Here is a 288,358-nt window from a genome sequence, read left to right on the forward strand (position 1 = left end):
TATATATATATATAGATAGATAGATAGATAGATAGATAGATAGATAGATACACACACAAATATATACACACAGTGAAAACTGGATGTAAGTTTTAAAAAACATGAAGAAAAGCAGAACAAATTCTGTACATGAAAGTTAAAAAGAACAAACTATACCATATTAATACCACTCTAGTTAAACATTAACAATATTTTACTTTTATCTTTAATATATATTAACTTAATGGTTTACTGGACAATTGAATGAAAATTTAAAAATATAAATACAACTTGGGCATGACTAAATTCATAGATGACTAATTTTAAGTATTGCTGCCACCTAATACTTCATTAATCACTTCCTTGGTGAACACATACAATGTGTCTGCCAAATCCAAACAATACTTTTTTAATTTTTTTTTCCAATGAAGGCCATAATTCTACTGAAGACTAAAACTGTGTGCAGTATATTTTTAAATTAATAAAATGTTTCTTTTGTATATGAGATATATTTTCTATTCAAAATTTGGATTTCCTTATTCCTTATTTTCTAAAATATGAGCCAAAAGTTTCCAGAATGGAAGTGTGGAGCACCAACTGCATGTAGTATAGTGGTGTGCCATTAGATACCACTGAACTATTCACTGAGTCAATGTGGTGACTTTCATACCAATAAGACATTGTGCTTTTGTGCAATTAATGTTTAAGTATGTTTCTGTTGAGTGTGCCTTGTGATTTTTGTAGCCAAATAAGATGGTGGATGTTAAGGAAGAGCAAATTTGCATTAAATTGTCAAAAACATGGAAAAATAGCTTCAGACTTGTGAAATACTTAAACAAGCATTTGGTGATAATACTATGGGTAGAACACAAACTTTTCAATGGTATTTGCACTTACGAGATGGCAAAACTTTGGTTGGGGATTTTGAGCAATCAAGTTGGACCGATGAAAACTTTGAAAAAGTGCATTGAGCCATTAATGAGGACAGATAGCATAAGCTTAACAATATTTGTGGCATTCTAGGCTTATTATACAGTATGTGCTGATGCATTTTAACTGAAAATTTAAACATGAGGCAGATTGCTGCAAAAATTTGTGCCCCATTGGTTGGGTGACAAACAGAACCAGAACCAGCCTTTTCTATGTGCAGGGATCTGGAAGTAGACCAGACAGTTAGTTCCTTTCCAAGATCATAACAGGAGATGAAAGCTGGGGTTGTGGTTATGGCCCAGAAACAAAGCAGAAGTCCTTTCAGTGGGAAGTCCATCATCTCATCGTCTCCACATCCAAAAAAAGACTAGGCAAGTCAGGTCAAACATCAAAAGCATGCTGATTGTTCTCTTGATGAGGGAATTATTCATCAGGAGTTCTTTCTGCCAAGCCAAACTGAAAGTGTTGGATAGCATCACAAAACAGAAGTTCCGGAGATGCTTCAAACAGTAGAAGTTTGAAGGGGATAATGCCAAGAAGTAATTAACATAAGTCTAATCTAATTTTATTGCCCTAGTCTGGAAACTTTTGGCTCATACCTTGTATTTGCAAAAACAGTCTATATGTCTACAGACTCAGACTGAGGGGACAAAGAATTAAATCTAGATATTCTTAAAATAAAATAACGATTCCTCTCTAAATCACGATCTTAAAATAAGCAGAGCCAAAAATAACAGTTCAGTTATAAATTCAAATTTTTTTATACAGAATGGGTAAAATGATATTTGGTTGGTGGGGTGGGATGGGGGGTTGAAGAGATTAAAACAGCTTATCAGCAGATTAACTTTTAGTGCAAAATTTTAAGTTTGCATTAAAAGGTAACATATTTGTTATAGTAATTTTTTTTAGAATTACTTCTAATGCATTTTAAAATACAATATTTGTAAATGATACATATGGCACTGAATTAGATGGAGATTAATGAATTTGATAATATAAAAGAATGCACAGATGTTTTCTTGATGATAGCAAGTTCTGCACTGTTGACTTTTTTTTTTTATTAAAAAATACTGTACTTTTTTAAATGCTGATTTTAAATGCTTTACTGCCTGAATGTCATATCATGGTAGTGCCATTTTATACTATACCAACTAAACTAATACTAATAATTTAGAAAGCTATAATTTAATCAACCAAGATTGTAGATATTGCTTTTTTTTTTTTTAATCTTTTATTATTAACATTCTGATTAGTAAAGGAAAAATAACTTTATGATCTAAGAAATTGTTATAATTATTTTAGATTCCATGACTTTTTTTGCACTGCCAGATCACATATCAACAGACACATATCTTAAAACAATTTTTTTAAACAAAATATGAAAAAAAAATTTCATATCAATTATGTTTATTATAATAGATTTTTAATATTTAGGGGTTGGACATGAAATTATCCAAATCATTCTTTAATGTTTTCTTAAAAAAGGAAGCATTAAATTGACTACATTTTCCAGGAGCAAAAGTGAAACAGAACTTGTTAACCCTGCCTATATATGAGCATAAAATAATGACAATCACTTTTACTTTAAAGAGCTCATGTTAATAGCAAGACTTCAATCCACAACACTGGCACTGATTGATAATAGGACAAGACTTATTTAAATTTTAATAATATTCCCTAATCTAGTTTCCTTTAGCCCTAATGGAAGAAATTTAAGTAATTTCTTAAGAAAAATAGAATGTGGTAAAGTTAACCACAAATACAAGAAGGCCTCAGTATATCCACTCATTTTTTTTTTTCTTTTTTCCAATCTTTGGCATGGTAAATTTAGAGGGCTACTGCGTTACCCCAGGAGTTGTGAACATCTGCAGCAAATCTACTATACATAACTAGAACTAATTATGACACAAACAATGATTACAGGAAGTTAACTGCATTGCTGAGCAGATGCTGGCACTTTGATCACAGTATCTGAAATGTTTAAAACACAGGATGTTAGGATTCATCATCATCAGGGTTGTCTGAGTCAATAAATTCAACATGAGTAAAAGGGAAATGTCCAACTTTTCCTTTTAACTCTCCTTCCCACTGGCCATTGATGTTCATCTTTGTGACTTTAATAATGTCCCCTACCTAAAAAAATAAAAATAACGTATATATGTAAAGCAAAGCTATGAAGAAATTTTGTCTCCTATGTTTAACTTTTATTTTTTGCAAAGAATTTAATAAATATTACAATAACATTAGCTGAACTGTAAACATAAATGAACTGTAATAATTGTAAAACTTGCCTGAAAAAAAAAAAAAAAAAAAAGAAGCTAATTAAAATATACAGTGGATTCCAGTTATTTGGGCCACCGATTTCAGGGCAGCCGTTTATTTGGGACAAATCTTAAAAAACAGAACCCAATCGAGAAAATAGCCAGAGTTTACTTCGCTTAATTGGGACAAAATGCCGTTTAATCGGGGCAGGAGACCGCAGCACTGGAGATTACCCTACGATTGTCTCCGACCGTACCACGTAGTTCGGTTGGATTTCTGGAGGTCACAACCATAAAACAATTAGCAGTCACCTGTTTATTGGGTTTTTCTGTTAGTGCAATCTATCATAAATGGATAGTAAACTCGATCTTATTGAATTTGCGATAATACCGACAGCTGGAATTCTGTGGGTTATTATGGTAAAATGTGTTTACCATAAATGTGTTTTCCATGGAATCTTCAATCACATATATATATATATATATAAAAAAATTTATTTTCAGATCTTCTCTTCATTCCTATTTTTAAAGCTTTGTAACTCGTTACTCAGTTCTCACTTGCATGTATTGTGTTACTTGCAATTTGTGTGTGCTGTGTTCTTTGTTACTGATTGCTTATCTTTTTACTGTTTTAAATTTTAACCCCCGCCCACAAATGTCAGTGAACAGAAATGTCAACTAGTTTAGTTAGTATGTACATATTACAGTACGTATTAATTATTCCAATTATCACGTATATTCTTCCGAATTTCATGTATCATTTAATTTTTTAATTGGTAAGGTAATAAAGGGTAAATTTGTGCTTAATATATCTTGAATTTTATAGCCTGTGGATATTTCTCCTATTTTCACTAATTAGAATCGCTATTTAATAGAATTAAAATTCAATTCAAAAAACTTGATCACAATGACCGGCACTTACTACACATCGTATAGTGAATGGTACTTTATTATGGTGAGTTCATCGTAACGTGATTTGATTGTACAGTGAACTAATTGTAAGGGGAGGGGGTACATTGTATTTTTAACTATTTACGTGAAACTTTGGATAATTGGGGCAGCCGCTTAATCGGGCCAAAATGCACTAGTCCCGATGTGTCCCAAATAATCGGAATCAACTGTACTTTTAAAGGGTTGTATTGTTTACCAACAATACAACTCATTCATTATCACTAGAGATAGAGAATTATATGTATTTGATGCATGCACATGCAAATACATATTGTAGCAATTATAACCATTAGTGCATATAAATGTATATAACATGAATATTATTAGCAGCACTGCATATTTTGTTAATTAAATCAATTTTCAAGCATTAAACTCTGATATGTGATTTCAATCACTGGAAATATTACAATAACATTAGCATGGGATAACACATCAACAGCGTTTTACTTTAATTCTCACTCCATCAATGATATTGGATGGCAGTATATTTCTTGAATGTGTAAGAGTTCAGTTTAGCTATAAAAAATTTACAGAATAGACAGTTCCAGCTTTTATTCAATGTCAAAAATAAAATTTGCTGCTCAACTTATGGAATTATTGGATCATCACCAATCACAAAAAAGAGTTCACTAAAGACAGTAGAATTTTTTTTAGAATGTTCCATGAATAAAAAAATTTTAGACTGACTAATATGTGAAGATAACATTACATAATGTAAAAAAAAAAAAAAAAAAATCCAGATCAGTCACTTTTACCCAAGCTGTGTACTACAAAAGAAGATAAAAGTGACTTTTTACAGGATTTCCATCTTGACTTGGTTAGCAGCAATATTCCTTTCAATAAGTTAAACAATACAGTTTGCAAATGTTTTTTGAAAAAATATTGTATAAATCAAAACATTTCAGGCAAATCTACCTTGAGGAAGAAGTCTTTATATTTATAATTATCATTTGTGACACTTGTCAAGGTAATGGAAAAAATTTGTATTAGTATTGACAAATCGTGCAAGGAAGCAAACTCAGAGAATGAGCCAACAAAATTTGTTCCAACAATCAATTGCCCTTTGGCTGAAAGCAAATGTCTGAACATCTACTTTTGTTTGTTTGTTTAAGGGTTTAATGGCACATCAGTGTCTGAGGCTATAATACGCTAAGTCAACTGAACATCTGTAACCACCCTTCCTCAATTTAACATGTTCACCGCCTTTATGCATATAAGTATCAAATATCCATGCACTGTGTGCTATAACACATATGAGTGATCGATAACAGAGTTATTGATCCCTCACAAGTGTTATATCGATCCCATTAAGTAAAGGCACATGAAATTAATTACTACTCAATTTTGGCACACTGACCGAACTCTTTGCAGCAATGTTTGGTTTTTCTTTATAGACTTGCATATAGTTTTATTTGTTCTTTGCTTTTATTAGTTTATGTACATGAACTTTTAATAAAATTTTACAAATTGTTCTGATTACAGCTCAGCACAAAGGTTCATTTTTAGCTATAAATTCCAAACTTTTACTTGTCATTCATTATTTGCAAATTTTTAGAATGCTGAAGATGTTGCAATATTGATGTTTTTCAATATTCCAAAAATTACAGCATGTTAGATGCACCATCTCAAATATAGGTGGCAGTAAAGATGTTAAACTTATGTCTCCTTATGTGTTGCCTGAGAGTGAGGATGCCATCAACATTTAGCTTACTCAATCCATTCAAAGCCTTAAACTCCCCAATAAGAACTCCCTGCAAATGCCTCATTTCCAGACACTGCAATCTGCAGAACTGAAGCTTTCTTGATAAGTGTAACCTTTTGTTTCTCTCACTAATCTTGTTCTTCTCTGCAACTGTTCCAACAGATCCACATCCTTCTTAAAATGAGGTTTCCAGACCTGTATTTCAAACTCAAACAATTTCCTGATGAAACCTTCATAAGCTTTATCAGGAAATTTTGGAATTAGTCAAAAGCATTATTCTCCCATATGAATTATTTTTAAAATTATTTTAAACCCTGAACTGCATTTGAATGTTTTTAATAAAACTAGATAAAAAAAAAACAAAGAAAAAAAAAAAAAAAAAAAACAACAATGTCGCTGTTTAATATCAACAATACGTTAATGTTAAACAATAAGTGAGCAGGGAGGACATGTTCATTAAATCAACTCATAAGTCTCACTCTCCAACTGAATCGTGGTTTTCTGTAAATAAGCTTGACATGATAGAGCTACAGTAATTCAGTTTGTTTACAATGAGCTATTTCGGCATTTTCCAAATGTTAAGTAAAGATTAATGTTATCAGTACAATTTGCAGTTTTTTTTATTCCTAGAAAACTTGCTTTAAATTTTAGATGTGCATTACTTTCATTTTCTTTATATGTACAGTAGAAAATCCATGATTTCTGTCATGCGAATTGGCATGATGGATGCTTTTTTTTTTTTTTTTTTTTTTTAATGTGAACCCCAAACACGAGAGGTATTAGAACCTATAGTACTTAGTACTGTGCTTGGGTTGGAGGTTGAGAAGATGAAAGAAGATATTTGTTGACATTGGACTTGAACTTCTGTAGATTGTAATTTTCAGGAAATACGTATGAAGGAAGGTTGTTCCAGAAAACGGCAGTTGAATGAATAAATGAGGAAGATGAAAAGTTGGTTCTGTGGGTTTGAAGTTGGACAGTAAATGGATGTTGGCTGGTGGCGGCACGTGTTTGGACTGTTTTGAAAGAGAGGGCGGGAATTATAGAAGCCAGTTGAGAAGAACAGTGCCCATGGAAGTATCTGTAGAAGAGGCATGCAGCAGAAACAATACGTCTATGAGAAAGCGAGTGGAGAGACTCTGTTAGAGATGAATCATTAATTAACCTAACTGCCCTCTTCTGAATGGAATCAAGAAGCCTGAGAGGTTTTGGGGGCACCACCCCAGATGTGGGAACAATATTCCATAGCAGGGCGGATTTGCGATTTATACAGAGTGAGCAGCTGTTAGGAAGAAAAGTAAAGGCGAGAGCAAAAGAGAAAACCAAGTTTTTTAGATGTAGAGGAAGTAATATTTGTAATGTGCTTGTGCCAAGAGAGATTAGAAGTCAGAGTAATCCCCAAAAGAGATATATCATTTTGCCTAGAAATCGGAGTGTCACTAAAGATAAGAATAGGAGCAGAAGAATCCTTTTTGCAAGATATAAGACAAGACTGAGTTTTAGAAGGGTTGAAATCAACTAAGTTGTCTTTGCCCCACTGGAGAATTACCTGAAGATCGGCATTTAAGGAATTGGTAGCAGATTTTCGAGAAGTTGAAGCTGATTGAGCAGGACAAGGTTTCTCAAAATGGAAAGTTGAATGCAATGTGCTATCATCGGCAAAACTATGGATAGGATTTCCAGTCAATGGAAGAAGGTCACTGATATACAAAAACTGGGGGAAAGAACTGAACCTTGGGGGACACCGGCATTAGTGGAGAAGTTAGAAGACAGAGAGCCATCTACCATCACCCTCAGTGAGCGATCAGAGAGAAAACTGGATAACCAATTACTAAAAACAGTTGGCAAACCATAAGATGGAAGCTTGTTTAGAAGACCTTTATGCCAAACACGATCAAAAGCCTTTGAGATGTCAAGAGCAACTACTTGTGTTTCACCTAACCTTTCCATTGAATTAGCACATTTTCACAGCTGCTAGCACATTTTCTGTTTAGTCTCTTTTGGTTTTGTTTTCAAAGCTTCAGCATTGTGAAGGATGGCACCAAAGAGAAACCTAAAAACTTTGTCAACTGCAGATGAAATTTAATTCACTGAGGCTACAGAAAAGGGTGATGAAATTGCTGCTGAAGTTGGGATTCCTCCTATTATACTCTCTCTACTTATCTGGCAAATAAGGTCCCTTAGCAGTAAGAAACAAATGAGAAGTACAAGTTAGATCTAAACAAATATATATTAAAATAGTTTTCTCAGTACTGAGTAAAGAACATTCCTTTAAATGGGATATTTACTCATGGGAATGATGCATAATTTGCTAAAGATCTTAAGCATGAAGGATTTAAGCAAGTCATAAATGGTTAATGAATTTACAAAAAAAAAAAAAAAAAAAAAAATATATATATATATATATATATATATATACAGGCATACCTCGGTTAACGTTACCTCTGATAACGAAGCTTCGATATAACGAAGTCCGCAATTTCAAGCCCCATTTAACATAAAAAATATTCCAGTTTAATCACCTGAAATCTAAACAAACTGAAGAAATTACGGAAACCTTTGGGGCTTCTCGTGGTTGGTTCGAGAAATTTAAAAAACGGGCCAGGATTCATAGTGTAAAATTAACAGGAGAAGTTTCCAGAAAAACTAAAGGAAATAATTGAACGTGAAAAATTTCCACCAAATTTGGTGTTCAATGTTGACGAAAGCGGTTTGTTCTGGAAACAGCTACCAACAAAAAGCTTTATTTCTATTGAAGAAAAATCAGCTGCTGGGTTCAAAGCAGCCAAAGACCGTTTAACGTTACTCTTTGGATCAAATGCCTCTGGCGATTATAAATTAAAATTGTTATTAGTTTACCATTCAGAAAATCCGAGGGCGTTAAAAGGTAACATAAAAATGAATTCACCTGTAATATGGAAAGCAAATAGAAAAGCGTGGGTTACCAAGGAGTTATTTACTGATTGGTTTGTTAACCACTTTTGTCCTGAAGTAAAACGGTATTGTCAAAAAAACAACTTTGAAGAAAAAGCTCTTTTGTTGTTAGACAATGCTCCGGGACATCCTACTGATCTTAACACGTTGGACACATGCATTCCTGTCAAAGTTGTGTTTCTTCCAGCAAACACAACTTCCCTGATTCAACCATTGGATCAGGGAGTAATAGCATCATTTAAAGCTTATTATCTGCGTCGAACATTAAGCAGTTTAACTGAACTAGAGGATAAAGAGGAAATGACAGTTAAAACTTTTTGGAAAAACTACACCATTAAAAACACAATTGAAAACATTGATAGTTCTTGGAAAGAAATCACTAAGAAATGCTTACATGGAGTTTGGCGCAAAATATGGCCAGAAGTTGTACTAGAAGAAGAAAACAGCATCCAAGAAATTAGAAATGAAGTTATCCAGATGGCTCGATCAATAGGTTTCGAAAATGTCAATGAAGAGGATGTTAGAAATTTATTGAATGCAGAAGATGATGGTTTTTCAGTGGAAGATTTAGAAAACCTTGTTAGCAACGAAGACAAAGATAATGAAGACGAAGTTAAAGAAGTTCCTGCTGAAAAAGTGTTAACAACCAAAGATTTAAAAATGTGCTTAAATGACATTGAAAACGTTTTAAATTTTTTTAGTGAAAATGATCCTGATTTAGGAAGAAGTTTTATTGTTAAGCGATTAGTGTTAAATGCAATAACTCCGTATAGGCAATTGTTAAATGAAAGAGGAAAAAAGCATAAGCAATCAACTTTAGACTCATATTTTAAAATGTGATTTCACTTTGTATGTAAGTTGACTGTTTATTTAATAAAACTTTTCTTTGTTCGAAAAAAAAGCTTTTCATTTTCTTTACGTAGGAACGTATCCCTATTCTGGCCATAGTATTTTTACCTCTGAAAACGAAGTTTCGCTTAACGAAGTAATTTCGTGGAACGCATCCTATTCGTTATTCGAGGTATGCCTGTATATATATTTTTTTTTTGTTGGGCATAACCAAAGTAGTTTCACTTGATTTTATAAATATTGACAGCAATAGTGAAATTAGATATTGAAACTCTGATGCAAAGATAGTTTCTCAGACATAATCACAAGAAGAAGAGAGTGAAAGAGAAGATGAGTTGATGCAAAAGAAGGAATTAATATGCCTACCACCCAGGAAATTTGGGAGGCAATAGCGTACTGCATAGATTTATTGAGGTCTTCCAGTTACAACAAAAAATAATTTCTCTGCATTAATCAATACTGAGGACAATGTGGAAGGAAAATCTAAGAAAATGCATCAGACCCTTCTTACTGAATATTTTAAATAAAACAAGTGTATGAGTTTATATTTTTTAATAAAGTGTAATACAATTCTGTAGTTATAAAACTATCCTTTTTTTTTACATTTAATTAAAATGTGAACTATAAAAATATACCAATAAGGTCTACTAATTTTTTTCAGTTTTGTTCATGCAGCAACTTATTTTCAATAGAAAAGAAGTAAAATTGGGTAACTAAAAGTGTTATTCATCTCTCTTTGAATCACTAAGCATCTATTGCAGTTTCATAACAAAACCCCATTCTAACTTTTACAAACTGGAATCCATAAAACTTTACAATACAGATCTGCTTTCTGATAGAACATGGTAAATAGCATTCTAGAAAGTTTCTTTCAAATTAATAATAAGTAGCTAATGCTTATCATACAGCACAACAGGAAAATTACACATAGCACTGAGCTACAATAAAATATATTGCAAAGTTATTTACTTTGTTTATATCTTTTTAAAAGTACTTATTATTATTTATTTTTATTTATTTTTTTTTCATTTTGTTCAATTAACATAGTACTGATGATTAAATTTTTTTTTTTTTTTTTTTGCATCATGGAATTATTTTTCTCTGTGTGTGTGTGTGTGGGGGTATATAGCATTAACCTCTATGGAAAGGACGAAATGATCAATGATTAATTAATATGTATACATACCTTAGAAAATGTTCTACAAAAATGAACTAAAATGGTACTTCTTATACAGGATCCAAATAAGCATTCACAGACTACAAGCAGAAACACTTGAAGTGCATGAAACATTGTCAGCAATGCAATTTACACACTTCAAAACAGCTAGTAATTATCATTTTTTTTTTTTCTATCATGGAAATATATTACAGAAACACACAAGTTCTCCTGTAACTCTGAACTCCTCACAAGAACAAACCCCAAAATCAAATAAAAGAAATTAGAATACATGTTTTCTCATGTAGCCTGAAGAACTATATTCATGGAGCAAAAAACTGCAAACTAACACAAGTTCAGAGAAATCACCTGCAGCAAAATAAATAAATCTACATGAAAATTGTATTAAACTCAAATATGAATTTAACATAAACATTAGAGAAGAGATGTTTTTGCAGATATGAACCTGTTGGTTCTGGTTTAAATCACATGTGCTAAGAACATATTATTCAACCAAAAGGGAACAAACATTTTCTTCAGTTTGTTCCCTTCAGGATTCTTCATGTTTGAAAATATATCTTTTGTTTGATACTTGCAGCTCACCAATGAATTTAGTCTGTCAAAGTAGTTATCCGCCACTGTTTACAACAGAAGCAGAGCGTGTTTACTCTATGACAAAAAGCAAAGTCACTAATAGCTGTACGGGAGTAACCACCTACACTGATTTTAAACATTATGTGCATATATAATGTTTAAATTATTGAATTAACATTTAATTTATTAGCATTTAGCATTAGCATTAGCAGAGGCATATGATGCAAGAAAGCAAGCTTATTCAGCATCAGCCAAAAAAAACAAAAAAAAAAAAAAAAAACCCACTCCCATTTCACCCCTCCGTTCGTTCGAAATACCTGTCCAGTTGAGCTTTAAATTTGTTTAGGCTATCAACTTCAACAACCAGTGATGGAAGTCGGTTCCACCAACCAACCACCCGCTGGCCAAAGGCAAATTTCCGCACATCTATCCGACATCCGTCCTTCCTCAATTTGAATTTATGCCCTCTGAGGTGATTATTCTGAGAAAGATGAAGAATCCCATTGGCATTGAGCATGCTCAAACCATTCAAAGCCTTATACACCTCTATCAGATCACCTCGCCGGTGCCTAGTCTCCAGACTCTGTAATTTGCAAAACTTAAGCCTTTCTTCGTAAGAGCAACCCTTTGTTCCATTTACTAATCTTGTTGCCCTTCTCTGTACCCGTTCCAGCAGCTCTACATCCTTCTTGAAATGAGGCCTCCAGACCTGTATACAGTACTCAAGATGTGGCCTTACCATTGCCTTATACAAGGGAATAATCACCTCCTTATCCCTGCTAGAAAAATTCCTGTATATCATTGACAAGACACCATGAGCTACTCTTGCAGCTCGTCTGCACTGCTCAGAGAACTTCATATCTGCCTGCACAATTACCCCCAGGTCCTTTTCATTCTCCACCACTGTCAGTGTAGTACCGTAGAGTTGATACGTTGCTCTGGGGTTACTGTTTCCCATATGCAGCACTTTACATTTGTCGATGTTAAACCTCATTTGCCACCTCTCAGCCCATCTGTTCAACCTGTCCAGATCCTGTTGCAGCAGCATAGCGTCAGTATTGTCCTTAACGACCCTGCCAACCTTTGTATCATCTGCAAACTTGGACATTAAACTTGATATCCCATCATCAATATCATTCATAAACACCAAAAACAACAACGGAGACCCAACACTGAACCTTGAGGAACTCCACTAATAACATTAGTCCACGTTGAGCAGTGTCCATTGATTACCACTCTCTGTCTTCTGCCACTCAACCATCCCCTTATCCATAGCAGCAATTTGCCTCCAATGCCACACTGCTCCAATTTGTGCAGCAGTCTTCCATGTGCAACAGTATCAAAAGCCTTTCTAAGATCCAAATATATAATATCAAAGTTATTCCCTGCATCCAGTTCTTTTGTGACTACATCATAGTATCCAATCAAATTGGTCAGGCAAGACCTGCCCTTAACAAAACCATGCTGCGTCTGAGCTATAACTGAATTCTTGTCTAGATGATCCTGCAGTGCTTCTTTAACCAGTGCCTCCATTAATTTACCTGGAACAGAAGTTAAACTAACAGGTCTATAATTACTTGTGTCAGCCTTTGAACCTCCTTTGTGAATTGGGGTCACATTTGCACATCTCCAGTCCATAGGTACCTCCCCTGAGTCCAAGGAAGCTCTCATAATTATGGCTAAGGGTTTGCTTACTTCCTTTGCTGCCTCCTTTAATATAACTGGATAGATCCCATCCACCCCAGGTGCCTTTTTTATGTTTATCCTCAACAATCTCTCCTCCACTTTCCTCTCAGTTATTACAAAATCATCCAGCTCACTGCCAATGTTTACTTTACCTACATCATTCTCCTTCCTGAATAACTCCTCATGCATGAATGTAGATGCAAAATACTCGTTTAGATTGTTAGCCACCTGAGCAGGATCCTCAACTGTTGAACCATCAATATCCAGTGGACCAATCTGATTCATCCCTTTCCTTTTCGAGTTCAAGTATGTAAAGAACTCTTTTCTGTTTTTCTTTGCATCCTTTGCCAAGGATTTTTCATAGTCTGCCTTTGCCTGCCTAATCTCCTTTGTGACTTGGTTACAACTTATATCTATCATAGGCTTCCATGTCACCCATTAATTTGTATGTATCCCATGCATTTTTCTTCTCTGCCACATGTCTCATTAGTTCATCTGACAACCATTTAGGCCTAAACCTTGAACAATATTTCTTAGTTGGTATGTAAAGCCTGGTAGCCTCCAAGATTAGTTCCTTGAATGCTTCCCATTTTGAGTTTGCTGTTGGTAACATCATCAGTTGGTCCCACTGTATAGAATTTAAATACTGTCTCAGACCATCATAGTCGCCTTTACGAAAACAAAAACCCTTCCCTTTACCTCTGATGGTAGTTACCTCCTTGAGTAAATCCCACTTCAACACACTGTGATCACTGCCACCTAGTGGTTCATTTATCTGCAGGTTCTTAATGCATGAAGAATCACTACTGATAATCAGATCAAGAGTATTGCTCCCTCTTGTTGGCTCACGAACATGCTGATGTAGAAAACAATCATCCAATAAATCCACAAAAGCCTTGCTAGTGTGCGAGTGACCAACCCACAAATTCCAGTCAATATCTGGGAAATTAAAGTCCCCCATTATAAGACTCTCTGATTTACTGGCCCACTCTATTTCCCTGTACAATATCTTATTATACTCATCAGAGTCATTAGGCCTATAGCACACTCCTACTCTCAATTTTGATTTCCCTATGCTTATGTCACACCAAACTGACTCGACGCTGCCCTGTCCATCGATGTCGACTGGCTTCACTTCCTTGGACTTTATGTGTTTCTTAATTAATAGCATGACCCCTCCTCCCCTCCTGTCCTGTCTATCCTTTCTATACACATTGTATTCCCCAAATTCCAGTTCCGCATTACTTATATCTGTGTGACACCACGTCTCTGATATCCCAACAATATCTGCCTTTGATGTTTTGAGCAATACCTCAAATTCATCAAATTTATTTACCAAACTCCTAGCATTGGTGTACACGCAGGTATACATGCACCTGTTTCTATTCTTAGCTACCCTAACACAACCCATGTGTTTACTTGTACCGCAATGACTACCAGCAGTCTCTGAAATATCCTGCATCCTGTTTTTCAGACTTCTGCTCATTTCAATAGAAGCAGTGCAAGAATCACTTCCACCTCTGCCACTGGCTACTGTTAATCTATTAGTCCTTGTATCCCCCCCAACTAGCAGTTTTCCGACCCACCTAACACTGCCTCGACAGCATCAGCAAAAATTCTTGCACCCTTTCTATTTAAGTGTATCCCATCCCTGTAGAAGCAATCTCTCCTGTTAACAAGTACAGTCCAGGCTGAAAAAAATTCTACCCCTTGAGCCTTGCACAATCCCTCCAGGGCCGAATTGATCGACAAGGCTCTCATCATATACTCCCTCCTATTGAATTAACATTGCCTGACTGGTTAAATGTGAATTACAGAATATTAGAGTTTATTTTGATTCATGAGCTTGCTGAACATTTACCAATTCTTGACGGTGGCTTTCAGCAAGGTTAAATAACATTAGCGTGGCTAGTGGCTAATATTATTTTATTTAATAATATTAAATAATTCGAGTGGCTGTAACTTCAGTTGTAATTCTCTGGAGATTTCAAATAAAAATTAAAGTTAACTTGCTGAACATGGATTGCAGCTGCATTTATCAGCTCTCCAGTATTTTCAGCTTTAAGTTTGGAATAAATAATTTTAAACAAGAATTTCACTTTGGTTTCAGGACTAACTAAATTGAAACTTGTAAATAATAGCTAAACTCTAAGTTTATTACAGCAGCAAAAGCAACTCTGTTATAAAAGAAATCACACTTATTATTCTTCATATGAAATGACTTGGCATACATAAAGCCAAAGCAATTATAAAATATGAGAATCAGAGCTCACTAGCTCTAAATAGTGAGTTTAGGTGGTAAAATACATTGGGTGATTTCAGCAAGTCTTCTCCAACATAGACTCTAGAATAAAAGCTTTCTCTGAAAGGTATCTATGTCAGTGATCTATGTTAAAGTGAAATTATGCATCACTCAAATATTAAAAAAATGCCAGAAGCCATAAAAATGCAATATGACTTTTAATCTCAGATATAAGAAGTATCATCACACAGAAAGATTCTGATAGTGCCAATGCAAACAATAATATCCCTGAAGAGCACAAAATCCTTTTAAATAATGAAAATTAAAAATAAATTTGCTCCTAGAATATAGAATAAAATTATGTGTGAATATAATTTTATAAGTACCCACCTCTAATTTCAACGCTGTCTTATCATAAGCATTAGGTACTCGAGCTTGTTTAACTCTTGCTAGAGCTGGCAACTTCCTCTGAAAGACAGAACAAGTTAGGTTGAAAGAATGTGAACAGTTCTTTGTGGTCCAATTTTTATGGCATGAAAAATGCTGACATAATCATAAATAAAAACTATTAACTACCATATATTCTGGCACATAAGTTTACCCTTACTTTTTGCCTTGAAAATTCTTTCTTAAGTCATTGTATAAATTGACTCCTCATTTTACTTCTCTGCAAACAACTCAAATATGGAAGTGAATTTCTATCATACATTGACAATCTCAAAAGTTTACTTTTTAAAGTAAACCCAAAAACAACATCCAACAAAATTTTTCAGTTTTAAAAGGCAAGCAACAATGTATATTTTTGAGAAATATAAATGTAATAAATTATAAAAATACTGGTATTAATCCATGTCTTTTTGACCTTAAGCAAGTCCTTTTAATTTTTTAGATGTTTTTTAGTGCTTCAAAGGTTAACTTATAAGATGAATATATGGTATACATTTTAAATTAGTTTCAATGTCAAAATTATATATATAAGCTAGAGAGAATAATTCTGCCCTACCAAAGAACCATATCTGATAGTAAATACATTCACAATAAAAGAAATCACACTTATCATTCTTCATATGAAATGACTTGTATATAAGCATACATAAAGCCAAAGCAATTACAAAATATGTTGCGTTGCAAGGCATAACACAAAGTGACACTCGTTAACTGTTTTGTAGCAGTATTAGCCATTTGCTAAAAAACTATTTAATTTGCCATTTGCTAAAAAAACACATCTGTACTTTCTGACTGTATTTAATTCATATTTCAAGAGGAGAGAATAGTCAGATGCACAGAAGTTTACTATGAATAATCTTCCATGCCTTCAAAATAGTCTGGACTACATAACACTGGTATACATAACTTTTCAGTCACAAGAGTTTTGTTCCCAAACTGATTACCAAAAATCAATGTCATTTTTTTCCTACATGTCAGAATTTTCAAAAAGTGACATTACAACATTTGCCTTAATATACTCAGTTGACCAATATTAACAGAATGCTTATTTTTGATTTCAGATAACTGCACATCATTGGTTTATCAACAATGCCAATTCCCTCTATTACACTTTTGAATATTTTACACAATGAAATCAGAAAAAGGATCATCTGCATGCACTGATTTTACAAGAAAACAAGTGCTTATTTTGGTGTTAGAACTGGCAACTAGGAAAAATCATGGCCCCACATTATGTCTAGCATTTCTATACTAACATCATAAGAGAAGTTAATGGAAGACAAAAAATCCCTTGTATTTGTTATAAGGTAAAAACAATATAAACAATTACATTTCGTTATGGTGCGAACCAAAAGATCATCATAAGGTGGCTATTTTTGCTGTTGTTATTGTTGTTGGTTTTTAGGCACATCAGCAACTTCAGTCATATTGTGCCATTGTGTATTACATCTGTACTACAACCCTGATCTAAGAGACATTTAGAAATTCCACCAATCTATAAAGAGATGCAAACCCACACCTCACCAAATAAGTGACAAGTGACAAAACTATTATACAGGCTGTCACAAAAAGAACTGGATAACTTCATAAATTCATTGCAAAAATAAAAATGAAGTTCTTTAAAAAATAATTTACAGCTATCGACAGAACAACTCAAAGTTTTTTTTTACCATATCATAGGTAATTATAGGTGGTGATTGTGTCACGCAAGCGTAGCGTAAGTGAAAATGGTGTCTCCTCAATGTATTCATCAAAACAAACTCTGATGTTCAAAGCCCAAAAAGATCACTGAACAAAGTAATGGACAACAACCACCATCTTCTACTAGCATTCATGAGTAGCACTGAACGTTTATGGAAATGGGAAACGTTATAATCACAAAAAGGGTACTGACATCCTAGCAAAAGTGCTATGGAACATTTTCCAGTCAATAAGGGCATTAATATAAAAAGAGGAAAAGCATGGGAGAAGGATCTGAACAGTTGGGAACACTTAACATTAGTGGAGCAAAACTACCCAAAACTCAATGAATTCTATGCCACAGATCAATTAAAAATAGCACAAACATTCTTAAAATGTTACATCGTTAGTTGTGTGGGGGGCCTTGACTAGTAGTTGACTAAGTAGGAATTTGTACTAAAGACTTAAAACACTCATCATTTGAATGGCTAACTGTTCACCATTAAGAATTTTAAACTATATAGCTTAATTATCATTTTCCTTGAATGTACTTTGTGTTAAGAGTGAGTCTAAGAGGGGTCTATGTGATCCCATGCCAGATTACGAGGTTTTTTTTATTATTATTATTTTTTTTTTTAATTTTATTTTATACATAGCAAAAACAGAATTAATATTTATTTTCTCCACTGTAATAACTTAAATATGTCATAAATATCATACCTGAATATTTGAAGGAGTGTTATACTTAATTGGATCAGGTGCTGTTCTGGTATTCTGTGGGCCTTGACTAGGAGCTGACTGAGTTGGAGATTGAACACCTTGCCATGGCTGGCCATCTGCCAACATTGCTTCATCAACCTACAATATATATAAAATATATCTTTACAACAATATTTCTAAATTAAATATAAGCAGCTGCAAATAAATTCTATTTATGGTCATGTCATTAAATGTGGGCACAGCAACACCAAAAGGGTGTTGGGGAGGGAAGGGGCTAAAAAAATTTTTCCTAAGCAATCAGTTACACAACTTTGTGAAATTAACCTTGGTTATGTTTTTTAAAGCGAGAATGGAACATTAAAGAAATATAAACAATTACAACAATGAGTGGCATTTTTATTTGATGAAAATTATTCTTTGACTTATAAATGGAAAAAAATTAATGAAAATAACTGTAATGCTAAAAAGACTGCTGCTGCAGAACAAAGTATCACAAAGCGACACCTGATAACTGAGTTTTGTAAAAATAATATAGTGAAAGCCTCGACGGTTATGGTCTTGGCACTGAGAACATTAAATTAGATATAGGAGATAGATTGGGTATGTAGAAACCTGAGGTTAATGGTTTTGTAGAGCATATTCTGGACAAATACAAGATTTTGGTTAGGAACTATACATGGGCTCTGTATGCATAACAAATAGTGCCAGTGTAGAAGCATATCATTTTATTCTGTAGTGATATAGTTAGTAGCTTTCTTCCAACACAGGCAACTGCTTAGATGAAAGATACTATATCCCTCCAATTAAGTCCTGTACTCCAAAAATGTTCAGAAGTGCAATGATAAATCATTCAGACTGATGATGCTACATGGGTGAAGCAAAAAGACACCTTAAAGATTAGCTGGGAAATCACATTGGTGTTATATGAAATGCAGACTTCAGTTCAGTGGTTGCCAAGCGTATACAGCAAGATGTTTACAAAGTAAACCCTGTTTGGCATCCCATTATCAAGTATGAAAATGGCCAACAACAGAGGAAAGCATATCCATCCTGTTTTTTAGTCTCTGATACTGTAGTGTGATAAAGCCTGATGAAAAGTAAGAATACAGAGGGAGGGGAAGGTCAATTCTTAAATTTAAAGTTGGATTATGAAAGAGATAGCAGTGTCAATCATTCACAAGTGACATCATGAATCACATAGCCAACCTCACCTCTAGTATATTTAGGAAGCCACCAAATAAGTTATCATGACTGAAAAAGACAATGTCTGTTGAAAGCTACCATGTTTTTAGTTTGATATAGTGTAATTGCAGTGAAGTTCTATGATAATATTTTAAAGTTTTAAATGTAAATAGCTGGAGTTTCTGCAACAATATTTTACAGTTTTAACTAAAAATAGCCCTATAATTTATATGATGAGATTTTATATATTACATAAATAGTGATAGATGTTCTACAGTATGAAAGATTTATGAAATACAGTTTGATTGATATGAATAAAATTTTGTTATGTACAAGACTGTATAAAACTAAGAAGACACTTGTTAATTGTTTTATAGCAGTATTAGCACAGCAGCAAATGATGCAAAGAAACAACTCATACAGCAGCCAAAAAAATAAGTAAAATTTTAAACTATTTTTAGATAAACAATCTCTAGAGAGACCTGATGAATGTTTGCTTTTTCCAGATGAAAGTTTGCAGTTCAGTTGTTTAAAGATGTAAGCAGTGCCTGGAAGGCAACGGGGAACAGTTTCAACATTTAAGTGCTGTTCCATATATCTAAATATATAATATATTTTAGATCGGCATTAAGCATTTATTCCATATAGGTAAGCATTTACTCTACATAGGATTAGCATTTACTCTATATAAGTAAATTATTAGATTAGCATTAAATAAACAAACATGGAATTTATTGACCATCAAAGTATGTACACATTTTTTTTGAGACACCCTGTATTTACTAGGTGGTAGATGATTCTCATCAACCGGTGCAATACAACCACTTTACCTATTGGAACCCATGTTTAGTCTCCAGAGCCAAGTTCCGATCAACCCTTCCCCATCTCTTCCATAATGCAGTATGACTGATGACTTTTGAGGTTATGATGAACATCATGGTGAGATCCAATCTTCCTTACATTTCGAGGGTACAGCTCTAAAACGCTAGTTAGTACACTGGACCGAACCTATTGGTAACTCTTTAGGAGGCTTCCGGATCAGCTAGTGTATAATCTAGCTGCCTCTACTCTGCCGGATAGTGACTGGAGGGAGTCCGAGTAGTGTGTATGCAGGGGGCATTGTCGAGGCCACGTTATGTCAAGAATTTGGATATATTCTTACCATGTGTACGTCATATCCAAAAATTTCATTACTTCATACAGCATATCCATCCCCCAATTTTTCTTACTATTGAATACACCATGAATTGTCAAATACAGTAAGCTTATCTGCGAAAATATCTAAACCTCCCAAACACTTCCTAGTTCATTTCACAAATATACGTGGTCTTAATTCTAATCTCAACGATGTCCATTTCCACTTGAGTTTGCCAAACCCCCATGTGCTTTTTCTAACAGAATCTCAGTTATTGGTTGATTCAACTAATGATCATCTCAGTTGCCCAAATTATTCGCTGTATGATTCCTTTCGCCTCAAAGGTGGCACGTGCATATGTCCGTTCCGATATTCCCTGTCAGATACTTGGTAATTTGGAATCTCCTCTCTTCGATCTTCTCTGGCTGTTGTTATTGTTATTTTGGTTTTTAGGAGCATTAGCAACTAAGGCCATATTGCTCCATGATATGCGGTGGTCATTCCCTGACCTTTCTGCATCCTTTGTATTTGGTTGTGACGGGCTCGAACCCCGGTCTAATCAAGAAGCGTGTGCTACGCACTGCTGCTGCTCCTTCCCACCTGGCTACGAAGGCGCCCTCTTCTCTGGCTTAAAATCTCTCTACCTCATTGTGTCAAATTCATCTGTTGTCTTTACCGTTCTCCCAACTCCACTAATCACTTGGAGCTCTGACTTCCTCTCGTTACAAATTGACTTTCTCCAGTCCAACTTTCCTAACAGTGAGGCAATTTTCCTTGGTGATTTTAATGTTCACAACTCCAGCTGGCTTATGTTTTCTGGTCACATTGACCCAGCTTGTTGAGATGCTGAGGCTTTTGCAATTACTAACGACCTTGCACAGATTGTTCATTTACCTACAAGAATACTGGACAATCCTAACCATACAGCCAACACGCTTGATCTTTTTCTCACAAACAACCCTTCTAAGTACACGGTCGAAGTGAGAGGTCCTTTAGGCACTTCAGATCACAACTTGGTGATTGTCTCTTCTCCAATGGAGCCTTTATCTCATCGCTATTCCAAACCTCATATTGTTTGGCATTACAAGATTGCAAAATGGGATGACTGTTTCAAAACTTCTGATGTCACCGTTTGCTCAGATCGTATCAGTGAAATTATTCTTGTAGGAATTGGAATCTTTTATTCCACACTCCACTTTAAAATCTCATCCTTTATCTAAACCATGGTTTTCCAATAAATGTGCTAAGGCTCTTCAAGAGAAGAACGTTGCATATCGTAATTGACTTGTTTCCAATTCTTCATTTTCATTTTCTGCCTACACCAAAGCTCGCAACAATTGTAAAGCAGTTATTAATCAGTCCAAAATAGATTTTGAACAGGCTAAGAGTAGAAAACTTGCTTCTTGCCCTAATGGTAGCCGAGCATTCTGGTCTCTTGCCAAAGCTATTGGCCACACCTCCCACCCTTCCCAAGGTGGGAGGTGTTTTTCCAAGGCACTCCATTAAATGCCTCCTGTGGTCTTCCGTCAAAAGGATGTCAGAAGGATTTTGACAAATCTTAACGCTAAGAAAGCTCCAGGTCCTGATGGTATTTCTCCACTTGTTCTCAAAACCTGTGCTCCTGAACTCACTCCTGTTCTTTGCCGCCTTTTTTCACTTTCTTATTCCAAAGGTGTTTTTCCTTCTGCTTGGAAATTTGCTCATATCCAGCCAGTTGCTAAAAAGGGTGCAAAAATCCCTCCCATCCAATTATTGTCCCATTTCAATTACTTCTACTCTTTCTAAAGTAATTGGGAAATCAATTAACCGCCAACTCTTAAACTATAAAGAAACCTTCCGTCTGATCAACGATCGCCAGTATGGATTCCATCAGTGTTGATCCACTGGTGATATTCTGGCTTATGTTACCCATTTATGGACAAATTCAATGGAAAATTTCAGTGAAACACAAGCAGTTGCTATTGACATCTCAAAGGCTTACGATTGTGTTTGGCATAAAGATCTTCTAAATAAACTTCCATCTTATGGTTTGCCAACTGTTTTTTGTAATTGGTTATCCAGTTTCGTCTCTGATCGCTCACTGAGAGTAATAGTAGATGGCTCTCTGTCTCCACTAATGCTGGTGTCCCCCAAGGTTCAGTTCTTTCCCCCACTCTTTTCCTCTTGTATATTAATGACCTTCTTCCATTAACTGGAAATCCTATCCATAGTTTTGTTGATGGTAGCACATTGCATTCCACTTTCTATTTTGAGAAACCTTGCCCTGTTCAATCTGCTTCAACTTCTCGACAAAACTGGATAACCAATTACAAAAAACAGTTGGCAAAGACAACTTAGTTGATTTCAACCCTTCTAAAACTCAGTCTTGTCTTATATCTTGCAAAAAGGATTCTTCTGCTCCTATTCTTATCTTTAGTGACACTCCGATATCTAGGCAAAATGATATATCTCTTTTGGGGATTACCCTGACTTCTAATCTCTCTCTTGGTACAAGCACATTACAAATATTGCTTCCTCTGCATCTAAAAAACTTGGTTTTCTCTTTCGCTCTCTGCATTAGTTTTCTTCCAAACAGCTGCTCACTCTGTATAAATCACAAATCCGCCCTGCCATGGAATATTGTTCCCACATCTGGGGTGGTGCCCCCAAAACCTCTCTCTCGGGCTTCTAGATTCCATTCAGAAGAGGGAAGTTAGGTTAATTAATGACTCCTCTCTAACAGAGTCTCTCCAATTGCTGTCTCATAGACGTACTGCTTCATCTGCATGCCTTTTCTACAGATACTTCACTGTTCTTCTGAATTGGCTTCTATTATTCCCGCTCTCTTTCAAAATAGTCCGAACATGTGCCGCCACCAGCTGTTGTTGTTATTTGGTTTTTAGGAGCATTAGCAACTAAGGCCATATTGCTCTGGGGATATGCGGTGGTCATTCCGACCTTTCCGCATCCTCTGTATTTGGTGGTCACGGGCTTGAACCCCGGTCTAATCAAGAAGCGTGTGCTATGCACTGCTGCTTCTGCCCACCTGGCTACAGAGGCATCCTGCCACCAGCCAACGTCCATTTACTGCCCAACTTCAAACTGACATAACTAACTTTTCATCTTCCTCATTTATTCATTCAACTGCTATTTTCTGGAACAACTTTCCTTCGTACGTATTTCCTGAAAATTATAGTCTACAGAAGTTCAAGTCTAATGTCAACAAATATCTTCTTTCATCTTCTCTAATACCTCTTGTGTTTGGGGTTTTCATTAAATAAAAAAATTACTAACATCAATTACTTATGAGTTAGAAGAGGAAAAGTTGAGTAATAATGATTTGACATTTTGTAAATAAGGCTTTACATATCATTGAAAAGAAACAGAAGTGTAGAAGCTGGAGTGATAAAAAACAAATAAAGGACATACCTTCTCTACATAAGGTACAGGTATAGATCCTGTCTGACCCAAACTATTTCTAGCAGTCCACCACTGCTCTTCTTCTTTATCAATAATAGTGAGAATTTCTCCTTTCCTGAAAGGTAAATCATCAGGGTCGCCCTATGATATTAAAAAATTTCAAATTACTGCATTAAATAATCTGCATCTTTTGTTCTAATGCTTTTAAAACAACATATTTACTTCAACTGGTTTACTATTGATGACATATATTTGCACAAATTTTTAGAGTACTGTTTTTTAACTTGTAGATATTTATTGCACAGATTATCCAACAATTTGACTGAAACTTGTAATAATCCAAAAACTGTAAAGAACTTATACTCACTATAAGTTAAATAAAATTTAAATGCTCAAGGCATAATATATTATGAGTTTAAAATACACCATAGTGAACTCATAACGAAAAACTATGTAAGTGGTGTGAAGGCATCGATTTAATTGTATCTCATATTGTAACTATCTTCACAATGAGGTACCACGCACTGCACTACCTTGAATAAGTAACACTCCACTAATAGAGAAAACTATTGTTACTTATTCTCAGTGGACACCACCACCACCACCACCCAGACGGCACCATTTCAAGGCTTATTGGCCTATCCTCGGTGGGTGGGCAGGTACCCTGGTGTTGCAATCATGCCAATTAAGTTTTGAGGTTATTTCCACAATACAAAAGGTGCAAGTTGAGAGATGCAAGATGCCAAAAGTGTGCAATACATGGTAACTCGTGAAGGTAGTCACAATATGAGGTACAATTAAATTGATGCTTTTACACTACTTACATAGTTTTTCCTTATGAGTTAACTATGGTGTATTTACACCAATATTTTATAGTGTATTTTAAAATTATAAAATATTATGCCTTGAGCATTTAAATTTTATTTAATATTCTCTTGCAAACCTTTTGTCAACCCTCATATTGTGAAAATAACTTCACCACTGGGTTGGCATGATTGCAACACCAGGGTACCTGCCTGCCCACCGAGGATAGGCCAATAAGCCTTGAAACAGTGCTGTCTGGGTGGTGTTGGTGCCCACTGAGAATAAGTAACAATAGTCTTCTCTATTAGTGAAGTGTTAGTTATTTGAGGTAGTGCAATACATGGTAACTCATTGTGAAAGTAGTCACAATATTAGATACAATTAAATCTATGCCTTTACACTACTTACGTAGTTTTTCATTACAAGTTCACTACTGTTTATTTACACCGATATTTTATATTCACTATAAGTGTACAACATAGAAAATGCAGAGCCGATAGGGAATAATATACAGCTGGTGGTGGTTGTTATTTGGATTTTAGGAGCATTAGCAACTAAGGCCATATTACTCCAGGGATATGCGGTGGTCATTCCCTGACCTTTTCGCATCCTCCATATTTGGTGGTCACAGGCTCGAACCCCGGTCTAATCAAGAAGCGTGTGCTATGCACTGTTGCTCCTGCCCACCTGGCTACGGAAGCGCCTACACAGCTGGTATATAAAGTAATCATATAATAGTATGTATAGGAAGTAAATATTTACAGAGACTAGTTATAAAGAACAGTACATTTAACTGATGATAAATGTGTTATAGATTTACAAGTTCCAAGTTCACAGAAATCAAACACAATAAAACTGGAAAGCAAATGAATAGAAAAAGTTGATATTTCCAAAATTATGATTCAGGAAAAATGTTAATGGAAACATTTGGTAACATATTATCATATTCCCACACATATGTAAAAAAAGTTCAGGAGTGGTTTAAGATCGTAATCTGACAGTGGTGGCAACGTACCTGACACGTGCCTCTCCAAAATAGCTTTCCCGCATTAATCAATGATTAAAAATTTGAAATTTTTACTGCAACAGATCCTGAAATTTTTATTAATGGTTTTCACAGTAATTGAGCATGAGAAACTGTCAAGTCCTTGCAAAATTCAATAACATAAAAGAAACTCTAACTATTACCTAATACATTCTCCCTCAAATCTCTTAAAAACTTATTATTAAAATCCATAAATCCTTCCAGACAACCCACAGACCTGATTGTTATGAATGACCATTTATTTGCATAATCTTATAATCTGCATTTAACAATGTAACAGGCCTCCAATGCTTTATATCAATTCAATCCCCCTTCCTTCTTTCTTTAGAAGTATGGTATTTCCCGACCAAATCCCAATGGACCTTCAAACTGTCTGAAAAAAAAACTCGTGTGTATCCTGTATGCACAAAAAGTGTTTTATGTGTTATGGAGAATGTTTTATGGAGAATGTATTAGGTAATAGTTAGTTTCTTTTATGTTATTGAATTTTGCAAGGACTTTTGACAGTTTCTCATGCTCAATTACTGTGAAAACCATTAATAAAAATTTCAGGATCTGTTGCAGTAAAAATTTCAAAAAATCTTTGACAACACCTACTAAATTTCGAACAGCTAGAACCGAAATTAGCATTAGCATTAGTAGAGGCATTTGATGCAAGAAAGCAAGCTTATGCAGCATCAGCCAAAAAAAAAAATCCCCACTTCCACTTCACCCCTCTGTTCGTTCAAAATACCTGTCCAGCTGAGCCTTAAACTTATTAAGGCTATCAACCTCCACCACAAGGGATGGAAGTCTGTTCCACCAACCAACCACCCGCTGGCTAAAGGCAAATTTCCGCACGTCTATCCTACATCTGTCTTTCCTCAATTTGAATTTATGCCCTCTCAGGTGATTTCTCTGAGCTAGAGGAAGAATCCCATCAGCATTGAGCATGCTTAAACCATTCAAGGCTTTATACACCTCTATCAGATCACCTCGCTGGTGCCTAGTCTCCAGACCCTGTAATTTGCAAAACTTAAGCCTTTCTTCGTAAGAGCACCCCTTTGTTCCATTCACTAATCTTGTTGCCCTTCTCTGTACTCGTTCCAGCAGCTCTACATCCTTCTTGAAATGAGGCCTCCAGACCTGTATACAGTACTCTAGGTGTGGCCTCACCATTGCCTTATACAATGGAATAATCACCTCCTTATCCCTGCTGGAAAAATTCCTGTATATCATTGACAATACTCCATGAGCTACTCTTGCAGCCCGTCTGCACTGCTCAGAGAACTTCATATCTGCCTGCACAACCACCCCCAAGTCCCTTTCATTCTCTACCACTGTCAGTGTAGTACCACAGAGTTGATACGTTGCTCTGGGGTTGCTGTTTCCCATGTGTAGTACTTTACATTTATCAATGTTAAACTTCATTTGCCACCTCTCAGCCCATCTGCTCAACCTTTCCAGATCCTGTTGCAGCAGCATAGTGTCAGTAGTGTCCTTGACAACCCTGCCAACCTTTGTATCGTCTGCAAACTTGGACATTAAGCCCGATATACCATCATCAATATCATTTATAAATACAGAAAACAATAATGGACCCAACACTGAGCCCTGAGGGACTCCACTAATAACATCAGTCCACGATGAGCAGTGTCCATTGATTACCACTCTCTGTCTTCTCCCCCTCAACCACCCCTTTATCCATAGCAGCAATTTGCCTCCAATGTCACACTGCTCCAATTTGTGTAGCAGTCTTCCATGTGCAACAGTATTAAAAGCCTTTCTAAGATCCAAGTATATAATATCAAAGTTATTCCCTGCATCCAGTTCTTTTGTGACTGCATCATAGTATCCAATCAAGTTGGTCAGGCAAGACTTCCCTTTAACAAAACCATGCTGTGTCTGAGCTATAACTGAAGTCTTGTCTAAATGATCCTGCAGTGCTTCTTTAACCAGTGCCTCCATTAATTTTCCTGGAACAGAAGTTAAGCTCACAGGTCTATAATTACTTGTGTCAGCTTTTGATCCTCCTTTGTGAATTGGGGTCACATTTGCACATTTCCAGTCTATGGGTACCTCCCCTGCGTCCAAGGAAGCTCTCATAATTATGGCTAAAGGTTTGCTTACTTCCTTTGCTGCCTCCTTTAATATAACTGGATAGATCCCATCCACCCCGGGTGCCTTTCTTGTGTTTATCTTCAACAGTTTCTCCTCCACTTTACTCCCAGTTATTTCAAGATTCTGTAGCTTACTGCTAGAGTTGAATACACCTCTGGCATTCCCCTCGCTGAATAACTCCTCATGTGTGAATGTCGATGCAAAATATTCATTTAGTTTGTTAGCTACTTGAGCAGGATCATCAACACTTGACCCATCAATATCAAGTGGACCAATCTGATTCATCCCCTTCCTTCTAGAGTTTACATAAGTAAAGAACTCTTTGCTGTTTTTCTTTGCATCCCTTGCCAAGTATTTCTCGTAATCTGCCTTCGCCTGCCTAACCTCCTTTGTAACTTGGTTGCATATCAACTTGTATCTATCATAGGCTTCCGTGTCATGTGTTAATTTGTATGTATCCCATGCATTTTTCTTCTCTGCCATATGCCTCATTAGTTCATCTGACATCCATTTTGGCCTAAACCCTGAACAATATTTCTTAGTTGGTATGTAAAGCCTAGTAGCTTCCAAGATAAGTTCTTTGAATGCTTCCCATTTTGAATTTGCTGTTGGTAACATCATCAGTTGGTCCCACTGTATAGAATTTAAATACTCTCTCAGTCCATCGTAGTCGCCTTTACGGAAGCAATAACCCTTCCCTTTACCCCTAATGGTAGTTACCTCTTTGAGTAAATCCCACTTCAGCACACTGTGATCACTGCCACCTAGTGGTTCATTTATCTGCAGATTCTTAATGCATGAAGAATCACTGCTGATAATCAAATCAAGAGTATTACTCCCTCTAGTTGCCTCCCGAACATGCTGATGTAGAAAACAATCATCCAATAAATCCACAAAAGTCCTGCTAGTGTGTGAGTAACCAGCCCCCAAATTCCAGTCAATATCTGGGAAATTAAAATCTCCCATTATAAGACACTCTGATTTACTGGCCCACTCTATTTCCCTGTACAGTTCCTTATTATACTCATCAGAGTCATTAGGCCTATAGCACACTCCTACTCTCAATTTTGATCTCCCAATGTTTATGTCACACCAAACTGACTCCACACTGCACTGTCCAGCGATGTCGACTGGCTTCACTTCCTTGGTTTTTATGTGTTTCTTAACTAATAACATAACCCCTCCTCCCTTCCTATCCTGTCTATCCTTTCTGTAGACGTTGTACTCCCCAAATTGCAGTTCTGCATCCCTTATATCTGTGTGACACCACGTCTCTGATATCCCAACAATATCTGCCTTCGATGTTTTGAGCAATACCTCAAATTCATCAAATTTATTTACTAAACTCCTAGCATTGGTGTACACGCAAGTATACCTGCACCTGTTTCTATTCTTAGCTACCCTAACACAACCCATGTGTTTACTTGTACCGCAATGGCTCCCAGCAGTCTCTGAAATACCATGCATCTTGTTTTTCAGGCTTCTGCTCATTCTAATAGAAGCATTGTAAGAATCTCTTTCACCTCTGCCAGTGGCTACTGTCAATCTATTGGTCTTTGTCTCCCCCCAAGCTAGCAGTTTTCCGACCCACTTAACACTGCCTCGATAGCATCAGCAAATATTCTTGCACCCTTTCTATTTAAGTGTATCCCATCCCTGTAGAAGCAATCTCTCCTGTTAACAAGTACAGTCCAGGCTGAAAAAAATTCTACCCCTTGAGCCTTGCACAATCTTTCCAGGGCCGAATTGATCAACAAGGCTCTCATCATATACTCCCTCCTATCGTGTCTGGGCAGAATTGCAGACACTTTCAAATTCAACCCTAATTCTCGGCTTTTGTTCAACAGTGACCTGTACTTGTTAAGTAATTCTGCCGGTCTCCTACTCTTAATATTATTAGTGCCAACGTGTACAACTATATCACCTTTTGTGCCCTTAAAAGATGATATTCGCTCTACAACGTCATCAACCTTTGCCCCTGGCAGACATACCCTGGTCCTGTTCCACCTATATTTTTTACAAAGCATGTTCCCCGTTTCCCTGACAATAGAGTCACCAACAACTACTAGTTCCTTCGGGACCAGCGCATTCTGCCTTAGGGCTTGTCTCTGTGTCACGCGATGCCCAAGTGCAAGCTCTGGCGTCGATGTGGGCAGCTGAGAGCTTGATGGGCCCCTCAATTTAGTTTCTTCGAGGGCATCCATCCTGTCCTTCAAGCTCCCATATAGGCCCACAAGAACGCCGAGTTGTTGCCTGATATCGATACACTCCTTGCATCGCGCACACACAAAGACATCCCCCTTGGCAGTATCATGTCCCGTACCCGATTGCTCTGCAAACATCAAGCAAACAGTGCATTTTATAAGGCTGTGAGTCAGAGGACAACTGCCCCCCTCAGTTCTGCTCTGAGCCACAGCACTTCCATTAGCTTGAGCCTTTTGCTTTGCTGCTCTGGTCTGAGTCATGATTCTATTAATTTATTAATTAATTATGTTATGTTATTAATTATATTACGTTTGTAATCTAAGTCGTTATATGTATTTATTTAAACGTACAATTTAACTGCTAACGAAGTTCAACTAACGCTATCTAGCATGGTATATAACCTACGGTATATCTAGTACAGTATCACAATGGCGGGAAAGTTACTAACGGTAACGGTAGTTACGAACACGTGGAAACCCTTACCGATACTTTTACAAGGCCAAGTAAAGAATAAATACACCAAATTAATCAAAAAATCACAAAATAATGTTATACTACTAAATTTAAATCAAAAGTTTTAGAAAAACAATAATTTCAAATCAATAAATAAGAAAAATCCACTTAGCAGCTTTGAACACGACCGTCACTAGTAGCCTCGTCAGCAGAAATCATGAACAATGTAATTTATGCCCACACCACTTACTCTATCAAATCAATGTTAGTGATAAATAGGATACACATGTCCGCTGCTTACTCTACCGAATCAACGTTTGGAAGAAGTTAGGCCAATAGCCTAATTATCCATTTGATTGTAGCCATTTGTTGAATAGTATGATTGCAACAATAAAAGTATTTGTATTGTTACAATCATGCTATCATGTTGGATCATGTTACTCTGTCATGCTTTGTTGAAATTACACATGCTGCACTAAGAGATCTGCAAGAAATGACAGCATCCATGCATAATATGCCATTGAAACTATGACCTGGCTCAAGATCTCAACGAGTACAAGCGCGAGATGGTAACGCTGCACATTCCATTTCACAATGAGGAAACAGAAATACCGTCAATGATGAAATATGTGAGGATCTACAACAACAATGAAGAGCTCATACTAGATTGTAAATTGTATGAATCGAACTTGGACATTTTAAAAACGATTGAAATATGTAAGACGATGTGTCAAGGCAACGGCGACGTTGACCTTGGCAAAACATGTGGTAATGACCTGCATAGCCTTGTAATGCGACTGTGAGAAGAAGACCCTTTCGAAACTTTTACAATCATCCAAACAGCGAGATGAGCATCTAAAAGCTCGCCACGCTCAACTGACTCAGTGCAACTGCAAAAAAATGCGAAAACTTGATGACCAACAAGGACTTCTGCAACTTAATGAAAATGACCAATGACAAGTAATTTGGAGTCTGTTATCTCCCAATTGCAAACCAATTCAAATATTCTTGATTGGCCCGGCTGATTGCAGAAAAACATTTATGATTCACCTCTTGATGGAAATATACAACTGCTTCAGTAATACAGATGGATACTGTAACGCCTATATTACATGCGCTTCAACTGAAGAGCATGAAATATAATGATCTTGGATGTGCTCAGAGCTGGTTTATGCTAGCTCTGAGGACATCCAAGATCACTGCCCTCAAGATATACACTTCTCTGGTTACTAAAAGGTTTCTGCCACGGGTGGCAATTGTTAGCCCAAAGCCACTAAGTGGTATTCCCCAAATCAAACTGTTTTCCGCAACCAGCTGGTTTATGTCAGCTCTAGGCACATCCAAGATCACTTCCCATGATCCTTTGCTTTAAATGCTTTACTTTACTTTACTTTAAATTTGAAAGATATCCATTTCTCTGGTTATCAAAAGTTTCTGCCACGGGTGGCAATGGTTAGCCCAAACCCACCTAAGTGGCATGCCCCGAATCACAAACATTTTCCCCGGAACCAGCTGGTTTATAACAGCTCTGAGCACATTCAAGATCACCTCCCATGATCCTTGGTACAATCTCCTCTCCCAACTCCGTTTTTCTTTTATGAAACGGAAATGACATCATTTCCATGTCGAAAATTCGCAACAAATTGATTTTACTACTGCCTGAAATTTAGTAGGTGCCGCCAAAGATGTTTACACATCAAAAAAGGAATTTAAAATCTCCAATAATGCAGGTGCTAACTGATCCCAAAACTGTTAATAAACCTTTGCAGGAATCCATCTGGTACTAATGTCACTCAACCTTTAAATTCATTAGAACTTATCTAGTTCTCCACTATTGAAGGAATTTTCCTGCCATACCCTATCTGTTTCAGAAAAAATACCAAATATCCCCCCCCCCGCACCTCCATTCTTTGTTCTACGGAGATCCTCATATCACGAAAATCCTTTATCATCTTTGAGTCCATTATCTTAATATATATTATATTACCTTATCTTTCACCTTCATTCACCTTATCTTTCGCCTGATAAATGTGTTATAGATTTACAAGTTCCAAGTTCACAGAAATGAAATGCAATAAAACTGCTTAATGTCGTCACCTACCTGTAGTTCAGTCTCTGCTCAGAAAAAGATGCACATCATTTATACAAAGGGTACTAGGAAAGTTTTGCAATACAGCTTTGTTTATTTAATTTTTTCAAAGTAATTTCCTCTACATTCAATACACCTCTCCATCCTCCGAAACCAATCTTTAAACCAGTTCTGCCAAGTTTCACTAGGGAGTAAAGCACACTCGTTGTCCCAAGCCCGTAGAAGGTCCTCATCACTGGAAAATCGCCTCCCTTTTAGCTTCATTTTCACATGCGGGAACAGTGCAAAGTCGCAGGGAGCAAGGTCTGGACTGTAGGGAGGGTGCTCGAGAAGTTTCAGTCCTGTCGTGGTCAAATATTCGGTGCAGGCTTTGGCGCGGTGAGCTGGAGCATTATCGTCATGGAGGTACCAGGTGTCCATTCTTGACTTTGGCCGCAGGTTCTTCATAGATCCAATGACTTTAGGCAGGCATTGTTCAGTATACCACTTAGCTATGACTGTCTTCTGCGTGTCCAAAACGACACGTTCCACAATTCCACTCGATTTGAAAAATACAGCTATCATTTTCTTCTTTACAGATCGGGATTTTCTGACAATTACGGGTGTGTCGTCATCATCAAAGACCCAAACTTTGTTTTGAGCCTTGGTCGGCAGATCGTAATAGTACAGCCAAGTCTCGTCACCTGTCACGATGTTGTTCACATACCGAGATTGTCCCTTATCAAACTTTTTTAACATCTCCCGGCACCAAGTCACACGTCGTGTCATCTGGTCTTCAGTCAGTTGATGCGACACCCAGAGAGAACAAAGTTTCTTCACGTGCAAATGATCTTGCAGAATGAACGAATTGCTGGTGCATTTAGGCCCAAAGTATCCTCTATCTGTTGGTAGGTCACTCGCCTGTTTTCGTCAAGCATTTTCCTCACAGCAGTAACGTTTTCCTCCGTAACTAACGTTCGTGGCCTTCCCGGCCTCTCAGAATCCTCCAGAGTGAAATTTCCCCTTTGGAATTCTCTATACCACCTGAATATCGTTGTACGATGTGGACAATCATCATCTAGTGCAAGAGTCATTTCTTCTAAGCACTGGTCTATGGTTAAACCACGCACGAAATTATACCGCAAAACTGTCCTTATCTCATTTCGTGACCACGATGCCATCGCAAGCACTTTACACTCTCACTACTAATGAATAACTGAGCCCATCGACTTGCCGCGGCGGCTACTATGCACGTATGAACATGTCTCAACATGCAGCAACAAGCAGCTTCCTGTGATTCATTGTTGCGTCATATTGCAAAACTTTCCTAGTACCCTTTGTATAAGGAATATAGACAGCATTTATAAAAGGAATATTATTTATATAAGGAATATAGACATACATGTATATAATAAAAGAGGCATTTAATTTCAATGTATTCAGCCTTACAAACTGGAGATTAGAATATATCAAAATCAGTGCATGCTAATATCATTTTATCGCAATGTCTGAAGATTGCTTATATTTGCAATAATAATAAAAACTGTTCAGCAAACATAACAACATTGTACAACAAGTTGATTAATAATAATTTCCCTATTGCTTACCTGAAATATCACTTCAGGAAAGCAATAAGCATAATTAATTTCAAAAATTTGTTTTCTGAACCCATTGTTTCAATATAATTTTCAAATAATTGTCATATTTAGTGCCATGTATATATATGTACATAGGATACATTTTTACATTCTTGGTGTCTTACGGCGTAGAAAACTTGTACCCACTGGCTTGCAAATTACAGTGTATAATTTTTTTTTTTTTTTTATACATATAGTTCAATTCATTTAAATTCACTTAAGTTCACGCTGAGGTAACATGCAAATTCAGCTCAGGGTCCTATTATAGGAATGGGTTTGCGATCCCGGGCATACCCGAGCCACAACTTATATCTTGTAATGTCTTTAAGCTGTCCTACACTCTTTATTTTTATTTCTCCGAAATTATTAGGGCAATCCAAGGACGTAGGAGAAACTATTTCTTATCTATACCACTATGTTTCGCCTTTGTTGGAGTTCAGGTTCTATTATTCCTACTCCTTTAGATTTTCTTCTTACTACCTGCATGTTTCTCTTTGCGTTAACTTAAAGTTGACTGGCTATTTGATTAGCTAATTGATTAATTATTTATTTATATTTATTTTTACCGTATCTATCACATAGGGGGCACCACATATCATTTTGACGACTATTACATTATGTCCTAGATACGGTAAATATGTAGTGTGTGTATTATATATTTAATCTTATTTTAATCATTAAATTACGTTCTCTGTCGGGTCAACGATGATTAATATATGCTTACATTTATATTTTACTTATATTTTTTTCTAAAATTTCTTAAATTTCTTAACTTTCTATTTACTACATTTGATTTATATTTGGCCTATATTGGTTTATATTTGGTTTAGATTTAAATTACTTAGCATATATTGATCATTACAGAAACAGAGAACCTCTTGTCGCTTTTTGCCTTCAGTCTGGGTGGTTGGCCCCAGTTGAAGTCATCTAGATTGTGGGTAAAAAGCGATAATTTTTTTTTTGCGTTTTCTTAAGTCCCTGAAAGTTTTATTATTTGATTGATTTACTTTTTCTATCATTTTCTATTATCCTTAATATTTTATATACATTATGGGTGTATTGCATGATTGCTTGCAACTGCATTGACCCATAAATATTAGTTACAGTTGTTGTTGTTATAGCTATTAACTTTCTTTTTTATCACTAATATATATATATGCCCTGTACCACAGTAACATACTGACTTTCTTCCAAACACGAATCTCACTTCTTGTGTCCTTTGAAACTTGCTACACCCTTCTCCTTTGTCTTCATACCCTCAAGAGAACCTGAATTTATATTTCCCTTGTCTCCATATCCTCACCAGAATCTTACATCAATTTTCCCAAAGCACACTCTACTTCCTCTACCTAGCCACTTATTTTCAAGAATTCTCGCAGAACACCAAACTTCTTTGAGACCTCTTGAAACAGGTTCTTGCTCTATCCTTTTACCCTGGTCACTCTGCTCCATCATAATTATAAACTTGAAAACGGAAAAGACTAATAATTTCATGTTATTATTTTATATTATTTCCCCTTATCCCTAGTAAAATTAATAAAAGTTTTGTTTCACTAGAAATAACAAGTATAATATTGTAAGGTTTTAGGTGCACCAGTTAATTAGGCCACATTGTGTTTGTATACATTATGTCTATGAACTGCATGCATTTCCTATGGTCAATTTGCCTGTTCACTGGATGAATAACCCAAGTTTCTGGGAGAAAAACTGGGCCACCCTCAGTTGAGACCAACTAACTCAGCCATGTTGTGAAAAGGCACACAAAAATTGCTCATATCATTGATGGGATTCAAACTCAGGTCTTTTCCACCCAGTGTAGAGAGGATGGCGATTCTATCGACTGTTCTACTTATGAGGGCAAACAAGTATGAAATAAACATTTTTAAGTTCAAAAACTTTTTCATTAAAAACAAAAAAATGCATTTAATAAGTACTGTAATCCATTAGGAAAAGGTCAAGCTCTGATATACTGCAAGCAGAATTCAAAAAATCAAAAATTTTTTGTCATAAATAAAAAAAATTGAGGTCTGTCAGATCTTGCACCACCACTTTTGTTAAGACTGCAGGCATCATCGCTGATGTATTAACAGCCTACATATAATTACTTCCCTGAAAATGTGTAGATTTGTGAAAATAAACTAAAAGGACAAAAACTTTGGAGCTTTACAATAAATCTGTAAAAAGAGCAACTCTGGATTGTTTTATATCTATCTAACAGCTACTGATAACAGAATCCCATTTTTAGGGTTCAGAAATACAGTAAAGAAATAAGAGTGTAGTATGCAGAGTGTTCTCGATATGAGTTTTTCAACATATATGGTCAATAAACTAATGGTTACCTTCAAAATGCAATATTAATTTTTATTCATTTAATTTAATGTGATTTTATTTGTTAATTCCCACTTCATTCCTTTGACTCAACATAACAGCAATATCATATATATATACTGAAAGGACAGTATTCATTGGATATCTGGTTCCTGGGAAATGTGATGCTATCACCACTCTCACTAGTGGATGAACCCACTGGTTGCCAGGTATATAGGCACACTGCATTCATGTAGATGGTAATTCGATGTCATATGGATAAACATCGTGAGTTAACTGACTTTGAAAGAGGGATGATAGTGGGTACCCGATGCATGGGTCACTCTACTGCAGAGGTGGTACAGAAATTGTACTATCCCCATTCAACAGTATCAAGAGTTTATCGGGAATATGCCATTTCCGGAATAACATCTCATCATGGACAGTGCTGTGGGCGGAGAAAGGTGGTGGATGAACATGGCTGCCGTCTGTCTCACAGTGTTTCAGCCAACCGGAGAACAACAGTGGCACAAATCACTGCCGACTTCAACAAGAGAGGTGCCAGAAATGTCTCCACCAAGACCATCAGGTGATCATTAGCTGCAATAGGTTATGGGAGCCACCGGTTGGTGGCTCCCATAACCTATTGCAGAGTCCCATTGCTAAAACCACGACAGGACTCTACACCACAACTGGGTGAAAGAACATCAGCAGTGGACCTTGGATGATTGGAGACAGGTCTCATGGCCCGATGAGTCCCATTTCCAGTTATTTCGAGCAGACGGAAGGGTGCGTATCTGGCAGAAACCGCATGAAGCTATGCACCCATCATATCAACAAGAACTATTCAGGCAGGTGGAAGGTCGATAATGGTCTGGAGCATGTTCAACCGGCACATGTTGGAACCTCTGGTATGTCTAGATGCATCTCTGAACAGCCCAGGTTACGTGTCCATCCTTGCAAACCATCTGCATCCTTTATGGTCATCATGCACCCACTGGGCAACGGACTCTTTCAGCAGGACAATGCACCTCCTGCAGATTTTACCACAATGAAATGGCCTCCCTGTTCACAGGACATGAACCCTGTGACGCATCTTTGGGATGCTGTGGAAAGGTCCGTTCCAGCTTTGGATCTACCACCCAGGAATACGATGGAATTACCCGTGGAACTCTTTCGTGAACTAGTGGACTAGATGCTTTGCCATGTGACTGCCCTTATCCAGGCAAAAGGTGGGCCTACCTGTTAACAGGTAGGGATCCAATGATTTATGTCCACTCAATAGACGGCCTCCATAGCCAAGTGGTCAGGAGCGGGAATGAAGTAGCACACACTCCTTGAGTATACCGGGCCTGACTGCCCGGTATACTCAAGCCCCTGACTGCTAAATACGGTCGATCTGGCAACCTGCACTGGACCAGTGTGGCAGATTATGGTCCATCTCCCTCATAAATTGTTGAGGAGGCTTCCATCCTGCAGTGGGTTGATAATGGCTGCAGTTTACCTTTTGCCAGTGTACTAGTGATTCTTAACCTTTCTGATACTAACAGACCTTTCTCAATAACAATTTTACATGGACAACCAATACCCCTTACACTTTTTGGTTTTTATTAAAAATAATATAAATAATCCTTTATTATAGAAGTGTTATTAGCTCTACAGATATTATTCATGAAAATATGTTTGTTATAAAAAATAATACCAACCATTTTTAACAAAATACAATCAGTTTACTGATCTTTTATAATTCATGGACAACCTGGTAAGTGCTCGTCACATTCTTGATAACATTCTCTTAATATGAGATTAGCAGAGAATGGTAGATATGTGATCAAGTGAAATAAATACATGTAATATAATTAGAAAATTTGTTTTTTTACCTTTTCACACCGAACAAAATTAGGTTTATAAACACAATAGTTTAGGGCTAAAGCCTCAGGTTATGTAGGGAGCTAACTAGCATACAAGTTAGTGCAACTGCATCATTAAATATATCTCATATTGTGAATATTTTCACAACAAGTTGCCATGATATTGCACTACCTTGAATAATAATGCTTCACCAACAGAGAAGACTATTGTTATTAATTCTCAGTGGATACCATTTGAAATGTGCCGTATGGGTGATGGTATCCACTGAGAATAAATAACAATAGCCTTCTCCTTTGGTGAAGCATTAATCATTCAAGATAGTGCAATATCATGGCAACTCGTTGTGAAGGTATTCACAATATGAGATTTATTTAATGATGCCAATTCATATCTACTTAAAGTTTATAAAGACTTCACAAGAATTAGCAGTTTGGATACCAGTTAAGTAGTTTAGTATTTGTTACCAAATTTATACTAATCAAAAGGTAAAGAATGCAGTGATGATTAGGGTGAATAATGATAATAGTAATACCATGAACTATTATAGTATATACAGGTCCTTGAGGTTGTCACAGACATTCTCTCAGATATGCCAGACAAGCTGTACTTGCTACCCAGAAGTCTAAAATGCAGATGGAACTGATATTCAGGTGACATTCAAGTCAAGTGGACCTAATTTAGGCAAAGTCCGGACAGTCTGTAAGAGCCAAATCCTCTGCTTGCACCTTCACGATGGTGGAACTGTTAGTAATCCTGAATATAACCTCCATGCACAAGCACACCGTGGGTGACCACCCAGGTGTGAACCAATGTAAGCAGTGGTCGAGGCGTGGCATCCACACCACATGGAGGAATGCCGCCCCTCTGTGTTACCAGGCAATATTAGGTGGTAGATGACTCTCGACCAGTGCAATACCACCATTTTCCTTATTGAAGGCTTAAAGTGATGGAACCGATGTTTAGACTCCAGAGCTAAGTTCCAGTCAATCCTTCCCCATTTCTTCCATCATGCAATATGACAGATGATTTTTGAGGTTATGATGACTATTGTAGCAAGATCCAATATTCCTTACATTTCGAGGGCACAGCTCTAAAACGGAGTTCACAGGCTGGCAGCTAGTTAGTACACTGGACGGAACCTATTGGTAATTCTTCAGGAGGCTTCCGGATCAGCTAGTGTATAATCTAACTGCCTCTACTCTGCCAGATAGTGACTGAAGGGAGTCCGAGTAGTGTGTATGCGGGGAGCATTGTTGAGGCCACGTTATGTCAAGGATCAGGGTATATTCTTACCATATGTATGCCATATCCAAAAATTTCATTACTTCATATGGCAAATTCCCCCCCCCCCACTTTCTCTTACTATTGAATACACCGTGAATTGTCAAATAGAGTAAGCTTATCTGCGAAAAGATCTAAATCTCCCAAACGCTTCCTAGTTCATTTCACAAATATACGTGGTCTCAATTCTAATCTCAACAATGTCCATTTCCACTTGCAGTCTGCCAAACCCCATGTACTTTTTCTGACAGAATCTGAGTTATCGGTTGATTCAACTGCTGCTCATCTCAGTTGCCCAAATTATTCGTAGTATGATTCCATTTGCCTCAAAGGTGGTACTTGTGCATATGTCCGTTCTGATATTCCCTGTCAGAGACTTGGTAATTTGGAATCGTCTCTTTTCGAACTTCTCTGGCTTAAAACCTCTCTACCTCATTTTGTGAAATTATTTGTCTCTACCATTCTCCCAACTTCACTAATCACTTGGAGCTCTTTGACTTTCTCTCTTTGCAACTTGACTTTCTCCAGTCCAACTTTCCTAACAGTGAGGTAACTTTCTTTGGTGGCTTTAATGTTCACAACTCCAGCTGGCTTCCGTTTTCTAGTCACACCACCCAGCTGGTCGAGACGCTGAGGCTTTGGCAATGAATAATGACCTTGCACAGATTGTTCATTTACCTACAAGAATACTGGACAATCCTAACCATACAGCCAACATGCTTGATTTTTTTTTCTCACAAACAACCCTTCTAAGTACACGATTGAAGTGAGTGGTCCTTTAGGCACCTCAGATCACAACTTGATGATTGTCTCTTCTTCAATGAAACCTTTATCTCATGACTATTCCAAACCTCATGTTGTCTGGCATTACAAGAATGCAAAATGGGATGGCTGCGAGATTTCTTTTCTTCGGTCGGAATACTGTTTCAAAACTTCTGATGTCAACATTTGCTCAGATCGTGTCAGTGAAATTATTCTTGCAGAAATAGAATCTTTTATTCCATACTCCACTTTAAAATCTCATCCTTTATCTAAACCTTGGTTTTCCTATAAATGTGCTAAGGCTGTTCAAGAGAAGAACGTTGCATATTGTAATTGACTTGTTTCCACTTCTTCAGTTTCATTTTCTGCCTACACCAAAGCTCGCAACAATTGTAAAGCAGTTATTAATCAGTCCAAACTAGATTTTGATCAGGCTAAGAGTAGAAAACTTGCTTCCTGCCCTAATGGTAGCCAAGCATTCTGGTCTCTTGCAAAAGCTATTGTCTGCAACTTTTGCCCATCTCTGCTCCTACCTCTGTCAAAACCAGATGATTCTGTTGTCACTTCAGCCAAGGATATAGCTGATGTGCTAGCATCCCATTTTTCTTCCAACTCTTGTATTAATGATCTTGGTAAAACACCTCCCACCATTCCCAACATGCTCCATACAATGCCTCCTGTGGTTTTCCATAAAAAGGATGTCAGAAGGACTTTGACGAATCTTGTTGCTAAGAAATCTCCAGGTCCTGAGTTCTCCAAACCTGTGCTCCTGATCTTACTCCTGTTCTTTGCCACCTTTTTTCACTGTCTTATTCCAAAGGTGTTTTCCTTCTGCTTGGAAATTTGCTCATATCCAGCCAATTCCTAAAAAGTGTGACAAATCACTCCCATCCAATTATCGTCCCATTGCAATTACTTCTACTCTTTCTAAAGTAAGGAAGAAATCAATTAACTGCCACCTCTTAAACTACCTAGAAACCTTTCATCTGATCAACGATTGTCACTATGGATTCCATCAGTGTCGATCCACTGGTGATATTCTGGCGTATGTTACCAATTTATGGACAAATTCAATGGAAAAGTTCGGTGAAACACAAGCGGTTGCTCTTGACATGTCAAAGGCTTTCAATTGTGTTTGGCATAAAGGTAGTAGTAGTAGTGGTGGCATGTGATGCAAGAAACCACGTGTATCAGCTCATGCAGCATCAGCCAAAAAATCACACCATTCCCTCCAAATGCCTGTCCAGTTCCTCCTTAAATTTATTTAACCTATCAACTTCCACGACAGATGGAAGTTTATTCCAGCAATTAACCACCCGCTGGCTAAAGGCAAATTTCCGCACATCTATTATACATCTGTCTTTTCTTAATTTGAATTTATGCCCCTTTAGGTTCATAATCTGAACAAGTGGAAGGATCCCATCAGAATTGAGCGTGTTCAACCCATTCAAGGCCTTATACACCTTAATCAGATCACCGTGCCGGTGCCTAGTCTCCAGCCACTGCAATTTGCAGAACGTAAGCCTCTCTTGGTAAGAGGATCCCTTCATTCCCTTCACCAATCTTGTTGCTCTTCTCTGTAAACAGTCAAGCAAATCTATATCATTCCTAAAATGAAGCCTGTACGCAGTACTCAAGGCATAGTCTAACCATTGCCTTATACAGAGGGACAATCACCTCCTTTTCCCTGCTAGCAAAATTCCTATGTATCATTGATAAAACCCCATAACCTGCCCTGGCAGCCTGTCTGCATTGCTCAGAAAACTTCTTTACAAATGCAGTACTTTGCATTTGTAAAGGTTAAACTTCAGTTGCCACTTCTTAGCCCATCTGCCCAAGTTTTCTAGATCCTGTTGCAGTAGCACACTGCCATTACTGTCATTAACAACCCTGCCAACCTTTGTATCATCTGCAAACTTCGACACTAAGCCTGATATACCTTCATCAATATCATTGATAAATATACAAAACAACAGCAGACCCAACACCGAATCCTGTGGGACTCCACTAATATCATTAGTCCACGAAGAGCAGCACCCACTGATTACCACCCTCTATCTTCTCCCTCAACCATCCTTTTATCCATTGTAGCAACTTACCCTTAATACCATTCTGCTCCAATTTGTACGATAGTCTTCCATGCGCAACAGTGTCAAAAGCGTTCCTGAAATCCAAATATATGATATCAAAATTATTTTTTGCATCCAGTTCCTTTGTAACCACATCATAATATCCTATCAAATTTGTCAGACAAGACTTTCCCTTAACAAACCCATGTTGTCTGAATTATTGCTGCAGTCTTGTCTAGATGATCTTGAAATGCATCTTTAACCAGTGGCTCCATTATTTTACCCGGAACAGAAGTTAAACTAACTGGTCTGTAATTATTCGTGTCACCCTTCGATCCCCCTCTGTGAATTGGGGATACATTTGCACATCTCCGTGGGGACCTCCCATGAGTCCAAGGATGCTCTCAAACTTATGGCTAAGGGTTTGCTTAGTTGCTTTGCCACCTCCTTTAATATAACTGGATAGATCCCATCCACCCCAGGTGACTTTCTTATGTTTAACTTCAACAATTTCTCTCCACTTTGCTCTCAGTTATTACAAAATCATTAAGCACCTTGCTACAATTTGATAACCTTCTGCCATTTTCAAACTTTAATAACTTCTCATATGTGAATGTAGAGGTAAAATACTCATTCAGTTTGTTTGCTATCTGAGCAGGATCATCAACAGTCGAACAATCAATATCAAGTGGACCAATCAGATTCATCCCCTTCCTTTTAGAGTTTATATCAGTAAAGAAATCCTTGCTGTTTTTCTTAGTATCCTTTGCGAAAGATTTCTCGTGATCTGCCTTCACCTGCCTAACCTCCCTTTTGACCTCATTACAGACTAGCTTATATCTGCCATAGGCTTCTGAGTCGCTTGTTAATTTATATGCATCCCATGCATTTTTCTTCTCTGTCACGAGTCTCATTAGGTCTAAAACAAGCTTCCATCTTATGGTTTGCCAAATGTCTTTTGTAATTGATTATCCAGTTTTCTCTCTGATCGCTCACTAAGTTTGTTGGTAGATGGCTCTCCATCTTCTAACTTCTCCACTAATGCCGATGTGCCCAAAGGTTCAATTCTTTCCCCCACTCTTTTCCTCTTGTATATTAATGTCCTTCTTCCATTGACTGGAAATCCTATCCATAATTTTGCTGATGATAGCACATTGCATCCCACTTTCCATTCTGAGAAACCTTGCCCTGCTCAATCAGCTTCAACTTCTCGAATATCTGCTACCAATTCCTTAAATGCCGATCTTCAGGTAATTCTCCAGTGGGGCAAAGACAACTTAGTTGATTTCAATCCTTCTAAAACTTAGTCCTGTCTTATAACTTGCAAAAAGGATTCTTCTGCTCCTATGCTTATCTTTGGTGACAGTCCAATTTCTAGGCAAAATGATATATCTCTTTTGGGGATTACCCTGATTTCTAATCTCTCTTGGCACAAGCACATTACAAATATTGCTTCCTCTGCATCTAAAAAACTTGGTTTTCTCTTTTGCTCTCGGCGTTACTTTTCTTCCAAACAGCTGTTCACTCTGGGCAAATCGCAAACCGCCCTACCATGGAATATTGTTCCCACATCAGGGGGAACCCCTACATACACACTTCCCTCAAAACCTCTCTCAGGCTTCTAGATTCCATTCAGAAAAGGGCAGTTAGGTTCATTAATGCCTAACAGAGTCTCTCCACTCGCTGCCTCATAGACGTACTGTTTCTGCTGCATTCCTTTTCTACAGATGCTTCCATGGACACTGTTCTTCTGAACTGGCTTCTATAATTACCACTCTGTTTCAAAACAGTCTGAAAACGTTCCACCACCAGCCAACATCCATTTACTGTCCAACTTCAAACTCACAGAACCAACTTTTTATTTTCCTCGTTTATTCATTCAACTGCTGTTCTCTGGAACAACCTTCCTTCATATGTATTTTCTGAAAATTAGTCTACAGTTCAAGTCTAATGTCAACAAATATCTTTCTTCTCAACCTCCAACCCAAGCATGGTACTAAGTACTATGGGTTCTAATACCTCTCATGTTTGGGGTTTTCATAAAAAAAAGTACATAGTAATACCATGATGATTAGAGTGAACTACAATATATTATAAATAATTATGAATATATAGCTACTAGAACATACTTACACTGCCTTCAAAATCATATTTTGCTCTCACTTTTTCTACTTTCTTTGCAGCCTATTCAAAAGAAAAATAAATCATAAAAATGTTAATACCTTAAATGCGAACGAAATAATGGAGTTCAAAAATTAAAATTCTATCTAACCTTGTAGAAACGCTGAGTACTTTTGGTTGGTGTGCCAGTTTGTATGATATTAATGAGCTTTATTGTGTATACAAATGTGTTCATGAGCCAATCTGTATATCACGAAGGCTGAAGAACCTAAGAGAACCAGTCAAGAAGGAAGAAAGGGAAAGCCGCATTCTCTCTGGACGAGAATTAGCTAATTATAGTCCTGGCTCTAGAGGCCTTATTATAAATAATGATGAACATTTATTATAAATAATTAAGAATTCCCCCATTTTCCAATAGGATCTGAATGAAGAATTCTTGAAATGAGTAACAAGTAGTGAATCTGCAATATTGTCAGTGAGAACCATCTTGCCAAAAAAGCAAGATACAGAACTTTGTCTCCTGTCATTCAGTATATTGCCCATGTTTAAAGAACTAAGCTAAGTAATTTTCTTATTGCTAACTACCATGTCACAGAAGACATGGATGTATTGCAATGAACACTTCCAAATCTGAGTATTTCGGTTTTAGCTATTAATGCAACATGAGAGAGAAAAAAACCAAATGTCATTCTATTGGGGGGGGAATTGATTTATTTGTATTGTTTGTCCCTTTACAAGATATTTACACATTCTTGATTTATTTATCTATTTATAATCTGTACTCTTGGCTTTTTCTTTCCCCCGTTACCTTGGAACCACAAAGGCTGTTGCTTTAATTTCCTTCCCTTTAGGAACCGGGGGGGGGGGGGGGTCCTCACTTCCCTTCCAAGGCCCACATGTTACCTGCTGCATAATATATTATTTCCATTAATTTTATCTTGTTTATTAATCAGAAGATCCAAGTACTGAGGACTTTATTTTATTATTTTTTCTCTTTATACTAGCTTCCCTAGCTTGGATAGTTCGTACTACTAATTATAGCTCTGAGGTGTCAGTCTATTAAGACGAAACAAGGGGTATTAACATAACAAGGATTTATTTACCATTTGTACAACAATTATTTACACACATTCTAAACTATTCATGATATCAAAATTTTACAACACAGTAATTATTATTATACATGAAATGGTGTCCTCCCTTAATCACCCTTCTTAAGCAATTCATAAACCTCCACTATATTTTCAATACAAAATCTTAAATATTCTATCTTATACACTTTTATATATATATCCTTTCCAACATATACTGAATAACTCCAATAATTTTCACTCTCTCTTACATTAAGGAGAAATTTCTACTGAATACTGAATACAATTCACTCCGTTAATAGCAATTAGACAATCCATGATATCAATTCTTACTTTTAACACGTTTCTTTAAGTTTCTTATCAATACCTCTAATCACAGATGAGTAATGTACTCACTCACTCACTCTCTTTCTATATTTCTATTATATCCTATTCCTATCCTTACAATATAGTAGTCATCACATTACAATACTTCTCAAACTGTCCTGTCCATTTTTTTCCCCATGGATTTCTTTATGACACAGTTCTCATTAGTAAAATTCTCAAACCTGACTTACTTAGTCTCTTCCCATGCTACCTGGAAGAGTAGTTGATTTCCGGTCCTTCCGGTCTTTCAAGGGTGCCTCTTCTTCGATTTCTTCTCTGATCCGCTAGGCTTACAGAAAGAAAGGGTTAAGGTAACTGTGTACCAAAGTTATATGTGATGCAGCACTGCCCAATTTTTCAAGTTCCTTTTTGTAGGCATATTGTGAACTGCATGTTCCACTGTCAACAAGTCATTTTCCTCAAATACTTTTAATTTCTTCATTCAAGAGCCAAAATATTATTTTGCCTTATGGGGGACACCCAGTGTGTCCCAATGTGAATTTAGAAAAATAATAAGTTTATAAAGGGTCACGTCCCATTACTGACAACTAATAAAATGTCCTTTTAGGTCTTAAGCTATTGCACAGCCCATTAAAACTCTCCAAGCAATGTGAAACTACAACTTGTGGTTTCAAATCAGTATCATCATAATTTGGAAGAACTTTTGATAAAATCTCTTCATGGTAGTATGTTAATAAAAGGTAACTACTGCTTCTCAGAATGTTTTATATACAGGACTTTGTTCTTTGCACCAGACAAATGAAGCTGAAGATCAAAAACAATATCGAGACCTAATCTGATCCTCATATATATATATATATATATACTTTTTTAACGTATCATAATGTTGCTTTATACAAAAAAAAAAGTCTTTTAGTAATATTAACAAATATGAGCAGAAAACACACAAAAGCTGTTCAGTGTCACTTGTGCCCATAATGAAATGAAGTCTACCAATTATTTTAAGTGATGGACTTTTAATTATTAATTAATTAATAACACTAATATAATTAATATTTAATTATTAATATTTAAAATTAATGACTTTAATTATTAATCTTTTTTTATTTAGTCATTCACTTTGAAAATTATATTTGCAAATACTTAAAGTGACCAGATGTCTCGGATTATGAGGGACAGTCCTGGATTTCAGTCGTTTGCCCCGCATTGGATATGTAGCCTCCATAATGCAAATCATTTGCATTATGTTTTCCGGGAACCAACGGCACAATGGAAAGAGTTTTTTTCAGTAGTAAGTAAGTTGTGGACATCAACAAAAAAAAAAAAAACATGACGGTAGAAATGCTGAAAGCAATACTACAAAATAATGAAGAATTATAAAGAAAAATTCACTCAGTAGAAAAATATATTTAATTATATTATTTAATTTCTCTTGTTTTTATTGTTAAAAGAAGTATGTATTTTTATTAGTATTATTTCACAGAAAAAAAAAAAACATTTTTTCGCTAAACAAAAATGAAAATTGATTAAAAACATGACCTATCTAATAAGTGTTTTTTACCCTTCTAGTAACAACTATTTTTCTCAGTTCGTGTCCTTCAAGCTGTTCATCATGTAGCGTAACATGAGGGATACCTTTCCTGATTTAAAATATAACATTTCAAAATTTTAATATTTCTTAATATCCTATACATTATATTTATTATCCTATTTTTATTTGGTCTAAATTCAAAACATTGTTTTAAATTCAAAATGAAAGCACAGATTCTCTACAAGAGAAAATCACAAATTAGCATTTTGTCTGATTTTACGAATATTAGCGGGTCTTAATCACACAAGTTGTCTGTCCAACATGAGGGGTATTTATACTGAATTTCAGCTTTCTGTGAAAAAAAAAAAAAAAAGTATATATACAGAGTTTCAAAAGTGATGGTCAATAATTTTAAAGGTGAATACAGTATGCAAAAAAAAGCTTAGTAAACATGGGTCCTAAAGTGAATCGTATTGCATATTTCTAGTTGGGATCCACCACTGACAAGGTGACTGTATAGAGTTGGGATCCACAGCTGACTTGTTTTTTAGGTTAGGTTATGCTCATTCTTTCCCTTTCCCCCTCTCTCAATGCTCTGAGACGTAGCAGGCATACTAGTACTTGTCAAAGGATAGTCAACATGGAAAGAGGTTACAGCAACGAAGAGTATGTGGACATGCACTTCATGTATGGTAAAGCCAATGGCAATTCTGCTATTTTTTCCGCTAGTTTATCTCGCAAAGGAGATAACGGTAAAAGAACTAGATGAAATCTTTCGTATCACAAAGAACCTCAAACAAAAGGTGCGAGGTTCTCTCGATATTTATTTCGCCAGGACCCAGAGAAGATTGTCGGCTATCGGAAATTGATTGATGGAAAGAGAAAGTCAACGCTGTTCAAATATTTCCGCAACACCCATTTCTTCATTGTGTATTTTATGTCAGAGGTTCCCAAACTTTCTCGGTTCACGGCGCCCTTCATGTCTCAGTAATTTTTTCACGGTGCACCTAGACCAAAAGAAATACCTAACAGTTCCGTTTAGTAGTTAGGTCCATAAAACTTAATAAGAAATGCTGAAACTGTGAACCACCTCAAGCTAGTAGTTCGCGTGGTGTCTGACAGATGTCTAGTATTGCTGTGCTTCCATCGAAAATTTAAAATATTCCGTGGCGCACAGTTTGGGAACCGCTGTTTTATGCAATAAACATTTACTTCCATAATTATTTTCATTATATTTTACATTGTATACAATTAAAAAGTTATTTAAAAGGTATTTTTAAAATTCTTTATAGACATTCCAGAAGGTCAAGGACCAATTATAATTTTTCCTATTGATTATTATATTCAATTAACGTGTTTCCGTTTTGCGTGATGCGCTCGTGGGACGAATTAATCGCGTTAATCGAGGCCAGTGTGTGTGTGTATATATATATATAGGCTATATTTGTTTTTTTGGAGAAGTGTGATATTTTACTTTATAAATTTAGTTCGAAGAAGTATATGTATTTAATTTATATTTTGTATGTGATTTTTTATTAATAAAAAAATAAATTAAAAAAAATATGTTTAGGCAACCCCTATATAACAAGATACTTCTACAACATGGTTTCGCTCTAACATGATTGATAAATTGTGGCAATCCTCACACAACACAGTACTTCTACAACACGGTTTGAGAATTGCAGGAAATCTCGCATAACACTGTATTTTTGAGCTTTTGTGCTGGGAAAACCCTGCTATTATGTTAGATGCAATTTTCAACATTTCTATTCCTTTTTGTGAATCCTTGCTGTTGACTCATTAGTCATTATCACCTTCTTGATATTTTTTTAAAGCAAATTTCTGGAGGTCACTACCATAAAACAATTTGCAGTTTCCGGTTTACTGGGCTTTTCTGTTAGTGCAATTAATTATAATAAACGGGTAGTAAACTCTATCTTCTTGCATTTGCTATAGTACCACCAGCTGGAATTCTGTAGGTCTTCACATTATTATGATGAAATGTGTTTCCTCTTCCATGAAATATTCAGTCATATAAAAAACATAAATAAATTTTCAGAAACTCATTACTCCGTAATCTCACTTGTGCACATCATGTTCATTGCAACTTGTGTGAGCTGTGTTCTTTGTTATTAATTGCTTATAACTTTTACTGTTTTAAATTTTACAACCAAAAAAAGAAAAAAAAAAGTCAGTTAACAGAAATATCAATTAGTATGTACATTAATTACAGTACATATTAATTAAGCTATGTATGTAAGCGTAAATTTATTTTTATTTTGCTAACTGGAAAACATTCTTCCGATTTTCATGTATCATTTAAAGCGGGGATCCACTATTTTGTTGGGAGATCCCTGGGTTCGGATCTGTGTTATTCAACATGTGCTTGTTTGAGACCATAAAAAACAATTGACTTCAAAGCGTGCAGTACATGACTTTTAAAGAGAGCAGACGGTACACGAAATCTAGATGCTGCAGAAGAGATTGTGCTTAGCATTAGCAGAGGCATGCGATGCAAGAAAGCAAGCTTATGCAGGATCAGCCAAAAAAAAAAAAAAAAAAAACACTCCTATTTCACCCCTCCATTCATTCCAAATTGCCTGTCCAACTCACCCTTAAATTTATTTAGGCTATCAACTTCCACAATAAGAGATGGAAGTCTGTTCCATCAATCAACTACCCTCTGGCTAAAGGCAAATTTCCACACATCTATTCTACAACAGTCTTTCCTCAATTTGAATCTATGCCCTCTCAAGTTCTTATTTGAGCAAGAATCCCATCAGCATTCAGCTTGCTCATCCCATTCAAGGCCTTATACACCTCAATCAGATCACCTCACAGGTGCCTACTCTCCAGGCACTGCAATTTGCAGAACTTAAGCCTTTCTTGGTAAGAACACCCTTTTGTTCCCCCTTACAAATCTTGTCCTTCTTTGTACTCGTTCTAGCAACTCTACATCTTTCTTAAAATGAGGCCTCCAGACCTGCACACAGTACTCTAGGTGTGACCTGACCATTGCCTTGTATAACGGGATAATCACTTCCCTGTCCCTGCTAGCAAAATTCCTATTATCATTGACAAGACTTCATGACCTGCCCTGGCAACCTGTCTGCACTGCTCAGTGAACTTCATATTTGACTGCACAATTACCCCAGGTCTTTTTCACTTTCCACTTCCCTGAGTTTAGTACAACACAGTTGGTACGTTTCTCTTGGGTTATTGCTATCAATATGCAGTACTTTGCATTTCTCAATGTTAAACTTCAGTTACCACTTCTCAGCCCATTTGCCCAACCTATCTAGATCCAGTTGGAGTAGCATGCTGTCTTTACTGTCATTAACAACCCTCCCAACCTTTGTATCATCTGCAAACTTGGACATTAAACCTGATATACCTTCATCAATATCACTGATAAATATACAAAACAACAATGGGCCCAACACCGAACCCTGGGGAACTCCACTAATAACATTTGACCACGAAGCACTTTGTCCACTGATTACTAAATCCAAGTATATGATATCAAAATTATTTTTGGCATTCAGTTCCTTTGTGACCATGTCATAGTATCCAATCAAATTGGTCAGACAAGACCTCCCTTTAACAAACCCATGCTGTGTCTTAACTAGTACTGTAGTCTTGTCTAGATGATCCTGCAGTGCTTTTTTAACCAGTGATTCCATTATTTTCCCCGTAACACAAGTTAAACTAACAGGTCTATAGTTAGGTGCGTCACCTTTTGAACCCCCTTTCTAAATTGGTAGTACATTTGCACACCTCCAGTCCATAGGGACCTCCCATGAGTCCAAGGAAGCTCTCATCATTACAGCTAAGAGTTTGCTTACTTCCTTTGCTACCTCTTTTAATATAACTGGATAGATACCATCCACCCCAGGTGCCTTCCTTATTTGTAACTTCAACAATTTCTCCTCCACTTTGATCTCAGTTATTACAAACTTAGCTCCCTGTTAGAGTTTGATAAACTTCTGGCATTCACCTCCTTGAATAACTCCCCATGTGTGAATGTAGATGCAAAATAATCATTCAGTTTATCAGCTACTTGAGCATGATCATCAATAGTCAACTCATCTACGTTAAGTGGTCCAATCTGATTTATCCCTTTCCTTCTACAGTTCACATAAGTAAAGAACTCTTTGCTGTTTTTCTTTGCCAAAGATTTCTCATAATCTGCCTTCGCCTGCCTAACCTCCTTTGTAATTTAATTACAGACTATTTTATATATGCCACAGGCTTCTGTGTCACCTGATAAATTATATGCATCCCATACATTTTTCTTCTCTGCCACGAGCTTCATTAATTATTCTGACATCCATTTAGGCCTAAATCTTGAACAGTATTTCTTAGTTGTTTTGAAAAGCCTAGTAGCCTCCAAGATTAAGTCCCCGAAGGCTTCCCATTTAGAATTCAATATTGGTAACATTATCAGTTGATCTCACTGTATAGAATTTAAAAACTGTCTGAGAACCCATACAAAAGCAAAAGACCTTTACCCCAGAGGGTAGTTACATCTTCAAGTAAATCCCACATTATTACATTGTGATCACTGTCACCCAGTGATTCCTTTATCTGCAAATTCTTAATGCACGAATAATCACTGCTGTTATCAGATCCCTTCTCTTCTAGAGTTTACATAAGTTAAGAACTCTTTGCTGTTTTTCATTGCATCCTTTTCCAAAGATTTCTTATAATCTGCCTTCGCCTGCCTAACCTCCTTTGTGACTTGATTATAGACTAGCTTATATCTGCCATATGCTTCTGTGTCAACTGATACTTTATATGCATCCCATACATTTTTCTTCTCTGCCACGAGCCTCATTAATTCATCTGACATCCATTTAGGCCTAAACCTTGCACAGTATTTCTTAGTTGGAATGAAAAGCCTAGTAGCCTCCAAAAATTAAGTCCCTGAAGGCTTCCCATTTAGAATTGAACATTGGTAACATCATCAGTTGATCCCACTGTACCAAATTTAAAAAATGTCTGAGACCCCTGTAGTCACCTTTACGAAAGCAAAAGCCCTTTCCTTTAGCCTGAATGGTAATTACATCTTTAAGTAATTCCCACATCAGTACATTGTGATCACTGCCACCCAGTGGTTCCTTTATCTGCAAATTCTTAATGCATGAATGATAATCAGATCAAGAGTACCCCTCTAGTTGCTTCTCGAACACGTTGCTGTAGAAAACAGTCATGAAATATATCCACAAAAGTCCTGCTAGCGTGCGAGTGACCAACCACAAGTTCCAGTCATTATCTGGAAAGTTAAAATCCCCCATTGTAAGACATTCTGATTTACCGGCCCACTATTTCTCTGAACGATTGTTCATTATACTCATCAGATTCATTAGGCCTATAACACATATCTACTCTCATTTTTACTTTCCCACTGCTTATTTCACATCAAACAGACTTAACACTGCATTGTCCACCATCAACTGGATGTACTTCCTTAGATTTTATGTGTTTCTTAACTAACAGCATAACCCATCTTCCTCCCTTTCTGTCCTGTCTATCCTTTCTGTACACATTGTACTCCACAAATTCCAACTCTGCACTGCTTATATCTGTGTGACACCTCGTCTCTGATATCCCAACAATACATGCCTTTGATGTCTTCACTAGCACTTCAAGCTCATCAAATTTATTAACTATACTCCTAGCATTGGTGTATACATGCACCTGTTTCTACTCTTAGACACCCTAACACAGCCCATGTATTTACTTGTTCCACTATGAACCGCACAGCAGTCCTGGAAATCTCCAATGCCTTGCTTTCCAGGCTGCTGCTCATTCTAATAGAAGCAGTGCAAGAATCACTTTTGCCTCTACCTGTGGAGACCGTTAACCTTTTAGTGTATTTTTGTTAGCTTTTGGAACATAACCTTTGTACTGGTTCTTAGTCCTGTATAACATGGTTTTGCATTGCACAAGATTTTTTAGGAATCAAACTACCATGTTATACAAGTGTTACCTGTAATTGGTTTCTGGGGGTTGGAAAATTCTCCCCCCCACGTCCTGCATTGAAATACTAAAGATCTGGTCACTTTACACATACTGAGATTTTAGTAAATGCTGAAAAGTGATGGTAACAGTTGTTATATATATATAGGACTTCACAAACGTTAACCTCCTGATGATCTTGAAATGGGAAAAAAGGTACAATATTACATTGCTGATAAAATTTCTGCTAAAAAGATATTCAAATGTCTGAAAACAACTTTTGAGCCACTGAATGGTTTGTCCAGCTACACCAGGTTAAAGAGAATGAAATCCCACCAGCTGTCACATGCAAACACTATATTAAAAAAAAAGAGAGAGACACCTAAGAGTCCAATAAACATGTTGTTATGTTGTTGTTAGTTTGGTTTTTAGGAGCATTAGCAACTAAGGCCATATTGCTCCGGGACATGCGGTGGTCATTCCTTGACCTTTCCGCATATTCCGTATTTGGTGGTGACGGGCTCGAACCCAGGTCTAATCAAGAAGCGTGTGCTACGCACTGCTGCTCCTTCCCACCTGGCTACGGAGGCGCCTAAACCAATAAACATTATCATAACCAACGGAGTACATGTTCAAAGGCCATTTGACGGCTCTAAACACAACATGCAGAAGTTTACTATTTGCCCCCATAAACAAAAATACACCATCACAAATAAACAATTATACATCATCACATAAAGTTCTCACTGGTCAGTTGCTAAAGTACAACTGTATTTTTTCAAATGAACAGTGAGAGCTTTACTTGATGACATGTATTTGTTTACTGACCATCACTGTTACCAGTGATGGTAACAGTCATGTTACCATCGCTAGTCAGTAATATACATACAAGGTGTGAACCCTGGGATTAAAGTGAACACAGCTTAGTATTGTTAAGTTGAAGAATCCAGAGTTGGGGAGTTGGGGATCGGTATGATTGTGAATCCTGGGGTGGAAATTCCCTGTGCAAAGACGCAAAAATTTATGTTTGTTGCCCATTGCACTTCCTTGTAGCATATACAGTAAACTCTCGCTAATCTCGAGTAATTAGTGGGAGAGGTTATCCAGATTAGTGAAGCAAAACATAGCCCTAAAAGACAAAAAAACTTAGAATACAAATGAATGGAAAATTTGGAAAAAATAGTGCTGATTAAAATAAATTTTAAAAAAAATATCACTGTAGAGCCTTTATTTAAAAACTCTAAAAATACGATACATTTATCCCTCAATAGATGGATAAATGTATTGTCTTTTGTCTTTATACATTTATCAGGTGGCACTGGTGTCGCACGCCAATGCCACTGGATCGTTGCTGTGAATACCACATAAATACAGCTTCTTCCTTTTTTAATGTCTGTCTATTTGATACACTGCTTTTATCACCCCCCACATTGAATTTTAAAGGAAATGTCTTTATAGATTCTTTTTTGTTTTTTAATATCTGACACAGCCAGTTGGCCAATACCAAATTCTTTGGCATTTTTTTTTTTTCCCAGGAACACCATTTAAGTTGTTCTATCACTTTGAGATTGTTAATGATAGTTAAAGTAAAGTGTTTTCTTTTTATTACACTTTTTAATTCTTTACAACACATAATTATATAAAATATGTTAACTTATGTACATATGTATATACATATAAAGAAGTATGCAAATGAAGCGATAAAAGCAATAACATCTGTCCGACTCAGAGTCAACAATGATACTGAACAATGCTCAAGACAATGTACTGTATGTTCTGTCTCTCTCTCTCTCTCTCTGCACAGTCAATCAGCAAGCAGTGAGAGTTACTCATCTGCCTTCCTAAATCCCATGAGTCTTTCAAAGTACTCAACTGTAAACAGAATTTTTCATATTTCAATCTGGATTAACTGTTACCGGATTAGCAAGGGTTCACTGTATTCCCATAAGCAGCCAATTTATATAGCCTATTAGCAGAACATTTTTTCATTTAAGTCCAGGATGTTTGAACATCTTCAGGGTGTTACTGTGAAACATAAGTGGCAAAAATGCTGTGTACATAGGGAGACACACAATTGGGAAAGTTTTGCTGAACAATGTACTGCTGTGTAATGCAGGTGCTCTGCACTCTGCTTACTGAACCAAGATCAGTTCTGTTGGATAAAGACTGAAAATGAACAATGAAATATTAAGGAATGTTTCTGTGGTTTGCAGAGAGCACGTGGGCATGATGTTCATACTCAACATTATCTCGTTAACAGAAACAGGAAGCTTTTATATTTATTTCATTGAAAAAGAACTGTATATATTTTTATGAAAACTCATATATTGTATACTTTTTCCTTAGTCAAAACAGACCTATTCTATTATTTATAAACCTTTATTAATTTCCTTACATTAAAAGCACTTTAACTCAATTCTTCCCATCTGAATCCAGTAAGAAAACCTTTGATAAAATTTCTTTTGCTTCAGGTAATAAAAATTTTTAACAAGTACTCCACTTTAAAACTGATGGGAATCCTCATCAACACTGTACATGATAAATAACAAAAATAATCAAAAGACTTTACCTTTTAATCACACAAACAAATTGACCATTATGAATGAATCTGGCTTGAATAATGACTTGCATTGTTAATGTAAACTAAAAGCTTTTTTTTTTTTTTTATTAGACTGGATTCTTCTTTTATTAACATACATAACATTACATTGAAAAACATAAAACTTACAAAATATACACACGACAAAGCTCAAAATACTATCAATGACATGCAACACAGCAAGAAGTGGCCTACACTTTCATAACAACTGTTCTCTATTTTATTCCCCTAATACATAATCCATGTCATTACTACATATGCATCATCTGATTCTATCTATACTGTAGCGTGTGAGATAGGTTGTGCCATACATTAAACACCTGCAACACTTGCATTTAGCTTTGTGCACAGAAAAGAAATTATTGGCAACTTTATGATAACTGGACTATAGGAATACTTCATATGGTAATTCTGGTAAGTTTTCTTTTATTTCCCATTTAAATTTCTTCCAATAACAACATTCAACTTAAAACTAACATTTACATATTTCAGTAGTTTTCACTTAGAAGTCAGTATGCCTCATACTAACATGGCACCAATAATTAATGTTAAGTATTGACTTATGATAACTGATAACTTTACAAAATGTGGGAATACTAAATTCTGCACAGCCTTGTTACTCTGGCCAGGTGGATAAAGCTGTTTCAGCACAGATGGTAAAGTGTGCAAGATGAACTGTGTACTAGATCCATTGATAGGTAGAAAGTGCAGCTCCCTGATTCATTAATGGATGTCAATAAGCAATGCAAGGACTGACTTTTGGGATTGGTTGTGTTCTAGCCACAGTACTGCATCTCTTGAGAGGATGCCTCTATATGCAAAGGAATACATCTCACTGGACTCTCATTCCCGTACTGATGATGTCCAGTAGCAAGATAATGAAGGTGTGCCACCAATGGTCAATGTTTCTGAACACCCCAAAATATACTCTGAGTAGTATGTATTGGGACACCCTTTAAACCTGCCACTCTTAAACAAAACCAGGCTGTTGATGGTATCAGAAGCCTTCCATTTGTGTGACATTGAGTTGTAAAGGAGGCTAGACATTACTCTGAGGAAAATGTCACTGTCAAATTACTTATAAAAAGAGCTTTTTTCCCATTTTTTTCTTGTTCTTAAAACCTATACTCCTGTTCTGTGTTGCTTTTTTCATTTCTTATTCCAAAGGTGTTTTCCTTCTGCTTGGAAATCTGCTCAAATCCAGCCAGTTCCTAAAAAGGGTGACAAATCTCTCCCCTCCAATTATCGTCCCTCTGAACTTATTTCTACTCTTTCTAAAGGATTTAAATTGAGGGGCCCATCAAGCTCTCAGCTGCCCACATCAATGCCAGAGCTTGCACTTGAACATCACGCAACACAGAAGCAACCCCCAAGGTAGAATGCACTGGTCCCAAAAGAACTAGTTGTTGTAGGTGACTCTATTGTCAGGGAAATGGGGAACATATTGTGCAAAAACGATAGATAGATGGAATAGGACCAGGGTATGTTTGCCAGGGGCAAAGGTTGATGACATTGTGGGGCAGATATCATCCTTTAAGGGCACAAAAGGTGATATTGTTGTACACGTTGGCACTAATGATATTAAGAGTAGGAGACCGGCAGAATTACTTAACAAGTACAAGACAATGCTGAAAAAAAAACCGTGAGTTAGGGTTGAATTTGAAAGTGTCTGCAGTTCTGCCCAGACATGATAGGAGGGAGTATATGATGAGAACCTTGTCGATCAATTCGGCCATGGAGAGATTGTGCAAGACTCAAGGGGTAGAATTTTTCTCAGCCTGGTCTGTGCTTGTTAATAAGAGAGACAGCTTCTACAGGGATGGGATACACTTAAATAGAAAGGGTGCAAGAATATCTGCTGATGCTATCGAGGCAGAGTTAGGTGCATTGGAAAACTGCTAGCTTGGGGGGATACACGGACTAATAGATTAACAGTAGCCGCTGGCAGAGGTAAAAGTGATTCTTGCACTACTTCTATTGAAATGCAATTGAGCAGCAACCTGGAAAGCAAGGCAATGGGATTTTCCAGGACTGCTGGGAGTCATAGTGGAACAAGTAAATACATGGGCTGTGTTAGGGTAAGAGTAGAAACAGGTGCATGTATACTTGCATGTACAACAAATCAAATTTATTAACTAGTAGTATAGTTAATAATGATATTGATGATGGTATATCAGGCTTAATGTTTACATTTGCAGATGATACGAAGGTTGTCAGGGTTGTCAATGACACTAATGATAATACACTACTGCAACAGGATCTGGAAAAGTTGAGAGGTGGCAACTGAAGTTTAACATTGACAAATGTAAATACTGTATATGGGAAGCAGTAACCCCAGAGTAACATATCAACCACGTGGTACTACACTGATGGTGGTAGAGAACAAAAAGGACCTGGGGGTAATTGTGCAGTCAGATATGAAGTTTTCTGAGCAGTGCATACAGGAATTTTTCTAGTAGGGATAAGGAGGTGATTATCCCCTTATATAAGGCAATGGTCAGGAGGCTTCATTTTAAGAATGATGTAGAGCTGCTGGAACGAGTACAGAGAGGGGCAACAAGATTAGTGAATGGAACAAAGGGTTGCTCTTACGAAGAAAGGCTTAAGTTTTGCAAATTACAGTGTCTGGAGACTAGGCACCTGCGAGGTGATCTGATTGAGGTGTATGAAGCCTTGAATGGTTTGAGCATGCTCAATGCTGATGGGATTCTTCTTCTTGCTCAGAATAATCGCCTGAGAGGGCATAAATTCAAATTGAGGAAAGACGGTTGTAGGATAGATGTGCAGGAGTTTGTCTTTAGCCAGTGGGTGGTTGATTGCTGGAACAAACTTCCATCTGTCATTGTAGAAGTTGATAGCTTAAATAGATTCAAGGCAGAACTTGACAAACATCTGGAGCGAGTGGATGTGTGAATAAGGAGTTTTTTTTTTTTTTTTTTTGGCTAATGTTATATAAGCTTGCTTTCTTGCAACATGTGCCTTTGCTAATGCTAATGGAGAAATTAATTAACTGCCAACTCAAACTATCTAGAAACCTTTCTGATCAATGATCACCAGTAGGGATTTCATCAGCATTGACACACTGGTGATATTCTGGCTTACATTACCCATCTATGGACAAATTCAATGGAAAAGTTTGGTGAAACTAAGCAGTTGCTATTGACATTTCAAAGGCTTTTTGACAAACTGTGTTTGGCATAAAGGCCTTCTAAATAAGCTTCCAGTCTTATGGTTTGCCTACTGTTTTTTGTAATTGGGTATCCAGTTTTCTGCTTGACTGCTCACTGCAGGTGATGGTAGATGGCTCTCTGTCTTCTAACTTCTCCATCAATGCTGGTGTTTCTCAAGGTTCAGTTCTTTCTTCACTCTTTTCACCTTGAATGTTAATAACCTTCTTTCCACTGAATGGAAATCCTATCCATAGTTTTTCTGATGATAGCATTGCATTCCACCTTCCAGTTTGAGATACCTTGCCCTGCACAAACAGCTTCAACTTCTCAAACATCAACTGCCAATTCCTTAAATGCTGATCTCCAGGTAATTCTCCAGTGGAATAAAGAGAGCTTAGTTGATTTCAATCCTTCTAAAACTCAATTCTGTCTTATATCTTGGAAAAAAGGATTCTTATACTCCTAAGCTTACTTTCAATGATACTCTGATTCCTAGGCAAGTTCATATATCTCTATTGGGAATTACCTTGACTTCTAATCTACTGGCATAAGCACATTACAATTATTGCTTCCTCTGCACCTAAAAAACTGTATTTTCTCTTTTGCTCTTGGCATTACTTTCTTCCAAAGAGTTGTTCACTCTGTACAAATTGCAAATCTGTCCTACCAAGGAATATTATTCCCAGATCTGGAGCAGTGCCCTACAGACCTCTCTTAAGTTTCTAGATTTTATTCAAAAGAAGGCAGTTAGGTTAGTTAATGACTCATCTCTAACAGTCTCTCCGCTCTCTGTCTCCCAGACGTTCTGTTTCTGCTGCATGCATTTTCTATAGATACTTCCATGGACAATGTTCTTCTGAATTGGCTTTTATAATTCCTGCTCTCGCTCTCTCTCTCTCTCTCTCTCTCTCTCGCTTCCCAAAGCAGTCCGAACAAGTATCTTCTTTCATCTTTCCAACCTTCAGCCCATGCATGGTACTATAGGTTCTAATACCTCTCATGTTTGGAGTTTTCATATATATATATATATATATATATATAATTATATTAGTGATAAAAAAGGAAAGAAAGTTAAAAAGACAGTAACTGTAACTAATATTTATGGGTCAATGCAGTTGCAAGCAATCATGCAATACACCCATAATGTCTATAGAAAATTAAGGATAATAGAAAATTATTAGAAAAAGTAAATCAATCCAATAATAATACCATCAGGTATTATTATTAGATTGATTTACTTTTTCTAATAATTTTCTATAAAGGAAATAAGCTAATTTGTAAAATAAAGCCTTGAATACAGGACTAATATGGACTAATATGCTATCACTAACTGACAATCCCTACACTGCACTAAAAATGAAAAACTGTGATTTCCTTAATTTTTTATGAAAATAAAAACTAATTAGTAAATGCAGTAAACACCATATTGGAAAAATGTTAAAAAAATATGATACTGGAAATTCAAGACAAAGATACAGGGTGATTTTTTATTTATCATACTACAGCAATACCCCGCATAGCAGTGATAATTGGTACCGAAACTATTCCGTGTTATGTGAAACCGTGCTGATTGAGGTATAATTATAATAGGTTTTAACTGAATGCGTACCAGAGAAACAGTCTACAAACAAATTATAATAAATCTATAAACAATTTGCACTTGATATCCAATTAAAAGGATTTGAAATTTAAAAAAATATTGCAAAAATTTTTATTAATGAAAAGGTAACATCATGAAAGATGAGAAAAAAGCTTTAAAAAAGCAGTTGTTTATTTAGGTATTTCAATAAAGAAGTCTGGTGAAGCCATCTCTTCTTTTTCTTGTAAAATTTGCTGCATTTTGATGCTATGTTCAACATTTGGACCTCCATTCTCAATCGCCTCGCAGGCTATATCAACCTCCCAGAAAACTTTCTCCAGTTTTTCAGTTGGAAATTGTTTTGGTGGCACTTCAGTGTTATCCACTTCAGAATTGTCTTCCTCTTCTGCATATGCAGTTTTCTCATCAATTTCAAGAAGGGTTGTATCATCTAAGTCATTTGCATGTGAGTCAGTGCAGTAACGTACATTGGCAGTGTCCAAAGTTTCGAATCCTAAGTCGTTTCCGACCTTCACAATGTCTTCGGAAATGATCTGAACTTGCGATTCAAAACCAGTGAAATCATTTACCAAACGGGGCAAAATATGCTGCCAAATAGAATGCATGTTGTTGGCAGCGATTTCTAGCCAAGATGCAGATATATTTTCGATCGTATTTAAAGGGGTAAAAAATAAATTTTGAAATGAAAAGTTTCAAAACCTATCACGTCATCTCATTAGGATGGAATTAAGAATACTGAACACTGTTGGACGTTGCAGCTGACTGCCTGAAGGGAGCTACTGTCACGTGTGCATGGCAGACAATAGAGTTGGCACTGCAGCATATATATATAGTACCTGGCTACGACAACGTAGCATATATGAATAGTACCTGGCTACGACAACGCAGCATATATGAATAGTACCTGGCTACGACAACGCAGCATATATGAATAGTACCTGGCTAAGACAACGCAGCATATATGTATAGTACCTTGTGGTTGTCTAGGCTATTGAATGAGTTTTAATATGTACAGTAAATTTTCGACTTAAACTTAATTGAAAACAGTGTTATATTGAAACCCGTGCTGTTTGAAGCCGTGCTAAGCAAGGTATTGCTGTATTTCTTTTCTTTGCAATTTCACAAGCTTCAAATTTTTCACACCAACGTTGAATATTCTCCAACTTATGTGAAGAAAATGGCAGCATACAGAACTGGGCAAAATGTGTTTATTGTTAAGAAATACTACAGAAATGGAAATTCAAAAAATGTTTCTACTTAAAGAAGACTGAGAAGTGCAATGGACCAACAAACAAAACAGTTCTGATGTTAGTGGACCAACTTGGGAGAACAATGTTTTAGGTGGAAAAAAAAATATCATGCAAGCTACATGTCTGCACGACCAGAAAGGGTTGATAAAGCTAAGGAAATCTTGCTACAAAAGCCATCAAAAGAGTTTGCCTAAACTTTCACTACAGATGAGGGTGTCTTATAGCACAGTAAGGAAGATTTATCGAAGCAACTTGTCTGCATATTCTTACAAATTTCAACTCAGCAAACCACTAACACCAAATATGAAAGAACAATGTATTCCATTTGCATGGAACTCAGTGCAATCTTAGATTGAGTTCGTGACACTGTAAACAAAGTTTGGGTTTCCGATGAAGTGCACTTTCATTCAGATGTGTATGTGAATAAGCAAAATGCAAGATTTTGGGCTCTGGAGAATCCTCACATTAATGTTGACAATTCATCATATGCCAAAACAGTCACTGTGTGGTGTGCATGGTTTTTTTTGGCCAGTGTTTATAGATGGAAAGTAACATCTAACACATTAGAGGTAATTTTGTGCCTTTTTTTTTGTATGGCTATGGTAGCAATGTACATAACTGGTTTCAACATTACAAGTACAAAACCCCATAGTGCAGGAACACCTGAATTAAAATTTTTGACAACAAGATGATTTCCAACTGCTACCCTAATATAAGGCAACGGAATGGTTTCAACCTGTGCAATTTTTATCTCTGGGCTTATCTCAAAGACAGGGTATTTCAGAAGAAATCCACGAAGCATTCCTGCTGAAGAAAGTGACTCAAGATGAAATTTTTTGTGTTGGAAGAAATGTTGGAATGTGTTCTTTGCAACTTCACACTCCAACTGCAACACTAATAAATGTGTAGGACACACTGAATATGTTGTGGCATGAATTTCCCAACACTGATAAATATAGTTCAAGTGTTAATTTCTGTTTCTAAATGATATATTTTTCAAATATATTCATTTGAAGATATATTCTTCAAATGAATAAAATGGTATAATGAATAAAAAAAATAATAAAAAAATCACCTAGCAGATTAGCAAAACATAATATAAAATAATAAACTCACCGGTTTAATTAATGGTGTAGTATCAAGATAATGTAATTTATAAAAGTTAAGAAGAGATGGTATATCAGGAAACATTTGATCACCAATCCTGAACCTCGTCTGGTCACCCTGCTGTATTCTATTGACAATATAATGACTCACTTTATTATCTTCCCTAGAAAAATTAATTAATGTAATTTAGGTTCTGCATTTTTCCTTTCTCAAAAATTAAGTTATTTCTGGTAAAAACAAATAAATAAAAAATCACAAATATTCCATTATTTGCAAATATGATTAGCTATGCAAAACATATAAAAAATATTTAAATAAAATTTAAAACTACAACAAACTTGTGAGTTCCACTAACTCATGTTGCAATCCAGTTCACAACCCAAAAAAATTTGAAAGAAGGCAAATTAATGAACTTACCAAGAAAAATTTCTGAATCACACTCCTGGTATGATTCAGACACAATCCTAAATACACCAAGAAAACTAAAAATTCTAGACATTATCCTAACTCGTGCATAAAGTCACTTCTTGTTCCTTTTAAATGTTATGCCAATACAGTAGAACGTCGGTTATCCCAAATAATTAAAGGGCTGATTTTCTTCTTTTTTTTTTTTTTTTTTTATTAATGGTAGTATTTGAGACAAATGTTTATTATGCTACGAGAGTATTTCTGTCTGTTTTTTTTACGTCGTATATCTGGTGAAATGTTCGATTAGGACTGATGGGTTTTCTCGGAAACCATTGGTGATAAAGTTTAGTCATTCGCTTAAGTGAATCCAATATTTCATGACATATTTTGTTCTTTTCATTTCTTATTATGTTTACCTCCAGATTCGGAAAGAATAATATTGGCCCCAAACTGTGTGATTTATTATTTTTCTAAGTTTTTTTTTAAATGGTAAAATGTCAATGAAATGGGCAGAAGACCAGAAAGAATATGATATAATCAGATTGATATTATTAAGGAACTTGAGAGATTTAGCAGAAAAAAAAATAGGTCTCAACAAACGAAACAAAAAATCATCGAACATTATTTTAAAAAATTAAATTTTTTTCCGCATAAAATTTACATAAAATTGCGAATTTTTATATATGTTATTATTTTTTTTTTATTAAATAAATTTGTTTTTTTATGCTATTTAGAGTCTTTTTCTTTTATCTTAATATATTATAACAGAATTTATTTAATTTTACTTTACGTTTGATTATCCGTGAAATTTTGCTATCCGGAAGAGGTCTGACATTAATTATTCCAGATAACTAACGCTCTACTGTATTTAAAAATTCAAACATGGCTCTTCCATCCAACATATCTCACATCCGTGTTCAGTACTGAGGTCATTACTACTAGATATGTTGAAGAATGTTATATGCAAATTTATTATACTAATAATTTTTAAAATTTTCACTTCCATTTTGGAGGTTGATTACCTAAAAAAGTAAGTGAGAATGACAATTCTAAATTAGCCATATGTATTTATACTGCCAAGGTCATAAAGAGTCTATAAAAAAAAAAAAAAAAAAAGGGAAGATTCCTTTCTTTTGTTTAGTGAAGAAGTTTATTTGTTTGTTTCTGTTTTAAAGGCACATCAGCAACTAGGGCTATAATGTGCCCAAACCACATCTCATACAAGATAACAGCAAAAATTTCAGTGAACTAATTACTTAGATCACTATGTCAATATGTATAAAAATATATATATAAGTAAGATGTAAACTAATATAAAAATATATTTATATACAAGAGAAAAGGTTTACTGATTTCAAAAACCTAAAAACAGCTCACACATTGTCGTTGTCAGATAAAATCTAACTGAGTGTATAGCGCTCGGTGAGATGAGTAAAACCATTAAAATACAGGTAGTTCTCAACTTTACGAGTTACTTTGCTCCTAGTGCGTGCTCGTAAAGCGGGAATTTATTTCCCATAGACATAAGGTTAAAAATAGGGGTTACATTCTGAACAATGAAATTAGTTAGCTAATTAGTACTTAGTTTATCGAAAGAAATGAAAATGTTGCCTGTAAAATCAAGCAAATTATAATAATAGGGAAAGGTTATTTTTCATCCTCATCGATGAAATGCACGCTCTTTGATCACTCATTATTGGCTCAGCACTCGTTGGTTTGTTGCACAAGGAGCCGTATTCTTCAGAAATGCTTCAAGAGGTACTTGTTTCCAAGATAATCTTCTCTTTTAATTATAAGGAGATTTGATTGAGGTGTTTAAGGCTCTGAGAGGCATCAGTAAAATGAATGAGGACAAAATTTTCAAGATTATAAATGATGCTAGAACTAGGGGACATAAATTCAAGTTATGGGGGAAAATGTTTAGATTGGATTGCAGGAAGTTTTATTTTAGCCAGCGAGTTATAAATTACTGGAATAAGTTGCCTTCATGGGTGGTAGGAACCGACAGTTTGGGGAAATTCAAAGGTCATCTGGATAGTACTTTCGGGTAAGGGAAGCGCATAGGATGATAGGTTTAATTTCCTTTTTTTTATTTTTTATTAATTATTATTATTTAGTTATTTATTTATTTATTTTTGGCTGGTGCAGCATAAGCCATAGGCTTTCTTGCACCATGCGGCCGTTACTAATACTAATACTAATAAATTTCACGATTGCATGCATAAGCATTTTTTAACGGCACACACAAATTGCAACTAACACGAAGAGAAGATTCTGAAAATTTGTTTTATATACGATTGAAGATTTCGGTAAAGGCAAAACACATTTCACCATAATAACGTAAAAAAAACCACACAATTCCAGCTGATGGTATTTTCGCAAATGCAAGAAGATTGAGTTTACTACCCATTTATATATATATATATTTTTTTTTTATGTAAACCCCAAACACGTGATGTATTAGAACCTATAGTACTCAGTACCGTGCTTGGGTTGGAGGTTGAGAAGACGAAAGATTTGTTGACATTGGACTTGAACTTCTATAGACTGTAATTTTCAGAAAATACGTATGAAGGAAGGTTGTTCCAGAAAATGGCAGTTGAATGAATAAACGAGGAAGATGAAAAGTTGGTTCTGTGAGTTTGAAGTTGGACAGTAAATGGATTGGCCAGTGGCGGCACGCGTTCGGACTGTTTTGAAAGAGAGAGTGGGAATTATAGAAGCCAATTCAGAAGAAAAGTGCCCATGGAAATATCTGTAGAAGAGGCATGCAGATGAAACAGTATGTCTGTGAGACAGCAAGTGGAGAGACTCTTACAGCTGTGAATTACAGGCTCCGAAAAAGCTATGTGTTTGCCTTTTCATTTACCTAATTGTTATTTTATATTTTACTTTATACATAGTCTTATAGTTATTGTTACACCGCTTATTTTTATTTTTAATTTAGATAAAGAGTTTTTGTAGATTACTACTTAATATACGTAAAACTGTTATTTCGTTGGAATCTTGCAGCCATTGTTTTTGTAAAAAATCCAAATTTTTTATTGTGGTAACTAGGCAGCTCTAACGTATAATTATATAGTGTAATACGCATCACTGCATTTAGGATTCTATTAGATAGCGTAGTATTAACAATTGATTAATTAAATTTATTGATCTTATTAATTTAAAATATCATGCCACAGACTAGAGCAGCAAAGCAATGGGCACAAAGTGGCAGGAGTGTTGTGACTCGGGTGAGAACTGAGGGGGAAAATTCTCCAACGCATCACAACCTAAAAAAATGTGCAACTTGTGACATGTTTGCCGAACTCTCTGGAACAGAACATGATCTAGCCAAGGAAGATGTCTTTGTGTGCGTGTGTGTGTGTGTGTGTTTTTTTTTTTTTTCTTTGTTCTTGGTGCATCAGCTTCTATGGCCATAATGCACCTCCCAAAGTTTTTTTGCATTTTACTGTGATCCAAGCCCAACGCGGGAATCAAACCAGCGACCTTTGGGTTGCCAGGCAAGCACTTTACCTACCTGGCTAGCCTGGTCGGCGTCTATGTGTGTGCCAGTTGCAGATAGTGTCTAGAAATTAGGCATCAACTCAACTGGGCATCTATGAGAGCTTGAGGTGTAGGGTAATGCCCTCGAAGAAATTAATATGAGGGGCCCTTCAAGTTCTCAGCTGCCTAACTCAACGGCAGAGCTCACTCCTGGGCATCAGGCAACACAGCGGCAATCTCCAAGGCAGAATGCGTTGGTCCCAAAGGAACCAGTTATTGTTGGTGACTATTGTCAGGGAGACATGGAATATATTGGGTAAAAAGGATAGATGCAACAGGACCAGGGTATGTCTGCCAGGGACAAAAGTTGATGACATTGTAAAGCATATATCATCTTTTAAGGGCACAAAAGGTGATATTGTTGTACACATTGGCACCAATGACATTAAGAGTAGGAGATCTGCAGATTTACTTAACAAGTACAGGTCAATGTTGCAAAAAAGTCCAGTCAGGGTTAAATTTGCAAGTGTCTACAATTCTGGCCAGACACGATAGGAGGGAATACATGATGAGAGCCTTGTCAATCAATTCGGCACTGGAGGGGATGTGCAAGGCTCAAGAGGTAGAATTTTTTTCAGCGTGGTCTGTGCTTGTTCACAGGAGAGACTGCTTATACAGGAATGGGATACACTTAAATAGAAAGGGTGCAAGAATATTTGCTGATGCTATCGAGACAGTGTTAGGTGGGTCGGAAAACTGCTAGCTTGAGGGGATTCACAGACTAAAAGGTTAAAAGTAGCCGCAGGCAGAGGTGAAGGTGATTCTTGCACAACATCTATTAGAATAAGTAAAGACCTGGAGTGAGGGGTGTTGGAGGTTTCAGGGACTGATGGCAGTCATCGTGAAATAGGTGGGTATATGGGATGTGTTAGGGTAACTAATAATAAGGATAGGTAGATGTATACTTGCATGTATACCAATGCTAGAAGTATAGTAAATAAATTTGATGAATTTGAAGTGTTGGTCAAGACATGAAAGGCAGATATTGCTGGGATAGCAGAGACGTGGTGTCACACAGATATAAGGAATGCAGAACTGGAATCTGGGGAGTACAATGTGTACAGAAAGGATAGACAGGATAGGAAGGGAGGAGGTGTTATGCTGTTAATTAAGAAAAACATAAAATCAAAAGAAGTGCATCCAGTTGATATAGATGAAAGTGCACTGTTGAATCAGTTTGGGCTAAGAAGTGGCAACTGAATTTTAACCTTGACAAATGCAAAGTACTGCATATGGGTAGAAGTAACCCCAGAGAAACGTACCAACTGTGTGGTACTACACTTAAGGTGGTAGAAAATGAAAAAGACCTGGGAGTAATTAATTGTGCGGTCAGATATGAAGTTTTCTGAGCAATGCAGACATGCTGCCAGGGCAGGTCATGGGGATTTGTCAAAGATATATAGGAATTTTGCTAGTAAGGAAAAGGAGGTGATTGTCCCTCTGTATAAGGCAATTGTCAGGCCATGCCTTGAGTACAGGTCTGGAGGCCTCATTTTAGGAAGGATGTAGATTTGCTTCAGCGTGTACACAGAAAGGCAACAAGATTGCTGAGGGGAATGAAGTCATCTTCTTACCAAGAGAGGCTTAATTTCTGGAAATTGCAGTGGCTAGAGACTAGGTACCTGCGAGGTGATCTGATTGGGGTGTATAAGGCCTTGAATGGTTTGAGCACGCTGAATTCTAATGGGATCCTTCCACTTGTTCAGATTACGAACCTAAAAGGGGGCATAAATTCAAATTAAAAAAAGACAGATGTAGAATAGACGTGCAGAAATTTGGCTTTAGCCAATGGGCGTTTAATTGCTGGAACAAACTTCCATCTGTCGTGAAAGTTGAAAGTTGACAGGTTAAATAAATTTAAGGACGAACTGGAGAGGCATTTCGAGGGAATGTTGCGATTTTTTTTTTTGGCTGATGCTGCATAAGTTCATACGCTTGCTTTCTTGCATCACATGCCACTACTACTAATACTCTGTTAGAGATGAATCATTAATTAACCTAACTGCCCTCTTCTGAACAAAATCAAGAAGCCTGAGAGAGGTTTTGGGAGCACCACCCACAGATGTGGGAACAATATTCCATGGTAGGTCAGATTTGCGATTTGTTCAGAGTGAACAGCTGTTTGGAAGAAAAGTAAGTAAAGTTTCGCCGAGAGTGAAAGAGAAAACCAAGTTTTTTAGATGCAGAGTAAGCGATATTTGTAATGTGCTTGTGCCAAGAGAGATTAGAAGTCAGGGTAATCCCCAAAAGAGGTATATCATTTTGCCTAGAAATCAGAGTTTCACCAAAGATAAGCATAGGAGAGAAGAATCCTTTTTGCGAGATATAAGACAACACTGAATTTTAGAAGGATTGAAATCAACTAAGTTGTCTTTGCCCCACTGCACATTGTCCAGTGGGGCAAAGACAACTTAGTTGTCATTTAAGCAATTGGTAGCAGATTTTCGAGAAGTTGAAGCTGATTGAGCAGGACAAGGTTTCTCAAAATGGAAAGTGGAATGCAATGTGCTATCATCGGCAAAACTATGGATAGGATTTCCAGTCAATGGAAGAAGTTCATTAATATACAAGAGGAAAAGAGTGGGGGAAAGAACTGAACCTTGGGGGACACCAGCATTAGTGGAGAAGTTAGAAGACAGAGAGCCATCTACCATTACCCTCAGTCAGCGATCAGAGACAAAACTGGATGACCAATTACAAAAAACAGTTGGCAAACCACAAGATGGAAGCTTGTTTAGAAGACCTATATGTCAAACACAATCAAAAGCCTTTGAGATGTCAAGAGCAACCGCTTGTGTTTCACCGAACTTTTCCATTGAATTAGTCCATAAATGGTTAACATAAGCCGGAATATCACCAGTTGATCGACACTGATGGAATCCATACTGGCAATCGTTGATCAGACGGAAGGTTTCTAGGTCGTTTAAGAGTTGGCGGTTAATTGATTTCTCCATTACTTTAGAAACAATAGAAGTAATTGCAATGGGATGATAATTAGATGGGAGGGATTTGTCACCCTTTTTAGGAACTGGCTGGATATGAGCAAATTTCCAAGGAGAAGGAAAAACACCTTTGGAATAAGAAAGTGAAAAAAGGCAGCAAAGAACAGGAGTAAGTTCAGGAGCACAGGTTTTGAGAACAATTGGAAAAATACCATCAGGCCCTGGAGCTTTCTTAGTATCAAGATTAATCAAAATCCTGCTTATATCTTTTTGACAGAAGACCACAGGAGACATTGAATGCAGTGTGTTGGGAATGGTGGGAGGTGTTTTACCATGATCATTAATACATGAGTTGGAAGAAAAATGGGGTGCTAGCAGGTCAGCTTTATCCTTGACTGAAGTGACAACAGAACCATCTACACCTAATTCTGTTTTTACACGATAGATACGTTCCTGAAAAATACGTGTAAAAAAAATTCGTGTAAAAAAAGACATTGTATTTATGGAAGAAAAGAAGATTGGTTCCGGATCTAAAAAAAAAAATCAGTAAAAATAATTTAAAAAAAAAAAAACACAAAAATATTCGTTTTAAGCTTATTATTTTATTTAAACAAAATACACATGTAATAATATGTAATTAAAATGTATTAAAATAAATTTGTATGCATATGAAATGAAAAAAAAAATTCTTCATGAACAAAAAAAATCTGTTTTACACATAACAAGATTTTATTCATTTTCACTTTCTGATAATAAAAGGCGCATATGTTTGCGTACGACTGGAATATCACTGCCATCACTAGAAATGTTGTGGACATCGTCTTCTTCCTCTATTAATGAAATTCTTTCTGTGATCTCTTGAGCAAAATCAGCACGAGTCTCCTCTGGTGCTGATGTTTCACCGGTTTTACGAACGAATTCAGTTATTAATCGTTGTGTTCGTGTTTTGGTTACGCCGTTATATAATTCTCTGTAAGAGACTGTCAACAACTTCAGTTCACGTTGAAACTTCCCAGCGCGTTCCTCATTAGGGTCATTTTTGACAAAATGATTACCTAATTTTCTGGCCAGTTCCAGACCTTCTTTTATTAAATCTGCATTTAGAACAGGATCATTTTCTTCATTATCACTACATTCTGTGGGATAAGGAGTCCCAAGGACAACCTCTAATATTTCATCTTCGCTTAGGGCTTTGTTGGTTAACAATTCATCAATATCTTCAAACGATAGATCATCGAATCCTTCTCCACCAATTTTGTGTGCCATTGTAATGATTTTGGGAAATTCGGTCGTATTAGGGATGATGGGATCTTTGCTTTTTACACATTGTGGCCAAACCGCTTTCCAACACGCATTTAAAGTTGCTGGTTTTAATTCAGTTAACGCTAATCCAACTTGATTGATACAATCCATAATTGAGAATTTCTTCCACACATCAATGATTGTTAGTGTTTCATCATTCAGTTTGTCCAAAACATGTTGGAATGTTCGTTTTACGTAGTATGTTTTAATTGTCGCAATTATACCTTGGTCTAGCGGTTGTATCAAAGATGTAGTATTAGGTGGCAGAAATAAAATTTGTATGTTTGGGTGGTCCAAGACAGGATGGCCGGGTGCATTGTCAAGAATCAGAAGAACTTTAAATTCGAGACCTTTCAAATTCATATAACGTCTGACTTCTGGGACGAAACATTTGTTGAACCATTCTGTAAAAATAGTAGTGGTTACCCAGGCCTTCTTGTTTGCCATCCAGTGAACAGGCAGTTTATTGATATCTACACCTTTCATTGAACGTGGGTTTAGGGCTCGATTTACCAGCAGTGGTTTCAACATACGATCTTCTGAAGCGTTGGAGGAAAATAATAAGGTCACGCGATCCTTAGCTACCTTAAAACCACCAGCAGTTTTCTGCGATTTGGCTACATACGTTCTGTTGCATTCGTTTCCAGAAGAAACCAGTTTCATCTGCATTCCACACTTGATCAGGAGTGTATCCTCCATCTTCAATAATTTTTGCAAGTTCCTGCGGGAATACTTTAGCAGCCGATTCATCTGCAGATGCAGTTTCACCTTTAATTTTTATATTATGAAGAGCATTCCTTTTAAGAAACCCTGTCATCCAACCTGTACTCGCAGAAAATTCATACTTTCTGTTTAACTGAGATGAAATGCTTGGCTCCTTTTCTTTAATCTGTCTGTAAATTCTTAGTGCTGTTTGCTTGATGGCATTTCCATCTACTGGTACTCTTTTTTGTGACTGATCTTCTATCCATATTACCAGAGCCTTTTCCATTTTTTCCTTGACAATATCTCTTGTATATGATGATGAATTAACACTTACTTTTGTTCCAGAACATACCGACTTCCTAATTGCAGCTTCATTTTTCTTAATAGTTCTTACGGTAGCTTCATGTACACCAAAATGCTTTCCTACAGACGTAGCCACTTGTCCAGTTGCAAGACGATCTAAAATTTGAATTTTAAGTTTCAAAGAAATCGTTTTCCTTTTCATTTTGGTAATAGGCGAATTATTCGACATTATATAAGGGCTACCGAAAAATATCTCAGTTATAATTAATAAAAAAAGGTATGAAAAATTTGTAAACTTACAATTTATTGACTATCGGCAAAATTAATAAATTTATATGTGCACAAATTTCACTAAAGATTCTTTCACTTTGAAATAGAGCTTATGTCTTCCGAAGGTACAATGCACGAATACCGTAAATGTGCACCAAATTCAATAAAAACGTTGATGATTCATAGATACCTAGACGTACACATTGGTAAGCAAAAGCACGCGTTTCAAAACGCACACACTAGCTGTTATCCAATCTATTGGTGCGTGTAATATAGAAATGATACTAATATGCCACAAATAAAAAAAAAATTCTTACAATTTAGGCAAAAAAAATTCATAGAAATCGTGTTAAATCAAAATGACTCGTGTAAAAAGAGAATGAAATATTTATTTTGAATTCGTGTTAAATCAAATTCGTGTAAAAAAAGTTCGTGCAAAAACAGAATTAGGTGTATTTTGCACAGAGGTGAGAGCAGAGATGGGCAAAAGTTGCAGCCAATAGCTTTGGCAAGAGACCAGAATGCTCGGCTACCATTAGGGCAAGAAGGAAGTTTTCTACTCTTAGCCTGTTCAAATTCTAGTTTGGACTGATTAATAACTGCTTTACAATTGTTGCGAGCTTTGGTGTAGGCAGAAAATGAAACTGAAGAATTAGAACAAGCCAATTACGATATGCAACGTACTTATCTTGAACAGCCTTAGAACATTTATTGGAAAACCAATGTTTAGATAAAGGATGAGATTTTAAAGTGGAGTGTGGGATAAAGGATTCCATTCCTGCAAGAATAATTTAACCGACACGATCTGTGCAAACATTGACATCAGAAATTTTGAAACAGTAATTCGACCAAGGAAAAGAAGAAAAGAAATCTCGCAGGTCATCCCATTTTGCATTCTTGTACTGCCAAACAATACGAGGTTGGGAAAAGCTATGAGATAAAGGCTCCATTGGAGAAGAGACAATCACCAAGTTGTGATCTGAAGTGCCTAAAGGATCTCTCACTTCGACCAGTACTTAGAAGGGTTGTTGGTGAGAAGAAGATCAAGCGTGTTGGATGGTTAGGATTGTCCGGTATTCTTGTAGGTAAATGAACAATCTGTACAAGGTCGTTAGTAATTGCAAAAGCCTCAGCATCTCGACCAGCTGGGTCGGTGTGACTAGAAAACGGAAGCCAGCTGGAGTTGCAAACATTAAAATCACCAAATAAAATTGCCAAATAAAATGTTAGGAAAGTTGGACTGCAGAAAGTCCAGTTGCAAAGAGAGGAAGTCAAAGAGCCCCAAGTGATTAGTGGAGTTGGGACAACTATAGAGACAACAGATGAATTTGACACAATGAGGTAGAGATTTTAAGCCAAAGAAGATCGAAAAGAGGAGATTCCAAATGACCAAGTCTCTGGGGAATATCAGAATGGACATATTCACAAGTACGACCTTTGAGGCAAAAGGAATCATACAGCGAATAATTTGGACAACTGAGATGAGCAGTAGTTGAATAAACCGATAAATGAGATTCTGTCAGAAAACGTACATGGGGTTTGGCAGACTGCAAGTGGAAATGGACATTATTGAGATTAGAATTCAAACCATGTATATTTGTGAAATGAACTAGGAAATGTTTGGATCTTTTTGCATATAAGCTTACTCTATTAGTTTGACAATTCATGGTGTATTCAATAGTAAGAGAAAGTGGGTGGGACATGCTGTATGAAGTAATGAAATTTTTGGATATGGCGTACATATAAGTATATACCCAGATCCTTGACATCACGTGACCTCGACAATGTCCCCCACATAGACACTACTCGGACTCCCTCCAGTCACTTATCTGGCAGAGTAGAGTTAGCAAGATTATACGCTAGCTGAGCCAGAAGCCTTCTAGAAGTTACCAATAGGTTCGGTCCGGTGTATTAACTAGCGGCCTGCCTGCGAACACCGTTTTTTGGTGCTGTACCCTCGAAATGTAAGGAAGATTGGATCTTGCCATGATGTTCATCATAACCTCAAAAGTCATCAATCATACTGCATGATGGAAGAGATGGGGAAGGGTTGACCAGAACTTAGCCCTGGAGACTAAACATGGGTTCCACCACTTCAAGCAAGGAAAGCCTGATAAACCGGAAAGTGCAAATTGTTTTTATTGTTTATTGGTCGTGACCTCCAGAAATGTGCTTTAGAAAAATATCTCAAAGGCGTTTAAAATTGATTCTTATAATGGAACATATGATAACGATGAAAGTATAGTGCATTTTAATGATTTGAATTGCTAACTAATACAATTTACAAACCACGCTCGCAACCTTTTATATGGCCTTAAGGTCATGCTCGTGACTTTGAAAATTACATTTTAGAGAGATAAATAGCTCAGTTATACAGCGAAAATTTCAACTTTCAAGATCTTGAAACAAATTACCAAAAAACAATGTGTTATTGAGTTCACAGTACGATATTTTAACAATACAACAGTGTATCTGGAAGTGATTAATATTAATCGTAAAGCGGGGTACACTGTATTGTACAGCTATGCACGTGGTTTGGAATGCGGTATTGATGAATGTTTAACATTCGTTTTTTGCAATTAATGTTCATATTTTTGATTTTGTTGATACTTGAAAAAAAAAAAAAAAAAATTCGTAAATCCGGGAACTTGTACAGTGAGAACTGTCTGTACGTAAAACGTTCCTGTCTATATCGTGGACATTCGGATAAAATGATGAATAGTTAAAAAGGTGCCACAATCCTCACACATAGGTGAGTCATCTGCCCTCAGCAAGAATGCATGCGTAAGATGACTGTGTCCTATGCGGAGGCTGTGAGGAAGTACTTTATAGTGTACAAGGTTCCCATCGAAAAATATATGAACAGTCAGACCACTGGCAATGTTCTTGAAATCATTAAGATAAAGATGAAGCAATCTTTATCTTAATTCAAGATGATCTGTCAATTTCAGCATGAGAACCTACAAGACACTATTATGAAAGAAGAAAGAATGGATGGCCCTTGGTCATAGAAATGACAAGTGAACATGGAAGCATGAAATAAAGTAAATTATTCCAAGTCATTGTTTGTATTTTAATAATTCCACATAGCAATTCTGAGTATCAGAGAATATTTAAACAGGCAAAAAAAAAAAAAAAAAAATCGAATTTATCTCTCTTTTGGGTGAAACTTTCAAAATGCTTTTAACAGCCAAGTCTGAACAGCAATGTCATTATTATAAGCAAAACTCTGACCTTTTGTTGTTCTTAAATGACAATTACGAAGCAATAAAGGATGTGAGGTAAAAGTCTGCAGATGTTGAGATCGGTAGAATAGTTAATAATGAGTGCTAAGTAGCACTTCTTCAGGCCCTGATAGACAGAGATGATCAGAGATGTGGTAACATTTCTGAAGGTGTGAAAAGTCTGCAATGGTATCTTTCTCAAAGCAATCATAATCAGTTAAAGTCTAATAGCCAATCCAAACAGAAATATCCTAGGTAAGTTAATGCCTGAATGCATACTGTACAAGTAAAGAGCCCTATGGGCTGTATTTTAATATAAAATGTGTATTTTATTATCAGTGAAATTTAATTTCTAGTGCACTGTGAACTTTACAAAGCCTACTTTTTCCAAAAAATCTTATAGGGCCAAATTATTATACAGTAGGTCCTTGATTTAATGGACAAAAAATTTCTCTCCTAAAGGAAAAATTTAGAGCTTTTTTTTTTTTTTTATTCGCGAATAGCGTGGACCTAAAATTTCAGGGGAGCGATGGATAGCTGTTGCATTTTTGAAAGTGCCACGGCATTGTTAATAAAAGAACCTGTGGTGAATCTTTAGATGCAGATGAAGAACAAGTTGAGGCTTTCAGAAAATATCTAAATGACCTCATTAAAAATGAGGGCCTCATTTTATCACAGCTTTATAATGCTGACGAGACTGAGCTTTTTATCGTGCTTTTCCTGAAAATACACAGACTTACAAGCATGAAACAAGCATTCCTGGTTGTAAGCTAAATAAGGAGCGAATTTCAGTTTTATTTTGTGCAAATACTGATGGTTTGCATCGGCTTAAGCCGATGGTAGTTGGTAAGGCAAAAAAATTTCGTGCTTTAAAGGATTTAATGAACCAGTGGTAATTAGTTCATTAAATCCTTTAAATATATACCCACTCAAAAAATTCCTGGTTTACGGTGGATATTTTCTGTGACTGGTTCTTTAACCATTTTATTCCTGATGTTGCTCTTTCACTTCCACTACTCTTTCATTTGTTTCTCCATCCTCGCATAATGCTCTTGGGTTTTCCTCATTTAATAAGGAAAACCCAAGAGCATTATGCGAGGATGGAGAGATGAATGAAAGAGTAGTGGAAAGCATAAGCAGGAAAGAAGTGGAAAGTGCACTCAGAAAAATGAAGAGGGGGGAAAGCAGTAGGTGCTGATCAGATAGCAGTAGAGGTATGGAGAAGTATGGGTGAAGAAGAGATCGATATCCTATGAGACTTTATGGAAAAACTGTGGCAGCAGGAGAGGATACCCGATGAGTGGAGGGAAAGTAAATTGCAGAATGAAGGGAAGACTGTATAAAACTGTGGTTAAACTCACATTGATGTACAGTGCTGAGACACGGGCGATTACAGGGGCCCAGGAGAAGAAGATGAAAGTGGCGGAGATGAGGATACTAAGGTGCATGTGTGGTGTGACGAGGAAGGACAGGATAAGAAATGACTACATCAGAGGTACAGTTAAGGCGGGCCTCTAAGTAAAAAAAATGCAGGAATCTAGGTTGAGGTGGCTTGGACATGTGGAACGAAGAAGTGAGGAGTACGTGGGGAAGAGGTGTGAAAAGTTGGAGGTGATAGGGAAGAGGAAGGACAAGTGGCAGAGGATTTAAGAGAGAGGATGGAGGAGAGAGGAAGCCCAGGATAGGGAGGAATGGAGGAAAAGAATTAAGGACGGAAATGCAGACCTCATATAAACGTGGGAAGAAGGTGAAGATAAAGAAGAATTCCTGATGTGCTCAAAATTCCTTCTCATGAAATAAAGGCTGTTTTGCTGCTATATAATGCACCTGCTCACCCTAATACTGAGAGTTTAGTTAGCAGGGTTTGTTTGTTTTTGTAGTTAGTTGTTGGAGCATCGGCTTCTATGGCCATAATGCACCTCCCAAGATTTTTGCAGTACTCTGATCCAAGCCCGAGGCGGGATTCGAACCCGCGACCTTTGGGTTGCCAGGCAGGTACTTTACCCACCCGGCTAGCCAGGTCGGCAGTTATCAGGGATGAGAGAATTAAATATGCTTTTCTGCCTCCTAACACTACTTCAGGGATACAGCCGATGGATCAACCTCTTACATGAAACAATGTAATCGTTTCATGTAATAGGTTGTATAAGAAGTTTTTGAAAGAGGTGATGGTTGTTTTGGAAGAAACAGAAGATGCAGAAGAAGCTATAAGAGGCACTAGGACACTGCAAAATTTACATGCATACAACATCAGATCTGCTATCTTCAACTTAGCAGCCGCATGGAAAGATATGAAGATTACTACCTTGGCCAATGCTTGGAAGAAGTTGTTGTACGACACAGAACATGAAATGGACTTTGAGGGAGTTGGGGCATCTAATTTTCGGGACACTCTTCTGAGGGTCAGCAACAAAAATGCAACTGAGAATGATGTGGAAGAGCAGCTCGAAAATGATGAATGTGATCCAGGCTATCAAACTTTTTCTGAGGTAGAGATTGCAGCAAATGTTCTTTATGGAGAACATGATGATGATAATAACAAATACAAAGAATCAGTTGCACCTCATCCTAAATTGTCTGTTATAAGACAACATATGGATGACATCATACATTATATCGAATCATCAGACCCTGATATGCTTCCTTATTACGAACATTTTAGAGAATTTTGATCGACAGTAATAAGGAAGCAGCATCAAGGTTATTGTTATTTGTTATTTGGTTTTTAGGAGCATTAGCAACTAAGGCCATATTGCTTCGGGATATGTGGTGGTCAATCCCTGACCTTTCCGCATCCTCCATATTTGGTGGCGACGGGCTCGAACCCCAGTCTAATCAAGAAGCGTGTGCTACGCACTGCTGCTCCTTCCCGCCTGGCTACGGAGGCGCCCGCAGCATCAAGGTATAAGGCAACTGAAGCTTGATGATTTCTTCAAGACCACTTCATCACCTGGACCTGTTTCACCAGAACCCTCTACCGGCAAGGAATTAACACCTCTCCTCCTATATGACAGTTGTTTCTGACTTTGAAAATCGTGATTCTTTCAATTAAGTTAATATTAATATTGAATAATGTATTTTTTTTAACGTTTTTTATTCAATGCAGTTTAAGAATTTTAAAGTATTTTTTTCCCCCTCTAAAATGGATTTAAATGAAAAAAGTAGTGTTCACATTGAAAACAACTTTGTATGAGCTTTAAGAAAAAAATAAAAATAAAGTGGTGAAACACTCCATTAGTTACACTGTATAGTTTTTGACATGTTCAATTGAAATAAAGTTTGGTTCCTGTCATAAATTTATTTTTAACAGATGTTTTAGTGGCGTGTATAAAATACTTAATGTACATTATAATATTTTATTCGTACTTGTACATTAACATTTTAATCCTGGACATTGTAAGTTCGTTATTAATATATGTTTTTAAAATACATTCAATTTAACGGACTTTTGGCAATAGCAGACACCCCTTCCCCCAATTAGTCCATTAAATCAAGGGCCTACTGTATAACCAAAAATCAATATAACAATACTATAAGTAGTAATAATTACATATCATACAGTCCAATAATAAATCAATAAAGGAGAAATTGGGTTAACACCGAGTAGCACTAAAAAAAAAAAAAAGAAAAAAAAAGTGAAACTGGCAAAGTAGCATCGAAATTTAATCCTTAACAGTCAAAGACAAAATTGCCAGGTCCTCAGTCTAAACAGCAGCTTGGAAAGATCTATGTGCAAACTCTTGTAAGGCTTGAAAATTGTCTTGATTGGATAATAATACATACTAATTTCCTGAAGTTCTGGTACAGATTGGATCAGTTTAGGGAATATGTCAGTATACAGAACACATGACACAAACTCTCAGAAGCACCACAAGAACACAAATCAGTGTGATGTAAACCCAATGCATAGAGCTTTTCATTGAGTGACCCATGGCCTGTAATGATAAAAGAAGATTCTACGCTCAGTGTTTCTTTTGTTAAGAAACTGGGGCACTTCCAGTGGAAACTTCTTAGTCACTAAACCAGATGAAGCAGTATCCCACCTCATCTGCCAATGGTCAATAGGTTCATTCCAGCAACTTTTCTGTTCCTGTTTGATATTAGCTTGGAAGTCAACTTCAATATCCAAGTTTTTTCGTTAGAATTTCTTTATTTATGTTGTAACTTGAACTAGAATAGATCACAAACAAATCTAAAGGAAGAGTACCAGAGAGAACTTGAAGTGCCACAGTAGAAACAGCTTGGCAAACTCTAGTGGTAATTAAAAGCATTGTTCTCTGCAGTGAATTTAATTTGGTTTGAAATCTTATTACGCCTGCACTATGGAACCAAACACCAGCAGTGTAGGTTACCATTAGGAGAAAGACAGCTGAATAATATAGATGCAAGATATGCTGGGAAAGTCCTCAGCCTGCCTTAGATCTGGATAATGGAACCTGTAAATTTTTTAATTTTCTTGCTAAGAAGATTAAGATGAGACTAAGAGGATAATTTATGATCAATTACTATTCCAAGATATCATGGTTTGGTAATGAGAGGCAATCAACAACCATTAATCTTGACCCGAGGGGAACACCAAAGCTGGATTTTGAAAATCATCATCTTAAATACTTAGATTTTTTTTTGGGCTGACTAATTTTAAACTTATTAATCTCAGACTATTCACAAAAGTTTGCCAAGATAAGATTTGCATTGTTTTCAAGACTTCTTCGGGTATATCCACAAATAATGATAGTTAGATTGTCGGCAAATACAACTGTATGACAGTTCTCAAAATCAAGTTTAAAATAAATGGCCCCAGGACCGAGCCCTGAGGACAACCTCAAGTAAACACCTCCAACAATATTCAAATATTATGATTTGACAATAATCATTCTATTAGAAGATTTACTCCGAAAGACCGTGAAGAGCTGTAAGGGACAATCATCATCATCATGTAGGTAACCGAGGACACTCTCCCACCACTAGGAGTCAAAGTCTCCTAGTCCACCTCAAAGTCTACAAAAATGGCCATCTTGCACTTACAAGTTGAATTGTTAATATGGTGCAAAAAACCTACAAGGACATCGAAGCAGGAATGCCTCACACAGAACCCATACTGTTTAGGTGAAATAAGGCTCTTGGAAAGTAGAAGATCTTAGGTTTGCAAAGCCATGAAGCACTCAAGGAGTTTTCCAAAATTGGCTAAAAGGGTTATAGGACAAAAAGCCTTCAGATCAACAGGAGGTTTTTCTGGTTTTCTAATCAGATTAAGCAGAACAGACTTACAAGGAACTGGAAATAGAGTGATTCCATGTCAAGTGGCCTAATTTTGAAGATGGTCCCTGCTCGAATATTTTCAATATTGTTGAAACTTGGTATAGATGTTTAAACAGGTTTCCAAAGAAGCTGTGCAAAAATTCAGTTCAAAATATAGTATGCTTCAGGCACCAGAACCTTTTTTGTGGAGGTCACTTGTGTTATGCGGAGCAAATCACAAAAATTTTTCAAAGTTTTAAGTGTTACTGTTGCACAACATTGAGAGGTAGTGCTCTGAAACTTGGTATACCTAGTTAACTTTTGGCAGAAAATGCAAAACTTTTGGTATCCAGGCTCAAAAACCTTCACATTTTTTACAATGCGGTCTAAAACTGGCACCAAAAATTTGTCGCAACAAATTTAAGCAAGACTTTTGAAAGTCAACCTTGAAATAAAAACTTTGGTACTTTCTTCTTTGGGCATTTCATTTAACATCTGCATGAATTGAGCCTAACTAAATATGAGCTCTTATACTTGTTTGCTGGCTGAGATATTTTCCTTCAAAAAGATACTTAAAATTTGAAAGTCAAAATTTGACCTATCTTTAGGGGCAAATATCTTAATGTGGGACACCTTCAATTCTCTCATTTTTGCCACCATTGGAAAGAACAGGTTATTTATTTATTTATTTTTTTGTTTTGTTTTGTTATTTGGTTTTTAGGAGCATTAGCAACTAAGGCCATATTGCTCTGGGGATATGCGGTGGTCATTCCCTGACCTTTCCGCATCCTCCGTATTTGGTGGTCACGGGCTCAAACCCCGGTCTAATCAAGAAGCGTGCGTTACACACTGCTGCTCTTGCCCACCTGGTTACGGAGTCGCCGATAGAAAGAACAGGTTTTAAGCAACAAGAATCATGGTTTTTTTCAATTTCATGCCTTGCTACTTAAGTCCTAAAAAATGGCTTAAACTTACAAGGACAGACTCTTACAAGGAACTGGAAGTAGGGTGATTCCATGTCAAGTGGCCTAATTTTGACTACCTCTCAATGTTGTGCAACAGTAACACTTAAAACTTTGAAAATTTTTTGTGATTTGCTCGGCGTAACACAAGTGACCTCCACAAAATAAGAACTTAAACATTTTATATTTTCCACATAATATTTGCATACTTATTTGATGGTGAATTTTCCATCTCAATAAGGACAGAACTATTGCATTGCAAGAGTGAAATATTCTGCAATTACTCTGCCCTTTGGTTTAAGGAGAAAGGATATATTGCCAATGCACAAAAAGATCTGTATTTTTTACAATGAGGGTGCAAATTGCATGGGTTTCTTTAGTGCAAGTTCCCAAGTCTGAAAAGTGGTCTTTATTCAGGATTCCAAGCATAAAAATGATGTTCTATTGAGTTCTAAGCTTGAAATTAAGTTATAACTGCAATAAAATTCATTTAAAACACAATACAATTTGAAATAAGCAAGTAAGTGTGAAGATATTGAATCACTGCTTCGTAATGGACTGGAATTTTTCAGTGATGGTTGATATTACTACTTAAGGAAAGCTATATTGTCGTCCCATTGTTGTTGTTTTTGGAGCTGGAAGATTGGCAATAATTTTTTTGTTCAGGAATCCAGCAGACATCTTGTCTAGCAGGCCAGTGAAATGAGCGAGCTGCTCCATGAGGATGCATGAAATTTACCAATACATCATGTTCTTCAAATGAAATTTCACAAATATTTCCAATCCATTAATTATTGTCATAAATACAGGCAATATTATTGGCCAGGTTGTAAATTAATAATTGACACATTGAATATTGGTTTCACTAGTCTGATCTAAATGAGCTATAAATAATGGTGTGTCATTTGATACTCTGCAAACACGAATCTGGCTTGCATCAATAGGAATGAAGTGATGATTTTCTCTTGTTCCAGCAACAGTATGACCGTCATTGAATATTTTCTCATGCTCAATTTCCTCTTTAGAAACAAAACAGAATTTTATTCCTGTCACAAAATTGAAACATGTTTCTTGGTGTCAGGATTTGGTTTTTAATTGGGCATTGGAGATTTGCACATGCTGCCAATCGTTTTATTGTTCCACCAATTCCATCACATGGTGACTTGCCATGGATAGTGCCAAAGAAATTCCATTCAGCACTGATATCAAAATCCTTCTGATGATGACACAAATTAATAGAATTCTTGAAATTCTTGTATTGAGCTGCAGAACCATCACTGAAGTAGTAAATGTGCCCGATTTCTGTCATGAAACTCTTCAAATAAATTGGTTAGAAAAACATGAACTGCAATTGTGTCACGTTGAAGGCAGTCACTGATTATGCAGAAACTTATATTCTGAAGTTCAACATATTTGTAATAAATGATAAATGGATGTAATGTAGCCTGGCTATTCTCCCAGTAAAACCTTTGAACAGCATCTGGCACAACAAATGAATAATTTTCTGCTAAATCCATCAAGCTGACAATTCTCCTGTCATTACGCTTTCCTTTGTTGACTTCAAATGGTAGCTTTGATGTTTAGCAATGTAGTGATGGCAGAAAAGGTTAAATATCTTTATACTCAACTCTTCAATAAAATCTTCTGTTGTTAATTGCTTTGTGTCCAGTGTATCTCTGTCACTGCGTATTCATTGCTTGAATTCAATATCTTCTGGTTCATTTTTTTCAAAAATATTCTATAGAAACTTTAATTCATCTATTCCCGGACATTTTTCACACTGATGAAGCATACAATCTTTTGACTCCAAATCAGACTGTTTTACCAATGAGAATCTAGTAATCACATTCAACAGGACTTGCTGCTAGCATTAACTTGACATTTTGATGGATTGTGCATACACATACAGAATGTGTTCCTGGTGCACCCACTGTGACACACCACTTGGATCAAAGTTCACAAAATTTAGAAAATCCAATGTCAGATCCATTTCTATCTCGATAAGTTATAAACATTTCCTTCAAGTTGCTGAGTAGTAGTTGCTTTTGTATTTTTATTCCATCTGCATTTCTAATGGAAATGTAATCTTTCTTTCTTTCCAGGGCATATCTGACTAAATTCATCATCATTTGGATCAAAGCCACCAATAGATGCAATTTTACTGGCAATTACATCTTGCACTTGACTTGCCTTCCTTTTGACATAGTCTTGTGAGTCTCTCTTAGCTATTCGCTGAAATTTCAGAGGAGAAATACCAATAGCCATCAAACTTGTGTTCAAGCTTTCAGTCACATGCATTTTGTCATCATGGTCTGATCCAGATAAGTTGATGTTCCTGCTTTTTGGCTGTTAGACTCTTTTCGGCATGATTGGCACAGCTTCTGGCCTGGTTTCATGTCTACCTTTGTTAGGTCTTTCAGGTAGTCTGCCATTGACAAATCAATTGGTTGTAAACTTTTTTTCGACATATGATTTTTCTTCTGGAAAGGATTGCAACATGAATGCTGCAAAAATTCAAATTTTGTTAAAAGCAAAGCTTCATGATGTAGACAAATTGTGTCTTCTTCATCCAGTTTTAATCCACAACATCGACCTATCAGCTGCTGTTCTTCAAATTCTTTAAATAATTTTAACCCAGTTTTGCGTGTATAGAATAGCACATGACATTTAAAATTATCCATATGACTGATGGTGCATGAGTCCAGCTTATCTTCTGATTCCATGGCTTTCATGCTGACTAATAAGTGGACGTTTCTGCAAGCAATGAAAACTTAATTAACTTTATTACAGTCAAACAATAAAAAATAGAGGAACAAAATAAACAAACTGTTCATCATAAAGATAAAACATTAATTACAGCATGGTTCAAATATTAGCTATTTATACTTTTTTTTATCATTCTAGAATATTCCAGAGTTCTAGAATGTTCATCAGAATCATTTGTACAAGAAATTCATCAGTACACTTGTACAAGAAGATAAAGTAGCATTAAGGGAAACCTTAGACTCAGGTTTCAAAGAAGTAAAAGTGTCAATAACTCTATCCAATAGCAAAGCTCTGGTCTTAATCTTATTGTTTACAGCAATTAATTTCTCATTTTCCAATAGATGTGCAATAGTTAGTCTTCAAATTTGACCATAACTCAAAAATGTAGTCCCCCAGATAGTTTAGTGACCGTGTTGGCCTCATACAGGAAGCCAGTAATTTCCTTATGCATTTTGGCAAGGGCCTCACATAAAGAAGACACATCCTGATTTACATCATATTGTGCAGTATGCTTAGATCCAAATAGACTGCCTATCTAAAAGTTTAGGCATTTCACTCATCGGGGTCGGATCGTAGTACTATACCCTCTCAAAAAAGATTTCAGGCTTAGTTTTGATGCTTTAGAAATAATAGTCTCCTGAGAAGAAAGCTTGTTTCCCAACAAGGGATCATCAATTCTCACTAGGGAAACCCTGGATCCCAATAACTGTGTGCTCTGAACACCAGGTGCACACAAAGGAGGAAAATCCTCCTGAGTGTGAAGACTAGCCGAAGCAGAAGGCAAAAAATTAAGAATCAGTAATTTTTATTAACAAAAATTTACAAAAACAGTTAAGTAAAATAAGTGAATTAACTTGTTAAATAACAAAAAGGCAAAACTCCAGCCACTATGAAAATATGAAGCACATGGCGTCAAATAATATTAACACATTGAATACCAACTACGAGTTAATTTATACTTGGCGATCTGGCCCAGCACGTCGACTACAAGTTAACTCGAACTGCCATGACTTGCCTTTCAGGTGCAGCTACGAGTATATTAGGAGAAAATATGTGCAACTGGTGGATAGTTGGCTTCTGGGATAAAAATGAATCACGGCATCAAAAAACAAATATTTTCTTCACACACAGAGCTAGCTTCTCTTAGCGCACTGGACAATAATAGCATGTTCCGTGGCATTTTTTATTTCTTGTACATACTTGACACGGCTTAGTCGGCCGTGGTTTTTTTTTTTTTTTTTCAGTTGGTGGTACAGCCAACTGAAATTCTAAATAATGAATTTTACGTTAAGACCTAATCTTCTTTGTAACGTTTAGAATTTTTTCTCCAATCAAAGATTCAATGTAACTTTTCCATCAAGTTAAGTTCCACCATAAAATGTCCGAAATTCAGAGAAATCCTTAACTTTATGGAAAAGGGTGTATGCTTTATGCATATATATTTCTATAATATGTAATGCAGTTTTTTTCGGACATCTGATGGTTTTTCTTAGCGCTGAATAATATGAGAGCATTTGATCCGAACAATCTATGAACCAGGACCATACGACTCGTCAAAAAACTCTTCAAATTCCGAGTCACTCATATTAGTATAGAGCTCAAGCTCTTCTTCGGTCAGTGGTCTCATCTTATCCATGATTTCAGTTCTTTTTAGAATGTAACAAAGTACTAAATACAACATACACGGCAAAGTCTGTGTCACTGCAGCAGATTTACGCACAGCACAGATTCATATACAGAGAATTCTGCAAGTTACAACACGTCTGATTTAATCGAATTAACTCGTAGTTGGCTGCCGCAAAGAATTTTCTATTACATACACCAACTACGAGATAATTCACGATGCTTTTTTTTTTTAAAAACAATAAACTTTTTTTTTATGAGTTTTGGTGATGAATATATATTATAATTTGAGTTAGGCATGTTAAATTTGAATAATTTAACATGCCTAACTCAAATTGGTGTCGGAGACCAGTTTACCCAAATAAGCCTTGGCAGTCAACGTGTAATAGTCTTAACAATTATAGAAATTACTAAAAATTACAAAAAGAAAATTAAGGAACAGTAATTTTTATTAACAAAAATTTACAAAAACAGATAAGTAAAATAAGCGAATTAATTTGTTAAATAACGAAAAGGCAAAACTCCAGCTACTAAGAAAATATGAAGCACATGGCATCAAATAATATTAATAGTCTAAACAATTATAGAAATTAATAGTCTTAACAATTATAGAAATTACTTAAAATTACAAGTGGCAGCACTAATAGCTACCAGGCAACATCAAAGTAGAGAAATGTTGCCAACGACTGATATATATACTAGCACCAGGGATGGTGCTAGTGTATATCAGTGGTCGGCAATCTTTTTATACAGTGGATAACATCTTGCTTTTCAAATTTCTTTGATGGGTTACAACAGTCAATTAGTAATTAAAACTATAGTGTAGATTATGTAGAATGCAATTAATAAATAAAAATATCATTCACAAATCTTATTTTTAAATTCAATTCTATAGTCATTTATTTATATACAGGGTAGCCATGATTAAAGTATCCCTATTCAGAGCTCTCTGTAGCTCTAAGTAATAAGCAGGATGCCACCAAAATTAGTAAGTAAACTATTCAAGACATGGGGAGAAGGATCCCAGGAAAAAAAAATTTGTTCCAAAATTTGCCGATAACAGATAATATGGCACTACACAAGAGGAAAGATATGACATAGCCTATACTCACCAGATGAGTACTTTGCATTTGTCAATGTTAAACTTTAGTTGATACTTCTCAGCCCATCTGCCTAACTTTTCTAGATCCTGTTGCAGTAGCACACTGCCATTACTGTCATTAACAACCCTGCCAACCTTTGTATCATCTGAAAACTTGGACATTAAGCCTTATATACCTTCATTGATAAATACACAAAACAACAATGGGCCCAGCACCAAACCCTGGGGGACTCTGCCAATAACATTAGTCCACATAGAGCAGTGTCCATTTATTACCACTCTCTGCCATTTCCCACTCAACCATCCCTTTATCTATTGCAGTAACTTGCTCTTAATGCCATACAAATCCAATTTGTACAGCAGTCTTCTATTTGCAACAGTATCAAAAGCTTTCCTGAAATCCAAGTATGTGATATCAAAATTATTTTTTGCATCCAGTTCCTTTGTGACCACAGTATTATCCAATCAAATTTGTCAGACAAGACTTCCTCGTAACAAACCCATGCTATTACTGCTGTCTTGTCTAGGTGATCATGTATCACCTCTTTAACCAGTGACTCCATTATTTTCCCAGAACAGAAGTTAAACTAACAGGTCTATAATTATTTGTGTCACCCTTTGAACCCTCTTTGTGAATTGGGGATACATTTGCACATCTCCAGTCCATGGGGACCTCCCCTGACTCTAAGAATGCTCTAATAATTATGGCTAAGAGTTTGCTTACTTCCCTTGCTGCCTCCTCCATTATAACTGGTTAGATTCCATCTACCCCAGGTGCCTTTTTTATGTTTAACTTCAACAATTTTTCCTCCACTTTGCTCTCAGTTATTACAAAATCACTTAGCTCCCTGTTAGTTTGATAAACTTCTGGCATTCCCCTCCTTGAATAACTCCTCATGTGTGAATGTAGATGCAAAATACTCATTCAGTTTATCAGCTACTTGAGTAGGATGAATAATATTTGAACCACCTATGTTAAGTGGACCAATCTGATTCATCCTCTTCCTTCTAGAGTTTACGTAAAATACTCTTTGCTGTTTTCTTTGAGTCCTTTGCCAAAGATTTCTCGTAATCTGCCTTCGTCTGCCTAACCTCCTTCGTGACTTGATTACAGACTAGCTTATATCTGCCATAGGCTTCTGTGTCACCTGATAATTTATATGCATTCCATGCATTTTTCTTCTCTGCCACGAGCCTCATTAATTCATCCAACATCCATTTAGTCATGTCGTGATCACAGGAATGAAAAGTCCTGTGATCACAACATACGGTCGAAAAGTGTTGTCAGCTTCAGGAAGGAAAATCGTTTTGAATATTTTTGTTAGATTCTTTTTAATTTTTAATTGCATTATTTTGATTTTAATTGTGTTAAATTGGTTTTTAATTATTTATTTTTTACTCTAATGTAAGTTTTCAATTTTTTTTGTTTTAATTTCTGGAGAGTATCATACGGAAGTGTTATACATACTATATTGAGGTAAACTCCTCTTATTATTTTACAAAAAAAATTATTTGTGAGACCTCGACTCACAAATACAAACACCATATTCCCGTAATATGTTACATTACGGGAATATGGTGCTCACTTAGCGCTGTTTTTCCAGAATGAATTATCAGCGTTAAGTGGCGGTCACATTGTACTTTAATTATGGGCACTGGGTACATGAAGCAACAATAATATTTAATGATATATTTTTAAACATAATTTTTAGTGATTAGCATTAGCAGAGGCATATGATGCATAAAGCGACCTTATATAACATAAGCCAAAAAAAAAAAAAAAATTCCATTTATCCATTCACTCCAAAAGTTTGTCCAGTTCCATTTATTTAAGCTATCAACTTCCACAACAACAGATGGAAGTTTCTTCCAGCAATCAACTACCTGCTGGCTAAAGGCAAATTTTCACAAATCTATTCTGTAACCGTCTTTTCTCAATTTGATTTATGTCCCCTCAGGTTCGTAATCTCAGCAAGAGAAAAAAACCCCATCAGCATTGGGCTTGCTCAAACCATTCAGGGCCTTATACATCTCAATAGGATCACCTCGCAGATGCCTAGTCTCCAGACGTTGCAATTTGCATAACTGTTGCCTTTCTTGGTAACAGCATCAATCTCGTTGCCCTTCTCTGTACTTGTTCTAGCAATTCTACATCCTTCCTAAAACGAGGCCTCCAAACCAGTGCACAGTACTCAAGGCGTGGCCTGACCATTGCCTTATACAAAGGGTTAATCACCTTTTCCCAGCTAGCAAAATTCCTGTATAACATTGACAAAATCCCATGACCTGCTCTGGCAGCCTGTCTGCATTGCTCAGAAAACTTCATATTTGACTGCACAATTACCTCAGATCTTTTTCCTTCTCTACCCTGAGTGTAGTATCACAGAGTCGGTATGTTTTTCTGGGGTTACTGCTATCCATATGCAGTACAGTTAGGTCACGATTAGTGCAACTAAAGAATCCCATGAAGTAGTTGCATTATTCGAATTCGCACTATTAAAAGTTATAATTATGTGTAAAATGTGGTAATTGGTTCCAGCTCAATGAGAATAGGTAATGAAAAATTTTAAACATAAGTTTTTATATGTTTATTAATGAAATATTACAGTAAAGGATAAAAAGAATATACTTATAATTTAAATTTATTATTAACAAAGTCATATAGTACTGTAATTATAGAAAGCAAAATAAAAACAAAAAAAAATTCTAAATATCATTCCTAAAGGTAAACTTACACTGACGAAAACAACTTTATTGTCTTTCGAAATATTTTAGCAGCGTAGACTGAACTGTTTTCTCCTTCTTTAAATATTCATACATATGCTGGTAGATGCAGAGTGCTTTATCCACATCTTGGCAAATTTGCATGCTTCGATCGAGGTTAGGCTCAACATCCATAATTTTTTGCTTCACGACTTACACAGCTTGAAAGATATCTTCAAATTCCTTGAGAGTGAAATCCTTCATTTTCACCTTATCTCCTTTTTCAGCATCATTGTCGGCTTCTTTAAATGCTCTTTGTTGATCTAAAAGTAGGAGATCATCATCAGTCAATTCTTCTGAGTGTGAATTGAACAGTTCCTGAACATCGCCATTTTTTTGTTCATCAAATCCAAGTTCTCTTCCCATATTTGTTATTTCTTCTATAACAAATTATTGAGCAAATAGTGGTTTCGAAGAAACCACTATTTTCACAATGAAGCAAAATACGCTTCCACACTCCACACGTTGTTTGCAGTTATTTGTTGCCAAGCATGCCGAATATTTTCTATTGCATGTCTGATATTATAATTTTCCCAGAATTCTGTTAAGCAAATTGCACCGTCTCCTGTAGTTTTTGGCAATTGCCTGTTCAAATGTTTTTCTTATGTAAGTAGGTCTTAAATGTTGGGATGGTCCCTTGATCCATGGGCTGCAACAAAGATGTTGTGTTTGGCAGCAAAAAAATTATTTTTTTATATTTTCACATAATGAACTGAGTGTAGTTGGATGACCTGGAGCATTATCCAAAATTAGCAGAATTTAAATGCAATGTTGCTTTCCTTGCAATATTTTTCAACAGCTGGGCAAAAATAGCTTTAAAACCAATCAGTGAACACAGCTTGGGTCACCCATGCTTTCTTATTTGATCGCCAAATAACTGGAAGTGATCTATAGTTGTAGCCTTTTAGAGCACGAGGATTTGAAGACTGATAAACAAGCATTGGTTTCAATGTAAAATTGCCTTGAGCATTGCCTCCCAATAAACGTGTGTTAGGCAATATTTAGACACTTTAAATCCAGATTGAGTTTTTTCTTTCTTAGAAATGTAAGTTCTGGAAGGCCTCCTTTTCCAGAATAAACCGCTTTCATCCACATTAAATATTTGTTGATCAGTGTATCCACCATCTTCGATTATTTTTTTTAAAACATCAGGATATTTAGATGCTGCATTTTCATCTGCACTGGCCACCTCACCAGTAATTTTAACATTATGCAGCTGAACTCTATTTTTAAAACGATCAAACCAACCAGCACTTGCACTAAACGTTTCTTCTATTTCATTATTTTTTTCTTTCACTCTCTTAAAGCTTTGTCTGAATGACTGCTCAGCTAAGGGGAATGCGTTTTTGATTGCAATCCTCAGTCCATACAGTTAAAAGACGCAACATTTCTCTCATAGTAATACTTCTATTCCTTGTAGATGTTTCCAAACCACAAAAGGCAACTTTACATTTTTCTTTTATTTCCCCCATGTGTTTTATAATATTCCGTACCGTAGATTCAGGCATTCTGACATCTAGTCGTATTTTAGAGTTGCTATGACCGCGTTCATGTCATTCAATCACATCAATTTTTTGCTCTAATAACGAGCCTCTTCTTTTTTGTGCTCGTAGTGTTTTTATCTGAAGGAATCTTCCTTTTGTCCATTTTGTTAAGGGCACTTCTTAAAACAATTAAAACAAATCACAAAAACTAACATATATTACAACAGGCAGAAGCACATGCACATGCAAAGATAAACAAGTTTGTTTGTTTGTTTGTTTGTTATTTGGATTTCAGGAGCATTAAGCAACTAAGGCCATATTGCTCCGGGGATATGCAGTGGTCATTCCCTAACCATTCCGCATCCTCTGTATTTGGTGGTCACGGGCTCGAACCCCGGTCTAATCAAGAAGCGTGTGCTACGCACTGCTGCTCCTGCAGATAAACAAGTGTAGCAGAATCTAATGCGAGACTAATCATCTAATACGAGGCTAGCTGTGCTAGCCTCGCATTAACTGAATTTTGGTTCACATTAACAGTGACCTAGTATCGTTATACAATTCGCACTAAATTGAACTCGCATTAATTTTTGAATTTAAAAGTGTCTGCAATTCTGCCCAGACACGATAGGAGGGAGTATATGATGAGAGCCCTGTCGATCAATTCAGCCCTGGAAAGATTGTGCAAGGCTCAAGGGGTAGAATTTTTTTTCAGCCTGGTCTGTACTTGTTAACAGGAGAGACTGCTTCTAGGGTGCAAGAATGTTTGCTGATGCTATCGAGGCAGTGTTAGGTGGGTCGGAAACTGCTAGATTGGGGGGATACAAGGACTAATAGATTAACAGTAGCCACTGGAAGAGGTGAAAGTGATTCTTGCACTGCTTCTATTGGAATCAGCCGCAGCCTGGAAATTAAGATGCAGGATATTTCAGAGACTGCTGGGAATCATTGGGGTACAAATAAACATATAGGTTGTGTTAGGGTAGCTAAGAAAAAGAACAAGTGCATGTATACTTGAGTAAACACCAATGCTAGGAGTTTAGTAAATAAATTTGATGAATTTGAGGTATTGCTCAAAACATCAGAGGCAGATATTGTTGGGATATCAGAGACGTGGTGTCACATAGATATAAGGAATGCAGAACTGGAATTTGGGAGTACAACGTATACAGAAAGGATAGACAGGATAGGAAGGGAGGAGGAGTTATGCTATTAGTTAAGAAACACATAAAATCCAAGGAAGTGAAGCCAGTCGACATCGCTGGACAGTGCAGTGTCGAGTCAGTTTGGTGTGACATAAGCATTGGGAGATCAAAACTGAGAGTAGGAGTGTGCTATAGGCCTAATGACTCTGATGAGTATAATAAGAAACTGTACGGAGAAATAGAGTGGGCCAGTAAATCAGAGAGTCTTATAATGGGGGATTTTAATTTCCCAGATATTGACTGGAATTTGGGGACTGGTCACTCACACACTAGCAAGGTTTTTGTGGATTTATTGGATGATTGTTTTCTACATCAGCATGTTTGGGAGGCAACCAGAGGGAGTAATACTCTTGATTTGATTATCAGTAGTGATCCTTCATGCATTAAGAATCTGCAGGTAAATGAACCACTAGGTTGCAGTGATCACAGTGTGCTGAAGTGGGATTTACTCAAAGAGGTAACTACCATTAGGGGTAAAGGGAAGGGTTATTGCTTTCGTAAAGGCAACTACGATGGACTGAGAGAGTATTTAAATTCTATACAGTGGGACCAACTGATGATGTTACCAACAGCAAATTCAAAATGGGAAGCATTCAAAGAACTTATCTTGGAAGCTACTAGGCTTTACATACCAACTAAGAAATATTGTTCAAGGTTTAGGCCTAAGTGGATGTCAGATGAACTAATGAGACATATGGCAGAGAAGAAAAATGGATGGGATACATACAAATTAACACTTGACACAGAAGCCTATGATAGATACAAGTTGATCTGTAACCAAGTTACAAAGGAGGTTAGGCAGGCGAAGGCAGATTACGAGAAATCTTTGGCAAGGGATGCAAAGAAAAACAGCAAAGAGTTCTTTACTTATGTAAACTCTAGAAGGAAGTGGATGAATCAGATTGGACCACTTGATATCGATGGGTCAACTGTTGATGATCCTGCTCAGGTAGCTAACAAACTGAATGAATATTTTGCATCGACATTCACACATGAGGAGTTATTCAGCGAGGGGAATGCCAGAGGTGTATTCAACTCTGGCAGTAAGCTAGATAATCTTGTAATAACTGAGAGTAAAGTGGAGGAGAAATTGTTGAAGATAAATACAAGAAAGGCACCTGGGGTGGATGGGATCTATCGAAGTACCCATGGACTGGAGATGTGCAAATGTGACCCCAATTCACAAAGGAGGATCAAAGGGCAACACAAATAATTATAGACCTGTTAGTTTAACTTCTGTTCCTGGAAAATTAATGGAGGCACTGGTTAAAGAAGCACTGCAGGATCATCTAGAAGAGACTTCAGTTACAGCTCAGACACAGCATGGTTTTGTTAAGGGGAAGTCTTGCCTGACCAATTTGATTGGATACTATGATGCAGTCACAAAAGAACTGGATGCAGGGAATAACTTTGATATTAGGGCACAAAAGGTGATATAGTTGTACACGTTGGCACTAATAATATTAAGAGTAGGAGACCGGCAGAATTACTTAACAAGTACAGGTCACTGTTGAACAAAAGCCGAAAATTAGGGTTGAATTTGAAAGTGCAATTCTGCCCAGACACGATAGGAGGGATGATGAGAGCCTTGTCGATCAATTCGGCCCTGGAAAGATTGTGCAAGGCTCAAGGGGTAGAATTTTTTTGCCTGGACTGTACTTGTTAACAGGAGAGATTGCTTCTACAGGGATGGGATACACTTAAATAGAAAGGGTGCAAGAATATTTGCTGATGCTATCAAGGCAGTGTTAGGTGGGTCGGAAAACTGCTAGCTTGGGGGGAGACAAAGACCAATAGATTGACAGTAGCCACTGGCAGAGGTGAAAGAGATTCTTGCACTGCTTCTATTAGAATGAGCAGAAGCCTGAAAAACAAGATGCATGGTATTTCAGAGACTGCTGGGAGCCACTGCGGTACAAGTAAACACATGGGTTGTGTTAGGGTAGCTAAGAATAGAAACAGGTGCAGGTATACTTGCGTGTACACCAATGCTAGGAGTTTAGTAAATAAATTTGATGAATTTGAGGTATTGCTCAAAACATCGAAGGCAAATATTGTTGGGATATCAGAGACGTGGTGTCACACAGATATAAGGGATGCAGAACTGCAATTTGGGGAGTACAACGAGAAAGGATAGACAGGATAGGAAGGGGGGAGGGGTTATGCTATTAGTTAAGAAACACATAAAAACCAAGGAAGTGAAGCCAGTCGACATCGCTGGACAGTGCAGTGTGGAGTCAGTTTGGTGTGACATAAACATTGGGAGATCAAAATTGAGAGTAGGAGTGTGCTATAGGCCTAATGACTCTGATGAGTATAATAAGGAACTGTACAGGGAAATAGAGTGGGCCAGTAAATCAGAGTGTCTTATAATGGGAGATTTTAATTTCCCAGATATTGACTGGAATTTGGGAGCTGGTTACTCACACACTAGCAGGGCTTTTGTGGATTTATTGGATGATTGTTTTCTACATCAGCATGTTCGGGAGGCAACTAGAGGGAGTAATACTCTTGATTTGATTATCAGCAGTGATTCTTCATGCATTAAGAATCTGCAGATAAATGAACCACTAGGTGGCAGTGATCACAGTGTGCTGAAGTGGGATTTACGAAAAGAGGTAACTACCATTAGGGGTAAAAGGAAGGGTTATTGCTTCCGTAAAGGCGACTACGATGGACTGAGACAGTATTTAAATTCTATACAGTGGGACCAACTGATGATGTTACCAACAGCAAATTCAAAATGGGAAGCATTCAAAGAATTTATCTTGGAAGCTACTAGGCTTTACATACCAACTAAGAAATATTTTTCAAGGTTTAGGCCAAAATGGACGTCAGATGAACTAATGAGGCATATGGCAGAGAAGAAAAATGCATGGGATACATACAAATTAACACATGACACAGAAGCCTATGATAGATACAAGTTGATATGTAACCAAGTTACAAAGGAGGTTAGGCAGGCGAAGGCAGATTACGAGAAATACTTGGCAAGGGATGCAAAGAAAAACAGCAAAGAGTTCTTTACTTATGTAAACTCTAGAAGGAAGGGGATGAATCAGATTGGTCCACTTGATATTGATGGGTCAAGTGTTGATGATCCTGCTCAGGTAGCTAACAAACTAAATGAATATTTTGCATCGACATTCACACATGAGGAGTTATTCAGCGAGGGGAATGCCAGAGGTGTATTCAACTCTAGCAGTAAGCTACAGAATCTTGAAATAACTGGGAGTAAAGTGGAGGAGAAACTGTTGAAGATAAACACAAGAAAGGCACACGGGGTGGATGAGATCTATCCAGTTATATTAAAGGAGGCAGCAAAGGAAGTGAGCAAACCCTTAGCCATAATTATGAGAGCTTCTTTGGAATCAGGAGACCTACCCATAGACTGGAAATGTGCAAATGTAACACCAATTCACAAAGTAGGATCAAAGGCTGACACAAGTAATTATAGACCTGTGAGCTTAACTTCTGTTCCAGGAAAATTAATGGAGGCACTGGTTAAAGAAGCACTGCATGATCATTTATACAAGACTTCAGTTATAGCTCAGACACAGCATGGTTTTGTTAAGGGGAAGTCTTGCCTGACCAACTTGATTGGATACTATGATGCAGTCACAAAAGAACTGGATGCAGGGAATAACTTTGATATTATATACTTGGATCTTAGAAAGGCTTTTGATACTGTTGCACATGGAAGACTGCTACACAAATTGGAGCAGTGTGACATTGGAGGCAAATTGCTGCTATGGATAAAGGGGTGGTTGAGGGGGAGAAGACAGAGAGTGGTAATCAATGGACACTGCTCATCGTGGACTGATGTTATTAGTGGAGTCCCTCAGGGCTAAGTGTTGGGTCCATTATTGTTTTCTGTTTATAAATGATATTGATGATGGTATATCGGGCTTAATGTCCAAGTTTGCAGACGATACAAAGGTTGGCAGGGTTGTCAAGGACACTACGCTGCTGCAACAGGATCTGGAAATGTTCAGCAGATGGGCTGAGAGGTGGCAAATGAAGTTTAACATTGACAAATGTAAAGTACTACACATGGGAAACAGCAACCCCAGAGCAACGTATCAACTCTGTGGTACTACACTGACAGTGGTAGAGAATGAAAGGGACTTGGGGGTGGTTGTGCAGGCAGATAAAGTTCTCGGAGCAGTGCAGACGGGCTGCAAGAGTAGCTCATGGAGTATTCTCAATGATATACAGGAATTTTTCCAGCAGGGATAAGGAGGTGGTCAGGCCACACCTAGAGTACTGTATACAGGTCTGGAGGCCTCATTTCAAGAAGGATGTAGAGCTGCTGGAACGAGTACAGAGAAGGGCAACAAGATTAGTGAATGGAACAAAGGGGTGCTCTTACAAAGAAAGGCTTACGTTTTGCAAATTACAGTGTCTGGAGACTAGGCACCAGCGAGGTGATCTGATAGAGGTGTATAAAGCCTTGAATGGTTTAAGCATGCTCAATGCTGATGGGATTCTTCCTCTAGCTCAGAAAAATCACCTGAGAGGGCATAAATTCAAATTGAGGAAAGACAGATGTAGGATAGACGTGCGGAAATTTGCCTTTAGCCAGCGGGTGGTTGGTTGGTGGAACAGACTTCCATCCCTTGTGGTGGAGGTTGATAGCCTAAATAAGTTTAAGGCTCAGCTGGACAGGTACAAATGTATTTTGAACGAACAGAGGGGTGAAGTGGAAGTGGGTTTTTTTTTTTTTTTTTGGCTGATGCTGCATAAGCTTGCTTTCTTGTATCAAATGCCTCTACTAATGCTAATGCTAATTATATACTTGGATCTTAGAAAGGCTTTTGATACTGTTGCACATGGAAGACTGCTGCACAAATTGGAGCAGTGTGGCATTGGAGGCAAATTGCTGCTATCGATAAAGGGGTGGTTGAGGGGGAGAAGACAGAGAGTGGTAATCAATGGACACTGCTCGTCGTGGACTAATGTTATTTGTGGAGTCCCTCAGGGTTCAGTATTGGGTCCATTATTGTTTTCTGTACTTATAAATAATATTGATGATGGTATATCAAGCTTAATGTCCAAGTTTGCAGACGATACGAAGGTTGGCAGGGTTGTCAAGGACACTACTGACACTACGCTACTGCAACACGATCTGGAAAGGCAGATGAGCCGAGAGGTGGCAAACGAAGTTTAACATTGACAAATTTAAAGTACTACATATGGGAAACAGCAACCCCAGAGCAATGTATCAACTCTGTGGTACTACACTGACAGTGGTAGAGAATGAAAGGGACCTGGGGGTGGTTGTGTAGGCAGATATGAAGTTTTCTGAACAGTGCAGACGGGCTGCAAGAGTAGCTCATGGTGTATTGTCGATGATATATAGGAATTTTTCTAGCAGGGATAAGGAGGTGATTATTCCCTTGTATAAGGCAATGGTCAGGCCACACCTAGAGTACTGTATACAGGTCTGGAGGTCTCATTTCAAGAAGGATGTAGAGATGCTGGAACGAGTACAGAGAAGGGCAACAAGATTAGTGAATGGAACAAAGGGGTGCTCTTATGAAGAAAGGCTTAAGTTTTGCAAATTACAGTGTCTGGGGACTAGACACCAGCGAGGTGACCTGATAGAGGTGTATAAAGCCTTGAATGGTTTGAGCATGCTCAATACTGACGGGATTCTTCCTCTTGCTCAGAATAATCACCTGAGAGGGCATAAATTCAAATTGAGAAAAGACAGATGTAGGATAGATGTGAGGAAATTTGCCTTTAGCCAGCGGGTGGTTGGTTGCTGGAATAGACTTCCATCCCTTGTCGTGGAAGTTGATAGCCTAAATAAGTTTAAGGCTCAGCTGGACAGGTATTTCGAACGAACAGAAGGGTGAAGTGGAAGTGGTTATTTTTTATTTATTTATTTATTATTATTTTATTTATTTATTTTTTTTTTGGTTGATGCTGCATAAGCTTGCTTTCTTGCATCAAATGCCTCTACTAATGCTAATCGCAACCCAGCTGTACTTTGCATATGTTAATGTTAAACTTCAGTTGCCACTTCTCAGCCCATCTGCCCAACTTTTCTAGATCCTGTTGCAGCAGCATACTGTCATTAACAACCCTGCCAACCTTAGTATCATCTGCAAACTTGGACAATAAGCCTTCATCAATATCACTGATAAATATAAAAAACAACGAACCCTGGGCATTCCGCTAATAACATTAGTCCACGAAGAGCAGTATTCATTAATTACCACTCTTTTTTCTATTATGGCAACTTGACCTAAATGCCATACTGCTCCAAATTGTACAGTAGTCTTCCATGTGCAACAGTATCAACAGCTTTCCTGAAATCCAAATATATATCGAAACTATTTTTGCATCCAGTTCCATTGTGACCACGTCATAGTATCCAGTCATTTTAGTCAGACAAGACTTCCCCTTGACAAACCCATGCTGTGTCTGAATTATTATTGCAGTCTTGTCTAGATGATCGTGCAATGCTTCTTTAACCAGTGATTCCATTATTTTGTAATGAATTGTAAGAATTTTTAATGGCTTCCTTTCTTGATGCTGAATTTCTGTAGAAAGGTTAACTAAATCTGGTTGGTTACTTTTAACCCATGTATGATTCTGAATTGTATCTTGTTACCTTGCTAAGTAAGAGGTTTAACACATATTTCTTTTAAGAAAATCTTCGTTCACACAGTAGCATTAGTAGTGGCAAATTATGCAAGAAAGCAAGCTTATACAGCATCAGTCAAAAAAAAAAAAATCATTTTTCACCTATTCATTCTCTCCTTTAGCTTTAGTACTTCCTTGTATTTAATTAAGCTATCAACTTCCAAAAAAACAGATTGAAGTTTGTTCCAACAATCAACCACCCACTGGCTAAAGGCAAACTTCGGTACATCTATTCTACAACTGTTCTTCCTCAATTTGAATTTATTCTCTCTTGTGTGAATAGTCTGAGCAAAAGGGTAGAATCCACCAGCAATGAGCTTGCTCAATCCATTCAAAGCGTTAAACATCCATCTCAATCAGATCACATCACAGGTGCCTGCAAATTTACAGAACTGAAGCCTCTCTTGATAAGAGCACCCTTTTCTTCCTCTCACCAATCTTGTTGTTCTTCTCTGTACTCATTCCAGCAGCTCCACACCCTTTCTAAAATGAGGCCCCCAGACCTGTATGCAGTACTCAAGATGTGGTCTCGCCATTGCTTTATACAATGGCATAATCACCTCCTAATCGCTGCTAGCAAAATTCCTGCATAACATGGACAAAACCTCATGAGCTGTCCTGGGAGTCTGTCTGCACTACTTAGAGAACTTCATATCTGAATGCACAACTACTCCCAGGTCTTTTTCAATTTCCACTATACCCTGAGTGCAGTACTACACAGCTGGTATGTTACTCTGGGGTTACTGCTACTCACATGCAGTACTTTGCATTTATCAATGTTAACAATTGCCATTTCTCAGCCCATCTACTAAACTTTTCTAGATCAGCAGAAAAGTTTGTTGCAGCAGCATACTGTCATTACTCACCCTGCTAACCTTTGTATCATTGGCAGAGTTGGACATTAAGCCAAATATGCCTTCATCAATATCATTGATAAATATAGAAACCAACAATGGGGCCAACACCGAATTCTGAGGGACTCCACTAATAACATTAGTCCATGAAGAGCAATGTCCACTGTTTACCACTCTCTGCCTTCTCCCACTCAACCATCCCTTTATCCATAGCAGCAATTTTCCCTTAATGCCACACTGCTCCAATTTGTACAACAGTCGTATGTGCAACAGTATCAAAAGCTTTCCTGAAAACCAAATGCAGATAGAATGGCGATTAAAATTTCGGGTGTTACATGCACGTGTACTAATACAGCCACAATCGGGAATGCAACATGCTGCCAATATTATAACCATACTTGCAAGGTGCTTGAATTTAAATCAAATCATAGAGTTTTAATTTTCTAAAAATTAATCAAAATGTTCAGCTACGAATCAACCAAATCATATTGGCAAGTCTCCTGACCCGCCTCCTTCTCCTCCTCCTCCTCCTGGTCATATGGTGCCAACCATGTCAAATTAAATAATTCACAAAACTCCAAAGCTAAGGGGCCCTGAAATAAAAATAGGTTTATTTATAGGAGCACCTCTTCTTAAACAGCCACCAGGGGTGCTGCAGTCTATATTTTTGTGTTATTATATTACACAATATAATAACACAAAACAAGATTATAAACGCATTAAAACTAAAGTAAAAAAAAAGTAAACTAATGTAAAACAAGTAATCAACTTAATAAAGCAAATAATAGTGGAAGGGAGTTTTAGAAAAATTTAATATTTGACAATGTATTGCCAAACGGGCCAACAAATGGGGATTAATCAAAATTATGAAAATTGAAGTGTTTCTTACTAAAGCTGTCAAATTCTTTACAGAATAGAAAGGAGTAATCATGGAGATATATTGGTTGACAAAGTTTTACCCAATATCATAATTGCAATATATATAAATAATAAGAAATTCAACCAAATTGGCAGAATAACCCTTCCAACCAATATATATATAGGTGAGGTCCACCCTTGAAGACCACTATCCATAATCTATCATTGAGGATCTGATATTCCATTAATTAGAAAATTAAATTTTCCATAATATGCATGCAGTTACAATAAGATATACCACAACAATCTAAATAAAACAAAATGTCAATATATTGAGAAACTATTCTCTCCAAAAATCAACTTCCCACCAAAAAGCTTAGTTTTGAGAGGAAGGAACTATAATGATCAACAAAATTAGCAGAACACGTAAAAAACTTGGTGTAACTCAATGCAGCTTGTGATGAAGCAGGACAAAATTTGGTATCACAATGTTCCATAGAATAATGATGAAATGAGGACACAGCAAGAAACCTCAGACCAGTATAAGCGACATTTATATCAGTTGTGTAAGAATTACCAAAAAGGTCACGTTACACAAGTCGATACAAGATGCTTAAAAACATGGTCACATGACTTCAGTACAGTATACAATCCACTCTAATGGCTAAACAGGCCTGACATCGGTGAACCATGCTCAATATAAGGGTGTCTATAAGGTTCTGTGGCAACAAATCCCATTCTTCCACTGGCACAGACCTTAGATAGCCAAGTGACCGAGGAGTTGGCTGTTGATGTGCAATGCAATGCCCAAGGGTGTACCACACATGTTCAATCGGATATCTTCAGTTTCAAGATATGCCTCCACCACTTGAGCTCTATATGCAGTGGCACTGTCGTGCATGAAAAGAAAATCTGGGATAGCTAACTGCACCCTTAAAGTTGCACACAGGGTTTGAGGATCTGTTCTTGGTACCTCTTCGCAGTTAGGGTAGCCCTATCGGCTGTTGATCATTATTCCACCCCACATGAGAACACCGCCTCCATCGTAAATATTCCTTTCTCTGAAGTTGGAGGGATGGTACCGCATTCTATGTTATCTCCAATGAAATAACATCTAACATCTAGAATCTGTTGGCTAAATCGGGACTCATCAGAGAACAGAACTGTACCCTATATGTCAGTACTCCAAATCGTATGTTCGTGGCACCAGTTTCAACGAGCTCTGTGGTGGTTTGGAGTTAATGGGATACAAACCGCCAGTTCTTAACACAGTCTGGTTGGAAATGTTTTCATCTGTGGATGCAGCAACCTCAAGGGACGGTTGATAACAAGAGACATCATAGAGTTCTGTCTTGCTGTTAGAGCCAGATAGCAGTCTGTTCTTGTTGACGTAGCCCTTGGGCAACCTTGGCCAGCTCTTCTTGTAATGGTTCCCATTTCCTGAAACTGCTTCCATAGTGCCAAAACAAAACTGCATGACACATTAAGTCAACGTTCCACCTCTGCCTGAGACTGTCCCGCTTAAAGTTGTCCAACAGCCTGCTGCCTCAAAGAATCATCTAAACGACGGTGACTTGCCACCATGAGTACTGGAGATGTGGCTATCACACAAGCAAAAAAACGGGAATGAAATGATGTGGTTGCAACCCATGTTTTATAAGTATGAATAATTTGCATAATGTTAGGGAGAAGAAAACAATAGGCTGTAAGAATTCCAGCACTGAATTAGATATGCCTCTTATGAAATGATGTAAGAAGTTTGAGAAAAGAAAATTTGTACTCTTTGTTCTTACCTATTGTGGATGCAAACAAGAACCTGGCATAGAATTTGTAATGTAATGCTCATTTATTAAAATATTTAACATGGTGTATTGGCATAGTTTATTTCTTGGAAATTAATCTCATCCCCTAAATTAGATTTCACTTTTAGTACTCTCTAAGTAGCATGCCTTGGGTAAAATTTTAGAGCTGTTTAAATCAGTGATCAGCTCACAAAATGTACAATCTGAATTTTACCTTTTTAATAGTAGGTGTTGATAACACAATCTCAAAGTACATCTGAACATTGATTATTATTATTATGTTATTATTTGGTTTTTAGGAGCATTAGCAACTAAGGCCATATTGCTCCGGGATATGCGGTGGTCATTCCCTGACCTTTCCGCATCCTCCGTATTTGGTGGTGACGGGCTTGAACCCCGGTCTCATCAAGAAGCGTGTGCTACGCACTGCTGCTCCTTCCCACCTGGCTACGGAGGCGCCTCTGTGAACATTGATATTAATGATTTTATTTAATAAATTGAGCATGCATTTGTGTAAGGTACCTTCCTTTTCTCTCTTGGTTTCAATAAACCATTTAATTAATCTAGTTTACTATAAAGTAGCTTTTCAGGAAATCTGTATTAAAGACATATACCAAAAATGAAAAGGAATACTAATTCCATCACAATAAACATCATAGTTGCAAAAGATCTATCCAAAAAAATGTAGAGATGATGAAAAGCTGAACCTTTTGGCCACTTCTCAGATCCAATAAGCAAGGCATTTGAGTTGGCTATCTGTTTCTATAAGGACTCACTTGCTATGCAGCCACCTGATATTTTTCACTTTAAGTCGGTTGATATTCTTTGTTAGGGTTTTTGGGACTTGTTACTTTAGTGCAAAGTTAGCCTTGGAAATGCATTCCTCAGTGACTTGTAGTATAATAGCAAGAGTTTTCGTGGAGAAGGGGAACAGTGGTATCTTCTATTCTGCAATTGTTTATCCTTGCTGTCTGTGCTTCTTGCAAGAAGCACAGACAACAAAGACAAATATTGGTCTAGTTTGCTGTGTGGTTTGCAGATCTGTGAACCTCCTGCTCTGAATTTAAGCACTAATTTTCCATGAGCAAATCAGTTATGGCCTTGTCAATTACTCTGATTTCTGTTATAACATAGCCTAATACTGTTTTGGTGAATTTATTCTCATTATTTTTATCAAATAAATATTTGTGGATTCTATCCCTACACTTCTATTATCTCCTTAGCTGTTTTATAACAATTACTGTTAATGTACTGGGACATCCAAGCTCAATTTTCAGAGCTGGGTTCTAAATGTGTGGGGGAATGATCCCCTGGCCACATTTCTTCTGCACATATTCTTCTGTTGTCTTCCACATCCACAGTTATAATTTATTCTGTTATTTTTCAGTTTTTTTTGAGTTATTTGCAACTTTAGATTCAGTTAATTAGATAGCAATACTCTTGATTTGATTATCAGCACTGATCCTTCATACATTAGGAATCTGCATATAAAAGAATCACTAGATGGCAGTGATCACAGTGCACTGATGTCAGATTTACTTAAAGATGTAACTACCAGTTTTTGGTAGTTACATCTTTAAGTAAATCTTTTGGGAGCAGTTTTTGCTTTCGTAAAGAAGACTACAGTGATCCCAGAATTTTTAAATTCTATACAGTGGGACAAACTAATGTTGTTACCAACAACATTAGTTTGTCCCACCGCAACAGATACATATAGATTATCAGGTAATATAGAAACCTATGTTAGATATAAACTAGTCTGCAATCAAGTCACAAAGGAGGTTAGGCAAGCCAAGTCAGATTATGAGATGTCTCTGGCAAAAATTGCCAATAAAAGCAGCAGACTTCTTTACTTATATTAACATGCAGAAGGAAAGGGCTGAATCACGTTGGCCCACTTGATGTCAACAGTTTAACTGTGGATGATCCTGCTCAGGCTGTTGACAAGCTGAATAGGTATTTAGCATCTACATCCACATATGAAGAATTCTTTAGGAAAGTGGATGCCAGAAGTTTATCAACTTCTAATAGGGAGCTAAATTATTTTGTAATAAATGAGAGGAAAGTGGAGAAATTGTTGAAATTAAACATAAAAAAGGCATCTTGGGTGGATGGGATCTATCCAATTATATTAAGGGAGGCAGCAAAGAAAGTAAGCAAACCCTTAGCCATAATTATGAGACCATCTTTGGATTTAGGGGAGGTCGCTGTGGAGTGGAGGTGAGCAAATGTATCCCCAATTCACTAAGGGGGATAAAAGGGTGATATGAGTAATTACAGACCTGTTAGCTTAGCTTCTATTCCAGGGAAAATAATGGAGTCACTGGTTAAAGAAGTAATGCAGGACCACCTAGACAGGATTACAGTTATACTTCAGTCACAGCATGGGATCTTGTCTAACCAATCTCAGTGGGTACTATGATGCAATGACAAAAGAACTGGATGCAATGACGAGGTAAGTTGGTGGGGGGGGATGTATAAGCATGAATTTTTAGAGATGGACACACACACACACACACCTCAAACTCCCAACAGTCACACAGGCAACAAGACTATACACTAACTGGTCTGCAAAACTGTAGGAGATCTTCTATAGTCGTGGAATATATAGCAGCTGACCTGTGAAAGCTGCAATTGCAAAATGAAAGAAATGCTGGATCTTGCCATGATGCTTGTCATAACTTCAAAAGACATGACCTATATTGCATAAAAGATGTGTCCTGAAGGCAAAACATGGTTTTTATCACTTCATGCCATCCAGTACTGGTATCACAGAAGCTCAGCCATTCTTCTGTTTAGGTTTGCTGTGACAATACAGTGGTTTCTCTGCCTTCTAGTTTGGAGAGGTATGGTTCGAACCCTGTCAATGACTAGAGGCATTTCTAAAAGTCTCTTCAATTGGGTTGTAGTTAGCCGATCTCAGGTAAAGGGAAATCTCCCCCCAAGTTATTCTGGGTTTTTCAGCCTGCACAACATGCAGCCCATGAATGCACACATTTCTACAAACAAAATACACAAGGGAGCAATAATGGTCTAAGTAATTAAACACCTAAAAATCAACAACTACCTCTGTTTGGTGTGGACACACACACTTTGACCCTTACATTGGTTACTCTAGCATACCAAGCATAGTGCTTTCAGAACCTGAACAGGGATATTACACAGATTACTAACAGTCCCATCAGCATGAAGGTATGAGCAGGGGATTTCACTGACACAGGACCACCATATTTTGCCAAAATTCAATGCACTTGACTCATTGATCACTGGAAAAATTTCCACAATACCTGTGTTGAAATATTATCTTTCCTTGATTCTTACTCCCTGAGAATTTTAATCACAGTAAATTCATCTCAACTGTTTTTCTGGATAATTAAAAACTTTTCTCCTTTTTTTTTTTAATATTAGCTTATTTCTTCATTTTATGAAAAAATGAAGATATGCATGTTAATAATGAAAGGGGTTTTCACACAGACATGTTCAAAATTGTAAACAGTACATGTCTATAAATTAAGTTTGCATATTATTATTATTAGTATGCATAATAGGTTACATTTTAGCTTATAGTTTAATGAATACTTATGTGCAATGTTAATACCATTGTAATTATGCCAATTGGACATTATACGTGCCTGTATATATATGTGAGCGTATGCGGTTTTTTTTTGTTTTTTTTCCCTCCTTTTAATGGCGCTTTGACATAAGTATTATTGTGCTTCCGAATCTGGTAATCAAGTTAGTCCAACTAGGCTAACTTAATCCAGCATGGCCTATACATATTAATTTTATGAAGTATATTAGTATGTGATAAAAGTAATAAAAATTCATTATCACATACTAATATACTTCATAAAATTAATATGTATAGGCCATGCTGGATTAAGTTAGCCTAGTTGGACTAACTTGATTACAAGATTCGGAAGCACAATAATACTTATGTCAAAGTGCCATTAAAAGGAGGAGAAAAAAAAAAAAAAACGCGCACGCACACACAAATATATATACAGGCTGGGCTCGATTAACGCGATTAATTCGTCCCGCGAGTGAATCGCGCAAAACGGAAATGCGTTAATCGAATATAATAATCAATAGGAAAAATTATAATTGGTCCTTGACCTTCTGGAATATCCATAAAGAATTTTAAAAATACCTTTTAAATAACTTTTTAACTGTATACAATGTAAAAGATAATGAAAATAATTATGGAATTAAATGTTTATTGCATAAAACAGCGGTTCCCAAACTGCATGCCGCGGAATATTTTAAATTTTCGAGGGAAACACAGCGATACTCGACATCTGTCGGACACCGCGTGAACTACTAGCTCGAGATAGTTCACAGTTTCAGCATTTCTTATTAAGTTGTTTGGACCTAACTACTAAACGGAACTGTTCGGTATTTCTTTTGGTCTGGGTGCGCCTTGAAAAAATTACTGAGACACTAAGGGCGCCGTGAACCGAGAAAGTTTGGGAACCTCTGACATAAAATACACAATGAAGAAATGACTGTTGCAGAAATATTTGAACAGTGTTGACTTTCTCTTTCCATTAATCAATTTCCGATAGCCGACAACAATCTTCTCTGGGCCCTGGCGAAATAAATATCGCAGAAAACCTCAAACCTTTTGTTTGAGGTTCTCTGCAATATGAAAGATTTCATCTAATTCTTTTACCGTTATCTCCTTACCGGTAACATTTTCATCTGGCTCATTTAAAAATTTGAATTTTTATGCAAGAGTGAATTGACTTTATTAGCGGGAGACAAACAAGTAACACGTCTTTTTCCGATGGTTGATGGAACAGACTGAGGCGAGTAGCAGGCAAACATTTGTTTATTAACCGTATGACTCGCGGTAAGCTTAACGAGTGATTCAAATCTTTTTCAACTATCGCATAAAAAAAAAAAAAAAGATTGCGTTAACTGGAAATTTGCATTGTGTAAAGTGAAAAGTGGTACAATTTTTCAAATAGCATTAACTGAAAATCGCGTTAATTGAACTCGCGTTATGCGAGGCCTGCCTGTATATATATATATATATATATAAGGATTTATCCAAATATAAAATAAATTTTTTATTTCATATTTGGGTTAAATTTTTTTTTTTTCAAAGATTAAACCAGGTCAACCAGAAGCAGAAGTGTTAGGTTCTTTCCCAAGCCATTTTAAATTTAGCCAATAAGATTACTTTAACAGTGAATTCTAGAAGACATGTCAAGTTATCATACATAAATGGAATCATTTATGTAAACTGACTTAATGAAAAGTGCAGCTATTCAGCTGCTACTGTTATTGTTGTTATTTTGGTTTTTAGGAGCATTAGCAACTAAGGCCATATTGCTCCGGAATATGCGGTGGTCATTCCCTGACCTTTCTGCATCTTCCGTATTTGGTGGTGATGGGCTCGAATCCCAGTCTAATCAAGAAGTGTGTGCTATGCACTGCTGCTCCTACCCACCTAGCTACAGAGGCGCCAACTGCTACTGTTTCAAGTTGCTACTGCAACTTAAAATATCATAAGTTGGCTGAATACTGGTTCTCATATGACTATGGAAGCTAAGCAGCATTAGTGAGCACACTAGTTCACCAAGCTAAGCAGCTTGGTGAGCACTTTGGAAGGTAATCATCTGATAACATTTTCTCACTTCAGCTTTTAACTTTTCTAACATGAGGTCTTGTTAATATTTTCCAAAACTTAGTTGATGCACACATCATCATCATCAGCCATTTTCAATCAACTGCAAGATGAGCACTGGCCATCCATTTACTACCCACAAACTCATGAATTTCATCTATCCATCTCCGCCTTTGTCTTCCAGGTTTTCTTCTAGCTCCTCTTGAATACCATTCTGTTATTTTCTTAGTCCATCTGTCATCATGTCTTCGAGCTATGTGTCCTGCCCGAGACCATTTTAGTTCTTTAGTTTTGATCAGAATGTCCTTTACTTGCGTTTGTTGCCTACTCCATGTGTTTCTCTTCTTATCTAACAGTCTGATTCCCAATATGATTCGTTCCATTCTTCGATGTGTAGTTCTCAGCTTCTCTTCCATTCTTTTGGTGAGTGCCCAAGTTTCACTTCCATAAGTCATGGTGGGGAGTATACATTGGTTCATAATTTTACGTTTCAGACAAACTGGGATATTGCGCTTCAGTAATGACTATATTTCCTGAATGCTATCCATCCAAAATTTATTCTTCTCTTGACTTCCAGCCATTTATCATTATTACAGCTAACTTGTTCCAGATAAGTATATGACTCCACCTTTTCAATTACTGCTCCTTCAATCATTATTTCTCTTTCTGTGGCATACTTGTTCATCATTACTTTTGTTTTAGCCATATTCATCTTAGGTCCAAATTCCTTACTAACTGTGCATAACTGATTAAGATTTTCCTCTAATTCTTTGGGATTGTGGCTTATGACCACTATGTCATCTGCAAATCGTAAATGATTCAGGTACTCTCAGTTCACATTGACTCATTTCTGCGACCAGTCTAATCGTCTGAAAGCTTCCTCAAGGGCAGCAGTAAACAGCTTCAGAGATATGTCTCCTTGTCGAACTCCTTTCTCAATTTTAAATTTCCTACTGTCTTTGTCTAGTCTAATAGGTAGCACTCTCATATATTTTCTTCAAAATCATAATATATGGGGTATCTATGCCAGTGCCCGAAACATTGCCTTATGCTGTAGGGAGTCAAATGCCTTTTCATTATCCACAAATGCCAGGCATAATGGCGTTTTATATTCATTTGCTTTCTCCATTAGCTGTGATATTACGTGAAGGTGATCCATAGTTGAGAATCCTGTCCTAAAGCCAGCTTTCTCTTTTGGTTGATTCTCATCAAGTATTCTTTGTAATTTGTTAGTAATGACCCTTGTGAACAACTTGTAGATGTGGGATAACAAGCTAATTGGTCTATAATTTCCAATTTCTGATTTATCTCCTTTCTTATGCAGCAAAACTATGATTGCATTATTCCACTGCTTAGGTGTCACACCTTTTCTAATGAACTTTGTGAAGAGCCTTGCCAGTTTTTGTGTTATGTCTCTTCCTCCCAATTTTAACAACTCTACAGTAACTTCAACTTCTCCTGGGGCTTTCTGATTCTTCATTTTCTTCAATGCATGTTCTACCTCATCAGGAAGAATATCGTGTATGTCGTATCTGTTGCTACTTTGCAATCCATCTTCCCCACTGCTGGCATCATTCCTCTGCTCCTTGTATAATTCTCTATAGTAGTCTTCTGCTATTTGAATTTTGCCTTCTCTGCTGTTTATAAGTAAACCATCACTATTCTTCAGTTTCAGTATCATTTGTCTTTTTGTATTACTGCTCATGGTTGCTGATTTAAATCCTTTGTTTTCCCTTAATGCTTGGTCTACTTTTCTTGTGTTAAATCTTCTTATGTCCTCTCTGAGTCTCTGTCTAATGGCTTTGCATAACTCAGTATACTCAATTTTCTCCTTGTCAGTGTTTTTCTTGCTTTTCATTTGTCGTCTTCGGTTCATCATGACAAGTGATGCACACAGACTGCTATAATTTCAGAAAACAGAATTTTTTTTACCACATGGGCAGCATGTATTATGGTTATGCAAAAAATTTTTCGGAGTCTTTCATTTTAACTTCTTGCAATTTTTTTTTTTTTTCTTATTATGCACCGTTGGCAGTGGTAGTTGGGCTTGTTTCCAAAAGTAATTTCTCAAATTCTACTTGTACTTTTAGTAAGCAAAAACAGTGATTCCCAATCAAAACTGTGAAAAAAAAATTATAAATTGTGTGTATAGACACAGTATTATAAATTGTGTTATAAAAATATTATAAAAGTATTATAACAATATTTTAAAAATTATACACACAGTATTATAACAATATTATAAAAATTATACACACAGTATTGTAAAAATTATAAATTGTGTGTATTCATCATTCTGGGTTCTCTCAAGTTTTGTACCTAAAGTATAAATATAATTAACAAAAAAAGTATTTATCCATTAAATAAATGTTATATTTTATTTAATCACTCAATTTTCCATATCAAAACTATCAATATGATTTACAACAAACAGAGTACTTATCAATTTTACATATTATATTATATTTTATCGTTATGCAATCTGTGTACAGGCAGTTCTCGCTTTACGAGTTCCCAGGTTTGAGTTTCCCCCCCCCAAGTATCAAGTATCAACAAATTCGAAAATATGAACATTAATTGCAAAAAAATTAATGTTAAACATTCATAAATACCGCATTCCAAACCACGTGCGTAGCTATACAATACAGTGTACCCTGCTTTACGATATTAATCAGTTTCAGGGACACCATCGTATCGTTAAAATATCGTAATGTGAACCCAATAACACATTGTTTTTTGGTAATTCGTTTCAAGATCTCAGAAGTTGAAATTTTCGCTTTATAACTGAGCTATTTATCTCTAAAATGTCATTTTAAGGTCAGGAGTGTGACCTTAAAGCCATATAAAAGGTTGTGAGTGTTTAGCATTAGTAGAGACATATGATGCAAGAAAGCACGCTTATGCAGAATCAGCCAAAAAAAAAAAAAAAACCACTCCCATTTCATCCCTCCTGTACAGCTGAGCCTTAAATTTATTTAGGCTATCAACTTCCACAACAAGGGATGGAAGTCTGTTCCACCAACCAACTACCCGCTGGATAAAGGTAAATTTCCGCACATCTGTCTTTCCTCAATTTGAATTTATGCCCTCTCAGGTGATTATTCTAAGCAAGAGGAAGAATCCCATCAGCATTGAGCATGCTCAAACCATTCAAGGCTTTATACACCCCTATCAGATCACCTCGCCGGTGCCTACTCTCCAGACATTGTAATTTGCAAAACTTAAGCCTTTCTTCGTAAGAGCAATCCTTTGTTCCATTCACTAATCTTGTTGCCCTTCTCTGTACTCGTTCCAGCAGCTCTACATCCTTCTTCAAATGAGGCCTCCAGACCTGTATACAGTACTCAAGGTGTGGCCTGACCATTGCCTTATACAAGGGAATAATCACCTCCTTATCCCTGCTAGAAAAATTCCTGTATATCATTAACAAGACACCATGAGCTACTCTTGCAGCCCATCTGCACTGTGAGAAAACTTCATATCTGCCTGCACAATTACTCCCCCCCCAGTCCTTTTCATTCTCTACCATTGTAGTACCACAGAGTTGATACGTTGCTCTGGAGTTACTGTTTCCCATATGCAGTACTTTACATTTGTCAATGTTAAACTTCATTTGTCACCTCTCAGCCCATCTGCTCAACCTTTCCAGATCCTGTTGCAGCAGCATAGCGTCAGTAGTGTCCTTAACAACCCTGCCAACCTTTGTATCGTCTGCAAACTTGGACATTAAGCTTGATATACCATCATCAATATTATTTATAAATACAGAAAACAACAATGGACCCAACACTGAACCCTGAGGGACTCCACTAATAACATTAGTCCACATAGAGCAGTGTACATTGATTACCACTCTCTGTTTTCCCCCCCTCAACCATCCCTTTATCCATAGCAGCAATTTGCCTCCAATGCCACACTGTTCCAATTTGTGCAGCAGTCTTCCATATGCAACCGTATCAAAAGCCTTTCTAAGATCCAAATATATAATATCAAAGTTATTCCCTGCATCCAGTTCTTTTGTGACTGCATCATAGTATCCAATCAAACTGGTCAGGCAAGACTTTCCCTTAACAAAACCATGCTGTGTCCGAGCTATAACTGAAGTCTTGTCTAGATGATCCTGCAGTGCTTCTTTAACCCGTGCCTCCATTAATTTTCCTGGAACAGAAGTTAAACTCACAGGTCTATAATTACTTGTGTCAGCCTTTGATCCTACTTTGTGAATTGGTGTTACATTTGCACATTTCCAGTCTATGGGTAGGTCTCCTGATTCCAAAGAAGCTCTCATAATTATGGCTAAGGGTCTGCTTACTTTCTTTGCTGCCTCCTTTAATATAACTGGATAGATCCCATCCACCCAGAGTGCCAATTTACAAACCACCCCGAGTGTGGTTTGTAAATTGTATTAGTTACCAATTCAAACCACTAAAATGCACTACACTTTCATCGTTATCATACGTTCCGTTATAAGAACCAATTTTGAATACCTTTGTGATATTTTTCTAAAGCACATTTCTGGAGGTCACAACCATAAAATAAAAACAATTTGCACTTTCCTGTTTATTGGGCTTTTCTGTTACTGCAAGCAATTATAAAAGGGTAGTAAACTCGATCTTCTTGCATTTGTGAAAATACTGATAGCTGGAATTGTGTGGTTTTTATGGTGAAATGTCTTTGCCCTTTACTGAAAACCTTCAACCGTATAAAAACGATAAATAAATTTTCAGAATCTTTACTTCATTGTTTTTTTTTAAGCTTCATAAACTTTTTACTCCATGCGAATTGTGTTAGTTTCAATTTGTGTGTGCTGTTAAAAAATACTTATGCATGCAATTGTGAAATTTATAATTAAAAGAGAAGATTATCTTGGAAACAAATGTCTCTTGAAACATTTCTGAAGAAGATGACTCCTTGTGCAACAAACCAACAAGTGCCGAGCCAATAATGAGTGATCAATGAGTGTGCATTTAGTCAATGATGATGAAGGAGAATAAACATTCTTTAACATTTGTAAGTCGTAAATAATTTCTCTATTATTATAATTTGCTTGATTTTACAGGCTACATTTTCATTTCTTTCTATAAAGCAATCATTGTTTAAGCATAAACTAATTAGCTAGCTAATTTCAGTATTGAGAACGTAACCCCTATTTTTAACCTTATGTCTATGGGAAATAAATTTCCGTTTTACGAGCACCTGCTAGGAACAAATTAACTCGTAAAGTGAAGAACTACTTGTACTTTATCAAAAATTTTGCAACCCATCTACATTTTTCTGTGATTCACACTTTAAGAAACTAATCTAGAACAAAAATTCAGCAAGTTCACTAATGTTATCTAACTACTAAACAGCAATTTCACTGTAGAGGTCTGTGTAAAAACATTTAAATAGTACACTCAGATAAACATCTGTAATAACTTATAGATATGTTACAGTAACTATAATCATGTATGTTTTTGATAAACATGGCTTTTACAAAGCTTCTTCTAACATATTTTATGGATCAGGATAGAGTTCAATTTATCCATTCAATTTTCGGTTAATGATCTTTAAGATCATTAACCGAAAATTGATCATGTTCCATCAAGTTTGTTGTAAACAGGTACAACTGTATTATGCTTTTGTGAATAAATTTCTTTTATGTAAGTTATCTTACCTAACACACAATACTAGATCACCCTGTATGGTAGTACTATTCCTAACTAAAAATACACCAGCATCATTCTCAGCCATTAAAAGATCCGTTGCCTCTTGTCTAGACATGGGGCCAAAATACCAACTGCAACAAAAAAAATCATACAATTTTATTTTGACAAAAACAGACAAATATATGCACAACTACATAATTATACATCTGCAATCCTGTGAAAATTAATGTGAATTTCCTTACATGATTGTTTGACATTGTAACAAGTGTGTTTAAAGGAAGAACTGATTGATTTATGCAGAGAGCTGTGCTTTTAAATAGAAATTGTGAGAAGTGCTTTAATTTTAGTTCAAAGATCTTTCATTTCAGAAATGGATTTGACCCCTAGAAAATGGTTGTCTGACATTATAATCAGACATGAATATACATTTCCATTACTCAGAGGGAGTTAACAGAAAGTGCAAAGTTAGTTTGAGGGCTGTTAACAAAATAATCCAAGCTGAAACACAAAGACAGATAAAATTTCACCTCAAGAAAAAGGCTGATGTGGAAGAGGGAAAAAAAAAAAAAAAAAACACCCAAAACTGATGCCTATATTTTAAAATAACGTACCACCTTATTTTAAAATATAGGAAAATATTTTAAAATATATGAAAATTTTGAATCCTGTATTGTAAAAATACAGGATTCAACAGTCTGTTCCAGACATTTAGAGGTTGGCCAGAAAAATCATAAGCCAAACAAAAAGGAACTTTTCACTCAAGCTCTGAATAGGAAAAAAACAAAGGGGGGTGAACTGGTTAAACAGCTGAACTATGGAAGATTGGAGAAAAGTTCTCTTTTCTGATGAAATCCATTTTCAGGTGCAAGAGATATAAGGAGGTCGGATGAGAAAAGCGTATCTGCTAACTGTGCAGCAAACTACTAAATGCTGTTTTGTTTTTTTTTTTTGTTAGTTGGTGGTGGATCGGCTTCTGCAGCCATAATGCACATCCCAAAGTTTTTGCATTTACTCTGATCCAAACCAGAGACCTTTGGATTGCCAGGCAGGCACTTTACCCCACCTGGCTAGACTAAATACTGTATTACAAAAATGTTTTGGGGATTTTCACATCAATGTACTGGATACCTTATACCTATAGATACGATGATGAACAGTGATAAATACATACCAATTTAGCAAAAAAATTGTTTCCGTGATTGAATGTTAGATGCAAACTGGAACTGCCATTTTTCAGTAGAACCTTGATGCCATTCATCCAAAAAAGTCGTACAAATTTTCTTAGAGGGAAAAATATGTGCTTGAAATGGCCTGGAAACTCACCTGATCCCATTAATCCCATTGAAAATCTGTAAGGTCAGGCTCAAAAAAATGGGCTGTACAATATAAGAGATGATTTATGCTGTGCTAAAAATTCCATGATCCAAAAATAAATGAAGCTTGTTAAAAACCAATTGATTCCATGCCAAAATGAATAAAGATGGTTATAAAGGCCAGAGGAAGTCATTAAATATTAAAAAGTGCACTTCTCGGGCTTTTATATTTGAATTATAAAACAAATCTCTCTTTTTACATGTGAAATAAATCTTTCTTTCTCTCTCTCTTCACATTCATTTGCACAAGACAGTATATTATAATCCAAAGACAATAAAATATTACAGTAATATTTATTGCTAAAGTATATAAAGATATCTCTTCAACAATATTAAAAGGAATTAGAGAAATTTAATTGTACAAAAAAAAAAAAAAAATCCTATCCTGCAAAAGCACACACCACTTCATTTCAATATTAAAATCAAATACAGAATAACAAGTTATAAGTTAAATGTTAATAATATATCCAGCACCTATGGTTGGAACATAAAATTAAAGAAAAGCTATACCTAAGAAAATTATTTCTCTTTACTTTCCAGGGAAATAAAGAAAAATGGAATGAAGTACAGCTTTCTCAGATCAGACCATTAAGTGCAAATTTCACTTAAATGCAAGTTTCCTAAATATGCATATTTATAGTATTAATATAGACAAAGCTATTCCAACTGCTGTTAGACTTGAATAAGTACCTGCAATTGTTTTTACCAGTTAAGAAGAGTTAGACCAGTGGTTTTCAACCTTTTTTTAATAACGGCACCCCTAAGTAATTTATTTTATTTTGCGGCACCCCTACTCAATTTTCTGCCTGTTAGATCTGATTCTATATATATATATGTTATATAATATTTATTACAATAATATAATTATAAAAATTACATTTCATAATAGAAACATATATATACAGTATATAATTTTATTCTTTATATAGAGGTACTAAGTAAAGATCAATTATAGATCACCACAAAATTAAAAAGATACCGTACACCTTTTTATAATGAAATAAACATATAAATTAAAAAATAATAACAAGTTTAAGTAATTTAACCCAAATTACATGGCACCCCTGGAATGCTGTTGTGGCACCTCGGTTGAAAACCACTAAGTTAGACTATATCTTAGACTACCTCTATCTTGACCTCTGAATTTTGGAATCAACCTCTAGACCTGAATCAAATTTGTTTGGACCTAGATATAAGGAAGATAATGCAATTAAGCAAACTTAAGTAGCATCAGATAGTTGGGGGATGAAATTCCAGCCATATATTATATTTTCTTATCTGTCCTAATTTACCTCATTAAACTAAGCATTCCTTAAATTTTAGCCACATTCCAGGCTACAAAAAAGCCATGTGGCAGTTTGTTCTAGTAACTTACACTCTGAATATAAAAATAAATTAAACAATTAAAAACACCTACAACTAGCTTGCAGTTATCCTCTCTTCAGTTAAATCTATATCCCTGTAGTGGTATCAACACAAGAGAAAAACATCTCCAGTATTCAATTTACTCAAACTTCTAAACATTAAGTATACCATACAGTCAGGTCACCACACAGACTTCATTATTCATAAAATGTGGTGTGTATTACTGTGCAACCAATTAGTAGTAGTAGTAGTAGTAGTAGTGGCACTTGATACAAGAAAGCAAGTGTAGGAGCTTATGCAGCATCAGCCAAAAAAAAAAAAAAAAAAAAAATCACACCATACCCTCCAATTGCCTGTCCAGTTCCTCCTTAAATTTATTTAACCTATCAACTTCCACAACAACAGATGGAAGTTTGTTCCAGCAATTAACCACCCGCTGGCTAAAGGCAAATTTCCGCACATCTATTCTACATCTATCCTTTCTTAATTTGAACTTATGTCCCCGTAGGTTCGTATTCTGAACAAGTGGGAGGATCCCATCAGAATTCAGCGTGCTCAACCCATTCAAGGCCTTATAGACCTCAATCAGATCACCGCGCAGGTGCCTAGTCTCCAGCCACTGCAATTTGCAGAACTTAAGCCTCTCTTGGTAAGAGGATCCCTTCATTCCCCTCACCAATCGTGTTGCTCTTCTCTGTACACGCTCAAGCAAATCTACATCCTTCCTAAAATGAGGCCTCCAGATCTGTACGCAGTACTCAAGGCGTGGCCTGACCATTGCCTTATACAGAGGGACAATCACCTCCTTTTCCCTGCTAGCAAAATTCCTATATATCATTGACAAAACCCCATGACCTGCCCTAGCAGCCTGTCTACATTGCTCAGAAAACTTCATATCTGACTGCACAATTACTCCCATGTCTTTTTCATTTTCTACCACCTTAAGTGTAGTACCACACAGTTGGTACGTTTCTCTGGGGTTACTTCTACCCATATGCAGTACTTTGCATTTGTCAAGGTTAAACTTCAGTTGCCACTTCTTAGCCCATCTGCCCAAATTATCTAGATCCTGTTGCAGTAGCACACTGCCATTACTGTCATTAACAACCCTGCCAACCTTCGTGTCATCTGCAAACTTCGACATTAAGCCTGATATACCTTCATCAATATCACTGATAAATATACAAAACAACAGTGGACCCAACACCGAACCCTGTGGGACTCCACTAATAACATTAGTCCACGAAGAGCAGCACCCATTGATTACCACCCTCTGTCTTCTCCCACTTAACCATCCTTTTATCCACTGTAGCAACTTACCCTTAATACCATTCTGCTCCAATTTGTACAGTAGTCTTCCATGCGCAACAGTGTCAAAAGCTTTCCTGAAATCCAAGTATATGATATCAAAATTATTTTTTGCATCCAGTTCCTTTGTGACCACATCATAATAAGCAATCAAATTTGTCAGACAAGACTTTCCCTTAACAAACCCATGCTGTGTCTGAATTATTGCTGGTCTTGTCTAGATGATCCTGCAATGCATCTTTAACCAGTGACAACATTATTTTACCCGGAACAGAAGTTAAACTAACTGGTCTGTAATTATTCGTGTCACCCTTCGAACCTCCTTTGTGAATTGGGGATACATTTGCACATCTCCAGTCCGTGGGAACCTCCCCTGAATCCAAGGATGCTCTCATAATTATGGCTAAGGGTTTGCTTAGTTGCTTTGCCGCCTCCTTTAATATAACTGGATAGATCCCATCCGCCCCAGGTGCCTTTCTTATGTTTAACTTCAACAATTTCTCCTCCACTTTGCTCTCAGTTATTACAAAATCATTAAGCACACTGCTACAATTTGATAACCTTCTTCCATTTTCAAGCTGTAATGATTCCTCACGTGTGAATGTAGATGCAAAATACTCATTCAGTTTGTTTGCTATCTGAGCAGGATCATCAACAGTCGAACCATCGATGTCAAGTGGACCAATCATATTCAGCCCCTTCCTTTTAGAGTTTATATAAGTAAAGAAATCCTTGCTGTTTTTCTTAGCATCTTTTGCCAAAGATTTCTCGTATTCCGCCTTTGCCTGCCGAACCTCCTTTGTGACCTGATTACAGACTAGCTTAAATCTGCTACAGGCTTCTGCGTCGCCTGATAATTTATATGCATCCCATGCATTTTTCTTCTCTGTCACGAGTTTCATTAGTTCATTTGATAACCATTTAGGCCTAAACCTTGAACAATATTTCTTCATCGGTATGAAAAGTCTAGTAGCTTCCACGATTAATTCCTTGAATGCTTCCCACTTAGAATTTACTGATTCAATTGATTGACCTAATAAGTCAATCTCATTTAAACCAGGTCAGGTTTCTATAGTGTTCCTACCTTTTACTGTTTTTAAATATGATATTGGTTCCTTTATATACAAAATTTATATAAAAGTATATAATACAGGAGATGAAGACAATCTTTCACATGCAAATAACAATTTTGGAAAGTTTGAATGAAGGAACAACTCTCTGTTAGAACAAATTTATTGATGCAGCAGTGGTTGATGCTCTTTAAAGTATAACAGGCAAAATAGCAGCACCAAGCAAAATACAACGCTGTATAAAGGTGCAGGATAATGGTTGGTCAAGTGGCAGGGTGGTTATTACTGGCCACAGCACCTCATGAAGTAATGTTATCAGTTTTGTCCCTTGGAGTTCATGCTGGGCCCTTACTGTTTTTACTATTTAATTTATAAAGGCAAATCAAGTTTAATGTCTGTTTGATGACGATACCGATTTTCATGCACTAATCTACATGCTCTAAAATAGTGCATGAAAGATGGCTATTTTTCATAACTCCGTTCTATTACACAAACTTACTAACTGCAGAATTCCGAATTCAAAAATTATGGATTATCATAAAAGTGGGTTAACACAAATGCTGAAATCGCCTTAAATTTTTTCATGAAGCATTGTAATTATGATTTCAAACATGCAGGTTATGACTAGCCTTCAACAAATTGTTTTAATAACGTATTATTTTAAGTCACATTTAAAATACAAACCTGTTTCTATCATACGGATCGAAAGTGGCAGCCATGGTCAAATTTTCAAGAAAACTGTTGTCAACAACTTAGGCTAAATCGTCATCCACTAAGACTTCTGTTGCATACCATAACTTCTCGCACAATCTTTAATTTTCATTTAAAACAGACAAATACACACTCTCAGAATTACTTAACTTCCTCTTTTTTAAAATTCAATCAAACTTTAACACTTCAATTTTACTTCAATTTTTAATGTCTCCAAGCAAATAAATGGTGAAAATTCCCGGTGACATGCTTCTATTGGCAAGTATTTCTTGTATAAATTACTTCACGTCACACTGTTTCACAAGCATGATAGACAACCCGTATTAATGTCTAATTTAAATGATATAATTTAATCAAACCAAAAATGCTAAAAATTGCCTTTTATTTTTAATAAAAATTAAATATTAATTTTCAAATGTTTTCTATAAATAAACATATTAACACGGAGACCGCAAGAAGTCTAATTCCGGTTCCACAGAACAAATGTGGAAGCATTCGTTACAGCGATTACCAAGGCTAATTAAAAACAGTACTCGACTGCAGGGGATACAAAACTAAACACAAGGAACGGTCTTCTCGGAATGGAAGTTGTCTACAAAACAGCATGGAATATTATAATTTTAGAAGGCATACTAGAGTTAGTTTCTTATTGTTACAAATAATTTTAATAACATATTTTTAAACACCATGCTCAAGAAAAGTAATTAATGTATTTTTATTTTCATTTTCTTTCCTTTTCACACGTAGAATATTAATTTCACACTCAGATTAGCAAAAAATTAACTAGTCTACTATTTTTTAAATGGACAAATTTATAACCCAATTTGGGAAAACAGTACATGTTCACTCAGGCATTTTCTCCATTTCATGAATTGCCCTCGTACTTGATACACTTGCTATGGCCACTGTTCTCTACTCCGTGAAAAAGGTCCGGGTTCCATTCCCGAAGGAGAATTTCTAAGAGTTTGTTTCGCCTCAGAGGAACTGCTGGATATTTTTGTTCGTTCTACAATGTATAAGTCGCTTTCGAGCTAAGGTTTTTTTTTTTTTTTTTTTTTTTAATACGGAAAGTCCGGTTTTTCATCCTAATACTACCATATATATAAATGCAGTTTACAAACATAAATTGAAGACAGAAGTGTACAAAGGGGCTGCTAGAACCTGGCTCCTTTGCAGAAAATTAATTTCTATACTCCAGTATAATCTTCGATTGCACTGATAAATTGATTAATAATACTATATGGAAAGCTCTCAGGTAAAAGCATTTTGCAAGACTACATGTAGCAGAGTGATTAATGCAAAAATGCAGTAGTATGCATTTGCCAGTGATAATCATTCGAATCCACGTGACATTAAATACAGTTAATGATAATATTCATTGTCAAAATGCGTGTAAGCTCCTCTAATCTACATCGCCCAGCCCAGAGTATAATAGGGCATTTACATCTGATGAGGTAATGAAAATGCAGTATAATTCCTTCAAAGCCTTAATTATTTTAGTAAGGAAAGTAAGTACATGGAGAGTTTCAGGCACTACTTAAATAAAAACAAAAAAAAAAAGTTTAAATTGTCTACTTCATAGCGTAATAATTCTTAACATTGTAATATAATAAATAATTAACCCCAGGGGTTCACAACCGGCGAGTATGGGCTTGGCACACCCAGGGCTGGGCTGGATATCATCATTCTTCTCTTTCTTGGTGATTCCCTTCTAGTTCTGACACACACACACACACACACACACACACACACACACACACTCTCTCTCTCTCTCTCTCTCTCTCTCTCTCTCTCTCTCTCTCTCTCTCTCTCTCTCTCTCTCTCAGGGTAATTCAGAATTTTTTTTTTTAGCTGATGCAGCATAAGCCTCTGGCTTCCTTGCACCATATGGCTAATATTAATATATATAATATATAAACCAGGAACAGCACACAATTATTAAGTAAACGTCTGTTCTCACCTGTAATAATTAAATAGTTATATTTGCTCCAATATCCATTATAAGTTTTAGCTAGGAAGAACCAAGTAAGCCGTTGCTACAGTGACCAACGTAAAAGCAGCAAGGTACTGTATTGTGTTTCGTCAAATTGACAGTGGTAATAGGATTGAATTGGCATTTTAAGCTTTAAAGCAGCTAAAGCCATAGGCGTCAGTATATTGCACTGCTAATTGCGTGTACTCGTCGGTCTATTGGCTATTTGCTAGAAAAAGGCACCCAGTTTCTGTCCCGTTATTCATAAGGAATAATAAGTAATCAGGATTTACGAAATTCTGATTATTTATTATTATTCATTATACTGATTATTATTCAGTATAATGTTATTCAGCAGTAACTTGTCCCTAATGCCACACTGCTCTAATTTGTTCAGCAGTCTTTCATGCACAACAGTGTCAAAAGCTTTACTCAAGGCTAAATATATGACGTAAAATTTTATCTTTTGTATCCTTCTCCTTTGTTACTGTGGTGTCATAGCACCTAATCACATATACCAGGAAAGATCTCCTTTTTAACAGTTCCATGCAGCGCTTGCCATATAACTCCATTCCTGTCAAAATAATACCAGAAATTCTTTTCCAACTGGCTGCATTATTTCCCCGGGAATAGAACTTAAGCTCAATAGTCCATAATTCGTCATTTTACCCATTCTGAATAAAAAAGAAATTTATATCCCTCCAATGCATAGTGAAATTCTCTGCATGGCCAGCAAGGCAGAAATCGCCACAGAGGACAATATCATTTGTAGCATATTCACGTAGCTTAATAAAAATTGGTCGAAAACTTTCCATTCTGCCTAACCCAGAAAAAAGGGAAAGTGATGCTTGCACTGCTTCTATTAGAATTAGCATTAGTAGAGGTATATAATGCAAGAAAGCAAGCTTATGCAACATCAGCCAAAAAAAAAAAAAAAACCCTTCCACAACAAGGGATGGAAGTCTGTTCCACCAACCAACCAACTATACCCGCTGGCTAAAGGCAAATTTCCGCACATCTACCCTACATCTGTCTTTTCTCAATTTGAATTTATGCCCTCTCAGGTGATTGTTCTGAGCAAGAGGCAGTATCCCATCAGCATTGAGCATGCTCAAACTATTCAAGGCTTTGTACACCTCTATCAGATCACCTCGCCGGTGCCTAGTCTCCAGACACTGTAATTTGCAAAATTTAAGCCTTTCTTCGTAAGAGTAACCCTTCGTTCCATTCACTAACATTGTTCCCTTCTCTGTACTCGTTCCAGCAGCTCTACATCCTTCTTGAAATGAGGCCTCCAGACCTGTACACAGTACTCAAGGTGCCGCCTGACAATTGCCTTATACAAGGGAATAATCACCTCCCTATCCCTGCTAGAACAATTCCTGTATATCATTGATAAAACACCATGAGCTACTCTTGCAGCCCGTCTGCATTGCTCAGAGAACTTCATGTCTGCTTGCACAATTACCCCGAGATCCTTTTCATTCTCTACCACTCTCAGTGTAGTTCACAGAGTTGATAAGTTGCTCTGGGATTGCTGTTTCCCATATGTAGTACTTTCCATTTGTCAATATTAAACTTCATTTGCCACCTCTCAGCCCATCTGCCTTTCCAGATCCTGTTGCAGCAGCATAGCGTCAGTAGCGTCCTTAACACCACTGCCAACCTTTGTACCGTCTGCAAACTTTGACATTAAGCTTGATATACCATAACCAATATTATTTATAAATACAGAAAACAACAATGGACCCAACACTGAACCCTGAGGGACTCTACTAATAACATTAGTCCACGATGAAAAGTGTCCATTAATTACCACTCTCTGTCTTCTGCCACTCAACCATCCCTTTATCGATAGCAACAATTTGCCACCAGTGCCACCCTGCTCCAATTTGTGCAGCAGTCTTCCTTGTCCAACAGTATCAAAAGCCTTTCTAAGATCCAAATATATAATATCAAAGTTATTCCCTGCATCCAATTCTTTTGTGACTACATCATAGTATCCAATCAAATTGGTCAGGCAAGACCTTCCCTTAAGAAACCCATGCTGTGCCTGAGCTATAACTGAATCCTTGTCAAGATGATCCTGCAGTGCTTCTTTAACCAGTGCTTCCATTAATTTTCCTGGAACAGAAGTTAAACTCACAGGTCTATAATTATTTTTAGTAGTAGTAGTAGTAGTGGCATGTGATGCAAGAAAGCAAATGTATGAGGTTATTCAGCATCAGCCAAAAAAAAAAAAATCACACCATTCCCTCCAAATGCCTGTCCAGTTCCTCCTTCAATTTATTCAAGCTATCAACTTCCACAGCGACAGATGAGAGTTTGTTCCAGCAATTAACCACCCACTGGCTAAAGGCAAATTTCTGCACATCCAATCTACATCTGTCTTTTGTGTCAGCCTTTGATCCTCCTTTGTGAATTAGGGTTACATTTGCACATCTCCAGTCTGTGGGTATCTCCCCTGAGTCCAAGGAAGCTCTCATAATAATGACTAACGGATTGCTTACTTCCTTTACTGCCTCCTTTAATATAACTGGATAGATCCCATCGACCCCAGGTGCCTTTCTTGTATTTATCTTCAACAATTTCTCCTCCACTTTACCCTCAGTTATTACAAGATTCTCTAGCTTACTGCCAGAGTTGAATACACCTCTGACATTCCCCTTGCTGAATAACTCCTCTTGTGTGAATGTCGATGCAAAATATTCATTTAGTTTGTTAGCTATCCTGAGCAGGATCATGAACAGTTGAACTATCGATATCAAGTCGACCAATCTGATTCATCCCCTTCCTTCTAGAGTTTACATAAGTCAGGAACTCCTTGCTGTTTTTATTTGCATCCCTTGCCAAAGATTTCTCGTAATCTGCCTTCGCCTGCCTAACCTCCTTTGTAACTTGGTTACAGATCAACTTATATCTATCATAGGCTTCTCAATTTACATGTATCCCATGCATTTTTCTTCTCTGCCATATGTCCCATTAGTTCATCTGACAACCATTTAGGCCTGAACCTTGAACAATATTTCTTAGTTGGTATGTAAAGCCTAGTAGCTTCCAAGATAAGTTCTTTGAATGCTTCTCATTTTGAGTTTGCTGTTGGTAACATCATCAGTTGGTCCCATTGTATAGAATTTAAATACTGTCTCACACAATCGTAGTCGCCTTTACGAAAGCAATAACCCTTCCCTTTACCCCTGATGGTAGTTACCTCCTTGAGTAAATCCCACTTCAGCACACTGTGATCATTGCCACCTAGTGGTTCCAGTATCTGCAGATTCTTAATGCATGAAGAATCACTACTGATAATCAAATCAAGTCTATTACTCCCTCTAGTTGCCTCCCGAACATGATGATGTAGAAAACAATCATCCGATAAATCCACAAAAGCCTTGTTAGTGTGTGAGTGACCCACCCACAAATTCCAGTCAATATCTGGGAAATTAAAATACCCCATTGTAAGACTCTCTGATTTACTGGCCCACCATATTTCCCTGTACAGTTTCTTATTATACTCATCAGAGTCATTAGGCCTATAGCACATTCCTACTCTCAATTTTGATCTCCCAATGCTTATGTCACACCAAACTGACTCGACACTGCATTGTCCAGCGATGTCGACTGGCTTCGCTTCCTTGGATTTTATGTGTTTCTTAACTAATAGCATAACCCCTCCTCCCTTCCTATCCTGTCTATTCTTTCTGTATACGTTGTACTCCCAAATTACAGTTCTGCATTCCTTATATCTGTGTGACACCACGTCTCTGATATCCCAACAATATCCGCCTTTGATGCTTTGAGCAATACCTCAAATTCATCAAATTTATTTACCAAACTCCTAACATTGGTGTACACGCAAGTATACATGCACCTGTTCTTTTTCTTAGCTACCCTAACACAACCCATGTGTTTACTTGAACCCCAATGACTCCCAGCAGTCTCTGAAATATCCTGCATCTTATTTTCCAAGCTGCTGCGCATTCCAATAGAAGCAGTGCAAGAATCACTTTCACCTCTGCCAGTGGTGACTGTTAATCTATTAGTCCTTGTATCCCCCAATCTAGCAGTTTTCCGACCCACCTAACACTGCCTCGATAGCATCAGCAAACATTCTTGCTCCCTTTCTATTTAAGTGTATCCCATCCCTGTAGAAGCAGTCTCTTCTGTTAACAAGTACAGACCAGGCTGAAAAAAATTCTACCCCTTGAGCCTTGCACAATCTTTCCAGGGCCGAATTGATCGGTCCTGGAAAGATTGAGCAGAACCCATGAAGGCAAGATGCTGGAGGCAAGAACTGTGAGAGTCATGATGAAACAAGTAAACATATGGGCTGTGTTAGGATAACTAGGAATAAGAAGAGGTGCATGTATATTATATGTCCACCGATTATGGGAGTACAGTAAATAAATTTGACTGTGGATCCAAGACATTGTTGAGAATCAGAGACATGGTGTCACTCAGATATAAGTGATGCAAAATTAGAATTGAGGAGTACACTGTATACATATAGGCCAGACAGCATACGAGGCGAAGATGGGTTATGTTCCTTGTTAAAAAGAACATAAAATCCATGGCAGTGCATCCATTGACATTGATGTCATATATTTGCATTTCAGGAACACTTTTGATACTGTTGCAAATAAAAGAATGCTGTACAAACTGGAGCAATGTGGCAATAAGAAAAAGTTATTACTACGGATAAAGAAATGTTAAGTTGAAGAAGACGGCGAGTGGTTATCAATGGGCACTGCTCTTCGTGGAACAGTGTTATCGCAGGAGTTCTCCGGGATTCAGTGCTGTACCGATTGTTGTTTTCAATATTTATTAATGATATTGATCGTCGGGTTTCAGGTCAAAGTGTTTAGGTAATACAAAGGTCAGCAGGATTGTTAACGACAGTAATGACAGTAGGCTACTGAAAAAAAAAAGAGTTTGAAAAAATTATGTCGATGGGCAGAGAAATGGATGTTGAAGTTTAAAATAGACAAATGAAAATACAGCATATGGGCAGAAGTGATACCAGAATAACTTATCATCTGTCTGGAAATACACTCAGGATAGTAGAGAATGAAAACGACCTGGAGTAGTTGTGCAGTCAGATTTTAAATCCTCTGAGAAATACAGATGCACAGCACATAGGATTTTGTCAATGATAAACGGAATGTTTGCTAGTAATAGGAATATGGAGGTGATTTTATAATGTCATGTAAAATTTACAAAGGCCATGGTTAGGCCGCATCTAGAGTATTGTGCAGGTCAAGAGGCCATGTTTAAGGATGTAGATCTCCTGAAATGGGTGCAGTGAATGGCACCCAGATTGGTGAAGGCAACAGTAAGCTGCATATGAATGGCATTCTTATGCAGCTTATGCTCCTTCTCGTGTGAGGGAGCATAAAGTTGAGGAAAGATGGTTGCAGGATAGATTTGGGGAAGTTTTCCTTCAACCACCGGGAAGCTAATTGCTGGAACAGCCTTCTCTGTTATTGTGGAAGTTGATAGTTTAAATAAATTCAACAAATAACTATACAAATTCTTGACAGATAAGTATTGGTGAAGCGTTTTTTTTAATTTTTTTTTTTGGCTGAAGCTGTATAATTTTGCCTTCTTCCATCATTTTCCAGTACTACTACATGGGCGGCAAGTCCAATGCTGAGTCAGATTGGTGTGACATAAGAAATGAGAAACACAATTGAGAGTAGGAGTGTGTCATAGGCCTACTGACTCCGATGAGTAAAACAAACTTTGTTAGGGAAACTAATAGTAGAAATAGGTGCATGTAAACTTGCATGTACACCAATGCTAGGAGTATAGTTAATAAATTCGATGAGCTTGAAGTGCTAGTCAAGGCATCAAAGTCAGATATTTTTGGGATATCAGAGAAATGGTCTCACACAGACATAAGCAGTGCAGAACTGGAATTTGGAGAGTACAATGTGCACAGAAAGGATAGACAAGACAGGAAGGGAGGAGCGATTATTCTGTTAGTTAAGAAACACATAAAATCTAAGGAAATGCATCCAATTGATGTTGGCGGACAATGGAATTTTGAGTCTGTTTGGTGTGACATAAGTACTGGGAAAGATGAGAGCTGTGTGTTATAGGACTAATGAATCTGAGGAGTATAATGAGCAATTGGGCAGAGAAATAGAATGGGACAGTAAATTAGAGTGTCTTATAATGGGGGATTTTAATTTCCCGGATATTGACTGGAATTTGTGGGATAGTCCCTCACACACTAGCAAGGCTTTTGTGGATTTATTCGATGATTATTTTCTACAGCAGCATGTTCGGGGCCCAACTAGAGGGAGTAATACTCTTGATCTGATTATCAAAAATGATTTTCGACATTTACACATGAGGAGATATTTAGGGAGGATAATCGATATTTACACATGAGGAGATATTTAGGGAGGATAATCGATATTTACACATGAGGAGATATTTAGGGAGGGGAATGCCAGAGGTGTATTCAACTCTGGCAGTAAGCCATATAATCTTGTAATAACTGAGAGTAAATGTTGAAGATAAACACAAGAAAGGCACCTGGGGTAGATGGAATCCATCCAGTTATATTAAAGGAGGTGGCAAAGGAAGTAAGCAAACCCTTACCAATAATTATGAGAACTTCCCTTGACTCAGGGGATTTGGAGCGAGTGGATGGGTAAAGTAAGGATTTTTTTTTTTTTTTTGGCTGATTCTATATAAGCTTGCTTTCTTGCATCATGTGCCTTTGCTAATGCTAGCAGTTGCATACAGAAATAGACTGGGCCAGAATATCAGAAAGTCTAATAATGGAGGATTTAAACTTTCAAGATAGTGATTGGAACTTGTGGCGTGGTAACTCGCACACTTGCAAGAATTTTGTGGATTTATTATTATTACTATTATTAGCCATATGATGCAAGGAAGCCTGAGGTTTATGATGCACCAGCCAAAAAAATTTCCCGAGTTACCCTGAGAGAGAGAGAGAGAGAGAGAGAGGAATCACCAAGAGAGAGAGAAGGACGATGATTGGATGACTGTTTCTACAGCGGCATATTACAGAAGAAACAAGAGAGGAAAAATACTCTTGACGCGATTACAAACAGTAATTATTCATGATTAAGAAATTTCAGATAAAAGAACCACTAGGTGGTAGTGATTACAGTGTATTGATTTGGAATTTATTAAAATATGTGACGGCGCCTCCGTAGCCAGGTGGGAAGGAGCAACAGTGCATAGCACACGCTTCTTGATTAGACCAGGGTTCGAGCCCGTCACCACCAAATACGGAGGAGGCAGAAAGGTCAGAGAATGACCACCGCATATCCCGGAGCAATATGGCCTTAGTTGCTAATACTCCTAAAAACCAAATACAAACATAACAGCTAAAATATGTAACTACCTTCAAGAGCAAATGGACAGGTTTTTGCTTTCATAAGAGGTCTCGGATAGTTTTTAAATTTTATACAGTGTGACCAAATGACGATGTAACGATTAGAAAATTCTAAAAAATGGCAAGCCTTCAAGAAATTGATCATAGAATATACAAGGCTTTTCATTCCGGTTAAGAAATTGTTTGTAAGGTGCAGGCCTAAACGGATGTCAGATAAACCGAAAAAACTCGGGCCAGAGAAGAAAAGTGCATGCGATGCATATAAATTGTCGGGCGACACAGAGGCTTACGCAAAATATAAACTACACTGTAATCAAATCACAAAGGAGGTCAGAGAAGGGAAGGCAGATTAATAAAAATCTTTCGTGAAGGATGAACAGAAAAACAGCAAAGACTTCTTTGCTTATGCAAACACTAGAAGGAAGAGGATGGATCAAATTGGTCCAGTCGATATCAATGGTTTGACTATTGATGATTCTGCTCAGGTTGCATGAATCTTTGCTAAATGAATCTTTCGGTTAACATTCTCAGACGAGGAATTCTTTAGGGAAAGGGATACCGGAAGATTATCAAACTTTATCAAGGAACTCATGATGTGACTTTATCAATTATTGTCATTAACAACCCTGCTAAACTTATTTTCTTTTTACTTGCGAAATTGGACATTAAGCCTGTGGCTTAACTTGATATTCCTTTATCAATATTATTATTTATTATTAGCCATATGGTGCAAAGAAGCCCGACGCTTATGCTGCACCAGCCAAAAAAAATTCCCAAGTTACCCTGAGAGAGAGAGAGAGAGAGAGAGAGAGAGAGAGAGAGAGAGAGAGAGAGAGAGAGAGAGAGAGAGAGAGAGAAGGAAGAATGATGATATCCAGCTCAGGACCCTGGGTGTGCCAAGCCCATACTGATCATATGTGAGCTCCCGGAAGTAAATATGTGTAATCGATATCACGTTTAGGTTGGCAGATAAAGAAAAAGTTTGGAAGGGTGGTTAATGACAGTAAGCTACTGAAAGACGATTTAGAAAAGTTAGGTAGATGGGCTGAAAAATGGTAATCGACATTTAACATTGATAACTGCAAAGAACAGCATATGTATAGGAGTAACACCAGAGAAAAGTATCAAATGTATGGTACTACACTGAGGTTAATGGAAAATGAAAAAAAGAACTTTGGGTAATTGTGCAGCCAGATATGAAGTTCTCTGAACAATGTTGACATCTGCCAAGACAGCACCTAAGGTGTTGTCAATTACACAGAGAAAATATGCTAGTAAGGAAAAGGTGGTGATTTTCCCATTGTATAAAAGGTGATATTGTACACGTTGGCACTGATGAATTTTATTATTTTGATTTTTCCAATTCCCAGGTTTATGGCATCTGGAGCCGTACAAATGCTATATAACAGATGCTGTACGAAAAGGTTATTAGCATTAGTAGAGGCATTTGATGCAAGAAAGAAAGCTTATGCAGCATCAGCCAAAAAAAAAAATAAAAATAATAAAAATAAAGTAAAATAAATAAATAAAAAATAACCACTTCCACTTCACCCCTCTGTTCGTTCGAAAAAATACCTGTCCAGCTGAGCCTTAAACTTATTTAGGCTATCAACTTCCACGACAAGGGATGGAAGTCTGTTCCACCTACCAACCACCCGCTGGCTAAAGGCAAATTTCCGCACATCTATCCTACATCTGTCTTTCCTCAATTAGAATTTATGCCCTCTCAGGTGATTATTCTGAGCAAGAGGAAGAATCCCATCAGCATTGAGCATGCTCAAACCATTCAAGGCTTTGTACACCTCTATCAGATCACCTCGCTGGTGCATAGTCTCCAGACACTGTAATTCGCAAAACTTAAGCGTTTCTTCGTAAGAGCACCCCTTTGTTCCATTCACTAATCTTGTTGCCCTTCTCTGTACTCGTTCCAGCAGCTCTACATCCTTCTTCAAATGAGGCCTCCAGGCCTGTATACAGTACTCTCGGTGTGGCCTGATCATTGCCTAATACAAGGGAATGATCACCTCCTTATCCCTGCTAGAAAAAGTCCTATATATCATTGACAATACACCATGAACTATTCTTGCAGCCCGTCTGCACTGCTCAGAAAACTTCATATCTACCTGCACAACCACCCCCAGGTCCCTTTCATTCTCTACCACTGTCAGTGTAGTACCGCAGAGTTGATACGTTGCTCTTGGGTTATGTAGTACTTTACATTTGTCAATGTTAAACTTCATTTGCCACCTCTCAGCCCATCTGCTCAACCTTTCCAGATCCTGTTGCAGCAGCATAGTGTCAGTAGTGTCCTTGACAACCCTGCCAACCTTCGTATCGTCTGCAAACTTGGACATTAAGCTGTCTATACCATCATCAATATCATTTATAAATACAGAAAACAATAAAGGACCCAATACTGAACCACGAGGGACCCCACTAATAACATTAGTCCACGATGAGCAGTGTCCATTGATTACCCCTCTCTGTCTTCTCCCCCTCAACCACCCCTTTATCCATAGCAGCAATTTGCCTCCAATGCCACACTGCTGCAATTTGTGCTGCAGTCTTCCATGTGCAACAGTATCAAAAGCCTTTCTAAGATCCAAGTATATAATATCAAAGTTATTCCCTGCATCCAGTTCCTTTGTGACTGCATCATAGTATCCAATCAAATTGGTCAGGCAAGACTTCCCCTTAACAAAACCATGCTGTGTCCGAGCTATAACTGAAGTCTTGTCAAGATGATCCTGCAGTGCTTCTTTAACCAGTGCCTCCATTAATTTTCCTGGAACAAAAGTTAAATTCACAGATCTATAATTACTTGTGTCAGCCTTTGATCCTCCCTTGTGAGTTGGGGTCACATTTGCACATCTCCTGTCCGTGGGTACCTCCCCTGAGTCCAAGGAAGCTCTCATAATTATGGCTAAGGGTTTGCTTACTTCCTTTGCTGCCTCCTTTAATATAACTGGATATCCCATCCACCCCAAGTGCCTTTCTTGTGTTTATCTTCAACAATTTCTCCTCCACTTTACTTTCAGTTATTACAAGATTCTCTAGCTTACTGCCAGAGTTGAATACACCTCTGGCATTCCCCTCGCTGAATAACTCCTCATGTGTGAATGTCGATGCAAAATATTCATTTAGTTTGTTAGCTACCTGAGCAGGGTCATCAACAGTTGACCCATCGATATCAAGTGGACCAATCTGATTCAACCCCTTCCTTCTGGAGTTTACATAAATAAAGAACTCTTTGCTGTTTTTCTTCGCATCCCTTGCCAAGGATCTCTCGTAATCTGCCTTCGCCTGCCTAACCTCCTTTGTAACTTGGTTACAGATCAACTTGTATCTATCAAAAGCTTCTGTGTCACGTGATAATTTGTAAGTATCCCATGCATTTTTCTTCTCTGCCATATGCCTCATTAGTTCATCTGACATCCATTTAGGCCTAAACCTTGAACAATATTTTTTAGTTGGTATGTAAAGCCTAGTAGCTTCCAAGATAAGTTATTTGAATGCTTCCCATTTTGAATTTGATGTTGGTAACATCATCAGTTGATCCCACTGTAAAGAATTTAAATACTGTCTCAGTCCATCGTAGTCGCCTTTACGAAAGCAATACCCCTTCCCTTTACCCCTAATGGTAGTTACCTCTTTGAGTAATTCGCACTTCAGAACACTGTGATCACTGCCACCTAGTGGTTCATTTCTCTGCAGATTATTAATGCATGAAGAATCACTACTGATAATCAAATCAAGAGTATTACTCCCTCTAGTTGCCTCCCAAACATGCTGATGTAGAAAACAATCATCCAATAAATCCACAAAAGCCTTGCTAGTGTGTAAGTGACCAGCCCCCAAATTCCAGTAAATATCTGGGAAATTAAAATCCCCATTATAAGACTCTCTGATTTACTGGCCCACTCTATTTCTCTGTACAGTTTCTTATTATACTCATCAGAGTCATTAGGCCTATAGCACACTCCTACTCTCAATTTTGATCTCCCAATGCTTATGTCACACCAAACTGACTCGACACTGCACTCTCCAGCGATGTCGACTGGCTTCACTTCCTTGGATTTTATGTGTTTCTTAACTAATAGCATAACTCCTCCTCCCTTGCTATCCTGTCTATCCTTTCTGTAGACATTGTACTCCCCAAATTCCAGTTCTGCATTCCGTATATCTGTGTGACACCACGTCTCTGAAATCGCAACAATATCTGCCTTTGATGTTTTGAGCAATACCTCAAATTCATCAAATTTATTTACTAAACTCCTAGCATTGGTGTACACGCAAGTGTACATGCACCTGCTCTTCCTCTTAGCCACCCTAACACAACCCATGTGTTCACTTGTACCCCCATGATTCCCAGCAGTCTCTGAAATACCCTGCATCTTATTTTCCAGGCTGCTGCTCATTCCAATAGAAGTAGTGCAAGAATCACTTTCTCCTCTGCCAGTGGCTACTGTTAATCTATTAGTCCTTGAATCCCCCCCCATCTAGCAGTTTTCCGACCCACCTAACACTGCCTCGATAGCATCAGAAAACATTCTTGCACCCTTTCTATTTAAGTGTATTCCGTCCCTGTAGAAGCAGTCTCTCCTGTTAACAAGTACAGACCAGGCTGAAAAAAATTCTACCCCTTGAGCCCTGCACAATCTTTCTAGGGCCGAATTGATTGACAGGGCTCTCATCATATACTCCCTCCTATCGTGTCTGGGCAGAATTGCAGACACTTCAAATTCAGCCCTAATTCACGGCTTTTTTTCATCAGTGACCTGTACTTGTTAAGTATTTCCGCCGGTCTCCTACTCTTAATATCATTAGTGCCAACGTGTAAAACTATATCACCTTTTGTGCCCTTAAAAGATGATATCTGCTCTACAACGTCCTCAACCTTTGCCCCTGGCAGACATACCCTGGTCCTGTGTCACCTATCCTTTTTACAAAGCATATTTCCCGTTTCCCTGACAATAGAATCACCAACAACTACTAGTTCCTTTGGGACCAGCGCATTCTGCCTTGGGGGTTGCCGCTGTGTTGCGCGATGACCAAGTGCAATCTCTGGCATTGGTGTGGGCAGCTGAGAGCTTGATGGGCCCCTCACTTGTAATCCTTCGAGGGCATCCACCCTGTCCTTCAAGGTCTCATATAGGCCCATAACAACGCTGAGTTGTCGCCTGATTTCTTTACATTCCTTGCATCGCGCACATACAAAGACATCCCCCATGGCAGTATCATGTGCCATACCTGACTGTCCGCAAACATCAAGCAAATAGTGCATCTTAAAAGGCTGTGATTCAGAGGGCAACTGCCCCACACAGTTCTCCTCTGAGCCACAGCATTCCCGTTAGCTTGAGCCTTTTGCTTTGCTGCTCTGGTTTGAGTCATGATTTCGATTTACTTTCAATAAAATTTCAATTTCAGTACAAAATTAAATCTTAAACTTGTATCCCAACACAGTTATAACGCTATATTTATGTTTCAGTAACGAGTGTTATCTACGAAATCTACGAGTGTTTTCTGGGAAATATTTATGTTTCAGTAACAAGTGTTATCTACGAAATATTTATGTTTCAGTAACGAGTGTTATCTACGAATATAACTTTCGTATCAAATTATGTATTAATTATTTATTTTTACTAATTATTTATATTACGTAACCTAAGTGGTTATATGTATAGTTAAAAGTACAATTTAATTGCCAATGAAGTTCAACAAGATTAATAGATGTTACTGATTAATTTTCCCGTAACAATGGCGGCTAATTACGAACGGTAAACAGGTGGAATTGATACCCTTTCCGATACTAAGTAATACCTACAAAATCTCTATCTAAGTTACTTTAAACTTAAGTACCCTAATTAGGAATATAAAGCTACTCTAGAAAATAAGTTAATATGTCAATTTAAACTAATAAAGCAGAAAATAAATCAGAAAAAACTTCTCTGCTCCAAGAGCGGCAGAAAGGCACGTCCACACCGGCAACCCTCGTCCTCAGAATGAGGACGAGAGTCAGGCTTTCTTAACTCTTCAGATGTAACATACCGGAACTCCTTTGAAACCTGCCATCCCTTATGACTCAATCGATCTGCAATAATACCCACTACCGCATCATGTCGACGAATTCTGATCCCACGAGTACGATGGCAGCATTGTGCGATATGGGCAAGGGACTTTATCGTCTATAACTGATCTTGGGTTATCTGACCGAAGTGATATGCTGATGAACAGCGAAGCAACTGAGTTGCTTAAAGTGCCTTTAAAGAAATTATTTTAATATCTGATGCTGTAATCCCTAAAGATTTAAGGAGTGTGGCAGAAATCTGACACTACACTCCCCTAAAATTAACAGTTATGGTTGAAACTATTGGAATTACCCTATATTGCTGGTTAACTTGATTTGTCAGATATAAATTTAAATTGTAATAATCCTTCTTTAACCTATGACAGGCATCCAGGCTCGTACCCGAACCCACTATCTGGGCATCTAAAATGAACGCGGATCCGTTCCTTGCACATACCAAGTCAGGCTTTCTTAACTCTTCAGATGTAACATACCAGGGCTCCTTTGAAACCTGCCATCCCTTATGACTCAATCGATCTGCAATAATACTCACTACCGCAACATGTCGACGAATTCTGATCCCACGAGTACGATGGCAGCATTGTGCGATATGGGCAAGGGACTTTATCGTCTATAACAGATCTTGGGAAATTGTGGCTCTCCAGGGCATCCACAACTGCAGAAAAGGGGACACTATCAAAAGACTTCTGGAGGTCAAGACTTGATATATGCAGCCACCTAAGTCTTTGACGAGCTTGAGATATTAGTGACTGAAAAATAAACAAATTTTCCGCTACTCCATCAATAGGCAAAAACGCCTTTTGACGATTATCAATCTTCACAACCTTATTCAACCGCTTCATTAATAACTTATGATATATTCTCAAGAACACTGAAGAGATAGTAATGGGTCGATACTCTGAAGGTGTACTCGCATTCTTCTTCTTAGGGATCAATGTTGTTTTTGCAGAACAAAGTGTTTCAGAACATCGTCCATCTGCAAGAAGATGTGGAATAAATCCAGCAGAATTTTCAGAGGAGCATTTCTAAGAAAGATGGGAGAAACTCCATCTGAGCCTGGAGTAGTGTTAACAACCGGAAAGGATTCCTTTAGTTCTGCTATTCCAATAGGTTTATAGATATTTCCTTTAATCTCTTCGTTTACCAAATAGGTAGTTGTACTCCCCATCACCATCTCATCTGACTCTGTATAAAGCACCTCATCCCAGAAATTAATCAGTTTTTGAATCGGAACTGCAATGTCTAAAGGATCAAGCACGCTAAAAGAACACCTCCTTCTGTTATGATATAGATTCTGCATATAAGCATATTCCTTTTTACGCGTCATGATATATTATTATCACCTGCCGTTCTTGTATTCCCATTAAGCGATATACGCCGAGTTTGTCCAACCGCAACATTTGAACAAAGATTAATCCTCATAAATCTAACTAGTTCTTCATATCCAGACGTCCACCTATAGCTTAAGCCAGAAGATTATTCCAAATACGATGGTTATAGCACTCCTGGCATTTCTGCCAAAGATGCCACAATAAAGTCACAGAGTGATTCCTTTATTATCTTCTCTGGTACACTTTCCCCAAACCTCTTCCAAAGACAAGCTAGAAAGTTCGGTAACTTGTCTGGGAAGGGAGAGAACAAAGGAGAATATCAAAATTATGCTCCTGTCTCTTACCTTTAATGGCTTCAATACTCATATGAGGGAATTGTTGATGGAGACTCTGATTTATATTTTTACATATTGATCTACGAAGTTTGATTTCAGCCGGCGATAACATTGCCTCTTCTTCTGTTGACCATCGGGCTTTAACCCTAGATGTGTGAATTGCCTCATTCGCTTCCTTGATATGGGCCCGGTTAATATGGAGACCTCGGCCCGACTTCGTGGTTCATACTCTAGAACAATAGCTGCAAGGAAAAGCACTCCTCGAAAACGCAGTTGCTCCGTAGTCCTCAGCACATACAGGAACAAAACCAGCCTCTAGCGGTGGTTGCAGATTCTGCCGACTAAGCAAGCCAGGAAATTCCTATTCATCTTTTAGATTAGGCCCAAGATATGAAAACCGTTACCGGGTTGGCAGCTCAGTAAGGGAGGAACAGCGTGTATCGCTTTATCCAGGGCGAACATGCCCAGTTTAAGAGTAAGACATCCGCAGATTTACTTAACAACTACAGGTCAATGCTGAAAAAAAGTCGAGAGTTAGGATTGAATTTGAAAGTGTCTTCAATTCTGCCGGGACACGATAGGAGGGCGTATATGATGAGAGCCTGGTCAATCAATTCGGCTCTGGAGAGATTGTGCAAGGCTCAAGGGATAGAAATTTTTTCAGCGTGGTCTGTGCTTGCTAACAGGAGGAGATACTGCTTCTACAGGGATTTAATATACTTAAATCGAAGGGTTGCAAGAATATTTGCTGATGCTATCGAGGCAGGGTTAGGTGGGTCGGAAAGCTGCTAGCTTGGGGGGGGGGATTCACAGACTAAAAGATTAACAGTAGCCGCATGCAGAGGCGAAAGCGATTCTAACACTGCTACTATTGTAATGAGCAGCCTAGACATCAAATTCATGGGACTTTTAAGAGCTGCTGGGAGTCATCATGGAACAAGTGCTTTGTTAGGATAACTAAGAGTAAGAACAGGTGCATGTACACCAATGCTAGAAGAATAGAAAATAAATTTGATGAATTTGAAGTGCTGATCAAGGCATCAAAGGCAGATATTGTTGGGATATCAGAAACATGGTGTCACACAAAAATAAGCAATGCAGAATTGGAACTTGGTAAGTACAATGTAGTAGTGGTGGTGGTGGTGGCGGCATGCGATGCAAGAAAGCAAGTGTATGACCTTAAGCAGCATCAGCCAAAAAAAAAAAAAAAAATTCACACAACCATTCCCTCTAAACGTTAGCATTAGCATTTTAGCATTAGTAGAGTCATTTGATGCAAGAAAGCAAGCTTATGCAGCATCAGCCAAAAAAAAAAATAAATAAATAAAATTAAAAAAATAATAATAAATAAATAAATAAAAAATAACCACTTCCAGTTCACCCCTATGTTCGTTCGAAATACCTGTCCAGCTGAGCCTTAAACTTATTTAGGCTATCAACTTCCACGACAAGAGATGGAAGTCTATTCCAGCAACCAACCACCCGCTGGCTAAAGGCAAATTTCCTCACGTCTATCCTACATCTGTCTTTCCTCAATTTGAATTTATGCCCTCTCAAGTGATTATTCTGAGCAAGAGGAAGAGTCCCACCAGCATTGAGCATGCTCAAACCATTCAAGGCTTTGTACACCTCTATCAGATCACCTCGCTGGTGCATAGTCTCCAGACACTGTAATTCGCAAAACTTAAGCCTTTCTTCGAAAGAGCACCCCTTTGTCCCATTCTCTAATCTTGTTGCCCTTCTCTGTACTCGTCCCAGCAGCTCTACATCCTTCTTCAAATGAGGCTTCCAGGCCTGTATACAGTACTCTAGGTGTGGCCTGACCATTGCCTAATACAAGGGAATAATCGCCTCCTCATCCCTGCTAGAAAAATTCCTATATATCATTGACAATACACCATGAACTACTCTTGCAGCCCGTCTGCACTGCTCAGAGAACTTCATATCTGCCTGCACAACCACCCCCAGGTCCCTTTCATTCTCTACCACTGTCAGTGTAGTACCACAGAGTTGATACGTTGCTCTGGGGTTATGTAGTACTTTACATTTGTCGATGTTAAACTTCATTTGCCACCTTTCAGCCCATCTGCTCAACCTTTCCAGATCCTGTTGCAGCAGCATAGTGTCAGTAGCGTCCTTGACAACCCTGCCAACCTTCGTATCGTCTTCAAACTTGGACATTAAGCCTGATATACCATCTGATGTAGTCGCAAAGGAACTGGATGCAAAGAATAACTTTGATATCATATATTTCAATCTTGGAAAAGCCTTTCATACTGTTGCACATGGAACACTGCTGCACAAATTGGAGCAGTGTGGCATTGGAGGCAAATTGCTGCTATGGATAAAGGGAGGGTTGAGTGGGAGAAGACAGAGGGTGGTAATCAATAGAAACTGCTTTTCTCGGACTAATGTTATTAGTGGAGTACTTCAGGGTTCAGTGTTGTTTTCTGTATTTATAAATGAAATTGAAGATGGTATATCAGGCTTAACATCCAAGTTTGCAGACGATACGAAGGTTGGCAGGGTTGTTAATGACACTAACGACAGTACACTGATGCAATAGGATCTAGAAATGTTGACCAGATGGGTTGAGAGGTGGCAAATGAAGTTTAACATTGACAAATATAGTACATATGGGAAGCAGTAATCCCATAGTAACGTATCAACTCTGTGGTACCACACTGAGTGGTAGAGATTGAAAAGGACGTGGGGGTAATTGTTCAGGCAGTTATGAAGCTTTCTGAGCAGTGCAGACTGGCTGCAAGAATAGCTCATGGTCATCTTGTCAATAATATACAGGAATTTTTCTAACAGGGATAAGGAGGTGATTATCCCTTTGTATAGGGCTATGGTCAGACCACACCTTGAGTACTATATACAGGTCTAGAGGCTTCATTTTAAGAAGGATGTAGAACTGTTGGAACAAGTACAGAGAAGGGGAACAAGATCAGTGAATAGAACGACGGGTTGCTCTTACGAAGAATGGCTCAGATTTTGCAAATTACAGTGTCTGGAGACTAGGCACCTGCAAGGTGATCTGATTGAGGTGTATAAAGCAATGAATGGTTTGAGGATGCTCAATGCGGATGGGATTCTTCCTCTTGCTCAGACTAGTTGCCGGAGAGGGCATAAAATAAAATTGAGGAGACGGTTGTAGGATAGATGTGTGGAAGTTTGCCTTTAGCCAGCGGGTGGTTGATTGCTGGAACAAACTTCCATCTGCGTTGTAGAAATTGATAGCTTCAAGGCAGAACTTGACAAACATTTGGAACGAGTGGATCGGTGATATAAGGGTTTCTTTTTTTTTTTTTTTTTTTTTTTTGACTGATGCTATATAATCTTGCATCATGTGCCTTTGCTAATGCTAACAATATGTATTTTGCCTCTACATTCACACATGAAGAATTCTTTGAGGAGAGCGTTTCCAGAAGTTTATCAAATTAACGGGGAGCTAAATGATTTTTGAATAACTGAGAGCAACGTGGAAGAGAAACTGTTGAAGCAAAACATAAAAAATTAGCCTGAGATGGATATGATCTATGTAATTATATTAGGGGAAGCAGTTAAGGAAGTAAGCAAACCCTTAGCTATAAGTAAGAGAGCACCCTAGGAATCAGGGTAGGTAGGTCCCTATGCAAGGACAGATGTACATACAGGTTGTCTGAAAAATATTGGTACAAACGTTTAAAGGAGGTAGGTAACATCTCAAGGAATGTGAATCGCATAGGAACCCATACCGTAAGTCGGTACACGGCGGTGTTCATCAGTTCGGGAGAGAAAATTTCTGGGTTACTTATTCAAGCAGTAGTCATCGCACGAAGAGCATGCATCGATATACGAACTGTGAGCTGGCAGACATGCACCTAGTGCATGGATTAGGAGAGGGCCCCCACGGTGTGTGCCCCCATGTGGCACATAGCTTCCCAATAAATGTGTGGGCAGGTATGTTTGGTGACCTTAGTCAGCCCATAATCGTTACCATTCCGCATGAACTCCGCTAAATATCGGATCTTTCTTGAACAAGTTCTACTAGTGTTACTTGACGATTTTTTTTTTAATGTAAACCCCAAACACGAGAGGTATTAGAACCTATAGTACTTGGTACCGTGCTTGGGTTGGAGGTTGAGAAGACGAAAGAAGATATTTGTTGACATAGGACTTGAACTTCTGTAGATTGTAAATTTCAGGAAATACGTATGAAGGAAGGTTGTTCCAGAAAACGGCAGTTGAATGAATAAATGAGGAAGATGAAAAGTTGGTTCTGTGGGTTTGACGTTTGACAGTAAATGGATGTTGGATGGTGGCGGCACGTGTTCGGATTGTTTTGAAAGAGAGAGCGGAAATTATAGAAGCCAATTCAGAAGAACAGTGCCCATGGAAGTATCTGTAGAAGAGGCATGCAGCAGAAACAGTACATCTATGAGAAAGCGAGTGGAGAGACTCTGTTAGAGATGAATCATTAATTAACCTGACTGCCCTCTTCTGAATGGAATCAAGAAGCCTGAGAGGTTTTGGTGGCACCACCCCAGGTGTGGGAACAATAATCCATGGCACGGCGGATTTGCGATTTATACAGAGTGAGCAGCTGTTTGGAAGAAAAGTAACGCCGAGAGCGAAAGAGAAAACCAAGTTGTTTAGATGTAGAGGAAGCAATATTTGTAATGTTCTTATGCCAAGAGAGATTAGAAGTCAGAGTAATCCCCAAAAGAGATATATCATTTTGCCTAGAAATCTGAGTGTCACTAAAGATAAGCATAGGAGCAGAAGAATCCTTTTTGCGAAATATAAGATAAGACTGAGATTTAGAAGGGCTGAAATCAACTAAGTTGTCTTTGTCCCACTGGAGAATTACCTGAAGATCGGCATTTAAGAAATTGGTAGCAGATTTTCGAGAAGTTGAAGCTGATTGAGCAGGACAAGGTTTCTCAAAATGGAAAGTGGAATGCAATGTGCTATCATCGGCAAAACTATGGATAGGATTTCCAGTCAATGGAAGAAGGTCATTAATATACAAGAAGAAAGGAGTGGGGGAAAGAACTGAACCTTGGGGGACACCGGAATTAGTGGAGAAGTTAGAAGACAGAGAGCCATCTACCCTCACCCTCAGTGATTGATCAGAGAGAAAACTGGATAACCAATTACAAAAAACAGTTGGCAAACCATAAGATGGAAGCTTGTTTAGAAGACCTTTATGCCAAACACAATCAAAAGCCTTTGAGATGTCAAGAGCAACCGCTTGTGTTTCACCGAACCTTTCCATTTAAGTAGTCCATAAATGGGAAACATAAGCCAGAATATCACCAGTGAATCGACATTGAATGAATCCATACTGGCGATCGTTGACCAGACGGAAGGTTTCTAGGTAGTTTAAGAGCTGGCGGTTAATTGATTTCTCCATTACTTTAGAAAGAGTAGAAGTAATTGCAATGGGACGATAATTGGATGGGAGGGATTTGTCATCCTTTTTAGGAACTGGCTGGATATGAGCAAAGTTCCAAGCAGAAGGAAAAACACCTTTGGAATAAGAAAGTGAAAAAAGGTAAAAGGATCCCTTCGTTCCCCTCACCAATCTCGTTGCCCTTCTCTGAACACGCTCAAGGAAATCTACATCCTTCTTAAATGAGGCCTCCAGACCTGTACGCAGTACTCATGGTGCAGCCTGACGATTGCCTTATACAGAGGGACAATCACCTGCTTTTCCCTGCTAGCAAAATTCCTATATATCATTGACAAAACCCCATGACCTGCCCTGGCAGCCTCTCTGCATTGCTCAGAAAACTTCATATCTGCCTGCACAATTACTCCCAGGTCTTTTTCATTTTCTACCACCTTAAGTGTAGTACCACACAGTTGGTACGTTTCTCTGGGGTTACTTCTACCCATATGCAATACTTTGCATTTGTCAAGGTTAAAATTCAGTTGCCACTTAGCCCATCTACCCAAATTATCTAGATCCTGTTGCAGTAGCACACTGCCATTGCTGTCATTAACAACTCTGCCAACCTTTGTATCATCTGCAAACTTCGACACTAAGCCTGATATACCTTCATCAATATCATTGATAAATATACAAAACAACAGGGACCCAACACCGAACCCTGTAAGACTCCACTAATAACATTAGTCCATGAAGAGCAGCACCCATTGATTACCACCCTCTGTCTTCTCTCACTTAACCATCCTTTTATCCATTGTAGCAGCTTACCCTTAATATCATTCTACTCCAATTTGTACAATAGTCTTCCATGCACAACAGTGTCAAAAGCTTTCCTGAAATCCAAATATATGATATTAAAATTATTTTTTGCATCCAGGTCCTTTTTAACCACATCATAATATCCTATCAAATTTGTCAGACAAGATTTTCCCTTAACAAACCCATGCTGTGTCTGAATTATTGCTGCAGTCTTGTCTAGATGATCCTGCAATGCATCTTTAACCAGTTACTCCATTATTTTACACGGAACAGAAGTTAAACTAACTGGTCTGTAATTACTCGTGTCACCCTTTGATCCCACTTTGTGAATTGGGGATACCTTTGCACATCTCCAGTCCGTGGGAACCTCTCCTGAGTCCAAGGATGCTGATAATTATGGCTAAGGGTTTGCTTAGTTGCTTTGCCGCCTCCTTTAATATAACTGGATAGATCCCATCCACCCCAGGTGCTTTTCTTATGTTTAACTTCAACAATTTCTCCTCCACTTTGCTCTCAGTTATTACAAAATCATTAAATATCCTGCTACAATTTGATAACCTTCTGCCATTTTCAAACCTTAATAATTCCTCATGTGTGAATGTAGATGCAAAATAGTCACTCAGTTTGTTTGCTATATCAGCAGGATCATCAACAGTCGAACCATCAATGTCAAGTGGACCAATCAGATTCATCCCCTTCCTTTTAGAGTTTATATAAGTAGAGAAATCCTTGCTGTCTTTCTTAGCATCTTTTGCCAAAGATTTCTCGTAATCTGCTTTTGTGATCTGATTACAGACACGCTTATATCTGCCATAGGCTTCTGAGTCACTTGATAATTTATATGCATCCCTTGCATTTTTGTTCTCTGTTATGAGTCTCATTAGTTCATTTGATAACCATTTAGGCATAAACCTTGAACAATGTTTCTTAATAGGTATGAAACTTTTAGTTGCATCCACGATTAATTCCTTGAATGTTTCCCACTTAGAATTTACTGTTGGTATCATCGTCAGTTGATCCCACTGTACAGAATTGAAAAGTTTTCTGAGACCATTGTATTCACATTTACGGAAGCAAAAACCCTTTCTTTTATGCCTGATGGTAATTAAATCTTTAAGTAAATTGCACATGAATACACTGTGGTCACTGCCACCTAGTGGTTCCTTTATCTGCAAATTCTTAATACACAAATGTTCACTGCTGATAACCAGATCAAGAGTATTACCCTCTCTGATGATGTTATCAACAGCAAATTCAAAATGGGAATTTGAATGGAGGTCAGATGAACTAATGAAACATGTGGCAGAGAAGAAAAATGCACTGGATACATATAAATTAATTCGTGACATGGAAGACTATGATAGATATAAGCTGGTCCGTAACTAAGTCACAACGGAGGTTAGGCAGGCAAAAGAAGATTAAAAGTAATCTTTGGCAAATGATGCAAAGAAAAACAGCAAAGGATTCTTTAATTATGTAAATGCTAGAAGGAAAGTGATGAATCTTGGTTCACTGGATATGGATGGTTCAACTGTTGATGATCCTGCTCAGATGGCTAACAAACTGAGTATTTTGCATCTACATTCACACATGAGGAGGGGGAGGGGAATGCCAGAGGTGAAATAAACTCTGGCAGCGAGCTAAATGATTTTGTAATAACTGAGAGCAAAGTGGAGGAGAAATTGTTGAAACTGAACATAAGAAAGGCACCTGGGTGGATGGGATTTATCCAGTTTTATTAAAGGAAACAGGAAAAGGGAGTAAGCAAACCCTTAGCCATAATGAAAAGCCTTTTGTGGCAATGGGAAATTGTGGGAGCGAAGTTAAAAAATATGTAATTAATGATATTGAAATTTCGCAAGATTATTTAATGAAAAAACTTTCGAGCCTACAGACCAGTAAGGCTCCTGGAGTTGATGGAATATACCCAATAATCTTAAGAGAGGCAGCAAGCGAGTGCATTGAACCATTGAGGCTAATTGTGCGAGCATCACTAGACTCTGGTGAGATTCCCTTGGATTGGAAAAGTGCAAATGTATCTCCCATACATAAGGGTGGCTCTAAAAGTGAAGTTGGAAATTATCGACCTGTCAGTCTGACTTCAGTAGTAGGGAAAATCATGGAGGCAATGATCAAGGGTGGAATTCAGGATCATTTGGACCGAATTAAAATTCTCAAGGATACTCAGCATGGTTTTGTAAAGGGAAAATCATGTTTAACAAATCTGGTTCGCTATTTCGAAAGGGTCACTCACAAGCTGGATTTAGGGAACAATTTTGACATTGTTTATTTAGATTTCAGCAAAGCTTTTGACTCAGTCCCACATGAGCGGTTGCTTTATAAGCTGGAACAGGTTGGAATCACTGGGAAAATCCTTAGATGGATAGAAGGATGGCTTCAGGGCAGGAGGCAGAGGGTTGTGATAAATGCCTATTCCTCAGATTGGGTTGATGTAAGAAGTGGGGTTCCCCAAGGATCAGTATTAGGACCACTGTTGTTTTTAATTTTCATAAACGACATTGACGAAGGGATAGAGGGCGTGATGTCTAAATTTGCAGATGATGTTAAAATTGGTAGAGTAGTTAATGATCACTGTCAAGCTGAGCTTCTTCAGAGAGACCTAGATAGACTTCAAGAATGGTCAGAAAAATGGCAGCTGTGCTTTAATCCAACAAAGTGTAAGGTATTACACCTGGGAAACAGTAATCCCAAAAAAACGTATTCACCTGGTGGAGTTCAACTAAACCCAGTACTGGAGGAAAGGGACTTGGGTGTTACGATACGGTCAGACATGAAATTTTCTGAGCATTGTAAACAGGTTGCAAGGAAGGCCCATGGTGTCCTATCGATGATCTATCAAACTTTTGAAAGTAGAGATAGGGACGTGATAATCCCATTATATAAGGCTTATGTTAGACCACACTTGGAATACTGTGTTCAAGTATGGAGACATCGAGCTTCTTGAAAGGGTGCAAAGAAGGGTAACTCGCCTGGTGAGATCGGCAAAAGGGTCCTTATGAAGAAAGACTTCGAATATGTGGCTTGCAGAGTTTGGAAACTAGACACCTTAGAGGAGATTTGATTGAGGTGTTTAAGGCTCTGAGAGGTATCAGTAAAATGAATGAGGACAAAATTTTCAAGATTATAAATGATGCTAGAACTAGGGGACATAAATTCAAGTTATGGGGGAAATGTTTAGATTGGACTGCAGGAAGTTTTATTTTAGCCAGCGAGTTATAAATTACTGGAATAAGTTGCCTTCATGGGTGGCAGAGGCCGACAGTTTGGGGAAATTCAAAGGCCATCTGGATAGTACTTTCGGGTAAGGGAAGCACATAGAATCATAGGTTTAATTTACTTTTTATTTATATTTTATTTTATTTATTTTTTTTTTTTATTAATTATTATTATTTATTTTATTTGTTTATTTATTTATTGTTTTTATCATTGTTTTGTTCGGATTTTTTTTTTTTTTTTTGGCTGGTGCAGCATAAGCCGTAGGCTTTCTTGCACCATGCAGCCATTACTAATACTAATACTAATAATTCTGAGAGCTTCCTTGCACTCTTTTTGGAAGTACTCATGGACTGGAGATCTGCAAATGTGACCCCAACTCATAAAGGAGGATCGAGGGTGAAGTAGTAATTACAGACCTGTTAGTTTAATTTCTGTTCTGGGGAAATTAATGGAGGACTAGTTAAAGGAGCAGTACAGGATCATCTAGACAAGACTTCAGTTACAGTTCAGACACAGAATGGGTTTGTTAAGGAAAAGTCTTGTCTGACCAATTCGATTGGATACTATGATGAGGTCACAAAGGAACTGGATGCAAAGAATAATTTTGATATCATATACTTGGATCTTAGGAAGGCTTTTGATTTTGTTGCACCTGGAAGACTGCTGCACAAATTGGAGCTGTGTGACATTAAGGGCAAATTGCTGCTATGGATAAAGGGATGGATGAGTGTGAGAAGACAGAGAGTGGTAATCAATGGTCACTGCTCTTCGTGGACTAATGTTATTAGTTGAGCCCCGAAGGGTTAAGTATTGGGTCCATTATTGTTTTCTGTATTTATCAATGATAGTCATGATGGAATTTAGGCTTAATGTCTGTTTGCAGATGACATGAAGTTTGTTAAAGACACTACTGTCATTAGTGTCTTTAACAACCTTCATGTCTGTTTGCAGATGACATGAAGGTTGTTAAAGACACTAATGACAGTACACTACTGCAAAAGAATCTGGAAAATTTAAGTAGATGGGCTGAGATGTGTGGCAACTGAAGTTTAACCTTGACAAATGTAAAGTACTGTATATGGATAGCAGTAACCCCAGAGTAACATATTAACTGTGTGATACTACACTGAGGGTGGTAGAGAATGAAAAGGATCTGGGGGTAATTGTGCAATCAGATATGAAGACTGGGGGTAATTGTGCAATCAGATATGAAGACTGGGGGTAATTGCACAACCAGATATTTCTGGGCAGTACAGACGGTCTGTAAGAATATTTCATGGTGTCTTGTCAATGATATACAGGAATTTTTCTAGCAAGGAAAGGATGTGATTATCCCCTTGTACAGGGCAATGGTCAGGCCACACCTTGAGCACTGTATACAGGTCTGGAGGCCACATTTTAGGAAGGATGTAGAGCTGCTGGAAAGAGTACAGAGAAGGGCAACAAGATTAGTTAATGGAACAAAGGGTTTCTCTTATGAAGAAAGGCTTAAATTTTTGCAAATTATAGTGTCTGGATACTAGGCACCTGCAAGGTGATGTCACTGAAGTGTATAAGGCCTTGAAGTATGCTCAATGCTGATGGGATTCTTCCTCTTGCCCAGATTAATCGCCTAGGGGGACATAAATTCAAATTGAGAAAGACAGTTGTAGAATAGATGTGCGGAGATTTGCTTTTAGCCAGCGGGTGGTTGATTGCTGGAACAAACTTCTACATCGTTGTGGAAGTTTAGAGATTAAATAAATTCAAGGCAGAACTAGCCAAATATTTGGAGTGAATGGATGGGTGAATTTTTTTTTTTGGCTGATGCTGTGTAAGCTTGCTTTCTTGCATCATATGCCTCTACTAATGCTATTCACTGCAGTTTGGTGACTCTGGTCCAATTTATTTCTTCATTAACAAATGACAATGCTACATTTGGATAGTCACTAGTAATATTTTTAAAATGGATACCTTTCCTGTACACAGGGTTCGGAATTGATATGAAAAGCAATCCTTGCCACATGCATCAGTAATATCATGTTTGCACATTTAACTGTCTTCTGCACATATCCTGATGAATAGCCCATTTCATAAAATTTTCCATTTTGAATCTGCCAGTTGGAAGATTTAATGATTGATTATTTCTAACTGTATCTTTCTCTTCCAGTTAAGAATATTTATTATTAAGAATATCAGTCCATACAACGCAAAAGAAAACTCAGCTATTATTACTGCACAATACTGTTAGAGATCAGAAGGCAGCCTGAGACGAATCCCAATAAACAATATCCTCAAATATAACATAACTCATACTTTAAGATTATTATTGGATGATTGCAGACAAGCATTGCTTTAGATTTCCTCTAAGATCTGCAGGAAGTGCATTAACAACCAGATGCTTGATCTGCCACTCCAACTGATTTCTAGGGAAATACCTGAAGTCAGTTATTTTACAAAATAGACTACATATAATAAATCCACTGAAAGAAACACTTCAGAGAGCAACTCTTAGATCAGAGAGACAAACAGACAGATATGTGTAAAAGGTTACAACATAATTCCCATATCTAATGTAAATATTTAAGTATTAAACTATAAATAAGGTTTCCTATAACAACAGATTTTTGTAGCATCCTGTACACATGTATATAATAAAATAAAAGATACAACAGTCTGAAATACTGTTATGCAGGGCAATACAAGTTTTGATTTTATTTTATATCTGGTAAGGCACAGCAAGCTTTCTGATAACTAGATGTTGTTTTATTTTAGCACTTCCACCACTTTGGTTGTAATGTGCTACTTCACATGGTCTGAATAAATAAATAAAAATAAATTTTTTGTTTATACTCCAGGATGATCACACATGTTAAGAGGCATTCACAAGACAAAGAGATACAAGAACTGCAGACCCATTTAGATATTTATTCAGATATTACTACCTTTGAAACCACATCTCGGGTTTTTCAAGCAACTTTTCTGGGTTAAGTGGATGATCTGAAGCTTTTCCTTCAAACAAAGAACTTGAAGCAACTGGAAATTGTCTGCCAAGGTGCTAACCAGCTGGAGGATTACCTTAAAACTTAATCCCCTCAAATCAACAAAACTGTCAATCACTAAAAGGAAATTAGTAAATGAGGTCCCACTGTACATCAGAAGCTCCAGAATAAAAATCTGTCAAACACCAGCTCAATGTGGGGCTTGTCTGGAACAAATGTCTGTCCTCACATGAAATTAAAACTATACACCACATTTTGGCCAATTAGACAGGAGCTGGTGGAATGCCATGGCCCATAAACGACCGTATGCTATGTTGAAGTATGTCTCATATAAATCCTGCTCTATGTGTCAGCCATTTGGTGCTCAGCACCTGAAACCTACCTGAGAAGCATTACAGCACTGAATACTGGATCCACCACTGGATGAACAAAATAGGAAGAAGGCCTTTCACCATCTTGTGTGCTATTCTTAATTACAACTTGGAACCATCCTGCTGAAACAAGTCAATCAGAAAATTGCTTACCAATGTAAAACTACTTATGGCAAGACGTCTTCTCCAAACATCTCAGATGTTGTTACTGCATCCCGTCATTAGGGAGGTGGCAACGGATATGACCTTCTACCACTGAGAAGCAGCTTTAGAAGCCTTGCATGTATTGAATGATTGTTCCCCAACAATGCACTCAAAATCTTCAATGTCCTAAAAATTGATGCTGAGAGACAACTGTGCAAACAAAGTTTACTATAACCAAATCATCAAGGGCACTTGTCGTACTTTGCAATTCTAACTGTTTGCTGATTGTGTATATAGGACACAAGTTATAACTGTTACAGGACTGATACATATTTTATAACATACTAAACTTGTATGTAACTATGTTCACCTGTGGATGTAACTTTATATAGGGTGTCTCAAAAATATTGGTACAAACGTTTAGGGGAAGTAGGTAACATCTAAAGGAATGTGAATTGCATAGGAACCCATAACTGGAAACGTCACGGGAAAGCAGTAGCAGAGGCACAAGAAGCAGAAATGACACAAGACAGTAATTAGTGGCAAACATTTATTTGACATAATATTAACAATGGAGTACGAGGTGGATGCATTTCATGATGTTACAACAGATGCGCGAAGGTTCCACCATGAGATGCGATGCATGCGTGACACCGACGCAGCATGGATTGGCGGACACGGTCGAACACACCTGGAGTTTCTTTGACAGTAGCAGCAGCGCACACGAGTCTCGCCACGAGATCCATTTTCATCTCCACAGGTGATTCATACACGATAGATTTGAGGGCTCCCCACAGAAAGAAATCAAGACTCAATAAATCAGGTGAGCGTGGGAGCCAGGAAATGGGTCCACCATGGCCAATCCATCGACACCCAAAACGTCTGTTCAAATGGTCACGAACACACCTTCTAAAATGGGCTCATGTTGAAACCAAATGTTGCGTCTCACATTTGCTGGAACATCGTCAAGTAAACCTGGTAGAACTTGTTCAAGAAAGATCCGATATTTAGCGGAGTTCATACGGGATGGTAACAGGTATGGGCGGACTAAGCAGTCGCCGACCATACCTGCCCACACATTTATTGCGAAGCGACGTTGTGTCGCATGGGGACACACATCGTCTGGGTTGTCGTGAACCCACACGAGCATTGCGCTGATTGAATAAGCCTTCCCAAGTGAAATAAGCCTCATCCGTGAACAAAACACAGGCTGGAAAATTCAAGTCTTGAACACTTTCTTGGAGAAACCACTGCGCAAAAGACACACGTGCAGGATGATCTTGGGGGAGCAGTAACTGAACCCTTTGGAGATGAAAGGGGTGTAAGGAATCGTCGTGCCAGACACGCTGTACACTGCAATGAGACACTCCTAAGGCAGAGGCAACGGCACGTGCACTGGTAGTAGGATTATTCTGGACAGCATTCAACACTCTTTTCCATGGTGGGCAGTTTGCGTTGAACGTGGTCTGCCCACACTACTCCTGTTACCTCTAAATGACCCATAATCGCACAAATTTTGATGCACACGCGGAAACAAACAGTGGTCCGGTACATGTCCGTCTGGGAAGCGTTCTCCATAAATTTGTTGAGCGGCTCGTCCATTGCCCTCTGCTAATCCATACACCAGGTGCATGTCTGCCAGCTCACAATTTGTATATCTATGCATGCTCTTCACGTGGCGACTACTGCTTAAATGAGTAAACCAGAAATTTTCCCTCTCCGAACTGATGAACAGCGCCGTCTACCGACTTATGGTGACGTTTCCGGGTTCCTATGCGATTCGCATTCCTTTAGATGTTACCTACCTCCACTAAACGCTTGTACCAATATTTTTGAGTCACCCTGTGTGTATATATATATATATGTAGATATTTCTATGTATATTTGGAGACAATTATGTATATTGGAAATTTTGCATATTTGTAGCCCTCCTAGCTTGATGGCTGTACTAGGAGTATGCCTTAGAGGAAATAACTGGATATAATGATTGTTTTCTATAGCAGTATATTCGAGAGGGAACCAGAGGGAAGTAATACTCTTGATCTGTTTATCAGCCATAATTATTCATGCATTAAGAAACTGCATATAAAAGAACCACTTGGTGGCAGTGATCACAGTGTACCGATGTGGGATTTACTTAAAAGATGTAACTACCATCAGGAGTAAAGGGAAGGGTTTTAGCTTTCCTAAAGGTAATGACAGTGGTCTCAGACAGTTTTTAAATTCCATATGTTAGCACCAAAAGCAAATTCTAAATGGGAAGCATTCGAGGAATTAATCTTGGAAGCTACTAGACCAGTGTTTCTCAACCTGTGTGCTGCAGAAAATGCAAAAAAAATAAATTAATAAATCCAATTTTTATAATAAAAATTAATTCAAATAAAAAATCCATTTATATACATGGTGAGTCAATCTAAGGTGAGCCAATCTAGCAGTTGTATATATGTGCATAAAGCATAGGACTACGAATTAAGTGCAACTAGTAAGCAGCATAGTAAGAAATTTCCTTTGTGTTTTAAAAGTACTTTTTGTGTTTTTATCTCTAAAACGTCATATTCAGTTAGTTTCTATAGAACAGATATTTTCAATTAATTGTATTAGTTTCTAAAAGTAACTAATTTTTTTTAGAAATTATTTGTGATGGATGGATAGATATTTAGTGAAAGAAATTCAGAAGAGGCAACTTGATCATGAGCTTGAAGAAAATGACAAAAAATAAAAACGAGCAACCATCAAAATCAAAAAAGAAGAAAACATGTCATAAATATGATAATGATTATTTGGCAATGGGATTTTCTTATACTGGTACACAAGATTGTCCTCAACCTTTATGTGTGTGGTATGTGGTTTAAAATTGCCGAGTGAATTAATGGTGCCAAGTAAATTGCAGCATCGTTTTTCTACAAAACACGAGAATTTATCATCCAAAACTGTGAAATATTTTAAAAGACTGCAGGTCTCTAATAGAAAACAAGATATACAACTTTATAATATGGCTAAAATATCTGATAAAGTGCAATAGGCCAGCTATTTAGTAGCCGAACTGGTGACAAAAAAAAAAAGAAAAAGAAAAAAAGAAATCTCACCTTGCCGACAGTCTGATTTTACCAGCATGTCGTGTAATCGTGAAAAGTATTTTGTGAGAGGAAGCTGCAAAAACACACTTTTGGACAGTACAATTAGAAGGCGTATAAAAGAAACGTCCGATGATATCGATGGACAACTTGTTTGAAATATTAATAATTTTGGGCGATTGTAGTGGGAAAGCCCAATTAATAGCATTAGTCAGGTTTATCGAAAATGGCACAATTATTAATCTTTTTTTTTTTTTTTTTTTTTTGTAAAGAACTCACTGAAAGAACAACTAGCCAAGATATTTTCGAAGTAACAAATAATTATTTACAAAAGTGTGGTATTTTATGGAAGTCGTGTGTTGGCATTTGTACCGACGGTGCTCCTGTGATGACAGGAGCACTAAAAGGAATTGTAAACTTAGTAAAATGACACAATTCAAATATTATTGCAACACACTGTTTTATACACAGAAGTTCTAGTAACGAAGACAGTTGTACCCAATTTAAAACTTGTACTTGACCAAGCAATTAAAATGGTCAATTATATCAAAACTAGACCACAAAAAATACGTATTTTCAGAAAATTATGTGCCAATCATTTTTCTTTAAGAATGCATACTGTGGCCCAGTGGCTATCAAAACGAAATGTACTTATGCGTATGGACAAGTTGTGGGAGGAAATGCTCACTTTTTTTAACTGGAGCAATCAGAATTTTACGATTATTTAAGTGATGAAATTTGGTGCTGTAAATTAGCTTTTCTTGCAGGCTTATTTGCATGGCTAAATAAATTAAATATCAGTATGCAAGGCCCAGAGAAAAATTTACTCACTTCTACTGACAAGTTGCTCATCTTTAAAGAAAAGTTCTGCATATAGAAAAAATATGAAAATGAAAAAATTAAGAAATGTTTCCCCTGACTGCCAAAACGAATTATACCAAAATAATTAATGTAATAAGCGAAACATTAGAGTTGTTAAAGACAAAAATTGAGCATTACTTCCCATCCCTTGATAGCAAAAAATATTTGTGGGTAAGAGACCCATTCACAACAAGAATATTAAAATTATAAATTAAAATATATTAAAATATAAAACCTTCCAATGTTAGAACTTAATTTGCAAAAGGAAGAAGAACTGACTGAGATCCGTAGCGACCAGTCACTGGAAATTCACTTTAATAACATTAATATTAGCAAATTTTGGATAGCAAAATTTAGCAAAATTCAAAATAAATTTCCTGAATTTCGGAAAAGGCAAGAATTTTATTGCCATTTTCCACTTCCTACTTGTGTAAGGAAGGCATATTTTTCAGCAAGAACATGAAGTCATTGAAATCTCGTGGTGATTTCTTGGATCACTCTGTCCAGTGAAAAAAAAAACATCTCTCTCCTCAACTCAGTTCTCTCAAGTTCTGCTCGGGGTGGACTGCTCCTCCACCCCCCCCCCCCATAACTACACCACTGGTTGGGCCCATTGTTATTTTCTATATTTATCAATAATATAGATGAAGGCATATCAGGCTTAATGTCCACGTTTGCAGATGATACGAAGGTTGGCAGGAATGTTAATGACAGTATACTACTGCAACAGGATCTAGAAAAGTTGGGCAGATCGGCAACTGTCAAATGACGTTTAACATTGAAAAATGCAAAGTACTGCACATGGGTAGCAATAATCCCAGTGATGTACCAACTGTGCAGTATGACACTTAGGCTAGTGGAGAAGGAAAAAGATCTGGGGGCAATTGTGCAATCAGATATGAAGTTTTCTGAGCAGTGCAGACAGTCTGCTAGAGCACCTCATGGGGGTCTTGTCAATCATAAACAGGAATTTTGCTAGCAAAATTTTAGTATATGACATGGAAGACTACTGTACAAATTGGAGCAGTATGGCATTAAGGGCAAGTTGCTTTGTTTGTTATTTGGTTTTTAGGAGCATTAGCAACTAAGGCCATATTGCTCCGAGATATGCGGTGGTCATTCCCTGACCTTTCCGCATTCTCCGTATTTGGTGGGCAAGTTGCTGCTATGGATAAATGGGGTCTTGTCAATCATATACAGGAATTTTGCTAGAAAATTCCTGTATATGACACTAATTCCTGTATAAAGACAGTTGTAGAATAGATGTGTGGAAATCTGCCTTTAGCCGGGGGGGGGGGGGTAGTTGATTGCTGGAACAAATTTCTATCTGTCATGGAAGTTGATAGATTAAATAAATTCAAGGAAGAACTGGACAAACTTTTGGAATGAATGGATGGATGAAATTTTTCTTTTTCTTTTTTGGCTGATGCTGTATAAGCTTGCTTTCTTGCATCACATGCCTCTATTAATGCTAATAATAATAATAGAAGCTATATCACCGGATTGTGTTAGTACTAAGGAATTGAGGTTATATTCATGTGAGGTAAAATTTTCATAAATTAGATAAGGGTGATTGAAGAGGCGGTTTTTCATTCAAATGATGGCAGTAAAACAATATAACTGACATTATGACAAAGTTGTACACATAGAAAGAAAAACTGCTTTCTCTTAACTGATTTCCAAACATATACAAAATTTTAGAGGCTTTCAAGTTAGGTATACATTTTAAGTATAATTCATATGGTATAAAAATAATTTATATTCTTATGGCCAATAATGTTCAAACTATGCATTCCTAAAATATTAAGGCAAGAATACTTTCCATCGTTATAACACAATTGCATATATTTTTAGTTTTTTTTTCCAACAGTACTGAAATTATTTTTGGAACTAAGACTCAAGAATATTTACACAAAAAACTAAGCACACTAGTTCTCTTCACTATGAATGCCTGAGAATAAATATAATTATCTATCAATTTTGACTTACCCATTTCTTCAGGCATCAAGTAAAAAGCTTTTTTTTTAAATATTCTATCCGGCATTCAGAGCTACTCAGATACATTGAATTCAATTCATAATAAGGTATTTGTATGACTTTATATCCTAAAATTTCTAAATGTTTTAGCTTAGTTCTGATATTCCCACAAAGGTGATGAACATTAGAACAGTAATGACTAGGCAAAAGAATAATGACTGCAATCTTGTCAACTTCACACAATAGTTTTTGGTTATTAAATGCTACTGGCTGTCCATCTGTAGTGATCATACATTCTAAGTCTATTTGATAAAAATAAGGAGAAAAAGTTTCTGCCTTTACAAATTGTGGACCTCCTAATATATCTTCCAAGTCCTTCTTAACTATACATGTTTCTAAGTTTTTCCTTACAGCTTTTTGATGAAACATCATTCTTTGATATATATCTTCATGAAACCAAGGAATAGCTAGTTCAGGATACTGAAGAATAACACAACGATTCAAGTTCAGCAACAGGGTAAACAATCTTCTTTTAACAAAGTGGTTAACTTCACAGTATTCATCGATAATCTCTAAAAAATCAACAGAAAACACAATATTTATAATATCCTTTGGGTACATTTCCAATTCTACCATGTTATTTGTGAGTGATAAAATTTCAACAGCAAATTTAGAAGAATCCATATCACCAACTGTAAGCTTTCCAATAATAAGCTTGCATAACTCTTCCAAGCCCACCAAATTCTTAGGCACAAAATTTACATGGGCACATGTATCTAAAAGAGTGCATATAAATTTCATATCAACCTTTGAAGATTCTGAAATGGAACAGTCTACACAAGCTTGCAACATCTTTGGAACAAAAAGTTTCAGCTGATTCAATGTAATTAGTGTTGGCCTTAAAAATTCAAAACAAAACATGTCTCTTTCCACCAAATTATCATATAAATGTGATAATTCAACTAGCGTATCATCTAACTGATGCCCACTCTGAATAAATAATGACCTGACAAGAGCATTTAAAGTTTTTAAATCTGGTATTTCTTCATATCTCATGAATACTGCTCTTTTCAATGCTGTAATCAGATGGTCAACATGTTCCTGCCTGCATTGCTTTTTATTAGGGTGAATGCATAAAGATTTTGCAATGTCGGAAATACTTCTAATGGAAAACTGATGTATTAAGCGTATTACCATGTCAGTTATGTAACATATTACATGCTGATAAGATTTTTTATGGCCAAACCTAGATAGAATATAGCAACAAATAATGGCAATATCCTGTGGTTTATAAGTCACATGTGTACTTTTAATTTCGAACAGAAGAACATCAGTAAATTTTGCATGAAAGCCAAAATTTTGATAATCCCAAGCACTAAGCATCCTTAAAATATTTCTTAAACATGAGACAGTACTAATAATATCTAATATCCGTTCCAAAATGTTATCACACAATTTTTCCATAATGTTATTTTCACATAAATTATCCAAGATATGGGATCTGCAACTATGTTTCAATAACAAGACATCAAAATCTTGAATGTGGGTTTCTAGCAACTTGTGAAATTTTTTCTTTAGATTGTCATCCCATCCAACTATGTCAAAAATATACATTAAATTAACTAAATCTGCTGCATGAAGAACTTCTGTCTGAAAAACATGAATGGCTATAGGTTTTATAACTTCTTTAACCTGACCGAAATATACGGAATTCATCCTTTTAGAACAATCAAGTAATTTTCTTTGATTTGTTAAGCTGAGCCGGGACGCTCGATCTGTGATAAACTGTATTAGTTGTTCCAAATTTTCATTACAAGGATATATATGTTGGGATGTATGTAAAAATTGCGATATAACTGACAGGTCTAAATCATCATGTTCGTTGATTGCATCAATTATTTTTATCCTGTATTTTTTACAAAAATTATCTGAACAAAAATACTGTATGCTTATCAAAATGTTAACAACATCTGTAAAGTTTTCAGGAGTTAATTGAAGAGAAGAAAATTTATCTTGAAATACTTCCACAATTTTTGATTTTATTACAAAACCATTTCTGTTTAAAAAATCACTATATGTTGATAGCTTAGATAAATTTGCTAGAGTCAACGTTTTATACCTCTGCAAAATTATTTCTAACATCTTCATTACAACTTCGTTTGTATAATCACGTAGTACAATTACACTGCAAAGAATTGATATAAGATGACTATCTGTAAGTTCTGTGACACTGTCATCAACCATTCCCCACAAGTTTTTAAATTCAGGTTGACTTCGCAATGATGCAAAATATTTCTCAACTTCAGAATTAATCTGAGACTGTATCATAAGATTACGATCATCGTCACGATAAGCCCATGGATAACAACTTAAGTGATTAACGGCATGTTTTGAAATTGCATAAAAACAAACGGTCAGATCATTGGGGAAAAGTTTTTCTTCCCAGTTAGAGAGAAAAATAAATATTTCGTCAACAGACTTCAAATCCAGAATCTTCCTAGCAAACATGGAATTACTTGCTACACTTTCAGCATTCACTAAATAGGCTGTTTGAATACTGTGACGATTTGGTAAAGACCTATTAACAAATGGAATCCTAGAACATAAATACTTGAGCGACTTGTACTTCTGACAGAAAAAGACTGTTCTGTTCACTCTTCTCCAGCATAATGAGGCACATTTTAACCTAAATGTAAGCATCTTTAGAAGGGATTTGCATCACGTCATTCATAGAAAGTTTCTCCCAGAACTGTAACAGAATTATTTTCTGTGAAACAATCAATAAAATAATAAAACTTCGTATAATGAACTACCCAGTATTGTGACTAATTTCCTGCTTCGGCTAATAAATAATGACATATATGAGGTTTGTCCTAAAATAACATGTAATCATCTTTCCTTTCATTTAGGCTCACTCCAAACCGGTCAGAGCAGAAATCTCATAAACTTCGCAAACATGAGACTGTGACAAGGGCCACCAGGTAAGACTCACAGAGTAGTAAAAACTAAAGAAATTTAACAAAAGAAGCCTAAAAGAGCCCAAATATGTAATATGCTTTAAAAGTTTATTATGCGCATAAGCATATACAGTACTGAACTAACATTAATATTCGGACAACCGCATATCTACAAATAACCCTTATTCATAGGGAAAACTTATAATGTGCTGAATCCTTTAGCTTTCATGACGGTCCCTAGTCTCGTGGAACATTTTCCACCAGTTTTTGTAAATGACCTCTGATTTTTCCGCCATTCCGCTTTCAAAACAATGATCATTCAGCACTGCTTTTTGAGAGATCTCCTCACACCCACTTGATGCTCCAATTCATTCCAGAGCTTCTCTAGAGGATTGAGGTCAGATTGTACTGCTGATACAGATATAGGCTGTGATGCCCCAAAGTGATGCCACAACATGGGTAAACCCCCAGGGGCTCACATCTAGTGAGTATGGGCTTGGCACACCCAGGGTTCTGAGATGGATAGCATCATTCTTCTCTTTCTTGGTGATTCCCTTCTACTTCTCTCTCTCTCTCTCTCTTTGGGTAATTCAGAAATATTTTTTTTTTTGCCTGGTGCAGCATAAGCCTCAGGCTTCCTTGCACCATATGGCTAATAATAATAATAATAAGTGTTATCCCTAAAGATATCTGGATAGACCTAAGTGTTCATGGTTTAGTTAAAAACAACCAATGGTCACAGGCCAGACCATGCTGGCTCCACCAAATTTATCCTTAAATTTTCAAGCCATACCCAGACATTTAAATTTGATGGGAAAACAAGAGAGTCACAGTAGATTTCAGGCCTCTAAAATTAATTCACGGAGCTGTCCCATCACAATTTCCGAACTGTCATCGCAGGCATTTACAAGAGACAGTCCCGAAAATAAGCGAAGATTAGAAGAAAAAAAACTTTGAAAAGGTCCTTAATAGTATTAAAAGTAAATATGATTATGAAAAAGCTCCAGAATTTCATACGTTCGCACAACTAGCAGAGTGCCTGAACAGACATACAGTGCCTGGATGCTGGAAGTTATTTCAAAAAACAACTGTATTATGTTTTTATCCAGTATACATAACCAACACAAGTCAAAGTAGCTAGAACATCCTATGAAGGTGAATAGTTTCAACCCGATTACTGACATCTTAGAACAGATACCAGTAATAGCAAACAGCAGTGGTGATATTTTTGTTTCAAATGCTACTCGTAGTCTACTGAATTCAATTGCGGGAGACATTAATAGCGAGAGAGCATCAGTGTTAAAACTCGATATGTGAACAATTACATTTGTTACAATGTGAAAATAATGCATATAGATATTCCACCAAAGTATTAATATTTTCATCATTGGTGTTTTCAATGTCTCCACATCCCTACAAATTTCTACATTCCTACTTCTCCCTCATCTAAATATGAACATGTAGAAAGCAGTTGACCAGTGCGACTTCTCGGCATGCGATAGGGTAAAGCTTTGCACTTGTCAATACTTCCTACTTTCCATGTGTTCATAGTTAGTGAGAAGCTTCAGCTGCATGTCACTGCTGGTTTGTGGTAAGTGGCTACCTGCTTTTAACGTATAAGCACTCTTACCTATAGAACTTTTTGACAGCAAATGATGACCAGATGGCTTGGCCCACTGCTAATCACCACGATTTTGCATTAGAGCTGGCAGGAATACGATAGACATTACGGTAATCCAGTAGTAGTAGGGTTTTACAGCATTAGTGACTTAAGGCCATATGCTGTGGTCGATTTTGTTTGCTTGATGAAAAACCGGAGTTCCGGGAGAAAAGATCAAGTACCTCGTCTGAGAGTAGGAACTTCTCTTTTCCACCCGTTGCAGAAAAGACGGCGATTCTAGAAACTGTGCTGCCCTTGAGGGCACGTCAGTAAATCTTGTGTCCACATAAAACCGCCCTCAATTAAAGTGCAAACAAAAACACCCTTAGTTAAAGAAAAACTTTAAAAGCTCCCATTTTTTATGAAAAAAAAAAAAGTAATTTGAATAATGAAGTAATCCAGAAAAATATCTTTGTGCTGGGTTCACTCTACTTGTTCATTGTTTTGTCTACCTGAGTAATCCTCCAAAAGTGACCTGATGAGCAGGATCGCACCAACTGAGTGATCACTGAATTATAACCACCTACCTAATACTTTGTAGGTCCTCCCTTTGCCCTCAGTACAGCAGCTATCCGACGTGGCACTGATTCAACAAGATGTTGGAAGCGTTCAGGAGATATGACCAAGCTGTGTAATGCATCCAATGCCGGTATGGAGGTGATTGGCGTATCCCAGACGCCTGATATGCCTTTCCATAGCCACACAAGTGCTTTATGGAATTGATATTTGGGGGGGGGGCTTTCCGGAGGACAACCAATATGCTGGAAGTCGAAACTGTTTCTCAAACCATTCCTGCACGTGCCCGATGGCTTGGCGCATTGCCACATTGGAAGATACCATCGCCATTCGCGAAAAAGCAACGTAGCAGGGTGTACACGGTTAGCAGTTGACAATAGCAGAGACCACTGATATATTGTTCCACATGCACCAGGGGTCAAAGTTCCTGCCAGTGAAACATGCCCCACACCATACAACCGCCTCCACTTTTGATACCACGCATAATGGATCGAGCTCATGTTGTTGATGCCAAATCCGTACATGACCATCCACGATGTGGAGTAATTAACATGACTCATCCGACCAGCACACCTTCCAGTCTTCTAACGTCCAACTTGTATGCTCTTTGCACCAGATGAGTCTTACACCGCTGAACCTTGGTTAGGAGAGGATGCTGTAGAGGTCACACACAGTGCATGATTATGCCAGATATTGGCCCATGTTGTATTGGGCAGTCAACTCTTCAACAGTGCTGTGCCTGTATGAGTCGTTGGATCCGGCACTCACCTCTATCATCAACTTTTTGCTGACCTTTGCAGTTTTGCCATTGGGTTGTTTGACAATTTTGACGCATCCTAGTAAACTACAGCGACTCTCGAACACCCCACCAGTTCTGCCATTTGGGAAATTGAGGCACCAGCTTGTCAAGCACCCACAATCTGTCCTTTATCAAAGTCCGATAAATTTTTTTTTTACCCATCATGCTTGTAATTTTACTAACTACTGAACCACTGACACCTTAATGTGCTACGTAGATTGACTACCTGCGCACTCTTGTAATTCATGTGGTCAACGGGTCGCATTGTTCTCATAGGGTTGGTCATAATTCAGTGATCACTCACTGTATTTGTGAGTTGCAATTTTGCTTTCCATGGACTTTGGGACCCTATGATTGTCTAAATAATTTTGTTCTCCTGTAAAACAGCAAGATATATAAATTTATAATCCAAGTGTTGATGGCTTGTGTAGGCTTATGATACAATGAATACATTTTACGTCAGACGCGTTCATAAACTACAAATAAAAAACATTTAAAAAAAATTTTGTCCGAGGGTATTTTTTTCCACTTTGCATTTTAATCTACCTACATTCAATAAATCTTTAGCATTGTTAAAAAAAACTTCTACTTGTACAAGTTTTCTTAGACTAATTTCCACTGGTAAAAAGGTCAGGTTAGATTATGCCACCAAATATGGGAAGGATTCAGGCAAAGAAAGATGCATACTAAACATTAACCAATTTTTCGATAAAATCCATCCCGAATTTGGTGGTGTAAACTGATCTAACCCTTTTTTAGTAGTGTAGACAACAGCGGCACGTTACATTAAATAATTGTAATTGCTTTTAGAATTAAATGCAACGTATTCCAATTGGGCGGTAAATAATAACTTATAAAATAGATTCTAATGAAAATTAAAGTGAAATTACCGATACGATTGTTACTAGCTTAATCTTAATTAGCGAAAAACAGCATCCGTAATGTTTAGTATGCGCATTTTTCGCTTGTTTGAATCCGCCTAGAATTTAGTGGTGTAACTGACCCTGACCTTTTTTCACTAGTGGAAATGAAAATTCCTGCTATGCTGCCTCAGAATTAACGAGAACAGCGGTATATAATCCAGAGCTGATTAGAACAAGTGAAACATTCTAAATAACCCCAGCCAGGGGGGTTCAACATCTGGTATGGGCTTGACCCACCCAGGTCCTGAGCTGGATATCATTCTTCTCTTTTTTGGCAATGCCCTACTTCTCTCAAGGTACTCATTTTTTTGGCTGGTATAGCATAAGCCTCAGGTTTCCTTGCACCATATGGCTAATAATAATAATATGGTTTTTTAATTCTCCAAAATGCAAGATTTTTATCTCACAGAGCTGATCATACAGTACGTGCATCAGTTTGCCAATACAAGATGGGCAGTTCATGGCTATATAAATACAAAAGGTACTAGGAAAGTTTTGCAATACAGCTTTGTTTATTTAATTTTTTCAAAGTAATTTCCTCTACATTCAATACACCTCTCCATCCTCCGAAACCAATCTTTAAACCAGTTCTGCCAAGTTTCACTAGGGAGTAAAGCACACTCGTCCCAAGCACGTAGAAGGTCATCACTGGAAAACCGCCTCCCTTTTAGCTTCATTTTCACATGCAGGAACAGTGCAAAGTCGCAGGGAGCAAGGTCTGAACTGTAGGGAGGGTGCTCGAGAAGTTTCAGTCCTGTCGTGGTCAAATATTCGGTGCAGGCGTTGGCGCAGTGAGCTGGAGCATTTTCGTGATGGAGGTACCAGGTGTCCATTCTTGACTTTGGCCGCAGGTTCTTCATAGATCCAATGACTTTAGGCAGGCATTGTTCAGTATACCACTTAGCTGTGACTGTCTTCTGCGTGTCCAAAACGACACGTTCCACAATTCCACTCGATTTGAAAAATACAGCTATCATTTTCTTCTTTACAGATCGGGATTTTCTGACAATTACAGGTGTGTCGTCATCATCAAAGACCCAAACTTTGTTTTGAGCCTTGGTCGGCAGATTGTAATAGTACAGCCAAGTCTCGTCACCTGTCACGATGTTGTTCACATACCGAGATTGTCCCTTATCAAACCTTAACATCTCCCGGCACCAAGTCACACGTCGTGTCATCTGCTCTTCAGTCAGTTGATGCGGCACCCAGAGAGAACAAAGTTTCTTCACGTGCAAATGATCTTGCAGAATCGAACGAATTGCTGGTGCATTTAGGCCCAAAGTATCCTCTATCTGTTGGTAGGTCACTCGCCTGTTTTCGTCAAGCATTTTTCTCACAGCAGTAACGTTTTCCTCCGTAACTGATGTTCGTGGCCTTCCCGGCCTCTCAGAATCCTCCAGAGTGAAATTTCCCCTTTGGAATTCTCTATACCACCTGAATATCGTTGTACGATGTGGACAATCATCATCTAGTGCAAGAGTCATTTCTTCTAAGCACTGGTCTATGGTTAAACCACGCACGAAATTATACCGCAAAACTGTCCTTATCTCATTTCGTGACCACGATGCCATCGCAAGCACTTTACACTCTCACTACTAATGAATAACTGAGCCCATCGACTTGGCGCGACGGCTACTATGCACATATGAACATGTCTCAACATGCAGCTTCCTGTGATTCATTGTTGCGTCATATTGCAAAACTTTCCTAGTACCCTTTGTGTATATATATATATATATAAGCTAACCAAACAGTTGTCATTTCAGTTATTTTAGACTAGGGGTGGCCAACCCTACATGCCACAACTACAAAATTCAATCAACAATCCTCTCCCCTTACTAATCCACACCATACTCCACAAGTTTTTTTTGGTAATCACGAAGGATTTTTATGCTAAGTGCTTGCAATCAAAAAAATTAAAGCAAGCAATTCTGTTTAAAATAAATTTATAAATTAACCAATCAATGTCATCAAGGAACTCACTAACTCCGCTTCTAAGTGAACTAAATTAATGCATTTTCTCATCACTATAGCCAACATTGTATTGGCTCAAGGTTCTGAAGTTTACAAGGGGGGAAGGGTTGGCAAATATCAAATGGGCAACAGAAAAAAAAAAAGCTCAATCAACAAGAAATGTACAATTTAAAAAAAAAAAAAAAAATTCTACATATAGAAAACTGGGATTCAAATTTCTTACTTGTTAAAAAAACCTATTAAGAAAATTTGTTGCCTAATTGGTTGGCACCCTTTAAGCTAAATAAACCAAGAAAAGCCCTCTAAGCAGCCAATTTGAATGGCACAAACTATCTCCCTGCTTTCATAACCAAAGAATACCTTAAAAATTGCAGAATTTCCTTCTAGGCAACTACTTCAATTTAATTGGAAACTGAATCTGTGCAAACAAGAATGAACATGAAGACAAAGTTGAAAGGGAACATTTTAGCCAGCACATTCTAGTCATTGAAAAGTAAGTTTGAGTTGATTCATTTCCAATATAGTTATGTCACAGAAATGAGTGACAACTGTATGGATTTATAAACTCTGCTTTACTGATGACTAATCATTGATTTATAAGAATTAAAAAAAAAATAAATAAAATAAAAGTACACTGTATATCAGAAATTATATTTATATTTTATTTTTGAACTGAACAATCTTTTTCAGCTTATGGGTGCAGGCACTAAAGCAAAATTGGCCCACGGCACCACAAATGTTTGAGCTGGCTTTGCCCATCATGTTGGAACCCAGGACATGATTTCTGGAAATAAAAGTATAAGAGTATCTGTATTCTTGGACCAGCAATGGGAATTGATCTCAGGGTCCCCTTTTCAATGTATAACAGCAGTGATACTATCCATCAGAAGGGACAAGTTACCAGTAATCAATTATAATTTTATAATCTGAAGTTTTCAGTCATCTGTAATTATAACTAGAAACAATGCAAATTGAGTGTTTATACAAAATTTGAAATTTATCACACTAATCTTCCAGTGGCAATTGGAGTTGTTAAAATCTTAGGGAATAAATTTTATTTGCTATGTTTTTTTTAGGTATCCAGTTTAATAGCATGCACGTAACGTGACTATAAAATAACAAGTAACTTTAATTTATAAACTTATTCTGAAGGCAATTCTGTGCCTCAAGACCTCGCAACACTTTCTTTTGAATATCCTTAACTGAGGCAAGAAAAAAAAAAAATCTATAAATTTTTAAATTATGGAGAGAAGTATGGTCCAAATACCTTCTGGCAGATCCCTTTAACTGTAAAAGTTTTGTTAGTATCCTAAAGTGTTCCTCTGACAGTGCAGTGTTCCAGCAGTGAAGTCCACTACTTCATAGGACCATTTAAGGGAATGAAGATAAAATATCTGAACAATCAAACACTGAATTTTGCTACCAGCAAAGTATAGTTTCCTTTTGATTTTTGTTAGAGGTTAAATTTTTTTTTTTTTTTAAATTTGTTTAAAAAAAAAAAAAAACATTGCTACGAACATGGGTTCAATAAACACCAGAGAAAAGAAAAAAAAAATCAGGAGACATTCATATAGTATTGTCATGTTTCTGGACAGTAGTATGGAAAAAATCAGCACTTAAAGCACATGAGCACGTGCACACAATGATTTTATAAGATTCTTTGTACACCCATGGCAAAGAATATATTAGGAAAATTAATGCACACAGGAATTATATAAACAGATTTTTATTAATGTGATGGTGTTATTCTGTACACCAATGTCAGGAAATCACAAATAATTAAAAAATCTTGTAGTAATCAACTAGTCCTTAAATTGAGATGCAAGAACACACTTTTGCCACTTCCATATATGGCAGTATGAAATGTGAATCACTAGATGAGCACTGCATCTCAGTATCACAAATATGTACAACAGATGTCTCTTTTACAAACAATTCATGTGATGCAAAGAAAATTACTACATGAAACACAGAAATACACAAAATACATTATACAATTTACATTTCATTTTAAATAACAATAAGGTTTTTCTTCAATTTAATGAGCTTATGAAATACATTACTTTTCTGTTTAAGGTTATGTTAATTATATGTATAGAACCACAGAGAAAAATATATTGCACCTTTAAAGAATTGTAAATGCTTACTGCACAGTAAATTTTAGAAATTCAACTGTAAGCATTTCATACCTCTTAACTACATCTGCACACAAATATCTATCTTGTGTGAATTTTTATCATGTACTAAATAAACTGGGATTTATAGAGAAACTCCGAATAAACTACATTTAAATTTCTTATAACTGAAATATAAAACCACTTAAAAAAATAATGTTGCATTTTAACTAGAGAAGGATATTTGCAAAATTACAAAAGAGAACTCAAAAATCTCAAGATTCAATTTGATAACTGGAACTGTTTCAGGTAAGAATATAAAATTTATTCTGACTTATCAATAAACTAATTTAATTTTTATCTCATGGAAAATGTTTTCTTGAACTTATGCTACAAGATATGCAGCAAGTCAATGCATGCAAAATGAAACCAGCCCAAGTATTCAAATGGGTATTTCCACCAACACACTGATAAAAAAAAACCCAATGAAAAGCATATACATGGATGGGAAATTTTAATTGCCAAAATAATTCACGTTGCGTTTACTCCACACATTTCTTATAGCATAGTTATCAACTGCTTACAGCAATGAGTTTTTCTTTTTTTTTTTTATATGGACTAGAAAATAATTCACAAATTTTTCTCATATTGATTTAAATTTGGACAATGGAAATGGTCTGCCCAAATCCGTCAAACTGGCATTTATCAATTAACTTAGAGAATTTAAGGTTTTTCTCCTCATGGTTATCACAGAAAGCTCACAAACATTCAAGTTCTAATATTTATATTAGCTTTCCATGGTAGATGTAAGCAGTGTCGTAACTAGAAAAAGTGGGCCCAATGCAAAGTTTAGTGTGGGGCCCCCCATGAAAATATTTGTTTTGGTAAAAATAAAAAATCCTTAAAAATTGCCCTGGAAGCAGCAGTTATGCAAATACCATTTCACCTGTAATCACTGCAGTTTCACTTGTACTGTGCAGCTAGCTAACAATAAACATGCTTCATGTGAAAAATGTATTGTTAGTAGACACAGTAAATTTTATCATAAACATAACTAAAAAAACTCACATTTTTATTCAATTAATTTTTTTTTTTTTTTGTTTCAGGCAGGAGGGCAGTGGGTCCCCTTTTGGTTGTTGGCCCCAATGCATTGCATTGGCATAGTTATGCCACTGAATGGAAGGCTTAACTACATTACTTAAGTTACTTTCTACACCTCTGGCATCATCTCTCATTCTTTATGAATTAAAGCCCAACTACTTGTCAGGAGCTGTAATGCTGGGTGCCTACCCTTCCAGTAAGCACCAAAATGGTTGTTTGGGGGAGAGGGGGCTGACATCTCATTACAAAGAAGTATGATTTACTTCTGTCAGGAAGCCTTTTCAGAAGGTTTTTTTTTAAACTTTGTCTCATCTATTTCTATAAGAATCACACAAAGGAATCATAAAATATTTATGACAACCAAGAAAATCTCAAAAGTTGCAAGCCAAATCAAGTTTTGAGAATAAATAAGGCAGTATGTGAATAGAAAGAGTATATCTGTTACTCAGAATTTCTGCTAGCTGAAGTAAATTCTTTTCCTTTTTACAAATTAGCAGCAATTGGCTAAGCTAAGCCCACACCTGAACTTAATCATGGCACGTTGCAAGAGGAAACTTTCATTTTATAATATGGTTACTCCCAAAAAGTTTAGCACTGATAAGTATTAAGCTACAGAAGTTACATACTATTTACGTATAAGTAATACCATATAACTTTTTTTTGATTCTATTTTATCATCACTTCTTTGCTTTTTTTTATTATTTATTTCTTTGTTTTTTAAGCTATGAATGAAATGATGCTTTAGCATCATTTTATATACAACAGGCAGAAAAAAGATAAAAAATAGTAAAAGTTGCATGATTATAATTCAACGAGCACTGAAATATGAAAAACTGAACATATCTCTGCATTAAATTTCCCTTTATGACACTGTTGCTTCTACAACAGAGAACTACTTTCATTCAGGGCATGGCCCCGACTGAAACCAAATTGCTACTATTAGCATTAATAGAGCCATATGATGCAAGAAAGCAAGCTTATGCAGAATCAGCCAAAAAAAAAAAAAAAAAAAAAAAAGAAAACCCACTTCCATTTCACCCCTCCGTTCATTCCAAATACCTGTTCAGTTCAGCCTTAAATTTATTTAGGCTATCAACTTCCACAACAAAAGATGGAAGTCTTCCACCAATCAACTACCAGCTGGCTAAAGGCAAATTTCCGCACATCTATTCTACAACTGTCTTTCCTCAATTTGAATTCATGCCCCCCCCCTCAGGTTCTTAATCTGAGCAAGAGGAAGAATCCTATCATCATTCAGCTTGCTCAACCCATTCAAGGCCTTATACACCTCAATCAGATCACCTCACAGGTGCCTACTCTCCAGGCGCTGCAATTTGTAGAACTTAAGCCTTTCTTCGTAAGAGTAATCTTTTGTTCCATTCCCTAACCTTGTTGCCCTTCTCTGTACTCATTCCAGCAGCTCTACATCCTTCCTAAAATGAGGCCTCCAGACCTGTATACAGTACTCTAGGTGTGGCCTGACCATTGCCTTGTATAACAGAATAATCGCCTTCCTGTCCCTGCTAGCAAAATTCCTATATATCATTGACAAGACTCCATGATCTGTCCTGGCAGCTTGTCTGCACTGCTCAGCAGGTCTTTTTTGCATTCCACTTCCTTGAGAGTAGTACCACACAGTTGGAACATTTCTCTTGGGTTATTGCTATTGTTCTATACAGACAGTATCACCAAATAAAGGTGAGCTACCTGCCTAAAAACTCGGGGAAAATAATGACTTTACCTTTTTTTTACGGTATTTGTATGAAATATTAAAAATTTAGGTTTACAAATAAATAATGATAGTATCTTAATATGGAAACTGAATGCAAAGATGCACACTTTTTTTAAAGTTTATTTATATAAAAACATCTCATATTGGGAAGCGAAGCAAATCATCACAACTTTTCTCAATTTTATACTGCAAATAGTACTTGTATAATTTATTTATTTATCTATTTATTTATAATGAATGCGAATTATCCAGATTGTAAATTTTGGAATTCTCTCTCCATTGGTCAGTAACTAGGCATCAGCAGGTCCTCATAATGAGAGATTCTAAAAGATGTACATTATCAAATTTTGTAAAAATTTTGAAACTATAGATGTTACATAGAATTTGCATTTTGATATGGAGAAAACTAGTAATGTTTCCTGAGCTCTGCTTTGTTATCTTTAAATATGCCAACAAAGTTGTTTATGCATCTGGAGCTTCCTTATATTAAAGCACCACTGGCATGTGGTGTCTAAACTAAGTTCTAAGGTCAGTGTCTATTTTTTCAGAAAGAAGATTAAGTGTTTTCAAGCTTTTCAATGATAAATTCTGTTAAGGCTTATTTTATGGTGCAGCTTATTTTTCACAGCAACAATTAAAATTTTGATTTTGCAACACACAATCACAGTGATGTTTATCTAACAAAATAAAATTAAAATAAATCAGATAAAATAAAAGAAATTTTTGTAGTGATAATGTGTGTGTGTATACTTGAATCCACATGATACCATAAAATATATAGCCCACCATTAACTGAACATCTGTGGTTGCAGTTGCAACCCTTGCTGAATGGCTGACTGAGTATGAAAAACTAATTTTTTTTTTAAATTTAACAATGTTTTATAAAAATTAACTGAATCATCAACTGATAACTTTTTAAGACCTCCAAAGGAGAAACATTTTTTACATAAAAATTCTCAAATGCCACTATTATTATAAAAAACTGATGTTTATCAAAAGGATTGGGTTAAATTAAGCAAAACCTTACTCAAAATAATTATAATCATTTACTCTGAATTTTAAATTTCATTATAATTCCTAATTATGAAGACCTAATGGAACTTACAACTCATTTTTTTCTTTATAAGGTATCAATAAAAACTGAGGGAAATGCTTGTTTTTAATTTTGCTTACACTTAATTATATAGCTATGCATAGACCTCATAAAATAGCATTTTATTACTTAATTTGAAGAACTTTGTTGTTTTTTATTGTTGTTCTTCAAATTTGAAATTATCAAAGGATAATTTCAAATTTAAAGAACCACACTCTAACCAAATCTGCAAGCTGATAAGAATGAAACTGACCTGATTTTTTTTGTTCCTTAAATTCTTCTGTTCCTTGTATTTCTTAGTCAATGAAATTTATCAGCCAATGAAATTTGAAACTAGCAGGATCTTTAGGTAATATATACTAAATTTACAGATATTAAAAAAGGTCCGAGAAGAATTTTAAAAATAATTTGTTTCTAATCTAAGTTATGCACTTTCTAATCAACAGTATTTTCTCGGTTTTAAAATATTCTGTAAACTTTTCCAAAGATTTTGTGATTATGTTGCACAAAATTTAATCTTTGTAATTTAATTAATTGCAAAGATTAACAAATTTCTAATACAGTAAACTCTTTAAAATCCAGCACCCTCTGGGATTGACAGGTGCCTGATTTTTAAATTTTCTGGATTTTATAGAGCCATACCTAGGGGGTGGGGCAATTTAGAGAATCACATTTCAGTGAATATTAAAGCACAAACAACTGAACTTATTTACATCTCTAAACATTTATATTGACTAAATGATAGTACTGGTGAAAAGGTAAACAGCAATTCAATTTGCTAAACATGAATAAACGACAATAAACAGTCAGCAAATGTTGTCAGAATATCAATGGATGTGCTTCAGAGAAAAAATACTTTATAATGAAAAAAACAAAAAAAAAAACGAACTATTTTTCTTAAGGAATAATTATTATTATGAGGCAATATTTATCAGTTTACATGACATTACGCTTTTAATAATCTACTGGAGAAATTCAACTTATTGCACATAACAAAGATAACATTATAATAGCAGAGGGAAAAACAACAGGTAGCACAGCCTTCTCTTCATAGTGCTAGTATGGAGTGCAAAGCCAAGTGACCTTGAGTCAGATGTTTTTCTCCCTAATTTAGTCATGCACCTAAGGAGCTGTATGACTAGTTATAATAGCAGAGAAAAAAAAAAAACTTGGTTTTGTGGAATTAAATCTATTGTTTGTGTGCATCAGTAAGTGACTTACTGATGCACACAAACATTACTGATGCATAAAAGTCCTTTGTGTCATTGACAAAATGATGAGGACAAAGTAGTGCAATAGCAGAGCAACTTGCTATAAACTCAAGTTTGCTCTACTCTGAAAATTAAGATCATTGCATATAGAAGAGATTAACAATAGACTTAAAAAGTCCTTTGTGTCATTGACAAAATGAGGAGGACAAAGTAGTGCAATAGCAGAGCAACTCGCTATAAACTCAAGTTTGTTCTACTATGAAAATTAAGACCATTGCATTATATATGTAGTTTAAATCTTGCTGGTAGCAAGACTTAACAGACAAGACGTTCCTGCAATTATTTCATAGGGAAAGAATTGTCTCCCTTTTTATACGAATTTTTAAAAACAAATGTGATCACTTATACAAGTGCTGGATTGCATACTTAACATTTCAGGATTTTAAAGAATTCTGGATTGTGAAGTTCCAGATTTCACAGAATTCACTGTATTAGTAAATTAGCTAGTAAGGACTCCAGAGTAACAGCCTGTTGGTGATTTTTAACCATTTGCACTTGTGTAAAAATCATAATACAAGGCATTGCCAAATTCTGTAGCATGTTTTCACCATATTTGATATAAGACTTTTGGAATTTTAGCAAAAATCAAAAATAATTAACTTTGAAAAACCTTGGTGGTCTATAATTTATAAAAAATTAGCCCATTGTCTGTTGGACCAACGTATACAAGGAAATGATTGCCAACAAGTTCCCTTTACATTCTTTACACAAGGGTAATTCTTTTTCTTTAGAAGAAACTCAGAGCTCTGAAAAACTAACAAATCAGATATGTGCAATATATTTTGTTAATAGATGCTTTACCTGCATTCAATTTCAATCATGGAGAGACTTTCTGCTCTTAATGAAGCTTTTACAAAAAGTATAAAAAGTGTGCTAAGGGTTGGGCTAATATTCAATGTAAAAGACAAAACACTGTTATTCATAGTTTTCTGCCTAAGTTGCTAAAGCTTTTTAAATTGTATAGCATCACCAGAATGGGCAAATTTGCTAAACATTTAAAAATCGGAGACACTGCCAGAGAATACCGAGTATCTCAGATAATACTGTCAGGACTAATTCTGATTAGTCATGGCAGTATTAATTTTGATTATCTTGAAACATCCTTGCAACACTATAGAACTGTACTACTGCACAGAGCAAACACAGCCTAATTCTAGGAATTAAATGTAATCATGTTTTTGAATAGCTTCATATACGAAAATCAAAATTCAACTTTATAATTACACCATAATTTATCACTTTTTTATAGCTGTAATTTATAAAAATTTTCAAAATAAAAATTATCTGATAACCCCATATTCATTTTATAATGAATTATTGGACTGCTATCATATATTTCATTATCCCTGAAAGAACTTCATAAAAGAAACCTAGAACTAAAGAGAAATTTAGAGAAGTTTAATTAGTATATTATGGACAATCTTGTCCTGCATATTTAGTAGCACAGCAGAATTTCAACTGCCATAATTAATGCTACAATATTGATATTCAAGGTAGAACAAACCTCCTTAACCACAATTCAAACTGAGAAGTACTGCTTTTAAGCAAACATTACTAAGGCCATTTGTCTGAAATACAAGGGTCAGTCAAGAGTGCTGTAAAGTCCTCAATACATGCTAAAATATGACTTGAATGAAAAGTAATGTTTTTTCCTGGATAACTTTTGAAGGATAGAGATAAATCAAAAATAAAATAACATACAAATAAAAAGTGGTCTTTAATTTAATGCATAATTTTTCTACACATAGTCCATTTAACTTTATACATTTTGTCCAAAACTATGTTTTTTCCATTGAAGGAAAAAATAGATTCCAGAAAGAGACATTTGACAACATTAAGATGTTGTAATAGATACATAAGTAATTGGATAACTTGACTTTGAAGCCATTTACATCAGTTAATGGAGGGACTACTGATTCAATAACTACAGAAATGTTATGTGCTGTGCAAGATGAAACCCAACCCTCATAAGGCTGAGGTTTATGATTTCTTAATAATACGGAAGAATTAAAACAAGAAATAACAGTCCTTGGAGAAGGATATTATACTGATTTTAACTAAGGAGGAAACAACATTCAGTTCTTCTTATATCCTGTTTATGTTACCAATATATATATATAAAAATAGGTCTCTCAAAGTGCAGACATTAGCATTAGTAGAGGCATATGATGCAAGACATGACATTGTATATAAGTAAATCAAACAGATTTGTTGTAACCACATCTCATACTTGCAATTATTTAGAGAAAGTTTCAAATATCCTACAATTTGGAGCTTTTAAGGTATTGATAAAGTGCATTTTACAAAAATCAAATTTTGTATTGTATTACACAAGAAAATTTGCAAGAAACTTTTTTGAAGAAAATATCATGCAGTTTGCCCACTGCTTTACTTACCAGATTTAGCCTCCTGCCACTTTTTCTCTTTACGTTGAAAAACTAAATGGAAGGAAAATGACTCCCAAGCTGTGATAACATTAAAGAGAATTCTTTAATGTTATTAAGATATTTTAATTGTGACAGCACTGTTGATTATACAGCTAAGGGACTATGCTGAAAAAGAGTTCACTGATACATACCATTAAAATTAACTCCATTATCTTATTGTTATAAGATCATATATATTTTTCACAGTATGGTTCAATGATGTTATCAATTCCCTGTCCTTATAAACTCCTTAGCAATTAAATCTATCAATTATTGGACAAATGGATTAACATTCATTGTGGGAGGTAGTATATCTATACTATTTCTCTTTCTACTCTTACTACTACACTCATACTTTTAAATCAGCATTCTTAAATCCAAGGTAAAAAATAATTGCAATTCTTTGAGTATTTTAACAAAAGTAGAGAATGCAAGGGAAAACAAATACTGCAGAATAAATAAGAGTAAGTGTTTTTTTTATTATTATTATTATTATTATTATTATTATTATTATTATTATTATTTTAAGACAAATCTCATAAATTTCAAAGCTGCATTCAGGTTAAACTAAGAGTAATTTAGTATAGCTTGAGCCTAGGAATATATAAAATTGTGTTTTTAAATATAAAATATATTTTTACTCTAGGTAATGAATAAAGCAAAAAGATTTTGTATATTTTAAGATTAAATGGTATCACAAATGAAAGAAATAGTTATATATCTCAATTTAACAATGGGACAATAAAATTTTATTGATTTCACTACTTTTTTTTTTAAATATCAGTTACAAATCAATCAAACAACCCTTGAATATTTTGATTCTCTAAAATTTGCACACAAAATTTTCCTGACTTCAGACATTGAAATGATTTTACCTTTAGTCTTTTCACCATAATGCATTCAGTGGGTGTTGTGCATACCTTATTAAAGGGTGTCCCTCAACGAACAGGTTGCAAGAATAATGTTGCACAATGCTGTTACCGTTATTTGGTTTTTACGAGCATTAGCAGCTAAGGCCATATTGCTCCGGGGATATGCGATGGTTATTCCCTGACCTTTCTGCATCCTCCATATTTGGTGGTCACGGGCTCGAACCCTGGTCTAATCAAGAAGCGTGTGCTATGCACTGCTGCTCCTGCCCACCTGGCTACAGAGAAGCCATGTTGCACAAAAGACATTTTATAACAGCCTTTTTCCAAGGCTTGTGCTAAGAAAATTGTGTTTCCATTGCTATACCATAACATTACACAAAAATATTAACATGCTCAATCATATGTACAACAGTTTAGGTTTTGTTTCAAGTGTATACCAAGGCAAGATAAAAACAAATATAATATTTTGTTATGTATTCAGTTTGGTTTCAGTTCCAACGGTATCTGAATAATTAATTATAAAACATGTCATTCTATGGATAAACTACTCTTTATATATAGTCAGCCTCCTTCTGATGCTTAAAAATGGAGAAATGTTATTTTGGACAAGTCAGCTCAGCAGAGATAAATTTTCATGTTTCCCTTCTCCTGACAAGAGGGTAGAAGATGTATTATTTGAACAGACTTTATATGGTGACTGCTTTGATGAATTACTACCAAACTTCTAAAAAAAAAAAAAAAAAAAAAAAAGATTTTTTGAAGTTCATAATGTAAAATGTTTGGTGGCACTGATTTCAAACTGTATCAGAAACACCATTTCAAAACGGTGTTGCAGATACCGTCAGTCAGGTTGAATGTTTTTAAGCATCTTTTTCAAGAAAATACTACTTTTTTTAGGTATAAAAATTACTGAAACCAGCAAAAATATTCCACTGAAACGTAGTCATCAAAACTGAACTTCTGGTCTTCAGTACCTGCTATATTGAAAAATACCCACCACTAAAACTCTCTCTAAGAAAGGATTAAGTTATTCTGGCCATTCTAACAAAAATTATTAAATCATGGTATAGATCAATGTTGATGAAAAAACAATTCACAAGGAGAGTATATATATGTCTGACTTATTTGTCTGACACTGTATTTTATCAGGTGATAAATTTCAGTATCAGATTTAAAATTACACATTGTGGGGTTTAAGCAGGCCATATTAACATTGGTAACAATATTAACATGCTGAAAATAAAGGTGATAAGGCCTGCCTTATTGGAATGCATCACACCCAGGCTAACTAACTTTTTTTTTTTTTTTTTGTTGGAAGACACTTGAAGAACCACCTCAAACTGTTTCAACCATACAAAACTACCTAAGAAAACATTTGTAAAAGCAGTTTCATAGTTGATAATGTTACTATTACCAATCTTAGCTATATGCTATTTTTTACTTACTGTTATATTCCTAATTTAGATTAATTATATGTGTGCAATTCAGAAGTCCAATGCTTAATTCCGAAATTACCACACTTTTATGGGATTTACATGAATGTGGTCCACAATTACCTGAATTGTAAGGAATATGTGCAATTAAGTTTAACTGGCAGAGAATTAATTCCTTTTTATTCTAATAGTGTGGCAATAAAGCAGGTGGAAAAGCATCTGAAAAGTTGAAATCCATATAATTAATATACTGTAATTTTTATATCAGTTATGTGCAGCCATTTATGTTTGCACATACAATAAACTTATGCTGGTAGTGTATGTTAGAGAATAGCATTGTCATATATAGTAAATGCTTCATACCAGTATGCAGTTATAAATATGGTACCAAAATGCTAACTTTTACTCCTATGGAGAAATACAAAAACACAAAAGTATGTTAAAATGCTGTAAGCGATGGTATTACGTTTAAATGTTTACCCAGTCTGACACTATCGAGCATTAATTGTGCTGTTTTTCTTTATATTTAAAATGTATTTTCTTGATAGAAAAAGATCCACTTGCAATTTGATGAAAGTTTATATTAACAGATGAAGCAGATGCTATATTTCCAGTTTTCTTCAGGTGATGTTGTTCAGTTAATATGCAATTAACAAAAATACAATCCAGATAATTTACCCATCTGAATAAATATTTGAATGATGGTTTCTACCAAAATTGTAAATAATTTAGTAAATTAATCTTATATTAGGCAGCTGAAGAGCTGTCATAATATATAAAATGAAAACCCTTTCCTTTTCTTGATTTACAATCTCATTTGATTCTAAAATATTTTTAGAAATCAATTTTAAATAATTTTAAATTATAAAAACAAACAAAAAAAAAAAACGGAAGTTATACAATTTCCACCAAGTTTGATATTAATGACATTAGTAGTAAAATTAAAATATAAAAGTCCCCATTTTGGAAAAATTTCATTATAATAATAAAATAATTTGTTGAAATTATATGACATTTAACAGAGTAAAATTTCAGAGTATTAAATAAAATATAGAAAAGATGCTACACTCAAGTATCAAAAGGCATTTTCATAAAAGGGCATTTAAAATGTTATTTTGGATGTTTAAATTTCATATTCGTGTAAAATTGGTTAATTTACTAAACTTGCGAGAAATATTGGCTTTTTAGTTCTTGAGCTCTATAAATTTCTACACATCTAGGTTTTCTTTTTGTATTTACAAACTGAAGTTAGAATTTTAATTTTATGCAAAAAAAAAGTAAACATTCACGTTTCTAACCACTTTTCAAAATAAGAAAATATTACAGTTAATTCATTAAAAACTGTTCTGAAACAGCAAGTATTGCAAATCAAGTTAATGTGACTTAAAATTATAATCTGTACAGTAAACTGTTTTAGCAAATTTAGGCTATAATACAAAAGTAATTAAAGCTTTCACAATGTCCAATAATTCCTTTTGGCACAGCCCCATAAATAAATCTGTTAAAAATGGCTGATAACCAAAGAGATAATGTGATTTAGCAGCTTTCATTTGCTACAATGCTGCAGTTGTTCTCAGACATATAGGCTGGAATCAGGCAAGTGAATTACATATTAAAAATGTCATTTCTATAGTTTGCAGCTATTAGCTGCTCTTCCACAGATAATCAATCTAGGCCAGGCAAGCAGTTTATTTCTACACTGTACAAGAGTTGGTATATTCAGTTGGAAATCTTGGAGGAAGAGAAGGCACGCAGATTATTCAGGGAACCTCCCGCAGCCCGGTATGCAAGAACACCACTGATCATAGTGATAACATAGGCAGGAACCAAAGATGCAACATAGAATCGTTGCTGATTTAGAAGAGTCTAAAGAGACAGGGAATGGAATAAAAAAAAATATTTAAAAATAGCCAGATACTAAAAGAAAGAAAAAAAAATAATAATAAAAAAAAAAAAAAAGAGAGAGAATAAGTTTTTTCAATAACACCGAAAAGAAGTTGTTCTTTCTCTATCTCTCTCTCTCTCTCTTTTTTTTTTTTTTTTTAAACATAAGAAAGTAATAAAAATAACAAATCAACTGGAAATTTAATGCTAACTTCCAGCGTATATGCTTTGGCATACAAATGTCTAAAAATTTATTTTCATAATAGCCTTCCTACTCACAACTATGGTAGTATCTAGAATAAGAAATATAAAATTTTATACACTTTTAGAACACAAACCATTGGTAACCTATTCCAATGGCACATCTGCTTACTGTTCTTACATATGATAACACTTACAGTAAGTTATATACATTGAGTCGGCTTTGCATTAGCAATATCCCTTTTGTAAGAATGGACTGGTCTGTGATACTGGTGAAGACTCAAAAACATTGAGAACAGCTGATATAAGATTGTAGTTCACACACATTATAATCAGTTTTTGAATGTCTGCAAGAAAGAATGGGTCAGTGTCAAAATCTTTCCAATTTTGAACAAGGAATGACTGGGAGAAAAAAGTGCAACCCCCAGTATCCGAACAATAGCGAACATGATTAAGTACTCCCATTCTGTGGTTTCATAAGTCTACTGTGACCTGCTCAACAGAAACTGAACAAGCCAAAGATCACCCACGGGACAGCCCATGTGCAATCAATGCATTGTGATGAGCATTCTGTGTCTCATCATCATAGTAATAGAGGCATGTAATGCAAGAAACAAACATATGAGCTTATGAAGCATCAGCAAAAAAAAAAAAAAAAAACACACAAACATTCCCTCTAAAAGTTTGTCCAGTTCCTCCTTGAATTTATTTAAGCTATCAACTTCCACAATGACAGATGGGAGTTTGTTCCAGCAATTAATCGCCCACTGGCTAAAGGCGAATTTCCGCACATCTATTCTACAGCTGTCTTTCCTCAATTTGAATTTATGCCCTCTTAGGTTTGTAACCTGAGCAAGAGGAAGAATCCCATCAGAATTCAGCTTGCTCAACCCAATCAAGGCTTTATACACCTCAATCAGATGACCTCGCAGATGCCTAGTCTTCAGCTGCTGCAATTTGCAGAACTTAAGAAGCCTCTCTTGGTAAGAGGACCCCTTCATTGCACTCATCAATCTTACTGCCCTTCTGTGTACACGCTCAAGCAAATCTACATCCTTCCTAAAATGAGGCCTCCAGATCTGTACGCAGTACTCAAGGCATGGCCTGATCATTGCCTTTACAAAGGGATAATCACCTCCTTTTCCCTGCTAGCAAAATTCCTGTATATCATTGACAAAACCCCATGACCTGCTCTGGTAGCCTGTCTGCATTGCTCAGAAAACTTCATATCTGACTGCACAATTACTCCCAGATCTTTTTCATTTACTACCACCTTAAGTGTAGTACCACACAGTTCATACGTTCCTCTGGGGTTACTTCTACCCATATGCAGTACTTTGCATTTGTCAATATTAAACTTCAGTTGCCACTTCTCAGCCCATCTGCCCAAATTTTCTAGATACTGTTGCAGTAGCACACTGCCATTATTGTCATTAACAACCCTGTCAACCTTTGTATCATCTGCAAACTTTGACACTAAGCCTGACATACCTTCATCAATATCACTGATAAATATAGAAAACAACAGTGGGCCCAACCCTGTGGGACTCCACTAATAACATTAGTCCACGAAGAGCAGCATCCACTCATTACCTCTCTGTCTTCTCCCACTCAACCACCCTTTTATCCATTCTAGCAACCTACCCTCAATACCAATCTGCTCCAATTTTTACAGTAGTCTTCCATGCGCAACAGTGGCAAAAGCTTTCCTGAAATCCAAGTATATGATATCAAAATTATTTTTTGCATCCAGTTCCTTTGTAACCACATCATAATAATCAATCAAATTTGTCAGACAAGACTTTCACTTAACAAACCCATGCTGTGTCTTAATTATTGCTGCAGTCTTGTCCAGATGATCCTGCAATGCATCTTTAACCAGTAACTCCATTATTTTACCCAGAACAGGAGTTAAACTAACTGGTCTGTAATTACTCGTGTCACCCTTCAATCCCCCTTTGTGAATTGGGGATACACTTGCACATCTCTAGTCTGTGGGGACTTTCTGAGTCCAAGGATGCTCTCATAATTATGGCTAAGGGTTTGTTTAATTCCTTTGCCGCCTCCTTTAATATAACTGGATAGATCCCATCCATGCTAAGAGCCTTTATGCTTAACTTCAGCAATTTCTCCTCAGCTTTGCTCTCAGTTATAAAATCATTAAGCACCTTGTTACAGTTTGATAAACCTGTAACAGTTCATTTGACAACCATTTAGGCCAAAACCTTGAACAATATTTCTTTATAGGTATGAAAAGCCTAGTAGCTTCCATGATTAATTTCTTGAATGCTTCCCACTTAGAATTTGCTGTTGGTAACATTATCAGTTGGTCCCACTGTCCAGAATTTAAAAACTGTCTGAGACCACTGTAGTTACCTTTATGGTAGCAAAAACCCTTCCCTTTACCCCTGATGGTAATTATATCTTTGTTTAATTCCTTTGCCGCCTCCTTTAATATAACTGGATGGATCCCATCCACACCAGGAGCCTTTATGTTTAACTTCAGCATCTCCTCTACTTTGCTCTCAGTTATTATAAAATCATTAAGCACCTTGTTACAGTTTGATAAACCTCTGGCATTTTCCTCCCTTAATAACTCCTCATGTGTGAACGTAGATGCAAGATACTCATTCAGATGCAAAATACTCATTAAGTAAATCCCACATCAGTACATTGATCACTGCCACCTAGTGCTTCCTTTATCTGCAAATTCTTAATACACGAATAATCACTGGTGATAACCAGATCAAGAGTATTATCCTCTCTGGTTGCCTCTCGGACATGCTGCTGCAGAAAACAATCATCCAATAAATCCATAGTCTTGCTAGTGTGCAAGTGACCAACCCACAAGTCCCAGTTAATATCTGGGAAATTAAAATCCCCCATTATAAGACATTTTCATTTACTAGCCCACTCTATTTCTCTGTACAATTGTCACTTGTATTCATTAGGCCTATAACACACCCCTACTCTTATTTTTCCTTTCCCAGTGCTTATGTCACACCAAACTGACTCAACATTGCAATGTCCATCTATATCAACTGGATGCACTACCTTAGATTTCATGTTTTTCTTAATTAACAGATAACCCAGTGATTTGACCTTTTTTTAATAACGGGCTTAGAGGGGAACAGGTATCCTGTGTGTTATCAGACACTCAGCCTAAAACACTGATGGATCCAATATCTCTCTATTACAGAAGATTTAGGAGAAGTCCGGTTGGCCTGCCTCCCTAAAATCCACTCATGCACACCTTCTCGATGGTAAGCCCTGTTACGTCACTTAGGTGGCAACGAACGCGTAGAGTGGTTCTCTTCAAGATGCCTGGTCAGCATGAAGAGGAAAAGACCAACCCCTCCAGCAATATGAAAGCACGACGAAACAAATGGCCCTCAGTCCCCAACAGCTTTCACTCTCCCTCTTACGGCAGCGAGAGGATTAGAGTGGAAGCAGAGGGTGCTAAGAATCTCTGGGTACGACCAGGCTGCCATGCACGGAAACTGAACTTGGCCTGTTATCGGTGAAGACAGGATATTAGAGCTGGAAAAGGAATTAGAAAATGTGAATTGGAATATCATCGGTTTGGCTGAAACAAGAAGAAGAAATGAATCACTTATAAGTTTATCAAGTGGAAATCTGCTGTACACCAATGGAAACAGTGAAAGGAGTGAAGGTGGAATTGGGTTTCTGGTCCATAAAGATTTTAAAAACAACATTTTGGAATTCAAAAGTACATCACCAAGAGTGTCAAGACTAATACTAAAGATTTCTAAGAGATACAAGCTAAAGATTATAATGATTTATGCACCAACATCGAGCCATGATGATGAAGAGGTTGAAGAAATGTACACTGAAATTGAGAGTCTTCTAGATGAGCAGAAAACCCACTACACTATTATTATGGGAGACTTCAATGCTAAGGTTGGAAAAAGACAAAACAGCACAGAAAGGGGAACTATAGGAAATTTTGGAATTGGTGAAAGAAATGAAAGAGGCGAAAGACTTGTGGAATTTGCAGAATCTCAAGGACTGTCAGTAATGAACACTTTTTTCAAGAAAAGGGTGAACAGAAAGTGGACATGGAAGAGTCCAAATGGATTAACTACTAATGAAATCGACTTCATCCTCACTAATAGAAGATATATTGTGAATGATGTCACCGTCCTAAATAAGGTAAATGTTGGAAGTGATCACAGAATGGTAAGATGTACACTTATATAGATGTAGGAAAGGAAAGGAAAAAACTGACTCGAGTAAATAATACAAAGGTCTTTGAGATAACAGAAGAGGAGAAAAAGCAGTATGTACTGGAACTTAAGAACAAGTATGAGCTTCTGCAGACTGCTGAGGACCAAGATATCGACGAGGAATATTACAACTTTTTGAAAGTGATAAAGCCCAAGAAACCTATAGGGAAAAAGAAATCCAAAGAAGAAAAAATTAGTCAAGAAACACTTGTCATGATGAACCGAAGACGACAAATGAAAAGCAAGAAAAACACTGACAGGGAGAAAATTGAGTATACTGAGTTATGCAAAGCCATTAGAAAGAGACTCAGAGAGGACATAAGAAGATTTAACACAAGAAAAGTAGAACAAGCATTAAGGGAAAACAAAGGATTTAAATCAGCAGCCATGAGCAGTAATACAGAAAGACAAATGATACTGAAACTGAAGAATAGCGATGGTGTACTTATAAACAGCAGAGAAGGCATAATTCAAATAGCAGAAGACTACTATAGAGAATTATACAAGGAGCAGGGGAATGATGCCAGCAGTGGGGAAGATGGATTGCAAAGTAGCAACACATACGACATACCCAATATTCTTCCTGATGAGGTAGAACATGCATTGAAGAAAATGAAGAATCAGAAAGCCCCGGGGGAAGATGAAGTTACTGTAGAGTTGTTAAAATTGGGAGGAAGAGACATAACGCAAAAACTGGCAAGGCTCTTCACAAAGTGCATTAGAAAAGGTGTGACGCCTAAGCAGTGGAATAATGCAATCATAGTTTTGCTGCATAAGAAAGGAGATAAATCAGAAATTGGAAATTATAGACCAATTAGCTTGTTATCCCACATCTACAAGTTGTTCACAAGGGTCATTACTAACAGATTAGAAAGAATACTGGATGAGAATCAACCGAAAGAGCAAGCTGGCTTTAGGACAGGATTCTCAACTATGGATCACCTTTATGTAATATCACAGCTAATGGAGAAAGCAAATGAATATAAAACACCATTATGCCTGGCATTTGTGGATTATGAAAAGGCATTTGACTCCATACAGCATAAGGCAATGTTTCGGGCACTGGAAAGACAAGGCATTGATACCCCATATATTATGATTTTGAAGAAAATATACGAGAGTGCTACCTCCTTTATTAGACTAGACAAAGACAGTAGGAAATTTAAAATTGAGAAAGGAGTTCGACAAGGAGACACAATATCTCCTAAGCTGTTTACTGCTGCCTTTGAGGAAGCTTTCAGAAGATTAGACTGGTCGCAGAAAGGAGTCAATGTGAACGGAGAGTACCTAAACCATTTGCGATTTGCAGATGACATTGTGGTCATAAGCCATGATCCCAAAGAATTAGAGGAAAATCTTAATCAGTTATGCACAGCTAGTAAGGATTTTGGACTAAAGATGAATATGGCTAAAACAAAAGTAATGATGAACAAGTATGCCACAGAAAGAGACATAATGATTGAAGGAGCAGTAATTGAAAAGGTGGAGTCATATACTTATCTGGGACAAGTTATTAGCTGTAATAATGATAAAGGCTGGAAGTCAAGAGAAGAATAAATTTTGGATGGATAGCATTCAGGAAATATAGTCACATACTGAAGAGCAATATCCCAGTTTGTCTGAAACGTAAAATAATGGACCAATGTATACTCCCCACCATGACTTATGGAAGTGAAACTTGGGCACTCACCAAAAGAATGGAAGAGAAGCTGAGAACCACACAGCGAAGAATGGAACGAATCATACTGGGAATAAGACTGTTAGATAAGAAGAGAAACACATGGATTAGGCAACAAACTCAAGTAAAGGACATTCTTATCAAAACTAAAGAACTAAAATGGTCTTGGGCAGGACACATAGCTCGAAGACATGATGACAGATGGACTAAGAAAATAACAGAATGGTATCCAAGAGGAGCTAGAAGAAAACCTGGAAGACAAAGGCGGAGATGGATAGATGAAATTCATGAGTTTGTGGGTAGTAAATGGATGTCCAGTGCTCAAAACAGAAGCAACTGGAAAGTTGCTGGAGAGGCCTTCATCCTGCAGTGGATTGAAAATGGCTGATGATGACGACGATGATGATGATAACGGCACCCCTAAGTAATTTATTTAATTTTGCGGCACCGCCCTACTCAATTTTCTGACTATTAGATCCAATTCTCTCTCTCTGTATATGTCTACCATTAAAAAAAAAAAAAAAAAAAAGTTATATGATGGTTATTACAATAATATAACTATAAACAAAATTACAATTCATAATACAAATTATATATTTTATTCTTTATATAGAGGAACTAAGTAAACATCAATTATAGATCCCCACGAAATTAAAAGGACAAATGTACACCTTTTTATAATGAAAGAAATATATAAATTTAAAGAAAAAATAAGTTTAAGTAACTTAAACCCAAATTACGTGGAACCCCAGGAATGTTGTTGCAGCACCCTAAGGTGCCACGGCACTCCAGTTTAAAACCACTGAGTAACCCCTCCTCCCTTCCTATCCCCTTTCTGTAGACATTGTACTCCCCAAATTCAAATTCTGCATTCCTAATATCTGTGACACGATGTCTCTGATATCCCAACAATATCCGCCTTTGATGTCTTGACCAGCACTTCAAATTCATCAAATTTATTTACTATACTTCTAGCATTGGTGTACGTGCACCTATTCTTATTTTTAGTTACCCTAACACAGCCATGTATTTATTTGTTTCATGATGATTGCCATCAGTCCAAAACCCTCAGCACCCCTCGCTCCAGGTCACTGCTCATTCTTATAGAGCAAGAATCACTTTCACCTCTGCCTGCGGCTACTTTTAACCTTTTAGTCTGTGAACCCCCCAAGCTAGCAGTTTTCCGACCCACCTAACTCTGTCCCGATAGCATCAGCAAACACTCTTGCACCCTTTCTATTCAAGTGTATCCTGCAGTCTCTTTCCTGTTAACAAACACAGACCACACTGAAAAAAATTCTACCCCACGAACCTTGCACAATCCCCCCAGTGCCAAATTGATTGACAAGTCTCTCATCATATACTCCCTCCTATCGCATTTGGGCAGAATTGCATACACTTTCAAATTTAACCCTAACTCACGACATTTTTCCAACATTGACCTGTACTTGTTAAGTAAATCTGCAGATTTCCTACTCTTAATGTCATTGGTGCCAACGTGTACAACAATATCACCCTTTGTGCCCCTGGCAGACATATCCTGGTCCTATTCCAGCTATCCTTTTTACACAATATATTACCCGTCTTTCTGACAATAGAGTCACCAAAATAACTAACTCCTATGGGACCAGCACATTTGGCTCTGGAGATTGCTGCTGTGTTGCCGACGCACAAGAGTGAGCTCTGGTGTTGAGTTGGGCAGCTGAGAGCTTGATGGGCCCCTCATTAATTTCTTCGAGGGCATCTACCTTTTACCTCAAGCTCTCGTAGATGCTCATCAGGATGCTGAGTTGATGCCTAATTTCTAGATGCTCTCTGCACCTAGCACACACAAAGACATCCTCCTTGACTAGATCATGTTCTGTTCCAGAGAGTTCGGCAAACATTTTACAAGTTGCACATTTTTTTAGGCTGTGATGCATTGGAGAATCACTCCCCTCAGTTCTCCCCCAAGTCACAGCACTCCTGCCACTTTGTGCCTGTTGCTTTGCTGCTCTAGCCTGGGGCATGATATTTAAAATTAATAAGATCAATAAATTTAATTAATTAATTATCAATATTACACTATCTAATAGAATCCTAAATGCAGTGATGTGTATTATGATATATAATTTTACATCAGAGCTACCTATTTACCAGAATTAAAAATTTGAATTCCCCACCACTCTCTATATGAAAACAGTGGAGGCTAGGATCGAATGAAACAATGGTTTTACACATATTAAGTAGTAGTGGCCTACAAAAACTATCTAAATTAAAAATAACCAGCGTAACTAAAACTATAAAGATACTTATAAAGTACAATTTAAAATAACAATCAGGTAAATAAAGCAGCAAACAAATCGCGTTTTTTGAGCCTGTAATTCACAGTTGTAACTTTTAAAGAGAGTCAGCACCCCCTCACACACAGTCATACACAGTGATTCAGCATAGTGGCCATGCTAACCACTCATACAATATAAGAATAGCAAGACCAATATCCATACAGACTATGCACTTATGTTAGGCTATCAGCAATGGCAGTTGAAGGCATTAGAAGTATTCATGCTCACTGTGAGACACAAACTGTGCCTTGCATGGTCACATCAACCCGGCCACTGATGCAGAAATCTGTTGCCTAGTTTGATGAATTCTGTTCCCAACTTTATTGTGCTGATGGGCATATCTGCATTTGGAGAATCAACATGAGGCCATGGCACCTGGATGCACTGTAGGTGTTCGGAAGACTGCAGGCAATGGTGTTATGGTTTGGGGACTGTTTTTGTTACATGCTCTGGGTCCTCTGATCACTGTTAATCAACAGTGATTACTGGGCACTTGATCTCAACCCAACTGAGCATGTTTGGGGGCCTACTGGAAAAGGGCATTCAATGCTATGACCATCCACTTGACAATGTGTGGTCGGTCATTGCTGGACACATTTTGCAATGTATGGGTAGTACTAACACAGGACACATTATAATACCTTGTGGAGTCCATGCCAAGATGTGTACGGGTTGTATTACAGGCAAAAGGTGGCCCCACAAAGTATTAGGTAGGTGTTGCTAAAACAAAGTCAACTGAATGAATGTTACTTTACACTTTTAAAACTGAATATAATTGATGCTTTCAATCATGGAGTCCTATGTAATATACAGGGTGTCTCAAAAATATTGGTACAAATGTTAAGGGGAGGTAGGTAACATCTAAAGGAATGCGAATTGCATAGGAACCCATAACCAGAAACGTCACAGGAAAGTAGTAGCAGAGGCACAAGAAACAGAAATGACACAAGACCGTAATTAGTGGCAAACATTTATTTGACATAATATTAACAATGGAGTACAAGATGGATGCATTTCATGATGTTACAACAGATGCTTGAAGGTTCCACAATGAGATGCGATGCATGCGTGACACCAACGCAGCATGGATTGGCGGACATGGTCGAAAACCCCTGTAGTTTCTTTGACAGTAGCAGCAGCACAGACGATTCATATAAAATAGGTGGTCAATGTATTCATATACAATACATTGACCACCGCATATTCCCGGAGCAATATGGCCTTAGTTGCTAATGCTCCTAAAACCCAAACAAGAACATCATATACGATAGATTTGAGGGTTCCACAGAAAGAAATCAAGGCTCAATAAATCAGGTGAGCGTGGGGGCCAGGCAACGGGTTCACCACGGCCAATCCATCGACGCCCAAAACACCTGTTCAAATAGTCACAAACAAACCTACCGTAATGGGCAGGCGCCCCGTCATGTTGAAACCAAATGTTGCATCTCACATTTGCTGGAACATCGTCAAGTAACCCAGGTAGAACTTGTTTAAGAAAGATCCAATATTTAGCGGAGTTCATGCGGGATGGTAACAGGTATGGGCGGACTAAGCAGTCACCGACCATACCTGCCCACACATTTATTGCGAAGTGATGTTGTGCTGCATGGGGGAACACACCGTGTGGGTTGTTGTGAGCCCACACATGAGCATTGTGCTGATTGAATAAGCCTTCCCGAGTGAAATAAGCCTCATCCGTGAACAAAACATAGGCTGGAAAATTCAAGTCTTGAACACTTTCTTGGAGAAACCACTGCACAAAAGCCACACATGCAGGATGATCTTGGGGGAGCAGTAACTGAACCCTTTGGAGATGAAAGGGGTGTAAGGAATCGTCGTGCCAGACACGCTGTACACTGCAAGGAGACACTCCTAAGGCAGAGGCAACAGCACGTGCGCTGGTAATAGGATTATTCTGGATGGCATTCAATGCACTTTTTTCCATGGCAGGAGTTCGCGTCGAACATCGCCTGCCCGCACTACTTCTGTTAATGCTTGTATTAAACAGCATTTCCCAAACTGGGGTCCGCGAAATGGACCCTCTGGAACTGTTCAAATTATTCGTTCTATGTATAGCAAATTGATGATAAAGTTATTATTATATATTAATGTAAAAATAAGAATAAAGTTGAGTTGTTTTAAAGCTTGAATTTTCTTTTCAGAAAACCATGTTCACACACACACACACACACACACACACACACACACACACACACACACACACACACACACACACACACACACAGGGATCCATAAACTTTTTCGTTTTTTGAAAGGGTCCGTAGATCTCAGTAGTTTGCAAACCACTATATTAAATAAAGCAATCATTTTATTTATTATATTTTTTGTTATTATTGGAAATAGAGGATGAGTATGCTATATGCTTAGGGGCTTAGAGGGGAACAGGTATTCTGTGTGTTATCAGACACTCAGCCTAAAACACTGATGGATCCAATATCTCTCTATTACAGAAGATTTAGGAGAAGTCCGGTTGGCCTGCCTCCCTAAAATCCACTCGTGCACACCTTCTCGATGGTAAGCCCTGTTACGTCACTTAGGTGGCAACGAACGTGTAGAGTGGTTCTCTTCATTCAAGACGCCTGGTCAGCGTGAAGAGAAAAAGACCAAACCCTCCAACATATGACAGCACAACAAAACAAATGGCCCTCAGTCCCCAGCAGCTTTCACTCTCCCTCTTACGGCAGCAAGAGGATCAGAGTGGAAGCAGAGGGTGCTAAGAATCTCTGGGTACGACCAGGCTGCCATGCACAGAAACTGAAACAGAAACTTGGCCTGTTATAACGCAACGCTCATCGGTGAAAACAGGATATTAGAGCTGGAAAAGGAATTAGAAAATGTGAATTGGAATATCATCGGTTTGGCTGAAAGAAGAAGAAGAAATGAATCACTTATAAGTTTATCAAGTGGAAATCTGCTGTACACCAATGGAAACAGTGAAAGGAGTGAAGGTGGAGTTGGGTTTCTGGTCCATAAAGATTTTAAAAACAACATTTTGGAATTCAAAAGTACATCACCAAGACTCAAGACTCAAGATTTCAGCTAAAGATTATAATGATTTATGCACCAACATCGAGCCATGACGATGAAGAGGTTGAAGAAATGTACACCGAAATTGAGTCTTCTAGATGAGCAGAAACCCCACTACACTATTATTATGGGGGGTCTTCAATGATAAGGTTGGAAAAAGACAAAACAGTGCAGAAAGGGGAACTATAGGAAATTTTGGAATTGGTGAAAGAAATGAAAGAGGTGAAAGACTTGTGGAATTTGCAGAATCTCAAGGACTGTCAGTAATGAACACTTTTTTCAAGAAAAGGGTGAACAGAAAGTGGACATGGAAGAGTCCAAATGGATTAACAACTAATGAAATCGACTTCATCCTCTCTAACAGAAGATATATTGTGAATGATGTTACCATCCTGAATAAAGTAAATGTTGGAAGTGATCACAGAATGGTAAGATGTACACTTGATATAAATGTAGGAAAGGAATGGAAAAAACTGACTCGAGTAAATAATACAAAGGTCTTTAAGATAACAGAAGAGGAGAAAAAGCAGTATGTACTGGAACTTAAAACAAGTTTGAACTTCTGCAGACTGCTCAGGACCAAGATATCGACGAGGAATATTACAACTTTCTGAAAGTGATAAAGCCCAAGAAACCTATAGGGTAAAAGAAATCCAAAAAAGAAAAAATTAGTCAAGAAACACTTGTCATGATGAACCGAAGACGACAAATGAAAAGCAAGAAAAACACTGACAGGGAGAAAATTGAGTATACTGAGTATGCTAAGCAATTAGAAAGAGACTCAGAGAGGACATAAGAAGATTTAACACAATAAAAGTAGAACAAGCATTAAGGGAAAACAAAGGATTTAAATCAGCAGCCATGAGCAGTAATACAGAAAGACAAATGATACTGAAACTGAAGAATAGCGATGGTGTAGTTATAAACAGGAGAGAAGGCATAATTCAAATAGCGGGAGACTACTATAGAGAATTATACAAGGAGCAAGGGAATGATGCCAGCAGTGGGGAAGATGGATTGCAAAGTAGCAACACATACAACATACCCGATATTCTTCCTGATGAGGTAGAACGTGCATTGAAGAAAATGATGAATCAGAAAGCTCCGGGGGAAGATGAAGTTACTGTAGAGTTGTTAAAATTGGGAGGAAGAGACATAACACAAAAACTGGCAATGCTCTTCACAAAGTGCATTCAAAAAGGTGTGACGCCTAAGCATTGGAATAATGCAATCATAGTTTTGCTGCATAAGAAAGGAGATAAATCAGAAATTGGAAATTATAGACCAATTAGCTTGTTATCCCACATCTACAAGTTGTTGACAAGGGTTATTACTAACAGATTAGAAAGTATACTTGATGAAAATCAACCGAAAGAGCAAGCTGGCTTTAGGACAGGATTCTCAGCTATGGATCACCTTCACGTAATAGCACAGCTAATGGAGAAAGCAAATGAATATAAAACACCATTATGCCTGGCATTTGTGGATTATGAAAAGGCATTTGACTCCATACAGCATAAGGCAATGTTCCGGGCACTGGAAAGACAAGGCATAGATACCCCATATATTATGATTTTGAAGAAAATATATGAGAGTGCTACCTCCTTTATTAGACTAGACAAAGACAGTAGCAAATTTCAAATTGAGAAAGGAGTTTGACAAGGAGGCACAATATCTCGAAAGTTGTTTACTGCTGCACTTGAGGAAGCTTTCAGAAGATTAGACTGGTCGCAGAAATGAGTCAATGTGAATGGAGAGTACCTAAACCATTTACGATTTGCAGATGGCATTGCAGTCATAAGCCACGATCCCAAAGAATTAGAGGAAAATCTTAATCAGTTATGCAGAGTTAGTAAGAATTTTGGACTAAAGATGAATATGGCTAAAACAAAAGTAATGATGAACAAGTATGCCACAGAAAGGGAAATAATGATTGAAGGAGCAGTAATTGAAAAGGTGGAGTCATATACTTATCTGGGACAAGTTCTTAGCTGTAATAATGATAAATGGCTAGAAGTCAAGTGAAGAATAAATTTTGGATGGATAGCATTCAGGAAATATAGTCACATACTGAAGAGCAATATCCCAGTTTGTCTGAAACGTAAAATAATGAACCAATGTATACTCCCCACCATGACTTATGGAAGTGAAACTTGGCACTCACCAAAAGAATGGAAGAGAAGCTGATAACTACACAGCGAAGAATGAAACGAATTACAGGCATACCTCGGTTAACGTTACCTCTGATAACGAAGCTTCGATATAACGAAGTCCGCAATTTCAAGCCCCATTTAACATAAAAAAATATTCCAGTTTAATCACCTGAAATCTAAACAAACTGAAGAAATTACGGAAACCTTTGGGGCTTCTCGTGGTTGGTTCGAGAAATTTAAAAAACTGGCCAGGATTCATAGTGTAAAATTAACAGGAGAAGTTTCCAGAAAAACTAAAGGAAATAATTGAACGTGAAAATTTTCCACCAAATTTGGTGTTCAATGTTGACGAAAGCGGTTTGTTCTGGAAACGGCTACCAACAAAAAGCTTCATTTCTATTGAAGAAAAATCAGCTGCTGGGTTCAAAGCAGCCAAAGACCGTTTAACGTTACTCTTTGGATCAAATGCCTCTGGCGATTATAAATTCAGAAAATCAGAGGGCGTTAAAAGGTAACATAAAAATGAATTTACATGTAATATGGAAAGCAAATAGAAAAGCATGGGTTACCAAGGAGTTATTTACTGATTGGTTTGTTAACCACTTTTGTCCTGAAGTAAAACGGTATTGTCAAAAAAACAACTTTGAAGAAAAAGCTCTTTTGTTGTTAGACAATGCTTCGGGACATCCTACTGATCTTAACACGTTGGACACATGCATTCCTGTAAAAGTTGTGTTTCTTCCAGCAAACACAACTTCCCTGATTCAACCATTGGATCAGGGAGTAATAGCATCATTTAAAGCTTATTATCTGCGTCGAACATTAAGCAGTTTAACTGAACTAGAGGATAAAGAGGAAATGACAGTTAAAACTTTTTGGAAAAACTACACCATTAAAAACGCAATTGAAAACATTGATAGTTCCTGGAAAGAAGTCACTAAGAAATGCTTAAATGGAGTTTGGCGCAAAATATGGCCAGAAGTTGTACTAGAAGAAGAAAATAACATCCAAGAAATTAGAAATGAAGTTATCCAGATGGCTCAATCAATAGGTTTCGAAAATGTCGAACATTAAGCAATTTAACTGAACTAGAGGATAAAGAGGAAATGACAGTTAAAACTTTTTGGAAAAACTACACCATTAAAAACGCAATTGAAAACATTGATAGTTCCTGGAAAGAAGTTTTTTTTTTTTTTTTTTTTTGATTTGGTAGTTGTTGGCGCATCGGCTTCTGTGGCCATATTGCACCTCCCAAGGTTTTTGCAGTACTTTGATCCAAGCCCGAGGCGGGAATCGAACCCGCGACCTTTGGTGGAAAGAAGTCACTAAGAAATGCTTAAATGGAGTTTGGCACAAAATATGGCCAGAAGTTGTACTAGAAGAAGAAAATAACATCCAAGAAATTAGAAATGAAGTTATCCAGATGGCTCAATCAATAGGTTTCGAAAATGTCGATGAAGAGGATGTTAGAAATTTATTGAATGCAGAAGATGATGGTTTATCAGTGGAATTTTTAGAAAACCTTGTTAGCAACGAAGACAAAGATAATGAAGGCGAAGTTAAAGAAGTTCCTGCCGAAAAAGTGTTAACAACCAAAGATTTAAAAAGGTGCTTAAATGACATTGAAAACGTTTTAAATTTTTTTAGTGAAAATGATCCTGATTTAGGAAGAAGTTTTATTGTTAAGCGATCGGTGTTAAATGCAATAACTCCGTATAAGCAATTGTTAAATGAAAGAGAAAAAAAAGCATAAGCAATCAACTTTAGACTCATATTTTAAAATGTGATTTCACTTTGTATATAAGTTGACTGTTTATTTAATAAAACTTTTCTTTGTTCGAAAAAAAAAAAGCTTTTCATTTTCTTTATGTAGGAACGTATCCCTATTCTGGCCATAGTATTTTTACCTCTGAAAACGAAGTTTCGCTTAACGAAGTAATTTCGTGGAATGCATCCTATTCGTTATTCGAGGTATGCCTGTATATTGGGAATCAGACTGTTAGATAAGAAGAGAAACACATGGATTAGGCAGCAAACTCAAGTAAAGGACATTCTTATCAAAACTAAAGAACAAAAATGGTCTTGGACAGGACACATAGCTCGAAGACATGATGACAGATGGACTAAGAAAATAACAGAATGGTATCCAAGAGGAGCTAGAAGAAAACCTGGAAGACAAAGGCGGAGATGGATAGATGAAATGAGTTTTTGAGTAGTAAATGGATGGCCAGTGCTCAAAACAGAAGGAACTGGAAAGTTGCTGGAGAGGCCTTCATTCTGCAGTGGATTGAAAATGGCTGATGATGATGATGCTATATGCAGGGCCTGTTAATAAAAATATTCATTGCGTTGCATTGTTCTTCACAAAATTTCATATAACTCTGTGACTGTACATTTAAATTTAAAAAGCTAGGGGTGCTGGAGAAAATTTTATAATATTGCGAAGTATTACACTTCCCCACCTGGCTACTTCATAATGCCACCCAGCTGGCAAAACGTTCTGGGGAGAACATAGCAATGTATACCCAGAATCTCCCAGCATTCACCAGAAATAATCAATTTAATTAGTGTATGCAGTGCATTACATTACAGGCACATTAGCAAATAATAATTCATGATTTGTAATAATAATAAAAACTAACTCTATGCATGTAAACCAAGAACATTTAGTTTTAGTGCATACACTATATTTACTGCCCACTTATTTTCTCCAATTAGCACATAGCAACAGACATAATATTAAGTGCTTCAGCTACAAAGATGATATGTGTGGGGGGGGGGAGAAAGAATTTCTATTGATCTGATTTTATTGAAATTTGGAATGGTTCAAAAAATCTTTCTAAAGATCCAAAATATAAAATTTCATGAAAATCTAGGCACTGGGAGATGTGTTATTATATGCAGACAGATGGACAAATAAATAATTTCCAGACTTCTATTAGTCCAATTTTAACAAAATTTGGGATAGTTCTACAAATCATTCGAAAAGAGCGAAATATAAAACTTTATGAAAATCCGCTCACCAGGAGTCAAGTTATTACATGTGGATAGTTCATTATTGTAACAGTATTGCTTCCTGCTATTTTTCATTTCAAATGAGTAGTTTAGCTATGTTATGGGTTAAGCAGGCTTTTCTGGGCTAATCTGGTGACCTAAGTTTCCTTTTTTTAAATTATTACTGATTATTTATCTCTAAAGAAGACTCATAGTTAAGTCAGGGTAAAAACTTCAGCTGGTAAGCCATTACTAGCTGAAGTTTTTTTTATATCAAGTATCTAACATATATAACTTTTATTATATTATTTACCATATTTCCATTTTATTGTCTCAACTTTTATTGCTTTCCTATATAGTCAATTTTTAAATAAACAGTTTATATTTTGTTGTTTGTTGGTTTGTTATTTGGTTTTAGGAGCATTAGCAACTAAGGCCATATTAATCTGGGGATATGCAGTGGTCAGTCCCTGACCTTTCCACATCCTCCGTATTTGGTAGTCACGGGCTCGAACCCCAGTCTAATCAAGAAGTGTGTGATATGCACTGCCGCTCTTGCCTACGGAGGCACCTTGTATTTTGTAATGAGTGATTCACAGAAGTTCTCACGTATTCTGTTAACGATCCCAGAGGGATTTTTCATAGCCTACAAATTTTATGAAGTCCAAAAGTATTGAAAATTTCCAGTTAACTATACAGGGTGATCAAAATGTTTGGTGACTAACTATCTTAAAATTGCGGCATCCTAGGAGGTCGCAACTTATCACAACATGCTCAGTGACCCATCTAAACATAGTAACACATGAACTGCTGTTCATCTGAAGTCAGTCTGAATTAGCATGCAGTGAATGTGTGTTTTATGTGTTTCACCCCATTTTTAAAATGAGTGATTTTGTTTCATTGAGCAGCAAATTTACAGCGACTTGTTTCAAATTAGGGAAAAATGTAACAGAAACCTAAAAAAATGATAAAAACAGCATTTAGAGAAGATGCCATGCATTGTTTGAAGAATTTAATAGTTTGCAAAGTTTAAAAAGAGTCACTTGTCCATTGAAAATGATCTCCACTCTGGCTACCCTTCAAAAATGAAAGATTTAATCATTCATTATCTGATCAGGTGTGATCAGTGTTTAACTATCCAAGTTGCTAGTGAAACTGATATTTATTACAGGATATGTTAATCAATTGCACCACAAGATTTGGGAATGTGATGCATTTCTGCTAAGTTGGCGCCCCACATTCAAACTGATGAACAAATAGAGGAATTCTTGCATGTCAGCATCACTGTATACTTGCTGCTTACCATTCAAGAATTTCTTGAGAAGCACTTGTCACTATGGCTCCCCATCAGCCATACTTGTTGGATTTAGTTTCCTGAGATCCCCCCCACAAAATTTAAAGTCCCCCGTGAATGGTCACAGATTTGCAATGACTGAAGAAATTATTCAGAACATGACAGAGGAACTATCAGCAATTTCAAAAGGAAGTTGCATATACACTGAAATCTGTGTATAGTATCAAGCAGACTACTTTAAAGGAGATCCAACCAAATAGCTGGTGAGCTTCATCATTTCCTAAATATCAGTTTAGTCCCCAAACCTTTTTGTTCACTCCTCATATACTGTGGAATCCAGATATAGTCAGCATTAGAGGGGAGCAGGCATTCTGTGTGTTACCAGACACTCAGTATAAAACACTGATGGATCCAATATCTTTCTATTTCAGAAGATTTAAGAGAAGTCCGGTAGGTCTGCCTCCCTAAAATCCATTCATGCAAACCTTCACGGTAAGCCCTGTTACGTCACTTAGATGGCAACGAACATGTAGAGTGGTTCGCTTCAAGACACCTGGTCAACATTAAGAGGAAAAGATCAAACCCTCCAGCACATGACAGCACAACGAAACAAATGATCCTCAGTCACCAGCAGCTTTCACTCTCCCTCTTTTATGGCAGCGAGAGAATCAGAGTGGAAGCAGAGGGTGCTAAGCATCTCTGGGTACGACCAGGCTGCCTAGCACGGAAACTGAACTTGGCCTGTTACAACGTAAGATCGCGCATAGGTGAAGACAGGATATTAGAACTGGTAGAGGAATTCGAAAATGTCAATTGGAATATCAAGAAGAAGAAATGAATCACTTATACCTTTATCAAGTGGAAATCTGCTGTACATCAATGGTTTTCTGCTCATCTAAAAGACTCAATTTGAGTCTTCTAGATGAGCAGAAAACCCGCTACACTATCATTATGGGAGACTTTAATGCCGAGGTTGGAAAGAGACAAAACAGTGCAGAAAGGAGAATTATAGGAACATTTGGAATTGGTGAAAGAAATGAAAGACTTGTGGAATTTGTAGAATCTTGAGGAATGTGGTCACGGAAGAGCCCAAATGGATTAACAACTAATGAAATTGACTTCCTCACTAACAGAAGATATGTTAATGAACGATGTTACTATCCCGAACAATGTTGGAAGTGATCACAGAATGGTAAGATGCATCCTTGATACAGATGTAAGAAATGAAGGGAAGGGAAAAACTAATATCTTTGAGATAACAGAAGAGGACAAAAAGCAGTATGTATTGGAACTTAAGAATGAGTTCGAGCTTCTGCAGACCGTTGAGGAATACTACAACTTTCTGAAAGTGATAAACCCCAAGAAACCTATAGGTAAAAAGAAATCCAAAGAAGAAAAAATTTGTCAAGAAACATCTGTCATGATGAACTAAAGACAATAAACAAAGAGCGCAATAAACTGACAAGAATAAAATTGAGTATACTGAGTTATGCAAAGCCATTAGAAAGAGACTCAGAGAGGATATAAGATTTAACACAAGAAAAGTAGAACAAATATTAGGGGAAAACAAAAGACTTAAATCAGCAGCTATGAGCAGTAATACAGAAAGACAAATTATACTGAAACTAAAGAATAGCGATGGTGTACTTATAAATAGCAGAGAATTTGTTGTTTGTTATTTGGTTTTTGGGAGCATTAACAACAAAGGCCATATTGCTCTGGTGATATGCGGTGGTCATTCCCTGACCTTTCTGCATCCTCCGTATTTGGTAGTCACGGGCTCGAACCTCAGTCTAATCAAGAAGCGTGTGCTACGCACTGCTGCTCCTGCCCACCTGGTTACGGAGGTGCCCAATAGCAGAGAAGGCATAATTCAAATACCAGAAGACTATTATAGAAAATTATACAAGAAGCGAGGGAATGATGCCAGCAGTGGGGAAGATGGATCAAAAATTAGTAACATACCCAATATCCTTCCTGATGAGGTAGAACATGCGTTGGAAGTAAACGAAGAATCAAAAAGCCCAGTGGGAAGATGAAGTTACTGTAGAGTTGTTAAAATTGGGAGGAAGAGACAGGACACGGAAACTGGCAAGACTTCACAAAATGCATTAGAAAAGGTGTGATGCCTAAGGAGTAGAATAATGCAATCATAGTGTTGCTGCATAAGAAAGGAGATAAATCAGAAATTGGAAATTATAGACCAATTAGCTTGTTATCCCACATCTACAAGTTGTTCACAAGGGTCATTACTAACAGATAGAAAGAATATTTGATGAGAATCAAACGAAAGAGCAAGCTGGCTTTAGGACAGGATTCTCAACTATGGATCACCTTCATGTAATATCACAGCTAACGGAGAAAGCAAATGAATAAAACACCATTATGCCTGGCATTTGACTCCACACAGCATAAGGTAATTTTCAGGCACTGGAAAGACAAGGGCATAGGTACTCCATATGTTATGATTTTGAAGAAAATATGAGAATGCTACCTCCTTTATTAGACTAGACAAAGACAGTAGCAAATTTAAAATTGAGAAAGGAGTTCGACAAGGTGAGACAATATCTCCAAAGTTGTTTACTGCTGCCTTTGAGGAAGCTTTCAGAAGATTAGACTGGTTGCAAGAAAGGAGGCAATGTGAATGGAGAGTACCTAAGCTATTTACAATTTGTAGATGACATTGTGATCATAAGCATTAGCATGGGCACATGATGCAAGAAAGCAAGCTTATATAGCATCAGCCAAAAAAAAAAAAAAACTTATTTCACCCATCCCCTCATTCTAAATGTTTGTCAAGTTCTGCCTTGAATCTATTTAAGCTATCAACTTCTACAACGACAGGTGGAAGTTTGTTCCAGCAATCAACCACCCGCTGGCTAAAGGTAAACTTCCAAACATCTATCCACAACAGTCTTTCCTCAATTTGAATTTATGCCCTCTCAGGTGATTATTCTGATCAAGAGGAAGAATCCCATCAGCATTGAGCATGCTCAAACCATTCAAGACTTTATACACTTCAGATCACCTCGCAGGTGCCTAGTATCCAGACACTGTAATTTGCAAAACTTAAGCTTTTCTTCGTAAGAGCAATCCTTTGTTCTGTTCACTAATCTTGTTGCCCTTCTCTGTACTCGTTCCAACAGTTCTGCATCCTTTGAGGCCTCCAAACCTGTATACAGTACTCAAGGTGTGGCCTGACCATTGCCTTATACAAAGGGATAATCACCTTATCCCTGCTAGAAAAATTCCTGTATATCATTGACAAGACATCATGAGCTACTCTTGCAGACCGTCTACACATGCTCAGAAAACTTCATATCTGCCTGCACAATTACCCCCAGGTCCTTTTCATTCTCTACCACAGAATTGAAACGTTACTCTGGGATTACTTCTTCCCATATGTATGTTCCTTTGTCAGTGTGGCACCACAGAGTTGATACGTTACTCTGGGGGTTACTGCTTCCCATATGTATTACTTTACATTTGTCAATGTTAAACTTCATTTGCCACCTCTCAGATAATCTGCTCAACGTTTCCAGATCCTGTTGCAGCAGTGTACTGTGATTAGTGTCATTAACAACCCTGCCAACCTTTGCCCACACCACATGGAGGAATGCCGCCCCTCTATGTTACCAGGCAGTACTAGGTGGTAGATGAAACTCATGAACTGGTGCAATACCACTACTTTGCTTATTGGAGGCTTGAAGTGGTGGAACCATGTTTAGTCTCTAGAGCTAAGTTCCGGTCAACCCTTCCCTATCTCTTCCATTATGCACGTATGATTGATGACTTTTGAGGTTATGATCTACATCGTGGCGAGATCCAATATTCCTTACATTTCGAGGGTACGGCTCTAAAACGGTGTTCACAGGCCAGCCGCTAGTTAGTACACCGGACCGAACCTATTGGTAACTCTCTAGGAGGCTTCCGGATCAGCTAGTGTATAATATTGCTACCCCTACTCTGCCAGATAGTGACTGGAGGGAGTCCGAGTCCGAGAGAATGCGAGGAGCATTGTCGAGGTCACGTTTTGTCAGTGAAACTACAATTAGTATACTAATTGTAGTTTCTCAGCTTGTTGACTGACATTCAAATCACTCCAGTCCATTAAGTCTATTACACTAATAAAGCACTATCAAATCTGTCCCATTAACAAGATAGACCTAAATCTATATAGATCACTGATTACTCAAGTTGCTAATTTGAAAAGTGATGCTGCTGTGGTTACTGGTAGTCAAATTCTCCATTACAGACCAATTTTCCAATATGTTCCAGACTGACATAGTACTTAAAGTAATATCAATGAAAGTTTGTTTATACACTGTCAAACAGTTAGGGATATGTCCAAAACCAAAAGCAAAGAGAAAATCTAACAATACTTGCAACACTGCGTGCACTTCTGGAGTACACCTGTGCCATCCACGAAGACAGTCACTACGAAGTGGCTGTGTACCTGATCAGTCACAATTTATAGGTAGTGCACAGTCTGTGGAAATGAGGGCTCCAAGAAATTCCCAGGAAAACACCAGCCATATCAAAACACTGCTGCTGCCTGCCTGTTTTTGTTGGACAAGGACATCAGAGTGATTCCTCCCTATAGCTTGTCGATGTACCATCCACAAGGCATAGCACGAAACATGATTTATCAGAAAAGCAGCTTTTTTTACCTCAGTCATCAATGGTCCAACGATGCTGTTCAGATGCAAACTTTAGGTGTCATTGGTGATGAGTGACCATTGGCATGGGAACCTTGGCCAGGTACCTAGTCTGGGGGGGACTATATGAAGGAGGGTTCAATGAATTGTGGTCCAGGAAATGGTGCTGGTCATCCCCATTAAAGTCCACAGTCAGCCACTCCACCATTTTCTATTTATCACTTCACACAAAGTGAGACAGCCTACATTTACCATTACCATCGATAAGGCATGGGTGCCTGCTACTGGCTTAGTGATTGATGCTCTGTCTATTCTTTTTGACAGACAGTTGTCAGCTTATTGTCACTGGACTAAAAATAAGCTGCTACATACATAATCAGATGTATCATTCTGAGACCCACAGCTATTTAAAATAGTTTATTATATCTTACATCTGAATGGTGATTTAATAGTTCTCACATAGTTTGTCTGTGGCTTTAGTGGGCTATTCAGTTTATGAAATATATAATTAAATATTTTTATTTTAAGAAAATGACAAAGGGAAAATTAATGCAATAATACAGTAATAAAGTTATGTAACTGGTTAATATACCAATGGAATTTATTTTTGCATAATATTTTAGTACTTACCAGACAAGATACAAGAAGGTGAGATCCACAAACATAAGCTACTTGGTGATAGCTATGACTATCCCAAGCATGAAAGAAGATTACTCCCCAAAATGTATGGAGAAGAATGAAAGCCAAAGTGGTAAAAGCTACAAAAGCCAAAAAATTTGGTAACTTTAGGCAAAAACAAATATGAAATTCAATATATAAAATTTTTGGTTGAATACTTTTTAAACTTACGAATAATAATTTTAACATTAGCAGAATTTCATATGACTAAAATTATGCAAATGTTCATCAAAAGAGATGAATAAGGAACATTAAAAACTCAAAAGTTTATACCAGAACTGCATGATAAATAAAGTAAAATTTTTATAAAAGAAACTCCATTATATAACAACAACAAAAAAACCTTTAAAAATATTTCTTTGATTCTAATGAGATGTGGCATATTTATAATAGCAACCCACAAATTATTCACATCAATATATCATCACATCAGGAGAGGGCGCTGACTCTCTTTAAAAATTACAGCTGTGAATTACAGGCTCCAAAAAAGCGATAAGTGTTTGCCTTTTTTATTTACATAATTGTTATTTTATATTGTACTTTATACATAGTCTTATAGTTACAGTTACGCTGGTTATTTTTATTTTTAATTTAGATAAAAAGTTTTTGTAGATTACTACTTAATATACGTAAAACCGTTATTTCGTTCGGATCTTGCAGCCATTGCTTTTGTATATAGTGATAGGGAATTCAAATTTTTAATTGAGGTAACTAGGTAGCTCTAACGTATAATTATATAGCGTAATACGCTTCACTGTTTCTATTAGTTAGCGTAGTATTGACATTTAATTAATTTAATTTATTGATCTTATTAATTTAAAATACCATGCCCCAAACTAGAGCAGCAAAGCAACGGGCACAAAGTGGCAGGAGTGCTGTGACTCGGGGGAGAACTAGGGAGGAGGGGGGGGGAATTCTCCAACGCATCACAGCCTAAAAAAAATGTGCAGCTTGTGAAATGTTTGCTGAACTCTCTGGAACGGAACATGATATTGCCATGGGGAATGTCTTTGTGTGTGCGCGATGTAAGGAGTGTAAGGAAATCAGGCGACAACTCAGCATTGTTATGGGACTATATGAGAGCTTGAAGGACAGGGTGGATGCCCTCAAAGTATCTAAATAGAGAGGGCCATGAAGCTCTCAGCTGCCCACACCAATGCCAGAGCTTGCACGTGGTCATCACGCAACACAGTGGCCACCCCCAAGGCAGAATGCGCTGGTCCCACAGGGACAAGTAGTTGCTGGTGACTCTATTGTCAGGGAAATGGGGAACATGCTTTGTAAAAAGGATAGGTGAAACAGGACCAGGGTATGTCTACCAGGGGCAAAGGTTGATGGCGTTGTAGAGCGGATATCATCTTTTAAGGGCACAAAAGGTGATATAGTTGTATACGTTGGCACCAATGATATTAATAGTAGGAGACTGGCAGAATTACTTAACAAGTACAGGTCACTGTTGAACAAAAGCTGAGAATTAGGGTTGAATTTGAAAGTGTCTGCAATTATGCCCAGACACGATAGAAGGGAGTATATGATGAGAGCTTTGTCGATCAATTCGGCCCTGGAAAGAATGTGCAAGGCTCAAGGGGTAGAATTTTTTTCAGCCTGGACTGTACTTGTTAACAGGAGACTGCTTCTAGAGGGATGGGATACACTTAAATAGAAAGGGTGCAAGAATATTTGCTGATGCTATCGAGGCAGTGTTAGGTGGGTCGGAAAACTGCTAGCTTGGGGGGATACAAGGACTAATAGTTTAACAGTAGCCGTAGGCAGAGGTGAAGGTGATTCTTGCACAACTTTTATTAGAATAAGTAGTGACATGGAGCGTGGGGTGTTGGGGGTTTCAGGGACGGATGGCAGTCATCCTAAAATAGGTGGGTATATGGGATGTGTTAAGGTAACTAGGAATAGGACTAGGAGCATGTATGGTTGCATGTATACCAATGCTAGAAGTATAGTAAATAAATTTGATGAATTTGAAGTGTTGGTCAAGACATCAAAGGCAGATATTGTTGGGATAGCAGAGACGTGGTGTCACACAGATATAAGGAATGCTGAACTGGAATTTGGGGAGTACAATGTGTACAGAAAGGATAGACAGGATAGAAAGGGAGGAGGTGTTATGCTGTTAATTAAGAAAAACATAAAATCAAAAGAAGTGCATCCAGTTAATATAGATGAACAGTGCACTGTTGAGTCAGTTTGGTGTGACCTAAGCACTGCGAAAGCAAAAATAAGAGTAGCAGTGTGTTATAGGCCAATTCACTCAAATGAGTACAATGAACAATTGTACAGAGAAATAGAGTGGGCCAGTAAATCAGAATGTCTTATAATGGGGGATTTTAAACTTCCCAGATATTGACTGGAACTTGTGGGTTGGTCACTCACTCACTAGTCAGACTTTTGTGGATTTATTGGATGATTGTTTTCTGCAGCAGCATGTTCGAGAGGCAACCAGAGAGAGTAATACTCTTGATCTGGTTATCAGCAGTGATCATTCGTGTATTAAGAATTTGCAGATAAAGGAACCACTAGGTGGCATCACAGTGTACTGGTGTGGGATTTACTTAAAGATGTAATTACCATCAGGGGCAAAGGAAAGGGTTATTGCTTCCGTAAAGGTGAGTATAGTGGTCTCAGAAAGTTTTTAAATTCCGTACAGTGGGATCAACTGACGATGTTACCAACAGTAAATTCTAAGTGGGAGGCATTCAAGGAATTAATCGTGGATGCTACTAGAAGTTTCATACCTATTAAGAAATATTGTTCAAGGTTTAAGCCTAAATGGTTATCAAATGAACTAATGAGACACGTAACAGAGAAGAAAAATGCATTCGATGCATATAAATCATCAAGCAACTCAGAAGCCTATGGCAGATATAAGCCAGTCTGTAGTCAAGTCACAAAGGAGGTTAGGCAGGCGAAGGCAGATTACGAGAAATCCTTGGCAAAAGATGCTAAGAAAAACAGCAAGGATTTCTTTACTTATATAAAAACTCTAAAAGGGAATGAATCTGATTGGTCCACTTGGCATCGATGGTTCGACTGTTGATGATCCTGCTCAGATAACAAACAAACTGAATGAGTATTTTGCATCTACATTCACACATGAGGAATTATTAAGGTTTGAAAATGGCAGAAGGATATCAAATTGTAGCAGGATACTTAATGATTTTGTAATAACTGAGAGCAAAGTGGAAGAGAAATTGTTGAAGTTAAACATAAGAAAAGCACCTAGGGTGGATGGGATCTATCCAGTTATATTAAAGGAGGCAGCAAAGCAACTAAGCAAACCCTTAGCCATAATTATGAGAGCATCCTTGGACTCAGGGGAGGTTCCCACAGACTGGAGATGTGCAAATGTATCCCCAATTCACAAAGGGGGATCGAAGGGTGACACGAGTAATTACAGACCAGTTAGTTTAACTTCTGTTCCAAGTAAAATAATGGAGTCAATGGTTAAAGATGCATTGCAGGATCATCTAGACAAGACTGCAGCAATAATTCAGACACAGCATGGGTTTGTTAAGGGAAAGTCTTGTCTGACAAATTTGATAGGATATTATGTGGTTACAAAGGAACTGGATGCAAAAAATAATTTTGATATCATATATTTGGATTTCAGGAAAGCTTTTGTCACTGTTGCACATGGAAGACTATTGTACAAATTGGAGCAGAATGGTATTAAGGGTAAGTTGCTACAATGGATAAAACGATGGTTAAGTGGGAGAAGACAGAGGGTGGTAATCAATGGGTGCTGCTCTTCGTGGACTAATGTTATTAGTGGAGCCCCACAGGGTTCGGTGTTGGGTCCACTGCTGTTTTGTATATTTATCAATGATATTGATGAAGGTATATCAGGCTTAATGTCGAAGTTTGCAAATGATACAAAGGTTGGCAGGGTTGTCAATGACAGCAATGGCAGTGTGCTACTTCAACAGGATCTAGATAATTTGGGGCTAAGAAGAGGCAACTGAAGTTTAACCTTGACAAATGCAAAGTACTGCATATGGGTAGAAGTAACCCCAGAGAAACGTACCGTGTGGTACTACACTTAGGGTGGTAGAAAATGAAAAAGACCTGGGAGTAATTGTGCAGTCAGATATGAAGTTTTCTGAACAATGCAGACAGGTTGCCAAGGCAGGTCATGGGGTTTTTTCAATGATATATAGGAATTTTGCTAGCAGGGAAAAGGAGGTGATTGTCCCTCTGTATAAGGCAATGGTTAGGCCACGCCTTGCGTACTGCGTACAGGTCTGGAGGCCTCATTTTAGGAAGGATGTAGATTTGCTTGAGCGTGTACAGAGAAGGGCAACAAGATTGGTGAGGGGAACGAAGGGATCCTCTTACCAAGAGAGGCTTAAGTTCTGCAAATTGCAGTGGCTGGAGACTAGGCACCTGCACGGTGATCTGATTGAAGTGTATAAGGCCTTGAATGGGTTGAGCAAGCTGAATTCTGATGGGATCCTTCCACTTGTGCAGATTACGAACCTAAGGGGGCATAAATTCAAATTAAGAAAAGACAGATGTAGAATAGATGTGCAGAAATTTGCCTTTAGCCAGTGGGTGGTTAATTGCTGGAACAAACTTCCATCTGTCGTTGTGGAAGTTGATAGGTTGAATAAATTTAAGGAGGAACTGGACAGGCATTTGGAGGGAATGGTGTGATTTTTTTTTTTTTTTTTGCTGATACTGTATAAGCTCATACACTTGCTTTCTTGCATCACATGCCACTACTACTATCACTGAAACTCACGTGTCTACTGCTCATATTTTTTTTCTTTTTTGGTTAAACGTTTACCTAAAATAAGTTAGTATGACATTAGTTCGTGCATTTGAATCAGTACTACATAGTTGAATTTTTTAAACAAACCAAAGTTTGTACATTGGCATCATTAATGCCAATGTACATACTTTGGCAAATATGAGGAAGGAAACTACTTCACAAGTTGCCTTCCCCCATACTTCAAATAAGTAACATTTCCCCATTGGAGAAGACTACTGTTAAAATAAAAAATAATAACGAGTACCAGTAGCTTTCTCCAATGGGGAAGCATTACTTATTTGAAGCATTGCGAAGGATTTCTCAATATGAGATGTTACATGACACTAACGTACAAACTTCGGTTTATCTAAAAAATTCAATCATTTAGTATTGACACAAATGCACTAACCTTATGTCATACAGTTTTTACATAGGTTGAGGCTTTCTGCTCTAAAATAAGTCAGTTAATGTACACAGTGTATTTTATTTCAGGTGCATTAGCAAATAGTAATAATTCATGATTTATAATAAAATAAGTCAAACCATCAAAATGAAAATTTGTTATAAAAATTCCTAAAATATTTTAAGTAGGCACTGAAAATTTTGAAATGGATCAGAGACCCAAATTTATAGTAATATTTCTATAGAGAAACTCGGGAAGGAATGCTATGAAATCAGAACTACACTTAGAACTATCCCAGGGTTCTGCAGAATATATGTTAAAAATATGGTAGGAATCCGCATATCCTGGAGCAATATGGCCTTAGTTGCTAATGCTCCTAAAACCAAATAACAAATATAAATAAAGAAGTCTTTGCTGTTTTTCTTTGCATATCTTGCCAAATATTTGTCAATCTGCCTTTGCTTGTCCGACGTTTGTGACTTGATTACAGAGTGCTTCATATCTACCATAAGCTTGTGTGTTGCCTGATAGTTTATATGCACCCCATGCACTTAAATGAATTCAAAATTAATTGAAAAAATTTCCTAAAAATTTTTTTTTTTTTTTTTTCTGTGATTAATAGAAGTGAAAAGTAAATATAGTTATCTCCTTATTACTTAATAAAACTCTATAGTTTTACATTCTCTAAACTTATTTGTTCAGTTTAATTGCAACTGCATAATATTTATTACTCACTTCCAGTATGTGTGTGTATATATATATATTTTTTAATTCTCTATATGTATCTATTCGCATGTGACACCACATTCATGAGTCATACATAACAATGCATGTGAAGTGTGCATGGATTGTGTAAAGATAAGAGTACTGCATTAGAACTACATTTAATCTACAAATTTTCATACAATTTGTAAGGAAAAAAGAAATAATTCCAGATTCTATTTTTCCAATTTTGATAAAATTTGGAATAAGCATAATCAAAAGAATGGCCTGACAAATATTTTCAAAAGTCCCAAATGTAAAAGTTCCTGAAAATCAGTCAACTAGGTTGCTGTTGTTTGGTTTTTAGGAGCATTAGGAGCATTTTTACATTATTAATAATACACAAAAAAAAAAACCCTTCACAAATGCCATTTACCAAATGCATTGAGCAATAAAGCAGAATATCTCTACAGATAACTATCTAGCTTGCACATTATCATAACAAAAGCTGTCTTGTTGATTATAGATGTTACTTTTCCATCATATATTACAGCTCCTTCAACAGATCAGATTTAACATAAGTGTTCTAGGCCATTAATGGTTTGAAGTTAATTACAAAATGCTTAATATGAGAAGACATAAAACACTTAATACTGCAGAAAATACTAAGTAGCATCATAAAAATTTCAGATGACACAGCAACCTGGTACCCAGAATTTATTGTATCTTATGTTTAACTAGGAATTGTTAAGAAATGGTGACATTTCTTAAACATTATCAAGGCTTGTGATCACAAATTTAACATTAGAGCAGTGTTTTGTGGTATTTTAAAAGAACTTTTTTATGCAGGTATGCAGAAGAAATTTGGTAAACTGATCTCTCTCTCTCTCTCTCTCTCTCTCTCTCTCTCTCTCTCTCTCTCTCTCTCTCTCTCTCTCTCTCTCTCTCTCTCTCTCTCTCTCTCTCTCTCTCTCTCTCTCTCTCTCTCTCTCTCTCTCTCTCTCTCTCACACACACACACACACACACACACACACACACACACACACCAGTAGTATTTTTTTTTTTTATGAAAACCCCGAACATGAGAGGTGTTAGAACTTATAGTACTTAGTACCGTGCTTGGGTTGGAGGTTGAGAAGGCAAACAAAGATATCTGTTGACATTACATTTGCTTAATATGGTCAGGCCACATCTTGAGTACTGTAGACTGCAATTTCCAGGAAATACGTATGAAGGAAGGCTGTTCCAGAAAACAATAGTTGAATGAATAAACGAGGAAGATGAAAAGTTGGTTCCGTGAGTTTGAAGTTGGACAGTAAATGGATGTTGGAAGCACGTGTTCGGACTGTTTTTAAAGAGAGAGCGGGAATTATAGAAGCCAATTCAGAAGAACAGTGCCCATGGAAGTATCTGTAGAAAAGGCATGCAGTAGAAACAGTACGTCTATGAGAGACTTAATGATATCTTTAACCAAGGCTCTCATAGACGTACTGTTTCTACTGCATGCCTCTCTTCTGAATGGAATCTAGAAGCCTGAGAGAGGTTTTGGGGGCACTGCCTCAGATGTGGGAACAGTAATCCATGGTAGGGCAGATTTATGATTTATACAGAGTGAACAGCTGTTTGGAAGAAAATTTCACATTGTTTACAATGAGCAACTGCACTTGAATAGGCTGGTATGCAGCATCATACCGGCCTTTCTTTTTGCATAGAATGCAGAAGGCAGGATTGATGATGTGAGACTGCAATGCTCAGAAATAGTATGCTAACATATACATATTCAGAAAGAACAGAAGGTATCAGTGAGACTGTGCTAGTTTCCCATAGTGTCCATGTAACAAGTACAGTTCCCCACTGACAGTATACTATGTTTATTTGTCATTTATTTGGAGATATCTAGATTAGAATCTGGTTAGGCCTTTTTAACGAAGGCTGTCTGTAATCAGCTTATCTCAGACAGGAAATAATCTCAATCGCTATAGGAATTAATGACATGGATTCATTTTTTTTTGGGGATTTTTTTTGCTAACTGCCTCAAATTTTCTAACTTTACAAATATATCTTAAATGGCCATGCAACATTAAATAGCCATAAGGAATCTTATACCTTAAACAGCCATTGGCTGTTTAAGATGTAGTCTCAGATTCTTCAAAGCTTAGTGACAAAATTAAATTTTTCTTTTAAATTATCACTAAGATCATACAAAATTTTTAATGTTATAATTATTCATAATATTATTATCTTGATATTTCATACCTGAAGTAAGGAAGAAATATGGTGAATCGCCTTTTAATCCAACTGTTCCTGGCCCTACGGCATCAGCTAGAACATTAACAAGAGAGAATGCCCCACTCATCACTCCAAATCCTAGACCTGCCACTACAAAACCAAGAAGCTTCATTTTTAAATGGTTTATTAATGGTTCTCCATTAATACTAATAGAATATACCACCATACTCAGCAAAATATGAAATAATGCAAACCAAAATCACTTAAAATTTAGTGCACATATATTAAAAGTGCAGTTTATTTATGTCAGTCTTAAATTTTTCCAAATAGTCTTTAGTTTCTTTGTAGACTAACCTATCTGTATTCCAAAACCTGTGCTTTACATTGAGCATATGTACGTAATATACATATGGCTGTCTATCTCTCTTTTTATTATGGTGAAAATATTGGTATTTCAGTATTAGTATTAGCAAAATGATGCAAAGAAGCAATCTTATAAGCATTAGTTGAGAAAAAAAAACTTTTTACCCACTTAATTTTCCCATTACTTCTAATCATTTGTGCAATCCTTTAAATTTATTCAAACTGTCCACTTCCATTAACACCAGATTCCAATAACACTGGTTGGCAATCCCCCCCCCCTTTTTTCTCGGTCCGTTAAAATTCAGGGTGATTCTTCGAATTCAAATATGGCAGCCATATTGCTGTAACACCTACCAATTTTAAAGGGAGAAGGGATTATAAAGTCAAAAACTAATTTTCCAGTAAAAAGATTTCACATATTAAATTTAAGAAAATGTTATATATAGAGTACTAAATACTGAACAATGGGTCTTAAAAAACCTTATTCTATTTACAAAAATGTTTACCTGATAACAAAACACTTATTTTGTAATTTTTTGCCTTTTATAATTGTCCACTGACGTCTCCCATATGAGATTCCAACAGCAGTCTGCAACATATTTGGAATCCATTTGAGAAATATCTTGGTGAAATCATTTAAAGTGTTAATTGGAGGCTGCTACCAAGTTTCTGGAAAAAAAAGCCTAAGTGGGAATGTAGGAAATGAAGCTTTAATAACATGTTGCATCCCAACTCTGTATGCTAAAATTAGCTCATCCATAATTTCACTGTAATTTTGTGATTTCTCATCACCAAAAAAGTTCCGACAGATGTTTTTGAATGCCTTCCAATCTCTTATTTCTGTAGCATTTAATTTTTTAGTGAATTCCTCATCTTGGAATAGCAGTTTGATTTGAGGACCCACAAAAATTCCCTCTTTTATCTTGGCCTCGCTGATTTGAGGAAATTGTCTCAAACAGGAAAATCCTTTTTTGTCCATCGCTTTCACAAATATTTTTTTTATCAAGCCTAGCTTGATGTGCAATGGAGGTAAATAGATTTTTGACTTATCCACCAAAAGAGGATGTACTACATTTTTCTGGCCTGCTATAGTTGCTGAAAAGTCTGGCCATTTTTTTTTTTTGACCCTGTAATGGCAATTCTTCATTCAGCTGTCCCACTCCCATAAAAAGCAGCAGTATTCAGTGTATCCACCTTGCAACCCAGTCAGCAAAGCCACCACTTTTAGGTCGGCACAGATATTCCATTTATATTCTTGATAGCATATTTTTTGCAAAAGAACCTGTAGGTTCTTGTACATTTCCTTCGTGTGAACTGCATGGGTCAATGGTATAGATGGATACTTATTTCCATGTGGAGTAAAACTGCTTTGAAACTGACCTTGGATGAATCCACGAAAAGTGTCCACTACTCTGGAACATGCTCCAGATGTAACTCTTTCATTAATTCCTTTGTAGAATAGATGTGTCAGACCTATTCCTATATAAAGGAATAGGTCTGACAGTATACTATGATGTGAGACTGCATCTCACATCATAGTATACTGTCAGACTTGAGCCTTGGTTTTGGAGAGATCCAAATCTGACTAAATCTTTCAATTCTGCCTGGGTTAACAGATGTAGTTTTGCAGTATCAAGAGTTGACAAGTCTGAATCTCCACTCGTTCTGGGTTCTGCATCTTTTGGCACTGGCAATGTATCATCATGAGGAACCAGCCTTAGAGCAAAAGGTATATTGAGATACTCTACTGTATCCTTGGATTTCCCAGAAAAACCAGAAATATTGGTCATGCAAAAGCAACAATCGTTTATATGGGTTCAAGGTTCCCACCCTATCACCAGAACAGCAAAAGGAATCGATTTTTGACTACCTCTAAGCCAGCCTGTTAGTATCCTTGACATTATCTACAAACCTAAGGGGGCATAAATTCAAATTGAGGAAAGACAGTTGTAGAATACATGTATGGAAATTTGCCTTTAGCCAGCGGGTGATTAATTGCTGGAACAAACTTCCATCTGTAGTTGTGGAAGTTGATAGCTTAAATAAATTCAAGGAGGAACTGGACAAACTTTTAGATGGAATGGTTGCGTAAAATTATTAATTTTTTTTTTTGGCTGATGCTACATAAGCTCATAACGCTAGCTTTCTTGCATCACATGCCTCTATTTCTATTACTAAATCTTTGGAGCCCATACTTTATCTTGATCTCAGACCTTACATCCAAACTAGAATTCACAGCCTTTTCTCACAAGTTGTGACAGTGGATTCCGCTGTGATTTTAATATCACTTCTCCGTAAAGGTAGCAAAAGCTATAGGCTTAGTTTGGCAAGAACATGACTTATTTCATATATGGTTGAGGTATATGCACATAAGAACACAATTAAGAAATTGTAGATGTTTATTTCTAATTTAAACACAGTTCGCAATTTACACTAAGGTACACAACACTAATTCACTAAAACAATTGTTCAATTTTCTCACCACTCCTCTCTCTGAAACACACACACTTTTGAAATACGAAAATGCCTGCTTGGTGCAGAACCCACTTGTATATAAACTGGTAGAGAAGTTTCTAGAAGGCTCAAAACGTTTCTATAGAACTCTGTTGAAGGTTCTAGAACCTTCCAGAAACATCCCAACCTTTCTTCTGCACATAACAATATTCTAGGATGCTCTGGAACATTCTTGAATGTTGTAGAAACCTCCTAAATGCTCTAGAATTCTCCCAGAAAAACTGAGAGTGATGAGAACCTTTTAAGCACATGAGTTTAAGCACATGTTTCTTAAGAGAATTGGTCAAAATTATTTAAGGGAGGAAATTGATGCTGACCAGTGTAATCAGCTGATCTCTGAATAAAGGTTTCCACACATCTATCTCGCAACCAACCTTTCTCATTTAAATTTAATGTCTCATTGTGTGTGTACTACCCCAGAAAAAAGTAAAGATGTGCAAGTATGCAGTTAATTCAACTCTTTTAAAACCTTATCATCAGTAAAACACATTACAGATGAAATACATCAATAATATCATTAATAAATATTAAAGAAAGTAAGGAGATAAACACTGAGTCCTGTGAGACCCATCATAATGTGCACTACTAACTATGGCAATTTATCAGGGAACATTCTCCAAGCAAAGGGCAGTACAGAAACAAATACATCACTCGAAAATAAATTTAACAGCAGTACTTTTGTATTTCAACTTTAAGCAGATAACATTCCATAGTAAATTTATTTTTGATGTGTGATATGATATGCACTTTATATATTCAGAAATTATTTCTGAATAATTTCTTCAGTCATTGCAAATCAGATCTTCTGGGGATGGGGGGGAGGGCTTTAAGCTGGAGGAATCACAAAGAGCTCATTCCAATGAGGTGGATGGGATCTATCCAGTTATATTAAAGGAGGTGGCAAAGGAAGTAAGCAAACCCTTAGCCATAATTATGAGAGCATCCTTGGACTCAGGGGAGGTCCTCACAGACTGGAGATGTGCAAATGTATCCCCAATTCAAAAGGGATCAAAGGGTGAAACGAGTAATTACAGACTAGTTAGTTTAACTTCTGTTCCGGGTAAAATAATGGAGTCACAGTTTAAAGATGCATTGCAGGATCATCTAGACAAGACTGCAGCAATAATTCAGACACAGCATGGGTTTGTTAAGGGAAAGTCTTGTCTGACAAATTTGATTGGATGTGTCTACAAAGGAACTGGATGCAAAAAATTTTGATATCATATACTTTTTTTTCAGGAAAGCTTTTGACACTGTTGCACATGGAAGACTACTGTACAAATTGGAGCAGAATGGTATTAAGGGAAAGTTGCTACAATGGATAAAAGGATGGTTTTGTATATTTATCAATGATATTGATGAAGGTATATTAGGCTTAGTATCAAAGTTTTCAGATGATACAAAGGTTGGCAGGGTTGTTAATGACAGTAATGGCAGTGCGTTAATGCATATGGGTAGAAGTAACCTCCGAGGAAAGTACCAAGAGAAGGGCAACAAGATTGGTGAGGGGGATGAAGGGATCCTCTTACCAAGCTGTGTGTTACTACACTTAGGGTGGTAGAAAATGAAAAAGACCTGGGAGTAATTGTGCAGTCAGATATGAAGTTTTCTGAGCAATACAGACAGGCTGCCTGAGCAGGTCATGGGGCTTTGTCAATGATATACAAGAATTTTGCCAGCAGGGAAAAGAAGGTAATTGTCCTTCTGCATAAGGCAATGGTCAGGTCACGCCTTGAGTACTGCGTACAGGTCTGGAGGCCTCATTTTAGGAAGGATGTAGATTTGCTTGAGCATGTACAGAGAAGGGCAACAAGATTGGTGAGGGGGATGAAGGGATCCTCTTACCAAGAGAGGCTTAAGTTCTGCAAATTGCAGTGGCTGGAGACTAGGCACCTGCGCAGTGATCTGATTGAGGTATATAAGGCCTTGAATGGGTTGAGCACGCTGAATTCTGATGGGATTCTTCCACTTGTTCAGATTACGAACCTAAGGGGGCATAAATTCAAATTAAGAAAAGACAGATGTAGAATAGATGTGCAGAAATTTGCCTTTAGCCAGTGGGTGATTAATTGCTGGAACAAACTTCCATTTGTCGTTGTGGAAGTTGATAGGTTAAATAAATTTAAGGAGGAACTGGACAAACATTTAGAGGGAATGGTTGTGTGAAATTTTTTTTGGCTGATGGTACATTAGCTCATACGTTTGCTTTCTTGCATCACATGCCACTATTACAGATGGCAAACCACGGCATTGGAACTGCTTTACAAGAAATTCTTGAATGGAAAGTGATGAGTACATATACCTACTATATATATATATATAGTAGGTATATAATAGGGACACTATTCTCTATTATATACCTACCTAGTAGGGATAGTATCCCAATCCCAGCTATAAATCCCCATAACCCACTTAAATAGCTATTCTCTCTGAACAGTATCACACAGTCACTGTGGAACTGTTTTGTAGTATTCCTAGTTCACTATTTGACTATGCAGGACAAATTCATAATCAACAATGCTCACAGAAATATGATAAAGATGACCATCACGTTTGATTAAAATTGTTCTGATCTTTTTTGGGCTGTGGAGAAGACACTGAGTGAGCTTACTGAGGACTGTGCCTCTGTTTCTAAGTCATAGCTGTACACTCAAGGGTGTTAGTAGACAGAGCTAGGATAATCTTCAGTGGACAAGCAGCCATCTTTAACTTTAAGAACCACTGAAGCCTTTGAATGATGCATACCATCTTTTCTGAAAGATGTATTTAGCATGCAGATTTCTGTTGCACTGTTCCTTAAAATCATAACAAAATTTAATGCACATTTGCTGGCCAGTAAAATCAGTCATTTTAAATGCAATAAAACACATAAAACCCCTACTCAACACAGTTAATTCAGACTAATTGCAAATAAATAGGTTGTTACAAGTTACAAATCACTATAATGCCACAATTTCAAGATATAAAGTCCATGTTTGAACTTTATGATCACACTCCATATTTGATGAATGCAAAGAAAATACTGTAGACTTAATGGTTACCACTAAACCATTAAGTCTACAGTATTTTCTGTCATTCATCAAATATGAATACAAAGTTCCAAGGAATAAGCCATCATCCTCCAATATATACAGTGCATGTTTTTCATATATCTACCATGGAATACAGTGGATTCCGGTTATTTGGGCCACTGGTTAATCGGGGCAGCCGTTTATTTGGGGCAAATCTTAAAAAACAGAAACCAATTGAGAAAATAGCCAGGGTTTTACTTAGCTTAATTGGGACAGCATGCCGTTTAATCGGGGCAGGAGACAGCAGCACTGGAGATTACCCTACGATTGTCTTCGACGTACCACATGGTTCGGTCGAAATTCTGGGGGTCACAACCATAAAACAATTAGCAGTCACCTGTTTATTGGGCTTTTCTGTTAATGAAATCTAACATAAACGGACAGTAAACTCAATCTTACTGAATTTGTGATAATACCGACAGTTGGAATTCCGTGGGTTATTATGGTGAAACGTGTTTACACTTCCATGAAATCGTCAATCATATAAAAAAATTAATTTTCAGATCTTCTCTTCATTCCCATTTTTAAAACTATGTAATTCGTTACTATGTTCTCACTTGCGCGTATTGTGTTACTTGCAATTTGTGTGTGCTGTGTTCTTTGTTATTAATTGTTTATCTTTTTACTGTTTTAAATTTTAACCCCCACCTACAAATGTCAGCGAAGAGAAATGCCAACTAGTTAGTATGTACATATTACAGTACGTATTAATTATTCCGATTATCATGTATATTCTTCCGATTTTCATGTATCATTTAATTTTTTAATTGGTAAGGTAATAAAGGGTAAATCTGTGCTTAATATATCTTTTCTTTTATAGCCTGTGGATAATATTCCTCCTATTTTCACTAATCAGAATCACTAACAGAATTAAAATTCAATTCACAAACGTGAATTGAATTTCAATGACAGGCACTTTAGAATGTAGTAGTAGTGGCGGCATGTGATACAAGAAAGCATGTGTTTGAGCTTATGCAGCATCAGCAAAAAAAAAAAAAAAAAAACACCATTCCCTCCAAATGCCTGTCCAGTTCCTCCTTAAATTTATTCAACCTATCAACTTCCACAACGACAGATGGAAGTTTGTTCCAGCAATTAACCACCCACTGGCTAAAGGCAAATTTCTGCACATCTATCTTTTCTTAATTTGAATTTATGCTGCCTTAGGTTCGTAATCTGAACAAGTGGAAGAATCCCATCAGAATTCAGTGTGCTCAACCCATTCAACCCATACTACTACATTCTAAAGTGCCTTATATACCTCAATCAGATCACCACGCAGGTGCCTAGTCTCCAGCCACTGCAATTTGCGAAACTTAAGCCTCTCTTGGTAAGAGGATCCCTTCATTACCCTCACCAATCTTGTTGCACTTCTTTGTACACGCTCAAGTAAATCTACATCCTTCCTAAAATGAGGCCTCCAGACCTGTACGCAGTACTCAAGGCGTGGCTTGACCATTGCCTTATACAGAGGGATAATCACCTCCTTTTCCCTGCTAGCAAAATTCCTATATATCAGTGACAAAACCCCATGACCTGCCCTGGCAGCCTGTGTGCACTGCTCAGAAAACTTCATATCTGCCTGCACAATTACTCCCAGGTCTTTTTCATTTTCTACCACCTTAAGTGTAGTACCAAACAGTTGGTACGTTTCTCTGGGGTTACTTCTACCCATATGCAGTACTTTGTATTTGTCAAGGTTAAACTTCAGTTGCCACTTCTTAGCCCATCTGCCAAAATTATCTAGATCCTGTTGCAGTAGCACACTGCCATTACCGTCATTAACAACCCTGCCAACCTTTGTATCATCTGCAAACTTCGACACTAAGCCTGATATACCTTCATCAATATCATTGATAAATATACAAAACAACAGTGGACCCAACACCAAACCCTGTGGGACTCCACTAACAACATTAGTCCAAGAAGAGCAGTACCCATTGATTACCACCTTCTGTCTTCTCCCACTTAACCATCCTTTTATCCATTGTAGCAACTTACCCTTAATACCATTCTGCTCCAATTTGTACAATAGTCTTCCATGCGCAACAGTGTCAAAAGCTTTCCTGAAATCCAAATATATGATATCAAAATTATTTTTTGCATCCAGTTCCTTTGTAACCACATCATAATATCCTATCAAATTTGTCAGACAAGACTTTCCCTTAACAAACCCATGCTGTGTCTGAATTATTGCTGCAGTCTTGTCTAGATGATCCTGCAATGCATCTTTAACCACTGACTCCATTATTTTACCCGGAACAGAAGTTAAACTAACTGGTCTGTAATTACTCGTGTCACCCTTCGATCCCCCTTTGTGAATTGGGGATACATTTGCACATCTCCAGTCCGTGGGAACCTCCCCTGAGTCCAAGGATGCTCTCGTGTAGGGATTCATTTCTTTCTTCAAATTTCTTATTACCTTGGCACTTCGTTCCATGTCAGGATCATTCTCCCAGAAATAATCACACATTTTTTCAGTGTTCAAAAGCTTCACTAAGTCCTTTTGCAGTCAGTGACTTCATCTGTAGTATCTTGATCATTATCTCCCTCAATAGCAAGCTCTTGTTCTTTTATCATTTCCATTAGTTCTTCATTAGAGAGGCCATCCCTGTCGTTGTCGATCATCTCTTGTACGTCATCATCGTCAATTTCATCTAATCCTGCTTCTTTTCTGAGCTCAACAATTTGCTTTTTAACATTTTCAACAGAATCGTCAGGTTTCTGGGAATGCTTTATGCAATTCTTCCAAACTTTCCTCCACACTCCATTCATGGTTTTCTGAGTCACTTCATCCCAGGCAATTGAAATGTTGTAGATGGCGGTTTTAATGTTATAGGATTTCCAAAACTCCTTTAAGCTTGGCACGATTTCAGTGTTGATGGCTTTAATAGCTTGGAAAATGTTGTTCCTTATGTCATCATCAGCCATTTTCAATACACTACAGGATGAAGGCCTCTTCAGCAACTTTCCAGTTCCTTCTGTTTTGTGCAATGGCCATCCACTTACTACCCACAAACTCATGAATTTCATCTGTCCATCTCCGTTGTTGTCTTCCAGGTTTCCATTTAGATCTTCTTGGGTACCATTCTGTTATTCTCTGAGTCCATCTGTCACCATATCATCGAGCTATGTGTCCTACCCAACACCATTTTTGTTCTTTAGTTTTGAAAAGAATGTCCTTTACTTGAGTTTGCTGCCTAATCCACGTGTTTCTCTTCTTATCTAACAGTCTGATTCCCAATATAATTCGTTCCATTCTTTGCTGTGTAGTTCTCAGCTTCTCTTCCATTCTTTTGGTGAGTGCCCAAGTTTTACTTCCATAAGTCATGCTGGGGAATATACATTGGTTCATTATTTTACATTTCAGACAAATTGATCAGTATGTGACTATATTTCCTGAATGCTATCCATCCAAAATTTATCTTGACTTCCATCCATTTATCATTATTACAGTTAATGACTTGTCCCAGTAAGTATATGACTCCACCTTTTTAATTACTGCTCCTTCAATCATTATATCCCTTTTCTGTGGCATACTTGTTCATCATTACTTTTATTTTAGCCATATTCATCTTTAGTCCAAAATCCTTACTAACTCTGCATAACTGATTAAAATTTTCCTCTAATTCTTTGGGATCGTGGCTTACGACCGCAATATCATCTGCAAATCGTAAATGGTTTAGGTACTCTCCATTCATATAGACTCATTTCTGCGACCAGTCTAATCTTCTGAAAGCTTCCTCAAGAGCAGCAGTAAACAACTTCGGAGATATTGTGCCTCCTTGTCAAACTCCTTTCTCAATTTTAAATTTGCTACTGTCTTTGTCTATTCTAATAAAGGAGGTAGCATTCTCATATATTTTCTTCAAAATCATAATATACGGGGTATCTATGCCTTGTCTTTCCAGTGCCCAAAACATTGCCTTATGCTGTATGGAGTCAAATGCCTTTTCATAATCCACAAATGCCAGGCATAATGGTGTTTTATATTAATTTGCTTTCTCCATTAGCTGTGACATTACGTGAAGGTGATCCATAGTTGAGAATCCTGTCCTAAAGTCAGCTTGCTCTTTTGGTTGATTCTCATCAAGTATTCTTTCTAATCTGTTAGTAATGATCCTTGTGAACAACTTGTAGATGTGGGATAACAAGCTAATTGGTCTATAATTTACAATTTCTGATTTATCTCCTTTCTTATGCAACAAAACTATGATTGCATTATTCCACTGCTTAGGCATCACACACCTTTTCGAATGCACTTTGTGAAGAGCCTTGCCAGTTTTTGTGTTGCACTGTTTCTTCATCTTCTCCCGGAGTTTTCTAATTCTTCATTTTCTTCAACGCATGTTCTAACCCATCAGGAAGGATATCAGGTATGTTGTATGTGTTACTAATTTGCGATCTATCTTCCCCACTGCTGGCATCATTCCCTCGCTCCTTGTATAACTCTTTATAGTAGTCTTCTGCTATTTGAATTATGCCTTTTCTGTTATTCATAAGTACACTACTGCTATTCTTCAGTTTCAGTATCATTTGTCTTTCTGTATTACTGTTCATGACTGCTGATTTAAATCCTTTTTTTTCCCTTAATGCTTGTTCCACTTTTCTTGTGTTAAATTTTCTGATGTCCTCTCTGAGTCTCTTTCTAATGGCTTTGAATAACTCAGTACACTCAATTTTCTCCCTGTCAGTGTTTTTCTTGCTCTTCATTTGTCATCTTTGGTTTATCATGACAAGTGTTTCTTGACTGATTTTTTCTTCTTTGGATTTCTTTTTACCTATAGGTTTCTTGGGCTTTATCACTTTCAGAAAGTTGTAATATTCCTCGTCGATATCTTGGTCTGAACAGTCTGCAGAAGTTCAAACTTGTTCTTAAGTTCCAGTACATACTGCTTTTTCTTCTCTTCTATTATCTCAAAGACCTTTGTATTATTTACTAGAGTCAGTTTTTTTCCTTTCTTTTCTTACATCTATATAAAGGGTGCATCTTACCATTCTGTGATCACTTCCAACATTTACCTTGTTCAGGACAGTAACATCATTCTCGATATATCTTCTGTTAGTGAGGATGAAGTTGATTTCATTAGTTGTTAATCCATTTGGGCTCTTCCATGTCCACTTTCTGTTCACCCTTTTCTTGAAAAAAGTGTTCACTACTGACATTCCTCTAGATTCTGCAAATTCCATAAGTGTCTCACTTCTTTCATTTCTTTCACCAATTCCAAAATTTCCTATAGTTCCCCTTTCTGCACTGTTTTGTCTCTTTTCAACCTTAGCATTGAAGTCCCCCATATTGATAATGTAGTGAGTTTTCTGTTCATCTAGAAGACTCAATTTTGGTGTAAATTTCTTCAATCTCTTCATCATCATGGCTCGATGTTGGTGCATAAATCATTATAACCTTTAGCATATGCCTCTTAGAAATCCTGAGTAGTAGTCTTGACACCCTTGGTCATGTACTTTTGAATTCCAAAATGTTGTTTTTTATATCTTTATGGATCAGAAAGCCAACTTCACCTTCACTCCTTTCACTGTTTCCATTGGTGTACAGCAGATTTCCACTTGATAAACTTAAGTGATTCATTTCTTCTTCTTGTTTCAGCCAAACCGATGATATTCCAATTTACATTTTCTAATTACTTTTCCAGCACTAGTATCCTGTCTTCACTGATGAGCGTTGCGTTGTAACAGGATAAAGTTCAGTTTCCGTGCATGGCAGCCTGATCGTACCCAGAGATTCTTAGCACCCTCTGCTTCCACTCTGATCCTCTCGCTGCCGTAAGAGGGGGAGTGAAAGCCGCTGGGGACTGAGGGCCATTTGTTTCGTTGTGCTATCATGTGCTGGAGGGTTTGGTCTTTTCCTCTTCACGCTGACCAAGTGTTGTGAAGAGAACCACTCTACACGTTCGTTGCCACCTAAGTAACATAACAGGGCTTACTATAGAGGTGTGCACGAGTGGATTTTAGGGAGGCAGGCCAACCGGACTTACACCTTGGCAATTACACCTTGGTCCACTGGTTGGATGAGAGATGTAGTGTTTGGAAATATGTAAAAAACTTTTATGTGATTGTTCAAGTCTTCTAAGCTCTCTTTGGTCGGGTGTCCTAGGGCATTGTCCATGATCAGAATTGCTTTGTAATCAGGATTATTTTTTGCACAATATCTTTCCACTGCGCGACAGAAGAACTCAGCGTACCAATCAATGAAAAGCGGCCTGGTTAAACAAGTTTTTTTTATTACCCTTCCAGATTACAGGTAGGTTTTATTTAGCTAAACCTTTAAGAGCCCTTGGATTTTCAGAATGGTAAACTAAAAGGGGTTTTAATTTAAAATCCTCCGCAGTGTTACCACCCAACAACAAAGTTAAGTGATCCTTTGCTGCTTTGAAGCCTGGCATGTTTTTTCCTTCTTTCGATAACAAACTTCTTTTAGGCATTTCTTTCCAAAAAAGACCTGTTTCATCTATGTTAAAACTTGTTGAGAAGTATAACACCCTTCTTCAATAATTTTAACAAGTTCTTTTTTGAAAGTTTCGGCTCCTTGATCTGCACTTGCGGCTTCTCCCTGTATTGCTACGTTGTATAGGTTATAGTGCTTTTTAAATCTATCAAACCAGCCCTTACTGGTATTAAATGGTTCCACATTTTTTTCGGGGTGAGCTTCAATATAGGCTCTTCGCTTTTTCTTTAATAATAATTGAAATTAACAGAATTCTGCATTGAATATTATCTTCAATAAAATTATTTAGACGTTTTTCCATTTCAATCATAATAGCCAGCCTAGCCCTAGTCAATTTAGTTGCCTGCAGGGGAACAGCTGTTTTTCTGGCTGCTAAAATTTATTCTTTATTTTTTATAATTATTCTTGCAGTTGAACCTGCCAGTCCTAAATTTTTGCACAGATCCACTTGTCGTTGACCAGACACTTTAAAACATCTAATTTAATTTTCAAACTCAATGTTTTTCTTACCTTTCCAGTCTTTGTACCACATCCAGACATTGTTGCTTTTTCATTCTTATCTGCCATAACTCTATGAAAATGTAACTGCTGTTGTTATTTGGTTTTTAGGAGCATTAGCAACTAAGGCCATATTGCTCCAGGAATATGCGGTGGTCATTCCCTGACCTTTCCGCATCCTCCATATTTGGTGGTGACGGGCTCAAACCCCGGTCTAATCAAGAAGCGTGGGCTACGCACTGCTGCTCCTTCCCACCTGGCTACGGAGGCGCCTATAACTGCGTTGCACTGATTGTGATACGATGTTCGAGTACAGTAAACTGTCCGTATGTCTGTCTAACACTGTATGTACTGAATGATGACTAGAATTCCTCTGGCAAGTGAGCTGAAGACAGTGACAAGTGTTTTATTTATCTGAAAAGAAAAATAAACCATCTGACAACCATCTGATAAATTTTATTTATCAGATGGTTGTACTGTAATCCTTTATTGCACAAAAAGTACTGTAATCAATTACGGTGTGAGTCGTGAAGAATGTTTTCTACTTTAAATGGATGGAAAGTACTTGTCAATGTTCCATCTGGAAATAATGTCAAGTCGCACGAAGATAGTAACAATAGGTGTTTTATTCTGAGAAGTCCCATACAGTAAAATCAAACAGGGAAGTTACCCTTTATGTTACTGAAAGTAATTTGTTACGGTGAGGGAATGTAAACTGCTTCTAACAGATGTATTTGCCAATATTCCAAAAGGAGATAATCTCAAGGCAATGCAGCTTAGAAGACATTTTAAAATGGAGTACATAACATAGGGCCATTTGGACAGTGAAACAAACAAATTTTCTGTACTTCGGGATGACCATACAGTCAGAGGAGTTCAGAAGATAAGAAAATACAAGAAACAGCACCGCATTTGGCACTCATGGGGTTGATTGTGTGAAAAACCTTTTTGCAAGTTATAGTTCCCACAGTAAAACAAAAGAAGAGACAGGGAGTAAATTATTTTTCAATAGGATATATTCTATTACAGGTCAGAACAGGAAATGCGGACTTCGTAACAGCATATGATGGATGGTAAATTTTTTCAGCTTGTGTACTAAAAAAGAATTTCTCCTTTGAAACTGTGATAACATCAATGCCACACCAAGAAAATAGAGCATATTAAAGTTTCAAATTTGTACACAGAGTAGAAATTATAAAAATAATTAGTTAATTTCACAGTGGCTATTTTCTCCTTTTGGCCAAAAAAAAAAAAAAAAAGGGGGGCTTAAAAATGAACTGGACTGAAGCAGGGTTTGCCAAAAATTCAATCTGTATGCTAGTAAAATAGTGTTACAGTGAGTTGTGAGTGTTATAGTGAAATACAGATTATAATATAAGAACAACATTATAGGAAATCAGCGTAAAGCAAACCGCGTTATAAGGAGGGCCTGCTGTAATGTGTTTTGCACTGCATTGTGGGTTGCAGAAATGTTCAAATTTAGCATTAGCATTCGTTGAGGCATATGATGCAAGAAAGCAAGCTTATACAGCATCAGCCAAAAAAAAAAAAAAACCTTCCCATTTCATCCAACCGGTCACTCCAAATGTTTGTCTAGTTCAGCCTTAAATTTATTTAAGCTATCAACTTCCACAACGACAGATGGAAGTCTGTTCCAACAATCAACTACCTGTTGGCTAAAGGCAAACTTCCACACATCTATTTTACAACTGCCTTTCAATTTGAATCTACACTCCTCCCCCAGGTTCCCAGTCTGAGAAAGCAGAAGTATCCCATCAGCATTCAGCCTGCTCAAACCATTCAAGACCTTATACACCTCAATCAGATAACCTCGCAGATGCCTAGTTTCCACATGCTGCAACTTGCAGAACTTAAGCCTTTCTTCGTAAGTGCACCCCTTTGTTCCTCTCACCAGTCTTTTGCCCTTCTTTGTACTCATTCTAGCAATTCTACACACTTCCTAAAATGAGGCCGCCAGACCTGTATGCAGTACTCAAGTTGTGGCCTGACCTTTGCTTTATACAATGGGATAATCACCTCCTTGTCTCTGCTAGCAAAATTCCTATATATCATTGACAAAACTCCATGATCTGCTCTGGCAGCCCATCTGCACTGCTCAGGGAACTTCATACCTGACTGGACAATTACTTCCCAGGTCTTTTTCATTCTCCAACCTCCCTGAGTGTAGTACTACACAGTTGGTATGTTTCTCTTGGGTGACTCCTACCCATATGGAGTACTTTGCATTTAGCAGCATTAAACTTCGGTTACCACTTATCAGACCTTATGCCAAATTTTTCTAGATGCTGTTGCAGTAGCATACTGTCTTTACTGTCATTAACAACCCTACTAACTTTTGTATCATCTACAAACTCAGACATTAAGCCTGATATACCTTCATCGATATCATTGACAAATACACAAAACAACAATGGGCCCAGCACTGAACCCTGGGGGACTCCACTAATAACATTAGTCCACATAGAGCGGTGTCCATTTATTACCATTCTCTGCCATTTCCCACTCAACCATCCCTTTATCCATTGCAGCAACTTGCCCTTAATGCCATACAGCTCCAATTTGTACAGTAGTCTTCCATGTGCAACAGTATCAAAAGCATTCCTGAAATCCAAGTATATATCAAAATTATTTTTTGCATCCAGTTCCATTGTGACCACATTGTAATATCCAATAAAATTGGGCAGACAAGAATTCCCCTCAACAAACCCATGCTGCGTCTGAACTATTACTCCAGTCTTGTCTAAGTGATCTTGTATCACCTCTTTAACCAGGGACTCCATTATTTTCCCCGGAACAGAAGTTAAACTAACAGTTCTATAATTATTTGTGTTACCCTTTGAACACCCTTTATGAATTGGGGATACATTTGCACATCACCAGTCCATGGGGGACCTCCCCTGAATCTAAGGATGCTCTCATACTTATGCCTAAGAGTTTGCTAACTTCCTTCGCTGTTTCCTTTAATATAAGTGGATAGATTCCATCCACCCAGGTGCCTTTTTTATGTTTAACTTCAACAATCTTCTCCTCCACTTTGCTCTCAGTTATTACAAAATCACTTAGCTCCCTGTTAGTTTGATAAACTTCTGGCATTCCCCTCCTTGAACAACTTGTGTGTGAATGTAGATGCAAAATACTCATTCAGTTTATCAGCTACTCGAACAGGATCATCAATAGTCGAACCATCTATGTTAAGTGGACTAATCTGATTCGTCCCCTTCCTTCTAGAGTTTACAAAAGTAAAGAACTCTTTGCTGTTTTTCTTTGCATCCTTTGCCAAAGATTTCTCGTAACCTGCCTTTGCCTGCCTGACCTCCTTTGTGAGTTGAATTTGCATTTGTTAGCTGGGATATATATCTCTGTGAATAAAATCCAATAAAAAGACTCCACTTGATATACCTAATTGCCATAAATATCTTCCCAAAGGGTAAAATGCGTAATTAATAGAAATATGAGAAATCATACAAATGGCAATCGTGACAACCAAACATTTTATTGCATTTACATGTACAAACCGAAATGACAAGTTAACGTAATAGTATTATGTACTGTAAATCAGCAAAATAAGTCCTCAATATTTAATATAGATTCAACTGGTTCCTCCTCGAACTGCAATTACAGCTTTGCAACGATCTGGCATAGAGTTAATCAACTTCTGGGTATATGGTTGCCCAATTTTGTGGTACCACACCCTTCAGCTGAATATTACTTGTTGGCTTCTTCTGAGCAATTTTAGACGACATTATGTACCAGCCAGTCCAACACTGTGCTGCCAGCATTTCTGAGGTATGACTGCATCTTAAGGGAGAAAAACAAGGGAAAACATTGGTGTAAGTATGTTTTAAGTCTTGTAAGACAAGAAGACAACTCATCATTGAGTCTAAATAATATAAAACTTATCAATTTTGCTGTGTGGTAAGGTGCCGAGTCCTGTTGAAAAATGTAGTTTTGGATGTCTGTGTGGTGATCCCTAATAACAGGTTTCAGGCACTCCTCCAACATATCAGTGTAGGTTTCTGCATTCACCGTTCCATTAATAAACTTAATTCACCACACCCCTTTGCTTGTTATGCATTCCCAGACCATCTGACTAGTGGGGAACGTTACAGTTGGTGTTATGTAGTCAGAATGGTATGCCTCCGATTTTCGTCCTGACATATCGCTTCCTATCTGAGCCATGCAGGTCGAATTTCGATTCATCAGAAAAGACGACTGTGTCCCATTGCTCTTTTGTCCATGAAACAGGTTTTAGCTCAAGCAAGTTGCTTCTTCCTCAATTGTTGGGTCAACAAAGGCTTCTTGGGCCGATAGGCATGCAGACCACATTCCGAAAGCAGTCTTTGGATAGTTCTTGCAGTTGTTTCAACATCAGATGCCATCTCAAAGTCCAGTTTTAGATCAGGAGCACTAACACGGCGATTACAAAGGTATAGCCATTTCAAATATCGATCTTGGGAAGGCGTAGTCTCTCACTCACGACCTGATATGTAAGTGAGTGACCTCACTGCTTCCTTCAATCCACCTCAGGTGCCTTTTTTATGTTTAACTTCAACAATCTTCTCCTCCACTTTGCTCTGTTATTACAAAATCACTTAGCTCCCTGTTAGAGTTTGATAAACTTCTGGCATTCCCCTCCTTGAACAACTTGTGTGTGAATGTAGATGCAAAATACTCATTCAGTTTATCAGCTACCTGAGCATGATCATCAATAGTCAACTCCTCTATGTTAAGTGGTCCAATCTGATTCATTCCTTTCCTCGCAGATTACGAGAAATCTTTGGCTGTTTTTCTTTGCATCCTTTGCCAAAGATTTCTTGTAATCTGCTTTCACCTGCCTAACCTACTTTATGACTTGATTATAGACTAGTTTATACCTGCCATAGGCTTCTGTGTCACCTGGTACTTTATATGCATCCCATACATTCTTCTTCTTCTCTGCCATGAGCCTCATTAATTCATCTGACATCCATTTAGGCCTAAACCCCTTGAACAGTATTTCTTAGTTGGAATGAAAAGCCTAATAGCCTCCAAAATTAAGTCCCCGAAGGCTTCCATTTAGAATTCAATGTTGGTAACATCATCAGTTGATCCCAATGTACAGAATTTAAAAACTGTCTGAGATCTCTGTAGTCACCTTTACGAAAGCAAAAGCTCTTCCCTTTAGCCTTGATGGCAGTTACATCTTTAAGTAATTCCCACATCAGTACATTGTGATCACTGTCACCCAGTGGTTCCTTTATCTGCAAATTCTTAATGCATGAATAATCACTGCTGATAATCAGATCAAGAGTATTACTCCCTCTGGTTGCCTCTTGAACGTGTTGCTATAGAAAACAGCCATCCAATAAATCCACAAAAGTCTTGTTAGTGTGCGAGTGACCAATCCACAAGTTCCAGTAAATATCTGGAATATTAAAATCCCCCATTATAAGACATTCTGATTTATTGGCCCACTATTTCTCTGTACAATTGTTCGTTGTATTCATTAGGCCTATAACACACCCCTACTCTTATTTTTGCTTTCCCAGTGCTTATTTCACACCAAACAGACTCAACACTGCATTGTCCACCAACATCAATTGGATGCACTTCCTTAGATTTTGTGTGTTTCTTAACTAACAGCATAACCCCTCTTCGCTTCCTGTCCTGCCTATCCTTCCTGTATACATTGTACTCCAAATTCCAATTCTGCACTGCTTATATATCTTTGTGACACCACAACTCTTATATCCCAACAATATCTGCCTTTGATGTCTTGACTAGCACACTTCAAGCTCATCAAATTTATTAACTAATTATACTCCTAGCATTGGTGTACATGCAAGTATACATGCACCTGTTCCTACTCTTAGTTACCCTAACACAGCCCATGTATTTACTTGTTCCACTATGACTCCCAGCAGTCCTGGAAATTTCCATTATCTTGCTTTCCAGGCTGCTGCTCATTCTAACAGAAGCAATGCAAGAATCACTTTTGCCTCTGCCTGTGGCCACCGTTAACCTTTTAGTCTGAGTATCCCCCAAGCTAGCAGTTTTCCGATCCACCTAACAATGCCTCGATAGCATCAGCAAATATTCTTGCACCCTTTCTATTTAAGTGTACCCCATCCCTGTAGAAGCAGTCTCTCCTGTCAACAAGTGTAGACCAGGCTGAAAAAAATTTTACCCCTTGAGCCTTGCACAATCTCTCCAGGGCCGAATTGATCATCAAGGCTCTCATCATATAAAAGTAAAGTAAAGTGCAGCCATTATCAACCCACTGCAGGATGGAAGCCTCCTCAACAATTCATGCTGAGGGAAATGGACCATAATCTGCCACGCTGGTCCAGTGCGGGTTGGCAGATCAACCGTATCCAGCAGTCAGGGGTTTGAACCCTGAACCCCGGTCTACTCAAAGAGCGTGTGCTACTGCACTCCCGCTCCTGCCCACTCGGCCACGGAGACTCCCTCCTATCGTGTCTGGGCAGAATTGCAGACACTTTCACATTCAACCCTAACACGCAACTTTTTTTCAACATTGACCTGTACTCGTTGAATAAATCTGCAGATCTCTTACTCTTAATGTCATTAGTTCCAACGTGTACAACATCACCTTTTGTGCCCTTAAAAGATGATATCTGCTTCACAACGTCATCTACTTTTGCCCCTGGCAGACATACCCAAGTTTTAATTTCAGCACTCGGGATACTGTTGATTGGTGGCAGCCTATTTTATCAGTAATAGCACATGTAGAAAGCCCTTCCTGAGACAGAGCAACAGCTACTGTCAACTGAACATATGGAGCAATGCTTACACCTCTGCAAAACAGGATACTAATTTGGCAGAATTGGAAGGGATTTATAGAAACGGCTGATGCAATACCTATACTTTGCAACAAAAAAATGACTGTAATTGAACAATATCTTATACGTTTTTACTACAAATGTTACTTTTTTTTAAGGTGATGTAGTTTTTTTTTCCGCCACTGTAGCTAATAAATAAGATACCTAGAATGACTTAAGACAGAATTACAGCAGGAGAATAAAGAGAAAAAAGTAGCCTCATTTTTAACCCTATGTAATGTTTTACATTTTACAAGTTTATAAGAAAATAGTTTAGAAATGAAATACTACAAATTAAAGCATGCAATCTATTTAAACTGAGTTTCACACAGTATGCTATTATTTATTTTATATGTATTTTCATAGATGCTACAAAACGGGTTCTTTAAACAAAAACTAAATAAACTAGGTATATATTTTCAACAATCAATTTCACAATCCTCCATGACAGTATAATGGTTCCACTGCTCTGCTGTCATGGAGGACCTGGTAACTTTGAGTTCTGTACCACCACAGACTAGAGGAATTTCTCAAGTCTTCTTCAATCAAGGGTGCAGTTAGCAGAGGGGGTAGGGTTCTGCCCAACAGTTATTCTGTATTTTTCAGACTGCACAACATAAAAATCAGCCCATATATATACATTTAGACAGTTATAACACATAGCAAAATAGTCTAAGTCACTGATGTGACTAAAACCAATAACCACAACCAGGAAAAACAACTTGTTGTCAGAAACTTCCTACTAACAAAGTGTACTTACCATATGCAAGTGTATTTCTATTACTAGATACAGCAGTTCCATCAGCTCCCACCTCCTCAACTTTTTTGAGCCCTACTTCTGCTTTTCTGTTGACAAAAATTCATATACAGAATAATATAAATATGATATAATGAAAGCAACTCAGAGTACAAATCGAACAAAGTATTTTCTTTGATTTCTTTATTAGTAAATGAAAGAGTAACAAGGCTCAGTATGTCCTGTAAAGTGTGTTAGTTGTCTAATGGCACCAGGGGTTCCCCCCATCTCCACTCAGTATGTCCTGTGTTATTAATATTAAAGACCCAAAATTTAAAATTATTTCTAAACCTATGCAGAAATTACAGACTAAACTACACAATTATATCCGATCTTCTGTCACGTTTCAAACAAATGATTTAGTTTATCATATTTCATTTAAAGATTGTGACTCATGCTATCAGGGATCGACACTCTATACTCTGCATACACGAATAAAACGACACACGGCTTCAGTACATGCTCCATGTTCCGCAGTCTCTGAATAGGCCTTCCGTGCTATTAGTGAGGACCGTACTTCTTATTTAATGATGCAAAAATTATTAATGTCCAATGTAACCATACAAAATTATTAATAGCCGAAACACTGGCAATTAAATTAACTCGTAATTTGATTAACGTACGATGCCCCTACCCTAATTCCCATTCCTGGTCATTTGTGTGCATGATCCATGACAGCAGATAACCTCTCATATATAAATTCAACTATTCATTTTAATTTTAAGTTTACTATCCTATGATTTGGGCTTAGAGGGGAACGGGCATTCTGTGTGTTGTCAGACACTCAGTCTAAAACACTGATGGATCCAAAATGTTTCTATTTCAGAAGATTTAAGATAAGTCTGGTTGGCCTCCCTAAAATCCACTCAAGCACACCTTCTCGATGGTAAGTCCTGTTACGTCACTTAGGTGGCAACGAACGTGTAGAGTGGTTATCTTCAAGACGTCTGATCAGAGTGAAGAGGAAAAGACCAAACCCTCCAGCACATGACAGCACAACAAAACAAATGGCCCTCACAGTCCCCAGCAGCTTTCACTCCCCCTCTTACGGCAGCGAGAGGATCAGAGTGGAAGCTATTTGGTTTTTTTTTTTTTTTTGGGAGCATTAGCAACTAAGGTCATATTGCTCGGGAAAAATATGCGGTGGTCATTCCCTTGACCTTTCCGCATCCTCCATATTTGGTGGTGACGGGCTCGAACCCCACAGAGTGGAAGCAGAGGGTGCTAAGAATCTCTGGGTACGATCAGGCTGCCATGCACAGAAACTGAACTTTGGCCTGTTACAACGTAACGCTCATTGGTGAAGACAGGATACTAGAGCTGGAAGAGGAATTAGAAAATATAAATTAGAATATCATCGGTTTGGCTGAAACAAGAAGAAGAAATGAATCACTTATAAGTTTATCAAGTGGAAATCTGCTGTACACCAATGGAAACAGTGAAAGGAGTGAAGGCGGAGTTGGCTTTCTGGTCCATAAAGATATAAAAAACAACATTTTGGAATTCAAAAGTACATCACCAAGGGTGTCAAGACTACTATCAGGATTTCTAAGAGGTATAAGCTAAAGGTTATAATGATTTATGCACCAACATCAAGCCATGATGATGAAGAGGTTGAAGAAATGTACATCGAAATTGAGTCTTCTAGATGAACAGAAAACTCACTACACTATCATTATGGGGGACTACAAAGCTAAGGTTTGAAAGAGACAAAACAGTGCAGAAAGGGAAACTATAGGAAATTTTGGAATTGGTGAAAGAAATGAAAGAGGTGAAAGATTTGTGGAATTTGGAGAATCTCGAGGAATGTCAATAATGAACACTTTTTTCAAAAAAAAGGGTGAACAGAAAGTGGACATGGAAGAGCCCAAATGGATTAACAACTAATGAAATAGTCTTAATCCTCAACTCACAGAAGATATATCGTGAATGATGTTACTGTCCTGAACAAGGTAATTTTTTTTTCTTTTTTTATGTAAACCCCAAACACGAGAGGTATTAGAACCTATAGTACTTAGTACCGTGCTTGGGTTGGAGGTTGAGAAGATGAAAGAAGATATTTGTTGACATTGGACTTGAACTTCTGTAGACTGTAATTTTCAGGAAATACGTATGAAGGAAGGTTGTTCCAGAAAACGGCAGTTGAATGAATAAACGAGGAAGATGAAAAGTTGGTTCTGTGAGTTTGAAGTTGGACAGTAAATGGATGTTGGCTGATAGCAGCACGGGTTCGGACTGTTTTGAAAGAGAGAGCGGGAATTATAGCAGCCAATTCAGGAGAACAGTGCCCATGGAAGTATCTGTAGAAGAGGCATGAAGCAGAAACAGAATGTCGATGAGACAGAGAGTGAAGAGAGTCTGTTAGTGACAAGTCATTAATTAACCTAACTGCCCTCTTCTGAATGGAATCAAGAAGGCTGAGATAGGTTTTGGGGGCACCACCCCAGATGTAGGAACAATATTCCATGGCAGGGCAGATATGCAATTTATACAGAGTGAGCAGTTGTTTGGAAGAAAAGTAACGCCGAGAGCGAAAGAGAAAACCAAGTTTTTTAGATGCAGAGGAAGCAATATTTGTAATGTGCTTGTGCCAAGAGAGATTAGAAGTCAGGATAATCCCCAAAAGAGATATATCATTTTGCCTAGAAATCGGAGTGTCACTAAAGATAAGCACAGGAACAGAAGAATCCTTTTTGCGAGATTTGCGAGACTGAGTTATAGAAGGATTGAAATCAACTAGGTTGTCTTTGCCCCACTGGAGAATTACCTGGATATCGTCATCCCATTTCGCATTCTTGTAATGCCAAACAACACAAGGTTGAGAATAACCATGAGATAAAGGCTCCATTGGAGAAGAGACAATCACTAAGTTGTGATCTGAAGTGCCTAAAGGATCTCTCACTTCAACCGTGTACTTAGAAGGGTTGTTTGTGAGAAAAAGATCAAGCGTGTTGACTGTATGATTAGGATAGTCCAGTATTCTTGTAGGTGAATGAACAATCTGTGCAAGGTCATTAGTAATTGCAAAAGCCTCAGCATCTCGACCAGCTGGGTCAGTGTGACTAGAAAACGGAAGCCAGCTGGAGTTGTGAACATTAAAATCACCAAGGAAAATTACCTCACTGTTAGGAAAGTTGGACTGGAGAAAGTCAAGTTGCAAAGAGAGGAAGTCAAAGAGCTCCAAGTGATTAGTAGAGTTGGGAGAATAGTAAAGACAACAGATGAATTTTACACAATGAGGTACAGAGATTTTAAGCCAGAGAACATCAAAGAGAGGAGATTCCAAATTGCCAAGTCTCTGACACCGAATATCAGAACGGACATATGCACAAGTACCACATTTGAGGCGAAAGGCATCATACAGCGAATAAATTGGGCGTCTGAGATGAGCAGTAGTTGAATCAACCGATAACTGAGATTCTGTCAGAACAAGTACATGGGGTTTGGCAGACTGCAAGTGGAAATGGACATCGTTAAGATTAGAATTGAGACCACGTATATTTGTGAAATGAATTAGATTGATTGATTGATTTGGTAGTTGTTGGCGCATCGGCTTCTGTGGCCATATTGCACCTCCCAAGGGTTTTGCAGTACTTTGATCCAAGCCCAAGGCGGGAATCGAACCTGTGACCTTTGGGTTGCCGGGCAGGTACTTTACCCACTCGGCTAGCCCGGTCGGCTAAAAAATGAATTAGGAAGTGCTTGGAAGGTTTAGATCTTTTCGCAGATAAGCTTGCTCTATTAGTTTTAGAATTCATGGTGTATTCAACAATAAGAAAAAGTGGGTGAGACATGCTCTATGAAGTAATGAAATTTTTGGATATGGCATACACATGGTAAGAATATACCCAGATCCTTGAAATAACGTGGCCTCGACAATGCTCCCCACATACACACTAATCGGACTCCCTCCAGTCACTATCTGGCAGAGTAGAGGTAGCAAGATTATACATTAGCTGATCCGGAAGCCTCCTAAAGAGTTACCAATAGGTTCGGTCCAGTGTACCAACTAGCGGCCAGCCTGTGAACACCGTTTTAGAACTGTACCCTCGAAATGTAAGGAATATTGGATTTCGCCACGATGTTCATCATAACCTCAAAATTCATCAATCATACTGCATGATGGAAGAGATAGGGAAGGGTTGACCGGAACTTAGCTCTAGAGACTAAACATGGGTTCCACCACTTCAAGCCTCCAATAAGCAAAGTGGCGGTATAGCACCGGTTGATGAGAGTTATCTACCACCTAGTACTGCCTGGTAACATAGAGGGGAGGCATTCCTCCATGTGGTGTGGGCGCCACACCTCGACCCCTGCATACGTTGGTTCATACCTGGGTGGTCATCCAACATGTACTTGTGCATGGAGGTTATACCCAGGATTATTAACAGTCCCACCATTGTGAAGGTGCAAGCAGAGGATTTGGGTGTCACAGACCGTCTGGACTTCGCTGAAATTGGGTCCACTTGACTTGAGTGTCACCCAAATATCAGTTCCATCAGCGTTTTAGACTCCCAGGCAGCAAGTGCAGTTTGTCTGGTATATCTGAGAGAATGTCTGTGACAACCTCAAGGAACATTTCTGATGTCCTCTCTGAGTCTCTTTCTAATGACTTTGCATAACTCAGTATACTCAATTTTCTCCTTGTCAGTGTTTTTCTTGCTCTTCATTTGTCGTCTTCGATTCATCATGACGTGTTTCTTGACTAATTTTTTCTTCTTTGGATTTATTTTTGCCTATAGGTTTCTTAGCCTTTATCACTTTCATCAAGATGCAATATTCCTTGTTGGAAGTGATCACAGAATGGTAAGATGCACACTTGATACAGATGTAAGAAAAGAAAGGGAAAAGAAAAAAAAAAAAAAACTGACTCGAGTAAATAATACAAAGGTCTTTGAGATAACAGAAGAGGAGAAAAAGCAGTATGTACTGGAACTTAAGAACAAGTCTGAGCTTCTGCAGACTGCTCAGGACCAAGATATCGACGAGGAATATTACAACTTGCTGAAAGTGATAAAGGCCAAGAAACCTATAAGCAAAAAGAAATCCAAAGAAGAAAAAATTAGTCAAGAAACACGTCATGATGAACCAACGATGACAAATGAAGAGAAATAAAAAAAACTGACAAGGAGAAAATTGAGCATACTGAGTTATGCAAAGTCATTAGAAAGAGACCCTTAGAGGACATCAGAAAATTTATCACAAGAAAAGTAGAACAAGCATTAAGGAAAAACAAAGGATTTAAATCAGCAGCCATGAGCAGTAATACAGAAAGACAAATGATACTGAAACTGAAGAATAGCGATGGTGTACTTATAAACAGCAGAGAAGGCATAATTCAAATAGCAGAAGACTACTATAGAGAATTATACAAGGAGCGAGGGAATGATACCAGCAGCAGGGAAGATGGATGGCAAATTAGTAACACATACAACATATCTGATATCCTTCCTGATGAGATAGAACATGCGTTGAAGAAAATGAAGATGAAAGCCCCGGGAGAAGATGAAGTTACTGTAGAGTTGTTGAAATTGGAAGGAAGAGACATGACACAAAAACTGGCAAGACTCCACAAAATGCATTAGAAAAGGTGTGACACCTAAGGAGTGGAATAATGCAATCATAGTTTTGCTGCATAAGAAAGGAGATAAATCAGAAATTGGAAATTATAGACCAATTTGCTTGTTATTCCACATCTACAAGTTGTTCACAACTTGTAGATGTGGTCATTACTAACAGATTAGAAAGAATACTTGATGAGAATCAACTGAAAGAGCTAGCTTTAGGACAGAATTCTCAACTATGGATCACGTTCATGTAATGTCACAGCTAATGTAGAAAGCAAATGAATATAAAACACCATTATGCCTGGCATTTGTGGATTATGAAAAGGCATTTGACTCCATACAGCATAAGGCAATGTTTTGGGCACTGGAAAGACAAGGCATAGATACCCTATATATTTTGATTTTGAAGAAAATACATGAGAATGTTACCTCCTTTATTAGACTAGACAAAGCAGTAGCAAATTTAAAATTGAGAAAGGAGTTCGACAAGGAGACAATATCTCCAAAGTTGTTTACTGCTGCCCTTGAGGAAGCTTTCAGAAGATTAGACTGGTCGCAGAAATGAGTCAATGTGAATGGAGAGTACCTAAACCATTTACGATTTGCAGATGACTTAGTGGTCATAAGCAAAGATCCCAAAGAATTAGAGGAAAATTGTTTGTTATTTGGTTTTTAGGAGCATTAGCAACTAAGGCCATATTGCTAAGGATATGCGGTGGTCATTCCCTGACCTTTCCGCATCCTCCGTATTTGGTGGTGACGGGCTCGAACCCCGGTCTAATCAAGAAGCATGTGCTACGCACTGCAGTTCCATCCCACCTAGCTACGGAGGCGCCTTAGAAGAAAATCTTAATCGGTTATGCTCAGTTAATAATGATTTTGGACTAAAGACGAATATGGATAAAACAAAAGTAATGATGAACAAGTATGCCACAGAAAGGGATATAATGATTGAAGGAGCAGTAATTGAAAAGGTGGACTCTCTTTAAACATTACAGCTGTCAGATGCAGGCTCCAAAAAAAACGATAAGTGTTTGCCTTTTTATTTACATAATTGTTATTTTATATTGTACTTAATACGTAGTCTTATAGTTATAGTTACGCTGGTTATTTTTATTTAATTTAGATAAACAGTTTTTGTAGATATATGTAATACTTAATAACCGTTATTTCGTTCGAATCTTGCAGCCATTGTTTTTGTATATAGTGGTAGGGAATTCAAATTTTTAATTGAGGTAGTTAGGTAGCTCTAACGTATAATTTATAGAGTATCACGCTTCACTGTTTCTATTAGATAGCGTAGTATTGACATTTAATTGATTGATTTTATTAATTTAAAGTATCATGCCCCAAACTAGAGCAGCAAAGCAACGGGCACAAAGTGGCAGGAGTGCTGTGACTCGGAGGAGAACTGAGGGGGGCGATTCTCCAACGCATCACAGCCTAAAAAAATGTGCAGCTTGTGAAATGTTTGCCGAACTCTCTGGAACGGAACATGACATTGCCATTGGGGATGTCTTTGTGTGTGCACGATGTAAGGAAATCAGGCGACATCTCAGCGTTGTTATGGGCCTATATGAGAGTTTGAAGGACAGGGTGGATGCCCTCAAAGTATCTAAATAGAGGGGGCCATCAAACTCTCAGCTGCCCACATCAATGCCAGAGCTTGCACTTGGTCATCACGCAACACAGCGGCAACCCCCAAGGCAGAATGCGCTGGTCCCTCAGGAACTAGTAGTTGTTGGAGACTATTGTCAGGGAAATGGGGAACATGCTTTGTAAAAAGGATAGGTGGAACAGGACCAGGGTATGTCAGCCAGGGGCAAAGGTTGATGATGTTGTAGAGCGGATATCATCTTTTAAGGGCACAAAAGGTGATATAGTTGTACACGTTGGCACTAATGATATTAGGAGTAGGAGACCGGCAGAATTACTTAACAAGTACAGGTCACTGTTGAACAAAAGCCGAGAATTAGGGTTGAATTTGAAAGTGTCTGCAATTCTGCCCAGACACGATAGAAGGGAGTATATGATGAGAGCTTTGTCGATCAATTCGGCCCTGGAAAGAATGTGCAAGGCTCAAGGGGTAGAATTTTTTTCAGCCTGGACTGTACTTGTTAACAGGAGAGACTGCTTCTAGAGGGATGGGATACACTTAAATAGAAAGGGTGCAAGAATATTTGCTGATGCTATCGAGGCAGTGTTAGGTGGGTCGGAAAACTGCTAGCTTGGGGGGATACAAGGACTAATAGTTTAACAGTAGCCGTAGGCAGAGGTGAAGGTGATTCTTGCACAACTTTTATTAGAATAAGTAGTGACATGGAGCGTGGGGTGTTGGGGGTTTCAGGGACGGATGGCAGTCATCCTAAAATAGGTGGGTATATGGGATGTGTTAAGGTAACTAGGAATAGGACTAGGAGCATGTTTGCTTGCATGTATACCAATGCTAGAAGTATAGTAAATAAATTTGATAAATGTGAAGTGTTGGTCAAGACATCAAAGGCAGATATTGTTGGGATAGCAGAGACGTGGTGTCACACAGATATAAGGAATGCTGAACTGGAATTTGGGGAGTACAATGTGTACAGAAAGGATAGACAGGATAGAAAGGGAGGAGGTGTTATGCTGTTAATTAAGAAAAACATAAAATCAAAAGAAGTGCATCCAGTTGATATAGATGAACAGTGCACTGTTGAGTCAGTTTGGTGTGACATAAACACTGCGAAAGCAAAAATAAGAGTAAGAGTGTGTTATAGGCCTAATGACTCGAATGAGTACAATGAACAATTGTACAGAGAAATAGAGTGGGCCAGTAAATCAGAATGTCTTATAATGGGGAATTTTAACTTCCCAGATATTGACTGGAACTTGTGGGTTGGTCACTCACACACTAGTCAGACTTTTGTGGATTTATTGGATGATTGTTTTCTGCAGCAGCATGTTCGAGAGGCAACCAGAGAAAGTAATACTTTTGATCTGGTTATCAGCAGTGATCATTCGTGTATTAAGAATTTGCAGATAAAGGAACCACTAGGTGGCAGTGATCACAGTGTACTGATGTGAGATTTACTTTTGAAAGATTTAATTACCATCAGGGGTAAAGGAAAGAGTTTTTGCTTCCGTAAAGGTGAGTACAGTGGTCTCCGACAGTTTTTAAATTCTGTACAGTGGGATAAACTGACGATGTTACCAACAGTAAATTCTAAGTGGGAAGCATTCAAGGAATTAATCGTGGAAGCTACTAGAAGTTTCATACCTTTTAAGAAATATTGTTCAAGGTTTAGGCCTAAATGGTTATCTAATGAACTAATGAGACTCGTAATAGAGAAGAAAATGCATGGGATGCATATAAATTATCAAGCGACTCAGAAGCCTATGGTAGATATAAGCTAGTCTGTAATCAGGTGACAAAGGAGGTTAGGCAGGCGAAGGCAGATTACGAGAAATCCTTGGCAAAAGATGCTAAGAAAAACAGCAAGGATTTCTTTACTTATATAAACTCTAAAAGGAAGGGGATGAATCTGATTGGTCCACTTGACATCGATGGTTCGACTGTTGATGATCCTGCTCAGATAGCAAACAAACTGAATGAGTATTTTGTGTCTACATTCACACATGAGGAATTATTAAGGTTTGAAAAGGCAGAAGGTTATCAAATTGTAGCAGGATACTTAATGATTTTGTAATAACTGAAAGCAAAGTGGAGGAGAAATTGTTGAAGTTAAACATAAGAAAAGCACCTAAGGTGGATGGGATCTATTCAGTTATATTAAAGGAGGCAGCAAAGCAACTAAGCAAACCCTTAGCCATAATTATGAGAGCATCCTTGGACTCAGGGGAGGTTCCCACAGACTGGAGATGTGCAAATGTATCCCCAATTCACGAAGGGGGATCGAAGGGTGACACGAGTAATTACAGACCAGTTAGTTTAACTTCTGTTCCGGGTAAAATAATGGAGTCACTGGTTAAAGATGCATTGCAGGATCATCTAGACAAGACTGCAGCAATAATTCAGACACAGCATGGGTTTTTTAAGGGAAAGTTTTGTCTGACAAATTTGATAGGATATTTATGTGGTTACAAAGGAACTGGATGCAAAAAATAATTTTGATATCATATATTTGGATTTCAGGAAAGCTTTTGACACTGTTGCGCATGGAAGACTATTGTAGAAATTGGAGCAGAATGGTATTAAGGGTAAGTTGCTACAATGGATAAAAGGATGGTTAAGTGGGAGAAGACAGAGAGTGGTAATCAATGGGTGCTGCTCTTCTTGGACTAATGTTATTAGTGGAGTCCCACAGGGTTCGGTGTTAGGTCCACTGTTGTTTTGTATACAGGAAACCCTTGATTAATGCGGTTTTGAACAATGCGGTTTTAATTAGTGCGCAAAATTTTTTTGATACTATCCCCTTAATATATGCGTTATCAAATTTGATTAGTGCGCTGTTTTTTTCTTGCGGTGCTTGGCAACTCACAACGGCGCCTAAAGCGGCAAATACGTGATACGCACTCACCAGGGTCTTCTAACTTAAATGAATGGGAATCGACTCCAAAATGCTCGACAGCAGCACCCCATACCACTCTGAAATTGAAATTTGCTCTGGTAACTCATTCTTTTATTCTTTTATTATTAATATTAAACTTCTTTAATATTATGATATTAAAGAAGCAGTTGAGAACATACACAAATCTTGGGAAGAAATGACGAACAGCTGCATGAGAGCTGTCTGGCAGAATCTTTTGCCTGAATGCGCAAATGATTTTTGCGGTTTCATTAATCCTGTCAACAAAGTTATTGATGAAATTACTACAATTGGAAAAGACCTCGGCTTTGAGGAAGTAGATTCAGAAAACGTTAGAGAATTATTGGAATCGCATTCAAAAGACTTAAGTAACGACGATCTTCTTGAAATTGAGCATCAACATGCATACGAGGAAGAAGACGAAAATGAAGCAGAAGAAAAGCAATTTGCTCCCAAAGAAATTTCATTCAAAAAACTTGAACTATTTAATACACTTTAAAAAGCAAAAGAACTCATACTAGAGATTGATCCAGATGCAGAGAGAAGCATGAACGTTCGTTGAGGGTTAGATAAGCAAATTGATTGTTATCGCAAAATCATGGAGGAAAGGAAGAAAGCTGCCCTTGTTCAATTGAAGTTAGATAAGTTTTTTTTGCAAAAAATAAAATTTAAATCATACTATCTTTTTTAAAATTTATTCCTTAATAATTTAAGAACTATGCAGTGCATTATAGGTACGTATTGAGTAAGAAAAAATATATTTTTACAATTTCATAATTTTCAAGGATTCATTATAATTATTCCCATTGTTTCTTAAGTTTGATTAGTGCGGTTTTAATATGTGGGGTATATTTCAAGGATTCATTAACCGCACTAATCAAGGGTTTCCTGTATTTATCAATGATATTGATGAAGGTATATCAGGCTTAATGTCGAAGTTTGCAGATGATACAAAGGTTGGCAGGGTTGTTAATGACAGTAATGGCAGTGTGCTACTGCAACAGGATCTAGATAATTTGGGCAGATGGGCTAAGAAATGGCAACTGAAGTTTAACCTTGACAAATGCAAAGTACTGCATATGGTTAGAAGTAACTCCAGAGAAACGTACTAACTGTGTGGTACTACACTTAAGGTGGTAGAAAATAAAAAAGACCTGGGAGTAATTGTGCAGTCAGATAAAGTTTCCTGAGCAATGCAGACAGGCTGCCAGGGCAGGTCATGGGGTTTTGTCAATGATATATAGGAATTTTGCTAGCAGGGAAAAGGAGGTGATTATCCCTCTGTATAAGGCAATGGTCGGGCCACGCCTTGAGTACTGCTTACAGGTCTGGAGGCCTCATTTTAGGAAGGATGTAGATTTACTTGCGCGTGTACAGAGAAGGGCAACAAGATTGGTGAGGGGAATGAAAAGAGGCTTAAGTTATGCAAATTGCAGTGGCTGGAGCCAAGGCACCTGCGTGGTGATCTGATTGAGGTATATAAGGCCTTGAATGGGTTGAGCACGCTGAATTCTGATGGGATCCTTCCACTTGTTCAGATTACGAACCTAAGGGGGAATAAATTCAAATTAAGAAAAGACAGATGTAGATTAGATGTGCGGAAATTTGCCTTTAGCTAGCGGGTGGTTAATTGCTGGAAGAAACTTCCATCTGTCGTTGTGGAAGTTGATAGGTTGAATAAATTTAAGGAGGAACTGGACAGGCATTTGGAGGGAATGGTGTGATTTTTTTTTGGCTGATGCTGCATAACCTCATACACTTGCTTTTTTGCATCAAATGCCACTGCTACTACTACTACTTATCTGGGACAAGTCATTAGCTGTAATAATGATAAATGGCTGGAAGTCAAGAGAAGAATAAATTTTGGATGGATAGCATTCAGGAAATATAGTCACATACTGAGTAACAATATTCCAGTTTGTCTGAAACACAAAATAATTAACCAATGTACACTCCCCACCATGACTTATGGAAGTGAAACCTGGGCAAGAGGAGCTAAGAGAAAATGTGGAAGACAATAACGGAAATGGACAGATGAAATTCATGAGTTTGTGGGTAGTAAATGGATGGCCATTGCACAAAATAGAAGGAAATGGAAAGTTGCTGGAGAGACCATCCTGCAGTGGATTGAAAATGGCTGATGATGATCATGTGATCATGACTAAGGTCAAAAAGGCCCATTCACTTAAGGAAAGTAAATAAGGTTTTAGAATTTTAAGATTTCCAGAAGTTAATTTTATTCATTTTTAATTTATAGATAATGCCTTCTCTCACTCATCGTTCATTGGAGGTCTGATGTATTTTGGTGACGGGTTTAGAGCTCTCGGACCACGGATGCCAGGTATATTGGATCCCTAAATGGGTTGCCCCAGGGGGTAGAATTCATTTTTTTATGTAAATCAAAGAGTCTTATAAAGGGGGATTTTAACTGGATATGTTATATCCCGAACTAGATAGCATTAGCTTAGTATAGTATATAATATTATCAATTAATCAGTAAAATTTATTAATCTTGTTAAACTTCATTATCAATTAAATTGTACTTTTTAACTGAATACATATAACGACTTAGATTTTACAAATGTAACATAATGAATTAATACATAACTTGATACGGAAGTTATATATCGGAACTCGGAGATAATACTCGACACTGAAAAAAATATATAGATATATACTGTTATAACTGCATTGGGATAGAAGTTCAGGGTTATAATTTTGTACTGTAATTGAAATTTCATTGAAAATGAATCAAAATCATGACTCAGACCAGAGCAGCAAAGCAAAAGACTCAAGCTAATGGGAGTGCTGTGGCTCAGGAGAGAACTGAGGGGGGGGCAGTTGCCCTCTGAATCACAGCCTTTTAAAATGCACTCCTTGCTTGATGTTTGAGGAGCAATCAGGTACAGGACATGATATTGCTAAGGGATATCTTTATGTGTGCGTGCGATGGAGTGTGAGGAAATGAGGGAACAACTCAGCGTTGTTATGGGCCTATATGAGAACTTGAAGGACAGGGTGGATGCCCTTGCAGAATCTAAACTGAGTGGCCCATCAAGCTCTCAGCTGCCAGCATCAACGCCAGAGCTTGCACTTGATCATCACGCAACACAGCGGCAACCTCCAAAGCAGAATGCGCTGGTCCCACAGGAACTAGCAGTTGTTGGTGACCCTATTGTCTGGGAAACGGGGAACATGGCATGTAAAAAGGATAGGTGGAACAGGACCAGGGTATGTCTGCCAGGGGCAAAAGGTTGATGACGTTGCAGAGTGGATATCATCTTTTAAGGGCACAAAAGGTGATATTGTTGTACATGTTGGCACTAATGATATTAAGAGGAGACCGGTGGAATTACTTAACAAGTACAGGTCACTGTTGAAAAAAAGCCGTGAATTAGGGTTGAATTTGAAAGTGTCTGCAATTCTGCCCAGAAACGATAGGAGGAAGTATATGATGAGAGTCTTGTCGATCAATTCGGCCCTGGAAGGATTGTGCAAGGCTCAAGGAGTAGAAATTTTTTCAGCCTGGTCTTTACTTGTTAACAGGAGAGACTACTTCTATAGGGATGGGATATACTTAAATAGAAAGGGTGCAAGAATATTTGCTGATGTTATCGAGGCATGTTAGGTGGGATGTTAGGTGGGTCGGAAAACTGCTAGATTGGGGGGATACATAGACTAATAGATTAACAGTAGCCGCTGGCAGAGGTGAAAGTGATTCTTGCACTCCTTCTATTGGAATGAGCAGCAGACTGGAAAACAAGATTCAGGGGATTTTAGAGACTGCTGTTAGTCATTGCAGTACAAGTAAACACCTGGGTTGTGTTAGGGTAGCTAAGAACAGGAACAGGGGCATGTATACTTGCGTATACACCAATGCTAGGAGTTTGGTAAATAAATTTGATGAATTTGAGACACTGCTCAAAACATCAAAGGCAGATATTGTTGGGATATCAGAGACGTGGTGTCACACAGATATAAGGAATGCAGAACTGGAATTTGGGGAGTAAAATGTGTACAGGAACGATAGGCAGGATAGGAAGGGAGGAGGAGTAATGCTATTAGTTAAGAAACACAAAATCCAAGGAAGTGAAGCCTGTCGACATCGCTGGACAGTGCAGTGTCGAGTCAGTTTGGTGTGACATAAGCATTGGGAGATCAAAATTGAGAGTAGGAGTGTGCTATAGGCCTAATAATTCATGAATTTGTGGGTTGGTCACACACACTAGCAAGGCTTTTGTGGATTTATTGGGCGATTGTTTTCTACATCAGCATGTTCGGGAGGCAACTAGAGGGAGTAATAATCTTGATTTGATTATCAGTAGTGATTCTTCATGCATTAAGAATCTGCAGATAAAGGAACCACTAAGTGGCAGTGATCACAGTGTGCTGAAGTGAGATTTACTCACAGGTAACTACCATCAAGGGTAAAGGGAAGGGTTTCTGCTTTTGTAAAGGTGACTACGGTGGTCTGAGACAGTACTTAAATTCTATACGGTGGGACCAACTGATGTTACCAACAGCAAATTCAAAATGGGAAGCATTCAAAGAATTAATCTTGGAAGCTATGAGGCTTTACATACCAACTAAGAAATATTGTTCAAGGTTTAGGCCTAAATGGATGTCAGATGAACTAATGAGACACATGGCAGAGAAGAAAAATGCATGGGATACATATAAATTAATGGGTAACATGGAAGCTTATGATAGATAAAAGCAGGTCTGTTACCAAGTCACAAAGGAGATTAGGCAGGTTATGAGAAGTCTTTGGCAAAGGATGCAAAGAAAAACAGCAAAGGGTTCTTTACTTATGTAAACTCTGGAAGGAAAGAGATGAATCAGATTGGTCTGCTGGATATTGATGATCCTGCTCAGGTGGCTAACAGACTAAACGAGTATTCTGCATCTACAATTCACACATGAGGAGTTATTTAGGGAGGGGAATGCCTGAGGTGAATTGAATTCTGGCAGTGAGCTAGATGATTTTGTAATAACTGAGAGGAAAGTGGAGGAGAAATTGAAGATAAACATAAAAAAGGCACCTGGGGTGGATGGGATCTACCTAGTTATATTAAAGGAGGCAGCAAAGGAAGTAATCAAACCCTTAGCCATAATTATAAGAGCTTCTTTGGACTCAGAGGAGGTACCTATGGATTGGAGATGTGCAAATGTGACCCCCAATTCACAAAGGAGGATCAAAGGGCGACAATTAATTATAGACCTGTTAGTTTAACTTCTGTTGCAGGAAAATTAATGGAGGCACTGGTAAAAAAAGCACTGCAGGATCATCTTCAGTTATACCTCGGACACAGCATGGTTTTGTTAAGGGAAAGTCTTGCCTGATCAATTCGATTGGATACTATGATGTGGTCACAAGGGAACTGGATGCAGGGAATAACTTTGATATCATATATTTGGTTCTTAGAAAGGGATCGTTGAGTGGGAGAAGACAGAGTGATAATCAATGGTCACTGCTCATCGTGGACTAATGTTATTAGTGGAGTCCCTCAGGGTTCAGTGTTGGATTCATTGTTATTTTCTGTATTTATAAATGATATTGATGATGGTATATCAAGCTTAATGTCCAAGTTTGCAGACGATATGAAGGTTGGCAAGGCTGTTAAGGACACTAATGATAGTACGCTGCTGCAACAGGATCTAGAAAAGTTGAGCAGATGGGCTGAGAGGTGGCAAATGAAGTTTAACATTAACAAATGTCAAGTACTACATTTGGGAAGCAGTAACCACAGAGTAATGACTCTGTGGTACTACACTGACATTAATGCTTAATGGGATTGCTGTTAGGAAATTGCTGGTTGGGGTTGAAAGCTAAAGAGATGTGTTAAAGGCCAAATAGGTCGGGCAAAATTTTGATGTTATTAAATTTAGACATGCGAGGCTATACGTTAGCTAATAGTGTTAGTTGTCTTAGAGATTTACAGGAAACCGGTACAATTTAGAGAGTGATTAGAATTTGGCGGCATTGTTAAGGGTGTACTCGATCGATTTAGTGAGAGAGGGAGGGAGACTGAAGACTGGGGAGAAAACAGATAGAAGAATAGGGACAACAGAGTAGGCATCCCCAAAGAGGTCAGTGGAGATGAGCCCCAGTAGGCAAAGTATGGGGGGTAGGCAGAGAGGAGAGGAGACAGAGATCCATCTCCTCCCTCCCCTGCCTGGGGGTGGGGTTTTAAAGGGAACCAGGTTAGAGTACCCAGTTCAGATCGCCGTTGGCAGCAAAGCCACAGAATGTCTTCATCGATGTCATGTCCAAGGAGTGTCGAATCCGGTATGAAGGTCCAGCTGCCCATCCCGCTCCTGGGGTGGGATATGTTAGCTGGCAGTGGGGAACCCAACAGGCAAGGGGGTGGGAGAAACACACATTTACTTCATTCATAAGCTGCATTCTCACTCTACTTCCATTTTTTTTTTTTTCTATTTATTTATTTTTATTATTTTTTAAAATACTTTTTTCTTATTTTATAATTTTTTTTCCAAGTTTTTTTTTTTTATATATATATATATACATTTTATTTATTATTTTTTTTTCACTCAACTCATTCATCTTTTTCTCACACACCAGGAGGGGATGCAATGATGTGTAGTGTAAATTTAAACACTAATTAAAACTAAGGTTAGTGTGTACTTAACTGAGCATTTATGGTTTGTGTTCTTTTTCCCACACGCTTACACTTTTATTCATTCTTCTAGCTCTCATCTCATTTATTCGACTCTTACTTTCTGCACTGCACTCTCTGGGCACCTCAACTTACTGTTATGTTATTCTTCAGTTGTGGTGCAGGCCTAGCCACAAGTGTTTTTTTTTTTTTTTTTTGCAGGCCAGGGGAGAATGCAGTGATAGTGGTACTACACTGACAGTGGCAGAGAACGAAAAGGACTTGGGGGGTAATTGTGCAGGAAGATATGAAGTTTTCTGAGCAGTGCAGATTGTCTGCAAGAGTAGCTCATGGTGTCTTGTCAATGATATACTGGAATTTTTTTTGCAGGGATAAGGAGGTGATTATCCCCTTGTATAAGGCAATGGTCAGGCCACACCTTGAGTACTGTATACAGGTCTGGAGGCCTCCTTTTAAGAAGGATATAGAGCTGTTGGAACGAGTACAGAGAAGGGCAACAAGATTAGTGAATGGAACAAAGGGTTGCTCTTATGAAGAAAGGCTTAGGTTTTGCAAATTACAGTGTCTGGATCGGTATTGGTATTTTTGGGCACAAGGGCAACTAGGGCCAAAATGTGCCCTTTCCTATGACATGTTTTTATATAAAATTTCGGTCCAGTTTGTCCTCACAGAAAATCATAAATTCGTATCTGCTTAAGGAAGGTAAATAGTTCATTTAAATTCGCATTGTTTCCAATAATATGGGCAAGTGATAGAGGCTCTTTCAGTCGTGACAATGAAAGGAAACTATTTTTTCAGAAATAGGAATAGTGCTTACAATCTAAGAGTATATGCTTGACGGTAAGTGGTAAAGTACAATGCGTGCATTGAGGTGGGACATCCTGCTTGAGTAGATATATATGGATTGGATGTGTATGCCCTATACATAATATTGCTAGCACCACCTCTTCTTGTCTGTTTTGCCTGAAGCTAGATTTCTATAGTGCTGGTTCCTCTTTGATTTTGAGCAATTTGTTGTTCGTTTATGACCTCCAGATTTCAGACCACTGAATTGTACAGATTTTTTTAATGCACTTCAAATAATCTATGTATGGTACTTGGTAATGTGATGGTATTGTACTAATTGGTTGTTTGGCTGTCTGATCTGCTCTCTCATTACCAGATACCAGAGTGCCCTGGGATCCAGCAAAATAACACTGCATGATTCTTAATTCGTAGGTGGTTTAAGCAGGAAAAAATTTGTTTTATGATGGGATGCGATATTGAAAGTTTGTCTAATGCAGTCACTGCACTCATGGAATCTGTGTATATTATACTGCTAGTATTGTAGGAAGTGTTTATATTTTCTAGGGCTAATTTTATTGTGTATAATTTGCAGTGTAACTGCTACACTCAACTGGTAGTGATATAGAAAGTGTAAAAGAGGAAAAGACAGCTGCAGCACCAACAGAAGAGTGTTTTTGAACCATCTGTATATATTATACAGTGTTGCGCATCGTTGAGGGCATGGCACAGTGTCTGGAGACTAAGCACCTGCGAGGTGATCTGATTGAGGTGTATAAAGTTTTGAATGGTTTGAGCATGCTCAATGCTGATGGGATTCTTCCTCTTGCTCAGAATAATCACCTGAGAGGGCATAAATTCAAATTGAGGAAAGACAGTTGTAGGACAGATGTGTGGAAGTTTGCCTTTAGCCAGTGGGTAGTTGGTTGATGGAACAGACTTTCATCCTTTGTTGTGGAAGTTGATAACCTAAATAAATTTAAGGCTGGGCTGGACAGGTTGGTTGGTTTAGATTGTATTGGCGCATTAGCAACTAAGGCCATAATGCGCCAAGACCAGGGGCTGAACAGGTATTTGGAACGAACGGTGGGGTGAAATGGGAGGAGTTTTTTTTTTTTTTTTTTGGCTGATGCTGCATAAGCTTGCTTTCTTGCATCATGTGCCTCTACTAATGCTAATGCTAATATACTGAGGTAATTCCTCTATTTTTAAAAATTTATTTCTCTATTAAAAATTTTGCAATTAAATGACAATTACTGAGAAAACTTAATTGAAGATCGAAATTTAACTGCTGATAGGCTTAACTCTTTAGAAATAGCCAAAAAAAATTAACCTTTCCTTTTGGTAGCATATATAAAATAAGCTACTTTTGATGAATGCTATCATGAAAATATAAAGCAAGAAGTTTTAGCACAGTATTTTTATCTTTCATTTTTTACACAAGACAAATGAAAGTGAGAATAGATATTTATTATGCAATTTTATAACATTCTTTAAAAAGAATAAACTTTTATTCATTAATCTTTATATTATGTATAAATATTTAATAAAAATGCAAAAGCAGCTAAATATTTCAATGAGAACTTTTTCTGTTATGCACGATTTATCTTTCTTTTTGCAAAAACCAATAATATTCACCCATCATAGCTGCAATTCACATTTCTTAAATAGCACTGCTCTACTACAAATATCCTAGTTTAATCTTTTACCTTGTTCATTACTTAACACCTAAGTTACTGGGCTAAAATATATATATAAAATGTTTTTAAGAGCCATCAGGCAATTGTATAATTCTTCTACGAGCAGTTTACAGCTTTCTCCTTTCTTTTTATTGCTTAAGAATCCACGAACTAAAGATTTAAAACACTGTCATGTGGCTAATTAAATAGGGTTCTATTTTTATTTGAAACTGATATCGTGCAAGGGTTTTCTCATTTGCAGTCCAACAAAAATTCCATCTGGAAATTTTTTCTTCAAATAGTTAAAACCATCACTTTCTTTGCCCTCACAAAAATTTTCCATTAAACCCAGCTTTATATGAAACAGGAAGAAGTCCAAATAAAGATTCATTAATGGCACATATTTAACAATACTTTCCTAGGAATGAACTCATTTCATGCCAGTCAGTTCTTGTTAACAATGCTGCCACTTCTAGACCACACCAAAGAAGCACAGGAAACAGCAATAATTGGTTTAATTTCTATTTTATGGACTCTATAAACCATTAGAAATGTATAAATAATGTGGAGTCAAGTATGCAATTCTTAAAAATTTTGAGTAGGTAACAAGTTTTTTATGCATACATTACATATATAATGGTTGTAATTACTACAGTAATGAGTATATTCTGCTATATATTTTTCTGCAAAAATGTCTATGAAATGTAAATGAGTAGAACAGTGCTATCCATCAATGGTAAACTGATATCACTAAAGATGGAAGAAAGGTGTTAATGGTATACTAATTTAGTGATAAGATATGGCACAGAGATATCAAGATTTTGTACAATAAAAAATGGAGTCAATTTTTACCCAGACAAATTATTATCTGAATTGTTCAATCCAATTAGTCATTCAATCCAATTGTTCAATCCAATAACGTCATATACAGTAGGATGTTATTGATCTCATGCCACTGCAGTGAGATCAATAACTACATTTCAGATCTGATGGCAGAAGAATGTATAAGATAATTCAATGTAAATGAAATGTGTTCATACACAAGTACATTGTTTTGAAATGCAAAACCCTAAGAAATATTTATTAGTATGATAAAAAATTTTCTTCCATTCACTAAATCCTAAATCTGTAAATAAGCATACCATATCATTGGTTCTTGGTGTTTATTTTTTTCACTCTTATTCTTTTTCAATTTATTTTTAAAATTTTCAGCTATATTTCCTGTCTGATTAGAGTTGCCAAAAATATTTAAGTGTTATTTTATTTTTTTAAGAAAGCCCCAAGCTTTTACTGCACCCTCCAAAAAAAAAAAAATAAATAAAATAAAATAATTAAATAAACCATGTATATCTGACTCGGTTCTCATGCAGGTACCTATTCAACTGACCTCTGAATTTTCTCAAGCTGTCAGCCTCAACCACCCACTGAGGCAACTTATTCCAATAGTCAACGACTCACTGGTTAAAAGAAAACTAAGAGAACTCTACAATCCAGTCTAAACCACGTAATTCAAATTTATGGCCCCTAGTTCATTCCAGAAATGAAATCTATAAATGATTTCACTATTATAAATGATTCCACATTTATAATAGTGAAAATTTCATCCTCACTCATTTTTTCTCTTCTCAGACCTCAATCAAGTCTTCTCTAAGGTGCCTAGTTACCAAACTGCAGCCAACATATTCCAAGTCTTTCCTCAAATGGACATCAATCTGCCGATACTTGAACACAGTATTCCAAGTACCGATGCCTTACAGTAACTACTTGAAGATTATCATATTGAAAATAACCTTACACTTATAGCCAAACTGATACCTAGATATTGAATATATGGTAAGTTATTTTATTTTACAAGTAATTAGATCAAATTTAGTTACACTGCATGAGTATGAAATGTCACTAGCCAAAGCCACCTCAACTAAGAGTAACAAAATTTTCACACTGCAAAATCGTCGTGAAATTAAATTCATCCTAAATCCAAAAAAAATTTAACTGCCCACATAAATTTTATTTAGATAAAAAGTATCTGTACTCACCTAAGCACTTTATAGAAGAGATAACGAAAAGTTTCTTGAAATATAACAGAAAAGACAACACCAAATGCAAGTTCTTTTCTCAGTGGAACAACCACATACCAAAGCAATGATGACAACAGTAAAGATAAAAGCCAAAAGAAAGCCCTGTAAATATATATTTATATATACATGTATTATATTATTGTATTATGTAAAAAAAAATTCTTAGATAGCTAAAATATCAAATTTTAGAACATATTCTAATGAAGCCTAAGATATATAACAGTCTAAGCTTTTTACAGCAACCCTCTTTTTAACATCCCAACACGTATGTGGCTTGGTCTTGGCCTATTTCTCATTAACCTAATACTATTTTACATGCAGTAAAACAACTTTGAAAATAAAAGGATTTCTCTATAACTACCATATATTTCTATCTCTTAATCTGAATTTTTACTTTTTTTATTACAATATTTGGGTTTAAAAATGACAGAATGCTTCAAACATATTGAAGTAATTGACAAGCTTGCAGCCTGACGGTGAGAAATCATTTGTTAAGATTTCCCACGCTCCTTTCTTGCATCTACTAAAAAAAGTAGCAAGGTAGTGATCTAATATGCCTTTCTTATTTAGCCTGGTCTTGTTCTTGTTGTTTGGGTTTTAGGAGCATTAGCAACTAAGGCCATATTGCTCCGGGATATGCAGTGGTCATTCCCTGACCTTTCCGCATCCTCCGTATTTGGTGGTGATGGGCTCGAACCCCGGTCTAATCAAGAAGCATGTGCTACGCACTGCTGCTCCTTCCCACCTGGTTACGGAGGCGCCTCTATTTAGCCTGGAGTACACGGGTTGAAGGAGAGGGGAAAGCAAACCGATATCATAACTAAACTCACTTCTTTGGAAGTTTGTTCCAGCAATCAACCACCCACTGGTGGTTGATTGCTGGAACTTGACAAACATTTGGAAGGAGTGAAATAAGGGTGGTTTTTTTTTTTTTTTTGGGCTGATGCTATATAAGCTTGCTTTCTTGCATCATGTGCCTTTGCTAATGTTTTAATTTTTTTTTGATAATTATCAGTATTTCGAAATATTATTATCAAAGTAAATGACCATGGATTTGTGGTTGAAAAAAGGAACTTTAAAAAGGAAAAGCAAATACTTCTAGTATTGCAACTGTGGTCGATGAAAAGGAACACAATATTTTCACACTTCAAAGTGAGGATGAACAATCGCAGCCTTTTGTTCCCCAAAAATCCAAAATGAAAAAAACAGGAATCAACTAATAAAAGACCAATACAAAAATATGACAGTTATTTGAATTTCGGTTTTACATGTGTTGGAAATAAAGATGCTCCTGATGCAAAGTGCGTCATATGTAATAAAATATTAACAAACAGTTCTTTGGCTCCTGCTAAACTTGTGTTCTGTAAATATATATTGAGATGAAAAGTGTTCCGTGCTGAAAAAAGTTTGGGAAACGCTGCTGTAGATAATGGTGTGCATTCTAAGACTGACATTGCCAAACAGTTTGGCACTCCTAAGAGTACTCTGTTCACTATTCTGAAATATCGGAAAAAGATTGAAAGTTTAGAGAAATCTGCTGCACTAGGTAGGATTCGCGCACAAAAGGCAAAATAACTGGATCTTGAAAAGGTACTTTTGGAATGGCCAATGATGATGCGTGCAGAAAATGTTAGATGGTAATCTTTTAAAAGCTAAAGCTGAATTGTTTGGACATCAAATGGATATTGAAGAATTTAAAAATTCAGATGGATGGTTCCAGAAATTGTCATGGCTCAATCAATCAAGACTTCTCATGGCTTGTCTTTCAAAAAAGTTTTGAAAATGTAGCCATGGACATTGATGCTGAAAACGAATGGAAGGAAAATGATTTAAGAAAAACTATAGAAGAATGCTATTAAACAAAACTGTGTTGTCTTGAAAGCAAAAATCAATGTGAAATCGACATCCTGCAAGCAATGTATTTGTGTTTCAGATGAAGTTGACGAAAAAGTGATCAACTGCTTAAAACATGCTGGATTTACCGCCTTGAATGATGCAATAAGTGAAGTTTCGCATGCTTTTTCCTTAATCAATTGCAAAGTCTGAAAATAGGGAAAAAATATTTGAGCATGCGCTTCATCACCTAAACTTAGAGGAAAACTTAAGCTTCATAAATTATGCAGAAGTGGATGCAGATATTGAATGTTTCAGGTTGTGCAGGAATGAAGAGGAACTCATGGCAGACGTAATGGAATCTTCTGAAATTTGTAGCAATGCAGATAAGGAACCAACTGTGGTTGAATAAGAAGTTTCAGTGAAAGATGCTCATCAAGGATTAGAACTTGAACATTGTTTTTTCAAGAGCAGCCTAACTGAAAAAGTGAAATAACTGCTATCACAAGCCTTTATAATTCTCTTTTAAAATGTCTCTACCATTGAACTAGCATGTTTTGACAGATTATTTTAATGTAAGAAACAATTTTCTTGTTAGATCTTGATAGGTATGTAGCCTATGTAGTGAAATGTACAATTTACAGGCAATCCCCATATAACACGTTACTTTTACACAGCACTTTTACAACACTTTTCGTGTTATAAAAGTACCATGTTTGCTCTAACAAGATTGATAAATTGTGGCAATCCTTGCATAACACGGTATTTATATAACACGGTTTGAGAATTTCGGTCGACTTTGAATAACAGGGTATTTTTGAGCTTTTGTGCGGGGGAAACCCTGCTATTACTGTATGTTGGGTGCAATTTTTCAACATTTCCACTCTTTTAGAATCCCCGCTGTTGACTCGCTAGTCAAAAAAAAAAATGGAGAAATCCCCGTATTTTATTTTGTTGGGAAATCCCCATGTTATGTTCTGTGCCATTGAATATGCTATCCAAAAGATTTAAGTCATCCAAACGTTGAAGTTATGTTTCTACCGCCACAGTTGTACTAGGTTAATACAACTTCTTTCATTCAGCCATTAGATCAGGGCATTATATCCACCTTTAAAACTCATATCAGAAAATCGTTACAATGGATTTTGGAAAAAATTGATTCTGAATCTATTGAAGTAATGGAGGCATGGAAACATTTCTCAATTGTGAACTGTATCAGAATCATAGCTTTATCGCTCAAAGAAGTAAAACTGTCAACATTAAATGCGTGTGGAAAAATGTATGGCCACAGTCAGTACATTCAAAACACCGGCAGAAAATGGAATCAGTAGTGCAATAGTAGAACTTGCTACATCGGTAGGAGGGGAAGGTTTTGATGATATAACTACTGAAGCCCTCGTGGGTAGCACAGTTGATAGAATCACCCTCCTACCCACACCAGGTGGAAAAGACATGAGTTCGAATCTCGTCGTTGATGGGGGAGGGAATTTTTATGGGTCTTTTTCATAACGTGGCTGAGTTAGTCGGGCTCAGGTGAGTGTAGCATGGTTTTATCTCCCGAAAACGTGGGTTTGTGGTCCATCAAAATAGAAAATCGATCTCAGGACACACAAAATTTATAAACAACATACGCAGAGCAATATGGCCTTAGTCACCAATGCTCCTAAAAAAATTTTAAAAAAAGATATGATTACTGAAGACGTTCAAGAATTACTGGTAGAAAAAGAGGCTGGAGAAGCTGATTTGGTGGAAATGGCATCGGAGGTAAAACCAAATAAATTTAGAGGTTGATAGCACAGATGAAAATTCTAAACTTCCAAATTTTACACAAAAAAAGCATATGGGAAGGCATAAAGTTAGCCGAGCAATTAGAATCTTATTTTTTGAATGCTGATTCTTGAATGAAAGGAGCCCAAAGTTCAAAAGGGAGCTTCAAAAATGCTTAGTCTCATACGATGAAATTCACAAAGATTTATAAAACAAAAAACCAACCCAGATTACTGATTTTTTAAAGAGAGTAGAAGATACACGAAATCTAGAATGGTGTATTTTTATTAGTTTTGTTAATGAAATAGTGTATTTTTGTTAGCTTTTGGAACGTAACCCCCCCCTTTGTACTTTTTCTTAGTCCTGTATAACACGGTTTCGCACAACATGACATTTTATAGGAACCTAACTACTGTTATATGAGAGTTAACTGTAATTATAACCTTACTACACTCTACAATCAATGCAAAATTTATAATCATAATTTTCTTGTTTAATACTGTAGTACATATTAGAAATAAGATTATCCTATATTATATTAGTAGAATTACATTAAATGTTCACTTTGTTTTTGTTAAATTTGTTTTTATTAAATGTTCACTTTCCTTTTACTTTGTTTAGTTGCTGATTTTATGAATGATCGACACAATGTCCTTCTGATAATAACACCTTTTTTTTCTCATTCCCCTGGAGGGTTGTGATAAAGAGCTTGAACTGTATTACAAAACAGAAATCTCTGTATTGATGCACTCCCAATTTATCATGAATATACTTTCACAAACATTGGATTTTTTTCAATGCTCATCTTAAGCCGAATAATTTAAATTGCTTCCTTCTCTCTTCCCTCATCCTCCATAAAAAGTCTCACTGATGACTGGAGAAATTTCTAAAGGCGTGTTCAATTTTGTTGCAGTTAACTGACCTTAGACAGAGTATGTAGAATTTCGCCATAGGTTATTCCAGGTTTTTCATCCCACACAACATGCAAATTGGCCTGCTAACACACTTCTACAGACAAAATATACAATGTTGCAACACAGTCTAAGTTGCTGATGCACTTAAAAATCCAACAACACATCATCCCACATACAGGATGACTAGTTCTAATACAGATAAACATGCATTTTGTCCAATACAGTGTATGTTCATGGACCAATTTACATGTGTGGGTTGAAAAATCTGGAGTAACTCAAGGGGTAACTATACTTACTTTCCTGTTGTGACCACAGTTTTAGTATCACAGAAAGTAGAAAGCATAAATACAGTTCTTTTGTCTTTCCTTGAACTGATCTTCCTTTCAGAAACTAATGACTGTTTTTTCAATTTTATTTTTTGTCTTGCTCTAGTGGTAAACCCTTCCTGTTTTCTGTAACAATGTCTGTTAGGTGTATATTGTTTATGTTTTTTTTTTTTTTTGATTTGGTAGTTGTTGGCGCATCGGCTTCTGTGGCCATATTGCACCTCCCAAGGTTTTTGCAGTACTTTGATCCAAGCCCGAGGCGGGAATCGAACCCGCGACCTTTGGGTTGCCGGGCAGGTACCTTACCCACTCGGCTAGCCCGGCCGGCTTATTGTTTATGTAATTACATAAACTGAATATATCAATGTTGCAAGATATATCATTGGGATCAAAAATAACACCATCCTTGCTATAAGACAAAATTAAATCAAATTCTGAATCAGAAAGGTTGAATATTATTATTATTATTATTATTATTAGCCATATGGTACAAGGAAGCCTGAGGCTTATGCTGCACCAGCCAAAAAAAAAAAAAAAAAAAAAAAAAATTCCCGAGTTACCCCATGTGTGTGTGTGTGTGTGTGTGAGAGAGAGAGAGAGAGAGAGAGAGAGAGAGAGAGAGAGAGAGAGAGAGAGAGAGAGAAGTAGAAGGCATCACCAAGAAAGAGAAGAATGATGATATCCAGCTCAGGACCCTGGGTTTGCCAAGCCCATACTCACCAGATGTGAGCCCCCAGGGTAATAATTTCTTGGTTTCTTCATCAGAAAGGCTCCTTCAAGATGTTGATTCCATGGCTAAACACTGTTTCTGGCAGAGAATAAATACACAGCAAACACTAAAAGCAAAGCAGAAAACTAGTCACTGACTGTTAAAATTTGAAAGAAAACATTCAATTAGTTCAGAGTGTTTATATAAAGTACATGTATAAATAGAAGACAGTTCAATAATTACACTGGAAGAGCAGGAAAACAAGTTACAAAACTGGTAAAACAGAAAGGTGCACCTGAAAGGACATTTGACCTGAAGAGAAATTTAATAATGGTCGATGAGATGAGACATTAGGCTGTAAAGGGTTAAAATTCAATTTCTATAGATTATAGTTTTCAGAAAATACATATGAAGAAAACTGTTCCAAAGAATGGAAGAAGTGACAGATGAGGAAAAATTAATTTGGTGAGTTTGAAGTTAAACAGTGAATGCATGTTGACTAGTAGATGCATGTGTTCAGACAAATTAAGAAAAGAAGTGGAATTCAAATAATAAGAACAGTGTTCACAGAAATAACTAATAGAAGAGGCATGCAGCAAAAAATGCCTGTATGACAGGGTGTGGAGTGAGACTGTGAGGAATAATAAATCAACCTGACTGTCCATTTTTGGATGGAATATACAAGTTTAAGAGAGGTTGTGGGCACTACACCAGAGATGCAAACATATTCCATAGTAAGGGAAATTTGTGACTTGCACATTCAGTAACTACATTACTAATAAAAAGAAAGGAAAAATTGAAAACAAAAGATAAAACATGATTTTTTTCAATACAGAAGAAGCAGTGTTTGTACTATAATATGCCTAATAATGATACATGATCATGTATAAAAATCTGAAGGTTGTTGAAAATTAGCACAGGAGAAGCAAACTTTTATATATATACATGAGAAATAAGACAGGACTGGGTTTTAGGACTGAAATTACTAAATTTTCTTCTCCCGATCGGAGAATTACCTCAGATCAGAATTTAAGGTACTGATAATGAATTTATGGTACTCATTTGAGAAATTGTAGCTGTTTGAGCCAGAAAGGATGCATCTAACTGGAAAGTACAATGTAATGTTATCAACAAAACTTCCGTCATGGAAGGTCATTAATATACAAACTTTAGATATATAATGGCATCAGAGCTTCTTGCTCACATAGACATGTATTTTGTCTGCAGAAATGTATTAACAGGCTAATCCATACGTTTAAGCACACTGAAAATCCCAGATGACTCATAGGAGTAAACTCTGTTCTCAAGATTGGCTAACTACATGTACAGATATAACTGAAAGACTTTTGAATTTCCTCAAATCATCAATGAGAACTGAATCCAAAACTCTCCAAAATGAGTAACACACAACAAATGAGATACAGTGATGTATCATGCTGACTCAACTGGCAATGAAGGGCATTTCACTAACATGTTTGCTGCTGGAATGCAAACGTGCATCAAAACAAACTGCAATTTTTGTGCCTTAATGCAAATATGCATCAGTTTAATTTGGCCAATAAATGAAGACTGTAAAAGGAAAGGCACATGAAATGAACAACTGAGTGATATCAGCACACTTATTAAACCATGGCTATTGAATTATAGCTGGGGTTTTGCTTAGCATCAACTGCACTATAAAAGCACTATAAGAGCACAATATAAGCAAAGAACATATGAAACTGTGAACCAAGTAGATCACAGTTTCATATGTCCTTTGCTTATGTTGAAGCTATTTTATCTAGTTTAATATTTTCTACAAGAAAAGGTAAAATGTTTTTTGAAGATTACGCTTGATAAATTTTAATTCTTTTTTGTGAAAAACAAAACATCATCCTTAGTGTGTATCCACTGAAAAAAAATGTGTAAAAAGATGTTTTTCTATAATATTTCACCCTAAAGGGTTGCTATAATGGATTCACAGCCTGGGATATCAGGACTGAAGAGAAACAGGGAAGGTCAATATGCTGAAGCTGATAACATTGAATCAGTTCTTCATATCATCTAATACTGAAACAGAATTCTATTCAAGTGATGTCGATTCTGAATCGCATTCAAATGTATCTGTTGATGTTAGAATACTACAAACAAATGCAGAATCTGTTGTTTGCAGTATTTTTATTTTTATTCTGTAGTTTGTAGTCTATAGTTTATATAGGGTGTCTCAAAAATATTGGTACAAATGTTTAGGGGAGGTAGGTAACACCTAAAGGAATGTGAATCGCATAGGAACCCATAACCGGAAACATCACCGTAAGTCGGTACATGGCGCTGTTCATCAGTTCGCGAGAGGAAAAATTTCTGGTTTATTCATTCAAGCAGTAGTCGCCATACGAAAAGCATGCATCGATATATGAACTGTGAGCTGGCAGACATACACCTAGTGTATGGATTAGCAGAGGGCAATGGACGAGCCGCTCAACGAATTTATGGAGAACGCTTCCCAGACGCACACGTACCAGACAACAGTTTGTTTGCGCATGTGAATCAAAATTTGTGCGATTAGGGTCATTTAGAGGTAACAGGAGTAATGCGGGCAGGCGACGTTCGATGCGAACTCCCACCATGGAAGAAAGTGTGTTGAATGCCGTCCAGAATAATCCTACTACCAGCACACGTGCCGTTGCCTCAGGAGTGTCTCGTTGCAGTGTACAGCGTGTCTGACACGACGATTCCTTACACCCCTTTCATCTCCAAAGGGTTCAGTTACTGCTCCCCCAAGATCATCCTGTACGTGTAGCTTTTGCGCAGTGGTTTCTCCAAGAAAGTGTTCAAGACTTGAATTTTCCAGCCTATGTTTTGTTCACGGATGAGGCTTATTTCACTCGGGAAGGCTTATTCAATCAGCACAATGCTCATGTGTGGGCTCACAACAACCCACACGGTGTGCGCCCCCATGTGGCACAACATCGCTTCGCAATAAATGTGTAGGAAGGTATGGTCGGTGACTGCTTAGTAGGCCCATACCTGTTACAATCCCGCATGAACTCCGCTAAATATCAGATCTTTCTTGAACAAGTTCTACCAGGGTTACTTGACGATGTTCCAGCAAATGTGAGACGCAACATTTGGTTTCAACATGACAGGGCGCCTGCCCATTATGGAAGGTGTGTTCGTGTCCATTTGAACAGGCGTTTTGGGCGTCGATGGATTGGCCGTGGTGGACCCGCTGCCTGGTCCCCACACTCACCTGATTTATTGGGCCTTGATTTCTTTCTGTGGGGGCCCTAAAATCTATCGTGTATGAATCGCCTGTGGAGATGGAAATGAATCTCGTGGGGAGACTCGTCTGCGCTGCTGCTACTGTCAAAGAAACTCCAGGTATGTTTGACCGTGTCTGCCAATGCATGCTGCGTCGGTGTCATGCATGCATCGCGTCTCATGGTGGAACCTTCGAGCATCTGTTTTAACATCATGAAATGCATCCATCTCGTACTCCATTGTTAATATTATGTCAAATAAATGTTTGCCACTAATTACTGTCTTGTGCCTCTGCTACTACTTTCCCGTGACGTTTCCGGTTATGGGTTCCTATGCGATTCACATTCCTTTAGATGTTATCTACCTCCCCTAAACGTTTGTACCAATATTTTTAAGGCACCCTGTAGATTCATTATATGGAGTGATGATTCTTCAGAGATGAAATCCATTTGCTAAAAAGCAGTGTCTACTTACAGCCCCACAAAAGCACCCCAAGACACACAAAGGACTCTCACAAATATAAGAAGCAGGGAATGTGTTAATATATAGGAAGATGACATATATTAACTTTTGAGGGGGAGGGACTTCAGCATTAACTGACAGGTTAGGAGACAGAATGCCATCTACCATAACAAACAATAAGCAGTCAAAGTGAAAATTGGCTACTCAATCATAAAAAATAGAAGCTTGGTTAGAGAAAGTTATGCCAGACATTTTTAAAGTCTTAAAAATGTCAAAAGACTTTAAATGTAAAAAGACTTTAAAGTCTTAAAAATGTCAAAGCAGTTTCTCTGAAATTTTTCATGGAATTTGTTTAAAGCTGAGTAACATATGACAAGATATCATTAATAGATTGTTACAAATTTTCAAAAAGGTTATATTTATATTTATCTCATGTCTTATTGTTTTCTTATCAATTTGAGTATGAATATAATAATATTCTGAATATTGTCTACTTTTTGTATTGCATCAATAGGTTGCTCAGAAATGAAAGCAGAGAAAATACACAATAATGTTATTATTATTAATAATAACATTGTATTTTTTCAGTACTACTTCTGGCTTGATTTTATTTAAGCTGTCAACTTCCACGACAACACATGGAAGCTTGTTCCAGCAAATGATGCAAGGAAGCAAGCTTACTGCATCAGTAAGGAGAGAGAAGCCAACACCTCCCATTTCACCTGTTCGTCCCCCTTTAACATTTAACAGTTTATCTAATTCTTAATTGAATTTATACAAACTACGCACCTCAAAAATACCAGATGGGAGGGTTCCAACAATTGACCACTCTCTGGCTGAAGGCAAACTTATAAATTTCCAACCTACAGCCATTCTTCCACAATTTGAATTTATGCCTCTTCATGTGTAATCTGAACAAGAGAAAGGATTCCATCAGCATCAAATTTATTCAATCCACCCAAGGCCTTAAACATCTCAACACATCGCCTTGCAGGTGCTTAGTCTCCAGATGCTGCAATTTGCAAAACTGAAGTCTTTCACAGTAAGAGCATCCTTTTGCACCCATTCCAACAGATTCACATCCTTCCTAAAATGATACTCCCAGACTTGTATACAGTATTTAAGAAAAGGCCTAAAAATTGCCATATACAAAAGGATAACCACTATGCTATCCCTGCTGGCAAAATTCCTGCATATCATTGAAAACGACCCATGAGCTGTCCTGGCAGCCCGTCTGCAATGATCAGAAAACTTCACATCAGCCTGCACAATTAATCCAAGGTAATTTTGCAGTCAGATTCTCCACTGACCAAGTGTGGTATATTAATCTGGGGTTGCTGCTCTCCGTGTAAAGTACCACGCATTTATGCTTCTTCATGTGTAGTCTCAACAAGAGAAAAAGGATTCCAAAGGAAGTGGCAACTGAAGTTTAATATTTGTCATTATTAAACTTGAATTTCCAATTCTCAGCCCATCTGCATAATTTGTATAGATCTTATTGCAGTAGCATACCCTGATTAACTATCCTGCCAACCTTTGTATCATCTGAAAACTAATATGCCTTCATTAATATAAAAAATAAATATAGAAAACAATGATTGGCCCAGCCTGTACCCTGGGGGACTGTACTTATAACATTAGTCTAAGGAAAGGACTGCCCCCATTGATTATTACTCTTGTCTTTTAGCATTAGGGTGATTCCATGTCAAGTGGCCTAATTTTAAAGATGGTCCCTGCTTGACCATCTTCAATTTTGTTGAAACTTAGTGTAGATGTTTAAACAGGTTTCCAGAGAAGCTCTGCAAAAATTCAGTTCAAAATATAGTATGCTTGAGACACCAGCACCTTTTTTGTGGAGGTCACTTGTGTTATGCGGAGCAAATCACAAAAAATTTTCAAGGTTTTAAGCGTTACTGTTGCACAACATTGAGAGGTAGTGCTTTGAAACTTGGTATACCTAGTTAACTTTTGGCAGAGAATGCAAAACTTTTGGTGTCCAGGCTCAAAAAAATTCGTATTTTTTACAATGCGGTCTAAAACTGGGACCAAAAATTTGATGCGACAAATTTAAGCAAGATTCAAAGTCATAACTTTGAATTAAAAACATTTGCCACCTTCTTCTTTGGGCATTCCATTTAACATCTGCATGAATTCAGCCTAACTAAATATGAGCTTCTTAATTAATTGAGTGGTTAATTGATTTTTGCTGGCTGAGATATTTTCCTTCAAAGATACTCAAAATTTGAGCTATCTTTAGGGGCAAATATCTTAATGTGGGACACCAATTCTCTCATTTTTGTGACCACTGGAAAGAGCAGGTTTTAAGCAACAAGAATCATGGTTTTTCAGTTTTGTGTCTTGCTACTTAAGGCTTAAAAAATGGCCTTAAACATTTTATATTTTCCACATAATATTTGCATACTTATTTGATGGTGAAGTTTCATATCTCAATAAGGACAGAACTATTGCATTTGCAAGAGTGAAATTTTCTGCAATTACTCTGCCCTTTGGTTTAAGGAGAAATGATATATTGCCAATGCACAAAACGATCTGTATTTTTTTAGAATGGGAGTACAAATGGCAAGGAAAGAAACTGCATAGGTTTCTTTAGTACAAGTTCCCAAGCCTGAAAAGTGGTCTTTCTTCAGGATTCCAATCATAAAGATGATGTTCTATTGGTTTTAAGCTTGAAAGAAGTTATAACTGCAACAAAATTTATTTAAAATACAATACAATTTGAAATAAGCAAGTGAGTGTGAAGATATTGAATCACTGCTCCATAATGGACTGAAAATTTTCATTGATGGTTCATATATTACTACTTCAGGCAAGCTATATTGCCATCCCATCATTGTTTTTGGAGCTGAAAGACTGGCAATAATTTGTTCAGAAATCCAGCAGACATCTTGTCTAGCAGGCCAGTGAAATGAGTGAGCTGCTCCACGAGGATTTTTTTTTTTTTTTAAATGAAAACCCCAAACACGAGAGGTATTAGAACCTATAGTACTTAGTACCGTACTTGGGTTTGAGGTTGAGAAGACGACAGAAGATATTTGTTGACATTAGATTTGAACTTCTGAAGACTAATTTTCAGGAAATAAGTATGAAGAAAAGTTGTTCCAGAAAACGGCACTTGAATGAATAAATGAGAAAGATGAAAAGTTGGTTTTGTGAGTTTGAAGTTGGACGGTAAATGGATGTTGGCTGTTGCTGGCACATGTTCGGACTGTTTTGAAAGAGAGAGCAGGAATTATAGAAGCCAATTCAGGAGAACAGTGCCCATGGAAGTATCTGTAGAAAAAGCATGCAGCAGAAACAGTATATCTATGAGACAGCAAGTGAAGAGAGACTGTTAGAGATGAGTCATTATTTAACCTAACTGCCCTCTTCTGAATGGAATCTAGAAACCTCAGAGAGGTTTCTCAAAATGGAAAGTGGAATGCAATGTCCTATCATCGGCAAAACTATGGATAGGATTTCCAGTCAATGGCAGAGAGTCATTAATATACAAGAGGAAAAGAGTGGGGGAAAGAACTGAACCTTGGGGTACACCAGCATTAGTGGAGAAGTTAGAAGACAGAGAGCCATCTACCATCACCCTCAGTGAGCGATCAGAGAGAAAACGGGATAACCAATTACAAAAAAACAGTTGCCAAACCATAAGATGGAAGCTTGTTTAGAAGATCTTTATGCCAAACACGATCGAAAGGCTTTGAGATGTCAAGAGCAACTGCTTGTGTTTCACCAAACTTTTTCATTGAATTTGTCCATAAATGGGTAACATAAGGCAGAATACCACCAGTGGATCGACACTGACAGAACCCATACTGGCGATTGTTGATCAGAGGGAAGGTTTCTAGGTAGTTTAAGAGTTGGCGGTTAACTGATTTCTCCATTACTTTAGAAAGAGTAGAAGTAATTTCAATGGGACGATAATTGGATGAGAGGGATTTGTCACTCTTTCATAACGTGGCCTCGTCAATGCTTCCTACATACACACTACTCGGAACCCCCTCAAGTCACTATTAGGCAGACTAGAGGTAGCAAGAGTATACACTAGCTGACCCAGAAGCCTCCTACAGAGTTACCAATAGGTTTTGTCCAGCGTACTAAGTAGCAACTGGTCTGCAAACACCGTTTTAGAGCTGTGTAAGGAAGATTGGATCTCGCCATGATGTCCACCATAACTTCAAAAGTCATCAGTCATACTACATGATGTGAAGGTAGGAAGGGTTGACCGGAACTTAGTTCTGGAGACTAAACATGGGTTCCACCACTTAAAACCTCCAATAAGCAAAGTGGTGGTATTGCACTGGTTGATGAGTCATCTACCACCTAGTATCGCCTGGTAACACAGAGGGGTGGCATTACTCCGTGTTGTGTGGGCACCACACTTCGACCCCTGCTTACGTTGGCTCACATCTGGGTGGTCACCCACAGTGCGCTTGTGCATGGAGGTTATACCCAGGATTACTAACAGTCCCACCATTTAAGTTATTGTCATGTTTCATTAATAATTGAATATTGAGGATTTGGCTATCAATTCTTTCAAAAGCTCATTGTAACCTAAGCCATTTCCACACTGATGACTTGCACTTGGCTCCATGATGTCATTTGGATTCAAGCCACCAATATATGCAATTTTACTGGCAATTACATCTTGTACATTTGCCTTCCTTTTGGCATAGCCTTGTGAGTCTCTCTTAGCCATTTGCTGAAATTTCAGAGGAGAAATACCAATAGCCATCAAACTTGTGTTCAAGCTTTCAGTCATATGCATTTTGTCATCATGGTCTGATCCAGATGAAGTTGATGTTCCTGCTTTTTGGCTGTTAGACTCTTTTCAATATGATGTGCACAGCTTCTGGCCTGGCTTTATGTCTACCTTTTGTTAAGGTCTTTCAGGTAGTCTGCCACTGACAAATCAATTGGTTGAAAACTTTTTTTTCACCATATGATTTTTCTTCTGGAAAGGATTGCAACATGAATGCTGCAAAAATTCAAATTTTGTTAAAAGCAAACCTTCATGATGTAGACAAATTGTGTCTTCTTCATCCAGTTTTAATCCACAACATCGACCTATCAGCTGTTGTTCTTCAAATTCTTTAAATAATTTTAACCCAGTTTTGCGTGTATAGGATAGCACATGACATTTAGAATTATCCATATGACTGATGGTGCATGAGTCCAGCTTATCTCTAGCAAAATCTTCTGATTCCATGGCTTTCAGGCTAATAAGTGGATGTTTCTGGAAGCAATGAAAACTTAACTTTATTACAGCCAAACAATAAAAAATAGAGGAAAAAATAAACAACCTGTTCATCATGAAGATAAAACACATTAATAACAGCATAGTTCATCAGCTATTTATAGTTTTTTGTATGATTCTAGAATATTCCGGAGTTCTAGAATGTGTATCAGGTTTTTTTTGGAATTCAAGAATATTCTATATTTCTTGGGTATTCTTCTAGAATATTCCAGAATTCTAGAATATACTCTATTTCTAGATGTTTCTAAACATTAGGCAGGATTAAGGAAGTGTTCTGCAACAAAAAAGATCTCACAAAATAACAATATGGCACATAAAACTCTTGATGTTTAGGCTTAATTTTAAGGCCTTAAGTACAAAGACAAAACATAAACCATGATCCTTGTAGCTGAAACTGCTCTTTCCAGTGGTGGCAAAAATGAGAGAATTGAAGGTGTCCCACATTAAGATATTTGCCTCATAGGTCAAATTTGATTTTCAAATTTTGAGTCAATCTTTGAAGGAAATTATCTCAGCCAGAAAACAAGTATAAGAGCTGATATTTAATTAGGCTGAATTCATGCAGTTGGTTAAGTGAAATGTCCAAAGAAGAAGGTATGAAAGGTTTTTATTTTCAAAAATCTTGCTTAAATTTGTTATGACAAATTTTTGGTGTGTTTTAGACCGCATTGTAAAAAATGTGAAGGTTTTTGAGCGTGAGCATCAAAAGTTTTGCATTCTCTGCCAAAATTTAACTAGGTATACCAAGTTTCAGAGCACTACCTCTCAAAAATGTGCAACAGTAACACTTAAAACTTTGAAATTTTTTTGTGATTTATTCCACATAACACAAGTGACCTCCACAAAAAAGGTGTGATGCCTCAAGCATGCTATATTTAAACTGAAATTTTGCACAACTTCAACTGGAACCTGTTTAAACATCCACACCAAGTTTCAACAAAATTAAAGATGGTCGAGCATGGACCTCCAGGCCACTTAACATGGAATGACCCATTAGCATTAGCAGAGGCATATGATGCAAGAAAGCAAGCTTACACAGCATCAGAGCAAAAAAAAAAAAAAAAAAAAACCTTTCCATTTCACTCACCATTCGTGCCAAAAGTTTGTCTACTTCTGGCTTGATTTTATTCAAGCTGTCAACTTCCACAACAACACATGGAAGTTTATTCCGGCAATCAACCACCAGCTGGCTAAAGACAAATTTATGCACATCTACATCTATTCTACAATTGTCTTTCCTCAATTTGAATTTATGCTCCCTCAGGTGCATCATCTAAGCAAGAAAAAGAATCCCATCAGCAATGAGCTTATTCAAACCATTCAAGGCCATATACACCTCAATCACATCACCTCGCAAGTGCCTAGTCTCCTGATGCTGCAATTTGCAGAACTTAAGCCTTGCTTGGTAAGAGAACCCTTTTGTTCCACTCACCAATCTCATTGCCCTTCTTAGTACTCGTTCCAGCAGCTCTACATCCTCCCTAAAATGAGGTATGCATACTCAAGGTGTGGCCTAACCATTGCCTTATACAAGGGGATAATCACCTCCTTATCCCTGTAAGCAAAATTCCTGTATATCATTGACAAGATCCCATGACCTGCTCTGACAGCCTGTCTGCACTGCTCAGAAAACTTCATAGCTGACTGAACAGTTACAAGGTATTTTTCATTCTCCACTTCCCTAAGTTAATAGTGCACAATTGGTATTTTACTCTGGGATTACTGCTACCCATATGAAGTGCTTTGCATTTGTCAATGTTAAACTTCAGTTACTGCCTCTCAGCCCATCTGCTCAACTTTTTTAGATCCTGTTGCAGTAGCGTACTGTCATTAACAACCCTACGAACCATGTGCAAACCTGGACATTAAGATTGATCATTAGCCATTAAGCCATTGGACACTAAGCCTTCATCAGTATCATTGATAAATACAGAAAACAACAATGGGCCCAAAAACCGAGCAGTGGGGTACTCCACTAGACCTGATTAAGCAGAGTGGTCAAAAGCGTGAGTGCAGTAGCATGGGCTCTTTGAGTGGACTGGGATTCAAGCCCGTGACTGCTAAATATAATTAACATTTGTATTGATGATTTATTGTACACTACACTGACTTTGTGGTCATTTAGTCCACGAAGAGCATTGTCCATTGATTATCAGTCTTCTCCCAAAGAACCATCCCTTTTTATCCACAGCAGCAATTTACCCTTATTGCCATACTGCTCCAATTTGTACAGTAATCTTCAATGTGCAACATTATCAAATGCTTTCCTAAAATCAAAGTATATGATATAAAAATTATTTTTTGCATCCAGTTCCTTTGTGACCACATCATAGTATCCAATCAAACTGGTCAGACAAGACTTTCCCTTAACAAACCTATGCTGTGTCTGAACCATAACTGCAATCTTGTTTCGATGATACTTCAGTGCTTCTTTGACGAGTGGCTCCATTATTTTCCCCAACATGCTGCTGTAAAAAACAATTATCCAATAAATCCACAAACATCTTGCTAGTTCACGAGTGACCTGGTCCACTTGACATCGATGGTTCGACTGTTGATGATCCTGCTCAGATAACAAACAAACTGAATGAGTATTTTGCATCTACATTCACACATGAGAAATTATTATTAAGGTTTGAAAATGGCAGAAGGTTATCAAATTGTAGCAGGATACTTAATGATTTTGTAATAACTGAAAGCAAAGTGGAGGAGAAATTGTTGAAGTTAAACATAAGAAAAGCACCTGGGGTGGATGGGATCTATCTAGTTATATTAAACGAGGCGGCAAAGCAACTAAGCAAACCCTTAGCCATAATTATGAGAGCGTCCTTGGACTCAGGGGAGGTTCCCACAGACTGGAGATGTGCAAATGTATCCCCAATTCACAAAGGGGGATCGAAGGGTGACACGAGTAATTACAGACCAGTTAGTTTAACTTCTGTTCCGGGTAAAATAATGGAGTAACTGGTTAAAGATGCATTGCAGGATCATCTAGACAAGACTGCAGCAATAATTCAGACACAGCATGGGTTTGTTAAGGGAAAGTCTTTTCTGACAAATTTGATAAGATATTATGATGTGGTTACAAAGGAACTGGATGCAAAAAATAATTTTGATATCATATACTTGGATTTCAGGAAAGCTTTTGACACTGTTGCACATGGAAGACTATTGTACAAATTGGAGCAGAATGGTATTAAGGGTAAGTTGCTACAATGGATAAAAGGATGGTTAAGTGGGAGAAGACAGAGGGTGGTAATGGGTGCTGCTCTTCTTGGACTAATGTTATTAGTGGAGTCCCACAGGGTTCGGTGTTAGGTCCACTGTTGTTTTGTATATTTATCAATGATATTGATGAAGGTATATCAGCCTTAATGTCGAAGTTTGCAGATGATACAAAGGTTGGCAGGGTTGTTAATGACAGTAATGGCAGTGGGCTACTGCAACAGGATCTAGATAATTTGGGCAGATGGGCTAAGAAGTGGCAACTGAAGTTTAACCTTGACAAATGCAAAGTACTGCATATGGGTAGAAGTAACCCCAGAGAAACGTACCAAGGTGGTAGAAAATGAAAAGGATCTGGGAGTAATTGTGCAGTCAGATATGAAGTTTTCTGAGCAATGCAGACAGGCTGCCAGGCGCAGGTCATGGGGTTTTGTCAATGATATATAGGAATTTTGCTAGCAGGGAAAAGGAGGTGATTATCCCTCTGTATAAGGCAATGGTCAGGCCACGCCTTGAGTACTGCGTACAGGTCTGGAGGCCTCATTTTAGGAAGGATTTACTTGAGCGTGTACAGAGAAGGGCAACAAGATTGGTGAGGGGAATGAAGGGATCCTCTTACCAAGAGAGGCTTAAGTTCTGCAAATTGCAGTGGCTGGATACTAGGCACCTGCACGGTGATCTGATTGAGGTATATAAGGCCTTGAATGGGTTGAGCACGCTGAATTCTGATGGGATCCTTCCACTTGTTCAGATTACGAACCTAAGGGGGCATAAATTCAAATTAAGAAAAGACAGATGTAGATTAGATGTGCGGAAATTTGCCTTTAGCCAGCGGGTGGTTAATTGCTGGAACAAACTTCCATCTGTCGTTGTGGAAGGTGATAGGTTGAATAAATTTAAGGAGGAACTGGACAGGCATTTGGAGGGAATGGTGTGATTTTTTTTTTTTTTTTTTTTTGGCTGATGCTGTATAAGCTCATACACTTGCTCTCTTGCATCAAATGCCACTGCTGCTGCTGCTGCTACTACTACTACTACTATCACCACCCACAAGTTCCAGTCCACATCTGGGAAGTTAAAATTACCTATTATACGACAATCTGATTTACTAGCCCACTATTTCTCTGTACAGTTGTTCATTGTACTCATCAGTGTCATTAGACCTATAACACACTCCTCCTCTCAATTTTGCTTTCCCAATGATTATGACACACCAAACTCAATATTGCACTGTCCACCCAAGTCAACTGGATTCACTTCCTTAGACTGTGTTTCTTAACTAACAGCATATCCCTTCCTCCCTTTGTAGCCTTTCTACAAATTATTTGATCAGCACTTCGAATGTATTTACTATGCTCCTAGCATTAGTTTATATATGAGTGTACCTGCAACTGTTTTTAATCTTAATAACACTAACACACTCCATGTATTTGCTTGTTCCATGAAGACCTCCTGGCAGGTCCTATAATCTCCAGTAGAAGCAGTGCAATAATCTCCTTTGCCCTTGGTTGTTAATCTATTAGCCTGTGTAATCCCGTAAGCTAGCAGTTTTTGACAGACCTAACACTGTCCTGCTAGCATCAGCAATATTCTTTAACCCCTTCCATTTAAGTGTATCCTATCTCTGTAAAAACAGTCTCTCCTATTAACAAGTACAGACAATGTTGAGGAAAATTTACCCCATTAGCCTTGCATAGTCTCTTCAGAAACAAATTGATTGACAATGGCTCTTATCCTGTACCCCCCCTTCTATCATGTCTGGGCTGGACTGTAGATGCTTTCAATCTCAATTCTAACTTATGTCTTTTTTTCAATATTGCTCTGTACATGTTAATTAAATCCTTAGATCTCCTACTCTTGATATTGTTACTACCAATGTGTACAACAATATGTTTTGTGCCTTTAAATGAAATAACCCCAGAGAAATGTACCAACTCGGTGGTATTACACTTGGGTGTAGAAAATGAAAAAGACCTGGCAGTAATTGTGCAGTCAGATACCATGACTGACCTATGACCTACTCTAGCAGCCAGACCAGGTCATGGGGTGTTGTCAATGTCATACAGGAATTTTGCTAGTAGGGAAAAGGAAGTGATTATCCCTTTGTATAAGGCAATGGTCAGGCTATGCCTTGAGTACTGCATACAGGTCTGGAGGCCTCATTTTAAGAAGGATGTAAAGTTGCTTGAGCGAGTACAGAGAAGGGTTACAAGATTAGTGAGGGAAACGAAGGGTCCTCTTCATTCTGCAGAACACAGAGTTCTACAAATTGCAGCATCTGGAGACTAGGCACCTGTGAGGTGATCTGATTGAGGAGTATAAGGCCTTGAATGGGTTGAGCAGGCTCAATTCTGATGTCTTCCTCTTGCTCAGCTTACAAACCTGAAGGGACATAAATACAAATTGAGGAAAGATTGTTGTAGAATAGATGTGCAGAAATTTGCCTTTAGCCAGTGGGTAGTTGATCGCTGGAACAAACTTCCATTTGTCGTTGTGGAAGTTGATAGCTTAAATAAATTCAAGGAGGAACTGTACAAACTTTTAGAGGGAATGGATGTGTGAAAGGGTTTTTTCTGGCTGATGCTACATAAGCTTGCTTTCTTGTACCAACTATAACTACTTTCTGTGGGACCGAGGAACTTAGCTGTGGAGGATGTCATTTTGTTATCCGATGCTGGAACATGGGCTGAAACTTTGGTTGGGCAGCTGAGTGCTTGATGCGTCCATCTCTTTTAATCCACTGAGGGTATCAACCCTATTCTTCAAGCCCTCATATAATCCCATCAGAATACTAAAAGTTTACACTTAACCAGGGGTGAGCCATCCAGAGGCTGCAAGGCATACACATATGAAGAGAGGGGCGCCTCCATAGCCAGGTGGGAAGGAACAGCAGTGCGTAGCACACGCTTCTTGATTAGACCCGGGTTCGAGCCCGTCACCACCAAATACGGAGGATGCAGAAAGGTCAGGGAATGACCACCGCATATCCCGGAGCAATATGGTCTTAGTTGCTAATTCTCCTAAAAACCAAATAACAAACACACATGAAGAAACTTTAATTGGGCAAAGGCACCAAATTGCAATTGGCACCCGGGTGCCACATACCCTAGGAACACCCCTGCACTTAACTTCCTCATGCTCTTTGTAAATAAGGCTGTATCATGTCCAGTTAGAGGTAGCTTCACAAGAAGCACACAAGTAACATAATCATGATTTGTTGGAGAACTGCTTTGGAAGTTCTCATCCAAACCAAGGCATTCCTGCTACTTTGAGACATTTTATTATGTCTCAAAAAGTTATGCACAAAAGGGGTTAATTTAAAATCAATTTATTTTATAACATAATTTACCTTAAAAGCCTTCAATATAGTCTCCTTCCTGAAGTTCAGATGGTTGATTGATTGTTTAAGGGTTCTATGGCGCATTAGTATCCAAGGCTATATATAATGCGCCAAGTCTTTTTTTTTTTTTTTTTTTTGATTTGGTAGTTGTTGGCGCATCGGCTTCTGTGGCCATATTGCACCTCCAAAGGTTTTTGCAGTACTTTGATCCAAGCCCGAGGCGGGAATCGAACCCGCGACCTTTGGGTTGCCGGGCAGGTACTTTACCCACTCGGCTAGCCCGGTCGGCTGCGCCAAGTCAAAAGGTCCTGAAGTTCAGAAGGCATTCATAAGGATTCTGAACAACCTCCAAGCTGTACAATATAGAAACGCAGGTTCACCATAAGCGTCGGCGAACTTCAGAAAATTTTTGATACGTTGCATCATGGCTGTACTCAATACTTCTAAAGATAAATATCTTTGTCCATACAACAGTTCCTTGAGCCTGAGGAACAGATCATAATCACACAGTGTCATATCAGGACCATAAAGGGGATGAGATAGTTCTCAGTTGTAATCAATGAAAACAAGCTGAACAGACTGTGTGACGAGGCCATGCATTGTCATGGTGTATGCACAGCTTCCAAAAACTGTGGCAGCTTCTAAGAAATTTTCAGACAATTTCTGAAAAAGAAATATTGCATAGTGGTCTCCAGTTATTGATCTTCCAAGTAGTACATAATCAGTGGCAATAATACCCTCCTAATTGTAGGCCATGATGACTTTTTGTTCACTTTTGATTGTTGCTGACAACATGGTGGAGACTAAGGTTGTTACACATTATTTTATTTATATATTTGGCTAAGCTAAAACCATTGTTTTGATTGGTAGGTAATGGTGAAAGGTTTTCTATACACTATAATAAGCACATATATATATGCATTGGTACTCTTCTATTTTCATTCCACGAGTGATTTCCTCCCATTTTCCTTTTCTTCCTCCTCCCCTTTTATAATAACATGCACAGAAGTCTAATAAAACGAAATGAAAATACTTGTTCTTGCATGATAATAGGATCTATTTTTATTTCAAAGGAAGAAATACACAAATTCCATACATCAAACATTTCGTGAAAAATTTCCCCACTTCTTCAGTGACCACAAAGATAGAATTTAAGCAGTTACATTATATTTTTTGCTCATTTTAGAAATTGTAAGCTGCGAATAAGACTTCTGTGAAAATTAAATTATTTTAAGACTTCTCATTTTTATTCATAGTTTAGTATTAAATGTTTAACCAAATTCAGAAATAACATTTAATTTCTATCTCTACATTAACTAAACAGAAATAGAAATTCCCTGAAATCTGTCATACAGAATGCATATATTTCTTCTTTTGCCATTAAGCTTGATTCTATTATCACAAAGGAATGAGTGTTTTCATTTCTAGTTAATCCTAAATTAGAGAAACTTTTTGCATTCATATGTTAAGCTACCTAATATATGAATGAAAGTGAAACTTTTTCGCCATTTAAAAATAACCTCCATGGGATGAAAATTTTCAGAAAAAAAAATCTTAGAGCCCATTTTCTCTCAATAAGGTGCAACTTCTCTCACCTTATTAAGAGAAGTCTCACCTGTATTGCTTTCTATTCATCCATTCACCTTATCAGCATTCACTGAACACTCATGTAATTATATCTGTTGCACTCCAACAAATTCAAAAAAATATAAATGGGCACACGTGTCCCAGTCTAAACTATTAACCATTCCTGATAAAAGTAGCAAACTGAAACAAGAACAGAAAGCAATACTACAGTTTAAAAATAACTGGTGGGGTAAAGTACATAGGGAGAGGGCAAAGGGAGATATGCATTTGAGATGTGATACAAGGAATGGAGAGCTAAATCGTTAACCTTATTTCTGAAACTTCGTTTTCAGTTTTATAAATGTTCAGGATTATTTTTCAAACCAATCATTGCAACTTAAACCAAAAGAGTCATTCTTTTTCTATTTTCATTGCTATTCTTTATTGTACATAGTCTACTGAATTTGTTTATATGCTGCTTTCTCCCAACTGGTTCTGTAAAACCTGTTTTAGATTAAACTCTGTCTTAGATTACTTATATCCTCTTTTGCACATGTAAATTCATACCAATTTCACTAGTCATTATTTCCAAAAAATATTAATGCTATATAATGCATTACACTATTACAGTTGAACCTAATTGTTTTGTTGAAATGTTAAGAGCTTATCTATTCACTTAAGTTAAAGAGAGTGTCTCCTGTTCTCTATTTTTACTTGTGAAATATTATATGAATCTTTTTATCCATATTATAAAGTTTTTGTCAAGTATGTTTTAGGAAGGACACAGAGCTGCTGGAACAAATACAGAGAAGGGCAATGAGATTGGTGAGGGCAAAAAGGGGTTGTGCTTACCAAGAAAGGCTTAAGTTCTCCAAATTGCTGCATCTGGAGACTTGGTTTGGTTTGGTTTTTAATGGCGCATTGTCTGGAGACTAGGCACCTCCAAGGTGATCTCATTGAGGTGTATAAGGTTTTGAATGGTTTGAGCAAGCTCAATGCTGATGGGATTCTTCCTCTTGCTCAAATTACACACCTGAGGGAACATAAATTCAAATTGAGGAAAGACAGAATAGAATAGATGTGTGGAAATAGACAGAATTGTAGAATAGATGTGTGGAAATTTGCCTTTAACAAACTTCCATCTGTTGTTGTAGAAGTTGATAGCTTAAATAAATTCGAGGAAGAACTGGACAAACTTTTGGAGCAAATGGATGGGTGAAATGGGAGTTATTTTTTATTTTGTTGGCTGATGCTGTATAAGTTTGTTTTCTGGCATCGTATGTCTCTACTAATGCTAATGTCAAGCAATGGTATATTCTCACAACCTTCATGGACTGTATAAAGGCACATTTTAAAGCAGAACTGGATTACCTTGTGGGAATGGAATGGGTATACTGTATTCTATTTTAATTATTTTCATTTTATTTTATTTATTTTTGTGCATGCAGAAAAAGTTTGTTCCTTGCATCACTTGACCCTACTAATACATCTGTTTTAACACATACTTCATACATTTCACTGTGATTTGTTTGTATTAAATCTGTATTAGTTTTGCTACCCATCATCTTTCATCTGTGATAAACTGCTTATATTATTATTATTATTACTAATAATATAAGGGTACAAGGAAGCCCAAGGCTTATACTGCACCAGCCAAAAAAAAATTTCCCACATTACCCTGAGAGAGAGTGTCACAAGTAGAAATGAGTCAACAAGAAAGCGAGAAAGAAGAATGATATCCAGCTCAGCACCCCGGGTTTGCCAAGTCCATACTCACCAGATGTGACCCTAGGGTTATATCACTACATAACACTTAACAAGAAATATTGATTAATAATTTAAAAAATGAAAAGGGGGGAAAGGTGCAATAATCTTTAAAACAATAGTATGAAGGAATTACGCTACAATACTGACAACATATGAAAGTATTAACCCTCAGTGACAAAACCTATCCCCCCCATCCATTCTAACTACTACACCATGTCAACTGTGGGGCTCCCTTACTCTTTGTTGCACAAGTTGCAAAACCATAGTATGAAGGAATTACGCTACAATACTGACAACATATGAAAGTATTAACCCTCAGTGACAAAACCTATCCCCCCCATCCATTCTAACTACTACACCATGTCAACTGTGGGGCTCCCTTACTCTTTGTTGCACAAGTTGCAAAACCTATCCCACAACCAGTTGGTAGAGTTTCACCACCGACTACTACAATGCTTATCCTAATAGAGAAACGACAATGAAGAATGAAATGCATAATAAAACCACACAATTAATGTAAAATCAAGTCAATGAGCTTTAAAGCACAAATGAAGATATACTCCGGTTGCTTTCATTTCCGATGATGCAAGACACGATTAAAGCGATCACACCAACGAAAATGGTTGGTATTTAAAGGTAAAATAAATATTCTATAAGCTATTAATATTATTACCACTTCACCAAAATAAGAGATATGTCCTAGCAGGAAGGGAACACAAAGGGAATAAAAGGTGTGGGGGCTTGTTTTAGCACTAATGTCACCTCGAAATAGGAAAAGCTGAATACTAAAAATGCTAAGCAAGTTATTCAAATTTTGGAATGAGGAAATTAGCAGTGAATATATCTTAAAACGCCACATGATAAAAACATTACACACAAAGATTATTTAAATTTTCGAAAGGCAAACTATGAGCCTATACAATAATGACACATTTTGCAACTTACGCAGAAATGAGAATAATTATTCTGATTGGGTCCCTAGCAACTGTAATTAAAAACATAGCTATTGGTGGACCAAAAGCAATCATACTACAACCAAAAAATTCCATTACTGTCATTCTGCAATGAATTGCGAAAAAAAAACAAAAAAATAATACTTGTCTTTACAACACTTCCGACAACAGTACTCAACTGGTACTGCCCTCTGGTGTGATTATTTTGATAATATGCCAAATATAAAAACTAAAATAAATGGAATTCGTCGATGGGAGAATATACAAACAGTTACAGTATTATTAAATATGTTGATTTTTACTGCGAGGGTTGGTCGGAAACTAATGTAATAATCAGATTTATTAATAAACGTGATAACCAAGTCGGAACTGGAAAAGTTTAAGAACACCAGAACCTCCAGTATTTGACAAAAAAAAAAAAAAAAAAAAAAAAACCAGACTATAAACGAACGGATTTAATCTTGGGATAGGACTTTGTCGGTGAAAAACCTCAGATAAATCATTTCGTTAGGTATTCCTGGAGGTAAAACCAACGCGGATAATGCTCAACAAATCTTGATTCACATAAATTTATTCCACACAATCAGTACGATTTATGAAAAAACAAAGTTACGCAATCTCGATAGCAAGCTACTGCTAACGAGCAGTTTTGCTACTTTTAAGTTAATTTAAGTTCATATCTCTCTCTCAGGGTAATTCAGAATTTTTTTTTTTTTTGGGTGGTGCAGCATAAGCCTCAGGCTTCCTTGTACCATATGGCTAATAATAAATAATACTAATAATAATACTCTTGATCTTATTATCAGCAACAACTAGAAATCTCGAGATAAAGGCGCACTAGTTGCCAGTGATCACCTCGGTCGCCTGGATTCAACACTGACTGTGATACGGTCAGTGTTGAATCCAGGGTGGGGGTGAGTTTCTGGGAGTGGAATAAAATTCCCCCTGGCGAAAAATAGTGTTATTTATTTTAATATTGGTTCAAAGACTGAGACAGTATTTAAATTCTATACAGTGGGGCCAACTGATGATGTTACCAACAGCAAATGCAAAATGGGAAGCATTCAAAGAACTTATCTTGGAAGCTACTAGGCTTTACATACCAACTAAGAAATATTGTTCAAGGTCTGACATCCATTTAGGCCTAAATGGATGTCAGATGAACTGATGAGGCATATGGCAGAGAAGAAAAATGCATGGGATACATACAAATTAACACATGACACAGAAGCCTATGATAGATACAAGTTGATCTGTAACCAAGTTACAAAGGAGGTTAGGCAGGCGAAGGCAGATTACGAGAAATCTTTGACAAGGGATGCAAAGAAAAACAACAAAGAGTTCTTTACTTATGTAAACTCTAGAAAGAAGGGGATGAATCAGATTGGTCCACTTGATATCGATGGGTCAACTGTTGATGATCCTGCTCAGGTAGCTAACAAACTAAATGAATATTTTGCATCCACATTCACACATGAGGAGTTATTTAGCGAGGGGAAAGCCAGAGGTGTATTCAACTCTAGCAGTAAGCTAGAGAATCTTGTAATAACTGAGAGTAAAGTGGAGGAGAAATTGTTGAAGATAAACACAAAGAAGGCACCCGGGTTGAATGGAATCTATCCAGTTATATTAAAGGAGGCAGCAAAGGAAGTAAGCAAACCCTTAGCCAAAAATACGAGAGCTTCCTTGGACTCAGGGGAGGTACCCACAGACTGGAGATGTGCAAATGTGACCCTAATTCACAAAAGAGGATCAAAGGCTGACACAAGTAATTATAGACCTGTGAGTTTAACTTCTGTTCCAGGAAAATTAATGGAGGCACTAGTTAAAGAAGCACTGCAGGATCATTTAGACAAGACTTCAGTTATAGCTCAGACACAGCATGGCTTTGTTAAGGGGAAGTCTTGCCTGACCAATTTGATTGGATACTGTGATGCAGTCACAATGGAACTGGATGCAGGGAATAACTTTGATATTATATACTTGGATCTTAGAAAGGCTTTTGATACTGTTGCACATGGAAGACTGCTGCACAAATTGGAGCAGTGTGACATTGGAGGCAAATTGCTGCTGTGGATAAAGGGGTGGCTGGGGGGGAAAAGGCAGAGAGTGGTAATCAATCGACACTGCTGGTCGTCGTGGACTAATGTTATCAGTGGAGTCCCTCCGGGCTCAGTGTTGGGTCCATTATTGTTTTCTGTATTCATAAATGATATTGATGATGGTATATCAAGCTTAACGTCGAAGTTTGCAGACGATACAAAGGTAGGCAGGGTTGTCAAGGACACTACTGACACTATGCTGCTGCAACAGGATCTGGAAAGGTTGAGCAGATGGGCTGAGAGATGGCAAATGAAGTTTAACATTGACAAATGTAAAGCACTACATATGGGAAATAGCAACCCCAGAGCAACGTATCAACTCTGTGGTACTACACTGACAGTGGTAGAGGATGAAAGGGACCTGGGGGTGGTTGTGCAGGCAGATATGAAGTTCTCTGAGCAGTGCAGACGGGCTGCAAGAGTAGCTCATGGTGTATTGTCAATGATATATAGGAATTTTTCTAGCAGGGATAAGGAGGTGATTATTCCCTTGTATAAGGCAATGGTCAGGCCACACCTAGAGTACTGTATACAGGTCTGGAGGCCTCATTTCAAGAAGGATGTAGAGCTGCTGGAACGGGTAAAGAGAAGGGCAACAAGATTAGTGAATGGAACAAAGGGGTGCTCTTACGAAGAAAGGCTTACGTTTTGCAAATTACAGTGTCTGGAGACTAGGCACCAGCGAGGTGATCTGATAGAGGTGTATAAAGCCTTGAATGGTTTGAACATGCTCAATGCTGATGGGATTCTTCCTCTCGCTCAGAATAATCACCTGAAAGGGCATAAATTCAATTGAGGAAAGACAGATGTAGGGTAGAGGTGCGGAAATTTGCCTTTGGCCAGCGAGTGGTTGGTTGGTGGAACAGACGTCCATCCCTTGTCGTGGAAATTGATAGCCTAAATAAGTTTAAGGCTCAGCTGGACAGGTATTTTGAACGAACAGAGGGGTGAAGTGGAAGCGGTTTTTTTTTTTTTTTTTGGCCGATGCTGCATAAGCTTTCTTTCTTGCATCAAATGCTTCTACTAACGCTAATGCTAAGACCTCGGACGTTGATATTTTCTCCGCATTTTTTGTTTCATTTTAAATGAAATTTTCCTCTTTCTTCTTCCTCTTGAGGGGCCATATTATCGAAAAACACGAAATTTTCAAAATAATTAAATAGGCAATTTCTGGCTGCACAAATTGTATCTAAAAGCTATTGTTTCAGGTGTCGAAATTTTATGGTTCCTTTTATTTTCCCACAAACCATCTCCTGATAGTGTTTCACTTCTCTGCGCGTGTAGCTCAGTGGTATCGTCACCGTTCTCCCCACACCGGGTGGAAAGGCCCGGGTTCGAATCTCGTCGATGACGCGAGGAACTTTAATGGGCTTTTATCACTTCGTGGCTGAGTTAGTCGTTCTCAAGCGTAGATAGCTAGGTTTTCTCCCCAGAAAAGGGGGGGGGGTTGTCCAGCAAACAGACAAATCGACCATAGAACCCATAGAACACACGCAATTAACAGACATAAGGCACATCACAGCAGTTGAATTTAATTATTCGAGTGGCCTAAATATAATAGTTTGGGTTTTTTTTTTTTTTTTTTTTGATAGTGTTTCACACAAATGGTCTACTTGCGACTAATTCTTTGTTTGTATATCGCAAACAAGACAGACTGAATCGCAGGCCTTCAATAGGTTCGCCTGAATTGGTCCCTCAGTGACGGATGCTATTGTAATTAGAAAGTGGCCCGCGGATTTCAGGCAAATGTTGTCTGGGCAGAGAAAAGAGTGTACTGCAGCCACTATTTCAGTCGTTGGCAATTTGCTTTATGGTTTTCAGATTCCCTTTATTTTATTTATTTTTTTTTCACAGCAACAGGCTGTGAAAAAAAATTGTGACTAATTCCTCTTTTGTATAATGCAAACAAGACCGTTTGGTCGCAGCCTATAAACAATACGTTTTATAATATTTTTATTATATATGTATCTGTACTGTAATAATGCAAGATTGCACGAAGGCCCAAATGAATTATAGGAAAAATTAATAAATGAAGTGATTATACATATGCAAAGAAGAATAAGATTATTTTAATACTTGCATGTTTGATTATAATTTGTATGATTTTTTTTGGCAATTTTAATGGAGATTTTCATATTATTAAAATCTAATTATTGTCAGTAATGTGGTCTTTGTGAACTGACTATTAGTATTAAGATGTTAAATAATAAATATTTCCTTTAGTTTCTTATTTTGTTTTTTCATATTCTCTTATTGTAACATTCATAAATATACAGATTTATTTGTAACATATACACATGTTGCAAATATTAAATAATAAAAAAAAATGTACACATATAATACTTGCGATGAAGCGGAACAAAATCTCAGAGGATGTAATTTGCACTTAAAGATATGACTATTGTCAAAGGTAAAGGGAGAGATTTTTCTTTCGTAAAGGTAAAAATGACCAAGACAGTTCTCAAATTCTATTCAGTTGGACCAACTGATGATGGCTGGAAATTCTAAATGGGGCTTATTCAGGGAAATAATCAAAGAAGGAACTTGGCTTTTAATACCAACTAAGAGATGAACAGACGAATGTCATGGCAGCGAGGAAAAATACGTTACATTCGTCGAAATTCTCAGGGATTATAAAAAATTAGAGTAAATATAAACTAGGCTACAATCAAGACAGAAAGGGGGGGGGGGGTTAGGCAAGCAAAGATAGATTATGAGAAGTCTCTGGGAAAAAAATGCGAAGAAAAGTAGAAAAGCTGCTTACCGAAGTTAGGACTAGAAGAAAAGGGAGAAATAATATAGCTGGTGAGGAACCTGTTCAGGGTGCAGATAAACTGAATCGCGTGTACATTTGGTGTCCCCACTTGAGGAATTCTGACGTGGGGATGCCGAAAGAATATCAAATTCTAACACAGAGCTAAATAATTTTGTGATAACTGAGAGGAAAGTTAAGAAGAAATAAGTATTAACATTAGTAGTGGCAAATGAATCAAGCACTAGCAAAAAAATAAATAATAAATACGCACTTTACTAATTCATACTCTCTAAGAATTTGTCTAGGGCTTCCTTGAATTTATCGAAACCGCACACTTCCACAATAACAGATAGAAGTTTAGTGACAAATGGGCCTGGAGTACTGGGGTCCATAGTTTAATAATTTCAAATAGATATTTACAGTATACCCAGTTATAAAATATAAGTACAAATTCAGTAGCTTTCGGAACACGTGTCCCTTTATCAACTGACAAATTTGAATACATTACAAGCAAAGTGTGGCACGTTACTCATGCGTCATTGTTGTAGCACGGACGTGTGCTGCCTTACGTCAGTGATCATCCATCAATAAAACGGTTGTCTCTAGGATGGGATGTATACGCATGCCTTTCTGGCGATTTAATGCCTTAGGGTTGTTTATTATGTTTAGTGACTCTAGCCATAGACGGTGGCGAAAGTGTCGCGCGTGGTCCACTATCTCATAGTCGCGCTTGGGGTCAAGATCGTGGTTGGTAGCCCAAAAATGTTCTGCAAGCACGGACTGGTCAGTTTCGGCAAGCCGGATTGCTCTGTCGTGTTCCGTGAGGCGATCCTGGAGACCTCTCGATGTCTCACCTACGTAGCAACTGTTACAGGCCCTACAGGTGATACGGTACACTACATTGCTGCGTAAGACAGGTGCGACAGGGGTCTTCACACTGGAGACAAGTGAACGTAGGTTCCTACCGGGTAATTGCACACATTTGATGTTGTAACTTCTCAGGATCTTCGAGATACGTCCTGACACTCCTGGATAGTACGGAATGTAGGCGGACGATATGCCGACACCGTGCTTGCAGAACATTTTTGGGCTACCAACCACGATCTTGACCCCAAGCGCGACTTTGAGATAGTGGACCACGCGCGACACTTTCGCCACCGCCTATGGCTAGAGTCACTAAACATAATAAACAACCCTAAGGCATTAAATCGCCAGAAAGGCATGCGTATACATCCCATCCTAGAGACAACCGTTTTATTGATGGATGATCACTGGCGTAAGGCAGCACACGTCCGTGCTACAACAATGACGCATGAGTAACGTGCCACACTTTGCTTGTAATGTATTCAAATTTGTCAGTTGATAAAGGGACACGTGTTCCGAAAGCTACTGAATTTGTACTTATATTTTATAACTGGGTATACTGTAAATATCTATTTGAAATTATTAAGATAGAAGTTTACTCCAATAATTAATCAATCGCTAACTGAAGACAAACTTCTGCACATCTATCGAGCAGCCATTCTTCCTCAACTTGAATTTATGCCCCCTCACGTATGTAATTTCAGAAAGAGGAAGAATTCCATTAACATTTACTTTACTCAGTCTGCTCAAGGCTTTAAACACTGCAATCCGATCTCCCTGCAGGTTTCCAATCTCAGAGGATGTAATTTGCAGAACAGAAGCCTCTCTTGGAAAGAGCATCGTCTTCTACCTCTTCACTAATCTCGTTGCCATTCTATGTACTCGTTCCAGCAGCTCTGCATATTTCCTAAAATGAGGCCTCCAGACCTGTAAGAAGTACTCAAGATGTGGTCTGACCGTTGTCATGTACAATGGGATAACCACCTCCTTATCCCTGTTAGCAAAATTCCTGTATATCATTCACAAAATCCATAAGCTGTCCTGGCAGCCTGGCTGCACTGCTCAGAGAATTTCATACACTGGTGTGCAAAATTTAAGGACCAGTCAGGTTTTCACTCCTAAGAGAAGCTACAGGTTTTCATCTGTCGCTTCTCATAGGAGAGACTTGGATATGGGAAAAGCATACCAAAGGAATCTCGTGAGGTACAGAAATGATGAAGGAAACAACACCGACGCAACAACGGAAACAAAACGGTACAGAAGGACTTTATTCAAAAATGGCAACATACCACTGGCTGCCATGATACAGATGCATCACTGCCAAAGATCGAACAAAGGGAAGAGATGGTCCTTAGCAGGAGATACGGCCTCCCCTAATGTCGATGGTTGTGAGAGGGTGTCCTCAAGGCTCCATCTTGGGACCCCTTATTTGGAACCTAGTCTTACAGAATTGGTTGGTTCGCACATTCCCTAATTGTAAGGTGCTGGCATTTGCAGATGATCTGACAGTTATAATTGCAGGACGATCTCGCTCACTCTTACTACTAGCTCTCTGTTCTAAGAGTAATCTGGTTCACTCTTAGAACAGAGAGCTAGTAGTGTGCTGACAGACTTAAGTTCTTGGGCTCAAAGCTATAAGCTTGCTATTAGTTCTTACAAAACTAAAATGATGTTATTTAAAACAGCTTTAGATATAGGCCTGACGTAGCCCAGTGGTCAGGAGCGAGAGTGCGTAGCACGCGTTCCTTGAGTGGACCGGGCTTCAAGCCCGTGACTACTAAATACGATAAATATTTGTATTGACGATTTATTGTAAACTGTACTGACTTGGTTGTCTTGCTGGAGTATAAACAGAAAATTTATTTTAAATCGACCTCCTCAGATCAAGTTGAATGGTATACAGTTACCTATGGTCCTTGATACCAAATACCTGGGAATTATTGTGGACAGTAAGTTATCATTTCGCCAGCACATATTATATTAAAGCAATAAAATCTGAAAATTTTCGGTGCTATCATTAGAATTTCAAAGTCTGACTGGGGCCTATCACATAAAACTGTTTCTGTATTACAAGGAAGTATTCCTTCCTATAACTACGTACGCTGCAGGAGCCTGGTTCCATAGAGTTCAAATAGCTACAAGAACGGTGTCCACTGCCGCGCTGCAGGTGTTGGCCGGAGCGCTACCCTTAGATCTACATTTGTTGTATCGTGGTTTTTGCTACCATATTAAGAGGGAAATTCCAAGAGAACTTTTTGGTATAGAGATCAATATTCGCTCTGACTGTAGAGGCGAAAAGAAAAAATGTATGAACGAAATAATCAATTTATGGCAGACAAGATGGGATACCATACCTACTAAAAGAGTGACCAACTTGTTTATCCCGAATGTGACTTTTCTGAATGATAAAAATGTTCACAATTGGTTTACATCTAGTTTACAGTCGTCATTTTTGTTAACAGGGCACGGGTCAATGAATGAGAAATTATATGCATTAAGACGAAGTAACTCGGAACTTTGTTTTTGCTGGGCCAGGGAAGGCTGGCAGCACATACTATATGATTGTCGAATATATTACAATGCCAGGGCAGCAATACGTGAAATTCTTCAGAGTATAGAGATCAATATTCGCTCTGACTGTAGAGGTGAAAAGAAAAGATGTATGAACGAAATAATCAATTTATGGCAGACAAGATGGGATACCATACCTACTGGAAGAGTGAACAACTTGTTTATCCCGAACGTGGAGAAGAAGCTATATTTTTAAGAGACTCTAGTAAGTTTCAAATGTTTCAGGTATTTGCTAAAGAAGTGTTTGAACTAAGGAAAAGTATGATTCCAGTGATACGAGGTTGATCAAATCCATCTAGCTGGAGGCATCGAAGTGGTTTTATGCTGCAGTTCTTAATGGTGCACAACTGGAAGATCTACTCTTTTTTTTTTCTTTATCAGTAGACCAGGATTCGAGCCCGTCACCACCAAATATGGAGGATGCGGAAAGGTCAGGGAATGACCACCGCATATTCCCGGAGCAATATGGCCTAGCTAATGCTCCTAAAAACCAAAATAACAATAACAATCTTTTCTTTATCTCTCTCTCTTCCCCCCTTCGGATTTCCCCCTTTCGGTTTTTGGTATATATATGTATGTGTATATATACTAAAAACCCATATATATATATATATACTAAGTATATATATTTTTATTTATTATTATTTTTTTTTTTGTTATCTTAGTTAATTATTTTTATTCTTTTCTTTCTCTTCCTTTCGGTTTTTTTTTTTGTTTTTTTCCTCCTCTGGAGTGGGCCCCAGAGAAGGAATTTTTTTTTTGTTGTTGTTGTCTCATACTCTGAGACCATAGGTGTTCCATATACTGGAACTGGTCCGCCTTCCCGTGGTGTGGACGAGTACAGAATCATCTGTCCAGGTGACTGATGCTTCTGAGTAGCCAAGTGGCCAGAACATAACAACAGAACATGCACATAATACACACAAACCTCCGTCACAAACATATCTGGCCCATTTGTAGTGATACTGTTCTTCATAGAGATACGAGGCGGAGTTGAACTGACGTTCTAGGAGCTGCCCCTTACATAAACACATTTCCATGTTCACATGTATGCCCTCACACGTAGAAACCTATCAGGAAGAGCGTGTAAATGAAATGCTACAGCACACCTGCTCTTATGCAGATGCGCTGAGGAATCCTTCAAAAAAGATTAATGAAGCACACAAGCCTACCCAGATAAAGAAAACGCTACTAAAGGAGCAACAACTGGTATTATTAAACCCAACAGAAGACAGCCCCATGGAATCGAGTGAAGCTGTCAAGACGGCCGTTGTACAAAAATTAACAAGCGAATTAAAGAACACCCGTATGAAATCAATAAGAAAAACCAGGAACATCGGAGTAATAATTGAGGCTGCAACGCGACACGCAGCCCAGCAATACTGGACAACCCAAAAATTTCCGCTATGGGACTCACAGCTGAGACACCCAAAAAGAAATGGTCCAGCAATTACTGTAGAAACCTCCAAGGTGAAAGCAAATTTATCAGCATCAAAGATGCGGTACAATCAAAGTACCAGACCAAAAGAAAATCCTCCCAGAATGTAAACTGGGTCATTGACCTCTCGGCACAAGCTTGGCATGTAATTAAGTAGCAGGACAGGGTGTACCTCGAGTGGACCAGCCATAAGAACACATAGTCGTCCCAAAGTGCTTTCGCTGTTGCAGGTTCGGCCACACTATACACACATGTACACAGGTCGATTCCACGTGCGGGCACTGTACCCAGAAAGGGCATAACTTTAACACCTGCCTAACAAAACTGAAGAACTGGTTTGTGCCAACTGTAAACTAGCAAAAATGGATTACAAGCATTCAATAAGGGATAACAAGTGCCCGGTTTATCTGAAAGCAAGAAGCACACAACAACAAAGAATCAATTATGGCCCCATATAAGACATATAACTGTACAATCATCTAATCATGAAATTTATGCAGCTACATGATCAGCGAGCGCGTGCTGTCGTGGACCAAATAAGAATAAAGGTTGACGAAGATAATACATACGTCCTGTTCATCCAAGAGCCCTATACAAATGCAAGAAAAGTCAGGGGATAGTCACTTACGTACAAAATTATACAATCAGAAGAAGACACTCCTTGGGCGGTTATCCTTGTTAGGAACCCGCACATAACTGCCACCAAAATCCACACCCTCTGTACCACATGGGCGGTGTGTACCCAGCTTATAGGGCCTATGGGATCATTCCACGTCATCTCATTGTATTGTCGCCCAGGCGAGGACATAGCCCCTGCCATCAGGTATCTGCAAGCAGTCCAAGCCCTTCTCCCAGATGGGAAGATTATTCTCTATGCCGACGTCAACTGTTGTTCCGCAATGTGGCACAGCAACTCGGAATACCGCCCAGGCAACCAAAATGCCAGCAACTTGAGAACTTTCTCGCTACATCCTCTCTTGTAATCCTTAACAAGCCTAACAACATGCCTACCTTCAGTAACACCCTATGAGAGTCCAC

General features: G+C 37.2%; 3 protein-coding genes across 3 annotated transcripts; all 3 read right to left on the reverse strand.

The window, feature by feature from the left end:
- Positions 1 to 2,466: 2,466 nt before the first annotated feature.
- Positions 2,467 to 120,539, reverse strand: Crk (Crk proto-oncogene, adaptor protein). Its single transcript, XM_090385028.1, has 8 exons — positions 120,299 to 120,539; positions 114,507 to 114,629; positions 63,217 to 63,370; positions 44,584 to 44,634; positions 23,857 to 23,988; positions 18,132 to 18,269; positions 15,675 to 15,752; positions 2,467 to 3,042 (listed from the first exon to the last, which is right to left on the reverse strand). Exons 1-8 carry the CDS (start codon positions 120,331 to 120,333, stop codon positions 2,905 to 2,907), a joined length of 849 nt encoding a protein of 282 aa, XP_090241154.1. The 5' UTR covers positions 120,334 to 120,539; the 3' UTR covers positions 2,467 to 2,904.
- Positions 120,540 to 156,297: 35,758 nt separating this feature from the next.
- Positions 156,298 to 158,970, reverse strand: LOC150091661 (FAST kinase domain-containing protein 1, mitochondrial). Its single transcript, XM_090369155.1, has one exon. It carries the CDS (start codon positions 158,968 to 158,970, stop codon positions 156,298 to 156,300), a length of 2,673 nt encoding a protein of 890 aa, XP_090225281.1.
- A 19,639-nt stretch (positions 158,971 to 178,609) lies between these two features.
- Positions 178,610 to 277,695, reverse strand: aph-1 (gamma-secretase subunit Aph-1). Its single transcript, XM_090385040.1, has 6 exons — positions 277,583 to 277,695; positions 252,178 to 252,321; positions 230,913 to 230,998; positions 210,429 to 210,551; positions 202,253 to 202,380; positions 178,610 to 179,007 (listed from the first exon to the last, which is right to left on the reverse strand). Exons 1-6 carry the CDS (start codon positions 277,693 to 277,695, stop codon positions 178,861 to 178,863), a joined length of 741 nt encoding a protein of 246 aa, XP_090241166.1. The 3' UTR covers positions 178,610 to 178,860.
- Positions 277,696 to 288,358: the final 10,663 nt, after the last annotated feature.

The sequence above is a fragment of the Mastigoproctus giganteus genome, chromosome 1 (genome assembly GCF_048544385.1).
Source record: "Mastigoproctus giganteus isolate SK-2022 chromosome 1, ASM4854438v1, whole genome shotgun sequence".
Lineage (NCBI taxonomy): Eukaryota > Metazoa > Arthropoda > Arachnida > Uropygi > Thelyphonidae > Mastigoproctus > Mastigoproctus giganteus.

Excerpts from the sequence above, each read along its gene's own strand:
- Crk (XM_090385028.1), bottom strand. The coding sequence starts at position 120,333 with ATGGCTGCCACTTTCGATCCGTATGATAGAAACAG. Across the intron at positions 44,635-63,216 it reads CTACACCATTAATTAAACCG|GCTGCAAAGAAAGTAGAAAA; the intron begins GTGAGTTTATTA and ends TCTTTTGAATAG. Across the intron at positions 23,989-44,583 it reads AATATGATTTTGAAGGCAGT|GGCGACCCTGATGATTTACC; the intron begins GTAAGTATGTTC and ends TTAATATCATAG.
- LOC150091661 (XM_090369155.1), bottom strand. The coding sequence starts at position 158,970 with ATGCTTACATTTAGGTTAAAATGTGCCTCATTATGCTGGAGAAGAGTG.
- aph-1 (XM_090385040.1), bottom strand. The coding sequence starts at position 277,695 with ATGACAGTAATGGAATTTTTTGGTTGTAGTATGATTGCTTTTGGTCCA. Across the intron at positions 230,999-252,177 it reads CTCTTCTATAAAGTGCTTAG|AAAAGCAGAAGTAGGGCTCA; the intron begins GTGAGTACAGAT and ends TTTTGTCAACAG. Across the intron at positions 210,552-230,912 it reads TAGAAATACACTTGCATATG|TGGCAGGTCTAGGATTTGGA; the intron begins GTAAGTACACTT and ends TTGGTTTTGTAG.